This window comes from Mus caroli, unplaced genomic scaffold, assembly GCF_978045245.1.
Source record: "Mus caroli unplaced genomic scaffold, Mus_caroli_1 scaffold_1, whole genome shotgun sequence".
Lineage (NCBI taxonomy): Eukaryota > Metazoa > Chordata > Mammalia > Rodentia > Muridae > Mus > Mus caroli.
In genome coordinates, this window is record NW_028227256.1 from 137141536 (window position 1) to 137417548 (window position 276013).

At 37.1% G+C, this 276013-nt stretch overlaps 3 protein-coding genes and 2 pseudogenes across 7 annotated transcripts; 2 read left to right on the forward strand and 3 right to left on the reverse strand.

Moving 5' to 3' along the window:
- Window positions 1-15026: 15026 nt before the first annotated feature.
- Window positions 15027-92723, reverse strand: LOC110288641 (complement factor H-like). 4 transcript variants are annotated; one of them, XM_085841654.1, is made up of 7 exons: window positions 92550-92722; window positions 56989-57183; window positions 56441-56617; window positions 40781-40963; window positions 39502-39678; window positions 17869-18051; window positions 15027-15692 (listed from the first exon to the last, which is right to left on the reverse strand). In XM_085841654.1, the coding sequence occupies exons 1-7, from the start codon at window positions 92620-92622 to the stop codon at window positions 15496-15498; spliced, it is 1185 nt and encodes a 394-aa protein (XP_085697780.1). In that variant the 5' UTR covers window positions 92623-92722; the 3' UTR covers window positions 15027-15495. The 4 variants fall into 4 exon arrangements, with proteins under 4 accessions (XP_085697780.1, XP_085697789.1, XP_085697782.1 ...); XM_085841656.1 differs by lacking the exons at window positions 15027-15692; window positions 17869-18051 and adding an exon at window positions 24116-24261 and having other exon boundaries at window positions 92550-92723; XM_085841659.1 differs by lacking the exons at window positions 15027-15692; window positions 17869-18051 and adding an exon at window positions 25635-25732 and having other exon boundaries at window positions 92550-92723.
- LOC147006141 (large ribosomal subunit protein eL8 pseudogene) lies at window positions 62531-63373 on the forward strand (annotated as a pseudogene).
- A 3818-nt stretch (window positions 92724-96541) lies between the features above and the next one.
- On the reverse strand, window positions 96542-132895 carry LOC147006142 (complement factor H-like; the record flags this gene model as incomplete). The annotated part of the gene is made up of 9 exons (XM_085834650.1): window positions 96542-97197; window positions 101007-101189; window positions 113415-113591; window positions 116255-116431; window positions 117898-118077; window positions 118164-118349; window positions 119080-119253; window positions 131446-131622; window positions 132700-132895. Coding segments are annotated over 9 exons (1647 nt in total), but the record flags the coding sequence as incomplete, so codon positions are not given.
- Window positions 132896-162633: 29738 nt separating this feature from the next.
- LOC110287097 (complement factor H) lies at window positions 162634-273044 on the reverse strand. 2 transcript variants are annotated; one of them, XM_085841587.1, is made up of 22 exons: window positions 272814-273044; window positions 254506-254691; window positions 254102-254207; window positions 248739-248815; window positions 246031-246222; window positions 237160-237330; window positions 233437-233610; window positions 218139-218333; window positions 217593-217769; window positions 199756-199938; window positions 198487-198663; window positions 192725-192898; window positions 191811-191993; window positions 191545-191724; window positions 189183-189359; window positions 186558-186734; window positions 186187-186396; window positions 185435-185608; window positions 184678-184854; window positions 182685-182861; window positions 165534-165716; window positions 162634-163298 (listed from the first exon to the last, which is right to left on the reverse strand). In XM_085841587.1, exons 1-22 carry the CDS (start codon window positions 272923-272925, stop codon window positions 163102-163104), a joined length of 3759 nt encoding a protein of 1252 aa, XP_085697713.1. In that variant the 5' UTR covers window positions 272926-273044; the 3' UTR covers window positions 162634-163101. The 2 variants fall into 2 exon arrangements, with proteins under 2 accessions (XP_085697713.1, XP_085697711.1); XM_085841585.1 differs by having other exon boundaries at window positions 191811-191996.
- Window positions 232049-232885, forward strand: LOC147006143 (large ribosomal subunit protein eL8 pseudogene; annotated as a pseudogene).
- Window positions 273045-276013: the final 2969 nt, after the last annotated feature.

Below are 276013 nucleotides of genomic sequence, written 5' to 3' on the forward strand. Positions count from 1 at the left end.
TGATAAGGGATTGCAAATTGCTTCTGAAAAGGTACAAACTCAGGATCCTTATAATTATTTGGGTTTTAGACTCACTGATCAAGCTGTTTTTCCCCAAAAGATCGTTATTCGTAGAGATAACTTAAAGACCTTAAATGATTTTCAAAAATTGTTGGGTGATATTAATTGGCTTCGCCCCTATTTAAAGCTTACTACAGGGGAGTTAAAACCTTTATTTGATATTCTTAAAGGGAGTTCTGATCCCACTTCCCCTAGATCCCTAACCTCAGAAGGATTGCTGGCCTTACAACTAGTGGAAAAGTCTATTGAAGAGCAATTCGTTACCTATATAGATTACTCCCTGCCGCTGCACCTGTTAATTTTTAATACAACTCATGTGCCTACGGGACTGCTATGGCAAAAATTTCCTATAATGTGGATACATTCAAGGATTTCTCCCAAACGTAATATCTTGCCATATCACGAAGCAGTGGCTCAGATGATTATCACTGGAAGAAGGCAGGCATTGACTTATTTCGGAAAAGAGCCAGATATCATTGTTCAGCCTTACAGCGTAAGTCAAGACACTTGGCTGAAACAGCATAGTACAGATTGGTTGCTTGCACAAATAGGGTTTAGTGGAATTATAGACAACCACTACCCTCAAGATAGGTTAATAAAATTCTTAAATGTACATGATATGATATTTCCTAAGATGACTTCTTTACAGCCTTTAAATAATGCTCTATTGATTTTTACTGATGGCTCCTCTAAAGGGCGAGCTGGATATCTTATTAATGATCAACAGGTTATTGTAGAGACTCCTGGTCTCTCGGCTCAGCTAGCCGAATTAACAGCAGTGCTAAAGGTCTTTCAGTCTGTACATGAGGCTTTTAATATTTTTACTGACAGTTTATATGTTGCTCAATCAGTACCCTTATTAGAAACCTGTGGCACGTTTAACTTCAATACGCCATCAGGATCCTTATTTTCAGAATTGCAAAACATCATTCTTGCCCGGAAAAATCCGTTTTATATTGGCCACATACGGTCTCACTCTGGTCTTCCTGGGCCTCTGGCCGAGGGTAATGATCGCATTGACAGGGCTCTAATAGGAGAAGCCTTAGTTTCAAATCCTGTGGCTCTGGCCCAACGTGATCATGAAAGGTTTCACCTCTCTAGCCACACCCTAAGGCTCCGACATAAAATCACTAAGGAGCAAGCAAGAATGATTGTAAAACAATGTCCTAGATGTATTACATTATTCCCAGTGCCACATCTAGGAGTCAATCCTAGAGGCCTTATGCCTAATCATATTTGGCAAATGGATATAACCCATTATGCAGAATTTGGAAAACTAAAATATATACATGTTTGCATTGATACCTGTTCAGGATTTCTCTTTGCTTCCCTGCATACAGGGGAGGCTTCAAAAAACGTAATTGATCATTGCCTACAAGCCTTTAATACCATGGGGTTGCCTAAGCTTATTAAGACAGATAACGGGCCATCTTATTCTAGTAAAAACTTTATTACATTCTGTAAAGAATTCGGTATCAAACATAAAACTGGAATTCCTTACAACCCCATGGGACAAGGAATAGTTGAACGTGCTCATAGCACCTTAAAAAATTGGCTTTTTAAAACAAAAGAGGGGCATCTATATCCCCCAAGGTCACCAAAGGCTCACCTTGCCTTTACCTTATTTGTCCTAAACTTTTTGCAAACTGACATTAAAGGTCAGTCTGCAGCGGAACGCCACTGGCACCCAGTTACTTCTAATTCTTATGCATTGGTAAAATGGAAGGACCCCCTGACTAATAAATGGAAGGGTCCAGATCCAGTCCTAATTTGGGGAAGAGGCTCGGTTTGTGTTTTTTCACGAGATGAAGATGAAGCACGGTGGCTACCAGAGAGATTAATTCGTCAGGTAAACACAGATTCTGTCTCTCCTCGTAAGTATCATTCTACAAACTAAAATTCCTCTTGAGCTGGGAGTGGAAGCTCTCAAAAAACACTGTTTCCTCTGAGCCAATTCCCCTACAAAAGGCTGGAGATAAACTTTAGCTTTACAATTTGCATCCAAATAAAGTACCTTGACTTCTCCAAACAGAAAATTTACATTACTACACTCTAATTGTTTAGTATTCTTCCTTCTCTCAAGCAGGTCAATCTACATTCTCCGGTTCTCCGCCCCGCCCCTAAGAGCAAACAGGTGGTTCTGCTAATCTCCCTTCCAGGGACATCCCAGCATGTGGCTTTTCAGTCTAAGATAAGATTTAGATTTACCAGGAGAGCTAGGGAAGTAGAAATTTCATATATATTTACAAAGATTAGTTCTTATTTTGATAGATATAGGCTTAGTCCCTTAGCTAGCCTCTGGCTTTTCACCCTTGCTGTTACTGCAAGGTGTCCTTAGTTCCTCAGGCTACTGGGAATAACAGGGATGAAGAGGAAAGACTTTCAGCTCCTATTTTAACCAAAATTAATGGTGTTAATACTGACATAATTCTTGTCTAGGCCTTGCTAAATCTGAGGTTGACAAGTCTCACATAGAGGCCTCGCAATAACTCAGAATTGCGATACTGATTCATAATCATATGAATACGGTATGGGTACCGCTTGGCGCAGGAGATCACTGCGGAGGGAAGGTCCAGTTTGACCGTTTCTGAGTTCCCTGTGCGACACACCTGATTTGAAAGAGGTTGGTATCTGACTCCAGCTAAAAACCAAAATACTTACGGCTCTGCCTCCCCTCCCCAAAAGATACCAAGAGCCACAGATGTGAGTTGTTACAATACTCACGGGAGGAATCAGGTTAATGTCCACCCAAGTCAAGGTTAAAGGCCCACTCATCTACGGATGAGAAAATCATTTGATCACCTCTGTTAAGCATTGCCTATTTAAACTTAATTAATAGGGGGGAGAGAGATTGGAGACCTTGCTGTTGTAAGAGCAGGCCCTTCACTGCCTCCCACCCAAAAAATAAAAAAGCCAATTGGCCTTGTACTAGGAGCCAGCCAGTCTTAATCGCTTCTCACTGTTTCCCCTGCCTGTCACCCAAAATTGTGGTTAATTATCAGTTCAGTGTTATTCTAAAATTGTTTAGCTAAACTCAGCCAGGGTTCCAACGCCCTACTTAAAAGGCAAACAGGTAGCTACCTATTCAGCACTAATTAGCATTATAAAGTCAGAGCCTACAGCCCAGTGCTGGTATTTCAGTCAGTGCTTTTAAGACAGTCTCAGCCAGATACAGTTTACCATTAGAAAAGTTAGGGAATCCCACGGAAATAGGTTTTTTCTTTAGCCCTAGGAACTCAGGCAGAACTATTGAACATAGATAATTTTTCTGCCACAGGCCACCCCTTTTATTTTATTTTATTTTTGTTATCTAATGGGGGGAAATGTGGTCTCCCTTCCCCCAGCCTGGAACCTGCCTGCTCTAGGGTGGAGCTACCGGCTCATTCGTCCTGCCACGCCCACCGCTGGAACCTGACCTTGCTGCCTGGAGGCACACACGTGTTCCTCCTGCTACTGGACCCTGAGTTACTTGGCGGGAAATTGGGTTCCCTCCCCCTTCCTTTATAAACTGAGTGTCTGGAAATATTAAATTGAGTCTTGATCCGAATGTTGTCTTGACTCCATTGTTTCTTCCGCCCTATCTAGTTACCTCTCTTTGCAGGGAACTGCCATTCTCAGTTGAACCGTTCGTGTTGTGGACCGCGGGCGGGCCGCAACAAGTGAGTATTTGTTTGATCTGTATAAGCAGAAAATTTGTCAAGCAAATAAAAAAAGATTCCACTGGATCCTGGCAAAAGCTAATCTCAGCCAGTTAATCAATTACCAGACTTGAAGCAGTTTGTAAACCCAAAATTCCTTGAATGAAGGGACAGACAGATACCCCTAAGTAATTTTATTGTGGGAGAAAAGAAACAGTCAGACTTTCCAGGGTTTATTTGATGCTAGTTCTGAACTGATGCTTCTTAGGGAAGATTTTAAGAATTATTGTGACCTTTCAGTTAAAGTGGTGACTAATGGAGTTTTCATTAATTAGCTTGGCTTAACCCTGACTTTCAGTATGTCCAGCAGGCCCCTGAACTCATTCTGAGATTATCTCCTCCATACAAGAATGTGTTAGTGAGGTTGGTATACTTAAATGTTCACAGATTTTTTACACTGGTTCCCTGACATAAACAGTGAAGGCCCCTGTGGTTGGGGAAGCTAAATGACCTTTAGGGTTGTAAATATAACAGTATAATATCCCTAGGGAAATTAGTGCCAACAATAATGACTTAAAAGTTGTGTGGGTGATGGTTCCTATCATATCTCCTTTAATTCTCCTATCTGGCCAGTGCAGAAGACAGATGAATAATGAAGTATAACAGTTGATCATCGACAAATCCATCAGGTAGGAACTGCAAATATGGCTGTTAAACTAGATATATTGTCCTTATTTGGGCAAAATTAACGAGTCTCCTGGCACATGCTATACAGCTATTGCTCTGGAAAATAATTATTGTTTACTGTTACTTCTCTATAAGGACCACCAGAATCAATTTTCTTTCAGTTTTCAAGAGCAGCAGTAGACTTCCTCAGTTTCACAAGGATATATTAATGCTCTGGATTAGTGTCATAACTGACTTAAAAGGTGCAATGTTTTGAATGTGAATGGCCCCAATAGGCTCAGAGATTTGAGTGCTTGATCACCAGGAAGTATAGCCTTATTGAAACAAGCATGTGTTTGTTGGAGGAAGTGTGTCGCTGGAGGTGGGTTTCAGAATTTCAAGTACTCATGCCATTTCCAATGTCATTATTCTCTGTTGAATGCTGATATGCATGAAAGATTCTCAGTGACCACTCCAGCAGCATGAAAGCCTGCATGCTACCATGCTTTCTATCATGACAATAATGGACTAAACCTCTAAATATAAGCAAGCCTCAATTATATTCTTTTTTAAAAAGAACATGATGGTCTGGTGTTTTCTTTTTTTTCACATAAACAGAATACTTTCTCAGAAACAGAATCTTGATTATCTATAAATTCTTCAAAGTATCATGTTGATGAAGTATAATGATGGCATACTGATTGAACCAGGTAAGCAATAGGTAGCAACCATTTTTTTTAACATCTTTAAAAATTATATAATTTTTTTATCTTCTATGGTATCTTTTTTATTATTTTTAATATTTTTTATTACATATTTTCCTCAATTACATTTCCAATGCTATCCCAAAAGTCCCCCATAGTGCCCCCCACTTCCCTTCCCACCCATTCCCATTCTTTTGGCCCTGACATTCCCTATATTGGGGCATATAAAGTTTGCAAGTCCAATGGGCCTCTCTTTCCAGTGATGGCCAACTAGGTAATCTTTCGATACATATGCAGCTAAAGACAAGAGCTCCGGGGTACTGGTATAGTTCATCATGTTGTTCCAACTATAGGGTTGCAGATCCCTTTAGCAACTTGGGTATTTTCTCTAGCTTCTCCATTAGGAGCCCTGTGATACATCCAATTGCTGACTGTGAACATCCACTCCTGTGTTTGCTAGGCCCCGGCATAGTCTCACAAGAGACAGCTATATTTGGGTCCTTTCAGCAAAATCTTACTAGTGTATGCAATGGTGTCAGCGTTTGGAAGCTGATTATGGGATGGATCCCTGGATACGGCAGTCTCTAGATGGTCCATCCTTTCATCACAGCTCCAAACTTTGTCTCTGTAACTCCTTCCATGGGTGTTTTGTTCCCAATTCTAAGAAGGGGCATATTTTCCACATTTTGGTCTTCATTCTTCTTGAGTTTCATGCGTTTAGCAAATTGTATCTTATATCTTGGGTATCCTAAGTTTTGGGCTAATATCCACTTATCAGTGAATACATATTGTGTGAGTTCCTTTGTGATTGTGTTACCTCACTCAAGATGATGCCCTCCAGGTCCATCCATTTGGCTAGCAATTTCATAAATTCATTCTTTTTAATAGCTGAGTAGTACTCCATTGTGTAAATGTACCATAATTTCTGTATCCATTCCTCTGTTGAGGGACATCTGGGTTCTTTCCAGCTTCTGGCTATTATAAATAGGGCTGCTATGAACATAGTGGAGCATGTGTCCTTCTTACCGGTTGGGACATCTTCTGGATATATGCCCAGGAGAGGTATTGCTGGATCCTCCGGTAGTACTATGTCCAATTTTCTGAGGAACCGCCAGACTGATTTCCAGAGTGGTTGTACAAGCTTGCAATCCCACCAACAATGGAGGAGTGTTCCTCTTTCTCCACATCCTCGCCAGCATCCAATTTGAACTCAATAGTAACACATATGGGTAGCAGAAGATGGATTTCTAAAAATTGTATGTGGTCTCTCTCACGAACAAAAGGAAGTAAAACTTCTAGTGGGCCTATTTAGACTCTGGAGAAATCACATTCCTCACTCAGGCGTATTACTCTGGTGCATATACAAAGTGACTGCTAGTTTTGGGTCAGGCCTAAACAGGAGAAATCTCTTTCAAAGGTCTAGGCTGATGTGCAGGCTGATCAAATACTTGGACAATATGATCCAGAAGACTCTATGGTACTTGAGGTGTCAATGGCAGATAGGAATGCTTTTTGGAACCTGTTGCAGGCCCCCTTAGGTGAATTACAGAATAGACATTTGGGATTTTGTAGAAAAGCTCTACTGTCACCTGCAAACAAGATATTCTCCATTTGAAAAACAGCTTGTAGTTTGCTCTTGGGCCCTAGTTATCATTTGACCTGGGAAGCATAAATGAGTTAAGGGTTACCTGACCCACGAAATCATAAAGTAGGAAGTACACATAACTGTAGTTTATTCTCAAATGAAGGTTCTGTATAAACGATTGGGTCTGAGAAGCTCCTCAAGGCTGGAAAAAGTCAATTACATGAAGTCTGCCTAATGATTTTTACTCCTGTTAAAATTCTCTCTGCTGAAAATGGTGTACCTAGAGCCTCATGGTCTGTTCTTTATGATTTATTGACTGATAAGAAGACTGGGGCCTGGTTTACTAGTGGTTCTGCATGTTATACAGGCACCAAACAGAAATGTACAGGTGAACTATTAAAAACCCTTTTGGTAATGCTGAAAGTCATGGGTTAAGAAAATCTTCTCAATGGGCAGAAGTTCAGACAGTATATGTGGTGATATATTTTATTTGAAATGAGAAATGGTCAGATTGTTCACTGATTTATGGGTGATAGCTAATTTGTTGGTTGGATGGGGCTTGAGGAACATCATGACTGGAAAATTGATGATAAGGACCTTTGGGTAAAAAGATCTATGTGGATAGATCTTTCCAAATTGGCAGTAGGTGTAGAACTTGATTGAAAATTGATTCTCATGGAAATGTTCATCAATAAGTGATTGTTGCTGAGGAAGATTTCAATAAGCAAGTAGCCTAAATGCCTCATTCTGTGAATAGTCAACTTCTTTTCACAGACATCCTTGTAAATGTCCAATATTCCTGTGAACAATGTGGAGATGGTGAAGTGATGAGGTATATACATGGACTTGACAAAATGGACTTCTCTTCACCAAGGCAGCCTTATTCTTAGTGTCAAATCTGCCTACAGCATAGAACAATACTGAGCTCCTGATGTGGCACCATTCTCTTAGAGACAAGCCAGCAAACCGGTGACAAATTGCCTGATATTGGACCACTCCTTCTGTGAAAAGTATACCTTTTTGTTTTTCTGGAATGGATACATGTTCTAATTATAGATTTGCCTCTCCTGCAAACAATGCCTCTGGCAAAATGCTTATCTATGGACTTAAATAATGCCTCACTCACCACCGTGGCATTGCACAAATTTTGCATCTAACAAAGACTCATGATCATAGAATCCACTGATCTTATAATGTTGCCCATTATTCTGCAGCAACTAATCTGATGGAGAGATCAAAAGGCCTTTGCAGACACAGCTATAGTGTGAAATTACATGGCAGCAGCTGGAAGAGCTGTTGCACTGTATTCACACACTATACAGTATGGTCTCTCCTGTAGCCATGATCCATGGGTCAAGGATGAAGGGGTAGGAAACAGAAACCCACTATCACCCCTAGTGATACACTAGAAAAAGAATTGCTTCCTTTTCCTGAGACCTAAAGCTCAGCTACACCAGAAGTTTTGTTTTCATAATAGAGAACGTTCCTGCAAGGAGCCACAACAAACATTCTATTGACATAAAAGATAAGACTTTCATCTGGTGACTTTGGGCATCAAATGTTCTTTAACAAACAGGCTAAGAAAGAAATAACGATTTTAAGAGAGGTGATAGACCCAACATCACATTGAAAAATTGGATTGCAACTGTACAATGGATGTAAAAAAGGTTATGTCTGGCATGCAGAGAATACTTATACAATGTATATATGTATATATTATATATAATATATGTGTATATAATAGATATGTATATATGTATTGTTTATATAATGTATGTGTATATGTAATGTATGTGAACAAATGTTTATATATATGTATATATACATATATATAAAATCAAAAAATAAAGACTCGTTTGCTGAATAAATGTCACATTTTCAATATCAAAAGATGTATAAGTCGATCCTCTGTAAATAACTATCTCCTTAAAGATAATGACTAGAAACACTTTACAATACTAATTCTAAAGACAACTATAGTTTTTATGAATTATGTTATTTTTAGTTTTAGTTTTATCTTACTTTATTAATTTGGTTACAGTTTATGTATGTGTATGTGGTAGTCTCAATAGCTATGATACTCAAAGACTCATGTGCTTGAATGGTTGTCCATAGGACATGACACTATTAGGACGTGTAGCTTTGTTAAAGTAGGTATGGATATGTTGGATGAAGTGTGTTACTGTGGAGACAGGTTTTGAAGTTTTCTATGCTGACATTATGCTCAGTGCGAGACATTTTCTTCTGCTGCTTGTGAATTAATATGTAGAGATGTCAACCTTTTTGTCAGCATCATGTCTGCCTGGACACTGTCATGCTTTCCACCATGATGATAATGGGCTAAATATATTAACTTGTAAGCCAAACCCAATTAAATGTTACTCCTCTTAAGAGTTGCGTTTTGATCTTGGTTCTGGGACTCCGCTGAACTTAGGAACTTAGTCTGCACAGGTGAGAGTGTGCACCACACAGGCAGACAGCTTTTGGGACAGGCAGGAGCCACAGAGCCGCTGAGGCAGCACCCTTTTTGGGCCGCAGACATCCGGCCACCCTCCCAGCCGAAGGAGGACAGGAGTCCGCCTGGCACAGGAGCCCTCTGTCTCAGGAGCAGGGAGCGCCATCTTGGTTCCAGGACTCCGCCAAACTTAGGAACTTAGACTGCACAGGTGAGAGTGTGCACCACAGAAGCTGACAGCTTCTGTGACCTGCCAAAGCAACACAGCATCTGGGAAAGGTCCTGTTTTGGGCCTTCTTCTTCAGTCAGGAGGAGGTCCAAAGACCAGATATCTGTGCACCATCCCTGTAATAGTAGAGCTTGCCAGCAGAGAGTGCTCTAACCACTGAAACTCAGAGGAGAGAGCATGTCTCCCAGGTCTGCTGATAGACAGTAATCAGAATCACCAGAAGAACAGTCTCTCTAACAGAGATAACTATAATAACTAACTCCAGAGATTACCAGATGGCGAAAGGTAAACGTAAGAATCTTACTAACAGAAACCAAGACCACTCACCATCATCAGAACCTAGCACTCCCACTTCGCCCAGTCCAGGGCACCCCAACACACCCGAAAAGCTAGACCTGGATTTAAAAGCATATCTCATGATGACGGTAGAGGACATCAAGAAGGACTTTAATAACTCACTTAAAGAATTACAGGAGAACATTGCTAAAGAGTTACAAGTCCTCAAAGAAAAACAGGAGAACACAATCAAACAGGTAGAAGTCCTTAAAGAAAAACAGAAAAAGACAAACAAACAGGTAGAAGTTCTTAAAGAAAAACAGGAAAACACATCCAAACAGGTGATGGAAATGAACACAACCATACTAGACCTAAAAAGGGAAGTAGAAATAATAAAGAAAACCCAAAGTGAGGCAACGCTGGAGATAGAAAACCTAGCAAAGAAATCTGAAACCATAGATGTGAGCATCAGCAACAGAACACAAGAGATGGAAGAGAGAATCTCAGGTGCAGAAGATTCCATAGAGAACATCGGCACAATAATCAAAGAAAATGGAAAATGCAAAAAGATCCTAACTCAAAACATCCAGGAAATCCAGGACACAATGAGAAGACCAAAACTACGGATAAAAGGAGTGGATGAGAATGAGGATTTTCAACTCAAAGGACCAGCAAACATCTTCAACAAAATTATAGAAAAAAACTTCCCAAATCTAAAGAAAGAGATGCCCATGAACATACAAGAAACCTACAGAACTCCAAATAGACTGGACCAGAAAAGAAATACCTACCGACACATAATAATGAGAACAACAAATGCACTAAATTAAGATAGAATACTAAAAGCAGTAAGAGAAAAAGGCCAAGTAACATATAAAGGCAAGCCTATCAGAATTACACCAGAATTTTCACCAGAGACTATGAAAGCCAGAAGATCCTGGACAGATGTTATACAGACACTAAAAGAACACAAATTCCAGCCCAGGCTACTATACCCAGCCAAACTCTCAATTAACATAGATGGAGAAACCAAAGTATTCCACGACAAAAGCAAATTCACACATTATCTTTCCACGAATCCAGCCCTTCAAAGATAATAACAGAAAAAAACCAATACAAGGACAGGAACCACGCCCTAGAAAATACAAGAAGGTAATCCCTCAACAAACCTAAAAGAAGACAGCCACAAGAACAGAATGCCAACTTTAACAGCAAAAATATCAGGAAGCAACAATTACTTTTCCTTAATATCTCTTAATATCAATGGACTCAACTCCCCAATAAAAAGACATAGACTAACAAACTGGCTACACAAACAGGACCCAACATTTTGCTGCTTACAGGAAACTCATCTCAGAGAAAAAGATAGACACTACCTCAGAATGAAAGGCTGGAAAACAATTTTCCAAGCAAATGGTATGAAGAAACAAGCGGGAGTATCCATTCTAATATCTGATAAGATTAACTTCCAACCCAAAGTCATCAAAAAAGACAGGGAGGGGCACTTCATACTCATCAAAGGTAAAATCCTCCAAGAGGAACTATCAATTCTGAATATCTATGTTCCAAATACAAAGGCAGCCACATTCATTAAAGAAACTTTAGTAAAGCTCAAAGAACACTTTGCACCTCACACAATAATAGTGGGAGACTTCAACATACCACTTTCACCAATGGACAGATCATGGAAACAGAAACTAAACAGGGACACAGTGAAACTAACAGAAGTTATGAATCAAATGGATCTGGCAGATATCTACAGAACATTCTATCCTAAAACAAAAGGATATACCTTCTTCTCAGTACCTCATGGTACCTTATTCAAAATTGAACACATATTTGGTCATAAAACAGGCCTCAACAGATACAAAAATATTGAAATTGTCCCATGCATCCTATCAGATCACCATGGACTAAGGCTGATCTTCAATAACAAAATAAATAATAGAAAGCCAACATTCACGTGGAAACTGAACAACACTCTTCTCAATGATATCTTGGTCAAGGAAGGAATAAAGAAAGAAATTAAGGACTTTTTAGAGTTCAATGAAAATGAAGCCAGAACATACCCAAACTTATGGGACGCAATGAAAGCATTTCTAAGAGGAAAACACATAGATCTGAGTGCCTCCAAAAAGAAACTAGAGAGAACACATATTAGCAGCTTGACAACACACCTAAAAGCTCTAGAACAAAAGGAAGCAAATTCTCCCAAGAGGAGTAGACAGCAGGAAATAATCAAACTCAGGGGCGAAATCAACCAAGTGGAAACAAGAACTGTTCAAAGAATCAACCAATCAAGGAGCTGGTTTTTTGAGAAAATCAACAAGATACATAAACCCTTAGGCAGACTCACTAGAGGGCATAGAGAAAGCATTCTAATTAACAAAATCAGAAATGAAAAAGGAGACATAACAACAGATCCTGAAGAAATACAAAACACCATCAGATCCTTCTACAAAAGGCTATACTCAACAAAACTGGAGAACCTGGATAAATTGGACAAGTTTCTAGACAGATACCAGGTACCAAAGTTGAATCAAGATCAGGTTAATGATCTAAACAGCCCTATATCCCCCAAAGAAATAGAAAAAGTCATTAATAGTTTCCCAACCAAAAAAATCCCAGGACCAGATGGGTTTAGTGCAGAGTTCTATAAGACCTTCAAAGAAGATCTAATCCCAGTTCTTCACAAACTATTCCACAAAATAGAAACAGAAGGTACTCTACCCAACTCATTCTATGAAGCCACAATTACTCTGATACATAAACCACAAAAAGACCCAACCAAGATAGAAAACCAGACCAATATCCCTTAAAAATATTGATGCAAAAATCCTCTATAAAGTTCTTGCTAACCGAATCCAAGAACACATCAAAACAATCATCCATCCTGACCAAGTAGGTTTCATCCCAGGGATGCAGGGATGGTTCAATATATGGAAATCCATCAATGTAATCTAGTATATAAACAAACTCAAAGACAAAAACCACATGAACATCACCTGAGATGCTGAGAAAGCATTTGCCAAAATCCAACACCCATTCATGCTAAAGTCTGGAAAGATCAGGAATTCAAGGCCCATAACTAAACATGATAAAAGCAATCTACAGCAAACCAGTAGCCAACATCAAAGTAAATGGTGAGAAGCTTGAAGCAATCCCACTAAAATCAGCCTTGTCCAACTCAATTCTTCAACGAATTAGAAAGGGCAATCAGCAGATTCATCGGGAATAACAAAAAACCAGGGATAGCAAAAAGTCTTCTCAAGGATAAAAGTACCTCTGGTGGAATCACCATGCCTGACCTAAAGCTTTACTACAGAGCAATTGTGATAAAAACTGCATGGTACAGGTATAGTGACAGACAAGTAGACCAATGGAATAGAATTGAAGACCCAGAAATGAAGCCACACACCTATGGTCACTTGATCTTCGACAAGGGAGCTAAAACCATCCAGTGGAAGAAAGATAGCATTTTCAACAAATGGTGCTGGCACAACTGGTTGTTATCATGGAGAAGAATGCAAATTGATCCATTCCTATCTCCTTGTACTAAGGTAAAATCTAAGTGGATCAAGGAACTACACATAAAACCAGAGACACTGAAACTTATAGAGGAGAAAGTGGAGAAAAGCCTTGAAAATATGGGCACAGGGGAAAAATTCTTGAATAGAACAGCAATGGCTTGTGCTGTAAGATCGAGAATTGACAAGTGGGACCTCATGAAACTGCAAAGCTTCTGCAAGGCAAAAGACACCATCAATAAGACAAAAAAAAACACCAACAGATTGGGAAAGGATCTTTACCTATCCTAAATCAGATAAGGGACTAATATCCAATATATATATAAAGAACTCAAGAAGGTGGACTCCAGAAAATCAAATAACCCCATTAAAATATGGGGCTCAGAACAGAACAAAGTATTCTCACCTGAGGTATACCGAATGGCAGAGAAGCACCTGAAAAAATGTTCAACATCCTTAATCATCAGGGAAATGCAAATCAAAACAACCCTGAGATTCCACCTCACACCAGTCAGAATGGCTAAGATCAAAAATTCTGGTGACAGCAGATGCTGACGAGGATGTGGAGAAAGAGGAACACTCCTCCATTGTTGGTGGGATTGCAAGCTTGTACAACCACTCTGGAAATCAGTCTGGAGGTTCCTCAGAAAATTGGACATACTACTACCTGAGGATCCAGCAATACCTCTCCTGGGCATATATTCAGAAGATGTCCCAACCGGTAAGAAGGACACATGCTCCACTATGTTCATAGCAGCCTTATTTATAATAGCCAGGAGCTGGAAAGAACCCAGATGCCCCTCAACAGAGGAATGGATATAGAAATTGTGGTACATTTACACAATGGAGTACTACTCAGCTATTAAAAAGAATGAATTTATGAAATTGCTAGCCAAATGGATGGACCTGGAGGGCATCATCTTGAGTGAGGTAACAAAATCACAAAGGAACTCACACAATATGTATTCACTGATAAGTGGATTATAGCCCAGAAACTTAGGATACCCAAGATATAAGATACAATTTGCTAAATGCATGAAACTCAAGAAGAATGAAGACCAAAGTGTGGACACTGTGCCCCTTCTTAGAAGTGGGAACAAAACACCCATGGAAGGAGTTACAGAGACAAAGTTTGGAGCAGTGATGAAAGGATGGACCATCTAGAGACTGCCATACCATGGGATCCATCCCATAATCAGCTTCCAAACGCTGACACCATTGCATACACTAGCAAGAATTTGCAGAAAGGAACCAAATATAGCTGTCTCTTGTGAAACTATGCTGGGCCCTAGCAAACACAGAAGTGGATGCTCACAGTCAGCTATTGGATGGATCACAGGGCTCCTAATGGAGAAGCTAGTGAAAGTACCCAAGGAGCTAAAGGGATCTGCAACCCTATAATTGGAACAACATGATGAACTAACCAGTACTCCGGAGCTCTTGTCTCTAGCTGCATATGTATCGAAAGATGGCCTAGTTGGCCATCACTGGAAAGAGAGGCCCATTGGACTTGCAAACTTTATATGCCCCAATACAGGGGAATGCCAGGGCCAAAAGAATGGGAATGGGTGGGTAGGGAAGTGGGGGGGGGGTATGGGGGACTTTTGGGATAGCATTGGAAATGTAATTGAGGAAAATACGTAATAAAAAAAAATAAAAAAAAAAAGAGTTGCCTTGCCTAATATGTCTCTTTACAGCAATAAAGTCCTGCCTAAAACAATGCTCATTGCCTGTTTATAAGTGATACCATATATTTATAGTTTTTAATGTCAATATTATTACAGTGATAGGATCATACATCTTGTGAAAATCTTAATCTCTTTGTAAAATTGTTTGAATCTTTTCTTAATTCAATGTACCAAATATTAGAAGTTCATAGGCAAGAAGTTTCTTAGATTCTTTTATTTGAAAGTATCATATAGTAATTAATTGTATGCATTAGTGATATAATATATGATAGTTTGGTTGTTACATGCTTTGGGAAATGGTATTAATTTGAAGAATCAGTCAATATGTCTTTTATTATTTGTAAATCAGAACCTTACATCAAAAGGTATCCAGGAAAATCTGAGAAAGTTCTGAATAGAAACAGATGTTGAAGAACTTACATCTACTTTCTTGATTGAAATAATGTGTCCTTGGACATATCATATTTTGGTTTAAGAGTTTTGAATTACTGCTTTTGCATTTTGGCAATAGTCTTTAACGTTACAAATTAATCACCATATAACAAAAATGTTTATATTTATGTGAAGACATGAGTTAAACAATATTTCAAATGCAAATTGAAAGTATATTAGTGACATGCATGTGCATTTCTAAACAATAAAATCAACTAATAAATGTATTATGATTTTATACACAAGTGGGATAATTGATGGTGCCATTAATGCACTGTGTATGAAATGGTGGTGATCCTTTTGCTTTAAGATATCCATATTTACATTCAAATTCAACATTCTCCCCTGAATGAGTATAAATCTTTTCAGTGTCTCTCCATTTGAACATAATATTGTGTTTTTCCATAATGTTTTCTGTTATTACACATGCACCTGAAGGAAAAAAAATCACCAAATTTCTTTAAGTAATACATAAACCAACAGAAATTATCCCTATCTATAGACCAATTCCATTTATTTTTCTGAAAATTATCTATAAATGTAATTTCATTATCAGTAACTTCAAAAATTAAATTTTGCTTTGATAACTACTCTATGTATCTGCAGTTAACTCATCTTGATAGACTTTCCAAAACATTTGTTTAGAACTGATATAATATTCAGTAAATGACATAAGGATAATTGGGAGATGACTAAAATTTGATACTGTCTGTAGTTGGTCAATGACAGCGATGTAAGAAAAATCATCAAACATCAAACAAACATGTAAGAAAGTACAAGGAAACACAACAGGGAAACAGTTCATTGGTTTTGGACACTGAATGTTTGGAAGGGTCTCCAAATTGTAAGGCAAAAAGCAAACCTTGACCCCTGGAATTCATCAAAATGAGGTACTTGTGCATAGCACAGAGAATAATCAATACAACTAAGAAATAGGCAGCAAGTTGAATCAGAGTAAATGGTTGACTATTATTTGTTTTTAGGTATTTACATATCTTTTTTCGGGGTGTCTTATGTCAAGAAAACATAAACTGAAAATTAATTGTGTTGGTTTGGTTTGGTTTGGGTTGGGTTTGATTTGATTTGATTTGATTTGATTTGATTTGATTGATTTTGTCCTGGTTGGAAGTTATAACACCACTTGCCCTAAATCGACCATAACTTTTTTGAAAACATTTTGTACTATATTTGTCTTACATTATACTTAAATAATTCATCAGGATTTTAGTTTCTGGATAACTTTTAAATGAACTGTCATTAGTCTGTGGTAAAATGCATTTTAAAAGAAAAATAAGCCAAGCAAAATTATATAAATGAGTAGATACTTCTCAAAAAATATCTATAAAAATCTGAGTAGGAAAAAAAAAACTTAATATAATTTGCTGTCATTTTTTAACCAAAGCCATGATAAGTTACCTTGCCACTCAGTTAGAATAGCATTAGAGAAAGGAGCCCTTAAAATTATAAATGCCAATGAATGTGTGGTGAAAAATTCATAAGCTGTTGCTGGGAATTTAGCTAAGAGAAGTTACTATAGATGACAACTGAGATTTCTTAAAAATTTAAAAATAGATTTTACATATATTGTTGCATATAGCTTCTTTTGCTATATACTCAAAGGAAATAATATGAACCTCCTAAAACTGCTTGTATATGATTATTGCAAACTGCTACATTACTGTAGATAAGATGAAAAAACTTCCTGAGATAATACCATTTGATGAATTTATAAAGACCACGTGGTATACTTAAATGTGGAATTTGATTCAGTCAGTAAAGATACATTTTATTATTTTAGCTAGTAAAAGGCATTGGAGGACATTATGTGAAATAAAGCAAACACAGGAAAACAACTACTTTGTGTTCTTTCATTCTGAATGAAAAGATAGAGAAAACTATCTCTAGAATGCATGACAGTGATTAATAGAAGTTTGTTGTCTTATCGAAGAGCAGGGGATGTGGTATGGATTTAATAAATGAAGGACGTATATAGGTGTGATTTGAAAAAGAATGGCTTTCATAGGCTCACATATTGCTTATTCATTGGGGATTGGTAACACTCAAAAAGGATTAGGAGTCTTGTTGGAGTTGGTATAGCCTTGTTAGAAGAAATATATATATATCTTACTGCTGTCTGCAGATTCAGCTGTATAATGCTCAGCTACTTCTCCTCCATCATGTGCCACCTTTGTGCCACCTTTGTTCCATCATGCTTCCAAACATGATGATAATAGACTAAATCTTGAAATTATAAGCTATTCCCAACAAATGCTTTCTTTTTTAAGAGTTGTCATGATCATATTGTGTCTACACAGCAATAGAACACTGACTGAGTCAATAGGTATAGAATGTCATGCTGATGCCCAGTTTTGTGGACATTAATACATGTTAGTAAAACCTTAATTGTAAAGAATAACATGCACAATTTTAGGTGACAGGTGGGTTTTATAAAAAGTATCTAATAATCTTATTTTTATCACATGCTAATGTTTGGCACTGGAGATAAAACAAAATAGTACTTGTATTTTGTGAATTTTCTATTATTAACAGAAAAATATCCATAATATAAAACAAAATCTCCTATAATCTATGAGAATAAGGTACTTACGTAAGCAGGTTGGTGGCTCAGACCACTTTCCATTTCTACATGTTATTGTCTTCTTTCCGTTAAGGACATAATACTTCTGGCATTGATAGTCAACTGATGAGAATGGTTCATATACTGGTAATGACAAGGAGGTGATGTCTCCATTGTCAATAGGTGGAGGAGGCCCACATTTCACTGTTGAGTCTAAGGAGAAAACATTTGAAGGTTTGAGACTCAAGTCAAATTACAGACATAAGCAAAACCAAAAATAATACAATATTAAATAAGACTTTAGTGTTTTCTAGCTAAATAAATGATTTCTTGAAGAAAGATCATATAAACTGAGAGTTGCAAGTTCTTCCTTCCTTTTCACCTAAAGCCCAACTTAACTACAGCAAACATGTCTGTTCTGAAGTCTTCAAGTACTAGTAAATATCTTAACAGCTTCTGAGCACACAGATGCCAATGTAGATAGGCAACTTTTAAAAGAAACTTGATAGTACATGACCCTATATATTCCCACTCTTTATCATTTTTTGTAGAAAGACATTTTAAATAAGATTTTAAAGTTGATAATGTTTCAGAAGGCTAATGAGGCTTTCTGGGTTTCTGATAGGGTCAAAATAAGCAAAGACATCTATATGTTATACTTTTGCTAAGTATATCTGAAATGCTTGGACATAGTATTTGTAGTAAACATTCCATGAAGAGATGAGACATTGAAAATTCTAGCAAAGAAATCCAGAACGCATCTAACTGCATAATACTGTGCTATATGTTTTTCTTTTTGACTACTGAGTGCCCTCGTGAGGACATAGGAAATGTCTAAAATCAAAACTACTAATTCTATTCAGTAAGATCTTAAGAGGAACATCATGAAACTGAATCAAATGCCAATACTTTTAATATTAAAATTAAAACATTCAAGAGTCAAACAAAATTAATGTTTTAGTGTAAAGGAAAATGAAAACAATTGGTCATTAGGTATGAATGTTCATATTCAAGAACTGAGTAAACTCAAATAGGACAAGTCCCATGAAGCTCCTGGAAATCCATCTACTGGAAATGCTTAAAGAAAACATCTTGGAAAAAAATCAGTAGAAAGTCATCATCAACCATGCTGTACCAACATTCCAAAAAAGTTACCCCTATCTATGGCCACACAGACCATAGGAAGTTAAAAAAAAATGAGTGTCAGCCTTAAGTTCCATATCCTGTGGTCGTAGCCTTTTGAATAGAGACATCAATGAAGACATTGTCCAATAAAAGAAGATAAAGGGGATTTATCTCCAGCAGAATTCTTCCTAGAGAATAACAACCAGAATTCATTGCATAAGTAAATAAAAATTAACAATAGGCGAAATTTAACTGTAAAATTAGGGATATATAGTAGATGATCTTTGTAACTCATAAAATTATGCTTGTGTTTCAAGTGAAACATAGCATTTAAGGATAGTGGTAAAAAACATAATCATAGGAGGAAGAGGGAGGAGGGACATGAATGGGAGAAGGGAGGAAAAGGTAAAAGAAGAAGGGAAGCATCAGATATGGGGGAGACAGGACAGAATCCTAGAGGGCCAGGGAATGAATAGAAATATGGACCACTGTTGTTTGGGGGACTGAGGAATCTCAAGAAAGTGCAAGACAGCAAGGATATGAGAGGCTCTGGAGATCCAATGGGGATAAGCTTAGCCAAACTATTCAACAGTGAGGAGATCGAACCTAAATAGACCACCAATAGGTAGGCATGGACCCAAGTTGAGGGATGGGATCACCCACTCTCTTAAAAATGTTTGAGCAAGAATTGTTCCTCTCTAAAGGAAATACAGAAATAAAAGTGGGGCAGATCCCAACTTGGGCATGATGTGTGCTGCTGGTTTGCTGTATATTGCTTTTACTATGTTTAGGTATGTACTTTGAATTCCTGATATTTCCTAGACTTTTATCGTGAAGGGATATTGGATTTGGTCAAATATTTCTCAGCATCTAATGAGATGATAACGTGGTTTTTTCAATATTGTTTGCATAGTGGATTACATTTATGAATTTCCATATATTGAACCATCCCTGCATCCCTGGGATGAAGCCTACTTGATCATGATGGATCATCATTTTGATGTGTTCTTGAATTTGGTTTGCAAGAATTTTATTGAGTATTTTTGCATCAATATTCATAATAGAAATTTGTCTGAAGTTCTCTTTCTTTGTTAGGTCTTTATGTGGTTTATGTATCAGAGTAATTGTGGCTTCATAGAATGAATTGGGTAGTATTCCTTCTGTTTGCATTTTGTGGAATAATTTGAAGAGTATTGGTATTAGGTCTTCTTTGAAGTTCTACTAGAACTCTGTACTTAGTCCATCTAGTCCTGGGATTTTTTGTTTTTGTTTTTCTGTTTTTTGTTTGTTTGGTTTTTTTGAGGGGTGCTCTTTGGAGGCTTTTTTGGGAGACTATTAATGACTGTTTATACTTCTTTAGGTGTTATGGGACTCTTTAGATCGTTTGGATTAATGAGCAAGGGCAGGTGGTTGTAGTGGGGGATTTTCGGTGGGGACTTGAGGAAAGGGGGTAACATTTGAAATGTAGATACAGAAAATATCTAATAAAAAATGAAAAATAGGAGTTATCAAGCCATCATTTCTGTTGTTCATAGACGTCATCATTGAATATAGCTGTTGGTTCCTCCCCTCTTTTGGAAGTTTTCACGGTGCATTCTGGTATGAAAGCCAATTCTCCAGGAGGAAGCTTTCAAGTCAATACCAGCTCAAGATTCTCTAGGCCCTGTATGTAATGTGTGTGGTATATTCAGCTATAGAAATTTCTCAGATTCTAGTTTGAGTAATTGTCCTTATACATACTGCCAAGAAACTCTTGGAAAACTATGACTAATATTTCGAAAGTGGTTTCTCATGCTTAATGTTGGGTTTATTGTTACATGGTCTATTGTTCTTAGGATAGAGCACTATCAACACAGATGGAAATTTTTCATTTAAACTTTTACTTAACAAAAATTTCATTTTAAAAAAGTAAACTATTAGAGATAGAATTTTTGCATTGTATATTCAAAAGCAATTAAAAATCCATGCTTCAATTCTTGAGAACCACTCCTCTAAAACAAGATGAAAAAGGAGAAAAAAGACATGACCAGCTTTGCTGCTCCTCTGAAGATATCACAACATGAGGGCCTCCCATATATTCTAAGAAAGAGATGGTCATAAATGTACAAGAAGCCTATAAAACACCAAATATATTGGACCAGAAAAGAAAATCCTCTCATAACATAATATTCAAGGCATTAAATGCAAAGAACAAAGAAAATATTAAAAGCTGTGAGTGAAAAATGTCAAGTAACATGCAAAGGCAGACTGATTAGAATCACACCAGACTTCTCAACAGAGACACCAAAAGCCAGAAGAGCCTGGACAGAGGTCATACAGACACTAAGAGAAAACAAACACCAACACAGGCTATTATACCCAGCAAAACTCCCAATCAACATAGATGAAGACATCAAAATATTCCAAGACAAAAATAAATTCAAACAATATCTATCTATAAATCCAGCCCTATGGAGAATTCTAAAAGGAAAACTCCAACACACAGAGGGTACCCTCATCAAAAAAGCAAGACATTAATAATCTCAAAAAAAAAAAGAGAATCATATCCACATAATGCCTCCTACAACAACAAAAATCACAGGAACTAACAATCATCTGGTTTAATATCTCTCAATATCAATGGACTAAATTCTCCAATAAAAAAACATAAGCTAACAGACTGGATATGTAAACAGGATCCAACATTTTGCTGCATACAAAAAACACACTTCAATAACAAAGACAGACACCACCATGAGTAAAAGGCATGAAAAAAGTCTTCTAAACAAATGGTCCCAAGAAACAAGAAGGAATTGCCATCATAATATCCAATAAAATAGACTTTCAGTCCAAAAGTTATCAAGTGAGTTGAGGAAGTATAGTTCGTAGTCATGAAAGGAAATATCCACCAGAAGAAAGTGTCATTTCTGAACATCTATGCCCCAAATATAAGGGCACCAACATTCAAAAAGGAAACTTTACTAAAGCCCCCCCCTAAAAAAAAACAACCACACACATTGAACCCCACACAATAACAGTGGGAAACTTCAAAACTCCACACTCACTAATGGACAGGTCATTGAAACAGAAACTAAACAGAGGCATGGTGAAACTAATATAGGTTATCAATCAAATGGATTTAACAGTTATCTACAGAACACTTCACCCTAAAACCAAAGAATATACCCTCTTCTCAGCACCTTGTGGTACCTTCTCCAAAATTGATCATATAATGGTTCTCAAAATAGTCCTCAACCAATAGAAGAAGATTAAAATAATCCTTGCATTCTATCAGATCACTGTGGCCTAAGGCTAGCCTCCAATAACATAAAAAACAACAGAAAACCTACATACATGTGGAAACTGAACAACACTCTATTCAGTGATAACTTGGTCAGAGAAGAAATAAAGAAATTAAAAAAAAAAAAACTTCCTACAATGCAATGAAAAGAATGATACAGCATACCAAAACTTATGGGATATAATGAAAGCAGTGCTAAGATGAAAATTCATAAAACTAAGAGTCCTGGTAAAAGATTCTAAACATTCTACACTAGCAACTTACCAGCACACCTGAGCGCTCTAGAACAAAAAGAAGCTAACACATCCAAGAGGAGTAGAGGACAGGAAATAGTCAAACTGGGCAGAAGTCAACCAAATAAAAACAAAAGGAACTATATAAAGAATGAGCAAAATCAAAAGCTAGTTCTTTGAGAGTATCAACAAGATAGATAAACCCCTAGCCAAACTAACAAAAGTGCCCAGAGGTAGTGTCTAAATCAACAAAATAGGACAGGAAAAGGGAGACAGAACAAGAGAAATTTAGGAAATACAAAAGGTCATCAGATCCTACTACAAAAGCCGATTTTCAACAAAACTGGAAAATCAAGATGAAATGGAGGATTTTCTAGACAGATACTCTGTACCAAAATTAAATTAAGAGCTGTTAAACTATCCAAACAGGCACATCCCATAAAGAAATAGAAAAAAATCTCATTAAAAACCTCCCAACCAAAAAGAGCCCAGAGCCAAATGGCTTTAGTGCAGAATTATACCAGACCTTCAAAAAAGAGCTAATACCAGCACTCTTAAAATTATTCCATAAGACAGAAATGAGAAGAACACTACCTAATTCATTCTATGAAGCTACAAGTACTCTGATACCTAAATTACATAAGGATCCAAGAAAAAAAAGAGAAAAATCAGACCAATTTCACAAATAAATATCAATGCAAAGATAATAAAATTCTAGCAATCCGAATCCAAGAATACATCAAAGCCATCATTCACCATGATCAAGTAGGCATCAACTCAGGGATGAAAGGTTGGTTCAATATACAAAAATCCATTAACATAATCCACTATATAAACAAACTCAATGAAAAAAAAATCACATGGTTATCTCATTAGATGAGGAAAAAGCATTTGACAAAATACAACACCCATTCATGTTAAAAGTATTGGAGAAATCATGAATTCAAGACTCATACCTAAACATAACAAAAGCAATATACAGCAAAAACACAGACAATATCAAGTTAAACAGCGAGATACTTGAAGCAATCCCAATAAAATGAGGGACAAGATAAGGATGCCAACTCTTCTTATATCTTTTCAATATTGTACTCGAGCAATAACACAACAAAAGGAGATCAAGGGAATACAAATTGGCCAGGAATACTTCAGGATATCACTATTTGCAGATGATATGATACTAAACATAAGCAACCCCCCCCCAAAAAAAATGACCAGAGAACATCTACAGGAGATAAAGCACTTCAGCAGAGTGGCTGGATATAAAATTAACTCAAATAAATCAGTAGCTGTCCTTTATACAAATGATAAACAGACTGAGGAAGAAATTATGGAAACATTGGGCAGTGGTAGTACATGTCATTAATTCCAGCACTTAGAAGGCAGAGGCAAGGTAGATTTCTGAGTTCGAGGCTAGACTGGTCTACAAAGTGAGTTCGAGGGCAGCCAAGGCTATACAGAGAAACCGTGTCTCGGAAAAAAAAAAAAAGAAGAAGAAATTTGGAAAGCAACACCCTACACAAGAGTCACAGATAATGTAAATTCTCTTGGGGCAACTTTAAGCAAACACGTGAAATATCTGTATGATAAGAACTTCAAGTCTCTGAAGAAAGAAATTGAAGAAGACCTCAGAAAATGGAGAGATCTCCCAAGTTCATGAATCATCAGGATTAACATAGTAGAAATGGCCATCCAACCAAAAGGAATCTACAGATACAATGCAATCCCTATCAAAGGTCCAACACATATCTTCAAAGACATGGAAAGAGCAATTCTCAAATTCATCTGGAAAAACAAACAAACAAACAATCAAAAAACAGAATAGTGAAAACAATTCTTAACAATACAAGAACTTCTGAGGAAATCACCTTCTCTGACTTCCAGCTGTACTACCCATCAATTGTGATAAAAACTGCATGGTACAGAGACTGACACACTGATCAGTGGAATAGAATTGAAGACCCAGAAATAAAACCACTCATTTATTTGACAAAGATTAAAAAAATATATACATTGGAAAAAAGAATCTCCAGTAAATGGTTCTGTTCTGACAGTCAGTATGTAGAAAAATGAAAATAGATCCATATTTGTCATCTTGCACAGAGGTCTAGTCCAAGTGGATGAAGGACCTAAACATAAAATAGATATACTGAACCAAATAGAAAAGAAATTTGAAATGAGCCTTGTACTCATTGAGACGGAGGGAAATTTCCTAAACAGAACTCTATTGACTCAGGTTCTAAGATCAAGAATTGATAAATGGGACCTCATGAAACTGAAAAACTTCCATATGGCAAAGGATATAAACAGTAGGAAAAATTGGCAACATACAGATTGGGAACAAAAAAAAACAAAAAAAAAACAAAAAAACAAAAAAAAAACTTTACTAACCCTACATTCGGTAGAGGACTAATATCCAAAATATACAAAGAACTCAAGAAGCTGACCACAAAGAAACCAAACAACCCAATCAAATGGAATATAGAACTCAACAACAACAACAACAACAACAGAAATCATGGGAGGAATCTTGATGCATTGAGAAGCACTTAAAGAAATGTTCAAATTCCTTAGTCATCATGGAAATTGAAATCAAAGTGACCCTGAGGTTCTCCCTTACACCAATCAGAATGGCTAAGGTCAAAAACTCAAGTGACAGCACATAGAGACATGAATTCAGGGAAAGAGGAACACTCTTCCATTGCTTGTGAGATTAAAAACTGGTAGAACCACTCTGGAAATCAATCTAGAGTTTCCTCAGAAATTTGGAAATAGATAAACCTGAAGAAACAGTAATACCACTCTTGGACATATATATCCAAATGATGTCCCAGGGCATGCCACATAGGAACATGTTTCACTGTGTTCATACTGACTATCATTTGTGATAGCCAGAATTTGGAAACAACAGAAACGTCCCACAATAGAAGAATGGCTACAGAAAATGTGGTTCATTTACACAATGGAATATTACTCAGCTATAAAAAATTAGGACATGCTGAATTTTGAAGTCTAATGGATGGAACTCAAAAATATTATCCTGAATATGAAGTAACCCAGATCCAAAGTACATTCATGGTATACTCACTAAGTGGATATTAGCCAAAAAAGTATGGTTACAATCCTCATAACTCAAGAAGTTTAACAAGCCATAGGGCCCAATTGAGGATGCCTCAGTACCACCAGGGAGGGAGGGGAATATGATCAGGTATGAAGAACAGTTGGAGGGCAGCCCGGTTGGGAGATAAGGATTGGACTGTAAAAAAAAAAGAAAAAGATTTAAAAAGTAAAATCAAAAACAAAAAACTATAAACAGAGAACCCAAACACAAAAGTAACAAATGAACTGATATACAAAACATATTAAAAATTATTTCACATGCAAATGATCTGAATATTGAGGTTTGATTGATGGATTAGGCAGTTGATGTTTCTTTATAGGTATGAGTTAAATACATCCATCATAAATATATAGTTCATATTAAATAATAAATAATTGAGGAAAATTAGAAAAATCCTGTGCTTATAAATCTAACTTTTAGCATGTAGTCATTGACAATTCATATGTGTTGAATTCAAAATGAAAGAAATAAGAAAAGATAACAAATAAAATATATTTTCTCATATAGAGATATTCTGTTAAACCATATATTTACATTTGAAAATAATTATTTGGTAAATCTTTTCTCAAGCCTTACATAAATATTGTTTTATTTTTTATTTATTTATTTATTTATTTTTTTATTTCTATTGGATGCTCCCCGAACCCCCCCACCAATAGGCCCAGTGGTGGCCTGTGGAGACCAAATACCAGCCATTAACTGGTAGCCACTTTCACATAGTAAAAACAAACAGGTGACATTAATTTTAACAGTATATTTTATTGAGCTAAATATATCCCAAATATTATCATCTCTACAGGCAAACAATATAAAAATATTTAACTTTTTCTCTTCCCACTGAGTCTCCAAAATCTGGAAGGCGTTTTACACTTGGCACACATCTTGGTCTAGACTAGCCACATCGCCTAATGGCTCCTGGCACTGGGGCTAGTCTGCCCTGCAATACCTTTCTAACCTCTCCTGATGTCGCAGTTTCCCAGAGCACTAGGCTCCCCAAATCCTGTGGGATTTCCATATCCCTGTGCCCAAGTCTCAGCTCTCACCATTCTGGTTGCTCGGCAGTCATTTCTCTAAGTGGCCTTGAGTTAATCTTTTAAATGCCATGATGTGAATTTTCATGTCACTTCTCCAGGACTCTCTTCTGCACTCCCCCAACTATCTTTTTTTATCTCTGGGATGCAGCTCAAGTCTGTATCACAGCTCATAAGGTCTTCTCTGTTACAGGAGCAGGGGTCAGAACAAGCATTGGCCTCACATCCTGGCCATTTGGGGGTCTCCCCAAGAGTGTTTGCCTATATGAGTGAGGATGCTAGAGATAGGATCCTGCTGTCACTCTATACCACTGCTATTTTTCCTCTTCCTGTACCTCAGTGGGCAAGTGTGGCCCTAGGTAGACATTCCATGTCTTTCCGTGTTTTCTTTTTTTTTTTTTTTTTTTTCACAAAAGGCAATGAACTTTTTATGGTTAAATACTAGCCTCTATTACAGCCACAGCATGAACACATAATCATAGATTAGTGATTGGATTTCTTTTACTTTCTTAATTGCTCAGGCTAGGCTGGCTGGGCAGCAAGTTCCAGGAATCCTGAATATCTCCAGCACCAGAGTTCCATACAGGCCCAGGCTGCTGTGCCTAGCTTTTATGTAAGTGTGGGAGATTTGAACTCAGGTCCTCTTGTTTGAACAGCAGGCACTTTAGTCTTTACTTTTTATGGACAATTTAAGTCAGTATACAAAGTACAAAGTAATAGGTTTCTTTTTTTTTTTTTAGGGATTTATAGGTTCTTATATTTCTTTTTTTTTTATTTTTATTACATATTTTCCTCAATTACATTTCCAATGCTATCCCAAAAGTCCCCCATAGCGCCCCCCACTTCCCTACCCACCCATTCCCATTCTTTTGGCCCTGGCATTCCCCTATATTGGGGCATATAAAGTTTGCAGTCCAATGGGCCTCTCTTTCCATTGATGGCCTACTAGGACATCTTTCAATACATATGCAGCTAGAGACAAGAGCTCCGGGGTTCTGGTTAGTACATCATGTTGTTCCAACAATAGGGTTGCAGATCCCTTTAGCTCCTTGGGTACTTTCTCTAGCTTCTCCATTGGGAGCCCTGTGATACATCCAATAGCTGACTGTGAACATCCACTCCGGTGTTTGCTAGGCCCCGGCATCGTCTCACAAGAGACAGCTATATTTGGGTCCTTTCAGCAAAATCTTGCTAGTGTATGCAATGGTGTCAGCGTTTGGAAGCTGATTATGGGATGGATCCCTGGATACGGCAGTCTCTAAATGGTCCATCCTTTCATCACAGCTACGAACTTTGTCTCTGTAACTCCTTCCCTGGGTGTTTTGTTCCCAATTCTAAGAAGGTGCACAGTGTCCACACTTTGGTCTTCATTCTTCTTGAGTTTCATGCGTTTATCAAATTGTATCTTATATCTTGGGTATCCTAAGTTTTGGGCTAATATCCACTTATCAGTGAATACATATTGTGTGAGTTCTTTTGTGATTGTGTTATTTCACTTAAGATGATGCCCTCCAGGTCCATCCATTTGGCTAGGAATTTCATAAATTCATTCTTTTTAATAACTGAGTAGTACTCCATTGTGTAAATGTACCATAATTTCTGTATCCATTCCTCTGTTGAGGGACATCTGGGTTCTTTCCAGCTTCTGGCTATTATAAATAGGGCTGCTATGAACATAGTGGAGCATGTGTCCTTTTTACCGGTTGGGACATCTTCTGGATATATGCCCAGGAGAGGTATTGCTGGATCCTCCGGTAGTACTATGTCCAATTTTCTGAGGAACCGCCAGACTGATTTCCAGAGTGGTTGTACAAGCTTGCAATCCCACCAACAATGGAGGAGTGTTCCTCTTTCTCCATATCCTCGCCAGCATCTGCTGTCACCTGAATTTTTGATCTTAGCCATTCTGACTGGTGTGAGGTGGAATCTCAGGGTTGTTTTGATTTGCATTTCCCTGATGATTAAGGATGTTGAACATTTTTTCAGGTGTTTCTCTGCCATTCGGTATTCCTCAGGTGAGAATTCTTTGTTCAGTTCTGAGCCCCATTTTCTAATGGGGTTATTTTACTTTCTGGAGTCCACCTTCTTGAGTTCTTTATATATATTGGATATTAGTCCCTTATCTGATTTAGGATAGGTGAAGATCCTTTCCCAATCTGTTGGTGGTTTTTTTCTCTTATTGATGGTGTCTTTAGCCTTGCAGAAGCTTTGTAGTTTCATGAGGTCCCACTTGTCAATTCTCGATCTTACAGCACAAGCCATTACTGTTCTATTCAGGAATTTTTCTCCTGTGCCCATATCTTCAAGGCTTTTCCCCACTTTCTCCTCTATAAGTTTAAGTGTCTCTGGTTTTATGTGAAGTTCCTTGATCCACTTAGACTTGACCTTAGTACAAGGAGATAGGAATGGATCGATTCGCATTCTTGTACATGTTAACAACCAGTTGTGCCAACACCATTTGTTGAAAATGCTGTCTTTCTTCCACTGGATGTTTTTAGCTCCCTTGTCGAAGATCAAGTGACCATAGGTGTGTGGGTTCATTTCTGGGTCTTCAATTCTATTCCATTGGTCTATTTGTCTGTCATTATACCAGTACCATGCAGTTTTTATCACAATTGCTCTGTAGTAGAGCTTTAGGTCCGGCATGGTGATTCCACCAGAGGTTCTTTTATCCTTGAGAAGAGTTTTTGCTATCCTAGGTTTTTTGTTATTCCAGATGAATTTGCAGATTGCACTTTCTAATTCGTTGAAGAATTGATTTGGAATTTTGATGGGGATTGCATTGAATCTGTAGATTGCTTTTGGCAAGATAGCCATTTTTACAATGTTGATCCTGCCAATCCATGAGCATGGGAGATCTTTCCATCTTCTGAGATCTTCTATAATTTCTTTCTTCAGAGACTTGAAGTTTTTATTATACAGATCTTTCACTTCCTTAGTTAGAGTCACGCCAAGATATTTTATATTATTTGTGACTATTGAGAAGGGTGTTGTTTCCCTAATTTCTTTCTCAGCCTGTTTATTCTTTGTGTAGAGAAAGGCCACTGATTTGTTTGAGTTAATTTTATATCCAGCTACTTCACCGAAGCTGTTTATCAGGCTTAGGAGTTCTCTGGTGGAATTTTTAGGGTCACTTATATATACTATCATATCATCTGCAAAAAGTAATATTTTGACTTCATCTTTTCCAATTTGTATCCCTTTGATCTCCTTTTGTTGTCGAATTGCTTTGGCTAGGACTTCAATACAATGTTGAATAGGTATGGAGAAAGTGGACAGCCTTGTCTAGTCCCTGATTTTAGAGGGATTGCTTCAAGCTTCTGACCATTTACTTTGATGTTGGCTACTGGTTTGCTGTAGATTGCTTTTATCATGTTTAGGTATGGGCCTTGAATTCCTGATCTTTCCAAGACTTTTATCATGAATGGGTGTTGGATCTTGTCAAATGCTTTTTCCGCATCTAACGAGATGACCATGTGGTTTTTGTCTTTGAGTTTGTTTATATACTGGATTACATTGATGGATTTCCGTATATTGAACCATCCCTGCATCCCTGGGATGAAACCTACTTGGTCAGGATGGATGATTGTTTTGATGTGTTCTTGGATTCGGTTAGCAAGAACTTTATTGAGGATTTTTGCATCAATATTCATAAGGGATATTGGTCTGAAGTTTTCTATCTTTGTTGGGTCTTTTTGTGGTTTAGGTATCAGAGTAATTGTGGCTTCATAGAATGAGTTGGGTAGAGTACCTTCTGTTTCTATTTTGTGGAATAGTTTGTGAAGAACTGGGATTAGATCTTCTTTGAAGGTCTGATAGAACTCTGCACTAAACCCATCTGGTCCTGGGCTTTTTTTAGTTGGGAGACTATTAATGCCTGCTTCTATTTCTTTGGGGGATATAGGGCTGTTTAGATCATTAACCTGATCTTGATTCAACTTTGGTACCTGGTATCTGTCTAGGAACTTCTCCATTTCATCCAGGTTCTCCAGTTTTGTTGAGTATAGCCTTTGGTAGAAGGATCTGATGGTGTTTTGGATGTCTTCAGGATCTGTTGTTATGTCTCCTTTTTCATTTCTGATTTTGTTAATTAGGATGCTTTCCCTGTGCCCTCTAGTGAGTCTGGCTAAGGGTTTATCTATCTTGTTGATTTTCTCAAAGAACCAGCTCCTTGATTGGTTGATTCTTTGAATAGTTTTTCCTGTTTCCACTTGGTTGATTTCACCCCTGAGTTTGATTATTTCCTGCCGTCTACTCCTCTTGGGTGAATTTGCTTCCTTTTGTTCTAGTGCTTTTAGGTGTGTTGTCAAGCTGCTAATGTGTTCTCTCTCTAGTTTCCTTTTGGAGGCACTCAGAGCTATGAGTTTTCCTCTTAGAAATGCTTTCATTGCGTCCCATAAGTTTGGGTATGTTGTGGCTTCATTTTCATTGAACTCTAAAAAGTCCTTAATTTCTTTCTTTATTCCTTCCTTGACCAAGGTATCATTGAGAAGAGTGTTGTTCAGTTTCCACGTGAAGGTTGGCTTTCTATTATTTATTTTGTTATTGAAGATCAGCCTTAGTCCATGGTGATCTGATAGGATGCATGGGACAATTTCAATATTTTTGTATCTGTTGAGGCCTGTTTTGTGACCAATTATGTGGTCAGTTTTGGAGAAGGTACCATGAGGTGCTGAGAAGAAGGTATATCCTTTTGTTTTAGGATAGAATGTTCTGTAGATATCTGCCAGATCCATTTGATTCATAATTTCTCTTAGTTTCTCTGTGTCCCTGTTTAGTTTCTGTTTCCATGATCTGTCCATTGGTGAAAGTGGTGTGTTGAAGTCTCCCACTATTATTGTATGAGGTGCAATGTGTGCTTTGAGATTTACTAAAGTTTCTTTAATGAATGTGGCTGCCTTTGTATTTGGAGCATAGATATTCAGGATTGATAGTTCCTCTTGGAGGATTTTACCTTTGATGAGTATGAAGTGTCCCTCCCTGTCTTTTTTAATGACTTTGGGTTGGAAGTCAATCTTATCAGATATTAGAATGGCTACTCCAGCTTGTTTCTTCATGCCATTTGCTTGGAAAATTGTTTTCCAGCCTTTCATTCTGAGGTAGTGTCTATCCTTTTCTCTGAGATGAGTTTCCTGTAAGCAGCAAAATGTTGGGTCTTGTTTGTGTAGCCAGTTTGTTAGTCTATGTCTTTTTATCGGGGAGTTGAGTCCATTGATATTAAGAGATATTAAGGAAAAGTAATTGTTGTTTCCTGTTATTTTTGTTGTTAAAGTTGGCATTTTGTTCTTGTGGCTGTCTTCTTTTAGGTTTGTTGAGGGATTACCTTCTTGTTGTTTCTAGGGCGTGGTTCCTGTCCTTGTATTGGTTTTTTTCTGTTATTATCCTTTGAAGGGCTGGATTCGTGGAGAGATAATGTGTGAATTTGGTTTTGTAGTGGAATACTTTGGTTTCTCCATCTATGTTAATTGAGAGTTTGGCTGGGTATAGTAGCCTGGGCTGGAATTTGTGTTCTTTTAGTGTCTGTATAACATCCGTCCAGGATCTTCTGGCTTTCATAGTCTCTGGTGAAAAATCTGGTGTAATTCTGATAGGCTTGCCTTTATATGTTACTTGGCCTTTTTCTCTTACTGCTTTTAGTATTCTATCTTTATTTAGAGCATTTGTTGTTCTGATTATTATGTGTCGGGAGGTATTTCTTTTCTGGTCCAGTCTATTTGGAGTTCTGTAGGCTTCTTGTATGTTCATGGGCATCTCTTTCTTTAGATTTGGGAAGTTTTCTTCTATAATTTTGTTGAAGATGTTTGCTGGTCCTTTGAGTTGAAAATCTTCATTCTCATCCACTCTTATTATCCATAGGTTTTGTCTTCTCATTGTGTCCTGTATTTCATGGATGTTTTGAGTTAGGATCTTTTTGCATTTTACATTTTCCTTGATTGTTGTGCCGATGTTCTCTATGGAATCTTCTGCACCTGAGATTCTCTCTTCCATCTCTTGTATTCTGTTGCTGATGCTCGTATCTATGGTTCCAGATTTCTTTCCTAGGGTTTCTATCTCCAGTGTTGCCTCATTTTGGGTTTTCTTTATTGTGTCTACTTCCCTTTTTAGGTCTAGTATGGTTTTGTTCATTTCCATCATCTGTTTGGATGTGTTTTCCTGTTTTTCTGTAAGGACTTCTACCTGTTTGATTATGTTATCCTGTTTTTCTTTAAGGATTTGTAACTCTTTAGCAGTGTTCTCCTGCAATTCTTTAAGGGATTTTTGTGCTTCCTCTTTAGTGTCTTCTGCCTGTTTAGCATTGTTCTCCTGTATTTCTTTAAGTGTGTTATTAAAGTCCTTCTTGAAGTCCTCTACCATCATCAGGAGGTATGCTTTTAGATCCGTGTCTAGCTTTTCAGGTGTGTTGGGGTGCCCTGGACTGGGCGAAGTGGGGGTGCTGGGTTCTGATGATGGTGAGTGGTCTTGGTTTCTGTTAGTAAGATTATTACGTTTCCCTTTCGCCATCTGGTAATCTCTGGGGTTATTTGTTATTGTTGTCACTGTTTAAAGATTGAAGCAGAAGCTGTGTTCCACTCACCAGCAGTCTCTAAATCCTGCGGCGGGGGTCATGGATAGCTGATGGTACCCCGGTGCTGGTCCAGCCGGAAGAGGCCTGTGGTCCTACTCAGGCCGGTTTTCTGCTTCCCTAACTAATGCAGTCTCTGGTCCTGCATGCAATTGGATTGGAGCAGAAGCTGTGCTCCACTCACCAGAAGTCTTAAGATCCTGTGGCGGGTGTTGTGGGTAGCTGGCGAGTGTCAGCCAACCCTGCGCCCCAGCTGCCCCGGTGCTTTTCTGACCGGAAGAGGCTTGTGGCCCTATGTAGGCCGGATTTCTCTCTCCCCAACCAGAGCAGTCTCAGGTCCCGCATGATTGGACTGGAGCAGAAGCTGTGTTCCACTCACCAGCAGTCCCAAAATCCTGCGGCGGGGGTCGTGGGTAGCTGGCGGGTGTCAGGCAACCCTGTGCTCCAGCTACCCCGGCGCTGATCCGGCCGGATGAGCTAAATATTGTTTTATACATTTAATATTGAATGAATAAATGAATATCTTTTGTTGTAAAGTCATTCATTTTTCCTTAGTAGCAATTGTTCCTCTAATCTGATTCAATTTTTTAAAACATTTCCACCATATTTCTTTATTATATTCCTCAAAACTGTATCAATTTCTTTTCTTTTTTTTTTTTTTTAAGAAAATGCTTCTCTTATCACTTTGGTAGTGAGCCTAGTCTTTAACAACTGTATCATCTCTTGAATGACTGTGCTCTACATTGACTGTATGGCCAGGAACCAAAGACTGGACAACTCAGACACCTAGAATGGGTGTTTTGCCAAGTTGTCATTAAATAGGCTTTCTCTGGCAGCCAATGGGAGTAGAAGAGGGAGTCTAAATTAGAGGTTTTCATTGGGTACCTTCCTTCGGAGATCAGGGAATTCGACAGAGATGCCACTTGAGCAGAATTGTGGGAGTCAGAGGGCATGGAGGACACCAGGAGAACCTAGTCCACTGAATTAACTAAGCAAAGTTCACATGTGCTCACAGTGACTGAAGCAGCAAAGAAGAGGAAGGCTTGGATCTGCACAAGGTCTTCAGTGTATACGTTATAGTGTTAGCATGGTGTTTTTGTGATATTCCTAACAGTGGGAGTGGTTTTACATCTGAGTATTTTGCCTGCTCTTGGGACTCTTTTATTCCTGTTAGGTTGCCTTGTCCAGCCTCAATATGAGAGGATTTTTAACTTGTCTTATTGTATCTTGTGTTGTCATGCTTGGCTATTGTCTCTTGGAGGACTATTATTTTTTAAAGGGAAGCAGAGGGCAGGGGATCTTGGGGAGAGGTGAAGTTTGAGGAAGTTGAGAGGATTGGAGGGAAAAGAAACTGTGTTCAGTTAAAAAAAAAAGATAGTTAAAAAAATCAACATCTTTTGTCATCAAAGAAATGCAAATCAAAACAACCATGAGATTCCACCTTGCACCAACCAAAATGGCTTCTCAAGTCATTCAAATGACAGCACATGCTGTTCAGGATGTGGAGAAAGGGGAACACTTCTCCATTGTTGGTGGGATTGTAAATTTACATAACCACTCTGCAAATTAATCTTGCGGTTCCTTAGAAAATTGGAAATCACTTTACCTCAAGACCCAGTTATACCATTCATGTGCATATAACCAAAAGATGTTCTACCATACCATAAGGAAACATGCACCACTATGTTCATAATAGCCAAAAGCTGTAAACAACCCAGATATCTCACAACAGAAAAATAGATACAGAAAATATGGTTCATTTACACAATAGAATGATATTCAGCTATTCATAACTAGGATATCATGAATTTTCAGGCAAATTGGTGAAACTAGAAAAAATCATCTTGACTAAGGTAACCTAGACGCAAAAGGTCATTAATGGTATATACTCAGTGATAAGTGGCTATTAGCCCAAATGTACTGGGTACCCAAGATACACCCCACAGATCCTAAGAAGTTAAACAAGACGGTAGGTCCCAATGAGGATCCCACTTAGAATGTGAAAGAAAATATTCATGGGAGGTAAAGGATGCTCATTATCCATGTGGGAGAGGGGAAAGGAAGGGAAATGGGGGTGGGACAAACCAATGATTGGTTCAAAACTGAAGGGATGGTAACAGGAGGAATCAAGTGGAGTAGAGTGAGAAAGTTTGGAAGAGATGACTAGAATTTGGGGCATTTCAGGGGCAAGATGGCACGTTAGTTCAATGGAACTCCAAGGAATCTTTAAGGATGTTCCTAGTAAAGACTCTGAGTAGTGGGTTTTAAAGAACCTGAACCAGCCATCTTCTGTAACCAAGCAAGACTTCCAGTAGAGGAATTGGGACACAAACCTAGTCATAAAATATTCAACCTACTATTTGTTCTGTCTCCAAGATGTGGCTGCAGAATTTGTGAGAATGACAAACCAATGATTGGTTCAGGTTTTTTTTTCCTCCAATGTTCTATTAGGTATTTACTTCTTATACATTTCAAATGCTATCCTGAAAGTCCCCTTTACCCTCCTCCCCACTGGTTCAGTTTAAGAGCCATGCAGTGAGAGAGAGCCATGTCTGACACTACCTTGAAGTCCAGAAACCAGAGGCTGCATAGTTTAAAAACCTAGATGCCCCACAACTGAGGAATGCATAAAAATGTGGTATATTTATAAAATGATATATTACACAAGTTGTTAAAAAAATGTCATCATGAAACTTGCAGGCAAATGATGGAACTAGAAAAAAGAAACTATCCTGAGTAATGCAACCAGACCTGGAAAGACAAAAATTATATGAACGCTTAAGTAGTTATTAAAGATTAAGTAAAGGATAATTATGCTACAGTCCACAGACCAAGGGAGGCTAAGTAAGAAAGTGAATTAAGTAAGAAGGATATCCCCCTGGGAAGCGGCAATAGAATGAGTTTTGTGGGTGAACTGGGGACAGTAGGGAAATATGGTCCACAGACACAACTAAGGAGGAATCATAGAGGCTACAGAGACTGGAGCTGCAATCAAAGAGCCTGCATGTGTCTGTGCTCCGTCCTCTGCATACAGACTGTTGCTTAGCTTGGGCATTTTGTGGGACTCCTAATAGGGGGAATGGGAAATGTCTCTAATTCTTTTGCCTGCTCTTGAGAACATTATCCTACTTCATCCAGTCTTGAAATGAGGATTTGTGTCTAGTCTTATTGCATTTTGTTATGCCATGTTTGGTGGATATCAACGAGAAGCACTTTTCTGAAGGGGAAGGGAGGAGAAGTGAGTCTGGTGGAGAAGGGATGGTGGGAAATGGGAGGAGTTGAGGGAAGGGAGGCTGCAGTGGGGGTATATTGTAAGAGAGAAGAATAAGTAAAAAGAAAAATAAACAAAAGTAAAGAAAACAAAAAGAAAAGAAATTTGGGTTACTGGAATTCCTGTTGTAAGATATCTAACAGTTTGTTTTTTGCTTTTGTGAGACAGGGATGAAGTGGTCGTTTTACTAGTGTACAATGGTAAAGATGAACAATTGAGGAGACTAAAACGCTTTCTTTGGTTCAGCTGCAGATTCCATAGATAATTGTAATGCACACCTTTTGGTATCCAACTTTATAAACGCTCCCCTTAACCCCTTTCTGTGCTGCTATCAGTAAGAATAAATTCATTTAATCTAAACTTGAATTGAGTCTAAGTGTGTGCTCTTTCCGAGTGGAAAGAATGAATGTCACAATCCAACCAGCTATAATTATTGTTTGATTTGTTCTATCTTGTTTATATATTTTTGCTTCTTTTATTCAAATTATTTAAGTATACCATAATACTGTCTTAAAGTGAAAAAAATCATTCCTCAGTTACTGTATTTATACAGAGTGTGTCAGTCCATAAATTATGTCTGTTATACCCATGTGTGTGAGTGTGTGTGTGTGTGTGTGTGTGTGTGTGTGTGTGTGTGTGTGTAATGTAACACTATCTGATCATATCAGTTTGCATTGCCATCTCAGTCACTCCATTTCCTCTCCTCTAATTCACATTTCCTGTCTGGCCTGGAGACATTGAAAGTCCATGGGAAATTTTTGGGTAACAGTTTCTTTGAGATTAAAATACTCCATCCTTCTGGGAAGCCCCTTAAGCAGGGAGGTAAACAATTCAAAATAGCTTCAGGGAGTGCCTGAAACTGAGCAGATTCAGCAGGCTCCTCCCTACCAGAGTAACCAAGATAGTTAGATTGCTGAGAATCACTCAGACAAGCAAAGCTGCAAGGAAGGAGCTCAGACCACCCTAGATGCAAAAAAAGTACTGTGTCGTGGAACTAATATCCCTTTCCTTACATTCTATATTAGTATTGTATTATAGAATGTCCCAATTTCATAATCTTGAACTGCTTATAATCAGAGAGAAACTAATGATCACCAATTGTTTAGTTTGATTTTTTTTAATATGTAAGTCACTTGTTGCTATTTGTCTGTTTATGAGATATCTTCATTTAGAGTAAAAGATCTGAGCTCATTTCCAGGTTTAAATCCTACCTAAACCTACCAATCCTTAAATCAGAAACCCCACTAATCCCTGAGCATGAATACCCGCCAATCCCTGGGTTCATCTTGAAATCTCACCATACCCCACCCTGGAAAAGTTCATCCTCTTAAACTCACACTATCAACCCCTTCCATACTCCCACCCCCACACAAATCTTATATTTACCTGCCTCCTGCTCAGTTTCCTGTAGCACTTTGGCCAAGCATAGGCAGCTACCTCCTTACTGTAGGCCCCTTGAGGTCAGACAAGTGACCAAGCCCCACCTCTAGACCTCTATAATGGCTATGTCCCTTGAGATGCTAATGGCCAAGTTCCTTCCTACAGGGGGCAAAATGATCCAAGATGAGCTCAAAATCTCACCAATCAATGAGCTTGTTCTGAGACCTGGTTAAAAAAACAAAACAAAACAAAAAACAAACACAAAAACAGAAACAAAAACAAAAACAAAACCCACCAATCTAAGGTGCCCTTGAAATCATATGCAACCCCTAGGCCCCCAAAATATCCTATACAAATCAAACTCCTGCTGTCTTTGCTGCTTCACTCTGGAGCAGACACAGCTTTCTCATGTCTTTTCTAATAAAGTTCTTGTGTGAGGTTTGTTATTTCTGCTGTGACTTTGTGCTTTTTCTTGGCTCCTTGCTGACAGTGTACCTTTCCCTTCAGTGCTATCACACCTGCACTGGAAAACTCATAGCTGCAGCACCTCCATTGGGGAAGCATTTCCTTTCAGAGCTGTAACACAATTCCTACATGGCCCAGACTGGCCTGGATTTCAAGAATGTCCTATTTCTACCTACCAAGACATCTTGACAGGGGTAGAAATCCACATTTGAGTGGATCCTTGAATCTGCAAGTCAAATTTCTCAGTATCTTCTACTAGTTTTTTAAAAATATGTTTTTCAACTTTATTGTCGTTTATCCTCTACCCTCACACTGTTCAAGTTTTCTTTTTTATTTATTTTTTCTTTTCTTTTTAAAGATTTATTTACTCTGTGTATGATTGCTTTATCTGTATAGACACCTGCATACTAGAAGAGGGCATCAGAATTCTTTATAGGTCATTGTGAGCCATCATGTGGTTGCTGGGAATTGAACTCATAAACTCTAGAAGAACAGTCCATGATCTTAACCACTGAGCCATCTTCCTAGCCTTCAAGTTTTCATGGCCTAGCTTCATATTTCGGTTCATAATTTTGATAGGGAGACCTAGTCTACATAATTACAAACTTGAATAATAAAAGAATTGTCCTCTAATAAAAGATACATGATATACCCAGGCCACACAAAGGAATCATTAATTTAATGAAATTTTGGGTTTGTTTGCTTTTGGAAACAGAACTCAGTATGTAGTCCAATATACTCTCAAACTTAAAATTTCTTGATCCAGGGTCCTAATTGTTAAAATAATAACCTGATGGCATATACAACTGATAAATATATTATTTAAAAACAGATTATTAGGTCAGAATGATGGCTGTTAGTGAGAGTGCTTGCCTCTAAGCCTGAATCCTGAGTTCAAACACTCAGACATATATGATAAAAAGAAAGAGCTGACTCCCACAGGTTCTCCGACACCTTCATGTATAATGCAGTATACATACCTCCATAAACATACACATATATGCATGTATACACACAAGATAAATAAATGAATGTAATGAAATAATAAATGCAAATATAAACTTCAATGGCTTTCAAAACAGTCCTTTTTCATAGGTTATATTAAATCATAAGGAAGATTCTAGGAATTTCTAATTTTAGCATATAAATTCTTTTTTTTTTTCATAAAAAATATTCCAGAGAAAATAGCACTCACCATAACATGAGGGTATATCAGACCAGCCATAATAAGTACATGTTATAGAGCCTTTGGTATGTTTATATTCATTTTCATATCCAATGAAACATTCATAGTCTAATTTGTCATTGAGCTTAAACCATGTACTGGTATTCTTAGTTACAGAATTCTCAAATACAGGCATATCACAAGACTCTAATGTAAAATAAAAGAGAAAATTTTATTTCAAATATGTCAATAGTCAATATGAATAATTAGCATATGAACAAAAGTCTTTATAGATTAATATATGATAACAAATTAAATACAGGATTGAAGGAAACTAAGGAAACCAACAATAATTTATTTTCTTGAAAGTTATTAAAATGAAAGATACAATTTTATATAGCATTGATATCCTTTCTTAAACATTTATAAAATATTATTTTAGAAATAGTTTCTTAGCTAATTTTTCATAAACTTATTGCACACTCCAAAGGAAGAGACAAGTGAAAATGTATATGTTTAGGGGAATATGATAGCCTTTTGTGAATTAACATCCTATATTTAGTAATTAAAATGACTCATAAAATAGAGAAATAGATTAGGTGAGCTTAAAACAGGTAGTATATCAAGGGTTTAATTTTTAGCAGTAAAAATCCAATAAATCCATGTCAATTATAACCTAATATAAATGAATATTACAATGGGTATAATTTTAATTGCCTTTTCTTTAATAAGATCTTGTAAAATTACGGTGGTTGAAAAGTATTAGATATTATAAAATTAGTGAATATCTTAAATCAACTTATCATTTGAGTTATGTTGAATACTTCTTGAAAAATAGCACTATGTATTTTTCTAATGAATAAGATTAGATGAACTAATTGTTGATCCTAGAAAATATTCATTAACTAAAACAAGGGAATGTTTCCAAACACCAAAATTTGCTGGTACCTGGAAGCATTTCTTTATTTCCAATATCAAAATATTTAAAAAGATCTTCTAAGAGGGAGCTGTTCTGACATGAACCTTAACTCACAGTGTCAAATACACATTACAAGGTCATCACACTTTCAAGGAGTTGCAGCTCTTCAAAGACTTCTTCACTAGATTTAAAAGTACAGGATATTTTAAAGTATTGAAAAGGTAAGTGAAAGGATACTCTAAAATGCAGGAATAAGTCAAAATAGAAAAAAAATGGTGTGTATTTTTTCCTGAAGTTTACAAATTAAAAATAAGAGCCATATAAAAGGAGAATAAAATTAAACTGTTATGCACCATCAGCATAACTGCAACAATATAATAAAATACTCACTAATGCATGAGGGTTGAGGTGACCATCCATTTTGAAGGCAAGTTATTGATCCTGATGTTTCTCCAGTATTTGTCACATATCCCTGCTTGCATCTATAGGATGTTTCTCTATTTAGAGGATATGTACGAAAAGATTCAGAAAAAAACCCATTGTCAATTTGTATATCTGATGCTGAACATGTCTCTACAAGGGTAAAAAGTAAGAAAAAAAGTGAGGGTTGCACAGCTGCTTAAGGATTTACAATATTAAAAAATACAAAAGTAGCCATTAGTCATTTGTACATGAAAACCTGAAATAATCAAAATCATTCACATTACTAGGCCACAAAAAATAAAAATCAACAACAACAAACCTTAAGATACATCGTCATAGTCATCTGAGAATGTTTTTTTTTCTAACAAAGTAAAATTTAAAGGACTTATAATATTTCCTAAAATATTCTTAATGTTTTTGTCCAAATGAATCCATAATCTTACAGATTGTCAGAACTCTGGACAATGCTGTCTGTCTTTCTTTCTTCCTTTCTTCCTTTCTTCCTTCCTTTCTTTCTTTCTTTCTTTCTTTCTTTCTTTCTTTCTTTCTTTCTTTCTTTCTTTCTTTCTTCATTCATTCTTTTATTATTATTATATCTAACTACACTGTAGCTGTCTTCAGATGCACCAGAAGAGGACATCAGATCTCATTATGGATGGTTGTGAGCCACAATGTGTTTGCTGGAATTTGAACTCAGGACCTTCAGAAGAGCAATCAGTGCTCTTAACTACTGAGCCATCTCTCCAGTCCCCATTCATTCTTTTATTCTTTCAGATTAAGAAAAATTGAATCAGTAAGGAACCTAGAACTCATTTATCCCATTAGGGTTCCTGGAGTTGAACAATGATCTTAGAAAACATATCCAAAGTTACTACAGACTCCAGAACCAATAATTTCAAGAGTCATTGTAGCTGCATGCTTAAAGTAGAATGGTTGTTCAAAGGTTAAAAAAAATAATGTGATTTTATTGTTGTAAAAGAATATAATAAAAGTATAAAGAAACAAAAATAAAATAGAGTAGTAGACTCAAACAATAAGGCAACATATTTCAGTAAAAATTAGCAACATCACATTTTATAAAATGAGGAACACTGGACTAAAATTCCAGAGTAGGAAGAGATTAATGATGTTCATTAGAGGTGCATTTGTGTAAAAAGAAAATTTTTCAGAAAATAGCAAAATGAGAACTAAAGAAGAAAAAATGGGTATTTTACTGAATTTTAGAAACAAATATTACTTTGCTCAAAAAGATTGGAGTCACTGGACTTGTGGCATAGAAAAGCAAGAAGAGGGAAAATATGGAGCAGAACTCTCCATTTCTCAGTGGTTGTCCTCTACCTCGTCTGGCCAAATGTCAGCACACTAGCACATAACAAGACACTCTGATGGAGAACATGAGAAGAAAAACTATCCCAAAAATTAAGGTCAAAGGTTCCCAGAACACCAACTGTTCAAGATATTCAAAATGGAAGATAGTAAAGATTCCTTTAATCACCACAATCCTTTAGAAAGACATCCCCCTGAAGTGTTTTACTGATATTCTGAACATCCAAGTTGTACCAAAAATGGTCACAAAACCAATCTAAATAATTTCAAATGGAAATCAACCAAACTCAGTATTCCTCTTCTGCAGTTTTCCAATCCCAAGCACTAGCAGTAAGCTTTCCCAGAGAGCTGCTACTTTATTCAAGGGCATGTGGGGGAGGTGAAAGAAAATGCATAAATTTGTGGCAGCAATTTATTCCCCCAACAAAAAAAATGCAGACACTCATTTGTTAATGTTCACCCATTATATGCACATATCAATAAGATAGCTACATACAAAAATCTGTGGAATGAAAACAAAAATCTGGGTGCACTCAATATTCACATAGATAAGGAGCACAGACCTATGTCAGCAACCTGAGACACTTCAGAGGTTAGGCATTTCCCCCTGGTTGAAGGATGGGGCCACCTACCCATATCTCAAATTTTAACCCAGAATTGCTCCTATCTAAAGGAAATACAGGGTCAAAGAATAGAGCAGAGAATGAAGGAAAGGCCATCCAGAGACTGCCCCATCTGGGGATCCAGCCAACATGCAGCCACCAAACCCAGACACTATAGTGGATGCCAAGAATTACTTGCTAACAGGAGCCTGATACAGCTGTCTTCGAAGAGGCTCTGCCAGAACCTGATGAATAAAGATGTGGATGCTCAGAGCCAAACTTGAGACTGAACACAGGGTCCCCAAAGGAGGAGTTAGAGAAAGGGTTTGTCCTTCCCTTAATTTCTTTAAGAGACTTTTTCACCTCTTCTTTTTGGACCACGATTGTCTTCATAAAGAAGGTTTTATTGTCATTTTCTCGTGCTTCAGTTGTTTTGGAGTACTGAGGGCTTGATGAATTAGGATACATTGGCTCTTGTAGAAACATGTTGCCCTATTTGTAGTTGGTTGTGTTCTTATACTGGTTTATAAACATCTGTGTTTAGAATGAATTTTATCTCTAGATGTTGATTTCTAGGTTTATGGTTGTTCATTCCCCACTCCCCTGGTTTCTGTTTCTTCAGTGTTCTTTGGATCTCTGTGGATGATTGAGCATGGGGCCTCCACCAGAGATGGAAGATAGACTTCTGTTGGCTTGTGTGGACTCTGATCTGGTACATATTCATTTTCTGAGTTAGAGGTTGGTCTTCTGATAGGAATGACCTATAGTGGGTGAATGGGTATCTGGCTGAGGGAAGCAAGAGAACAGGGAAGGTTTGTGGGTGGCCTGCCTACTGGTCTACTGGTAGTCATTGGCTGTGCATCATGTTTCTAACTTAATTTCATTTCTTTCAGTAGCATGTATGCATTGTTCTTCTATGTTATAGCTTGTATGGTAACTGAATTTTATTTGAAAGATGGATTTATATAGATCTATAACAATAAACTATTTATACAATTAGAGGACTATTTTGACTATTTTAAAATGTGTTAAATAGTGATCTATTTGTGAAAATTTGAATGTAAGTTATTAAATTTTATAAAGAATTTATCAGAAAAATTTCTACAACTAAAATTAATAAGTATGATGACATTGTGTATGATTCAGTCTAATAATCTAGCCTATGGTTTACAAGTATGGTTGGGATATTTTGCACCCATGACAGCAGTGAGCAAGGCTTCCAGTTGAATTGTTGAATGAATACCTTAAGGAATGTCAAGGAATCAAAAAAAAAAAAAAGTTGAAGGGAAAAATGTATGGCAAGAAGATCTAAAACTGTAAATAGAAGCAATAAAGAAAGCAAAAAGTCAGGGAATTCTGGAGGTGTAAAAATTTAGATAAATAAAGTAACATCAGATGCAAGCACCACCAATAGAATAAAATATATGAAAGAGCTATTGTAGACACAGTAGAAGAAATACATACATTGATCCAAATAAAATGCTAAATCTGAAAATTTCCTAACACAAAATAGTCCAGGAATACAAATTGGAAAAGATGAAGTCAAAATATCACTTTTTGCAGATGTAGTAGCTACACAATAGAAATACTACTCAGCTATTTTCTAAAAAGGTATGAGATTTTCAGACAATCCAATGGAACTAGAAAATATCATCTTGAGTGTGGTAACCCATCTCTGGGAGTAGATGGAAACTTGGGATGAAGGAGGTTCTGAGAAGTCTACTGAGATAACACCAGTTGAGATTCCTTCCAGTAGGGGATATGGAGACTGAAGTACTCAACTTTTGCAAACATGTGGAACTTAAAGTGGAGGGAGAGGGACACCAATTCACCCACAAAACCTTCAGCTCAAAAATTTTTTATTAGATATTTTCTTTATTTACATTTCAAATGTTGTCCCCTTTCCTGGTTTCTGCCTCAAACCCCACCAGCACCCTCCCCACCTCCTGCTCACCCATTCCCACTCCCAAGCCCTGGGAATCCCCTATTCTGGGGCATAACACCTTCCCAAAACCAAGAGCCTCTCCTCTGATTGACAACCAACTAGGCCATCCTCTGCTACATATGCAGCGAGAGTCATGAGTCCCACCATGTGTTATCTTTGGTTGGTGGTTTTGACCCATGGAGTTCTGGGGGTATTGGTTAGTCCATATTGTTGTTCCTCCTATGGGGCTGAAATCCCATTCTACTCCTTGGGTACTTTCTCTAGCTCCTTCATTGGGGACCCTGTGCTCCATCCAATGGATGGCTGTGAGCATCCACTTTTTTATTTGTCAGGCACTGGCAGAGCTTCTCAGGAGACAGCTCTATCCAGCTCCTGTCAGCTAGGATAGCAAAATCTATTCTCAACAATAAAAGAATTTCTGGTTGAATCACCATACCTGACCTCAAGCTGTACTACAGAACAATTTTGATAAAAACTGCATGGTCCTGGTACAGTGACAGACAGGTATATCATTGGAATAGAATTGAAGACCCAGAAATAAACCCACACACCTATGGTCACCTGGTCTTTGAAAAAGGAGGTAAAAGCATCCAGTGAAAAAAAGACAGCATTTTCATCAAATAGTGCTGGTCAACTGGAGGTTAGCATGTAGAAGAATGCAAACTGATCCATCCTTATCTCATTATACAAAGCTCAAGTTTAAGCGGATCAAAGACCTCCACATAAAACCAGAGACATTGAACCTTATAGAGGAGAAAGTGGGGAAAAGCCTCAAACTTGTGTGCACAGAGCAAAAATTCTGAACAGAACACCAATGGCTTGTGCTGTAACATCAAGAATTGACAAATGGGACCTAATAAAATTATAAAGCTTCTATAAGGCAAAGAACACTGTCAATAAAACAAGAAGGCAATCAACAGATTGGGAAATATCTTTATCAACTCAAAATTTGCTCTGTCTTCTAGATATACAGGTATAAAGATGAAGCAGGGACTGAGTGAATGTCCAACCAATGACTGCCCAACTTGAAACCCATGACATGTGAGAGCAACAACCCCTGACACTTTCAATCATACTCCGCCATACTTACAGACAGAAGCCTAACATAAAAGCCCCCTGAGAGTCTGCATACAGCAGTATATGGAAACAGACAGGGACCTTCAGTTAAACATTAGGCTGTGCTTGGGGTCCTCTGTGAAAGTGTGAGGCATAGAATTGAATTGGAGAAGTCAAGAACACCACATGAAGTCCTACAACATCTACTAACCTAGACCCATGGAGACCCAGATACTGAACTAACAACTAAAGAGCCTGTCAGCACTGGATCCAGTCAATCTCTGCATTTGAAGCAAATGTCCAGCTTAGTTTTCATGACTTCTGTCTAATTGTAGAGGAGGCTGTTTTGGTTGCCTGCCATTGTATCCCCTTCCCCTGACTTGACTGTCTGGTCTGGTCTCAATGCTACTGAATGTACTTGGGCCTTCTGCAACTGGATGTCCCAAGGAGGGCTTCCTCTTCTCCTTAGAGTAGGGGAGAGGGTTGTTTGGGGGTTTATAGTTCTGGGACTGGAAAGAGATGAGGGACGAGGGTCTTGATCAAGATTTAAGTTAATTAATTAATTAACTAAAATACAAACTCTGTTTCAGAGTCATCATCAGTCATGATTTAAGCTCTATTACAGATATGTAGTAATAAAACTGCAGTATTGGCATAAATACCGAAAACAGACAGGATTGCCAATGGGATTCAATTGAAGATTCAGATGTAAATTAATATAATTATTAATACCTGGTTTTTATAAGTAATCTAAAATTAAATAATGGGAAAGGGAAGCATCTTCAAGAATGCTGCTTATAAGATCAGGTGCTCCATAATCCCCTCCCACACCTAGAGACTGCATAACTCACAGGAGTTCCATGATAACCAGGCTCACAGTGAGTCCCACCAGCCCAAACACCTGGCCTAACTGGGACCCCTACAGAGCCCTGTATTGGACCTATTCACCCTGCCAGAGACACATCTTCATTTCAGTCCACAACCCTGCCCAGGGCAGACTTGGCATTCCAGCCCCCTTAACCTGCACCCTTCAGAAACAGTCTGACTCTCAGGAGGTCTGCCATAAACAGGATCACAGGACATCTGCCATAGCCTGGATTACAGGAAGCCTTCCATAACTAGTGACACAGCAGACCCCCCCTCTAACCAATGAAAGCACTCTTTGCCTCCCAGAATACCTGTTCTAATTCAGCTCACAGATCTACACCAAGACCCAGCCATACCCCTTCTGGAAATATACCTAAAAGATGTTCTACCATATCACAAGGACAAGTGCTCCACTATGAACATAACAGACCTTTTTCTAATAACCAGAATCTGAAAACAACCAACATGCTGAAAACACAACTGGAAACAACCATTGGAAGAAAGGATACAGAAAATTTGCTATTTTTATGTGTTCCATTTACACAATGGGAAAAATACTTAGCCTTTAAAAACCAGAACTCCATGAATATTTCTGGCAAATTGATTGAACAAGAAAATATCATGCTAAACAAAATGTTCCAAGACAAAACCAAAATCAAATGGTATCTAACATTCTAGCCCTATAGTAGATCCTAGAGGAAAACTCCAACAAAAGGAAGGTACCTATACCAAAGAAAATATAAGATATTAAGCATCTCACAACAAGGCAAAAGGAAAGAACCAAAGCACATAAAGCTACCTACAAAACCAAATATAACAGGAACCAACAGTCATCTTAAATATCTCTCAATATTAATGGGCCTTACTCACCTATAAAGGGGCATAAGTTAATATACTGGATATGAAAACAAGATCCAGTATTTTGCTGCATACAAAAAACATACCTCAATAACAAAGAAAGACACTATCTCAGAGTAAAGGGATGGTAAGAGGTCTTCCAAGCAAATGGTCCCAAGAAACAAGCTGGAGTTGACATCATAATAGCCAATAAAATAGACTTTTAAGCAAATGATATCAAACATGATGAAGGACAGTTGATATACATCAAAGGGAAAATCCTCAAGGACAAAGTCTCACTTCTAAACATCTATTCCCCAAATGCAATGGCACAAACATCCTTAAAAGAAGCTTTACTGAAGGAAAGATCATAGAGAGCCTCTCCCACCTGTATATCAATCAAATATACAGTCACCAAACCCAGACACTATTGTAGGTACCAACAAGTGCTTGCTGACAGAAGCCTGATCTAACTGTCTCCTGAGAGCTCTGCCAGTGCATGTCAAATACAGAGGTGGATGCTTTCAGCTAACAATTGGACTGAGCAAAACGTCCCCAATGGAGGAGCTAGAGAAACAACTGATGCAACTGAAGGAGCTTGCAGCCCCACAAGAGGAATAACAATATGAACTAACCAGTAACCCCAGAGCTCCCAGGGACTAAACCACCAACAAAAGAATAAACATGGTGGGACCCATGGCTCCAGTGGCATATGTAGCAGAGGGTAGACTTGTTGGACATCAATGCAAGAAGAGGCCCTTAAGCCTAAGAATGCCTGATGCCCCAGTGCAGGGGAGTGGCAGGACAGGGAAGAAGGGTTGTGTGGGTTATGAGCAGGGACAGGGGGATTGGAAAGTGGGTTTTCAGAGGGAAAACTGGGAAAGGGGACATTTGAAATGTAAAGAAAGAAAATATCTAATAAAAAAGGAAACTTTACTAAAGCTCAAAACACATATTGAAACCCATATAATAATCGTGGGAGATTTCAACACTTGGCTCTTGCCAATGGACAGGTCGTTGAAACAGAAACTAAACAGAGACACAGTGAAACTAGTAGAGGTTATGAACCAAATAGATTTAACAGATATCTACAGAACATTCCACCCTAAAACAAAAGAATGAACCTTCTTCTCAGCACCTCATGGGTCCTACTCCAAAGTCAAACATATTATGGGTCACAAAACAACCCTAAACCAATACCAGAATATTGAAATAATTTCATGCATCCCATTAGATCACCATTGCCTAAGGCTGGTCTTCAATAAAAGTGAAAAAGGCAGAAAGCATACGTATACTTGTAAACTGAAAAACTCTCTACTCGATAGCTGGGTCAGGCAAGAAACAAAGAAACTAAAGCCTTCCTGGAATTTAATGAAAATCTTGACAAATCAAATTCAAACTTATGGGACACAATGAGGGTGGTGCTAAGAGGAAAATTGATACCATTAAGTGCCCTGGTAAAGAAACTGGAAAGATATTACATTATCAACTTTACAGCACACCTGAGAGCTCTAGAACATAAACAATCAAACTCACCCAAGAGGAGTAGACAGAAGGAAAAGGCCAGATTCAGGGCTGAAATCCAACAAATAGAAACAAAGAGAACAATACAAAGAATCACCAAAATGAAAAGCTGGTTCTTTGAGAGAATCAACAAGATAGATAATCCCTTAGCCAAACTAATTAAAGGTTCTAGGGGCAGTAACCAAATTATCAAAATGAGAAATGAAAAGGGAGACATAACAACAGAAACTGAAGAAATTTTTAAAAAATCAGATCTTACTACAAAATCCTGTATTCTACAAAACTGGAAAATCTAGATGAAATGGATGGTTTTCATCACATACCAAAGTGAAATCAAGAGCAGGTAAACTATCTAAACAGGCCCATATGCCATAAGGAAAGAGAAGCCATTGAAAACTTCCAACCACAAAAAAGGCCAGAGTCAGATGGATTTACTGCAGAATTCTACCAGAACTTCAAAGATGACATGATACCAATATTTCTCGAAATATTTCATAAAATAGAAACTACCTAATTCATTCTAGGAAGCCATAATTACTCTGATACCTAAACCACACAAGGACACAACCAAAAAAACAAAAACAAAAACAAAAAAACTTCAGACCAATCTCCATTATGAATATAGATGCAAAAATACTCAATAAAATTGGACTTGCAAACTTTATATGCCCCAGTACAGGGGAACTCCAGGACCAAAAAGTGGGAGTGGGTTGGTAGGGTAGTTGGGTGAGGGTATGGGGGACTTTTGGGATAGCATTGGAAATGTAAATGAGGAAAATACCTAATTAAAAAAAATTCTTGCAGATTGAATCTAAGAACACATCAATACCTTCATTCACCATGATCAAGAAGACTTCATCCCAGAAACAAAAGGTTGCTTCAATATACAAAAATACATGAACATAATCTACTATATAAACAAACTCAAAGAAAAAATTCACATCATCATCTTAGATGCAGAAAAATTATTTGACAAAATACCACACCCTTTCATGTTAAAAGTATTGGAGAGATCAGAAATTCAAGGCCCATACCTAACCATACTAAAAGCAATTTACTGCAAATTAACAGACAATATCAAATTAAATGAACACATACTTGAAGCAATCTCACTAAAATTTGGGGCAAGACAAGGATGCCCATTCTCCCCATATCTATTCAATATAGCACACAAAGTGATAGCTAGAACAATAGAAAGAATTTCAAGGTTGGAAATGGAGAAGAGCCTAAGGAAAAGAAGGTCCAGTGACAGGCCCACAGTGGGATCCAGCTCAAAGGGAGGCCACAAGGCCTGACACTATTACTGGAGCACTCACAAAAAGAAAACTATCATGACAGACAAAAGAAGAAAATAAAGAATATATCCTGAGTGAGGTAACCCATAGATGAACGGACATATGTGGTTTATACTCACTGATATGTAGATATCCCAAAAGCTCAGAATACTCACAATACAATTCATAGACCATATGATGCTTAAAAAGAAGTAAGACCAAAGTATAAAAGTATGTATTCAATCCCACTAAGAAAGGGCAACAAAATAATCACAGGAGGTAGAGGGGTGGAGGAACCTGGAAGATAGATTAATTAGGTAAAAATGTGTGAGTGTATATGTGGTGGTGGCTAGTAAGGGGAAGAGACAGAAGAGAAGTAAAGAGGGTCAGGAGAATGAAGAGAAATATGCAGCAATGTGGCGGGTAGAGGAACTAGAAAGTCCCAGATGCCAGGGAAGGGAGAGGTTCTGAAGATCCTATGGGGGAAGACATTACCCAAGATACCCAACAAAGTGGAGAGAGAACAACCTCCAATAGATAGACATGGCCCCAGTTGAGGGATAGAGCCACCCACTCATCTCAAAAATTTTAACCTAGAATTGTTCCTTTCTAAAGGAATTGAAGGGGGTCAAAAGGAGCAGAGACTGAAGGAAAGGCCATTCAGAGACTGTCCCATGTTGGGATCCATGCCATCTACAGTCACCAAATCCCTACATTATTGCTGATACCATGATGTGCTTGCAGACTACAGCCTGATATGGCTGTCCTCTGAGATGCACTGCCAGCACCTGACTAAGACAGATGCAGATAGCTTCAGTCAACCATTAGACTGAGACTGTGGACCCCAACAGAAGAGTTAGGGGTAGGACTGAAGAAAATGAATGGGATTGCAACTTCAGAGGAAGAACTTCAGTATCAACTAAATGGGCCCCTCAGAACTCCCAGGAACTAAACTATAAATAAAGAAGTTATACATAGGCTCTTTTATTCTAGTGCTACATATGTAGCAGAGGACTGCCTTATCTGACATCAATGGGAAGGGAGGCACTTAGTCCTGTGGAAGCTTGATGCCCCAGATAAGGTTGATGCTAAAGGATTAGGCAGGAATGGGTAGATGGGTAGGTGAGTGAGCAGCTTCTTAGGGGCAAAATGGTTGGGGATGAGGAATGGGTAATTGGAGGGGAGATGAGGAAGTGAGACAACATTTGAAATGAAAATAAATAAAATAGTTAATTAGGAAACAAACTGACATTCCCATGATTCCCAGAGTACTCTCTACACACCAGTTGCCATAGCATGCCCAGGGTCTTAGGATCTCTGGTGAGTGGAATACAGCATCTGTTCCAAAAGAACCATGAGTGCCTGGGGCCACCAGGAATAGGGACACAGGAACCCTGCTCGACCAGTGGCTTGGGTTCCTTCAGGCGGTGCTGGTCTACCATGGTTTTAAACTCAGTGGAAAGCCCTACCCAGGTTCCCCAGAGGAAATATGACTTCCAGGTGCCATAGCATGCCCAGGATCTTAGGACTGTAGGATCCCAGAATCCCAGGAGCTTGGTCACACCAGGATCTCAGCATCTCAGGGGAAGCTTTGACTGCTAAGAACTCTGGCACACCCAGAATCTCAGGATCACAAGATCCCAGAATCACAGGATCACAGAGAAAGCTGAACTCTGAGGAGTTCTTACAGAAAGGACAGGCTTCAATAAGATATATTGTGGACAGGGAACACTGGAGATAATCTGATGGTGGGAGGCAAGCATAAGAACATAATCAAAAGCAACCAAGGTTACTTGGAATCATCAGATCCCAACTTTGATACAATATCAAGTCCTGGATATACCACCACGCCAGAATAGCAAGATATTGATATAAGGTCACTTTTCATGATAATGATGGAGGCCTATAAAAAGGACATAAATAACTACCTTAAAGAAATACAAGAGAACATAGGTAAATAGGTAGAAGCCCTTAAAGAGGAAACACAAAAATCCCCTAATGAATTATAGGAAAACACATCCAAACAGGTGAAATAATTGAATAAAACCACACAGGTTCTAAAAATGGAAGTAGAAACAATAACGTAATCACAAAGGGAGACAACTCTGTAGATTGAAAACCTAGGAAAGAAGTCAGGAGGCATAGTGGGACTTCCACTGGTGGGACTGGGAAACAAAGGCCTAAATCTTTTTACCCACTAACTGTCCTGTCTGCAAAATGTGCTAAGGTGAAGGAATCTCAGTGTTTATGGGAGTGACCAACTAATGACTGATCTAAATTGAGCCCCAAACCATGAAGGAAGTCCATACTCCACAATGGGATGATGGACAGGAATGGGAAGCTGTATGGCTCAGAGAAATGTAGTGGTACCAAACATTACTGACAAACAAATACTGTCAATGATTGCTAATAATATTCTGCTACACTCATAGATTACTGACAAGACTAATCATCTTCACAGAGGCTTTGTTGAGCACCTGAATGGAAACAGATGCAGAGACACACAGACAAACAATAGGCAAAGATAGTACAACCCAGAAAAAGATGAAAAGAAAAGATTTTAGGAGACAGAAGGTTGAAGGACACTAGTAGTATATGGTAAACAGAATCAACTAAGCAGGGCTCATAGAGGTTACAGAGATGGAAGCTGTAATCCTAGAAGCTGAGTGGGTCTGTATATACTCTGTGTTTTCTTATTTTGGGCATTTTGTGAGAGTCCTAACAGAGCAAGTGTCTCACTGCTTTGCCTTGGGACCATTTTCTGCCTACTGGGTTGCCTTCTCCAGCTTTGATATGGCAATTTCAACCAAGTGTTCTTGCATTCTGCTATGCTGTATTCATTTGGTATCACTAAGATGCCTGCTCTTTTCTGAAGGGAAATGGAGAACAGCTTATATGGAGGAGATTGGAGTGGAGGGAACTGGGAGGAATGGAGAGAAGTGTGGCTGAGATCAGGATGTATTGCATGAGAAAAGAACAATGAAAACAGAAAAAAAGAAAAATTAAAATTCTAGAATGAAAACAAGCAATCAAGCAAACAAACAAAAGCCTACAATGCATTACTCTATTGATATAATGTAGTAGAAACAAAACACAACAGTAAGGAAAGGAAATTTTAATACCTAGAATAGTAGAATTGAACTCAGGCTGAAGAAAGAGGGAAAAAGATAAATTCCTCAGAAGACTGGTTCTAGATGGTGTTGTAGTCATACAATCAGGCTCATCTTTCAGTGCCACTGACCTGAGCACTATCTATTTATCAACTGTTTCCTGAAGAAAAATGATTTTTTTCATAGGTAAGTCCTTGGAATATGAGCATAAAGCTTTCAGTTCCCTTAAGATATTTTGAGTTACTTGAAGAAGGAAAACTAAATCAATCAGCCTTAATAGGACTTTAAGGCGGGCAGTGGTGGCACACGCCTTTAATCCCAGCACTCGGGAGGCAGAGGCAGGCAGATTTCTAAGTTCGAGGCCAGCCTGGTCTACAAAGTGAGTTCCAGGACAGCCAGTGCTACACAGAGAAACCCTGTCTCGAAAAACCAAAAAAAAAAAAAAAAAAAAAATAGGACTTTAAAATGTAAAAAGACCTGAAATATTTTTTTTATTACGAATTTTCCTCAATTACATTTCCAGTGCTATCCCAAAAGTCCCCCATACCCTCCCCCCCCCCACTTCCCTACACACCCATTCCCATTTTTTTTTTTTTTTGGCCCTGGCGTTCCCCTGTACTGGAGCATATAAAGTTTGCAAGTCCAATGGGCCTCTCTTTCCAGTGATGGCCGACTAGGCCATCTTTTGATACATATGCAGCTTGAGTCAAGAGCTCCGGGGTACTGGTAAGTTCAGAATGTTGTTCCACCTATAGGGTTGCAGATCCCTTTAGCTCCTTGGTTACTTTCTCTAGCTCCTCCATTGGGAGCCCTGTGATCCATCCAATAGCTGACTGTGAGCATCCACTTCTGTGTTTGCTAGGCCCCGGCATAGTCTCACAAGAGACAGCTATATATGGGACCTTTCAGCAAAATCTTGCTAGTGTATTCAATGATGTCAGCGTTTGGAAGCTGATTATGGGGTGGATACCTGGAAATGGCAGTCTCTAGATGGTCCATTCTTTCGTCACAACTCCAAACTTTGTCTCTGTAACTCCTCCCATGGGTGTTTTGTTCCCAATTCTAAGAAGGGGCACAGTGTCCACACTTTGGTCTTCATTCTTCTTGAGTTTCATGCGTTTAGCAAATTGTATCTTATATCTTGGGTATCCTAAGTTTTGGGCTAATATCCACTTATCAGTGAGTATATATTCTGTGAGTTCCTTTGTGATTGTGTTACTTCACTCAGGATGATGCCCTCCAGGTCCATCCATTTGCCTAGGAATTTCATAAATTCATTCTTTTTAATAGCTGAGTAGTACTCCATTGTGTAAATGTACCACATTTTCTGTATCCATTCCTCTGTTGAGGGACATCTGGGTTCTTTTCAGCTTCTGGCTATTATAAATAAGGCTGCTATGAACATAGTAGTGCATGTGTCCTTCTCACCTGTTGGGACATCTTCTGGATATATGCCCAGGAGAGGTATTGCTGGATCCTCAGGTAGTACTATGTCCAGAAGTGGATGCTCACAGTCAGCTATTGAATGGATCACAGGGCCCCCAATGGAGGAGCTAGAGAAAGCACCCAAGGAACTAAAGGGAATTGCAACCCTATAGGTTTTACAACAATATGAACTAACCAGTACCCCGGAGCTCTTGACTCTAGCTGCATATGTATCAAAAGATAGCCTAGTCGGCCATCACTGGAAAGAGAGGCCCATTGGACTTGCAAACTTTATATGCCCCAGTACAGGGGAACGCCAGGGCCAAAAAGGGGGAGTGGGTGGGTAGGGGAGCGGGGGGGGGGGTAAGGGGGACTTTTGGTATAGCATTGGAAATGTAAATGAGCTAAATACCTAATAAAAAATCTAAAAAAAAAAGAAAATTGGACCTGAAATTTTTTTTTTTTTTTTTTTTTTTTTTGGTTTTTCCGAGACAAGGTTTCTCTGTGTAGCCCTGGCTGTCCTGGAACTCACTCTGTAGACCAGGCTGGCCTCGAACTCAGAAATCCGCCTGCCTCTGCCTCCCGAGTGCTGGGATTAAAGGCGTGCGCCACCACGCCCGGCTCGGACCTGAAATATTTTTAAACTATTGTATATTCATACAATTCAGACCAATTCACAAAAACTCTAGAAAGAATATGTAAAATTAAGGTTATAAGGAAAACTAGTATAAAAGAAAAACTACCAAATAAAAACACAGTAAAGGTTTTAAATGGATCAATAATGTTAATCTTTAAAAATTTTAAATAAATAAAGATAAAAATTCTTGGAAATTAAATAAAGGACAAGTGTCTAAAAAAGAATGAGGCTAAGAAAAGTTTCTCATCAGCCAAGTGGTATAATAAAAGGCAATTGACAAGCATTGAAAATCAGTCTATACTTTTAAATATATATCACATTCATAAAAAGTAAGATAATAGTATATGATAATTTCAAAATTGTTCTGAAAATGCAAGATAATGGCAATCAAGTCTATATAAAAAAAGTTGGCAGTATTAAGTCTAAAAAAAAAACCCCACTTCTTTGACATGTATAAGTAAAGGATTATTTTTTAGAATTCTTCACTTTTACATAAAAAAAATTACTAAAGTGTAAATTAGAAGAAAACTAAATTTGAAAAATGGTTAAGTATAAATTAACTTAGGATCATATTTTAAAAAACCCAAGTGACATTAAAAGTAATGAATATCAATACTATGATGTTGTAACATTTTAAAGGTATTTATTTTTAAAAAAATAAATTGAGGCAAAACTCAGACATTTAAAAGGATACACAACAAGAAAAAATTGACACAACATAAACATATTGGTACAAATATTGGAGAAAAAACATCAAAACTGTGTCATGCACACTACTCAAGAATTCTCTTCCCCATAACACATCATAGAGAATTTAGAGTTAATTAGAAGTTAAAATGTTATTATATCAATGATGTGTTTAGCTATTTTGTTTAATGGTAAATAATAATTTCATAATCATCCTGAGTCAGGAATCTTCAATATTCACTTATCAACACTGGAAACAATGAAGCATGTTGCCACAGTTAATACAGAAGGGACAGAGAGTCATGAGAATCTTGTGATGTAAGGGCTGGTTACTTACTGATACGGATGCATTTGGGAGGAGGAGACCAGCCATTCTCTGTACATGTCATTGTGTCTTGACCATTTTGAAGACTATAGCCATTGTAACACTGGACTTTTGCAGACTGACCCTGCACATATATTTTTTCCCAGTATGAAGATTGTCCATTCTCCACATAATGGAAAACACATTTCCCTAAGAAACATAAAAAGTAAAAATTAAAAAAAAGTAAAAGCTTTCATTTGCTTAAGTTAAATGTTATCTTTCCAGCTGTTTAATGAGCATGCATTGCATTCAGAAATAAAATTAATAACAAATGTTTAAATGATTAACATGTATCTTTAGTTTGTATAAATAAAATATGCAAGAGATAAAGGCATTTCCATAGTCCCTATTGTGTGCAAGTACATTTCATGAAGAGCTGCTCCCAAAGAACAGAAACAGCCTTTTTGCTCACACGTTTTTTCCTTGGTCTTATGTTTGTCATGATAAATTTAACTGTAATTATGTATGTGCTTTCTCTTTAAAAGAGTTAAACACATTTAAATACAAAGACATTGGCTTACTGATGCATGGTACTTCAGGCTCCCACCCTTGTGCTGTGCAATGAAGATAGTCCCAGGAATGCCCAGAAGGTGGTGAAAACCCGTTGTCACACTTATAGCTGTACATTTTTCCTATAGACACTGGGAAGTTGGGTCTCAGTTTCTCTTCATAATACAAATGTCCATATTGGAATTGTGGAAATTCACAAGGTTTCACTTGAAATAAAAAAAAATTAAATAAAACAACCAGAAAAACACTCAAATCACATATAAAACTTTTGATTAGTAACTTACTTTTAATGAATTGAAAAAACAGTGGGGGTGTGGGACAAGGAAATAAGACAATAGAAAACATTGGTTTGTGAGGATGTCATTTCATATGAAATCAAGTTATGGCTGATACCTCAAGAGAGAAGAGGATTAGAGACATTTCTTAATATTAAATATGATAACTGCTTATTTATAATTTTCACTGAAACTAAAATATAGTATGAATATGGAAACATATGGAGCTAGTCCCATACAATTAATTGAAATTCTTTACTGTTCACTATATTGTTTATATGTAACATATGATTACTTCTTTTATATATGTAACAATTTGTAATTATTATTTATAATTTGTAATATTGAATGAGAACAACATCACTGTTTCATGAAGTATGTTTCTGCTTTAGGAAACCTCATGCAATATATTAAAAGTTATTTCAACCAATACGTATATAGACAAACTATTTTCATTGGGCTTCCTCATTCATTTTAGTTTTTGATTTATGAGAAAAATTCTCCAGAAATTTTTATACATTAATCACATGGTTTAAAAACTGTAATTCCTTTTACAGTAATGTTCTTCTTTAACAATTTTGAGAATCATATTTTTCTTAGGATATCAATAAGTTAAATAAGCTCACTGAGATTTTGTTTTAAAAAGTAACAAAAGGAGGTATGATTCAGGGTAGGAATATCATTATTTCCACAGTCCTCAAAGTTTTACCTACTCTTCATTCTCCAGTGGGCACAGGAGAACATGTTTACCTTCTTTATACACAATTCTTGAACAAACATAGCATTTCTTAAAGTACATGATCACCTGAGGTGGTCAGTACCTAACTGAACCTTGTTTGACATCTTATACTTTCAAAATGCAGGTTGTGGCTGCATCATCAGTGACTGTTGGACCATATATCACAGTGTTGATGTATTCTACTCAGCCTGCTGATCAATACATTTACCAGTTTTTCAACTGTTCTAAATATTATGAGCACATCGCAAGATCAACTAGTTTTTACTGTCTTCAGCCCCAAGATCTTCTAATTTTTATTGATAAGTCTCATCCTACTACATATTCAGCATGACATAAAAGATTGATTTCTGCAATCATGTGTAACACAGATTCATTGTCATTATCTTTTGCATTGTTCCACTTGTCCTTTTATAATGTATTTTCCCAAAAATACTAAAAGATTTGATGAAAATGATGAGTAGTTAAACATCCCTAAGGAGCAAGAACTACACATTTAAAGTACAAAATGTTATGTAATGAAATTACAGAGAGATTAATCATCCTTATCATATCCAGGAAATATCAGAAAGTTCACTGTAAAATAAATAAAATTCAGATATATTCAAGCCACAGACAGTACAGATATATTTGGGCAGATCTACATTGTGGAAACTCAAACTTAGTTGGGTTTCTGGCTCACTGTACTACATAGATTCATCACTTGCAATTGTAAACCTACTCAAAAGCCCAGGGCAAGGATGTCATAAGATCCGAGTTCAGAGACACACATTAATTCTGCTATTAAAATAAGTAGACTCAACAATGAACAAACAGATGGGAAAAGAAAATGAAGTCCTGTCAAAATAGTAATTAGAATAATAAATAGTCCAAAAATTGAATACTGAAAGCTGTGAGAGCAAAAAAGCAAGTAAAATATAAAGGCAAACCTATCAGAATATAGCTGACTCCTTAATGGAAACTCTAAAAGGAAGAAGGGCCTGGACATATTTTTAAAAAAACCACAATTGTATCCCAGACTACAGTGGTCAGAAAAAATAGTCAATAAACATAGAAGAAGAAAACAAGATATACCATAAGAATGCAAAATTTAAACAATATCTATACAGAGCTGAGCCCTACAATAATTACTTGAAAAAAAAATTCCAACGAAGAAGATCAACTAGAACCAATAAATAAATAAGCTCTGCTCTAATACAAGCACATCATCTACATCATAGGCAATAAATAACCTCCCATGAGTAAAAGAAGACACACACACACACACACACATAAACACCACCACCATCAAAATAACAGTAATTAACAATCATGGTCACTGAAATCTCTCATTGTCAATGGATTAAATTCTCCAATAAAAATGGCACAGGCTGACAGAATGGATGAAAAAACATTATCCACCCTTTTCCTGCATACAAGAAATATACCTCAATATCAGAAATGGATATTACTCCTTAGTAAAAGGCTAGAAAAGATTTCCCTAGCATGGACCTGGAGGGCATCATCCTGAGTGAGGTAACCCAATCACAAAGGAACTCACACAATATGTATTCACTGATAAGTGGATATTAGCCCAGAAACTTAGGATACCCAAGATATAAGATACAATTTGCTAAACGCATGAAACAGTTGAGTTGAATGAGCCAGGCAGAGGGCAACAAGTACTAGGAAGGTGTGGTCTTACACACCAGTAAGTCTCAAAGGCTGAAATCACTCTTGGCCTAGATAAGATCGTACAGAGAGGCTAAATGAAAGTGTACAGTACTAGGCCTAGGTTAGCAGAGAGAAGCATTAAGTCTATGAGAAAATTACTCAGGAGTATAAAAGTTACTTTTGTGCTGAGTATTAGACATTGTTTGGAGAATCCTGCAGAAGATGGGGAAGAAAGATTATAGGAGCTGGAATTATCCAGGATACCACAAGGAAACTCAGAGTCAAGTAACCTAGACTCTTGGGATTTCACTGAGATTCAACTGACAATCAGGGAGCCTGAATCTAACCTATGTCCTCTCTATATATGTTATAGATGTATAGCTTGGTGTTTTTGTGGGATTCCTTTTTTTTTCCTCATGTACATTTTCAATGCTATCCCAAAAGTCCCACATACCCTCCCCCCACCACTCCCCTAGCCACCCACTCCCACCTTTTGGCCCTGGCATTCCCCTGTACTGGGGCATATAAACTTTGCATGTCCAATGGGCCTCTCTTTCCAGTGATGGCCGACTAGGACATCTTTTGATACATATGCAGCTACAGTCAAGAGCTCCGGGGTACTGGTTAGTTTATAATGTTATTCCCCCTATAGGGTTGCATATCCCTTTAGCTCATTGTGTACTTTCTCTAGCTCCTCCATTGGGGGCCCTGGGATCCATCCAATAGCTGACTGTGAGCATCCGCTTATGCGTTTGCTAGGCCCCAGCATAGTCTCACAAGAGACAGCTATATCAGGGTCCTTTCAGCAAAATCTTGCTAGTGTATGCAATGGTGTCAGTGTTTAGAGGCTGATTATGGGATGAATCCCTGGATATGGCAGTCTTTGGATAGTCCATCCTTTTGTCTCAGCTCCACCTTTGTCTCTGTAACTCCTTCCATGGGTGTTTTGTTCCTAATTCTAAGAAGGGGCAACGTGTCCACACTTTGGTCTTCATTCTTCTTGAGTTTCATGTGTTTTGCAAATTGTAACTTATAACTTGGGTATTCTAAATTTCTGGGCTAATATCCACTTATCAGTGAGTACATATCATTTGTGTTCTTTTGTAAGTGTGTTAACTCACTCAGGATAATGCCCTCCAGGTCCAACCATTTGCCTAGGAATTTCATAATTTCATTCTTTTTAATAGCTGAGTAGTACTCCATTGTGTAAATGTACTACATTTTTTGTATCCATACCTCTGTTGAGGGGCATCTGGGTTCTTTCCAGCTTCTGGCTATTATAAATAAGGCTGCTATGAATATAGTGGAGCATGTGTCTTTCTTACTAGTAGGAACATCTTCTGGATATATGCCCAGGAGAGGTATTGCAGGATCCTCCGGTAGTACTATGTCCAATTTTCTGAGGAACCACCAGACTAATTTCCAGAGTGGTTGTACAAGCTTGCAATCCCACCAACAATGGAGGAGTGTTACTCTTTCTCCACATCCTCGCCAGCATCTGCTGTCACCTGAATTTTTGATCTTAGCCATTCTGACTGGTGTGAGATGGAATCTCAAGGTTGTTTTGATTTGCATTCCCCTGATGATTAAGGATGCTGATCATTTTTTCAGGTGTTTCTCAGCCATTCGGTATTCCTCAGTTGAGAATTCTTTGTTTAGCTCTGAGCCCTATTTTTAATGGACTCCAGAAAATCAAATAACTCCATTTACTCCAGAAAATCAAATAACACCATTTTGTGGGATTCCTAACAGGGAGTGTTGGTTGTTTTTTGATTCTTTTCCCTACTTTGGGCAAAGTTGTCCTCATACCGAGTTGCCTCATCCTGCCAAAATATAAGCAGAAATGCCTAATTTTATTGAAATCTGATATGACATAGTAAGTTGATATCCCTGGGGGCCTCCCAGTTTCTGAAGCAAAATGGAGGAGGGATGGATGGGGAGGAATGGGGTTGATGGGATGGGTGAGTTGGGAAGCTGAGGTAATATATGAGAAAATAAATTTTATATAAAAAATCCTAATGGCAAAAACTAATAATAAAAAAACAACAAAAAACCCAAATGATAATGAAATAGAACCAATAAAAAATAATAAAAGAGAATTTGTAAGAGAACTATATTTAAAAAATAATTTTAAACTCAATTTTCTTACAATTCTTATAGTTATTAATGCTATTTCTTAGTGGAAATAGCTTCTTTCATTTTTATGAGTTGGATATTATAGATTTTCCAAATTCTCATCTCAGTTAAAAGCTTTTTTTTTTTTTTTTTTTTTTTTTGCTGGTGCTATTGGAAAGGATATAAAGTTCAGAGTTTCTGGACACACTGAAATAAGTTAAGTCATTGGGTTGATGCCTTTGAAGGGGATATTGAGATCTTGGCCATTCCCTTATATCCCATTGCTGGTGGTCATCAGGCAAGCAGCTTTGACTTTCCACTTACTTTCTGACATAAAGATGCTCCTGATGTAGATAGGAAAAAATTGAAAAGAATAGAGTATCCCAGAAATTAAATACTCTGAATTCAATAAAACACAGTGGTATACATGTGATGAGAAGCCACTGACATTGTTCAAAGCAACTCTCTCCAGATAGAGAAACATAATTCTCTTCTTCACATGCATGTTGAACTCAGTGTGTAAGAAACAGCTATGACCAAAACACTGTATGCTCCATGTAGCTCATGGATGGATTCTAGACTCCTACTGTATCTCTGATCAGTAACTCTAAGGTAAGTTAGCTTTTGTGAAACAATCTATGCAGAGGCTTATAACTGATAAGGAACTGAGCCCTCTTGCCAAATCCTGGTGTGTGTGGCATGTTGGACATAGTGCCTAGCAAAGTCTTCTGATGACTGACAGTCAAGAATATCTGACAGCCTCTCTCCAGCAGCCGAGCAAGATGCCCAAAGGGAAGAAGGCCAAGGGGAAGAAGGTAGCCCCGGCCCGCGCCGTAGTCAAGAAGCAGGAGGCCAAGAAGGTGGTCAACCCTCTGTTCGAGAAGAGGCCCAAGAATTTCGGCATTGGACAGGACATCCAGCCCAAAAGAGATTTAACACGCTTCGTCAAATGGCCCCACTACATCAGGCTGCACCGGCAAAGAGCCATCCTCTACAAGCGGCTCAAAGTCCCTCCTGCCATTGACAAGTTCACCTAGGCACTGGACAGGCAGACAGCTACTCAGCTGCTTAAGCTTGCCCACAAGTACAGGCCAGAGACAAAGCAAGAGAAGAAGCAAAGGCTACTGGCCCATGCAGAGAAGAAAGCTGCTGGCAAAGGGGACATCCCAACTGAGAGACCACCTGTCCTCCGAGCAGGAGTCAATACAGTCACCACCTTGGTGGAGAACAAGAAGGCTCAGCTGGTGGTGATTGCCCATGACGTAGACCCCATTGAGCTGGTGGTTTTCCTACTTGCCCTGTGTCGAAAGATAGGGGTGCCCTACTGCATAATCAAGGGAAAGGCCAGACTGGGGCACCTGGTCCACAGGAAGACATGCACCACTGTTGCCTTCACAAAGGTTAACTCGGAAGACAGGGGTGCTCTGGCTAAGCTTGTGGAAGCTATTAGGACAAATTATAATGACAGATATGACGAGATCCTTCGCCACTGGGGAGGCAACATCCTGGGTCCTAAGTCTGTGGTTCCCATTGCCAAGCTGGAAAAAGCAAAGGCTAAAGATCTCGCCACTAAATTGGGTTAAATGTACACTAAATTTTCTGTACCTAAATATAATTACAAAATTAAAAAGAAAAAAGAATATCTGACAGCACCACACTGATTTAGAGGCAATAGCCAAGTCATCTTCAAAACTGGCTGACAGGAACTAAGGGAGGACAAAGGTTTCTTATGAGGCAAATATTACTGAGATTTACTATGATGCAAATAAATAAGTAAAATAAATTTTTATATGACAATATTCTTACCCAATAATTTATTACAAATCTTAAAAAAATTATTAATTAGAAAAAAATGAAAAATGTATTTATTCACATATATATTTATTTAAGGTTCAGTAAATTAAAATTTTTACTTTTCTATAATGTATTTTAAATATTACTGGGAATCTTAAATTATTTTTTTTTATTACGTATTTTCCTCAATTACATTTCCAATGCTATCCCAAAAGTCCCCCATACCCCCTCCTCCCACTTCCCTACCCACCCATTCCCATTCTTTTGGCCCTGGAATTCCCCTGTATTGGGGCATATAAAGTTTGCAAGTCCAATGTGCCTCTCTTTCCAGTGATGGCCGACTAGGCCATCTTTCGATACATATGCAGGTAGAGACAAGAGCTCCGGGGTACTGGTTAGTTCAGAATGTTGTTCCAACTATAGGGTTGCAGATCCCTTTAGCTCCTTGGGTACTTTCTCTAGCTTCTCTATTGGGAGCCCTGTGATCCATCCAATAGGTGACAGTGAGCATCGACTTCTGTGTTTGTTTGGCCCCGGCATAGTTTCACAAGAGAGAGCTATATCTGGGTCCTTTCAGCAAAATCTTGCTAATGTATGCAATAGTGTCAGCGTTTGGAAGCTGATTATGGGATGGATCCCTGCATATGGCAGTCTCAAGATGGTCCATCCTATCATCACAGATCCAAAGTTTGTCTCTGTAACTCCTTCCATTGGTGTTTTGTTCCCACTTCTAAGAAGGGGCACAGTGTCCACACTTTGGTCTTCATTCTTCTTGAGTTTCATGCGTTTAGCAAATTGTATCTTATATCTTGGGCATCCTAAGTTTTGGGCTAATATCCACTTATCAGTGAATACATATTGTGTGAGTTCCTTTGTGATTGTGTTACCTCACTCAAGATGATGCCCTCCAGGTCCATCCATTTGGCTAGGAATTTCATAAATTCATTCTTTTTAATAGCTGAGTAGTACTCCATTGTATAAATGTACCGTATTTTCTGTATCCATTCCTCTGTTGAGGGGCATCTGGGTTCTTTCCAGCCTCTGGCTATTATAAATAAGGCTGCAATGAACATAGTGGAGCATGTGTCCTTCTTACCGGTTGGGACATCTTCTGGATATATGCCCAGGAGAGGTATTGCTGGATCCTCCAGTAGAACTATGTCCAATTTTCTGAGGAACTGCCAGACTGATTTCCAGAGTGGTTGTACAAGCTTGCAATCCCACCAACAATGGAGGTGTGTTCCTCTTTCTCCGCATCGTCACCAGCATATGCTGTCACCTGAATTTTTGATCTTAGCTATTCTGACTGGTGTGAGGTGGAATCTCAGCGTTGTTTTGATTTGCATTTCCCTGATGATTAAGGATGTTGAACATTTTTTCAGGTGCTTCTCTGCCATTTGGTATTCCTCAGGTGAGAATTCTTTGTTCTGTTCTGAGCCCCATTTTTTAATGGGGTTATTTGATTTTCTGGAGTCCACCTTCTTCAGTTCTTTATATATATTGGATATTAGTCCCTTATCTGATTTAGGATAGGTAAAGATCCTTTCCCAATCTGTTGGTGTTTTTTTTGTCTTATTGATGGTGTCTTTTCCCTTGCAGAAGCTTTGCAGTTTCATGAGGTCCCACTTGTCAATTCTCGATCTTACATCACAAGCCATTGCTGTTCTATTCAAGAATATTTCCCCTGTGCCCATTTCTTCAAGGCTTTTCCCCACTTTCTCCTCTATAAGTTTCAGTGTCTCTGGTTTTATGTGAAGTTTCTTGATCCACTTAGATTTGACCTTAGTACAAGGAGATAGGAATGGATCAATTCGCATTCTTCTACATGTTAACAACCAGTTGTGCCAGCACCATTTGTTGAAAATGCTGTCTTTCTTCCACGGGATGGTTTTAGCTCCCTTGTCGAAGATCAAGTGACCATAGGTATGAGGCTTCATTTCTGGGTCTTCAATTCTATTCCATTGGTCTACTTGTCTGTCACTATACCAGTACAATGCACTTTTTATTACAATTGCTCTGTAGTAAAGCTTTAGGACAGGCATGGTGATTCCACCAGAGGTTCTTTTATCCTTGAGAAGAGTTTTTGCTATCCTAGGTTTTTTGTTATTCCAGATGAATTTGCAGATTGCACTTTCTAATTCGTTGAAGAATTGAGTTGGAATTTTGATGGGGATTGCATTGAATCTGTAGATTGCTTTTGGCAAGATAGCCATTTTTACAATGTTGATCCTGCCAGTCCATGATCATGGGAGATCTTTCCATCTTCTGAGATCTTCTATAATTTCTTTCTTCAGAGACTTGAAGATTTTATTATAAACATCTTTTACTTCCTTAGTTAGAGTCACGCCAAGATATTTTATATTATTTGTGACTATTGAGAAGGGTGTTGTTTCCCTAATTTCTTTCTCAGCCTGTTTATTCTTTGTGTAGAGAAAGGCCATTTACTTATTTGAGTTAATTTTATATCCAGCTACTTCACCGAAGCTGTTTATCAGGTTTAGGAGTTCTCTGGTGGAATTTTTAGGGTCACTTATATATACTATCATATCTTCTGCAAAAAGTGATATTTTGACTTCATCTTTTCCAATTTGTATCCCTTTGATTTCCTTTTGTTGTCGAATTGCTCTGGCTAGGACTTCAAGTACAATGTTGAATAGGTATGGAGAGAGTGGACAGCCATGTTTAATCCCTGATTTTAGTGGGATTGCTTCAAGCTTCTCACCATTTATTTGATGTTGGCTACTGGTTTGCTGTAGATTGCTTTTATCATGTTTAGTTATGGGCCTTGAATTACTGATCTTTCCAAGACTTTTATCATGAATGGGTGTTGGATCTTGCCAAATGCTATTTCCGCATCTAATGAGATGATCATGTGGTTTTTGTCTTTGAGTTTGTTTATATAATGGATTACGTTGATGGATTTCCTTATATTGAACCCTCCCTGCATCCCTGGGATGAAACCTACTTGGTCAGGTTGGATGATTGTTTTGATGTGTTCTTGGATTCAGTTAGCAAGAACTTTATTGAGGATTTTTCCATCAATATTCATAAGGGATATTGGTTTGAAGTTTTCTATCTTTGTTTGGTTTTTTTTGTGGTTTAGGTATCAGAGTAATTGTGGCTTCATAGAATGAGTTGTGTAGAGTACCTTCTGTTCTATTTTGTAGAATAGTTTGTGAATAACTGGGATTAGATCTTCTTTGACGGTCTGATAGAACTCTGCACTAAAGCCATCTGGTCCTGGGCTTTTTTTGGTTGGGAAACTATTAATGACTGCTTCTATTTCTTTAGGGGATATAGGGCTGTTTAGATCATTAACCTGATCTTGATTCAATTTAGTACCTGTTATCTGTCTAGAAATTTCTCCATTTCATCCAGGTTCTCCATTTTTGTTGAGTATAGCCTTTGGTAGAAGGATCTGATGGTGTTTTGGATTTCTTAAGGATCTGTGGTTATGTCTCCTTTTTCATTTCTGATTTTGTTAATTAGAATGCTTTCCCTGTGCCCTCTAGTGAGTCTGGCAAAGGGTTTATCTATCTTGTTGATTTTCTCAAAGGACCAGCTCCTTGATTGGTTGATTCTTTGAATAGTTCTTTTGTTTCCAGTTGGTTGATTTCGCCCCTGAGTTCGACTATATCCTGCTGTCTACTCCTCTTGGTGAATTTGCTTCCTTTTGTTCTAGAGATTTAGGTGTGTTGTTAAGCTGCTAATGTGTGCTCTCTCTCTAACTTCTTTTTGGAGGCACTCAGAGCTATGAGTTTTCCTCTTAGAAATGTTTTCATTGCGTCCCATAAGTTTGAGTATGTTGTGGCTTCATTTTCATTGAACTCTAAAAAGTCATTAATTTCTTTCTTTATTCCTTCCTTGACCAAGGTATCATTGAGAAGAGTGTTGTTCAGTTTCAACGTGAATGTTGGCCTTCTATTATTTATTTTATTATTGAAGATCAGCCTTAGTCCATGGTGATCTGATAGGATGCATGGGACAATTTCAATATTTTTGTATCTGTTGAGGCCTGTTTTGTGACCAATTATGTGGTCAATTTTGAAGAAGGTACCATGAGGTACTGAGAAGAAGGTATATCTTTTTGTTTTAGGATAGAATGTTCTGTAGATATCTGCCAGATCCATTTGATTCATAACTTCTGTTAGTTTCACTGTGTCCCTGTTTAGTTTCTGTTTCCATGATCTGTCCATTGGTGAAAGTGGTGTGTTGAAGTGTCAGAGACCATCCCGTGAGAAAGTCAAGGAGGATCTATGTTCCAGAGATAAGATGCAGAGTGCCCGCAGTTTGGCGCCTGACCTCAGCTCCCATGTCAGCAGATGCCCACTTCTTTGTTCTTTGTATAATTCTCCCTGGACCCCTCCCATATTCCCCGTGATGTATGCTTTAAAAAGAAGGCACCTCAGCATAATAAACGAGACCTTGATAGGTACAATCTACTTGGTCTCCGCTTCTCTTTCTTTTCCTCCCATTTCCTTCCAGGTTCGAGGTCCCCCTTGCACCCACGAATAACTGAATCCCACGGGACGGGATATTGAAATCTCCTACTATTATTGTTTGAGGTAATTGTTGCTCCATGTTTTTTTTGTTGTTAAAGTTGGCATTCTGTTCTTGTGGCTGTCTTCTTTTAGGTTTGTTGAGGGATTACCTTCTTGTTTTTTCTAGGGAGTGGTTCCCGTCCTTGTATTGGTTTTTTTCTGTTATTATCCTTTGAAGGGCTGGATTCGTGGAAAGATAATGTGTGAATTTGGTTTTGTCGTGGAATACTTTGGTTTTTCCATCTATGTTAATTGAGAGTTTGGCTGGGTATAGTAGCCTGGGCTGGAATTTGAGTTCTTTTAGTATCTGTATAACATCTGTCCAGGATCTTCTGGCTTTCATAGTCTCTGGTGAAACATCTGGTGTAATTCTGATAGGCTTGCCTTTATATGTTACTTGGCCTTTTTCTCTTACTGCTTTTAGTATTCTATCTTTATTTAGTGCATTTGTTGTTCTGATTATTATGTGTCGGTAGGTATTTCTTTTCTGGTCCAGTCTATTTGGAGTTCTGTAGGCTTCTTGTATGTTCATGGGCATCTCTTTCTTTAGATTTGGGAAGTTTTCTTCTCTAAGTTTGTTGAAGGTGTTTGCTGCTCCTTTGAGTTGAAAATCTTCATTCTCATCCACTCCAATTATCTGTAGGTTTGGTCTTCTCATTGTGTCCTGGATTTCCTGGATGTTTTGAGTTAGGATCTTTTTGCATTTTCCATTTTCTTTGATTGTTGTTCCGATGTTCTCTATGGAATCTTCTGCACCTGACATTCTCTCTTCCATCTCTTGTATTCTGTTGCTGATGCTGGCATCTATGGTTCCAGATTTCTTTCCTAGGGTTTCTCTCTCCAGTGTTGCCTCATTTTGGGTTTTCTTTATTGTGTCTACTTCCCTTTTTAGGTCTAGTATAGTTTTGTTCATTTCCATCACCTGTTTGGACATGTTTTCCTGTTTTTCTTTAAGGACTTCTACCCGTTTGGTTGTCTTTTCCTGTTTCTCTTTAATGACTTCTACCTGTTTGATTTTGTTATCCTGTTTTTCTTTGAGGACTTGTAACTCTTTAGCAATGTTCTCCTGTAATTTTTTTTTTTTTTTTTTGGTTTTTCGAGACAGGGTTTTTCTGTATAGCCCTGGCTGTCCTGGAACTCACTTTGTAGACCAGGCTGGCCTCTAACTCAGAAATCCCCCTGCCTCTGCCTCCCAAGTGCTGGGATTAAAGGCGTGCGCTCTCCTTTAATTCTTTAAGTGAGTTATTAAAGTCCTTCTTGATGTCCTCTACCATCATCATGAGATATGCTTTTAAATCCAGGTCTAGCTTTTTGGGTGTGTTGGGGTGCCCTGGACTGGGGGAAGTGGGAGTGCTGGGTTCGGATGATGGTGAGTGGTCTTGGTTGTTGTTAGTAAGATTCTTACGTTTACCTTTCGCCATCTGGTAATTTCTGGAGTTGTTATAATTGTCTCTGTTTAGAGATTGTTCTTCTGGTGATTCTGATTACTGTCTATCAGCAGACAGGCTCTCTCCTTTGTGTTTCAGTGGTTAGAGCACTCTCTGCTGGCAAGCTCTCCTCTTACAGGGAAGGTGCACAGATATCTGGTGTTTGGACCTTCTCCTAGCCGAAGAAGAAGGCCCAAACAGGACCTTTTCCAGATGCTGTGTTGCTTTGGCAGGTCACAGAAGCTGACAGCTTCTGTGGTGCACACTCTCACCTGTGCAGACTAAGTTCCTAAGTTCGGTGGGGTCCTGGAACCAAGATGGTGCTCCCTGATCCTGAGGCAGAGGGCTCCCGTGCAGGGTGGACCACTGTCCTCCAGCTGGGAGGGTGCAGGATGTCTGCGGCCCGAAAAGGGTGCTGCCTCAGCGGCTCTGTGGCTCCCACCTATTCCCGAAGCTGTCTGCCTGTGTGGTGCACACTCTCACCTGTGCAGACTAATTCTTGATTGATTCTTTTGAACACTTGGAGAGAGGGGAAAGAGAGAATAGAGGAAGGGAAGAAATTAGGCAGGAGGAGAAAAAGAGTCTCCATTGAAATTTCCTTTTGAACATTCCACAAACACAATTACAATTCAAATATTAAAAGTTTAGTATTTTGTTCTTGGGGATCATTTTCCTCAGGAAGAGAGGTGACAGAAGTCATTCTCAAGGGATATTGAATAAAAGTTTGATGATTAAAATAAGGAGATCTGCATCTTAACTCATGTAAGTTTGCAAATCTCTAGCAACAGACTTCATTTTACTGAACAAATATATGTACTCCTTGATGAACTGTAGTTTCTTATTAGGAAAAAAAAATGTACTGCATCATTCTACGTTGTTTTCCTGGAACAGAAAGAGTTTACCTGACATGATGAACAATTATCCTTAAACCAAGGCACCTTAATCTCTTTGACACTATATCAATGAATATACAATTTGTTGCAGTTGACCTTATAAGAATCTTGGACTCCATAAGAAACCAAAATTAAAATAATAAAATATGAAAATAAGTAAACTTTCTTTTAGCTGATCATAGCCAGACCAAAGGGGTCTAAAACAACTTCTCAGAACTTTTGGATTTCTAACATATAATAGCCCCTCTCTAACGATTGGCAGGAACAATGAAAAAAATAACACAATGTCCTGAACAACTTATTTTGATGCATCGGTTTCCTGTAGAGATTACATTTTGCAAAATTGATTTACAATATAAAGAAACTAAGCATGATGTATTCCATTCCAAATATTTCTACAAAACATTTGAAATAAGAAAACTGTACATTTGGGAATCTATATACAAGGGGAAAAGTAGTTTTGTTCTTAATCAGTTTTACAAAGTTCTTGCCATACTGTTTGCTTCTCCTCTTAAATACTTGGCCATATTGTTGTTTGGTATCTTATGGCTTTAACTTAAAAAGATACCAACTTATGCTGTATTATTAAGAAAACCTAAATAGAAAAACAAAACCACAATGGTCCTATGAAGATATCAGAGGCAGAGTACAATGAAGAGAAAAAAATTGAAGGAACACAATTAAGGCTGATTTGAAATAAATGTTAAATGGCATAAAAATTAGGAGACATGCTTGATTTATGGAGTTGTCTTAGAGTGCTGGTTGCTGTGAAGAGACATCATGACCAAGGAAAGTCTAATAAGAGAAAACATTTAGTTGGGGCTGGCTTATATGTTCAGGGGTTGCTTCTATTATAATCAAGGGGGAAAGTTTGGCAGCAACCAGGCAAGCATGGTATTGGAGAAGGTGCTGAGAATTCAATTGTGAGAATTATCCTGCAACCCGATCAACTGTTTCAAAGTGTACACTCACTGGCTGGATCCCTGTTCCAAGATGTACCTGTAAGCTTCACTTACATATTTAATCTCCATGATCCTGAAATTAGTCTATTAAATATGCTCAGATGAAAATACAGTAACAGCAAATATTTAACTTTTTATTTATTTATGTACAACCCTTACATTTGGGGAACCAAATATATTTCTCAGTTTGAAAACAGATATATGCTAAGGAAGAGTTTTTAAATAGTTGACAGTAATTCCAGCTTCAGTTGAATTCAGTCCAAAAGAGATTCTACTCTGCTATGTTATTTGGTGTGGCATGAATGATGTATTGAATCCTAATGTTTCCAATGGAAAACTGGATTCACCTAAAGGTGGAATGATTGTTTAAAAGTTACTCTTAAGAACAAGGCTTGATTCAATATAATATATGGGATATTGTTTGATCTTTTAGTGGATAAATAATCTATTTTGAGGACAGCTGGAGTTAATTCTATGCAGAGTTTTAATGCCAGAGGAATACTGAGATACAGCTTCTCTGATGAGGATTCATAAACACCATGAAAACAGATTGTTGGACTCAATGAAATTAGCTAAACATAGATTTGTGATGCCATCTTTTCCATTTAGTGTTCTACTTCTTAAATAATGGAGATAGGAAATAAGAATAAAGTCGACCTTGGGCCCAAACTCTGCAAATATTCCTACAGTCCCCAGAGGACTCTCCACCTCCAAGGTGACCTAGCAGGCCCCGGATTTTAGGATCACTGGTGAGTGGAACACAACATCTGTTCCAAAAGAACCGGACATTCCTGGAGGCAGCTTGAGCACAGACACAGAACCCTGCCCAAGCAGTGGTTCATGTTTATTCTGGTCTGCTATGGTCTACCTTTTTTCAAAATCAGCAGAGAGTCCCAATATCCCTAGAGGAGGTATCACTTCCAGGCACTCTGACAAGCCCAGGATGTTAGGACCCCAGGATCCCAGGAGCTTGGCCATACTAAGATCTCAGGGTCTCAGAGGAATCTTGACTGCCAAGAACTCTTACACATCCTGAATCTCAGCATCACAGGATCCCAGAATCACAGGATCACAAAGAAAGCTGGACTCAGAGTTCTGACACAACAGGTATTACAAAAAGGACAGGCTCCAATCACTAATATTGAGGACAAGGAGCACTTGAGATAATCAGATGAAGGCAGGAAAGGATGAGAACAGAAGCAAGAGAAACCAAGGTTATTTGGCAATATCAGAACCCAACTCTCCCACCATAGCTAGTCCTGGATACACCATCACATCAGAAAAGCAAGATATGGATCTGAAGTCATTTCTCATAATGTTGATGGAGGACTATAAGAAGGACACAAATAACCCCTTTAAAGAAATACAGGAAAACACACCCAAATAGGTGAGAGAATTGAATAAAACCATCCAGAATAATAAAAAAAATGGAAGTAGAATCAATAAAGAAATCACCAAGGGAGACCACTCTGGAAATAGAAAACCCAGTAAAGAAGTCAGGAGCCATTGATGCAAGCTTAACCAACAGAATACAAGAGACAGATTAGAGAATCTCAGGTGCAGAAGATTCCATAGAAAACATTGACACAACAATGAAAGAAAATGTGAAATCCAAATCATCTAGGAAATCCAGGACACAATGAGAAGACCAAACCTAAGGATAATAGGTATAGATGAGAAGGAAGATTTTCAACTTAAAGGGACAGTAAATATCTTCAACAAAATTATAGGACAAGACTTCCCCAACCTAAAGAAATAGATGCCCATGAACATACAACTATTCTACAGAAATCCAAATAGTTTGGACCAGAAAAAAAATTCCTCCTGCCACATAATAATCAAAACAAGTGCATAAAACAAAGAAAGAATAATAAAAGCAGTAAAGGGAAAAGGTAAAGTAACATATAAAGGCAGATCTAGCAGAATTACACCTGACTTCTCCCCAGAGACTATGAAAGCCTGAAGATACTGAACAGATGTCATACAAACCCTAGAGAACACAAATGACAGCCCAGGCTACTAAACCCAGCAAAACTCTCAATTACCATAGATGGAGAAACCAAGGTATTCCATGACAAAACAAAATTTAAACAATATATTTCTACAAATTCAGCCCTTCAAAGGATAATAATGGAAACTGCAACAAAAGGAGGGAAACTGTGCTCTAGAAAAAGGAAGAAAGTAATCTTTCAACAAATCTAAAAGAAGACAGCCACATGAACAAAATTCCAACTCTAACAACAATAATAACAGTAAGGAACAATGACTTTTCCTTAATATCTCTTAGTATCATTGGACTCAATTCTCCAATAAAAAGACATAGACTAGCAGACTGGATATGTAAACAAGACCCAACCTTTTGCTGCATACAGGAAACCCAACTCAGTGACAAAGACAGACACTACCTCAGAGTAACAGGCTGGAAATAGATTTTTAAAGCAAATGGTCTGAAGAAACAAGCCAGAATAGCCATTCTAATATTGAATCAAATCAACTTTCAAACTAAAGTTATCAAAAAGATAAGGAGAGACACTTCATATTCATCAAAGGTAAAATGATGAACTTTACCAAGATGAACTCTTAATTAGTGGCTAATATCCACTTATCTCTGAGTGCATATCATTGGCACTATTGATGGGTTCCTAGACAAACTTCTCCATCCCACTGAGTGGATAGATCATCTTTCCTGAAACAATAAATACTTTGAAACAGGGGAATACCTGTATTGCAGTTCTATACATTATTTATAAAAAAAAAATAAAAATTGGTAGCATTTGTTATTCTTCAGGGTGTTATTGTGTAATTGTAAGTTTATTGCAGGTTTTATCTAGCTTATTTGTGAACAGATGTGTGCTTAGCTTACAAGATTTATTCATCCAATAGTGAAGTAAAACCTTCTACAGTGAGTTATACTTTGTCACTGATCATTAGGGAGCCCATTTTTGGGGTGAGGGGGTTTGAGACAGGGTTTCTTTGCATAGTCCTGGCTGTCCTGGAACTCATTTTGTAGACCAGACTGGACACAAACTCAGAAATACACCTGCCTCTGCCTCCAAGTGCTGGGATTAAAGGCATGCGCCACCATGCCCGGCATGGGAGTCTATTTTTATACAACCTAGTTCAGTGAATATGAGAATATTATTTTAGATCAAGAAGAATTAGACCATCTGCAGCTTGGGGGTTGAGAAAAACCTGACAGGCATATCAAGTATTATTCCTTGTGGAAACCCATTAATGCTAACATCCCAGGTTAGCCTCTCATGGTAGAGACAAATACACAGGCTGAGGTGGTAGTCATGGTCAGGGAAGCAATATTTAAGAACAGTGAGGGGAAACCAACTATAATAGTGGCTTCCAACAAGTGGGTCGTAACCTTGTTGGTAAACTTCTTTCTCCAAAAATATTTATATTAAAGTTCATAACATTAGTGAAAATACAGTTGTAAAGTAGCAAAGAAATAATTTTATGGTCGGTGGCCACCAAAATGTAAGGAAATATATTAAACTGGCACAGCATTAGGAACTTCCTCCCTCCACTCATTCTTTATTCTACCACACAACTCAGCAGGCATTTCATGTTAACCCACAATTCACTCTTATCTGATAAATAGGTAAACTGAACATAGATTGTAACCTTTTCTTCTTTTTTTCCAGATCTAATCCACTGATTTCATCACTGCTTCTAAAGCAGCCCATTTGGGGTAATATTACTTTACTCTCTGCACCTATTCTGAGACTAAATAAATACACCCTGGTGGAACATGCCATGTTCTTTCCTCTTGTTCTCTTCCCCAAGAAACTTAGTGTGTTCCCATTCCTAGCTGTCATCTCCATAAATCAAAAAACACATTATATATGGAACCCCCAATGGTATCTCTTATAATCTCCATTGAAACGTTCCTCCTGGGCAACTGTCTTAGTCAGGGTTTCTATTCCTGCATAAACATCATGACCAAGAAGCAAGTAGGGGAGGAAAGGGTTTATTCAGCTTACACTTCCACACTGCTGTTCATCACCAAGGAAGTCAGGACTGGAGTTCAAGCAGGGCAGGAAGCAGGAGCTGAGCAGAGGCTATGTAGGAATGTTCTCTGTTGGCTTGCTTTCCCTGGCTTGCTCAGCCTGCTCTCTTATAGAACCCAAGACTACCAGCACAGAGATGGTCCCACCCACCAGGGGCCTTTCCCTTTGATCACTAATTGAGAAAATACCTTACAGTTGGATCTCATGGAGGCATTTCCTCAACTGAAGCTCCTTTCTCTGTGATAACTCCAGCTGTGTCAAGTTGACACAAAACTAGCCAGTACAATTGACCCCTTGTCAACATGACATACAAGCACATCACTAGTAAGCCTCAACCCTTAGTTTCTTATTCATCCCCAAGATGTAAATAATTTTGAAAGTCCCATAGTCTTTACATATTAAAAGTTCAATCCTTTTACAATATCCAATATCTTTTAAAATCCAAAGTATTTTTACAATTAAAAGTATGTTAACTGTGGGATCCACTGAAATATTTTCTTCCTTCAAGAGGGAAAAATATCAAGGCACAATCACAATCAAAAGCAAAAAGTAAACTCCAGCTGTCCAATGTCTTCGATCCAATTATCTTCTGGGCTCCTCCAAGGGCTTAGGTCACTTCTCCAGCCCTGTCCTTTGTAGCACACAGCTTGTCTTCTAGGCTCCAGCTGCCTGTACTCCACTGCTGCTGCCATTCTTGGTGGTCATCTCATGGTACTGGCATCTCCAAAATGCTCCTGTCTTCCACTGTAATTTGGCTTCAACAATAGCCTCTCTTAGGCTCTCTTCATGCTGCCAAGCCTCAGCTTCTCTGTGTGACCCCTTCATGCCTTCAAAACCAGTACCACCTGGGTGACTCTTACACATTGCCAAGTCCAGTTACAGCACAAGGTACAACCTTGGCTATCTCTGGAACACAGCCTCTGTGTTCTCAAAAAACACTTCCCAGAAGATGTCACCTCAATGATGCTGGTCTCTTCTTAATCACTGCTAATTTCTTAGCTCCAGCTAACCAGCATCAATAGTCCCAGTAATGCAAAGTTTTTGTTTTAGTAGTTCTGGTATCTTGTTAACCACAGCTGATTCTTCAGCCCCAGCTAACCAGAACCATAGAATAATCAAACTCCAGAATAGCAATTGTCCTGAAACGAGTCTTTAATTTTCGCCTCTGAAATTTCACAAGCCAGGCTTTCATCTTCTGCACTGTTCTCATCATTATCTTCCCAGATCCTAGAACAGCCCACAGAGCTCTTAACATGATCTTCTAGCTCCAAGTTCCAAAGTCCTTCCACAGTCCTCCCAAAAACATGGTCAGTTTGTCACAGGACTACCCCACTATGTTGGTACCAATTTGTCTTAGTCAGGGTTTCTATTGCTGCACAAACATAATGACCAAGAAGCAAGTAGGGGAGGAAAGGGTTTATTCAGCTTACACTTCCACACTGCTGTTCATCACCAAAGGAAGTCAGGACTAGAACTCAAGCAGGTCAGAAAGCAGGAGCTGATGCAGAAGCCATGGAGGAATGTTCTCTGCTGGCTTGCTTTCCCTGGCTTGCTCAGCCTGCTCTCTTATAGAATCCAAGACTACCAGCCCAGAGATGGTCCCACCCACAAGGGGCCTTTCTCTTTGATCACTAATTGAGAAAATGCCTTACAGTTGGATCTTATGGAGGCATTTCCTCAACTGAAGCTCCTTTCTCTGTGATAACTCCAGGGGTGTCAAGTTGACACAAAACTAGCCAGTACAGCAATATACAGTCACACTATTCTAAAATCTAGAGAGAAAACAGAAACCAAGGAACAAAGAGAAAACAAAATAAAAACTACAGCCAACAAAGACCACAACAGAGACAAAAAAAAAAAAAAAAAATCAGCACACAACCCTATAATCTTTGAAATCACACAACCTAGGTGACAGTATAAAATAAAGAAATACAAACAAAAATCAATAGCAGCCAGGATACTATGTCTTACTAGACCCCAGCAATCCTACCACAGCAAAACCTTGTTATTCTGACATAGGTTAAGAGTAATAAAAGAATGGGGTGGGGTGGGGGAGGGTGTAGAGAGTTTCCGGGGGAAGGGGAAGCCAGAAAGGGGATAACATTTGAAATAAAGAAAATATCCAAGAAAAATTAAAAAGAAATAGATAGCCTATGAATACAAGCAAATGAAAAGGTTAAAAAAATCTGTATAAACAAGATAAATGTCTTATTTAAGGAAATGAAGAAATCCAGGAAAAGACAAACATAAAAAAGTGGGAGAAAAAAATGAACAAAACTGTTCAAGACCTAAAAATAGAAGTAAAATCAATAAAGAAAAGCCCAATTAGGGAATTATGTAAAGGAAAAAAATGTGGAATTTGAACATGAATTCCTGAGGTATGTTTCACTAACAATACCTAAGAGATGGATGGGAGATTTTCAGATGTAGAAGACACAATAGAAGAAATGGATACATCAGACAAGGAAAATGTTGATTCTAAAATTTACTCACACAAATCTTAGAGAATATCTGGTACATTATGAAAAGACCATATCTAAAAGTCAAAGGAATAGAGGAAGGGGAATAGACCCACATCAGAGGTACAGAAATTATTTTGAACAACACAGAAGAAAATTATCTTAACCTAAAGAAGTACATGAATGTAAAAGTTAAAGAACCATACAGAAAATCAGATAAATTGTACAAGGAAAGAAACTCCTCTTTGTACATAATATTCAAAACACTAAACATACAATGAAAAAATATTAAAAGCTACAAATGAAAAAGAGCTAGTAACATATAATGACAGTCCTATTACAATTATATTTAACTTCTTGATGGAGATGGATACTCTTAAGGCTAGAAGGGCCTGTACAATTGCTGCAGAATCTATGAGCCTACAGATGCCCTAGTATACCCAACAACACCTTCAAGCATCATAGATAGAGGAAATAAGACATTGTATGATACAACAAACTTAAGCAGTATCTGTCTGCAATTACATTCAATTAGAAGGCACAAGAAGGAAAACTCCAACCTAAAGATGTTACCTACAACCATGAAATAACAGAATTATTAGTGCATAGTCTAGAAACGGATTCCTGTGAGGAGAGTTGAGCACTTGTGAAAACAGAAATCATCTTATGACCTCATTTCTGCAAAACATAGACTTGTTGGAGTGTGTTTCTGTGTGCTTCCACAAAGTAACAAGTCTACTTCATACTAGTCATTAAAGTTTGTGCTTTTACGCAATTAATTATTTAAATTATTCTTCATATTCCTCTCGGAGGCCCATAGTTTGTGAGTTCCGACTTGACCTTGAAATTTTATGAAGCTTGATTCATGCAAACATTACTCATATGACATTTATTAACCCTTCGAGTATTAATTATTACAATTCTGAATAAAGATCCAATTTCATGATACTTTTTTTTTTCAAGACAGGGTTTCTCTGTGTAGTCCTGGCTGTCCTGGAACTCACTCTGTAGACCAGGCTGGTCTTGAACTCTGCCTGTCTCTGCCTCCCAAGTGCTGGGATTAAAGACTTGCACCACCACGCCCAGCTTCATAATTCTTTATTTTGCCTCATAAGTTGAATTCTTCCAGGTTCTAGTACATTTAACAATATTACATGGATAAATAATCTCAGCAGGCAAACACATAAACACACACACACATACACACACACACACACACAAACAAACACACACACATACACAGGGAGAGAGAGAGGGACAGAGAGAGAGAAAGACAGAGAGAGACTCAGAGAGATGGAGAGAGACAGAGAGAGAGAGACAGAGAGAGATGGAGACAGAGACAGAGACAGAGAATACTACTAGTACTAAGATAATCTTTCAGTTCTTAACATTTGTTAAGGAAAGAGTATTAAAGCTTAAAGTAGACTCATTCACAGTGATAGTGGGAGAATTCAGTACCTCATTTTCACCAATGGACAGGTTATCCAGACAAATACTAAGTAGAGAATTAATAGAATTAAAGATGTTATGACTCAAAGGAACTTAACAGATATCTACAGACATTTCACCCAAACACAAAAGAATATACCTTCTTCTCAGTACCTCACAGAACTTCCTCTGAAAATGATCATATATTTGGTAATAAAACAAGTCTTAACAGATAGAAGAAAATTGAAATAATACCCTGCATTCTATGAGAACACCATTAATTACAGCTGATATCAACTACAGAAATAACAGAAATCTTATAAATGCATAGACACAGAACAAATCTCCTGAGTGAAAAAGGTTGCAAGGCAGAAATTATGGAAGCATTTAAAGCTTTTTCTAGAATACAATGAAAGTGGTCCTTAGAGTCAAGTTTATAACATGACATGCCTACTTAAAATATAACTTACCTGGAGAAATATTATAGAAACGTAACTACACACCTGAAAGCTCTAGATCAAAAGAAGAAATCACAACAAAAGGAAATAATTGGAAATGAATAAACAATTTTGTGATTCATGTTCCTCTGACCATCTATTCAGTACTAAAATCAATAAAGTAAAAACAAGGAAAACAATAAAAACAATTAATGAAACAAAGATTTGGTTCTTAAAATTTTTAATAAGATTGACAGACCATATGTCAATTTATCTACAAGGTAAAGATAAGATATCCAAATTTACAAAATCAGAAATGAACGCCAAAAAATAGACATCAAGGAAATCCAGAGATTCCTAACCTCATACTTTAAAAACCTATACTCCATCAAACTGGAATCTCTGAAAGAAATGTATAATTGTTTCATAGGTACCATTTCCACATGTTAAGTCAAGACCAGATAAACAAGATAAACAGACCTATAACCCCTATGGAAATAGAAACAATCATTTGAATACCCCAATCAAAATAATCTCAAAGTCAGAGGATTTTAGAGCAGAATTCTTTCAAACAAGAGTTAATTGCAACACTCATACTTTTCCAGAAACTACAAACAGAAGGAACATTGCTGAATTCATTTGATTTGACAAGCATTACCCTGGCATCCAAATCACATAAAAAATAAATAAAGAGAAATAAAGAACAACTTCCCTTATGAATATAGATTTAAGAGTATACTCAATACAATACTTGCAAACGGAATTGAAAAGCACATCCAACAGATCATCCACCATAAAGCCATCAAGTGGGCTTCATCTGCGAGAGACAAGGATGGTTCAACATGTGTATATCAGTAGTCATAGCATCTATAATAGTAAACTAAAAGAAAGAAACCATAGCATCATCGCATTAAGTGGTTGACAAAATTCTAGCACCCCTTCATGATAAACGTTCTAGAGAGTTTAGGGACCAAAGGGGCCTAAATCAACATGATAACTCAGGTACAGAAAAACAATAGTCAGCCTCAGGTCAGATGGAACAGCAAGTCCACTAAAAACTGGAACAAGAGAAGGCTGTGCATGATTTCTCTATCTATTCAATACTTGAAGTCTTAGCTAGATTGATAAGACAACTGAAGAAGATCATGGGGATACACACTAGAAAGAAAGAAGTCAAATTATCTTTCTTCCTAGGTGGTAAATAGTATACATAAGTGACTCAAAAAAATCTCAAGGGGAACATCTGATAAGCTCTTTGAGTAAAGTAGCTGTATATAAAATTAATTCAGAAAAGCAGCAGCTTCCATATATACAATGATAAATGAACTGAGAAAGAAGTCAATGAAACAATAGCATTTACAATAGCATTACACAATGTTAACTATGTTGAAATAATTCTAATAAAGCAAGTGAAAGGTTTATATGATAAAATATTTAATTCTTTCAAGAAAAAAAGTGAATCAGATATCAGAAGCCTGTTTAAGAACTTCCATGCTCGTGGATAGGTATAGTAAACTAAAAGAAAGAAACCATAGCATCATCACATTAAGTGGTTGACAAAATTCTAGCACCCCTTCATGATAAACATTCTAGAGAGTTTAGGGACCAAAGGGGCCTAAATCAACATGATAACTCAGTTACAGCAAAACAATAGTCAGCCTCAGGTTAGATGGAACAGCAAGTCCACTAAAATCTGGAACAAGACAAGGCTTATGTATTCGCAACCTATCAAAGGCAATATACAGATTCAATGCAATCCCGATGTAAATTCTAACAAAATTTTTCACAGACACAGAAAGTTAAATATGCTATGTATTCACTCATATGTAGAGATTAGTCATTAATTAAATGATTACTAAGCTATCATTCATAGGCCCATGGGAATTAGGTATAAAGGAAAGTACTAGGGGGACTCATGTTTCTCCTTTGGAGGGGAAATAAAATAGGTTTTCCAGGTGAATTTTGTGCAGAGCCAAGGAGAACAGGAGGTGATGAGGAGAGAATGCAGGAAGAGACAAATAGGATTGGGAATTATTTGAGGGTGAGTATGAAAATTTATTGCAGTGTAATATTCCTAAATATATATGAAGGTGTTCCTAATGAAGTTTCCAAATAATGGATAACATGGAGTCCCAACTGGCCATCTCTGGTCAACAAATAAAATTTTCAGTCCTGGGATTGGTTTACATGTGATTGAGTTATTGGACAAATGGGGTCAAAGAAATCCCTTAAAAACCCAGGCTATTGACAAGGCAATAGCTTCTTTTCCCCAAGCTGCCAAGTTCACATTTGTGAAGATAACACTCACAGAAGTCATTGAACAGGGAAAGGATAAGCTGGTGGATACTAATAAGATTCATCCCTGTGTTCGATGGACATGAGTAGAAGAAAGTACGCTGCAAGTTACCAAAAGAAAAATATATTCACCAACCCAGCCCCCAAACCTTTAATCTACAATGCTGTCCTGTTTGTCAAATATGACAGGGCAATGGTAGCACTGGGCTTATTGTTCAAACAAATCTATGTTTAATACTTGCCTTGTAAAAAGAAATAAAATCGGGTCCCTTCTGGTCAGTGCCAGTGCGAGGTCACCTTGGGCACGGAGTCGGCGGATACTCCCAAGGTCCTAAGAGGACTCTCCACGAGATCTTGGGACCACAGGTGAGTGGAACACAACTTCTGTTCCATTCCAATTGTGCGGGACCAGCATTGGGGAAGCAGGGGACATTGCCTGACCAGGGTCATGGGTCCTTTCTGGTTGGCACCAGCACGCGTCACCTTGGGTGGAGAGTCGGTGGACACCCCCTCCCCCCAGGGTCCCTGGAGGACTCTCCACGAGATCTTGGGACCGCCAGTGATTGGAACACAACTTCTGTTCCATTCCAGTTGCTCGGGACCAGCATTAGAGAAACAGAAAACCCGGCCTCTCCACTCAATCTTGGGACTACCAGTGGGTGGAACACAGCTTCTGTTCCATTCCAATCGCATGGGACCAGAGACAGCATTATGGAAGCTGAAAACCCGGCCTGACCAGGGCCACAAGTCCCTTCTGGTCGGTGCCAGCACCTGGTCACCTGGGCGAGGAGTCAGGGGACACCCTGAGGTCCCTGGAGGACAGCTTCTGAGGCAGACCCCGTTTCAGGCTCCAGACATCCAGGCACCTTCCCTGCCAGAGGACCGGTGTCCTCCCCACTCTGGAGGGCTTGGCCAGAGGACCTGGGGAAGCCATCTTTGTTCCTGGATCCCTCCGAGAATAGTCTGCCCAGGTGAGAGTGTGGACTACAGAAGCCAACAGCTTCAGGGACAGGCCCTGATTCAGGCCTTCAACTTCTACCAGGAGGCAGATCCAAATGCCAGATGTCTGTGCATCTTCCCTGCAAGAGGGGAGCTTGCCTGCAGAGAGTGCTCAGACGACTGAAACTCAAGAGAGTTCTAGTCTCCCAGGTCTGCTGATAGAGGCTAACAGAATCACAAGAGGAACAAGCTCTAACTAGAGACAACTATAACACCTAAGTACAGAGAATAAGAGATGGCAAAAAGCAAAGGTAAGAATCTTACTAACAGAAACCAAGACCACCCACCATCATCAGAATGCAGCACTCCCACCTCACTCAGTCCTGGGCACCCCAACACACCCAAAAACCTAGACCCGGATTTAAAAGCATATCTCATGATGATGGTAGAGGACATCAAGAAGTACTTTAATAACTCACTTAAAGAAATACAGGAGAACACTGCTAAAGAGTTACAAGTCCTTAAAGAAAAACAGGAAAACAGAACAAACAGGTAGAAGTCCTTAAAGAAAAACATCCAAACAGGTGATGGAAATGAACAAAAGCATACTAGACCTAAAAAGGGAAGTAGACACAATTAAGAAAACCCAAAGTGAGGCAACCCTAGAGATAGAAAACCTAGGAAATAAATCTGGAACCATAGATGCCAGTATCAGCAAGAGAATACAAGAGATGGAAGAGAGAATCTCAGGTGCAGAAGATTCCATAAAGAACATTGGCACAACAATCAAAGAAAATGCGAAATGCAAAAAAGATGCTAATTCAAAACATTCAGAAAATCCAGGACACAATGAGAAGAACAAACCTACGGATAATAGGAGTAGATGAGAATGAAGATTTTCAACTTAAATGGCCAGTAAACATATTCAACAAAATTATAGAAGAAAACTTCCCAAACCTAAAGAAAGAGATGCCCATGAACATACAAGAAGCCTGCAGGACTCCAAATAGACTGGACCAGAAGAGAAATTCCTCCAGACACATAATAATCAGAACAACAAATGCACTGAATAAAGATAGAATATTAAAAGCAGTAAGGGAAAAAGGTCATGTAACATATAAAGGCAGGCCTATCAGAATTACACCAGACTTTTCACCAGAGACTATAAAAGCCAGAAGATCCTGGACAAATGTTACACAGACACTGAGCGAACACACATGTCAGCCCAGGCTCCTATACCCAGCCAAACTCTCAATTACCATAGATGGAGAAACCAAAGTATTCCATGACAAAACCATATTCACACATTATCTTTCCAAGAATCCAGCCATTCAAAGGATAATAACAGAAAAAAAAAAAAAAAACCAATACAAGGACAGAAACTACACCCTAGAACAAGCAAGAAAGTAATCCTATAACAAACCTAAAAGAAGACAGCCACAAGAACAGAATGCCAACTCTACCAACAAAAATAATAGGTAGCAACAATTACTTTTCCTTAATATCTCTTAATATCAATGGACTCAATTCCCCAATAAAAAGACATAAACTAACAGAATGGCTACACTTATAGGACCCAACATTTTGATTCATAGAGGAAACCCATCTCAGGGAAAAAGACAGATATTACCTCAGAATGAAAGGCTGGAAAACAATTTTCCAAGCAAATGGTATGAAGAAACAAGCTGGAGTAGCCATTCTAATATCGAATAAAATCGACTTCCAACCCAAAGTCATCAAAAAGGACAAGGAAGGGCACTTCATACTCATCAAAGGTAAAATCTTCCAAGAGGAACTCTCAATTCTGAATATCTATGCTCCAATGCAAGGGCAGCAACATTCATTAAAGAATCTTTAGTAAAGCTCAAAGCACACATTGCACCTCACACAATAATAGTGGGAGACTTCAACACACCACTTTCATCAATGGTCAGATCATGGAAACAGAAACTAAACATGGACACAGTGAAACTAACCAAAGTTATGAAACAAATGGATCTGACAGATATGTACAGAACATTTATCCTAAAACAAAAGAATATATCTTCTTCTCAGCACCTCATGCTACCTTCTCCAAAATTGACCATATAATTGGCTATAAAACAGACCTCAACAGATACAAAAATATTGAAATTGTCCCATGCATCCCATCAGATCATCACTAAGGCAGATCTTCAATATCAAAACATTCACGTGGAAACTGAACAACACTCTTCTCAATGATACCTTTGTAAAGGAAGGAATAAAAAAGAAATTAAAAACTTTTTAGAGTTTAATGAAAATGAAACCACAACATACCCAAACTTTTGGGACACAATGAAAGCATTTCTAAGAGGAAAACTCATAGCTGTGAATGCCTCCAAAAAGAACTAGAGAGAGCCCACACTAGCAGCTTGACAACACAACTAAAAGCTCTAGAACAAAAGGAAGCAAATACACCCAAAAAATTAGAAGGCAGGAATAAAACTCAGGGGCGAAATCAACCAAGTGGAAACAAGAAGAACTATTCAAAGTATCAACCAAAGGAGGACTGGTTCTTTGAGAAAATCAACAAGATAGATAAACTCTTAGCCAGACTCATTAGAGGGCACAGGGACAGCATCCTAATTAATAAAATCAGAAATGAAAAGGGAGACATAACATCAGATCCTGAAGAAATCCAAAACACCATCAGATCTTTCTATAAAAGGCTATACTCAACAAAACTGGAAAACTTGGATGAAATGGACAAATTTCTAGACAGATACCAGGTACCAAAGTTAAATCAAGATCAGGTTAATGATCTAAACAGTCCTATATCACCTAAAGAAATAGAAGCAGTCATTAATAGTCTCCAAAACCAAAAAAAGCCCAGGACCAGATGGGTTTAGTGCAGAGTTCTATCAGACCTTCAAAGAAGACCTATTTCCAGTTCTGCACGAACTATTCCACAAAATAGAAGCAGAAGGTACTCTACCCAATTCAGTCTAAGAAGCCAAAATTGCTCTGATACCTAAACCACAGAAAGACGCAACAAAGATAGAGAACTTAAGACCAATTTCCCTTATAAATATTGATGCAAAATCCTCAATAAAATTCTTGCTAACCGAATCCAAGAACACATCAAAACAATCATCCATCCTGACCAAGTTGGTTTCATTCCAGGGATGCAGGGATAGTTTAATATACAGAAATCCATCAACATAATCTCTTATATAAACTAACTCAAAGACAAAAACCACATGATCATCTGCTTAGATGTGGAGAAAGTATTTGACAAAATCCAACACCCCTTCATGATAAAAGTCTTGGAAAGATCAGGAATTCTAAGGCCCATACCTAAACATGATAAAAAGCCTTCTACAGCAAACCAGTAGCCAAAATCAAAGTAAATGGTGAGAAGCTGGAAGCATTTCCACTAAAATCAGGGACTAGACAAGGCTGCCCACTTTCTCCCTACCTATTCAACATTGTACTTGAAGTCCTAGCCAGAGCAATTCCACAACAAAAGGAGATCAAGGGGATACAAATTGGAAAGGAAGAAGTCAACATACACAGATGATATGATAGTATATCTGAGTGACCCTAAAAATTCCACCAGAGAAATCCTAAACCTGATAAACAGCTTCAGTGAAGTAGCTGGATATAAAATTAACTCAAACAAGTCAATAGACTTTCTCTACACAAAGGATAAACAGGCTGAGAAAGAAATTAGGGAAACAACACCCTTCTCAATAGTCACAAATAATACAAAATACCTTGGTGTGACTCTAACTAAGGAAGTGAAATATCTGTATGATAAAAACTTCAAGTCCCTGAAGAAATAAATTAAAGAAGATCTCAGAAGATGGAAAGATCTCCTATGCTCATGGATTGGCAGGATCAATATAGTAAAAATGGCCATCTTGCCAAAAGCAATCTACCGATTCAATGCAATCCCCATCAAAATTCCAACTCAATTCTTCAACGAATTAGAAAGAGCAATCTGCAAATTCATCTGAAATAACAAAAAAAAACGTAGGATAGCAAAAACTCTTCTTAAGGATAAAAGAACATCTGGTGGAATCACCATGCCTGACCTAAAGCTGTACTACAGAGCAAGTGTGATAAAAACTTCATGGTACTGGTGTAGTAACAGCCAAGTAGACCAATGGAATAGAATTGAACCCAGAAATGAACCCACACACCTATGATCCCTTGATCTTTGAAAAGGGAGCTAAAACCATCCAGTGAAAAAAAGACAGCTTTTTCAACAAATGATGCTGGCACAAGTGGCGGTCAACATGTACAAAAATGTGAATTGATCCATTCCTATATCCTTGTACTAAGGTCAAACCTAAGTGGATCAAGGAACTCACATAAAACCAGAGACAGTGAAAGTTATAGAGGAGAAAGTGGGAAAAAGCCTCGAAGATATGAGCACAGGGGAAAAATTCCTGAATAGAACAGCAATGGCTTATGTTGTAAGATTGAGAATCGACAAATGGGACCTCATAAAATTGCCAAGCTTCTGTAAGGCAAAAGACACTGTCAATAAGACAAAAAGGCCACCAACAGATTGGGAAAGTATCTTTACCTATCCTAAATCAGATAGGGGACTAGTATCCAATATATATAAAGAACTCAAGAAGGTGGACTCCAGAAAAGCAAAAAACCCCATTAAATAATGGGGTTCAGAACTAAACAAAGAATTCTCACATGAGGAATACTGAATGCCTGAGAAGCATCTGAAAAATTTTTCAGCATCCTTAATCATCAGGGAAATGAAATCAAAACATACCTGAGGTTCCACATCACAGCAGTCAGATTGGCTATGATCAAAAATTCAGATGACAGCAGATGCTGGAGAGGATGTGGAGAAAGAGTAATACTCCTATATTATTGGTGGGATTGCAAGCTTGTACAACCACTCTGGAAATCAGTCTGGCGGTTCCTCAAAATATTGGACATACTACTACCGGAGGGTCCGCCAATACCTCTCCTGGGCATATATCCAGAAGATGTTCCAACCGATAAGAAAGACACATGCTCCACTATGTTCATAGCAACCTTATATATAATAGCCAGAAGCTGGAAAGAACCCAGATGCCCCTCACTAGAGAAATGGATACAGAAAATGTGGTACATTTACATAATGGAGTACTACTCAGCTATTAAAAAGAATGAATTTATGAAATTCCTAGGCAAATGGATGGACCTAGAGGGCATCATCCTGAGTTAGGTAACCCAATCACAAAAGAACACACATGATATATACTCACTGATAAGTGGATATTAGCCCAGAAACTTAGAATACACAAGATATAAGATACAATTTGTGAAACACATGAAACTCAAGAAGAACGAAGACCAAAGTGTGGACACTTACCCCTTCTTAGAATTGGGAGCAAAAGACACATGGAAGGAGTTACAGTGACAAAGTTTGGAGCAGATACGAAAGGATGGATCATCTAGAGACTGCCATATCCGGCGATCCATCACATAATCAGCTTCCAAACACGGACACTATTGCATACACTAGCAAGATTTTGCTCAGAGTACCCTGATATAGCTGTCTCTTGTGAGACTATTTCGGGGCCTATAACACAGAAGTGGATGCTCACAATCAGCTATTGGATTGATCACAAGGCCCCCAACAGAGGAGCTAGAGAAAGTACCCAAGGAGCTAAAGGGATCTGCAACCCTAAATGTGGAACAACAATATGAACTAACCAGTACCCCCTAGAGCTCGTGTCTCTAGCTGCATATGTATCAGAAAATGGCCTAGTTGGCCATCAGTGGAAAGAGAGGCCCACAAAGAAAACTTTGTAATCCTCAGTACAGGGGAACACCAGGGCCAAGAAGTGAGAGTGGGTGTGTAGGGGAGTGGTGGGGAGGGTACGGGGGAACTTTTGGGATAGCACTGTAAATGTAAATGAAGAAAATAGCTAATTAAAAAAATGAAATAAAATCATCCCTAATTATATTTGGCTAAACTGGTCAATCAGCATTTTCTTCAGTGATGACCAGGGAGGTTTCCTTCTACAACAGGTGGGTACCATTAGACATACCCACAGCTACACATCACACACACACACACACACACACACACACACACACACACACACACACCACACACGGGCAAGTAGAAAGGTTGGGGTTGAAAAGAGAGACCTTGGAACACTAGTCTCCAAATGGGGCCTATCTATCAAACTCCTTCCCTCAAAATTCAGGAAAACGTCCAGAAAGAGCAAGAACATAAAGAGCCCGAGGGCGTACAAGACCCCAGGAGAAAAAAGCCCTCCAAATCAACTGCGTAAATCTAATATGAACTCCTGTAGACTGAAGCATCATGCATACATAGGTCCTGAATAGTTCTGTCCCACATCCTCTGTGTATATATTATAGTGTTAGTTTAGTGTTTTTATGGGATTTTGAAATATGTGAATGAATGGTGTTCTTATTCTTGTGTATTCTCTTGGGTTCATTTCCTTCTATAGTTCTCATATTCCAAATTCAATGCAATAGTTAATGTATTATTGTATTATGTTTTATTTATTTATGTTTTCCTGTTGTGTTTTAGAAGCCTGTTCTTTTTTTACAGAAATGGAATTGATCTAGATGGGGAAGAGAGAGGGAGCAAATGGGAGGCATAAAGGAAGTGGAAACTTGTAATCACGATATATTATATGAGATAAGAATCTCTTTTCCATGAAAGAACACTCATGGTATGTCCTCACTGATAAGTGGATATTAGGTCAAAAGCTCAGAACACCTAAGGTACACCACATGAAGCTCAAGAAGAGGGAAGACCAAAGTGTGGGGGCTTCAGTCCTTCTTATACAAAATACTTAAGGGAACAAATAAGGAGACAAAGTGTGGAGCAGAGACTGGAGGAAAGGTCACCCAGAGATTGCCCCACTGGGGATCCAACCCATATACAGTCACCAAACCCAGACACTATTGTGGATACTAAGAAGTACATGCTGACAGGAGCCTGATATAGCTGTCTCCTGAGAGGCTCTGACAGAGTCTGACATATACAGTGGTAGATGCTGGCAGGCAACCATAGAACTGATCACAGGGCCCCCAATAGATGAGTTAGAGAAAGGACTGAAGGAGCTGAAGTGGATTGCAACCCCATAAGAAGAACATAAATATCAACCAACCAGAGCTCCTAGGTTCTAAACTACCAACCAAGGGATACACCTGGAGTGGCCCATGGTTACAGACGTATATGAAACAGATGATGGCCTTGTTGGGCATCAATGGAATAAGACGCCCTTGTTCCCATGAAGGTTCGATGCCTCAGGTTAAGAGAATGCGAGGACAGGCAGAGATTTAGAGGTTGGTATGTGGGTCGGGCACACACTCATAGAAGCAGAAGGAGGGGGGATAGGGCAGGGAGGTTCTGGGGGAGGGAACTGGGGGAGGGAGTAAAATTTGAAATGTAAATCAATAAAATATCCAATAATAAAGGAAATAAAAAGAATCTCTTTTGCATAAAAGGGAAAAAAAGAATCAAGATTCTTTTATAATAATAAGATTATAAAAATGATAGATGATAAATAAATGTATAGATAGATAAGTAGATAGATGGATGATAGGAAGGCAAATTAATATAATCAAATTGGCTTCTCATAATAACCTGAAGAAATGATTGAGGTAAGCTATTTTATGTCAGCCAACTAAAGTTCAAAGGGCAGAACTGTGTCCCAATGCATGAAGCTTCCACAAAAAAGAAAAAAAAAAATAACAGAAAGGTAACGTCATTAGCACTGATTGCAGATAACCCCCAGAGGAAGCATGTTCAGGCAGCTAGCCTGAGTTCTCGATCTGGATTCTCAGGAAGAGTAGGGAAAAAAAAAAAAAAAACAAAACAAAACTGAAATATCAGACAGCCAATTTATCTACATGAGGTGGGGGTGGGAAACACAACTGGAAACTTCAGCTTATTGTTTCAACTTTTCTAGTCAGTTCCTGCTGGAAATTGGGAGCACCTGGTTTGATTATGTGATCTCTACTGTTGCTTAGAAGTATCATGCAGGAAGAATTTCAGAGGGGAAGCCCAGATATCTACCATAAGTTTGCTGCCATAAGTTAGTTACCCTAGAAGTGTTGAACATCTTAGTACCTGAAATAAGGTTCTCCATCTGTTTGTCTATCATCGTTCAGTCTGTCTGTTTGTCACCTAATTGTCTACATCTTACTCATTACTTGTTCTTTTGCTTTTCTTGCTGTATACTTTGTAAACTCACTCATTCAAAAGGAAACGTGTGACTATTATTCTCCACACTGTACAGAATATCAACCATACATATTTACAGATCATATGGAATGGACTAAGCAGAGTGTATTTAGACACATTTTGATATGTATGTATATAGATATAGATATAGATTATAGATATAGATATAGATATAGATATAGATATAGATATAGATATAGATATAGATATAGATATAGATATAGATATGTGTGCAATAATAATTAGGGAAAAAGAAAACCTGTGTCACAGAACAAGGAAGAGACTATGGGACAGTTTTGTGAAATAAGAAGAGCAATATAATTATATTAATATATCAAAGTTATGCAAGTACAAAATAATTGAAAGCAAATATTTTGTCATTTCACAGATAGACTTTTCTCTCATTGAATTACTACTTTCCTGTGACAAAAAATTCAAAGTGAATTCAAAGTTACAGCAAAAAGAAATTGAGCTTAAATTTCTGAAATGATTCAAAATGAGAAAGGGTAGATCTTAAAACAAATGTAATGTGAGGATTGAAGAGTTCCATAAATCACCCCTCATTTTCTGGACTCATTAGAAAACAACAAATAGGAAAATAAATACTCCATGAAACCAGATTCAGGCACAGTGACTATATTTCAGAATCCTACTCCATCTTTAAAGCATTATTTGCTAACTCATGGATGTAGTGTCTTTATGAATCTCTCAGGATGGTTGTTAAATCCTCTTCAGACACAGTGTTCATACATTGGTAACATGATCTCCCACTTTCTACATACATTGGAGATATCAGGTAAGAAATTGTTAACATTGTGGTGGCTCACATACAAAGTAACATAATTCTTTTTTATCTTCTTAAAGACATGTCCATTTGCTGAAATATAATTTGTTTGAAATAGGAAAAGTTACTCATTTTAATGACTATGAAATTAAAAGGTATCCAGTTTATAGAGATGAAACCAATCCCACATCAACCTAGATAGATTTAGAGTCTGTCAGGTACTTTGCCCTGTTCAATGTCTGTATTTATTTAGGTGAAATTTCATTTTGAAAATTAATCTTGTTACATGTACTATTTACACATTTATAAAATGAATTTCTTCTTTGTCTCCAAATTATAATTTAGAGGCTATTCACACTTTTCAAATTAGAGAACTGAGAAAATCACTTTATTCAATTTTTCTCTCTTATTGCTTATCAGAACCTCTTTCCAAAAATAAATTTATTTTTACTATCAATATGTTTTCTGTTTTTATTTAAATATTTTATAATTTAGTTTCTATTAATACTGCTTTACTAAAGTTAAATTGAATTTAAAATATTTTCATATACATACAGGAGTTAAAATATTTTACTAGAAATTGCATGTTTCAGATCTGCTTCCACTTACCTTCCCCTTTAGCAGTAGAAAGCCATGCAGTTAGGAGGATATTGGATAAGAGCAACATGCTGCAGAACCCCATGTTCTCAAGCTTAAAGCTCCAGATGTGGTGGTCCTTCTGGGAACTCTGTCATTAAAAATGCTGTGTATGACATTGAACTCCACTGTATTACTAGCATCCAGTTTGGTAAATGTCAAAGTTCAAAAAGGAGGAGCAAAATAAACATTTTTCAATCAATTATTTCACAATAATAAGTTAATCATTTTACATTTATGGAGCAATGTAGTAGCATTCAATTTTTAGTGCCAAGTTTCCTTGTCAGTCATATTGTTATGTAGAAAGGAAGAGGAGAGAGTAAATTTCTTTTGCCTTCGTATAGGCATGATAGCTGGTTAGGACAGTTGGTGATTTTCTTCTTTGTAAGCTTTCATGGCTACTTCTAGTAAAATGAATTGTAGGCCCCAGGTATGAATTTTCAGAACACATTCAGCTTAGGATCATTTGGGCCCTGTGGTATGGAATACACAATATGGAATGATCTTCCTCTTGGGGACAACAAAGTGTCATGGAAACAGTCATCAGTATCTTGACTTCTATTAGACAACCTTGACCAACAACTCAGAAGAGTGCTTCTCTTGTCTAGTACTGTTGTTTGTTACATGGTTTTGGTTGTAGATATGGGCCTTCACATATAGAACTGTCTCTCTACACGTGTATACACACACACACACACACACACACACACACACACACATACATTATTCTGATTGAGGAGTTAATAATATGATTCCTTATGACATTCCCATGCACTATTTCAATATTCTTTCTCTTGTGTTTTTCGACTTCCACTTCCCTAAGTATGTCACTATTTCCTTTTTCCTATTCCTCCTGCTAAATAATTTGTATCCTATTCTTCTTTCTGTTGCTCATCCACCCTAATACTCTGGCAATGGTCTATATTTACCTTTCTGGTCTCTGCAGCTGATTTGGTGTATAGACTTGCATGTGAAGATTTGGAGCTAGGAGTCTCTAATAAAGGAGATCATGAGAAGTTTGTCTTCATGGGTCTGGGTTACCATACACCATACAATCTGTTCTGGTTTGCTCATTTACCTGAGAAGTTTATGATTTCACTTTTCTTTATAGTTGAATAGTATTCCATATTGTATATGCCAGGGATGTTTATGATCTGCTCATCATTTGAAGAACCTTTAGATTGCTTGCATTCATTATGTATTGTGGAAGGGCAGGAATGGACATAGATGAGCAAGTATGTGTGGGTCAAGATGTCAATCTGCACCATGGGTAGACGATCAGACAGTTCACATGGTCATATATTTTGTTAGAAAAGAGACATGGTCAGATGTGCACTTGTTCGCTGATTTATGGACTATAGCTAATTTGTTGGTTAGATGGACCTTGAGGAAGATCATGATTGGAAAATTAATGATGAGGACCTTTGTGTAAGAAGATCTATGTAGATAGATCTTTCCAAATTTCCAAAGGTATATATAAACTTGATTCCCATAGAAATGTTCATCAATAAGTGACTGTTGCTGAGGAAGATTTCAATAAGAAAGTAGCCTAAATGCCTCATTCTGTGAATAGTCAACTTCTTTTCACAGACATCCTTGTCATTGTCCAGTGCACCCTTGAACAATGTGGAGATAGTGAAAGGATAAGGAATATTTATGGCCTTGACAACATGGACTTCCACTCACCAAAGCTGTCCTGGCTAAGCTTCATTCTTAGTGTCAAATCTGCCTATAGCATAGCCCAATAGTGTGCTCCTGATGTAGCATGATTCACTGTGGAGACTAGCCAGCAACCTGGTAACAGGTTGAGTGATATTGCAACACTCCTTCTGTGGAAGGTGCACCTTGTTCTTCTGAAATGGATACTTATTCTGGTTATAACAACTTTCCTGCAAACAATGCCTCTGGGGAAAGTCCATCTGTGGATTTAAAAAATGCCTTATTCACCATTGTGGAATTCTACACAGTGTTGCATCTGACCAAGACCCATGATCATAGAATCCATCTTATCATGTTCCCCATTATTCTGCAGCACCTAGCCTAATAGAAAGATAAAAAGGTCTTTTGAAGATACAGCTACAGTGTGACATTTCATGGCAGTATCTGGGAGGGCTATTGCAGTGTTTTCCAGAGGGCAGAATATGTTTTGAATATTCACACAGTATACAGTATGGTCTCTCTTTAGCCATGATCCATGGTTCAAAGGTCAAGGAGTAGGAAACAGAAACTCAATATGTTCCCTAGTGATACACTAGGGAAAGGATTGCTTCCTTTTCCTGAGATCTAAACCTCGGCTATAATAGAAGTTTTTTGTTTGTTTGTTTTTTTTTGTAGTTTGTGGTTTTTTTTTTGTTTGTTTGTTTGTTTGTTTGTTTTTTTTCGGATTAGAGAATGTTCCTGTAAGGAGCCACAAGAAACATTCTAATGACATAAATGTTATACGTCCATCTGACCACTTAGGGTGTCTAATGTTCTTTAACAAACAGGCTAAGGAAGGAATAAAAGTTTTAAAATGGGTGATAGATCCAACATTACATGGGAAAACAGGATTGCAAATCTACAATGGATGTAAGAAAGATTACATCTGGCATGCAAAGAATACTTATATTATAATGCATCTACACACACAGACACAGACACACACACACACACCCATATATATATATATATATATATATATATATATATATATATATATGTGTATTTAATAGGTATTTGTGTATATATTGTGCATATGTATGTGTGTATATGTATTTGTATATGAACAAAGGTATATATATATATATATATGTATATATATATGTATAACAGGAAAAAAATTAAAACTTATTAGTATTTGTTGAATAAATGTCATGTTTCAATATCAAAAAATGTATAAGCCTATCCAGTTTAAATTACAAACTCTTAAAGATAATGAATAGCATACCTTTATAATAATAACTCTAAAGATAACTATAGTTTTTATAAATTAATTTGTATTGTTATTTTACTTTAATAATTTGTTTGGTACAGTGTATATATGTGTATGTGGTAATTTCAATAGCTGTGATATTCATAGACTTCATGTGCTTGAATGCTTATCCATAGAGTAGAAAGTGACACTATTAGGAGGTGTAGCTTTGTTAAAGTAGGTATTGACATGTTGGGTGAAGTCTGTCACTGTGGAGACAGGTTTTGAGGTTTTCTATGCTCATATTATGCACAGTGTAACACATTGTCTTCTGCTGCTTGTGGAATAAGATATAGAATCCTGAGGTTCTTTGTTGGCATCATGTTTATCTGGGCACTGCCATACTTTCCACAATGATGATAATGTACTAAATATGTTAAATTGTAAGCCAACATCAATTAAATGTTATTCCTCAGAAGAGTTGCCTCGGCTAAAATGTCTCTTTACAACAATAAAAATCCTGCCTAAGACAATGCTCATTGCCTGTTTATAAGTGATGCTAAATACTTAAAGTTTTTAATGTCAATATAATTACAGTGATAGAATTATATACATAATCAAAATCTTAATCCCTTTGTATAATTGCTTGTACCTTTTATTATTTCAATGTACCAAATATTAGAAGTTCATGTGCAAAAAGTTTCTTAGATTTTTTATTGATTTTAAAAATTTTTTAAATGTAGTAATTTTTATTTGTAGTAATTAATTATATAGTATTATGTAGTAATTAATTATATGTTTTCATAATATAATATATGATAGTTGTTTGTTACATGTTTGGGAAATAATACTAATTGGAAGAGTGAGTCAGTATGTCTTCTATTAACTGTAACTCAAACCACACATCAAAAGATATCCAGGAAATCTGAGAAAGTTCTGAATAGAAAGAGATGTTGAAGAACTGACATGTATTTTCTTGCTTGAAATAGTTCATCCTTGGACATCATATTTTGGATTAGGGGTTTTGAATGTTCTGCTTTTGCATTTGGCCATAGTCATTAAAATTACAAATTAATCACCATATAACGAAAACATCTTTATTTATGAGAAGAAATGAATTATACAATACTTCAGATATAAATTGAAACTGTTTCAACAATATGCATGTGTATTTCATTTTTTTCTTTTTTATTAGATATTTTCTTCATTTACATTTCAAATGCTATCGCTAAAACCCCCTATACCCTCACCCCTCCCTGATTCCCAACCCACCCCCTCCTGCTTCCTGGCCCTGGCATTCCCCTGTACGGGGGCCTATGATCTTCACAATACTGAGGGCCTCTCCTCCCATTTATGGCCAACTAAGCCATCCTCTGCTACATATGCAATTAGAGACACAGCTCTGGGGGTGTACTGGTTAGTTCATATTGTTGTTCCTCCTATAGGGTTGCAGACCCCTTTAGCTCCTTGGTTACTTTGTTTAGCTCCTTCATTAGGGATAAAATCAATGAATAAATGTAACGTGATTTTTATACTATACACAAGTGGGATAATTGATGTGACCATTAATGCACTTTGTAAGAAATGGTGGTGATCCTCTTGCTTCTCTATATCTAGGTTTACATGCAAACTCAATATCTTCCCCTGACTGAATATAAACCTTTTTATTTTCTCTCCATCTGAGAATTATGTTATGTCTTTCCATAATGACTTCTGGTATTACACATGCATCTGAAAGAAAAATTACCAATGTTCATTAAGTAATACATAAAACTACAGAGATCACCCTTATCTATAGACCAATTTCATTTTTTTCTGAAAATTAACTATAAATGTAATGTCATTATCAGTAACTTCAAAAATCAATTTAGCTATGAATTTAACAGAAGTGAAAACTTCAATCATAATATTAGTTATACTGGTAAAATAATCTGAAAAGACAAAAATGGAGAAATGTTGTATATTAATAGGTTGTAAGAATTAATAATGAAATGTCCACATCTCCTATGGAAACTAGCAGATTCTATGAACCCACACTGAAATACCAATAACAGTTTTTATACTTTTAGGGGTAAAAATCTAAAATTTGTATGGAGGTACAATATAAGGAGTAGACAACTGGAACTGGAGCAGAAAGGAAAATCTGGAGACATCATAATACCTGATTTCAACATACATCATGAGCCCCACAGTAACCAGAACACTATGAACATGCCAACGAAAGATAAACGTGATTTGAAAACTGATGTATGTATCTTCAGTTACCTCATCTTAACAGACCTTCCAAAAACGTATGTTAGAGAACTGATATCATATTCAGTTAATAAGAATAATTGATATCCTTATGGAGATGATTAAAATTTGATACTGTCTATCATTCTGGGCAAGGTCAACTGAAAGTTGGTCAAGACATCCATGTAATAACAAACCACTGAAAATACAAAGAAACACAATAGGGAAACATTTCATTGGTTTTGGACACTAGATATTTGGAAGGGACTCCAAATTATAAGGCAAAAAGCAAACCTTGACCCATGGATTTCAAAACATACTTGTGGATAGCACAGAGCATAATCAATACAACTAAGAAATAGGCAGCCAGTTGAATCAGAGTAAATGGTTGCCTATTGTTTGTTTCTAGGTATTTACATATCTTTTATAGGGGTGTCTTATGTCAAGGAACATAAGAAAGTGAAAACTCATTTTTTTTTTTTTTGGTTTTGGTTGAATTTGGATTGCTTTTATTTGATTTGATTTGATTGATTTGGTCCTGGTTAGAAGTTATAGCAGTATTTCCCCTAAATTGACTGTATCTTTTAAAAATCGTCTTTGCACTATATCTGTCTTAAACTATACTTAAATAATTGATCAGAATTTCAGTTTGTTGATACCTTTTAAATAAACTGTAACTAGACTGTGAAAAAATGCATTTTAAAAGAAAAATAAGCCAACTAAAATTATATAAATTTATAGATACTTCTCAAAAAAATACACAAGAACCTGAGTATGAAAAACCCTTAAAATATCATTAGCCTGGGGGCGGGGGGAGTGTATTGGGGACTTTTTGGATAGCATTGGAAATGTAATTGAGGAAAATACCTAATAAAAAAAAATAAATGCAATAAAGCAGGCAAATGTAGGGAGTGGCTTAGTAACTTCTACCTCTGCTTGGCTTGGACTATACATGTGTCTTTCTCCTAACAGTGTGACTGGCAACTTCCTCACATTCTCCATTCCTTTCATCTCTAGCAGGGCCCAGACTCGTGGTTTTCCACTTGCAAGTAAGATTATTCTTTTAGGTGCTGAGTGCCTTGAATCTCGAACTGACCAAGAGATAGTTGGTGGGTCATGAATGAGTACAGCCATTTGTACATCCCAGACTTCAGTTCTATCAAAGCTGTTAGTATGTGAATCAGATGCTGGATCAAGATCATTAAGTAGATTTCCTTGGTCCCTTCTCTAGAAAGGCATGGAGAGTAGAAGGGTGGGTAGAGCAGAGCCACAGTTTCAATTTTTTCCTGTTATCCTGATTAAACACTCTGATATGGCCAAATCAAGGGAGAAAGTCTATTTGGGCTAACAGTAGAGGTTTTGGTTTTGGTAGGGAAGTCACACCAGCAGTAGCTTGAAGCATCAGTCACATTACATACTCAATCAAAAAGCAGAGAGCAAAGAGTGAACAAACGCTTCTTCTTAGCTTACTCTCCCCTTTTTAATATAATACAGGATTCTAGGCCTAGGAATGGTGCTGCCCACAGTAGACGGATCTTTCTATCTCACTTAACCTAATACAGACAGTCCCTCACAGGTATGCCCAGAGGCACAGGACCCATATTATTCTAGATCTCATCAGGCCCACAAATAAGATTAACCATCATAATGACTTCATTGAAGGTAGGTTACATGTATCATCTGTGTGATCTGTGAAGATCCATGCATTTGGAAGTCAACTAAGGCAAATTTGTTGCTGAGGGAAACTGCAGCCTCTGGACTATTTTCTCATCTTTCCACAGGTTTCTGGAATCACAACCTATAATTAATTAATGCACAGTGATATAGCTTGACCCAGATTCCCAAACTGGAATGTTTCAGCTATAACTGATGAAAAATGTGTAACTCATCTTCCAAGCAGAGCCAGTGAACAGGTCCCCTTTCTCAGAGGTAATGAGTAAATACATGTATTAAGCAAATATATATATATATATATATATATATATATATATATATGTGTGTGTGTGTGTGTGTGTGTGTGTGTGTGTGTGTGTGAGTGTACATACTATGTATATATGTATGTGTATATATATTTGTTATGTAACAAATATTGATTAAATCCTGCTCTATACCAAAAAAAATATCATTAGCTCTTAATTTTTTTTGCCAAAGCTATAGTAAGATGCCTTGTCACTCAGAAAAGCATTAGAGAAAGTAGCCCTTATAATTACAAATGATCATGAATGTGTGGTGAAAAACTCATAAGCTGTTGATGGGACTGTGACTAAGTGAAATTACTATAGATGAAAACTAAGATTTCTTAAAAATTTTAAAAATAGATTGTACATATATTGTTGCTATGTGCTTTTTTTGTACTTACTCAAAGGAAATAAAATAAACCTCTGCAACATGCAGGTATGTTTATTGCAAACTGCTACATGACTGTAGATAAGATGAAAAAATGGTTTGAACTAATACCAATTGGTAAATTTACAAAGACAATGTGGTAGAATTAAATGTGAAATTTTGTTCAGATATTAAAGATTATTTTGGTTAGAAAAAGGCATTGGAGGACAGTAAGTGAACTAAACAAAACAAAGAACACTACTTTGTGTTCTTTTTCACAGAATGAAAAAATAGACTAAACTATCTGTAAAATGCATGACAGTGACTAATAAAAATTAGTTGTCTTGTCTAAGAGTGGCACATGTTGTATGGATTTAATACCAGATGTATATAGGTTGATTTAAAAAAAAATGGATTCCATGGGCTCACATATTGCTTATTCATTGGGTACTGTTGATACTCAATAAAAAATTAGGAGATATGACCTTGTTGGAGTTGGTGTAGTCTTATTAGAAGAAGAATGTCTATCTCTTTGTGCTGCCTAGGGTCACATGTATAATGCTCAACTACTTCTCCTCCATCATGCTTACCTCTGTGCCATGATAGTTGTCTCAATCTCTGAAATTATAAGCTATTCCCAACAAATGCTTTCTTTTCTAAGAGTTGCCATGGTCATAGTGTCTCTTCACAGTATTAGAACACTGGCTAGGACAATAGGTATAGAATATCATGCTGGTGCCTAGTTTTGTGTACATTAATACATGTTAGTAAAAAATTAATTATAAAGAATAACATTCACAATTTTATTTGACAGGTGGTTTTTATAAAAAGAATCTAATAATCTTGTTTTTATCATATGCTATTGTTTGGCACTGAAGCACAAACAAAACAGTACTTGTATTTTGTGAATGTGCTATTATTAACAGAAAAATATCCATAATATAAAACAAAATCTCCTAAATCTATGAGAATAAGGTACTTACGTAAACAGGTTGGTGGCTCAGACCACTTTCCATTTCTACATGTTATTGTCTTCTTTCCCTTAAGTACATAATACTTCTGGCACTGATAGTCAACTGATGATAATGGTTCATATTCTGGTAATGACAAGGAGGTGATGTCTCCATTGTCAATAGGTGGAGGAGGTCCACATGTCCTTGTTGAGTCTAAGGAGACAACATTTGAATGTTTGAAAATCAAGTCAAATTACAGGCTCAAGCAGAACCAAAAAGAATACAGTATTAAACAAGACTTTAGTGATTTCTGGCTAAATAAATGATTACTTGAAGAAAGATTAATCATATAAACTGAGAGTTACAAGTTCTTCATTATCACCTAAAGCCCTTACTTAACTACAGCAGACATGTCTGCTCTGAAGCCTTCAAGTACTAGTAAATATCTTAACAGCTTCTGAACACACAGATGCCAATGTAGATAGACAATGCTATTAAAGAAATCTAGATCATATATGACCCTGTATATTCCCACTCTCTATCATTTTTGTAGATATACATTTCTAAAGAAGACTTTAAAGTGTATAATGCTACGGAAGGCTAATGAGGCTTTCTGGGTTTCTGATAGGGTCAAAATAAGCACAGACATTTATATGATATACTTTTGCTAAGTATATTTGAAATGCTTGGACATAGTATTTTTAGTAAATATTACATGAAGAGATGAGACATTAAAAATTCTAGCAAAGAAATTCAAAACTCATCTAACTGTATGATATTGTGCTATATGTTTTTCTTTTAGACCCTGAGTGCCCTTGTGAGGACACAGGAAAAGTCTGAAATCAAAAGTACTGATTCTGTTTAGTAAGATCTCAAAAGGACCATCATGAAAATGAACCAAACTCAAAAATGTTAATGTAAAAATAAAACATTCAAAATTAAAACAAAATTAATGTTTTAATGTGAAGGAAAGGAAAAAAACTGGTCATAATGCATGAATGTTCATATTCAAGAACTGAATAAACTCAAATAGGACATGTCCCATGAAGATCCTACCTAGCAATCTACTGAAACTGCCTAAAGAAAACATCTTGGAAAAAGTCAATAGAAAGTCATTATCAACCACACTGGACCAAGATCAAAGAGAAAGAGTCTCCTATCCGTCACCATGCAAACCACAGGAAAAAAAAAAATGAGTGTCAGCCTTAAGTTCCATATCCTGTGGTGCTAGCCTTCTGAATAAAGATATTAATGAAGACATTATCCAAAAAATAATATGAAGGGGTTTTATTTCCATCAGAGAGTTCTTCCTAGGGAATAACTACCAAAATTCATGACATAAATAAAAATGTAAATTAAGATTAGGAGAAATTTAACTGTAAAATTAGGGGTATATAGTAGATGATCTTTATATTCATAAAGCTAGGTTTGTGTTTCAAGTAAAACCAAACATTTAGGAATAGTGTTAATAAAATAATCATAGGAGACAGAGGGAGGGAGGGACATAAATGGGAGAGGGGGAGAGGAGAGAAAAGAAGAAGGGCTGTATCAGATATGGGAGGAAACGGGAAAGAATCCTAGAGGGGCAGGAGAATGACTAGAAATATGTTGCTTGTGGATCTTGGCAATCTCTAGAAATTAAAGACAACAAGGATATATGAGGCTCATGATATTCACATCAAAAAAGCGTAGCTAAAATATCTAACCATGAGAGGATAGAACCTAAAGAGACCACCAGTAGGTAGACCTCAGTTGAGGAATGAGATCACCCAAACATCTTAAAAATGTTTGACTAAGAATTGTTCCTGTCTAAAGGAAATGCAGAGATACAAATGGAGAACAGCCTGAAGAAAATCCCATCGAGTGACCCTCCCAACTTGGGATCCATCATATGCACAGGTACCAAAACTTGGCACTATTACTGATGCCTTGTTGTGCTTGCAGATAGGATCCTAGCATGGATGTCCCATCAGAGGCTCTACCAGCAGCTGACTAAAACAGAAGAAGATACTTATAGCCAACCATTGAATGAGGTCTGGGATATCTATGGTAGAGTTAAGAGAAGGATTGAAGGAGTAGAAAGGTATTGTGAACCAACAGGAAGAACAACAGTAAAAACTAACCAGAACTCCTCAGAGCTACCAGAGACTAAGCCACCAAAGAAACTATATACATGGACTGGTCCATGGCCCCTGGTACATATGTTGCAGAGGAGTGCCTTGTCTGACCTCAATAGGAGAGGATCAGCCAAATCCTGTAGAAACTTGATGCACCAGGGAAGATAGATGCTGGTAGGAGTAAGGTATGTGTAGGTGGGTGTATGGGGGAGATCTCTCTCAGTAGCAAAGGTAAGGGGGTGGAGGGAGTGAAGAACTTTGGGGGAAGGGGCCTATAATTGGAATGTAAATGAATACAATAATAAAAAGAAAGAAAAACTATGATAAATAATCATGAAAATCAAAGTAACGGGATTTTTTTAAAGGACAATACGAGGAAGGGAGTAAATAAATTAAACAAGGACTTTGAAAAAAATGAAAATAAAAAAGAATGGCATTTAATATATGTAAGAGAAAACTCTGAAGGAATCAGTAAGGAAACTTGAGGAAATGGGAAACACAATTGGATTTTGAAGGGAAGTTCAGTTTCTACTTACACATTGGAATATAAAATGTCAGCATTAATTAATGATGATACATATACAAACAGGTATGGTGACTTTAGGATCAGCGGGTTAGAAAACAATTAGAGATAGAATACTCAGATTGTGTATACAAAAGGAATTAAAAATGCATATTTCTATTACATTTTTGAGAACCACTCCTCCAAAACAAGGTGAAAAAACAGAAAGAAATCCAGAAAAGCCTGGCTGCTATTCTGAATACATCACAGCCTGAAGGCTTCTGATGAGTTCTGCTATATGCAGGTAAGGGAACCTCCAAAACAACTGCAGCAGATGGTGACCTCGAGGGCCCAAGCAGACTCAGGATTCATCACCCCCAAGCCCCCAGCCCCCTGAATTTCACACCCCTTCTAGCCTGCACCTTCTGCTGAGGCAGATCACCACCTTGTTTGCTCCTCTAAAGACACTACAGTATGAAGACCTCCCAGGAGTTTTGCTACATGTAGGATACCTGACCAAACAGTCTGAAAGCCTCCCATGAGTTCTGCTGTACACTGAGCAACAGAACCCACAGTCTGATGGCCATCTAGGAGATCTGCTACAGCCAGGGCAACAGATCAGCAGCTTGTCTGCTGCTATGAAGATCCCACAGTCTGAAGGCCTCCCATGGGAGCCACTGCAGCCAGGGCAGAATTTCACCAGTGTACATGCCCCTATGAAGACCTCACATTCTGAAGGCTTCACATGATGTCTGCTACAGTGAGGGACACAAGCCTACCAGCAATCCAAGGACACAAGAGTCAGGATCAAGACAGACATCCCCAGTACAGCTAACACCAGAGATAACTGAGTTGCTAGAATCAAGCATAAGCCCATAAGCAACAGAAGCCAATAAACTTTGGCATCATCAGAACATAGTTCTCCCACCACAGCAAGCTCTGGATGTACCAACACACCTGAAAATCACGAAGCTGACCTAAAAACTTATCTCATAAAGATAATAGAGTCATAAATAAGTCATGGAAAGAAATACAAGAAAACACATGTAAACAGGTAGAAGCAAATAAATCCCTTAGTGAAAATAGGATAAAACACACAATCAAGTGAAAGTGTTGATCAAAATGGTCCAAGATATAAAAGTAGAAATAATAAAGGAAACACAAATGTGGGCAACCTGTGAATTGGAAAACCCTAGGAAAGATGTCAGAAATTACAGATGAAAGAATGACCAAGAGAATACAAGAGATATAAGAGAGAATCTCGGGTGTAGAAGATACCTTACAAGATATTGAGCTCCCCCATCAAAGCAGAGGGAGGGAGTGGGATAGGGGATTTCTAGGGGAGGGAGGGGAACTGGAAAAGGGGATAACATTCGAAATGTAAATAAAGAAAATTTTGAATTAAAAAAAAGTTATGGACACACCTTCAAAAAATATCAAAACATAAAACAACTCCTAACCCAAAACATCCAGAAAACTCAGGACACAATGAAAAGCCCAAATCTAAGAATAATAGAAATAAAGAAGAGCAAAGATTTCCAGTACAAAGGACGTTCAAATGTCTTGAACAAAAGTATAGAAGAAAACTTCCCCAACCTATAAAAAGAGATGGCCATATATATAGAAGAAGCCTAAAGAACAACAAATAGATTGGACCAGAAAAGAAAATCCTCTCATGTCATAATATTCAAGAACATTAATTGCACATGACAAAAAAAAATATTAAAAGGTGTAAGTTGCAAATGCTAAGTAACACACAAAGGCAGACTGGTCAGATTACACCAGACTTCTCAACGGAGACACCAAATGCCAGAAGAGCATGGACATATGTCATGTAGACCCTAGAAGAAGACAAATGCCAACCCAGGCTACTATACTCAGCAAAACTCCCATTCAACATAGATGGGGAAACCAAAATATTCCAGGACAAAAACACATTCAAACAATATCTATCTATCAACCAAGTCCAACAGAGGTTTCTAAAAGATAAACTCAAACACAAGGAGGGTACCTTCACCAAAAAAAACAACATATTCATCATCTCAAAACAAAACAAAATGGAGAGAATTATACACATAGAATGTTTTCTTCAACAACATAACAGGAACTAACAATCATCTGATTTAATATTTCTGAAAATCAATGGGCTCAATTTTCCAATAAAAAGATAAGGTAACAGACTAGATATGCAAACAGGATCCAACATTTTGTTGCATACAAGAAATACACCCCAATTACAAAGACAGACACTACCTCAAGTAAAAGGCTGGAAAAAAAAGTCTTTTAAGCACCTGTTCGCAAGACAAAAACATGTATTGTGATCATAACATCCAATAAAATAGACTTTCAGTTCAAAAGTAATCAAGTGAGCTGTGGAAGGATACCTCATATTCATGAAAGGAAAAATCCACCAAGAGAAACTGTCAATTCTGAACCACTATACCACAAATACAAGGCCACCAACATTCATAAAAGAAACTTTACTAAAGCTCAAAAAAATAAATAGAACTCCACACAATAATAGTGGGACACTTCAATACCCCACTCTCACTAACAGACATGTCATTGAAACAGAAATTAAACAGAGACACAGTGAAACTAACAGAGATTAAAAGCCAAATGGATTTAACAGATATCTACAGAACAATTCCCCTAAAACCAAAGAAATATACCCTCTACTTAGCACCTCATGGTACCTTCTCCAAAATTGACCATATAATGAATCACAAAACAAGCCTCAACCAATACAAGAAGATTTAAATAATACCATGCATCCTATAAGATCACCTTGGCCTAAGGTTGGTCTTCAGTAACACCAAATCAACAGAAAAACCACATACATGTGGAAACTGATACCTAAACCACACAAGGATTAAAAAAGAAAAAGAGAATATCGACCAATTTTGCAAAATTACTCAATAAAACTCTAGCAAACTGAATCCATGCCATCATTCACCATGATTATGTAGGCATCATCCAAGGGATGCAAGATTGGTTAAATATACAAAATCCATTAACATAATCTATTATATAAACAAACTGAATGAAAAAAATCACATGATTATCTTATTAGATGCTGAAAAAGCATTTGACAAAATATAACGCCCCTTCATATTAAAAGTAGTGGAGAAATCAGGAATTCAAGGCTCGTATGTAAACAAAATAGAAGCAATATACAGCCAACTCACAGGCAATATCAAATAGTTAAGAGATACTTGAAGCAATCCCAATAAAATAAGGGACAAGATAGGGAAGTCAACTTTTCCATTTCTATTCAATAGAGTAATCAAAGTTCTAGCTAGAGCAATAAGAAAACAGAAGGAGATCAAGAGGATACAAATTGGCAAGGAAGAATTCAGGGTATCACTATTTTCAGATGATAAGATAGTAAACATAGGCAACCAAAATAGTTTTACTAGAGAAAAGTGGCTGGATATAAAATTAACTCAAACATATCAAATACTGTCCTTTATATGAATGATAAGCAGACTGAGTGTGAAATAAGAAAACAATACCCTTCAGAACATTCAAAGATAGTATGAATTATCTTGTGGTAACTCTAACCAAACAAGTGAAATATCTGTATGACAAGAACTGCAAGTCTCTCAAGAAAGAAATCAAAGAAGACCTCAGAAAATAGGGAGTCCTCCCATGCTCATGGATCAGCAGGATTAACATAGTAGCATTGGGCATCCTACCAAAAGTAATCAACAGATTCCTTGCAATTCCCATCAGAAGTAAAACACAAGTATTCAAAGACATGGAAAGAGCAATTCTCAAGTTCATCTGGAAAAACAAAAAACCCAGAATAGTGAAAATAACTTCTGGGAGGAATCACCATTCCTGACCTCAAGATGCAATAGTGATAAAAACTCCATGATACTGGTACAGAGACAGACACTTTGATCAGTGGAATAGAATTGAAGGCCCACAAATAAAACCACTCATTTAAGGACATGTAATCTTTGACAAAGATGCCAAAAGGATACATTGGAAAAATGAAAGCATCTTCAGTTGATGGTTCTATTCTAACTGACAGTCAGTATGTAGAAAAATGAAAATATATCCATATTTGCCACCTTGCACAGAGGTCAAGTCCAAGGGGATGAAGGACCTAAACATATGGCAGAAACACTGAATCAAATAGAAAAGAAATTGGGGAAGGGCCTTGTACTCATTGGCACTGGGACAAATTTCCTAAGCAGAACTCCAATATCTCATTCCCTAAGATGAAGAATTGATAAATGGGACCACATCAAACTGAAAAGCTTCTATATGGCATAGGATATACTCAATAGGAAAAATGTCAACCTACAAATTAGATAAAAATCTTACTTACCCTCCATTCAATAGAGGACTACTATCCAAAATATATAAAGAACTCAAGAAACCAACCACCACGAAACCAAAAAAACCTTATCAAATTGGATATAGAACTCAACAACAACAACAAATCACAAGAGAGGAATTCTTAGTGGCTGAGAAGCACGGAAAGAAATGTTCAAAGTCCTTAGTCATCAGGGAAATTCAAATCAAAGTGACTCTGAGATTCTACCTTACACCAATCAGAATGGCTAAGGTCAAAAACTAAGGTAACAGCACATGTTGGCAAGAGTGCAGAGAGAGAGGAACACTCTTCCATTGCTTGAGATTTCAAACTGATAGAACCAGTGTGGAAATCAATCTGGATTTTCCTCAGAAATCTTGAAATAGATATACCTGCATATCCAGCTACACCATTCTTGGGCATATATATCCAAAAGATGTCACAGCATGCCACAGGGGCACATGTTTTTCTGTGTTCATAGTGACCACATTTGTGGTAGCCAGAAGTTGGAAACAACCCAGATGTCCCACAACAGAAGAATGGATGCAGAAAATATGGTTCATTTACAAAATGGAATACTACTCAGCTACTAAGAATGAGGACATCTGAGATTTGAAGGCAAATGGATGGAACTAGAAAATATTATCCTGAATGAAGTAACTCAGACCCAAAGGACAGGCATGGTATGTACTCACTAATAAGTGGATATTAGTCAAAAAAGTATGGATACAATCCTCAAACCACAAGAATATAAATAAGCTTAAGGGCCCAATTGAGGATGCCTTAGTCCCACCTGGGAGGGAGAGGAAAGCAATCATGGGTGGAAGGGGGAGGGAGGGACCTGAGTGGGAGAAGGGAAAAGGGGAACATGATCAGGTATGAAAAACATTCAGAGGGTGTAAATTGGGGGATAAGGACTGGACTGTAAAAAAAGATTTTAAAAAATCCATAAACAGAGAACCCAAATACAAAGTAACAAATGAAATGATAATAAATAACATACTAAAAATCTTTTCACATATAAATTATCTGAATAGTGAGATTTGATTGTTGGACTAGGCAGTATATGATTCTTTTCTTTTTTTTTGTTTTTGTTTTATTTGGTTTTGTTATTGTTGTTGTTGTTGTTTGAGACAGGGTTTCTCTGTATAGCCCTTGCTGTCCTGAAAAGCATGATGTAGACCAGGCTGGTCTTGAACTCAGAAATTTGCTTGCCTCTGCCTCTCAAATGCTGGGATTAAGAGCATGTGCCACCACACCAGGCTAATGATTCTTTATGGGAATGATTTAAATATGTCCATCTTAATATATAGTTCATATACAATAATAAATAATTGAGGTAAAATAGACAATTTCTGTGCTTGTACAGCTAAATTTAGCATGTACTCACTGAAAATTCACACATGTTGAATGCAACATGTAAGAAATAAAGAAAGCTAACAAATAAAATGTTTTTTTCTCATATGGAGATATTCTATTACACTATATATTTACATTTGAAAATAATCATTTGGAAAATCTCTTCTCAAGCTTTACATAAATATTATGTTTATACATTTACATTTTAATAAATGAATGAATATCTTTAGTTGTAAGGTGATTCATTTCAACTTAGTAGCAATTGTTCCAGTAATCTGGTGCAAATTTATTGAAAATTTCCACCATATTTCTTTATTATATTCACCCAAACTGTATCATTTCATTTTATTAAAAATGCTTCTCTTATCACTTTGGTAGTGAACTATCACTTAACAACTGTATCATCTCTCGAATGACCATGAGCTCTACACTGACTGGATGGCCAAGAACTGAAGATTGGATAGTTCAGACACCTAAAATGGGTGTCCTGTCAAGTTGTCATCAGGCAGGCTTTTTCTGGCAGCCGATGGGAGCATAAGAGAGAGTCTAAATTGGAGATTTTCATTGGATACCTTCCCTTGAAGATCAGGGAATTCTACAGAAGATGGCTGGTGAGCGGAATTTTGGGAGTCAGAGGGCATGTAGGACACCAGGAGAACTAGCCCACTGAATTAAATAAGCACTGTTCATATGGGCTCACAGAGAATTAAGCAGCAAAGAAGAGGAAGGTATGAATCTGCACAAGGTCTTCTGTGTATGTGATAGCTGTTAGCATGGTGTTTTTGTGATATTCCTAACAGTGGGAGTAGTTGTACATCTGACTATTTCACTTGCTCTTGGGACTCTTTTACTCCTGTTAGGTTGCCTTGTCCAGCCTCAATATGAGAGGATTTTTAACTTGTCTTATTGTATCTTGTGTTGTCATGCTTGGCTGTTATCACTTGGAGAACTATGATTTTCTAAAGGAAAGCAGACAGCAGGGGATTTTGGTGAGAGGTGCAGTTTGTGAAAGCTGAAAGAAGTGGAAGGGGAAGAAACTGACCAATTATAAAAAATAAAGTTAAAAAAAAAAACAACACCCTTAGTCATTAAAGAAATGCAAATCAAAACAACCCCGAGATTCTATCTTACACCATCCAGAATGGCTTCTCAAATCATTCAAGTGATATTACATGCTGGCCAGGATGTGGAGAAAGGGGAACACCTCTCCATTGTTTGAGGGATTGTAAATTTATACAACTACTCTGGAAAACAATCTGTCAGTTCCTCAGAAAATTGGAAATCATTTTACCTGAAGACCCAGTTATACCACTCTTGTGCACATACCCAAAAGATGCTCTACCATACCACAAGGAAAAGTGCTCCACTATGTTCATAATAGCCAGAAGCTGAAAACAACCCAGATGTCCCTTAACCGAAGAATGGATACAGAAAATGTGGTTCATTTACACAATGGAATGATATTTAGCTATTCATAAGTAGGATATCATGAATTTTCAAGAAAATTGGTGAAACTAGAAAAAAATCATCTTGACTAAGGTAACCTAGGCCCAAAAGGACATTAATGGTATATACTCACTGATAAGTGGCTATTAGCCCAAATGAACAGAGTACCCATGATACACCCCACAGATCCTAAGAAGTTAAACAAGAAGGAAGGTCCAAGTGAGGATGCTTCAGTCCAACTTAGAATGTGAAATAAAATAATCATGGGAGGTAGAATCTGGGTGTTATCTGGGTGAGAGCCGGGAGGGGAAGAGAAAAGGGGGCAGAGGCAGGATCAGGTATGGGGTAAAACATAAGAGAAGCTCAGAAGGCCAGGAAAATAAATGGAACCCTGAAGCTGCCAGGCACAAGGCATCAGGGGATCCTCCTTAAAGTCCCAGAGACCCACGATCTAGGAGGCTCCCAGGTCTCAATGTGGGTGACCTTAAGCAATATCCTCAACAGTTGGAAGAGGGACCCTGAGGAAAGCACCTCCAATAGTTCAACTGGACCTCCAGTGGAGAGATGTAATATCAACCCACCTTCAGATTTTTTGACCCCAAATTGTTCTCAAAGAAATGCAGGGACAAAAATAGAATAGAGATTGAAGGAATTTCTGACCAACGTGAGATCTGTCTGTCCCATGGGAGTGCATCAAATAACTGACACTATTACTGGTGCTATGTTGTGCTTACAGACAGGAGCCGAGCATAGCTTTCCTCTGATAAACTTTACTAGCAGCTGACTGAGACAGATAGAGATAGAATCAGATGGATGTCTGGGAACCCTATGGAAGAGAGAGGGGATGAATTGAAGGAGCTGAAGGGGATGGAAAGCCCATAGGAAGAACATGAGCTCACAGAGACTAAGCCACAATCCAAAGAGCATAAAGGGACTGGTTAGCTACTCCTGGCACATATCTAGCAGAGGACTCCCTTTTCTGGCCTAGAGGGAAAAGAAGCACCTAATACTTCATAGAATTGATGCTCCTGGGAAGATCGCAACCTCTCAGAGGTGAAGTAGAGGGGACATGGGGGGAAGTGCTCTGGGAGGGAGACTGTGGAGAGATAACATTTGGGACGTAAATAAATTAAATAAATTAAAAAATATTTACACTGCTTGTTTATTTCCAGTAATGTACAATAACTAAATTAAGTTGTCAAATAAACATTAGGGAAAATGATGCCCCATCTTTGCATTTTGGTGGTTCTGTCCAAATTGCATTTTGACACTTCATTTCCAGTTCCCCAAATAGTTCAAAAGCTTTATTACATTCATAATTTACTCTGTCACCAGGTGGATATTTAGCCTGGGACTTGTTACTATAGTAGCATTTGGCATATGTGGTGGATCCACACAGTGCAAAATAAAGTATCACTACCAATTTGCTCATCTTGAGTGTTAAGTTATTGCATAAGTTTCCAAATATATTTATGACTTGATGAGTGGATAAAAAATTGCTACATTATTTACACACAGAAAATAAAAACATGAATGTCACAGTGATGATGGGAAATAGATAAAAACTCATCCTGAGTGAGGTATCATCAGGTGATATCAGGTGTAAAGTCAATGGAAACCAAATTACAATCCACAGAATAACAGAGGTTAGGTACAGCATAAGGGACTGGGGGCAAGGTATTGTGTCCATAAGATGCTGAAATAGGGTTGGGAGTTATGGATTCCAGGAAGGGGAGACAAAAAAACAGAATACAAAGAGGAACAACAACAGTTAAATGTCATTTGAGGGATAATATAGAAACCTAATTCTTGTATTATCAATTCTGTATGTAGCTGTAATAGAAGGAAATGTTAACAGGCTAGATGTGTCATCATAAAGAAGGTAAGAAGTGCTTCCTTATACCACATTCTGTTATTTTGAATCTATTAAACAACTTCAAAGAATTAATAATCTCAGAAAATACCATATATTTTGGGATGAGTGTAGGGAGCACATTATGGGAAAAAGAAATTTTGGACTTTACTACTCGGTGGCAAATCAAAAAAAAAAAATACAATTCACATGAGCAGATGAAGTCTGCAGACTGTATATCATAAATCTAAAAACATAAATGTGAGAGTAAAACTAGATTTCAATAGAAACAGTACAATCAACTAAAGCAGCATAGATTGAATTATGCAAGTAAAAATATATGGTTAAAATATATAATTGTGTATATGTGCCGATATAAATGATTCTGTCTCCTGACTTGAATGAGAGTAGACTACTGGTAATGAGTTGTTTAAAACCACTATTTTGCTTTCATGTCACTCTAACCAACACAATGAAGTGGAGTGCTCCATTTCCCCATGTATAGGTTACCACATTTTTTTCAGGTATCCTGAAACCATCATCACAGACATAGCTGAATGTAGTTCCATGTTCATGACACCTGGACTCAATTGAATATCTCCTTTCTTCTGAAGATCTGGGTAATTTATTAGATCCATGTTCTATTGTAGGGGGTTGGGAACATGGAATTTTTTTCTACACAAAGAAATAGTCAAGCAAAATTAAAACTTACATAACAAAATAAAATTATACTTTTTGAATTATGTGTCCAGAATATTTATAGTATGGCCTTGTTTTTCAGTACCTTTCCCCTCATCTGAGTTCTAATTGTATAAAGGAAGTCATAGATACTGACCAGTGCAGTGAGGTAATGACTGCCATCTTCCGTCTTTGCACACCATTTCCTCTGAGTCCTGAGTTAGGAAATTGTCTTGGCAAAGAACAGATAATTTTTCTCCATCCAAGTATTTCACGGTGGTTTCAATAACTTGGGAATTTGGAATCTGTGGTGGAGGAGGACAGGATATCCTACCTTTTCATAGAAAACATCAAAAATCATAGATCTTTACTAAACCCAATATCTTACATTATGAAATAATAATTTTTATTAAATAGTAAATTAGTTATGACCATGTAATTTTTGTCCTTATATATCTCACTTGTATAGCAATTAAATATAGCACTTCTTACATCTCCTTTGAAATTTTCTCATTATTTTTGAATGCAGTTTTATATTATTTTCTATAAAATTTGCTTCAATTATTTCTAGCCTTTAAAATATCTTAACTGAATTTTATACTTAAATATAATTTACTAAGATTAAGCTCACATGAATCTTTCTCTAGAGTTATGATTATTTGTGATCTAATGTGTTGTATTACATTAAAAATCTTCATAAAATATTTTATAAATAACAGTTGATTAGTGAAAGTTGTACTTGCATTTACTTATACTAATGTATAATTATATTATACTAATTATACTATAAGTATATTTATACTAATTGTACTTTTCTCAATGCTGTGATAAAGTACCTGACAAAAGAAGCTTAGGAAGGAAGGAGGAGAACGGAAGGAGAAAGAAAAGGAAAGACGCAGAGAAATAAAGAAAGAAGGAAGAAAATGATGGAAAGAAGAAACAAAAGTAGGAAGAAAAGAAGGAAGAGTTTGTTAGCTTTTCATGTAGGGAAACAATGGCAGCAGAAATGTTAAGCTGATGTTCATATTGTATTTATCACCAGGATGCACAGTCAACCTTTCCTTTTGTATTTATGCCAGGAATCCTGCCCATAAAATGGTGTCACCTACACATATAGTGGATAGTTCCCCCTCAGTTGATCTAAACAAGAACTGTCATTACAGATATGCTCAGAAGTTGTTTTCCTAGGAAATGTGGATTCTGTTAGGTAGAAAATAAGTATTAGTCATCACAATTGATAATCAATTTAACGAAGATTCTTTGTCAATAAGAATATCGAGTATGATCAAAATTGGTTTGTATTATGTTATTCAAAATTTCAACTTCCCTGGACATTCCATTTAACTTGAACTAGCTAGAGAGGTGAAAACTTATGGTTCACAATCAGTATAATGTAGTTCTGTTATTAACACTCTTCTGACAAGTTTTTTTTTTAATTACTACAAAATCAAAACACCTCAGATTCATCCCTCAGATTCAAAACGTGAATGGCTCCTTTCTTAATGATTACTAATAATTTCATTCTTTTATTATATTTCTGCTTAAGTAGAGTGGAATTATTAGAAATAAATCAACACAGTGTAGTAAATACGTTTCTCTATATTCTTTGGACAACTAGCTAGCCATGCAGGAAAGAAAACCAATTACTGACTTAATAGTATAATCAAAATACTAACAAATGATAAAATAACAGAGACAATATGTGCACTCCATTAACACACATGTAGAAGGTTTAATTTTGAAATGGCATAGAAATACTTTCTGTGAAGTTTAGTCTTTAAGAAATATTTAAAATATCAAATGAAGCAGGGCCTCCAAACAACAGTGATAATACAAATAGGGAAGCAGAAATAGTAGTAGAATGACTGACTCTGGTGCCTACTGACATGGACTGGAAGGTGTCAAATAAATTGGAATTTTCCAGGTTAGCTGATTGTTAGAAGAGTTAAGTAAATTGTTAGGTCGACAGAGCACACAACCATACTGAATGACATAATGGTTCAGCATAAGCATAGGAGTGACAGCACATGTGTTGTGATAAAATAGTCATATGTAGTGAAACTATAAGGATAAGGGACCATTATGACACATAAGTAAAGCCATGTCGATCAATATTGTTTGTGTTTTACACTGCAGGTCACTAACAAATATGAGGCTGTAATTTCTAAATCAACTCCTAGGTTAAAAAGAATTTTGACAGAAAATGTGTTAGAAGATAATATCTTCATATAGGGCAGGGTACCTGAACTCATGAAATCTCAAAAGTCACCTAACAAGATATGCATGGTGACAATACCAACTGACATATTAGTATGGATAGGGAAAATGCTATATGTCCCTTCCCCTAAATGAAGAGCTACAGGCAACTAATGGAGGTCTACAGTGGAATAGTCAGCCTCCTCTCTAGATGAGAGAGCAAACAAATAAGTTATCCAATCCCATGAACTTAGTCCTGAGCACATACCCATAGGAGAAATACCTAAAGGACGTCTCAGGTTGAGTTTATATATACAAGTTTTATTTGTATATATTATTCATATATGTATGTATACGTACACATATAGACCAACAAGAGGTCATAAATTGGATATGAAATTGGGGAGCACAAGAAGAGTTAAGTTGGAGTGGGGAAAGGGAGAGGTAAAAATAGTATGAATAAGATTTCACACATAAAATTCTAGGAAAATTTTACTAATGAAACAAAGACTCTACTGCTATAGTTTTAAAAGGCTAGGACACTCATGAGAAGATAGTGCCAATAAGAGCTTACTTATGCTGGGCAGTGGTGGCGCAGGCCTTTAGTCCCAGCACTTAGGAGGCAGAGGCAGGTGGATTTCTGAGTTCAAGGCCAGCCTGGTCTACAAAGTGAGTTCCAGGATAGCCAGAGCTATATAGAGAAACCCTGTGTTGAAAAACACAAAAAAAATAAACAAAACAAAACAAAACAAAACAAAACAAAACAAAACAAAACAAAACAAAACAAAACAAAAAGCTTACTTATACAGTTTGGTTCAAGATCCCATATTCCATTGATGAAGATTGAGTGTTCATACTCCTGCTTACCTCTACATTTGTAATTCATGATGGAGTTATGATTAAATTCAATCCTATTTGGTTTAATTGCTTCTATGGCAGTTGACTTCAGTGCTCTACACTTCTCCAGTTGATTTGTTGCTATATGAAAATATTTCCATAAAAATAAAAACATAAGAAATGAGTGAGCTCCTACATTCAAATATTTATACCGTAAATGCACGATGAAGCTATGCCTAGCACTCTATATTCTGCCAACCAAAATGTTGAGACTTACCATGCAGAAGTGGCCTATAGTGTGGGAACTAGGTATACTGTCCATTCTTTCATGTCTCAGAGATAATTTGTGTCATGAAGGGACATGGGTACTAGGCAACTACAAAAGCATAAAAAAAAATCAGTGTCTCAGATGTTCTACATAAGTTATGATTATGACATGATCAACTCTTGTCATAGCATTAAAAGTGGTGAAAATGTTCAAATTGTTGTTTTCCCATTTTTAAATATCAGTAAAATGTTACAAGTATCAAAATAAAAATTTGGGGATAGGATATAGAAATTTTCACTTCACATTTCCTTTTTTGATAGATGTGATACAAGAAAAGAACATCTAAGTTATACTATGTAGAGTACAAATATTTCAAAATATTTTATGAAAGAATTGGTATAAGAAATTAGATGCTTTTAGTCACCACCTGTCTCCTTTACATTCTCGTCATATGAGTCAATAAGAAATACTTTCACATTGTAGATTATTTCATAATATAGCAATATTAAGTTATGATAATAAATTGCTCTAGTTGTGTTATGAGTTAAGTAATATATATATATATATATGCTTTTTAATATGTTATGTATTATAATTATTTGGTAAAAATGAGAGTGTGTTCTGAATTTGGTATTTCAGTATAGGCCCTGGATAACATTTTTAATAATTTGAAATCTAGAGTGAAATGTACATAGTGCAAATGAAAGTAAATAATTAGAAAAATTTGTATAACATTTAAAATGTTGATGAGAGTGATGCAAGCAGTAAAGATGCCTGAGTATTAACCCCGTCTTAAAGAAGGTCTACAAAAAGACAAAAACTGATGTTCTGTGAAAAAGAAGGTCAAAGGGGCATGGTGACTATGTGGTTGATTTGCTTCTGAATACATTATTTATTAGGAGAAAACTAAGGATATGGAGGAAAGTAATGTATACAGTCAAGGTAAAAATATTTGACTCATAACATTAAGTCTATAGCCCAGCAAGATAAAACTGGAGAGAGTCATATTAAGGTGGCTACAGGCATATTAAGCAAATTAAACCTCTGATATCTGAACAAATAATAAAGTAGAATAGAGTATAGAAAAATACATGTAGAAAATTCATAATTAACAACTATATTTACCTTAAGGTAATGAACAAACTTTTATAGGTTATATTAATGATTTCTATTCTTCTTAATAAATTCATCAGATTATAAAGAATGAAAATTTGGATTCATATTATTTAAAACTACGTTTCCAAAAAGACTACTAACTTCAAAACTGTACAGTAGTAAATATTTCTAAAATACAAACATTAACCTTTATAAAGTATCCATTTTATGCATACATACTTACCAACACATTGAGGAAGCTGGGTCCACTTTCCACTAATGCAAGAAACTGACCCATGTCCAATCATTGTGAAGGTTTCTGCACAAGTGAACTCCACTGAATCTCCATGGTGGTAGGGAGGGACAGAAAACTTGGCAGAGCCATGTTCAAGTTCAGGAATGTCTCCACATGTTCTCTCCTCCTCTGTAGATGTTTCACAAAAATGTACTTATGATCAATGCACCACTTCAAATACAAAATATCTTTGAAGTATTAATGTTTGTACTTACCAACACATACAGGCAAGGTGGTCCACTTCCCGTCAACACACTGGATTTTATTGGGTCCCTTCTGTAGGAATCTAGGTTTGCAATCATATTCCACCACCTCACCATGGCTGTATTCAACTCTTTTTGTTCCATTAATTTCCCCATTAGGAATTTCAGGAGGTTGTGTACATGATGCTACTTGACCTGCTGCAGAAATAGTGCATAAATATAAGTGAAGGTGTCCATCTCACAGTCTAAAATGTTAGGAAATGGAGAAATTTAAAGTTTACTTACCATATCACTTTTTATAAAACTTTTCTAAGTAAATGGTATTTACACTAGATTTACATTTCACAGCTATAATACTTTTGTTGAAATAGTATTGCAAATGTACTGAAGGTGGAAGAATTTTTGGTAAACCTGACAGCTTGAAGATACATGCAAATCACACAGTAATTTTTATGTTGATTACAATGATTTTCCCATTGACTGGTACTATTTTATCATACAGTTATCACATTGTAGAAAACATCAGCACTGTACCTATTATCTATTTCAATTTGTTTAATACCTGGTGTTGAATTAATTAAAATTTGCTTTTGCATGTTTGGACATACTCTATGCAATATGAGGGAAGGGATATGCTATAAAAGCACCAGCTCTAATGATAATGCTGACAAAATGAAAGAAACCTCTTCAGTCTCAGGCATCATGTCTGCATGTGTAAACACATTGATAACCTTTTATAGGAGCAAGTTAGTTTGGTATTCAAGTCATAAATATGTGGCTGTGTATTAGTCACATAAAAAATGTCTTTCATGGATGTCAATTTCTCTGAGGATTTTTATATTATAAACATACTAGATAACTGGGGAATATTAAAAGAAGAAAAATAAACTTCTGATCCTAATTGATCAAATATAAAACACATACTGACCTTTACATATTGGGAAACTAGGAGACCATCCAAAGTGGTAGCATTGCACTGAATCTGGTCCAACTCTGTGTCCTGAACGGCAGGAGAATTCCAACAAATCTCCAACTCTGTATTTTCCTTTTCTGGGAGAAACGACCAGTTTTGGGTCTAGAGTGGGAACGCTGCATTCTCTTTCTTGAAAAGTAAGATAATTAGAATATACAATTAATCATTGATAAGTAGGTTTATCTATCTCAAGTACATTCACAGGGAAGCTTCGGTAACCCTTTTCCTTATAAAGAACGTTGCATACTAGCACTAATATAGCCTCCAAATCAATATGGTATTCTCTGAGAATTATAAGAAAGTGTAATATATTAATGACAAAACTGATTTAAAAAGTCTAATTATTTTTACTGGATATGATTTGCTACAGATAAATATTAATATTAAAGAAATAACTTCCCTATTCTTTTTTTTCTTTTTCTTTTTTTTAATTTTTAATATTTTTATTACATATTTTCCTCAGTTACATTTCCAATGCTATCCCAAAAGGCCCCCATAGCGCCCCACACTTCCCTACCCACCCATTCCCATTCTTTTGGACCTGGCATTCCCCTATATTGGGGCATATAAAGTTTGCAAGTCCAATGGGCCTCTCTTTCCAGTGATGGCCGACTAGGACATCTTTCGATACATATGCAGCTAGAGACAAGAGCTCCGGGGTTCTGGTTAGTACATCATGTTTTTCCAACAATAGGGTTGCAGATCCCTTTAGCTCCTTGGGTACTTTCTCTAGCTTCTCCATTGGGAGTCCTGTGATACATCCAATAGCTGACTGTGAATGTCCACTCCTGTGTTTGCTAGGCCCCGGCATAGTCTCACAAGAGACAGCTATATTTGGGTCCTTTCAGCAAAATCTTGCTAGTGTATGCAATGGTGTCAGCGTTTAGAAGCTGCTTATGGGATGGATCCCTGGATACGGCAGTCTCTACATGGTCCATCCTTTCATCACAGCTCCGAACTTTGTCTCTGTAACTCCTTCCCTGGGTGTTTTGTTCCCAATTCTAAGAAGGGGCACAGTGTCCACACTTTGGTCTTCATTCTTCTTGAGTTTCATGCGTTTAGCAAATTGTATCTTATATTTTGGGTATCCTAAGTTTTGGGCTAATATCCACTTATCAGTGAATACATATTGTGTGAGTTCTTTTGTGATTGTGTTACTTCACTCAAGATGATGCCCTCCAGGTCCATCCATTTGGCTAGGAATTTCATAAATTCATTCTTTTTAATAGCTGAGTAGTACTCCATTGTGTAAATGTACCATAATTTCTGTATCCATTCCTCTGTTGAGGGGCATCTGGGTTCTTTCCAGCTTCTGGCTATTATAAATAGGGCTGCTATGAACATAGTGGAGCATGTGTCCTTTTTACCGGTTGAGACATCTTCTGGATATATGCCCAGGAGAGGTATTGCTGGATCCTCCGGTAGTACTATGTCCAATTTTCTGAGGAACCGCCAGACTGATTTCCAGAGTGGTTGTACAAGCTTGCAATCCCACCAACAATGGAGGAGTGTTCCTCTTTCTCCACATCCTCGCCAGCATCTGCTGTCACCTGAATTTTTGATCTTAGCCATTCTGACTGGTGTGAGGTGGAATCTCAGGGTTGTTTTGATTTGCATTTCCCTGATGATTAAGGATGTTGAACATTTTTTCAGGTGCTTCTCTGCCATTCGGTATTCCTCAGGTGAGAATTCTTTGTTCAGTTCTGAGCCCCATTTTTTAATGGGGTTACTTGACTTTCTGGAGTCCACCTTCTTGAGTTCCTTATATATATTGGATATTGGTCCCTTATCTGATTTAGGATAGGTGAAGATCCTTTCCCAATCTGTTGGTGGTTTTTTGTCTTATTGATGGTGTCTTTAGCCTTGCAGAAGCTTTGCAGTTTCATGAGGTCCCACTTGTCAATTCTCGATCTTACAGCACAAGCCATTACTGTTCTATTCAGGAATTTTTCCCCTGTGCCCATATCTTCAAGGCTTCTCCCCACTTTCTCCTCTATAAGTTTCAGTGTCTCTGGTTTTATGTGAAGTTCCTTGATCCACTTAGACTTGACCTTAGTACAAGGAGATAGGAATGGATCGAATCCCATTCTTCTACATGTTAACAACCAGTTGTGCCAGAACCATTTGTTGAAAATGCTGTCTTTCTTCCACTGGATGTTTTTAGCTCCCTTGTCGAAGATCAAGTGACCGTAGGTGTGTGGGTTCATTTCTGGGTCTTCAATTCTATTCCATTGGTCTATTTGTCTGTCACTATACCAGTACCATGCAGTTTTTATCACAATTGTTCTGTAGTAGAGCTTTAGGTCCTGCATGGTGATTCCACCAGAGGTTCTTTTATCCTTGAGAAGAGTTTTTGCTATCCTAGGGTTTTTGTTATTCCAGATGAATTTGCAGATTGCACTTTCTAATTCGTTGAAGAATTGAGTTGGAATTTTGATGGGGATTGCATTGAATCTGTAGATTGCTTTCGGCAAGATAGCCATTTTTACAATGTTGATCCTGCCAATCCATGAGCATGGGAGATCTTTCCATCTTCTGAGATCTTCTATAATTTCTTTCTTCAGAGACTTAAAGTTTTTATTATACAGATCTTTCACTTCCTTAGTTAGAGTCACGCCAAGATATTTTATATTATTTGTGACTATTGAGAAGGGTGTTGTTTCCCTAATTTCTTTCTCAGCCTGTTTATTCTTTGTGTAGAGAAAGGCCATTGATTTGTTTGAGTTAATTTTATATCCAGCTACTTCACCGAAGCTGTTTATCAGGCTTAGGAGTTCTCTGGTGGAATTTTTAGGGTCACTTATATATACTGTCATATCATCTGCAAAAAGTGATATTTTGACTTCATCTTTTACAATTTGTATCCCTTTGATCTCCTTTTGTTGTCAAATTGCTCTGGCTAGGACTTCAAGTACAATGTTGAATAGGTATGGAGAAAGTGGACAGCCTTGTCTAGTCCCTGATTTTAGAGGGATTGCTTCAAGCTTCTCACCATTTACTTTGATGTTGGCAACTGGTTTGCTGTAGATTGCTTTTATCATGTTTAGGTATGGGCCTTGAATTCCTGATCTTTCCAAGACTTTTATCATGAATGGGTGTTGGATCTTGTCAAATGCTTTTTCTGCATCTAACGAGATGACCATGTGGTTTTTGTCTTTGAGTTTGTTTATATACTGGATTACGTTGATGGATTTCTGTATATTGAACCATCCCTGCATCCCTGGGATGAAACCTACTTGGTCAGGATGGATGATTGTTTTGATGTGTTCTTGGATTCGGTTAGCAAGAACTTTATTGAGGATTTTTGCATCAATATTCATAAGGGATATTGGTCTGAAGTTTTCTATCTTTGTTGGGTCTTTTTGTGGTTTAGGTATCAGAGTAATTGTGGCTTCATAGAATGAGTTGGGTAGAGTACCTTCTGTTTCTATTTTGTGGAATAGTTTGTGAAGAACTGGGATTAAATCTCCTTTGAAGGTCTGATAGAACTCTGCACTAAACCCATCTGGTCCTGGGCTTTTTTTAGTTGGGAGACTATTAATGACTGCTTCTATTTCTTTGGGGGATATAGGGCTGTTTAGATCATTAACTTGATCTTGATTCAACTTTGGTACCTGGTATTTGTCTAGGAACTTCTCCATTTCATCCAGGTTCTCCAGTTTTGTTGAGTATAGCCTTTGGTAGAAGGATCTGATGGTGTTTTGGATGTCTTCAGGATCTGTTGTTATGTCTCCTTTTTCATTTCTGATTTTGTTAATTAGGATGCTTTCCCTTTGCCCTCTAGTGAGTCTGGCTAAGGGTTTATCTATCTTGTTGATTTTCTCAAAGAACCAGCTCCTTGATTGGTTGATTCTTTGAATAGTTCTTCTTGTTTCCACTTGGTTGATTTCCCCCCTGAGTTTGATTATTTCCTGCTGTCTACTCCTCTTGGGTGAATTTGCTTCCTTTTGTTCTACTGCTTTTAGGTATGTTGTCAAGCTGCTAATGTGTTCTCTCTCTAATTTCCTTTTGGAGGCACTCAGAGCTATGAGTTTTCCTCTTAGAAATGCTTTCATTGCGTCCCATAAGTTTGGGTATGTTGTGGCTTCATTTTCATTGAACTCTAAAAAGTCCTTAATTTCTTTCTTTATTCCTTCCTTGACCAAGGTATCATTGAGAAGTGTGTTGTTCAGTTTCCACGTGAAGGTTGGCTTTCTATTATTTATTTTGTTATTGAAGATCAGCTTTCGTCCATGGTGATCTGATAGGATGCATGGGACAATTTCAATATTTTTGTATCTGTTGAGGCCTGTTTTGTGACCAATTATGTGGTCAATTTTGGAGAAGGTACCATGAGGTGCTGAAAAGAAGGTATATCCTTTTGTTTTAGGATAGAATGTTCTGTAGATATCTGCCAGATCCATTTGATTCATAATTTCTGTTAGTTTCACTGTGTCCCTGTTTAGTTTCTGTTTCCATGATCTGTCCATTGGTGAAAGTGGTGTGTTGAAGTCTCCCACTATTATTGTATGAGGTGCAATGTGTGCTTTGAGATTTACTAAAGTTTCTTTAATGAATGTGGCTGCCTTTGTATTTGGAGCATAGATATTCAGGATTGATAGTTCCTCTTGGAGGATTTTACCTTTGATGAGTATGAAGTGTCCCTCCCTGTCTTTTTTAATGACTTTGGGTTGAAAGTCAATCTTATCAGATATTAGAATGGCTACTCCAGCTTGTTTCTTCATACCATTTGCTTGGAAAATTGTTTTCCAGCCTTTCATTCTGAGGTAGTGTCTATCTTTTTCTCTGAGATGAGTTTCCTGTAAGCAGAAAAATGTTGGGTCTTGTTTGTGTAGCCAGTTTGTTAGTCTATGTCTTTTTATCGGGGAGTTGAGTCCATTGATATTAAGAGATAGTAAGGAAAAGTAATTGTTGTTTCCTGTTATTTTTGTTGTTAAAGTTGGCATTCTGTTCTTGTGGCTGTCTTCTTTTAGGTTTGTTGAGGGATTACCTTCTTGTTGTTTCTAGGGCATGGTTCCATGTCCTTTTTTTTGGTTTTTTTCTGTTATTTTCCTTTGAAGGGCTGGATTCGTGGAGAGATAATGTGTGAATTTGGTTTTGTCATGTAATACTTTGGTTTCTCCATCTATGTTAATTGAGAGTTTGGCTGGGTATAGTAGCTTGGGCTGGAGTTTGTGTTCTTTTAGTGTCTGTATAACATCCGTCCAGGACCTTCTGGCTTTCATAGTCTCTGGTGTGAAATCTGGTGTAATTCTGATAGGCTTGCCTTTATATGTTACTTGGCCTTTTTCTCTTACTGCTTTTAGTATTCTATCTTTATTTAGAGCATTTGTTGTTCTGATTATTATGTGTCGGGAGGTATTTCTTTTCTGGTCCAGTCTATTTGGAGTTCTGTAGGCTTCTTGTATGTTCATGGGCATCTCTTTCTTTAGATTTGGGAAGTTTTCTTCTATAATTTTGTTGAAGATGTTTGCTGGTCCTTTGAGTTGAAAATCTTCATTCTCATCCACCCCTATTATCCGTAGGTTTGGTCTTCTCACTGTGTCCTGTATTTCTTGGATGTTTTGAGTTAGGATCTTTTTGCATTTTACATTTTCCATGATTGTTGTGCGGATGTTCTCTATGGAATCTTCTGCACCTGAGATTCTCTCTTCCATCTCTTGTATTCTGTTGCTGATGCTCGTATCTATGGTTCCAGATTTCTTTCCTAGGGTTTCTATTTCCAGTGTTGCCTCATTTTGGGTTTTCTTTATTGTGTCTACTTCCCTTTTTAGGTCTAGTATGGTTTTGTTCATTTCCATCATCTGTTTGGATGTGTTTTCCTGTTTTTCATTAAGGACTTCTACCTGTTTGATTATGTTATCCTGTTTTTCTTTAAGGATTTGTAACTCTTTAGCAGTGTTCTCCTGCAATTCTTTAAGGGATTTTTGTGCTTCCTCTTTACTGTCTTCTACCTGTTTACCAGTGTTCCTTTGTATTTCTTTAAGTGTGTTATTAAAGTCCTTCTTGATGTCCTCTACCATCATCAGGAGATATGCTTTTAGATCCGTGTCTAGCTTTTCCGGTGTGTTGGGGTGCCCTGGACTGGGCGAAGTGGGAGTGCTGGGTTCTGATGATGGTGAATGGTCTTGGTTTCTGTTAGTAAGATTATTACGTTTACCTTTCGCCATCTGGTAATCTCTGGGGTTAGTTGTTGTCGTTGTCACTGTTTAAAGATTGCAGCAGAAGCTGTGTTCCACTCATCAGCAGTCTCAAAATCCTGTGGCTGGGGTTGTGGGTAGCTGGCGGGTGTCAGCCGACCCTGTGCTCTAGCTACCCTGGTGCTGGGCAGTCAGAAGAGGCCTGTGGTCCTACTCAGGCCGGTTTTCTGCTTCTGTAACTAATGCAGTCTCGGGTCCCCCGCGCAATTGGATTGGAGCAGAAGCTGTGTTCCACTCACCAGAAGTCTTAAGATCCTGTGGCGGGTGTTGTGGGTAGCTGGCGAGTGTCAGCCGACCCTGCGCCCTAGCTACCCCGGTGCTTTTCTGACCGGAGAGGCTTGTGGCCCTACTCAGGCCGGATTTCTGCCTCCCCAACCAAAGCAGTCTCAGGTCCCCTGTGATTGGACTGGAGCAGAAGCTGTGTTCCACTCACCAGAAGTCTCAAAATCCTGTGGCGGGGGTCGTGGGTAGCTGGCAGGTGTCAGCCGACCCTGCGCTCTAGCAACCCCGGTGCTGGTCTGGCCAGAAGAGCAACTTCTCTATTCTTACAACATAAAACTGTTTCCCTCAGATTTGAAATTACTGTTATACAATATCTAAGTCACATATTAAAATAATTTCATTTTAATGAAATGGGAAAGTAAAATATATAAAATAATTTTTAATGTAGGAAAATATAGTTCGTATATTTTCCAATTTAAAAAAAAACAGAAGAAGCATGTACAACCTTTACATTAAACCATTTGTTATACTTTTAGTTCTAATTAATAATTGTCAGTTATTTTATGCAAATTAAGAATATATAATGTTCTCCAGTATGATAAAATTTTTCTTCAATTTTTGAAATTGTTGAATGTTACCAAAATTAAGTAAGTAAACAATACATACATACATACATACATACATACATACATAATTCTTTTCTGCCTTAAAATCTCCCTTCTTCTAAAGTATAAATTAAAATAACAAATTTTAATTAAGGTCATTCATAAAAGATAATTGCTACTTTCCAAACCAAAGGGATGGTAACAGAAGGAATCAGGTGGGTTGGAGTGAAAACATTTTGGAAGAGGTGACTAGAATGTAGGGCATTTTGGGGGCAAGAGAGAACTCCAAGGAATTCAATGGAACTCCAAAGAATCTTTGAGGGTGAGCTTAGGAAAGACTCCTAGTAGTGGGGATTAAAGAACATGAACCAGCCATCTTCTGTACCAAGGAAAAATTTCCAGTAGAGGAATTGGGACCAAACTAGTCATAAAATATTCAACCTACTATTTGTCCTGCCTGCAAGATGTGACTGTAGAATTTGTGGGAATGGCCAACAAATGGTTTGTACAGTTCAAGAGCCATGCAGTGAGAGAGAGCCATGTCTGACACTACCTTGAAGGCCAGCAACCATAGGCTGCATAGCTTAAAAACCTAGATGTCCCTCTACTGAGGAATGCATAAAAATGTGGTATATTTATATAATGATATATTACACAAGTTGTCAGAAAAATGTCATCATGAAATTTGCAGACAAATGATGGAACTAGAAAAAATAAACCATCCTGAGTGATGCAACCAGACCTGGAAAGACAAAAAATGATATGAAAGGTTAAGTAGTTATTAAAGTTTAAGTAAAGGATAATCATGCTACAGTCCACAGACCAAGTGAGGCTAAGTAAGAAGGTGCATTAAGTAAGAAGGATATCACCCTGGGAAGCAGCAATAGAATGAGTTTTGTGGATGAACTGGGGACAGCAGGGAAATATGGTCCACAGAATCAACTAAGGAGGAATCATAGAGGCTACAGAGACTGGAGCTGCAATCAAAGAGCCTGCATGTGTGTGTGCTAGGTCTTCTGCATTCTTAGTGTTGTTTATCTTGGGCATTTTTGTGAGATTCCTAACAGGGGGAATGGGGAATGTCTCTAATTCTTTTGCCTGCTCTTGAGAACATTATCCTATTTGTTTGCTTCATCCAGCCTCAAAATGAGGATTTATGTCTAGTCTTATTGCATCATGTTATGCCATGTTTGGTGGATATCAATGAGTCTCTTGCTCTTTTCTGAAGGGGAAGGGAGTAGCAGTAAGTAAGAAGGGAAGGTGGGAACTGGGAGGAGTTGAGGGAAGGGAGGCTGCAGTTGGGATATATTTTGAGAAAGAAGAACAAGTAAAAACAAAAGTAACCAAAAGTCAAACGAAAAGAAAAGGAGATTGGGTTACTGGAGTTCCTGTTGTAAAATATCTAACAGTTTGTTTTTTGCTTTTGTGAGACAGGGATGAAGTGGTCGTTTTACTAGTGTACAATGGTAAAGATGAACAATTGAGGGGAGTAAAACACTTTCTTTGGTTCAGCTGTAGTTTCTGTAGATAATTGTAATGCACACTTTTTGGTATCCAACTTTGTAAACCCTCCCTTCAACCCCTTTCTGTGCTGCTAGCAGTAAGAATAAATTAATTTAATCTAAATTTGAATTGAGTCTAAGTGTGTGCTCTTTCCCAGTGGAAAGGATGAATGCCACAATCCAACCAGCTATAATTATAGTTTGATTTGTTCTATCCTGTTTATGTAATTTTGCTTCTTTAATACAAATTAATAAATATAGAATAATATTACTTAAAGTGAAAAAAATCATTCCTCAGTTACTGTATTTATACAGAGTGTGTCAGCCCAAAAATTATGTCTGTTAAGTCTGTGTGTGTGTGTGTATGTGTGTGTGTATGTGTGTGTGTGTGTGTGTGTGTGTGTGTGTGTGTGTGTGTAATGTAACACTATCTAATCATATCAGTTTGCATTGCCATCTCAGTCACTCCATTTCCTCTCCTCTGATTCACATTTCCTGTCTGGCCTGGAAACATTGAAAGTCCATGGGAATTTGTTGAGTAACAGTTTCTTTGAGATTTAAATACTCCATCCTTCAGGGAAGCTCCTTAAGCAGGGAGGTAAACAACTCAAAATAGCTTCAGGGAGTCCCTGAAACTGAGCAGATTCAGCAGGCTCCTCCCTATCAGAGTAACCAAGTTAGTTAGATTGCTGAGAATCACTCAGACAAGCAAAGCTGCAAGGAAGGAGCTCAGACCACTCTACATGCAAAAAAGAAAAATGACATCATACCAACTTCCCAGTAGAAGCAAGATCCTATTCAGCACCTGGAAGGTGTTTAGACAGCTGAGTCACTTCAACCTATTGTGCTGCATACAAGTTATGTAAGATACTCATCTGTGATTTTGTGAGCTGTCTGCCATAATGGGTAGACTTTGGGGTGTAGCTGTCTATGAGTCATTTATTCTCCTATAAGAAATCCCTCCTCCATATTTCTGAAATTAATAAAATTAATAACATTAATAAAATTCTGAAGAGGCAAAAGGCAGTAGGAACTATTCCATTTTGTACTCTACACTCTATTTTAATCTGCTTCCATAGAGAAAACTGCTTTCCTTGGAGAAAGTTGCTGTGCTTAGTGTGATATGGTCCCCAGTCTTGGGCTCTGGGAAAGTGACCATCAAGCACTGAAAGCAAACAAAAATAGATATAACATCTATGGCCAGCTTACAGCAACAGGAAAAGATGGTCACAATAACAAGATAAGTTAAGAAAACATGAATCTTTTTCAAGACAAGCTGCCCCGTTTTAGATGTTTGTTACTTCCCTGACGATATCAGTTTGAATGGTAACATTCCTTTATTCATTTACCCAATCATGTCATGTGAGGCTTGAATGCTACAACTTGCAATTTTTTCCCTATACAAACCCTAAGCCCCTAGATCTGAGTGTCACTCTGCTTCCTATTGCATCAGGAAAGTTTTTGTCCCAAGATAGAGCTTGAAAAAAGACTTTCATGGGCTTTCATTGGAGTTGTGATTCCTGATGGTCTCTTTGATTTTTGTTCTGTTTTGTTTTTGTTTTTGTTTTTTTCAGGCTGGGCACAACTAAAGTTTCATCAAGTTGGAATTTGCTGGTATCTCTACATTGGTTTGTCATAGGCTCCTTATCTGGGGTAAGTAGATATTTGTATATTGCCTCCAAGGGAAAAAAATCTCACACATGAGAATGGTACATAAATAGTTTCATATTATATTTTATTTTATATTTGACATGCTAGCACTGACCCTCAGTTAAAGTACTATCTCATGGAACTAATAGTCCTTTACTTATGGTCTATTTTAGTAATGTATTGTAGAAAGTCCTGATTTCATAATCTTGAACTGCTTATAATCGGAGAGAAATTAATGATCACCATTTGTTTACTTTGATTTTTTTAAAAATATGCAAGTCACTTGTTGCTGTTTTTCTGTTTATGAGATGTGTTCATTTAGAGTAAAAGATCTGAGCCCATTTCCAGATTTAAAACCTACCCAAACCTACCAATCCTCAAATCAGAAACCCCACCAATTCTGAGCATGAATACACACCAATCCCTGGGTTTATCTTGAAATCTCACCATTCCCCACCCTGTAAATGTTCATCCTCCTAAACTCACTCTATCTATCCTCCCCCACCTGCCCTCAATCTTATATTTACCTGTCTCCTGCTCAGTTTCCTGCAGCATTTTGGCCAAGCATAGGCAGCCACTCCCTTACTGTAAGCCCCTTGAGGTCAGACAAGTGACCAAGCCCCACCTCAAGAGACTACTATAATGGCTATGTTCCTTGAGATGCTAATGGCCAAGTTCCTTCCTACAGGGAAAGAAAGGATCCTAGATGAACTCAAAATCTCACCAATCACTGAGCTTGTTCTGAGACTTGGTTAAAAAAAAAAAATCCCACCAACCCCAAGGTGCCCTTGAAATCATATGCACCCCCAGCCCCCCAAGAAACCCTATACAAATCAAACTACTGCTAACTCTTTGCTGCTTCACTCTGGAGCAGACACAGATTTCTCATGTCTCTTCTAAAAAAGCCTTGTGTGAGGTTTGCTATTTGTGGTATGACTTCGTGCTTTTCCTTGGCTCCTTGCAGCCAGTGTACATTTCTCTTCAGTGCTGTCACACCTCCAATGGGCTGCAGCAACATCATTGGGGAAGCATTTCCCTTCAGAGCTGTAACACAATTCCTATATAAACCAGTCTGGCCTGTACTTCAAGAATATCATACTTCTACCTCCCAAGATATCTTGACAAGGGAGGACATCCACATTTGAGTGCACCCTTGAATCTGCAAATCAGATTTCTCCGTATCTGCTACTAGTCTTTCAAAAAAATTTTTTTCTCAATTTTTTTGTCCTTTTTCCTCTGCCCTCACACTGTTCAAGTTTTCTTTTTTATTTCATTTTTCTTTTCTTTTTAAAGATGTATTTACTTTATGTCTGAGTCCTCTATCTGTATGGATACCTGTACACTAGAAGAGGGCATCAGAACTCATTGCAGATCTTTTTGAGCCATCATTTGGTTGCTGGGAATTAAACTCTGAAACTCTAGAAGAACAGCCCATGATCTTAACCACTGTGCCATCTCTCCAGCCCTCAGGATTTCATGACCTAGTTTCATACTTCAAGTTCTAATTTTGATAATGGAGACCTAGTTTACATGATTAAGAGCTTGAATAAAAAAAGAATTGTCCTCTGATAAGAGATACATGATATACCAAGGCCACACAAAGGAATCACTAATTTAATGAAATTTTGGGTTTGTTTGCTTTTGGAAACAGAACTTAGTATGTAGTCTAATATACTTAAATTTAAAAATCACTTGATCCAGGGTCCTAATTGCTAGAACCCTAATTGCTAGAATCTGGTGGCATATACAACTGACAGATATATTATTTTAAAAACAGATTATCAGGCCAGAATGATGGCTCAATCAGAGAGAGTGCTTGTCTCTAAGCCTGGAGTCCTGAGTTCAATCCCTCAGACCCATATGATGAAAAGAGAGAGCTGACTCCCACAGCTTCTCTGACACCTACATGTGTATTGCAGTATACACACCTCCATAAACACACACATGTATGCATGTATACACACAGACTAAATAAGTGAATGTAATGAAATAATAAATGCAAATATCAACATCAATGGCTTTCAAAACAGTCCTTTTTCATTGGTTACATGAAATCATAAGGAAGATTCTAGGAATTTCTATTTTTAGCACATAAATTCATTATTTTCTTTAAAAAAATATTCCAGAGAAAATAGCACTCACCATAACATGAGGGCGTATCAGACCATCCATAATAAGTACACGTTATAGAGCCTTTGGTATGTTTATGTTCATTTTCATATCCAACGAGACATTCATAGTCTAATTTATCATTGAGCTTAAACCATGTCCTAGTATTCATAGTTACAGAATTCTCAAATACAGGCCTTTCACAAGACTCTAATGCAAAATTAAAGAGATAATTTAATTTCTAATGTGTCAATAGTCAATATGAGTAATTAACATGAGAATAAAAGTCTGTATAGATTAATATATGATAACAGATTAAATATAGTATTGAAGGAATCTAAGGAGACTAACAATATTTTCTTGTAAGTTATTGAAATAGGAGATAGCACTGATTTCCTTTCTAAAAGTTTTATAAAATTTTAATTTAGAAATAGCTTCTCAGCTCAGTTTTTCATATACTTATTGCACACTCCAAAAAAATAGACAAGTGAAAATGTATATTTTCAGGGAAATATGATAGGATTTTGTCAATTAACATACTATGTTTAGGAATTAAAATGACTCGTAAAATAATGCAAAGTAGATTAGCCGAATTTAAAAGAGGTATTATATCAAGGATTTTCTTTTTCACAGTAAGAACATCCAATAAATCCTTGTCAATTATTATTTAGCAGAAATGAATATTACATGGGTATAATTTTAATTGCCTTTTCTTTAATAATATCTTGTAAAATTACAATGGCTGAAAAATATTAGATATTATGAAATTAGTGTATATCTTAAATCAACTTATCATTTGAGATATGTTGAATACTTCTTAAAAATTAGCACTGGGTATTTTTCTAATAAATAAGATTAGATGAACTAATTGTTGATCCTAGAAAATACTCACTAACTCAATGTCCTAAAACAAGGGAATGTTTCCAAACACCAAACTTTGCTGGTACCTGGAAGCATTTCTTTCTTTCCAATATCAATATATTTTAAAAGATCTTCTAAGAGGGAGATGTTCTGACATGGACCTTAACTCACAGTGTCAAATACATATTATAAGGTCATCACACTTTCAGGAAGTTGCAGCTCTTCAAAGGCTTCTTCACTAGATTTAAAACTATAGGATATTTTAAAGCATTGAAAAGGCAAATGAATGGATAATCTACAATGCAGGAATAAGTCAAAATAGAAAAAAAATGGTGTGTATTTTTTCTTGAAATTTTCAAATGAAAGAATAAAATTAAACTGCTATCCATCATCAGTATAACTGAAGGAATATAATAAAATACTCACTAATGCATGAGGGTTGAGGTGACCATCCATTCTGAAGGCAAGTTATTGATCCTGATGTTTCTCCAGTATTTGTCACATATCCCTGCTTGCATCTATAGGATGTTTCTCTATTTAGAGCATATGTATGAAATGACTCAGAAAAAAACCCATTCTCAATTTCTATATCTGATACTGAACATGTCTCTAAAATGGTAAAAAGTTAGGAAAAATTAGTGTATGCACAGCAGCTTAAGGATTTACAATATTAAAAAATACAAAAGTAGCCATTTGTCATTTGAATGTGAAGACCTGAAATAATCAAAAGTTGTTCACGTTATATAGGCCACAAAAATAAAAACAAACAGCAACAAACCTTATAGGTTATAAGATACATTGTCATAGTCATCTGAGAATGTTTGTTTTCCAACAAAGTAAAATTTAAAGGACTTATAGTATATTCTAAAATATACTTAATGTTATTGTCAAAATGAATCGATAATCTTACAGATTGTCAGAACTCTGGACAACATTGTCTTTGTTTGTGTTTGTTTGCTTCTTCCTTCCTTTCTTTCTTTTTTTTTTCTTTTTTCATTCATTTACGCCTTCACTCTTTCTTTCAGCTTAAGAATAATTGGATCTGATAGAAACCTAGAACCCATTTATCCCATTAGGGTTCCTGGAGTCGAACAATGATCTTAGAAAACCTATCCAATATTATTATAGACACCAGTACCAATAATTTCCAATGTCATTGTAGCTGCATGCCTAAAATAGAATGGTTGTTCAAAGTTTAATGAAGGATAGAAAAAAAGTAATGTATTTGATTGTTGTAAAAAATATAATAAAAGTATAAAGAAACAAAAAGTAAAGTAGAGTAGTAGACACAAAAAATAAGTAAATATATTTAGGTGAAAATTAACAACGCCACATTTTACAAAACAAAGAACACTGGACTACAGTTCCAGAGTAGCAAGATATGAGGAAGTTTTGTGTAAAAGAGAATTTTCTAGAAAATAGCAAACTGAGAACTAAAGAAGAAAATAATGGGTATTTTATTGAATTTAAGCAGCAAAAATTACTTTGCTCAAAAAGATTGTAGTCACTGGACTTGTGGCATAGAGAGACAAGAACAGAGAAAATATGGAGCAGAATTCTCAATTACTCAGTGGTCGTCCTCTAGCTCATCTGGCCAAATGTCAGCACACTAGCACATTACAAGACACTCTGTTAGAGAACATGAGAAGAAAAACTACCCCAAAAATTAAGGTCAAAGGTTCCCAGAGCACAAACTATTCAAGATAGTCAAAATAGAAGACAGTAAATATTCCTTTAATCACTATAATCCTTTAGAAAGATATCCCCTTGAAAAGTTTTATTGATATTCTGATGACTCAAGTTGTACCATAAAAGGTCGCCAAACAAATCTAAATAACATCAAATGGAAATCAATCAAACTCAGTATTCCTATTCTGCAGTTTTTCAATCCCAACCACTACCAGTAAGTTTTCCCAGAGCACTGCTACTTGATTCAAGGGATTGTGATGGAGGTGAATGAAATTACATACATTTGTGGCGCCAAATTATTCCCCCAACAAAATAATTACAGATGCTCATTTTGTAATGTTTACCCACTATATACAAGTATCAATAAGAAAGCTACACATGCAAATCTGTGGAATGACAACAAAAATCTGGTTGCATTCAACATTCACATAGACAAGGCTAAAGGACCCATGTCAGTAACCTGATACACTACAGAGATTAGGCATGCCACACCCAGTTGAGGGATGGGGCCACCTACCCATCTCTAAAATTTTAACCCAGAATATCTAAAGGAAATACAGGGACAAAGAATGGAGCAGGGACTGAAGGAAAGGCTGTCCAGAGACTGCCCCACCTGGGGATCCATCCAACATGCAGACACCAAATCTAGACACTATTGTGGATGCTAAGATGTGCTTGCTGACAGGAGCCTGATAGTGCTGTCTCCTTAGAGACTCTGCCAGATCCTGACCAATACAGATGTGGATGCTCACAGCCAAACATGGGACTGAGCACTTGATCCCCAGTGGAGGAATTAGAGAAAGGGTTTGTCTTTCCCACAATTACTTTAAGAGGCTTATTCCCCTCTTCTTCTAGGTTGTCTATTATTTTCTTGTGCTTCAGTTGTTTTGAGGGCTTGATAAAGTAGGATACATGGGCTCTAGTAGTAACATGTTGCTCTATCTGTTGTTGGTTTTGTTTTTGGTTCTTGTACTGGTTTATAAACATCTGTGTTTAGAATGAATTTTATCTCTAGATGTTAATTTCTGTGTTTATGTTTGTCAGATAAGTCTTTTTTTGCTCTAGTTTCTGTTTCTTCTGTGGTCATTGGATCTCTGTGGATGGTTGAGCATGGGACCTCCACCAGAGATGGAAGATAGACTTATCCTTGGCTTGTGTGGACTCTGGTACATATTTATTTACTGAGTTGGAGGTTGGTCTTCTGATAAGAAGGACCTATAGTTGGTGAGTGGGTGTCTGGCCTAAGTGAAGCAATAGAGCAGGGAAGGTTTGTGGGTGGTGGCCTACCAGTCTACTGGTAGTCATCTTCTGTGTATCATGTTTTCTAACTTAATTCCATTTCTTTCAGTAGCATGTATGTATTGTTCTTCTACGTTATATCTTGTATCGTAACTGAATTTTATTTGAAAGATGGATTTATATAGATCTATAACAAACTATTTACACAATTAAAGGAATATTTTGGCTATTTTTAAATGTATTAAATATTGAGCTACTTATGAAAATTTGAACACAAGTCATTAAATTTTATAAAGTATTTATTAGAAAGCTATCTATAACTGAAATTAATAAGTAGTATGGCATTATGTATGATTCAGTCTAATAATCTAGCCCATGGTTGGGACATTTTGCATCCATAACAGCAATGAGCAAGGCTTCAAGTTGAATTGTTGAATGAATACCTTAAGGAACGTCAAAGAATCAAAAAAAAAAGAAGGGAAAAAATAAAACTCAACAAGATCTAAAACTGGAAATAGAAGCAGTAAAGAAAGCAAAAAGTGAGGGAATTCTGGAAGTGTAAAAGTCTAGATAAATAAAGAAAACATCAGATGCAAGCATCACCAATAGAATAAAAGAGATGAGCTGTTGTAGACACAGTAGAAGAAATAGATACATTGATCAAAAGAAAATGCTAAATCTGAAAGTTTCTGAACACAAAATAGTCCAGAAAATCAGGGATACTATGAAAACACCAAACCTAAGAAAGACTGGAATAAAGGGAGAAAATCCAGCTCAAAGCCTTTACTGATTTGAGTATGCTTAGCCCAACGTGTATGGTCTTGTTGGAGAAAGTATGTCACTGTAGGCATGGATTTTAAGACCTTCATCCTAGCTGCTTAGAAGTCACTCTTCTTTTAGTGGCCTTCAAATGAAGCTGTAGAATTCTGAGCTCCTCCTGCATTATGCCTGCCTGAATGCTACCATGTTCCTGTCTTGATGATAAAGGATTGAACTTTTGAAACTGTAATCCAGTCCCAATTATATATTGTCCTTATAAGAGTTGTCTTGCCCATGGTGTCTTTTCATAGCAGTAAGATCCTAACTAAGACCATGGCCCAGAAAATCATTTCAACAAAATCATAAAAGAAAATTTTTCTTGCCTTAAAGAAACAATTACTTATAAGGATACATGAAGCACACAGAACACCAAATTAATGGGACCAAAAGAGAAAGTCACTCAAAACATAATAATAAAATTACTAAACATGCAGAACAGAAAAAGAATATTGAAAGCTAAAAGGAAAAAGGAGCAACTAAGGTATACATACTAGAATTACATCAGACTTCTAAAAGTAAAAATCCAAAGAAAAGCAGATATCATTCAGACTCTAAAATATTACAGAAGCCAGTCCAGACTACTATATCCAGCAAAACTTTTAATCACTCTATATTGAATAGGCAAGGTTTTACAATCTAAACAATATCTATCTACAAACACCACCCTCCAGAAGCTACTAGAAAGAAATCTCTAGCCCAGGGAGGTTAACTATACAGAGGAAACAGGTAATAAATACACTCCCACTAGCAAAACCGAAAGAAGTTAAACACACACACTATCACCACCAAAAATAAAATAATGAATAAAATGAATTAGTAATTACTAGTCATGGATATCTCTAAATATCAATGAGTTCATTTTTTCAGAAAAAGAAAAGACTAACAGAATGGTTGAGAAAGCAAGAAAAATCCTCTGCTACATATAAGATCTTACCACTTCAAAGATAAACATTGAAACAGAGTAAAGGATTTTAGAATATTTGTGAGCAAATTGATCTAAGAAGAAATATACTCAATTTAATACCTAAGAAAATATAATTCAAACCAAAATTAAGAAAAAGAGATGAGAAAGGACCACTGATTATTCATCAAGGAAATTATTTGCAAAGATTATGTTTAAATTTTTAACATCTATGCCCTGAAACAAAGGCTTCCACATTTGTAAAAGAAAGTTAGTGAAGCTTAAAAATGTCAACCCTCAGACAGTGATAGTGGAAGACTTGAATACCAGTCACTCTCACCAGGTGACTGATCATCCAGGGGAATACTAGAGCAAATAAATGTTACAGATCAAATGGAACTAACAGAAATCTACAAACATTTCAACAATCAACAAAGTGTGTGTGTGTGTGTGTGTGTGTGTGTGTGTGTAAATTCTTCTTATCATTTCACAACACTTTCTCTAAAACTGACCACTTACTTAGTCACAAAACAAATTCCAACAGATACAAGAAAATTTAAATAACCCCCTCCATCCATCCTATCAGAACACAAGAAATTAAACCTGGATTTCAATAACAACAAGGACAACAAAAGACCTCCAAACCCCTGAATATTGAACAACTTTCTACTGAGGACTACAGGATCCTGACAGTAATGAAGAAAAAATTTAAATATTTTCAAGAAGTCAGTGGAAATGAATGCATAAAACATGAAAATTTGTGGGACACAATGAAAGCAGTACTAAGAAGAATGCAAATATACCCATATATATCACTCTACACAAAACTGAAGTACAATTGGACTGAAGACCTCAACATAAAACTGGATGCAGAATCTAATAAAAGAGAAAAGGCAGAACTGTATTGATCTCATTGGCAAAGAAAACAAATTCCTCCACAGAACACCAATAGCTCAGACAGTAAGATCAACAATTAATAAATTGGACCTCATAAAACTGAAATTCTTTTGCAAGGATGAGGATGTCATCAACAGGACAAAGTAGCAGCCTACAGAATGGGAAAAGATATTTACCAATATTACATGTGACAGAGAACTAATATCTAAAATACATGAAGAATTCAAGGCAGGAAAACAAATAAGCCAATTTAAAAATGGAGTATAAAGTCAAACAGAGACTTCTGAACAGAAGAATCTTGAACTGGCTGGGCAGTAGTGGCACACAACATTATTCCCAAAACTTGGAAGGCAAAGGCAAGTGGATTTCAGAGTTTGAGGCCAGCCTGGTCAACAGAGTGATAATGAGGGCTATAGAGAGAAACCAGGTCTCAAAAATACCAAACCAAACCAAACCAAACAAACAAACAAATAAGAATCTTGAACTGTTCAGAAGCACTTAAAAGAAATATTCAATAGTTTTATCCATCAGAAAAATGCAAATTAAATGGACTCTAAGAATGCATATTATACCTTTCACAATGGATAAGATCAAAGACGTATGTGACATGACATCTTTTCGAGGATTTGCAGTGAAGGGAACACTCCAGCATTGCTGCTAGTCAGAGTCCAAATTGGTACAATCACTTGGCAATCAATTTTTCAGTTTCTCAGAAAATTGTGAATAGAACTATCCCAAGACCCAGCTATATCACTCCAGAGCATAAAACAAAAGATTCCCTACTATATATAGTACAAGGACACTTGCTCAAATATGTTTCTATCAACCTTATTCATAATAGCCAGAAACTGCAAACAATCTACATGCCCCTCAACTGAAGAATGGATAATGAAAATGTGGTATATCTACACAATAGAAATACTACTCAGCTGTTTAAAAAAAAGTTATGAAATTTTCAGACAATTCGTTGGAACTAGAAAATATCATCTTGACTGTGGTAACCAATCTCTGGGAGTAGATGGAGACTTGGAATGAAGGAGGTTCTGAGAAGTCTATTGAGGTGATGCTAATATAATGCTGTAATGCTAACTGAGATTCCTAACAGTAGGGGATATGGAGACTGAAATGCCTATCTTCTGTAAACATGTGGAACTTCCAGTGGAGGGAGTGGGACACAAACACATGCACAAAACCTTCAACTGAAAAAATTTTATTAGATATTTTCTTTATTTACATTTCAAATGTTGTCCACTTTCCTAATTTCCCATCTGGAAAATCCCTATCCTCTCCCTCTGCCTCCTCCCCTTGCTCACCAACCCATGCACTCCCACTTCCTGGCCCTGGCATTGCCCTATACTGAGGCATAGAACCTTCACAGGACCAAGGGCCTCTCCTCCCATTGATGACTGACAAGGGCCATCCTCTGCTACATATGCAGCTAGAGCCCTGAGTCCCACCATGTGTTTTCTTTGTTTGGTGATTTATTCTCAGGGGTCTCTGGGAGTACTGGTTAGTTTATATTTTTGTTCCTCCTATGGGGCTGCAAACCCTTTCATGTCCTTGGGTACTTTCTCTAACTCCTTCATTAGGGACTCTATGCTCAATCCACTGGAGGACTCTGAGCACTACTTCTGCATTTGTCAGGAAATGGCAAAGCCTCTCAGGAGACAGCTCTATCAAGCTCCTGTCAGCTAGGATAGCAAAAACTATTCTCAACAATAAAAGTACCTCTGGTGAAACCACAATCCCTGACCTCAAGCTGTACTACAGAGCGATTGTGAATAAAAACAAAACAAAACAACACAAAACACAACACAACAAAACAAAACAAAACAAAACAAAAAACTGCATGGTACTGGTAGTGTGACAGACAGGTAGGTCAATGGAATAGAATTGAAGACCCAGAAATGAAGCCACACACCTATGATCACTTGATCTTTCACAAAGGGGCTAAAACCATCCAATGGAAAAAAAGACAGCATTTTCAACAAATGGTGCTGGCTCAACTGGAGGTTAGCATGTAGAAGAATGCAAACTGATCCATCCTTATCTTATTGTACAAAGCACAAATCTAAGTTGATCAAGGAACTCCACATAAAACCAGATACACTTATATAGGAGAATATAGGGAAGAGCACAGGGGAAAAAATCTTGAACAGAACACCAATGGCTGGTTCTGTGAGATCAGGAATTGACAAATGGGACTCATAAAATTGTAAAGCTTTTGTAAGGCAAAAGACACTTTCAATAAGACAAAAAGGCAACCAACAGATTGGAAAAAGATCTTTATCAACTCAAAATCTGTCCTGCCTACTACATATGCAGTTATAAAGATGGAGCAGAGACTGAGAGAATGGCCAACCAATGACTGCCCAACTTGAGACCCATTCCATGTGAGAGAGACAACCCCTGACACTTTCAATGATACTCCACTGTGATTATAAGACAGAAGCCTAGCATAAATGCCTCCTTAAGGGCTGCATCCAGCAGCATCTGGAAACAGATACAGGGACCTGCAGTCAAACATTCAGCCGTGCTTGCAGTGCTTTGTGGAAGAGTGAGTCATAGAATTGAATGAATAGAAGGGGTCAAGGACACCACAGGAAGTCCTACAACATCTACTATCCTAGGCCCATGGGGACTCACAGATACTGAACTAAAAACTAAAGAGCATGTCAGCACTGGATCTAGTCACTCTATACTTTTGTAGCAGATGTGCAGCTTAGTTTTCTATATAATTCTGAAGGAGGCTGTTTCAGTTTCCTGACATTGTATCCCCTTCCCCTAACTTGACTGCCTGGTTTGGTCTCAATATTAGAGAATGCACTTGGCCCTTCTGCAACTGGATGTCCCAGAGTGTGGTTATAGCCAAGGGGAGCTTCTACTTCTCCTCAGAGAAGGGGAGAGGGTAATTTGGGGGGATTTGTAGTGCTGGGACTGGAAAGAAAGGAGGGATAAGGGTCTTGATAAAGATTTAAGTTTATTAGTTAATTAATTAACTAAAAAAAAAAAAGAATTCTGTTCCAGAGTTATCACCAGTCATGATTTAAACTTTATTACAGATATATGGAAATAAAACAGCATAGTATTGACATAAATACAGAAAACAGAAAGGATTACCAATGGAATCAAATTGAAGATCCAGTTGTTAATTCATATATTTATAAACACCTGGTTTTTTTTATAAGCAATCTAAAATTAAATAGTGGGAAATGGAAAGCATCTTCAAGAAATGGTACTTGTATGATCAGGTGCTGTACAATCTCCTCCCACACCCAGAGACAACATAACTTCCAGAGGTCCATCATAACTAGGCTCACAGTGAGTCTCACCAGCCCAAATACCTGGCATAAGTGGGACCCCTACAGAGCCCAGTGGACATTGGACCTATTCACCCTGCCAGAGACACATCTTTGTTCCAGTCCAAAACCCTGCCCAGGGTAGACTCATCATTCCATCAACCTTCACCTGCACCCCTCAGAAACAGCCTGATTCTCAGGAGGTTTGCCATAACCAAGGTCACAGGAGATCTCCCATAGCCAGAGTGAAAGGAAGTCTTCCCTAAGTAGTGACACAGGAGACTCACCTTAACCAGAGAAAGCACACTTTGTCTCATAGAAAACCTGTTCTAATTCACCTCACAGATCTACAGTTTCCTACAAGGAGGGACAGGCTCCAGGCAGAGACAGCAAAGCCAGTTAACTCTAGAAATAGCCGGATAGTGATAGGCAAGCACAAGAATATAAGTAACAAAAACAAATGTAACTTGGCAACATCAGACCCCAGTTATCTCACCACAGCAAGCCCTGGATACCCTAACAAACATGAAAAGCAAGATTCTGACCTACAATTCTATCTCATGAAAATGAGAGATGACTTTAAGAAGAAAAAAAAAAACTCTCTAAAAGAATTACAAGAGAACAACAGTAAACAGGTAGAAGACCTTAAAGGGGAAATACATGAATCCCTGAAAGAAATACAGGAAAACACAATAAAACAGGTGAAGGAATTGAAAAACACAATTCAGGATCTACAAATGAAAGAGAAACAATAAAGAAATCACAAATGGAGGCAACCCTGGAAATGGAAAACCTAGCAGAGAGATCAGGTATTATAAATCCAAGCATCACCAACAGAATACAAGGGATAGGAGAGAAAAATCTCAGGTGTAGAAGATACCATAAAAGATCTTGAGAGAACAGTCAAAGAAAATACAAGGTATAAAAAGTCCTAACCCAAAACATCCAGGAAACTCAGGATAGAATGAAAAGACCAAACCTAAAAAATAACAGGCATAAAATAGAGAAGATTACCAACTCAAATGGCCAGAAAATGTTCTCAACAAAATCATTTTGCTGACAGGACCTTAATATAGCTCTCTTGTGTGAGTCTATGCCAATTCCTGGTAAATACAGAAGTGGATGCCCACAGTTATCTATTGGATGGATCACAGGTTCCCTAATGAAGGAGCTAGGGAAAGTACCCAAGGAGCTAAAGGTGTCTGCATCCCTATAGGAGGAATAACGATATGATATGAACTAACCAGTACCCCCCCAGAGCTGTGTCTCTGGTTGCATATATAGCAGAGGATGGTCTAGTCAGCCATCAATGGGAGGAGAGGCCCTACGTATTGTGAAGATCACATGCTCAAGTACAGGGGGATGCCAGGGCCAGGAAGCTGGAATGGGTGGGTTGGGGAGCATGGAGCAGGAGGTTATAGGGGGATTTGGGGATAGCATTTGAAATGTAAATGAAGAAAATATCTAATAAAAAAAAGAAAACTTCTGTAACTGACAGAAACAAAGAGATAGCCATAAACATACAAGAAGTCTAAAGTATACCAAATACCTTGGACTTGGTCCAGAAAAGAAACTCCTTCCATTGCATAATAATCAGAACACTATGTACAAAAAAAAAAACAAAAAAAAATTAAAAAAGCAGTAAGGGAATAGTACCAAGTAACATATAAATGGAGACCTATCTGAATGACATCAGACTTCTCAAAAGAGACTGTAAAACCTAGAAGATCTCAGACAGATGTCATACAGGCCCTAAGAGAACACAAATAACTAGCAAAAATCTCAATCACCATACATGGAGGTAGCATGATATTCCACAAAGAAACTATATTTAAACAATAACATTTCCACTAAATCTATCCCTACAGAGGATACTAGAAGGAAAAATCCAACAAAAGGAGGGTACCTACACCAAAGAAAAAACAAGATATTAATCATCTCACACACACAAAACAAAAGTAGAGAATCACAGACACATAATACCACCTCTAACAACCAAAATACAGAAACCAAAAATAACTGGTATTCAATATCTCTCAGAGTCAATGGATTAAAATTTCTGAATAAAAAGACGTAGGCCAAGAGACTAGACACATAAACAGGACCCAGAATTTTTATACATACAGGAAACACAATCATGTGATAAAGACAGACATTACCTTGGAATAAAGGGCTGGGAAAAAATTTCCCAAGCAAATACTTCCAAGGAAGGAGCAGGATAGCCACTCGAATATCCAATAAAATATACTTTCTAAGAAAAGTTATCAAAAGAAATGGAGAAGGTTTATTCATACAGATAAAAGAAAGATCCACCAAGATGAACTCTTAATTCTGAACATTTATGCCCAAATGCAAGGGCACTCACAGTTGAAAAAGAAATGTTACTAATGCCAAAAACCTGCATTGAACCTCACACAATAATTGTGAGAGACTTCAAAAACACACTTATCAATGTACAGGGCATTGAATCAGAAACTAAACAGAGACACAGTGAAACTGACAAAACTTAAAAACCCAATGGATTTAACAATAATCTATAGAACATTTTATCCCAAAATAAAAGAATATACCTTTTTCTTATCAATTCATGGTATTTTCTCCAAACTGACCATAAAATCAGTCAGAAAACAGCCTCAATAGATAGAAGAAGATTGAGATACAAGAAAATAGATACATGCATTCTATCAGATCACCAGGAATTAAGGCTGGACTTCAATAACAACAAAAACAATAGAAACCCCACATATTCCTGGAAACAGAACAACAATCTACTCAATGATGTCTTGGTCAGGGAAGAAAGAAGGTAGAAATTAGAGCCTTTATAAAATTCAATGAAATGAAAGCATAGAATAACAAAATTTATGTGATACAGTGAAAGAAATGCTAAGAAGGAATTTCATAACTCTAAGAAGATTTATAAAGAAATTGGAGAGGTCCTATACTAGCAATTTAACAGCACACCTTGAAACTCTAAAAGAAAATGAAGCAAACATCCCCAAGAGGAATAGACTGCAGTAAATAATCAAATTCATTGCTGAAATGAACCAATTATAAAACAAAGAGAACAATAAGAAGAATCAATAAAACCAAGAGCTGGTTCTTGGAAAAAATCAAAAAATAGAAAACCCTGCTCAGGCAAATTAAATAAAGGGTATCAAGACTATCCAAATTAACAAAATCAAGAATGAAAATGGAGACAAAAAACATAAACTGAGAAAATAAAAGTAAATCATCAGATCCTACTACAAAATCCTATAGATAATGAAACTCAAAATCTAGATGAAGTGGATGAATTTCTAGTCAGATACCACATACCAAAGTTAAATCAGCATCAAGTAAACTATCTAAATCGCCCCAAATTCAATAAGGAAATAGAAGAAGTCATTAAAAACCTCCTCCAAAAATCAAGGGCAAGATGGTGTTAGTGCAGAATTCTACCATACCTTTAAAGAAGACCAAATACCAACACCTTTCAAACTATTGAATAATATAGAAACAGGAGGAACATTGTCTAATTTGATCTATAAACCACATTGCCTAAACCACACAAGACCCAAACAAAGAAAGAGAACTTCAGACCAATTTCACTTATAAATATTAATGCAAAATTACTCAATAAAATTCTTGAAAAACCAAATCCAATCACACATTAAAATGATCATTCACCACTATCAAGTAGGCTTTTTCCCTACGATGGTTCAATATATACATATATAAAATAAATTACATGATAATGTCAGTAGATGCTGAATAAGCCTTTGAAAAATACAACACCCCTTCATGCTAAAAGTATTAGAGAGATCAGTAATTCAGTGCATATACCTAAACATAATAAAAGCAATATACAGCAAACCAAGACCCAACATCAAATTAAATAGAAAGAAACTTGAAGTGATCCCATTAAAATCATGAACAAGAATAGGCTGACTCTCTTTATTTTTATCTAATATAGTACTGGAAACTCTAGCAAGATCAATTAGACAATAAAAGTAAGTCAATGGCATACAAATTGGAAAGGAAGGAGACAAGGTATCATCATTTGTAGGTTATATGATAGCTTACATAAGCAATCCCAAAAATTGTACAAGAGAATTTCTCTTATCTGTTACACCACTTCAGAACAGTAGCTGCATATAAAATTAACTCAAACAAATCAGTAGTCTTCTTCTACACAAAGGATAAATGGGCCAAGAAAGAAATTAGGGAAACAACACCCTTCATAATAGTCATAAATAATATAAAATACCTTGATATAGCTCTAACCAAGCAAGTGAGAGATCTGTATGACAAGTCTCTGAAGAAAAAAAATCGAGAATATCTCAGAAGACAGAAAATTCTCCCATGCTCATAGATCAGAGGGTGAAAATAGTAAAAGGACAATCTTAACAAAAGCAATCTACAGATTCAATATAATCTTCATTAAAACTCTAATTCATTTTTTCACAGAGATAGAAATAGCAATTCTCAACTTAATATAGAATAACAAAAAAACCCGGATAGTGAAAACTATTCTCAACAATAAAAGAATTTCTGGTTGAATCACCATCCCTTAACTCAAGCTGTACTACAGAGAAAAAGTGATAAAGCCACATGGTATTGGTAAAGAGACAGACAAGTCAATCAGTGGAATAGAATTGAAGACCCAGAAATAAACCCACACACCCATGGTCACTTCATCTGTGAAAAAGAAGATAATACCATACAGTGGATAAAACAAAGCATTTTAAACAAGTATGGTGGTTTACAAGGCTGTCTATATATAGAAGAATAAAATTTGATCCATTTTCATCTTCTTTCATAAGGCTCAAGTCCAACTGGATCAAGAATATCTACAGAAAACAAGATATGATGAATCTATTAGAAGAGAAAGGGGGAAATAGCCTTGAAAACTGGAACTGGAAAATTTCCTGAACAGAACACCAATGGCTCAGACTCTAAGATCAACAATTGATAAATGGGACAACATGAAAGGGAAAAGTTTCTGTGGGGTAAAGGACACAGACAATAAGACAAAATGGAAAGCTACAAATTGGGAAAAATATCTTCACAAACCCTATATCCCATAAAGAGCTAATATCAAAAATATAGAAGGGACTCAAGAAGCTAGACTCTAGAAAATCAAATAAACCAATTTTTAAAAATGGGGCACAGATCTAAACAAAGAATTTTCAACTGAGGAATCTTGAATGACAGAAGATCTAAAAAAAAAAGTTCAACATCCTTAGTCTTCAGGGAAATGCAAATCAAAATGACCCTGAGATTCCAACTCACACTAATAAGAATGGCTAAAATCAAAAACTCAGGAGATAGCAGATGCTGGTGAGGATGTGGAAAAAGAGGAATACTCCTCCATTGATGTGGAATTGCAAGCTGGTACAACCCCTTTGGAATTCTATCTGGCAGTTCTTCATAAAACTGGAAATAGTTCTAACTGACGACCCAGGTATTTCCCTTCTGGGCATATGCCCAAAAGATGTTCTACCATATCACAAGGACAACTGCTCCGCTATGTTCAAAACAGCCTTTTTCCTAATAACCAGAACCTGAAAACAACCAACATGCCTCTCACAGGAAAAATGGATACAGAAAATGTGCTATATTTATACAATGGAAAAATACTCCACCTTTAAAAACAAGGACTCCATGAATTTTGCTGGCAAATTTATTGAAAATAAGATATTATGCTAACCAAAATATTCCAGGACAAAACCAAAATCAAACAGTATCATCTAACATTCCAACCCTACAGTGGATCCTAGAATAACTCCAACACAAGGAATATACCTATTTAAAAGGAAAGGTAAGATGTTAATCATCTCACAACAATGCCAAAAGGATTGAACCACAAGCACATAAAGCCACTTACAAAACCAAATATAACAGGAACCAACAGTCATCTGTCTTAAATATCTCTGAATATTAATGGGCTTTACTCACCTATAAAAAAAAACATAACCTAACAGACTGAATATGAAAACAAGATTCAGCATTTTGCTATATAAAAGATATCTCAATAACAAAGACAGATACTATATCAGAGTAAAAGGATGGTAAAAGGTCTTCCAAGCAAATCATCCTAAGAAACAGGCTAAAGTTGCCATCCTAATATACAATAAAATAGACTTAAAACCAAAATATATCAAACATGATGAGGAAGGACAGTTGATATTCATTAAAGGGAAATTCCATGAAGAGAGTCTCAATTCTGAATATCTATGCCCCAAATGCAATGGCACAAACATCCTTAAAAGAAACTTTACTGAAGGAAAGACTGTACAGAGCCTGCCCCATCTGTATATCAATCATATACAGTCACCAAACCCAGACACTATTGCTGTCTCCCGAGAGGCTCTGCCAGTGCCTGACAAATACAGAGGTGGATGCTCTCAGCCAACAATTGTACTGAGCACAAGGTCCCCAATAGAGGATCTAGAGAAAGGACCAAGGGAGCTGAAGGAGCTTCCAGCCACAAAGGAGGAACAACATAATGAACTAACCAGTACCCCCAGAGTTTCCAGGGACTAAACCACCAAACAAAGAGTACATATGGAGGGACCTATGGCTCCAGCTGTATATGTAGCAGAGGATGGCTTATTGGACATCAATAGGAGAAGAGAATCTTAGTCCTGAGGGTGCTCTATTCCCCAGTGTATGGGAATGTCATGACAAGGAAGCGGGAGTGCGTGGGTTGTGAGCAGGGGCAGGGGGATAGGAAAGTAGGTTTTCAGAGGGGAAACCAGGGAAAGGGGATAACATTTGAAATGTAAATAAAGAAAATACCTAATAAAAAAAAAGAAACTTTAATAAAGTTCAAACTACACATTGAACACACAATAATAGTGGGAGAATTCAACACCTGAATCTCACCAATGGACAGGTCATTGAAACAGAAGCTAAAGAGAGACACAGTGAAACTAGTAGAGGTTATAAACCAAATGGATTTAACAGATATCTATAGAACATTTCACCCTAAAACAAATTAATATACCTTCTTCTCAGCACCTCATGGTTCCTTCTCCAAAGTCAAGCATATAATTGGTCACATAACAAGCCTCAACCAATACCAGAATATTGAAGTAATTTCATACATCCTATCAGATCACCATGGCCTAAGGCTGGTCTTCAATAACAGCAAAACCAGCAGGAAGCTCACATACACTTGGAATCTGCACAACTCTCTATCAATGATAGCTTGGTCAGGCAAGAAATAAAGAAAGAAACCAAAGATTTCCTGGAATTTAATGAAAATGTTGACACATCAAACCCAAACTTACAGGACACAACAAAAGTGGTGCTAAGAGGAAAATTCATAACATTAAGTGCTCTGGGAAAGAAACTGGAGAGATATTACACTAGCAACTTAACAGTACACCTGAGAGGTCTAAAACAAAAAGAAGCAAACTCACCCAAGAGGAGTACACAAAAGGAAAAAGTCAGTTTCAGGGCTGAAATCAAACAAATAGAAACAAAGAGAACAACACCAAAATGAAAAGCTGGTACTTTGAGGGAATCAACAAGATGGATAAACCCCTAGCCAAACTAACTAAAGGTCCCAGAGGCAGTATGCAAATTAACAAAATTAGAAAACAGGAGACATAACAACAGAAACTGAGGAAATTCAAAAGATCATCAGATCCTACTATAAAATTCTATACTCAAAAAAATTGGAAAATCTAGATGAAATGGATGATTTTCTAGACAGATATCACATACCAAAATGAAATCAAGAGCAGGTAAACTATCTAAACAGGACTATATCTCATAAGGAAATAGAAAAAGTCATTAAAAACTTCCCAACCCAAAAAAGCCCAGGGACAGATGGATTTACCGCAGAATTTTACCAGAACTTCAAAGACGACATGATACCAAATTTCTCGAAATATTTTGTAAAATAGAAACAGAAGGAACACTACCTAATTCATCTAGGGAGCCATAATTACTCTAATACATAAACCACATAAGGACTCAACCCAAAAAAGGAACTTCAGTCCAATCTTGCTTATGAATATTGATGCAAAAATACTCAACAAAATTCTTGCAGACCAAATACAACAACACCTCAAAAACTTCATTCACCATGATCAAGACAGCTTCATCCCAGAAATGCATGGTTGTTTCAATATATGAAAATACATGAACATAATCCACTATATAAACAAACTCAAAGAGAAAATTCACATGATCATCTCCTTAGATGCAGAAAAATTACTTGACAAAATACAACACCCCTTCAAGATAAAAGTACTAGATAGATCAGGAATTCAATGCCCATACCTAAACATAATAAAAGCAATTTACTGCAAACTAACAGCCAATATCAAAGTAAATGTAGACATACTTGAAGCAATCTCACTAAAATTGTGGACAAGGATGCGCATTCTCCCCATATCTATTCAATATAATACATGAACTGCTAGCTAGAACAATAAGACAGCAAAAAGAGATCAAGGGGATACAAATTGACAAAGACAAAATAAAGGTATGTTTTGATAGTATACATAAGCGACCCCCAAAATTCTACCAGAAAACTTCTGCAGTTGATAAACAACTTCAGCAAAGTGGCCAGATATAAAATTAACTCAATTAAATCAGTAGTCTTCTTTTATACAAAGGATAAACAGGCTGAGAAAGAAATTAGGGAAACAACTCCTTTTAAGATAGCCATAAATAATATAAAATATCTTGGGGTAACTCTAACTGAACAAGTGAAAGTTCTGTATGACAATAACTTCAGTTTGTCTCAAGACACTGAAGAAGATCAGAATGGCTAAGATCAAAAATTCAGGTGACAGTAGATGTTGGCAAGGACTTGGAAAGAGAGGAACACTCCTCCATTGCAGGTGGAATTGCAAACTGGTACAGCAATTCTGGAAATCAATCTGGATGTTTCTCAGAAAATTGGTAATTGATCTACCTGAAGACCCAGCAGTATATCTCTTGGGAATATACCCAAAAGTTGCCCCACCATGCCACAGGGGCATGTGTTCCAATGTTATGTTCATATAACAGCCTTATTTGTGACAGCCAGAAGCTGAAAAACCAGATGTCCCAAAATAGAAGAATGGATACAGAAAATGTGGTTCATTTTACACACTGAAATACTACACAGCTAATAAGAATGAGGACTTCCTGAGTTTTGTGAGCAAATGGAAGGAACTAGAAATTATCATCCCAAGTGAGGGAACTCAGACATACATGGTATGTACTCACTAATATGTGGATATTAGCCAACAAAAAGAGTATGCAATAATCAAGATACTGTCCATAGAACTCAATAAATTTAACAAGCTGAAGGACTCACCCAAGTTAGGATGCCTCAGTCCCACTTGGGAGAGGGAGAAGAAAGCAACCACAACGGGGACTTGAGAGGGAAAGAGGATGGGGTAGGGAAGAGGGGAACCTGATCTGGTACTTGGTAGGAGCCCTGAGGGCCAGCAGAAAGAATGGAAACAGGCAACCTCCAGAGGTAGTAGGCTGGGGGAACTCTCCAGAATGTATCACAGACCTGGGAGGTGAATGACCCTAAGGACTCAAACAGAGGGACTCTAGATGAAATGCCCTACAGTGGGGAGACAGAACTTGTAGAGCCTACTTCCAATAGAAAAACAGGGCATAGAGAGTGATGGGGTTGCTATCCCACAGCAACATCTCTGACCCATAATTTTTCTTGTCTGAATGAATTATAAGGATGGAAATGGAGAGGAGCCTGAGAAAAAGGAGGTCCAGAGACAGGCCCAAAGTGGACTGAAGCTATGGAGCACTCACAGAAAGGGAACTATCATGACTGTCCTCTTAAAGACCCAACAAGCAGCTGAAAGTGTCAGATGCAGATATTTGTAAGTAACCAATGGACAGAAGCTGCTGACCCCTGTGGTTGAATTAGGGAAAAGCTGGAAGATTCTGAGGAGGGGGCTACCCTGTAGGAGGACCAGCAGTCTCAATTAACCTGGACCCCCGAGATCTCTCAGACACCTGATCACCAACCAGGCAGCATACACTAGGTGATACAAGGCCCCCAACACATATACAACAATGGACTGCTGGGTCTCAGTTCAGTCAGAAAAGATGCATCTAACCCTCAAGAGACTAGAGGCCCCAAGAATTTTAGAGGTCTGGTGATATAGGGCTTGGGGTTGGTGGTGGGGACATCCTCGTGGAGAAAAGGGGTTGGGAGGAAGTATGGGATTTGGAATATTCAGAGGGTGCACCAGGAGGGGAATAAAATATGGAGTATTTTAAAAATGGAAATATGAGAAATAAATAAATAAATTGAAATACAAAGGAAGAAAAGAAAGAAATTATCCTGAGTGAGCTAGGTCATACCTGAAAAGACATACGTGGTTTATACTCACTGATAAGTGGATATTAGTCTAAAAGCTCAAGAACACCCACAACACAATTCACAGACCATATTAATCTTAAAACGAAGTAAGACCAAAGTGTCAAATGTATATGCTTCGATCCTACTTAGAACAAACTAATCATGAGAGGTAGAGGGAGGGAGGGACCTGGGAGGTAGAGAGAATAATTAGGGAAAAACCTGGGTGTATGTGTGTGGGGGTCAAGTATAGAAGAGCCAAAAGAGAAGTCCAGAGGGTCAGGAGAATAAATAGAAATGTGCAGTAGTGGGAAGGAGGGTGGAGGAACTAGAAAGTCTCAGATGCCAGGGAAGGGAGAGGTTCTCATGATCCAACGGGAAGACATTAGCTGAGATACCCAAGAAATTGGAGAGAGAATGACCTCCAATAGATAGACATGGCCACAGTTGATGGATGGAGCCACACATCCATTTCAAAAATTTTAAACTAGAATTTTTCCTGTCTAAAGGAATTGTAGGGAAAACAAAAAGAAAAAAAAAAAAAAGGAGCAGAGACTGACAGAAAGGCCATTCAAGGGCTGTCCCATGTTGGGATACATGTCATCTACAGTCACCAAATCCCTACACTACTGCTGATACCAAGATGTGCTTGCAGACTGGAGGCTGGTAAGGCTGTCCTCTGAGAGGCAATGCTAGCACCTGACTAAAACAGATGCAGATAGTCACAGTCCACTATTGGACTGAGGATGTGGTCCCCAACAGAAGAGTTAGGGGAAAGGACTGAAGGAGCTGAAGGGGATTGCAACTTTAAAGGAAGAACTGCAGTATCAAGTAACTGAACCCCTCAGAAGTCCCTGGAAGTAAACCACAAATGAAAAAAAAATATGAATAGGCTTCTTCATTCTAGTCGTATGTATGTAGCAGAGGACTGCCTTATTTGGCATCAATGGGAGGGGAGGCACTTAGTCCTGTGGAGGTTGGTTGCCCCAGAGAAGTTTGATGCTAAAGGGGTGAGGAAGGAATAGGTAGATGGGTAGGTGGGTGAGCAGTGTCTTAGAGGCAAAAGGGAGTGGGTGGGGAAGATTTAGTGGAGGGGTGACCAGCAAGGAAGACAACATTTGAAATGGAAATAAATAAAATAATTAATTAAAAAACTAACAACAACAACAAAAAAAAACAAATGGTGCTTGTCTAAGTGTATGTTTTCATGTAGAAGACTACAAATAGATCCTGTTTATCATCCGGCACAAAACTCAAGACCACTGGATCAAAGACACTAACATAAAACCGAACAAACCAACCCTGATAGAACAGAAAGTAAGGAATAGACATGAACATAATGGCACTAAGAAATACTTCCTAGTGTGTAAATACTTTAGTGAAGGCACTAAAATCAACAGTTAATAAATGGGACCTCATAAAACTGAAAAGCTCTGTCAGGCAAAGGATACCATCTATAGGAAACAAACAAAATACAGGAGCCTACAGAATGTGAAATTATTTTCAGCAACTCCACATCTGATAAGGGCTGATATGCAGGACCTCTAACACCAGGAGAAGGGTCTGTCTCTGACTCTGCTGCTTGCCTTTTGATCCCATTACATTAATTGGGCAGCCTTGTCAAACCTCATTAGAATATGTGTCCAGCCATACTACAACTTAATATGCCATGGTGTGTTTATATCTGTAGTACTTAGAAAATGCTTGGCTCGTGGGAGATGTTTAGGAGGTGTGGCCTTGTTGGAAGAAATGTTTCACTCTAGGAATGTTCTTTGATTTCCTATGCTCAACTTCTGCCCCATGTGGAAAGATGGTTTCCTACTGTCTGTCTCCAGATGAAGATACACAACTCTTGGTTCAATTAGCATCAATGCTTCTTATATGATGCCATGCTTTCCAAGATGATAATAATGAATGCATCTCTGAAACTATAAGCCATTTTCAATAAAAATTGTCTTTTATAAAAGTTGCCTTGGTCATGGTGTCTCTTTGCATCAATGAAACTCAAACTAATACAGAAGTTGGTACCGGGGAGTAGAGTATTGCTGTGATAGGGCTGGCCACATTTTTGCTTAGAGGAATGTAGATTTGGGGATTTTAGAAAACAATATAATCCTTTAAGTGGGGCTTAATGGGCCATATTAGTAGAAGCATTAAAGACCATGGTGCTGAGGGTGAATTGGACTGTGGGAGCCTGACTCTAGATGTTTCAGAGGAGAATTTTTGTATGTTTCCTAGAAACTGTTCTTGTGATATTTTAATGAAGAATATGACTGCTTTTGCCATTATCTGAGCCTAAAAAGAAGAGATTCAGATTAATTACATTTACAAAGGAAGTCTCAAATCAACCAAGCTTAGACTCTATCCTGTGATTCACTCTGATGAAGAGCATTTTGATCAAGCATAGCAAACATAGAAGGGAAAAACACAAAATGTATGATTCAAGTACTAACAGAGCTATATCCTCTGTTCAAAGATATTCAATTGAATTATGGGAGTAGTGACACAGGGGCAAGATTCCACCCAGCTAAGCATATGGTTTATGTGTTTGAACAAGGGATAGTTATATCATATTAAGCATTACTATTACCTGGATATTTATTTCATTTAGACTTCTAATCTGAACTAAACTACAATCTAGGTATGAAGGGCACACTTATGTTCCAGATGTTGAGGCTGGGAGATATAGGCTTTTTTGATTTGAATCTTGACATGGGATGACACATGATTTTGATTGAGATATTGTGGCATAGTGGCCATGAAAAGCTTAAATCCAGGCATGGTGGTATATACCTTTACCAGGAGTCAGGAAAAAACAGATCTCAAAGTTCAAGGTCGGTTTACAGAACAAGTTCTAGGACAACCAAACCTAGGCAGTGAATAATAGAACAAGGGGACATGTTCCAGCTCCTGAAAGGCCAGAACTGAAGCAGTCATGCATCGAATTTGGGGCTTGGCACCATGAAGGGCGTCTGTCAGTAGTTATTAGTGAAGCCTAGTTGAACCAGAAGACTCCAGTGAATTAGAAATGCCAGTACAGTGGGATGATCGCTAAGAACAGTGCCAAAGTAGAGTGGAGTCAAACAGAGCCTATGGTGCTACAGAAGACAGAGGTGGAGAAGTGACCACATACTTTGGAGGAGATCAGAAGATCATGTGTGCATACCAGACACTGTAACAAAGAAGTTGTAAAGTTGAAATTATCTTGGATACTCCAAGATATTAGAGATGCCAGAGCTGTGGGGATACCTGGTGAGGAAAGGCTAGCTAGAGAGTTTACACAGCTCAAAAGAAAAAAGTGTTTTGCGGTCATCAAAGGTGAAAGGGATTCAACATCAGACATGGAGATGCAGATTTTGGCTTTTCCTCACTATGACATTTTGGAATGGTAATGTATATGCTGTGTTACTGGAAGTATGTACTCTGCTTTTAGATTTTGATTTTATGGGGGATTAGAGTTAAGAGATAGCATGATTCTGAACTCATTTTGTTTCTCCCTTTTAAGTAAAACTGGAGTATCCACACATTGGTTTTCCTTCTTCTTGAATTACATATGGTCTGTAAGTTGTATTGTGGGTGTTCTGAGCTGTTTGCCTAATATCCATTTATCAGCGAGAACATACCACGTGTGTTATTTTGTGACTGGGTAACCTCACTCAGCATGATATTTTCTAGTTCCATCCATTTGCCTAAGAATTTCATAAATTCATTGTTTTAAATAGCTGAATAGTACTCCATTGTGTAAATGTCCCACATTTTCGGTATCCATTCCTCTGTTAAGGGACATCTGGATTCTTTCCAGCTTCTGGCTATTAAAAATAAGGCTGCCACTCAAGCACCGGGGTGCCTTGCCAGATGAGTCTCCGGACACCCGCTAGGACCCACACAGGATTCCCCACGGGATCCTAAGACCTCTGGTGAGTGGAACACAGCTTCTGCTCCAATCCAATTGAGCAGGACCTGAGACTGCATTTACTAGGGAAGCAGGCAACCTGGCCTCTCCTGGGGCACAAGTCCCTTCTGGTCCACTCAAGCACTCGGGTACCTTACCAGAGGAGTCTCCGGACACCCGCAAGGACCCGCACAGGATTCCCCATGGGATCCTAAGACCTCTGGTGAGTGGAACACAGCTTCTGCACCAATCCAATTGAGCGGGACCTGAGACTGCATTAACTAGGGAAGCAGGCAACCCAGCCTCTGGTGGGGCACAAGTCCCTTCCAGTCCACTCGAGCACTCGGGCGCCTTGCCAGTGGAGTCTCCAGACACCTGCAAGGACCCACACAAGACTCCCCACAGGATCCTAAGACCTCTGGTGAGTGGAACACAGCTTCTGCTCCAATCCAATTGAGCAGGACCTGAGACTGCATTAACTAGGGAAGCAGGCAACCCGGCCTCTGCTGGGGCACAAGTCCCTTCAGGTCCACTCGAGTATCAGAGTGACTTGCCAGTGGAGTCTCCGGAAACCCGCAAGGACCCACACCGGATTCCCCTAGGGATCCTAAGACTTCTGGTGATTGGAACACAACTTCTGCCAGGAGGCAGGTTCGAACACCAGATATCTGGGCACCTTCCCTGCAAGAATAGAGCTTCCCTGCAGAGAATACTCTGACCACTGAATCTAAAGAGAGAACCAGCCTCCCAGGTCTGCTGATAGAGGCTAACAGAGTCACCTGAGGAACAAGCTCTAACCAGAGGCAAATATAACAGCTAGCTCCAGAGATTACCAGATGGCAAAAGGCAAACATAAGAATCCTAATAACGGGTTCCGGGACTCCACCGAACTTAGGAACTTAGTCTGCACAGGTGAGAGTGTGCACCACAGAGGCAAACAGCTTCTGGGACAGGCGGGAGCCACAGAGCCACTGAGGCAGCACCCTTTTGGGGCCGCAGACATCCGGCACCCTCCCAGCAGGAAGACAGTGGTCCTGCCCTGCATGGGAGCCCTCTGCCTCAGGAGAAGGGAGGGCCATCTTGGATCCGGGACTCCACCGAACTTAGGAACTTAGTCTGCACAGGTGAGAGTGTCCATCACAGAAGCTGACAGCTTCTGTGACCTGACAAAGCAACACAGCATCTGGGAAAGATCCTGTTTTGGGTCTTCTTCTTCGGCCAGGAGGAGGGCCAAACACCAGATATCTGTGCACCTTCCCTGTAAGAGGAGAGCTTGTCAGCAGAGAGTGCTCTAACCACTGAAACTCAGAGGAGAGAGCCTGTCTCCCAGGTCTGCTGATAGACGATAATCAGAATCACCAGAAGAAAAATTTCTAAACAGAGACAACTATAACAACTCCAGAGATTACCAGATGGCAAAAGGAAAATATAAGAATCTTACTAACAGAAACCAAGACCACTCACCATCGTCAGAACCCAGCACTCCCACTTCACCCAGTCCAGGACACCCCAACACACCTGAAAAGCTAGACCTGGTTTTAAAAGCATATCTCATGATGATGGTAGAGGACATCAAGAAGGACTTTAATAACTCACTTAAAGAAATAAAGGAGAGCACCGTTAAACAAGTAGAAGACATCAAAGAGGAAGCACAAAAATCCATTAAAGAATTGCAGGGAAACACAACCAAACAGGTGATGGAATTGAATAAAACCATCCAAGACCTAAAAAGGGAAATAGACACAATAAAGAAAACCCAAAGTGAGGCAACGCTGGAGATAGAAACCCTAGGAAAGAAATCTGGAACCATAGATGTGAGCATCAGCAACAGAATACATGAGATGGAAGAGAATCTCAGGTGCAGAAGATTCCATAGAGAACATCGGCACAACAATCAAAGAAAATGGAAAATGCAAAGAGATCCTAAATAAAAACATCCAGGAAGTACAGCACACAATGAGAAGACCAAACCTACAGATGATAGGAGTGGATGAGAATTAAGATTTTCAACTCAAAGGACCAGCAAACATCTTCAACAAAATTATAGAAGAAAACTTCCCAAATCTAAAGAAAGAGATGCCCATGAACATAAAAGAAGCCTACAGAACTCCAAATAGACTGGACCAGAAAAGAAATACCTCCCGACACATAATAATCACAACAACAAATGCACTAAAAAAAGATAGAATACTAAAAGAAGTAAGAGAAAAAGGCCAAGTAACATATAAAGGCAAGCCTATCAGAATTACACCAGATTTTTCACCAGAGACTATGAAAGCCAGAAGATCCTGGACAGATGTTATACAGACACTAAAAGAACACAAATTCCAGCCCAGGCTACTATACCCAGGCAAACTCTCAATTAACATAGATGGAGAAACCAAAGTATTCCACGACAAAACCAAATTCACACATTATCTTTCCACGAATCCAGCACTTCAAAGGATAATAACAGAAAAAAACCAACACAAGGACTGGAACCACGCCCTAGAAAAAACAAGAAGGTAATCCCTCCACAAAACTAAAAGAAGACAGCCACAAGAACAGATTGCCAACTTTAACAACAAAAATAACAGAAAGCAACAATTACTTTTCCTTAACACCTCTTAATATCAATGGACTCAACTCCCCAATAAAAATACATAGACTAACAAACTGGCTACAAAAAAAAAAAAAGACCCAAAATTTTGCTGCTTACAGGAAACACATCTCAGAGAAAAAGATAGACACTACCTCAGAATGAAAGGCTGGAAAACAATTTTCCAAGCAAATGATATGAAGAAACAAGCGGGAGTAGCCATTCTAATATCTGATAAGATTGACTGCCAACCCAAAGTCATCAAAAAAGACAGGGAGGGGCACTTCATACTCATCAAAGGTAAGATCCTCCAAGAGGAACTATCAATTCTGAATATCTATGCTACAAATACAAAGGCAGCCACATTCATTAAAGAAACTTTAGTAAAGCTCAAAGCACACATTGCACCTAAGACAATAATAGTGGGAGACTTCAACACACCACTTTCACCAATGGACAGATCATGGAAACAGAAACTAAACAGGGACACAGTGAAACTAACAGAAGTTATGAATCAAATGGATCTGGCAGATATCTACAGAACATTCTATTCTAAAACAAAAGGATATACCTTCTTCTCAGCACCTCATGGTACCTTCTCTAAAATTGACCACATAATTGGTCACAAAACAGGCCTAAACAGATACAAAAATATTGAAATTGTCCCATGCATCCTATCAGATCACCATGGACTAAGGCTGATCTTCAATAACAAAATAAATAATAGAAAGACAAAATTCACGTGGAAACTGAATAGCAACTCTTCTCAATGATACCTTGGTCAAGGAAGGAATAAGGAAAGAAATTAAGGACTTTTTAGAGTTCAATGAAAAGGAAGCCACAACATACCCAAACTTATGGGACTCAATGAAAGCATTTCTAAGAGGAAAACTCATAGTTCTGAGTGCCTCCAGAAAGAAACTAGAGAGAGCACGTATTAGCAGCTTGACAGCACATCTAAAAGCTCTAGAAAAAAAGGAAGCAAATTCACCCAAGAGGAGAAAACAGCAGGAAATAATCAAACTCAGGGGCGAAATCAACCAAGTGGAAATAAGAAGAACTATTCAAAGAATCAAACAATCAAGGAGCTGGTTCTTTAAGAAATTCAACAAGATAGATAAACCCTTAGCCAGACTCACTAGAGGGCACAGGGAAAGCATTCTAATTAACAAAATCAGAAATGAAAAAGGAGACATAACAACAGATCCTGAAGAAATACAAAACACCATCAGATCCTTCTACAAAAGGCTATACTCAACAAAACTGGAAAACCTGGATAAAATGGAGAAGTTTCTGGACAGATACCAGGTACCAAAGTTGAATCAAGATCAGGTTAATGATCTAAACAGCCCTATATCCCCCAAAGAAGTAGAAGCAGTCATTAATAGTTTCCCAACCAAAAAAAGCCCAGGACCAGATGGGTTTAGTGCAGAGTTCTATCAGACCTTCATAGAAGATCTAATCCCAGTTCTTCACAAACTATTTCACAAAATAGAAACAGAAGGTACTCTAACCAACTCATTCTATGAAGCCACAATTACTCTGATACCTAAACCACAAAAAGACCCAACAAAGATAGAAAACTTCAGACCAATATCCCTTATGAATATTGATGCAAAAATCCTCAATAAAGTTCTTGCTAACCGAATCCAAGAACACATCAAAACAATCATCCATCCTGACCAAGTAGGTTTCATCCCAGGGATGCAGGGATGGTTCAATATACAGATATCCATCAACGTAATGCAGTATAAAAACAAACTCAAAGTCAAAAACCACATGATCATCTCGTTAGATGCGGAAAAAGCATTTGACAAGATCCAACATCCATTCATGATAAAAGTCTTGGAAAGATCAGGAATTCAAGGCCCATACATAAACATGATAAAAGCAATTTACAGCAAACCAGTAGCCAACATCAAAGTAAATGGTGAGAAGCTTGAAGCAATCCCACTAAAATCAGGGACTAGACAAGGCTGTCCACTCTCTCCATACCTATTCAACATTATACTTGAAGTCCTAGCCAGAGCAATTCGACAAGAAAAGGAGATCAAAGGGATACAAATTGGAAAAGATGAAGTCAAAATATCACTTTTTGCAGATGATATGATAGTATATATAAGTGACCCAAAAATTCCACCAGAGAACTCCTAAACCTGATAAACAGCTTTGGTGAAGTAGCTGGATATAAAATTAACTCAAACAAGTCAATGACCTTTCTCTACACAAAGAATAAACAGGCTGAGAAAGAAATTAGGGAAACAACACCCTTCTCAATAGTCACAAATAATATAAAATATCTTGGCGTGACTCTAACTAAGGAAGTTAAAGATATGTATAATAAAAATTTAGAGTCTCTGAAGAAAGAAATTATAGAAGATCTCAGAAGATGGAAAGATCTCCAATGCTCATGGATTGGCAGGATCAACATTGTAAAAATGGAGATTTTGCCAAAAGCAATCTACAGATTCAATGCAATCCCCATCAAAATTCCAACTCAATTCTTCAACGAATTAGAAAGTGCAATCTGCAAATTCATCTGGAATAACAAAAAACCTAGGATAGCAAAAACTCTTCTCAAGGATAAAAGAACCTCTGGTGGAATCACCATGCTTGACCTAAAGCTTTACTACAGAGCAATTGTGATTAAAAACTGCATGGTACTGGTATAGTGACAGAGAAGTAGACCAATGGAATAGAATTGAAGACCTAGAAATGAAGTCACACACCTATGGTCACTTGATCTTCGACAAGGGAGCTAAAACCATCCAGTGGAAGAAAGACAGCATTTTCAACAAATGGTGCTGGCACAACTGGTTGTTATCATGTAGAAGAATGCGAATTGATCCATTCCTATCTCCTTGTACTAAGGTCAAACCTAAGTGGATCAGGGAACTTCACATAAAACCAGAGACACTGAAACTTATAGAGGAGAAAGTGGGGAAAAGCCTTGAAGATATGGGCACAGGGGAAAAATTCTTGAATAGAACAGCAATGGCTTGTGCTGTAAGATCGAGAATTGACAAGTGGGACCTCATGAAACTGCAAAGCTTCTGAAAGACAAAAGACACCATCAATAAGACAAAAAGACCACCAACAGATTGGGAAAGGATCTTTACCTATCCTAAATCAGATAAAGGAATAATATCCAACATATATAAAGAACTCAAGAAGGTGGACTCCAGAAAATCAAATAACCCCATTTAAAAATGGGGCTCAGAACTGAACAAAGAATTCTCACCTGAGGAATACCGAATGGCAGAGAAGCACCTGAAAAAAATGTTCAACATCCTTAATCATCAGGGAAATGCAAATCAAAACAACCCTGAGATTCCACCTCACACCAGTCAGAATGGCTAAGATCAAAAATTCAGGTGACAGCAGATGCTGGTGAGGATGTGGAGAAAGAAGAACACTCCTCCATTGTTGGTGGGATTGCAAGCTTGTACAACCACTCTGGAAATCCGTCTGGTGGTTCCTCAGAAAATTGGACATAGTACTACCGGAGGATCCAGCATTACCTCTCCTCGGCATATATCCAGAAGATGTACAAATATCCAGAAGATGTCAAAACCGGTACGAAGGATACATGCTCCACTATGTTCATAGCAGCCTTATTTATACTAGCCAGAAGCTGGAAAGAAACCAGATAACCCTCAACAGAGGAATGGATACAGAAAATATGGTACATTTACACAATGAAGTACTACTCAGCTATTAAAAAGAATGAATTTATGAAATTCCTAGCCAAATGGATGGACCTGGAGGGCATCATCTTAGTGAGGTAACACAATCACAAAGGAACTCACACAATATGTATTCACTGATAATTGGATATTAGCCCAAAACTTAGGATACCCAAGATATAAGATACAATTTGCTAAACGCATGAAACTCAAGAGGAATGAAGACCAAAGTGTGGACACTGTGCCCCTTCTTAGAATTGGGAACAAAATACTGATGGAAGGAGTTACAGAGACAAAGTTTGGAGCTTTGATGAAAGGATGGACCATCTAGAGACTGCCATATCCAGGGATCCATCCCATAATCAGCTTCCAAACGCTGACACCATTGCATACACTAGCAAGATTTTGCTGAAAGGACCCAAATGTAGCTGTCTCTTGTGAGAGTATGCCGGGGCCTAGCAAACACAGAAGTGGATGCTCACAGTCAGCTATTGGATGGATCACAGGGCTCCCAATGGAGAAGCTAGAGAAAGTACCCAAGGATCTAAAGGGATCTGCAACCCTATAGTTGGAACAACATGATGAACTAACCAGTACCCTGGAGCTCTTGTCTCTAGGTGCATATGTATCGAAAGATGGCCTAGTTGGCCATCACTGGAAAGAGAGGCCCATTGGACTTGCAAACTTTATATGCCCCAATACAGGGGAATGCCAGGGCGAAAAGAATGGGAATGGGTGGGTAGGGAAGTGGGGGGGGGGGTATGGGGGACTTTTGGGATAGCATTGGAAATGTAATTGAGGAAAATAAGTAATAAAAAAAAAAGTTGCCTTGCCTAAATTGTCTCTTTACAGCCATAAAGTCCTGCCTAAATCAATGCTCATTGCCTGTTTATAAGTGATACCATATATTTATAGTTTTTAATGTCAATATTATTACAGTGATAGGATCATACACCTTGTGAAAATCTTAATCTCTTTGTAAAATTGTTTGAATCTTTTCTTATTTCAATGTACCAAATATTAGAAGTTCATAGGCAAGAAGTTTCTTAGATTCTTTTATTTGAAAGTATCATATAGTAATTAATTGTATGCATTAGTGATATAATATATGATAGTTTGGTTGTTACATGCTTTGGGAAATCGTACTAATTTGAAGAATCGGTCAATATGTCTTTTATTCACTGTAAATCAGAACCTTACATCAAAAGGTATCCAGGAAAATCTGAGAAAGTTCTGAATAGAAACAGATGTTGAAGAACTTACATCTACTTTCTTGATTGAAATAACTTGTCCTTTGACATATCATATTTTGGATTAGGAGTTTTGAATTACTGCTTTTGCATTTTGGCAATAGTCTTTAACGTTACAAATTAATCACCATATAACAAAAATGTTTATATTTATGAGAAGACATGAGTTAAACAACATTTCAAATGCAAATTGAAAGTATATTAGTGACATGCATGTGCATTTATAAACAATAAAATTAACTAATAAATGTATTATGATTTTATACACAAGTGGGATAATTGATGGTGCCATTAATGCACTGTGTACGAAATGGCGATGATCCATTTGCTTCATGATATCCATATTTACATTCAAATTCAACATCCTCCCCTGAATGGGAATAAATCTTTTCAGTGTCTCTCCATTTGAACTTTATATTGTGTTTTTCCATAATGTTTTCTGGTATTACACATGCACCTGAAGGAAAAATCACCAAATTTCTTTAAGTAATACATAAACCAACAGAAATTATCCCTATCTATAGACCAATTCCATTTATTTTTCTGAAAATTATCTATAAATGTAATTTCATTATCAGTAACTTCAAAAATTAAATTTTACTTTGATAACTACTCTATGTATCTGCAGTTAACTCATCTTGATAGACTTTCCAAAACATTTGTTTAGAACTGATATGATATTCAGTAAATGACATAAGGATAATTGGGAGATGACTAAAATTTGATACTGTCTGTAGTTGGTCAATGACAGCGATGTAAGAAAAATCATCAAACATCAAACAAACATGTAAGAAAGTACAAGGAAACACAACAGGGAAACACTTCATTGGTTTTGGACACTGAATGTTTGGAAGGGTCTCCAAATTGTAAGACAAAAAGCAAACCTTGACCCCTGGAATTCATCAAAATGAGGTACTTGTGCATAGCACAGAGCATAATCAATACAACTAAGAAATAGGCAGCAAGTTGAATCAGAGTAAATGGTTGACTATTATTTGTCTTTAGGTATTTACATATCTTTTTTCGGGGTGTCTTATGTCAAGAAAATATAAAGTGAAAATTAATTGTGTTGGTTTGGGTTGGGTTGGGTTGGGTTGGGTTGGGTTGGGTTGGGTTGGGTTGGGTTGGGTTTGATTTGATTTGATTTGATTTGATTTGATTTGATTTGATTTGATTTGATTTGATTTGATTTTGTCCTGGTTGGAAGTTATAACACCACTTGCTCTAAATCGACCATAACTTTTTTGAAAACATTTTGTACTATATTTGTCTTACATTATACTTAAATAATTCATCAGGATTTTAGTTTCTGGATAACTTTTAAATGAACTGTCATTAGTCTGTGGTAAAATGCATTTTAAAAGAAAAATAAGCCAAGCAAAATTATATAAATGAGTAGATACTTCTCAAAAAATATCTATAAAAACCTGAGTAGGAAAAAAACCTTAATATAATTTGCTGTCATTTTTTTACCAAAGCCATGATAAGTTACCTTGCCACTCAGTTAGGATAGCATTAGAGAAAGGAGTCCTTAAAATTATAAATGCCAATGAATGTGTGGTGAAAAATTCATAAGCTGTTGCTGGGAATTTAGCTAAGAGAAGTTACTATAGATGACAACTGAGATTTCTTAAAAATTTAAAAATAGATTTTACATATATTGTTGCATATAGCTTCTTTTGCTATACACTCAAAGGAAATAATATGAACCTCCTAAAACTGCTTGTATATGATTATTGCAAACTGCTACATTACTGTAGATAAGATGAAAAAACTTTCTGAGCTAATACCAATTGATGAATTTATAAAGACCACGTGGTATACTTAAATGTGGAATTTGATTCAGACAGTAAAGATACATTTTATTATTTTAGTTAGTAAAAGGCATTGGAGGACATTATGTGAAATAAAGCAAACACAGGAAGACAACTACTTTGTGTTCTTTCATACAGAATGAAAAGATAGAGAAAACTATCTCTAGAATGCATGACAGTGATTAATAGAAGTTAGTTGTCTTATCGAAGAGCAGGGGATGTGGTATGGATTTAATAAATGAAGGACGTATATAGGTGTGATTTGAAAAAGAATGGCTTCCATAGGCTCACATATTGCTTATTCATTGGGGATTGGTAACACTCAAAAAGGATTAGGAGTCTTGTTGGAGTTGGTATAGCCTTGTTAGAAGAAATATATATATATATATATATCTTACTGCTGTCTGCAGATTCAGCTGTATAATGCTCAGCTACTTCTCCTCCATCATGTGCCACCTTTGTGCCACCTTTGTTCCATCATGCTTCCAAACATGATGATAATAGACTAAATCTCGAAATTATAAGCTATTCCCAACAAATGCTTTCTTTTCTAAGAGTTGTCATGATCATATTGTGTCTACACAGCAATAGAACACTGACTGAGTCAATAGGTATAGAATGTCATGCTGATGCCCAGTTTTGTGGACATTAATACATGTTAGTAAAACCTTAATTGTAAAGAATAACATGCACAATTTTAGGTGACAGGTGGGTTTTATAAAAAGTATCTAATAATATTGTTTTTATCACATGCTAATGTTTGGCACTGGAGATAAAACAAAATACTACATGTATTTTGTGAATTTTCTATTATTAACAGAAAAATATCCATAATATAAAACAAAATCTCCTATAATCTATGAGAATAAGGTACTTACGTAAGCAGTTTGGTGGCTCAGACCACTTTCCATTTCTACATGTTATTGTCTTCTTTCCGTTAAGGACATAATAATTCTGGCATTGATATTCAACTGATGAGAATGGTTCATATACTGGTAATGACCAGGAGGTGATGTCTCCATTGTCAATAGGTGGAGGAGGCCCACATTTCCCTGTTGAGTCTAAGGAGAAAACATTTGAAGGTTTGAGACTCAAGTCAAATTACAGACATAAGCAAAACCAAAAATAATACAATATTATATAAGACTTTAGTGTTTTCTAGCTAAATAAATGATTTCTTGAAGAAAGATTAATCATATAAACAGAGTTGCAAATTCTTCCTTCCTTTTTGCCTAAAGCCCTAGCTTAACTACAGCAAACATGTCTGTTCTGAAGTCTTCAAGTACTAGTAAATATCTTAACAGCTTCTGAGCACACAGATGCCAATGTAGATAGGCAACTTTTAAAAGAAACTTGATAGTACATGACCCTATATATTCCCACTCTTTATCATTTTTTGTAGAAAAACATTTTAAATAAGATTTTAAAGTTTATAATGCTTCAGAAGGCTAATGAGGCTTTCTGGTGTTTTGATAGGGTCAAAATAAGCAAAGACATCTATATGTTATACTTTTGCTAAGTATATCTGAAATGCTTGGACATAGTATTTGTAGTAAACATTCCATGAAGAGATGAGACATTGAAAATTCTAGCAAAGGAATCCAGAACGCTTCTAACTGCATAATACTGTGCTATATGTTTTTCTTTTTGACTACTGAGTGCCCTTGTGAGGACATAGGAAATGTCTAAAATCAAAACTACTAATTCCATTCAGTAACATCTTAAGAGGAGCATCATGAAACTGAATCAAATGCCAATACTTTTAATATTAAAATTAAAACATTCAAGAGTCAAACAAAATTAATGTTTTAGTGTAAAGGAAAATGAAAACAATTGGTCATTAGGTATGAATGTTCATATTCAAGAACTGAATAAACTCAAATAGGACAAGTCCCATGAAGCTCCTGGAAATCCATCTACCTGAAATGCTTAAAGAAAACATCTTGGAAAAAAACCAGTAGAAAGTCATCATCAACCACGCTGTACCAACATTCCAAAAAAGTTACCCCTATCTATGGCCACACAGATCATAGGAAGTTAAAAAAAAAAGAGTGTCAGCCTTAAGTTCCATATCCTGTGGTCATAGCCTTTTGAATAGAGACATCAATGAAGACATTGTCCAATAAAAGAAGATAAAGGGGATTTATCTCCAGCAGAGTTCTTCCTAGAGAATAACGACCAGAATTCATTGCATAAGTAAATAAAAATTAATAATAGGCGAAATTTAACTGTATAATTAGGGATATATAGTAGATGATCTTTGTACTCATAAAATTATGCTTGTGTTTCAAGTGAAACATAGCATTTAAGGATAGTGGTAAAAAACATAATCATAGGAGGAAGAGGGAGGGAGAGACATGAATGGGAGAAGGGAGGAAAAGGTAAAAGAAGAAGGGAAGCATCAGATATGGGGGAGACAGGACAGAATCCTAGAGGGCAAGGGAATGAATAGAAATATGTATCACTGTTGTTGGGGGACTGAGGAATCTCAAGAAAGTGCAAGACAGCAAGGATATGAGAGGCTCTGGAGATCCAATGGGGATAAGCTTAGCCAAAATATCCAACAGTGAGGAGATCGAACCTAAATAGACCACCAATAGGTAGGCATGGACCCAAGTTGAGGGATGGGATCACCCACTCGTCTTAAAAATGTTTGAGCAAGAATTGTTCCTCTCTAAAGGAAATACAGAAATAAAAGTGGGGCAGATCCCAACTTGGGCATGATGTGGGCTACTGGTTTGCTGTATATTGCTTTTACTATGTTTACGTATGTACTTTAAATTCCTGATATTTCCTAGACTTTTATCGTGAAGGGATATTGGATTTGGTCAAATATTTCTCAGCATCTAATGAGATGATAATGTGGCTTTTTCAATATTGTTTGCATAGTGGATTACATTTATGAATTTCCATATATTGAACCATCCCTGCATCCCTGGGATGAAGCCTACTTGATCATGATGGATCATCATTTTGATGTGTTCTTGAATTTGGTTTGCAAGAATTTTATTGAGTATTTTTGCATCAATATTCATAATGGAAATTTGTCTGAAGTACTCTTTCTTTGTTAGGTCTTTATGTGGTTTATGTATAAGAGTAATTGTGGCTTCATAGAAAGAATTGGGTAGTATTCCTTCTGTTTCCATTTTGTGGAATAATTTGAAGAGTATTGGTATTAGGTCTTCTTTGAAGTTCTACTAGAACTCTGTACTTAGTCCATCTAGTCCTGGGATTTTTTGTTTTTGTTTTTCTGTTTTTTGTTTGTTTGTTTTTTTTGGGGGGGGGCTTTTTGGGGGCTTTTTGGGGAGACTATTAATGACTGCTTCTACTTCTTTAGGTGTTATGGGACTGTTTAGATTAATGAGCAAGGGCAGGTGTTTGTAGTGGGGTTTTTTCGGTGGGAACATGAGGAAAGGGGGTAACATTTGAAATGTAGATACAGAAAATATCTAATAAAAAAAAACGAATAATAGGAGTTATCAAGCCATCATTTCTGTTGTTCATAGACGTCATCATTGAATATAGCTGTTGGTTCCTCCCCTCTTTTGGAAGTTTTCACGGTGCATTCTGGTATGAAAGCCAATTCTCCAGGAGGAAGCTTTCAAGTCAATACCAGCTCAAGATTCTCTAGGCCCTGTAAGTAATGTGTGTGGTATATACAGCTATAGAAATTTCTCAGATTCTAGTTTGAGTAATTGTCCTTATACATACTGCCAAGAAACTCTTGGAAAACTATGACTAATATTTCGAAAGTGGTTTCTCATGCTTAATGTTGGGTTTATTGTTACATGGTCTATTGTTCTTAGGATAGAGGACTATCAACACAGATGGAAATTTTTCATTTAAACTTTTACTTAACAAAAATTTCATTTTAAAAAAGTAAACTATTAGAGATAGAATTGTGCATTGATTATTCAAAAGCAATTAAAAATCCATGCTTCAATTCTTGAGAACCACTCCTCTAAAACAAGATTAAAAAGGAGAAAAAAGACATGACCAGCTTTGCTGCTCCTCTGAAGACATCACAACATGAAGGCCTCCCATATATTCTAAGAAAGAGATGGTCATGAATGTACAAGAAGCCTATAAAACACCAAATATATTGGACCAGAAAAGAAAATCCTCTCATAACATAATATTCAAGGCATTAAATGCAAAGAACAAAGAAAATATTAAAAGCTGTGAGTGAAAAATGTCAAGTAACATGCAAAGGCAGACTGATCAGAATCACACCAGACTTTTCAACAGAGACACCAAAAGCCAGAAGAGCCTGGACAGAGGTCATACAGAGACTAAGAGAAAACAAACACCAACACAGGCTACTATACCCAGCAAAACTCCCAATCAACATAGATGAAGACATCAAAATATTCCAAGACAAAAATAAATTCAAACAATATTTATCTATAAATCCAGCCCTATGGAGAATTCTAAAAGGAAAACTCCAACACACAGAGGGTACCCTCATCAAAAAAGCAAGACATTAATAATCTCAAAAAAAAGAGAGAATCATATCCACATAATGCCTCCTACAACAACAAAAATAACAGGAACTAACAATCATCTGGTTTAATATCTCTCAATATCAATGGACTCAATTCTCCAATAAAAAAACATAAGCTAACAGACTGGATATGTAAACAGGATCCAACATTTTGCTGCATACAAAAAACACACTTTGCTCTTCCTGTCTGACTGACACCAGGGTAGCTAGGGCGCAGGGTTGGCTGACTCTCACCAGCTACCCACAACACCCGCCACAGGATCTTGGGACTTCTGGTGAGTGGAACACAGCTTCTACTCCAATCCAATTGCGCGCTGGACCTGAGACTGCATTAGTTATGGAAGTAGAAAACCAGCCTGGCAGCCAGAGGACAGTGGTCCACCCTGTACAGGAGCGCCATCTTGGTTCCAGGACTCTGCAGAACCTAGGAACTTCAGGTGAGAGTGTGCACCACAGAGGCAGACAGCTTCTGGGACAGGCGGGAGCCACAGAGCCACTGAGGCAGCACCGTTTTTGGGGCCGCAGACATCTGGCACCCTCCCAGCCGGAGGACAGTGTTCCGCCCTGCATGGGAGCGCCATCTTGGCTCCAGGACTCTGCTGAACTTAGGAACTTAGTCTGCACATGAGTGAGTGTGCACCACAGAGGCAGAAAGCTTCTGGGACAGGCGGGAGCCACAGAACTGCTGAGGCAGCACCCTTTTGGGGCCGCAGACATCCGGCACTCACCCAGCCTGAAGACAGTGGTCTGCCCTGCATGGGAGCCCTCTGCCTCAGGAGCAGGGAGCGCCATCTTGGATCCAGGACTCCTCCGAACTTAGGAACTTAGTCTGCACAGGTGAGAGTGTGCACCACAGAAGCTGACAGCTTCTGTGACCTGCCAAAGCAACACAGCATCTGGGAAAGGTCCTGTTTTCAGCCTTTTTCTTTGGCCAGGAGGAACTCCAAACACCAGATATCTGTACACCTTCTCTTTAAGAGGAGAGCTTGTCAGCAGAGAGTGCTCTAACCACTGAAACTCAGAGGAGAGAGCCTGTCTCCCAGGTCTGCTGATAGACAGTAATCAGAATCACCAGAAGAACAATCTCTAAACAGAGACAACTATAACAACTCCAGAGATTACCAGATGGCGAGAGTTAAACGTAAGAATCTTACTAACAGAAACCAAGACCACTCACCATCATCAGAACCCAGCACTCCCACTTCGGCCAGTCCAGGGCACCCCAACACAGCTGAAAAGCTAGACCTGGATTTAAAACATACCTCATGATAATGGTAGAGGACATCAAGAAGGACTTTAATAACTCACTTAAAGAATTACAGGAGAACAATGCTGAAGAGTTACAAGTCCTTAAAGAAAAACAGGATAACACAATCAAACAGGTAGAAGTCCTTAAAGAAAAACAGGAAAACACATCCAAACAGATGATGGAAATGAACAAAACCATACTAGACCTAAAAAGGGAAGTAGACACAATAAAGAAAACCCAAAATGAGGCAACACTGGAGATAGAAACCCTAGGAAAGAAATCTGGAAACATAGATATGAGCATCAGCAACAGAATACAAGAGATGGAAGAGAGAATCTCAGGTGCAGAAGATTCCATAGAGAACATCGGCACAACAATCGAGGAAAATGGAAAATGCAAAAAGATCCTAACTCAAAACATCCAGGAAATAAAGGACACAATGAGAAGACCAAACGTATGGATAACAGGAGTGGATGAGAATGAAGATTTTCAATTCAAAGACCAGCAAACATCTTCAACAAAATTATAGAGAAAACTTCCCATATCTAAAGAAAGAGATGCCCATGAACATACAAGAAGCCTACAGAACTTCAAATAGACTGGACCAGAAAAGAAATACCTCCCGACACATAATAATCAGAACAACAAATGCACTAAATAAAGATAGAATACTAAAAGCAGTAAGAGAAAAAGGCCAAGTAACATATAAAGGCAAGCCTATCAAAATTACACCAGATTTTTCACCAGACACTATGAAAGCCAGAAGATCCTGGACATATGTTATACAGACACTAAAAGAACACAAATTCCAGCCCAGGCTACTATACCCAGCCAAACTCTCAATTAACATAGATGGAGAAACCAAAGTATTCCACGACAAAACCAAATTCACACATTATCTCTCCACGAATCCAGCCCTTCAAAGGATAATAACAGAAAAAAAAAAAACCAATACAAGGACGGGAACCACGCCCTAGAAACAACAAGAAGGTAATCCCTCAACAAACCTAAAAGAAAACAGCCACAAGAACAGAATGCCAACTTTAACAACAAAAATAACAGGAAACAACAATTACTTTTCTTTAATATCTCTTAATATCAATGGACTCAACTCCCCAATAAAAAGACATAGACTAACAAACTGGCTACACAAACAAGACCCAACATTTTGCTGCTTACAGGGAACTCATCTAAGAAAAAAAAATAGATAATACCTCAGAATGAAAGGGTGGAAAATAATTTTCCAAGCAAATGGTATGAAGAAACAAGCTGGAGTAGCCATTCTAATATCTGATAAGATTTACTTCCAACCCAAAGTCATCAAAAAAGACAGGGAGGGGCACTTCATACTCATCAAAGGTAAAATCCTCCAAGAGGAACTATCAATCCTGAATATCTATGCTCCAAAAACAAAGGCAGTCACATTCATTAAAGAAACTTTAGTAAATCTCAAAGCACACATTGCACCTAATACAATAATAGTGGGAGACTTCAACACACCACTTTCACCAATAGACAGATCATGGAAACAGAAACGAAACAGGGACAAAGTGAAACTAACAGAGGTTATGAATCAAATGGATCTGGCAGATATCTACAGAACATTCTATCCTAAAACAAAAGGATATATCTTCTTCTCAGCACCTCATGGTACCTTCTCCAAAATTGATCACATAATTGTTCACAAAACAGGCCTCAACAGATACAAAAATATCGAAATTGTCCCATGCATCCTATCAGATCACCATGGACTAAGGCTGATCTTCAATAACAAAATAAATAATAGAAAGCCAACATTCACGTGGAAACTGAACAACACTCTTCTCAATGATACCTTGGTCAAGGAAGGAATAAAGAAAAAATAAAGGACTTTTTAGAGTTTAATGAAAATGAAGCCACAACATACCCAAACTTATGGGATGCAATGAAAGCATTTCTAAGAGGAAAACACATAGCTCTGAGTGCCTCCAAAAGGAAACTAGAGAGAGCACACATTAGCAGCCTGACAACACACCTAAAAGCACTAGAACAAAAGGAAGCAAATTCACCCAAGAGAAGTAGAAGGCAGGAAATAATCAAACTCAGGGGCGAAATAACCAAGTGGAAACAAGAAGAACTATTCAAAGAATCAACCAATCAAGGAGCTGGTTCTTTGAGAAAATCAACAAGATAGATAAACCCTTAGCCAGACTCACTAGAGGGCAAGGAGAAAGCATTCTAATTAACAAAATCAGAAATGAAAAAGGAGACATAACAACAGATCCTGAAGACATCCAAAACACCATCAGATCCTTCTACCAAAGGCTATACTCAACAAAACTGGAGAACCTGGATGAAATGGAGAAGTTCCTAGACAATTACCAGGTACCAAAGTTGAATCAAGATCAGGTTAATGATCTAAACAGTCCTATATCCCCCAAAGAAATAGAAGCCTTCATTAATAGTCTCCCAACCAAAAAAAGCCCAGGACCAGATGGGTTTAGTGCAGAGTTCTATCAGACCTTCAAAGAAGATCTAATCCCAGTTCTTCACAAACTATTCCACAAAATAGAAACAGAAGGTACTCTACCCAACTCATTCTATGAAGCCACAAATACTCTGATACCTAAACCACAAAAAGACCCAACCAAGATAGAAAAGTTCAGACCAATATCCCTTATGAATATTGATGCAAAAATCCTCAATAAAGTTCTTGCTAACTGAATCCAAGAACAAATCAAAACAATCATCCATCCAGACCAAGTAGGTTTCATCCCAGGGTTGCAGGGATGGTTCATGGTTCAATATACGGAAATCCATCAATGTAATCCAGTATATAAACAAACTCAAAGACAAAAACCACATGGTCATCTCGTTAGATGCTGAAAAAGCATTTGACAAGATCCAACACCCATTCATGATAAAAGTCTTGGAAAGATCAGTAATTAAAGGCCCATACCTAAACATAATAAAAGCAATCTACAGCAAACCAGTAGCCAACATCAAAGTAAATGGTGAGAAGCTGGAAGCAATCCCTCTAAAATCAGGGACTAGACAAGGCTGTCCACTTTCTCCATACCTATTCAACATTGTACTTGAAGTCCTAGCCAGAGCAATTCGACAACAACAGGAGATCAAAGGGATACAAATTGGAAAAGATGAAGTCAAAATATCACTTTTTGCAGATGATATGATAGTATATATAAGTGACCCTAAAAATTCCACCAGAGAACTCCTAAACCTGATAAACAGCTTCGGTGAAGTAGCTGGATATAAAATTAACTCAAACAAATCAATGGCCTTTCTCTACACAAAGAATAAACAGGCTGAGAAAGAAATTAGGGAAACAACACCCTTCTCAATAGTCACAAATAATATAAGCTATCTTGGCGTGACTCTAACTAAGGAAGTGAAAGAACTGTATAATAAAACCTTCAAGTCTCTGAAGAAAGAAATTATAGAAGATCTCAGAAGATGGAAAGATCTCCCATGCTCATGGATTGGCAGGATCAACATTGTAAAAATGGCTATCTTGCCAAAAGCAATCTACAGATTCAATGCAATCCCCATCAAAATTCTAACTCAATTCTTCAACGAATTAGAAAGTGCAATCTGCAAATTCATCTGGAATAACAAAAAACCTAGGATAGCAAAAACTCTTCTCAAGGATATAAGAACCTCTGGTGGAATAACCATGCCGGACCTAAAGCTTTACTACAGAGCAACTGTGATAAAAACGGTGTGGTACTGGTATAGTGACAGACAAATAGACCAATGGAATAGAATTGAAGACCCAGAAATGAACCCACACACCTATGGTCACTTGATCTTTGATAAGGGAGCTAAAAACATCCAGTGGAAGAAAGACAGCATTTTCAACAAATGGTGCTGGCACAACTGGTTGTTAACATATAGAAGAATGCAAATTGATCCATTCCTATTTCCTTGTACTAAGGTCAAGTCTAAGTGGATCAAGGAACTTCACATAAAACCAGAGACACTGAAACTTATAGAGGAGAAAGTGGAGAAAAGCCTTGAGGATATGGGCACAGGGGAAAAATTCTTGAATAGAACAGCAATGGCTTGTGTTATAAGATCGAGAATTGACAAGTGGGACCTCAGGAAACTGCAAAGATTCTGCAAGGAAAAGACACCATCAATAAGACAAAAAAAAAAAAAAAAAAAAAAAAAAAAAAACACCAACAGATTGGGAAAGGATCTTTACCTATCCTAAATCAGATAAGGGACTAATATCCAATATATATAAAGAACTCAAGAAGGTGGACTCCAGAAAGTCAAATAACCCCATTAAAAAATGGGGCTCAGAAATGAACAAAGAATTCTCACCTGAGGAATACCGAATGGTAGAGAAGCACCTGAAAAAATGTTCAACATCCTTAATCATCAGGGAAATGCAAATCAAAACAACCCTGAGATTCCACCTCACACCAGTCAGAATGGCTAAGATCAAAAATTCAGGTGACAGCAGATGCTGGCGAGGATGTGGAGAAACAGGAACACTCCTCCATTGTTTGTGGGATTGCAAGCTTGTACAACCACTATGGAAATCAGTCTGGCGGTTCCTCAGAAAACTGGACATAGTACTACTGGAGGTTCCAGCAATACCTCTCCTGGGCATATATCGAGAAGATGTCCTAACCGGTAAGAAGGACACATGCTCCACTATGTTCATAGCAGCCCTATTTATAATAGCCAGAAGCTGGAAAGAACCCAGATGCCCCTCAACAGAGGAATGGATACAAAAATTATGGTACATTTACAGAATGGAGTACTACTCAGCTATTAAAAAGAATGAATTTATGAAATTCCTAGCCAAATGGATGGACCTGGAGGGCATCATCTTGAGTGAGGTAACACAATCACAAAGGAACTCACACAATATGTATTCACTGATAAGTGGATATTAGCCCAAAACTTAGGATACCCAAGATATAAGATACAATTTGCTAAACGCATGAAACTCAAGAAGAATGAAGACCAAAGTGTGGACAATATGCCCCTTCTTAGAATTGGGAACAAAACACCCATGGAAGGAGTTACAGAGACAAAGTCTGGAGCTGTGATGAAAGGATGGACCATCTAGAGACTGCCATATCCAGGGATCCATCCCATAATCAGCTTCCAAACGCTGACACCATTTCATACACTAGCAAGATTTTGCTGAAAGGACCCAAAGATAGCTGTCTCTTGTGAGACTATGCCAGGGCCTAGCAAACACAGAAGTGGATGCTCACAGTCAGCTATTGGATGGATCACAGGGCTCCCAATGGAGAAGCTAGAGAAAGTACCCAAGGAGCTAAAGGGATCTGCAACCCAATAGTTGGAACAACATGATGAACTAACCAGTACCCCGGAGCTCTTGTCTCTAGCTGCATATGTATCGAAAGATGTCCTAGTCGGCCATCACTGGAAAGAGAGGCCCATTGTACTTGCAAACTTTATATGCCCCAATATAGGGGAATGCCAGGGCCAAAAGAATGGGAATGGGTGGGTAGGGAAGTGGGGGGCGGTATGGGGGACTTTTGGGATAGCATTGGAAATGTAATTGAGGAAAATATGTAATAAAAATTATTTAAAAAAAAAAGAAATAGGAAAATAGATAAACACCAAAAAAAAAAAAAAAAAAAAAAAAAACACACTTCAATAACAAAGACAGATACCACCATGAGTAAAAGGCATGAAAAAAGTCTTCTAAACAAATGGTCCCAGGAAACAAGAAGGAATTGCCATCATAATATCCAATAAAATAGACTTTCAGTCCAAAAGTTATCAAGTGCGTTGAGGAAGTATAGTTCATAGTCATGAAAGGAAATATCCACCAGAAGAAAGTGTCATTTCTGAACATCTATGGCCCAAATATAAGGGCACCAACATTCAAAAGGGAAACTTTACTAAAGCCCCCCCCCCCAAAAAAAATAACCACACACATTTAACCCCACACAATAATAGTGGGAAACTTTGAAACTCCACACTCACTAATGGACAGGTCATTGAAACAGAAACTAAACAGAGGCATGGTGAATCTAAGATAGGTTATAAATCAAATGGATTTAACAGGTATCTACAGAACACTTCACCCTAAAACCAAAGAATATACCCTCTTCTCAGCACCTCGTGGTACCTTCTCCAAAATTGATCATATAATGGTTCTCAAAATAGTCCTCAACCAATAGAAGAAGATTAAAATTATCCTTGCATTCTATCAGATCACTGTGGCCTAAGGCTAGCCTCCAATAACATAAAAAACAACAGAAAACCTACATACATGTGGAAACTGAACAACACTCTATTCAGTGATAACTTGGTCAGAGAAGAAATAAAGAAATTTAAAAAAAAAAAAAAAAAAAAAAACTTCCTACAATGCAATGAAAAGAATGATACAGCATACCAAAACTTATGGGATATAATGAAAGCAGTGCTAAGAGGAAAATTCATAAAACTAAGAGTCCTGGTAAAAAATTCTAAACATTCTACACTAGCAACTTACCAGCACACCTGAGCGCTCCAGAAAAAAAAGAAGCTAACACATCCAAGAGGAGTAGAGGACAGAAAATAGTCAAACTGGGCAGAAGTCAACCAAATAAAAACAAAAGGAACTATGTAAAGAATGAGCAAAATCAAAAGCTAGTTCTTTGAAAGTATCAACAAGATAGATAAACCCCTAGCCAAACTAACAAAAGTGCCCAGAGGTAGTGTCTAAATCAACAAAATAGGACAGGAAAAGGGAGACAGAACAAGAGAAATTTAGGAAATACAAAAGGTCATCAGATCCTACTACAAAAGCCGATTTTCAACAAAACTGGAAAATCAAGATGAAATGGAGGATTTTCTAGACAGATACTCTGTACCAAAGTTAAATTAAGAGCTGTTAAACTATCCAAACTGGCACATATCCCATAAAGAAATAGAAAAAAATCTCATTAAAAACCTCCCAACCAAAAAGAGCCCAGAGCCAAATGGCTTTAGTGCAGAATTATACCAGACCTTCAAAGAAGAGCTAATACCAGCACTCTTAAAATTATTCCATAAGACAGAAATGAGAAGAACACTACCTAATTCATTCTATGAAGCTACAAGTACTCTGATACCTAAATTACATAAGGATCCAAGAAAAAAAAAGAAAAATCAGACCAATTTCACAAATAAATATCAATGCAAAGATAATAAAATTCTAGCAATCCGAATCCAAGAATACATCAAAGCCATCATTCGCCATGATCAAGTAGGCATCAACTCAGGGATGAAAGGTTGGTTCAATATACAAAAATTCATTAACATAATCCACTATATAAACAAACTCAATGAAAAAAAATCACATGGTTATCTCATTAGATGAGGAAAAAGCATTTGACAAAATACAACACCCATTCATGTTAAAAGTATTGGAGAAATCATGAATTCAAGACTCATACCTAAACATAACAAAAGCAATATACAGCAAAAACACAGACAATATCAAGTTAAACAGCGAGATACTTGAAGCAATCCCAATAAAATGAGGGACAAGATAAGGATGCCAACTCTTCTTATATCTTTTCAATATTGTACTCGAAGTTCTAGCTAGAGCAATAACACAACAAAAGGAGATCAAGGGAATACAAATTGGCCAGGAATACTTCAGGGTATCACTATTTGCAGATGATATGATAGTAAACATAAGCAACCTCCCCCCCCAAAAAAAATTACCAGAGAACATCTACAGGAGATAAAGCACTTCAGCAAAGTGGCTGGATATAAAATTAACTCAAATAAATCAGTAGCTGTCCTTTATACAAATGATAAACAAACTGAGGAAGAAATTATGGAAACATTGGTAGTACAGTGGTAGTACATTTCATTAATTCCAGCACTTAGAAGGCAGAGGCAAGGTAGATTTCTGAGTTCGAGGCTAGACTGGTCTACAAAGTGAGTTCGAGGGCAGCCAAGGCTATACAGAGAAACCCTGTCTCGGAAAAAAAAAAATAAGAAGAAGAAATTTGGAAAACACCACCCTACACAAGAGTCACAGATAATGTAAATTCTCTTGTGGCAACTTTAAGCAAACACGTGAAATATCTGTATGATAAGAACTTCAAGTCTCTGAAGAAAGAAACTGAAGAAGACCTCAGAAAATGGAGAGATCTCCCAAGTTCACGAATCAGCAGGATTAACATAGTAGAAATGGCCATTCTACCAAAAGCAATCTACAGATACAATGCAATCCCTATCAAAGGTCCAACACATATCTTCAAAGACATGGAAAGAGCAATTCTCAAATTCATCTGGAAAAACAAACAAACAAACAATCAAAAAACAGAATAGTGAAAACAATTCTTAACAATACAAGAACTTCTGAGGAAATCACCTTCTCTGACTTCCAGCTGTACTACCCATCAATTGTGATAAAAACTGCATGGTACAGAGACTGACACACTGATCAGTGGAATAGAATTGAAGACCCAGAAATAAAACCACTCATTTATTTGTCAAAGATTAAAAATATATATACATTGGAAAAAAGAATCTCCAGTAAATGGTTCTGTTCTGACAGTCAGTATGTAGAAAAATGAAAATAGATCCATATTTGTCATCTTGCACAGAGGTCTAGTCCAAGTGGATGAAGGTGAGATGGCTCAGTGGGTAAGAGCACCCGACTGCTCTTCCGAAGGTCCAGAGTTCAAATCCCAGCAACCACCTGGTGGCTAACAACCATCCGTAACGGGATCTGGCGCCCTCTTCTGGAGTGTCTGAAGACAGCTACAGTGTACTTACATATAATAAATAAATAAATTTAAAAAAAAAAAAAAAAGCTTGCTTTAATTTGTTTGGACCTAAACATAAAATAGATATACTGAACCAAATAGAAAAGAAATTTGAAATGAACCTTGTACTCATTGAGATGGAGGGAAATTTCCTAAACAGAACTCTATTGACTCAGGTTCTAAGATCAAGAATTGATAAATGGGACCTCATGAAACTGAAAAGCTTCTATATGGCAAAGGATATAAACAGTAGGAAAAATTGGCAACATACAGATTGGGAACAAAAAAAAAAACTTTACTAACCCTACATTCGGTAGAGGACTAATATCCAAAATATACAAAGAACTCAAGAAGCTGACCACAAAGAAACCAAACAACCCAATCAAATGGAATATAGAACTCAACAACAACAACAGAAATCATGGGAGGAATCTTGATGCATTGAGAAGCACTTAAAGAAATGTTCAAATTCCTTAGTCATCAGGGAAATTGAAATCAAAGTGACCCTGAGGTTCTCCCTTACACCAATCAGAATGGCTAAGGTCAAAAACTCAAGTGACAGCACATACTGACATGAATTCAGGGAAAGAGGAACACTCTTCTATTGCTTGTGAGATTAAAAACTGGTAGAACCACTCTGGAAATCAATCTAGAGTTTCCTCAGAAATTTGGAAATGGATAAACCTGAAGAAACAGTAATACCACTCTTGGACATATATATCCAAATGATGTCCCAGGGCGTGTCACATAGGAACATGTTTCACTGTGTTCATAGTGACTATTATTTGTGATAGCCAGAAGTTGGAAACAACAGAAATGTCCCACAATAGAAGAATGGCTACAGAAAATGTGGTTCATTTACACAATGGAATATTACTCAGCTATAAAAAATTAGGACATGCTGAGTTTTGAAGTCTAATGGATGGAACTCAAAAATATTATCCTGAATATGAAGTAACCCAGATCCAAAGTACATTCATGGTATACTCACTAAGTGGATATTAGCCAAAAAAGTATGGTTACAATCCTCATAACTCAAGAAGTTTAACAAGCCAAAGGGCCCAATTGAGGATGCCTCAGTACCACCAGGGAGGGAGGGGAATATGATCAGGTATGAAGAACAGTTGGAGGGCATCCCGGTAGGGAGATAAGGATTGGAACGTAAAAAAAAAAAAAAAAAAAAAAAAAAAAAAAAAAAAAGATTTAAAAAGTAAAATCAAAACCAAAAAACTATAAACAGAGAACACAAACACAAAAGTAACAAATGAACTGGTATACAAAACATATTAAAAATTGTTTCACATGCAAATGATCTGAATATTGAGGTTTGATTGATGGATTAGGCAGTTGATGTTTCTTTATAGGTATGAGTTAAATACATCCATCATAAATATATAGTTCATATTAAATAATAAATAATTGAGGAAAATTAGAAAAATCCTGTGTTTATAAATCTAACTTTTACCATGTAGTCATTGACAATTCATATGTGTTGAATTCAAAATGAAAGAAATAAGAAAAGATAACAAATAAAATATATTTTCTCATATAGAGATATTCTATTAAACCATATATTTACATTTGAAAATAATTATTTGGTAAATCTTTTCTCAAGCCTTACATAAATATTGTTTTATACATTTAATATTGAATGAATAAATGAATATCTTTTGTTGTAAAGTAATTCATTTTTCCTTAGTAGCAATTCCTCTAATCTGATTCAATTTTTTAAAAAATTTCCACCATATTTCTTTATTATATTCCTCAAAACTGTATCAATTTCTTTTCTTTTCTTTTTTTTTAAGAAAATGATTCTCTTATCACTTTGGTAGTGAGCCTAGTCTTTAACAACTGTATCATCTCTTGAATGACCGTGCTCTACATTGACTGTATGGCCAGGAACCAAAGACTGGACAATTCAGACACCTAGAATGGGTGTTTTGCCAAGTTGTCATTAAATAGGCTTTCTCTGGCAGCTAATGGGAGTAGAAGAGAGTCTAAATTAGAGGTTTTCATTGGGTACCTTCCCTCGGAGATCAGGGAATTCGACAGAGATGGCACTTGAGCAGAATTGTGGGAGTCAGGGGGCATGGAGGACACCAGGAGAACCTAGCCCACTGAATTAACTAAGCAGAGTTCACATGTGCTCACAGTGACTGAAGCAGCAAAGAAGAGGAAGGCTTGGATCTGCACAAGGTCTTCTGTGTATACGTTATGGTGTTAGCATGGTGTTTTTGTGATATTCCTAACAGTGGGAGTGGTTGTACATCTGAGTATTTTGCCTGCTCTTGGGACACTTTTATTCCTGTTAGGTTGCCTTGTCCAGCCTCAATATGAGAGGATTTTTAACTTGTCTTATTGTATCTTGTGTTGTCATGCTTGGCTATTGTCTCTTGGAGGAATATTATTTTTAAAGGGAAGCAGAGGGCAGGGGATCTTGGGGAGAGGTGAAGTTTGAGGAAGTTGAGAGGATTGGAGGGAAAAGAAACTGTGTTCAGTTAAAAAAAAAAGATAGTTAAAAAAATCAACATCTTTTGTCATCAAAGAAATGCAAATCAAAACAACCATGAGCTTCCACTTTGCACCAACCAAAATGGCTTCTCAAGTCATTCAAATGACAGCACATGCTGTTCAGGATGTGGAGAAAGGGGAACGCTTCTCCATTGTTGGTGGGATTGTAAATTTACACAACCACTCTGCAAATTAATCTTGCGGTTCCTTAGAAAATTGGAAATCACTTTACCTCAAGACCCAGTTATACCATTCATGTGCATATAACCAAAAGATGTTCTACCATACCATAAGGACATACATGCTCCACTATGTTCATAATAGCCAAAAGCTGTAAACAACCCAGATATCTCACAACAGAAAAATAGATACAGAAAATATGGTTCATTTACACAATAGAATGATATTCAGCTATTCATAACTAGGATATCATAAATTTTCAGGCAAATTGACGAAACTAGAAAAAATCATCTTGACAAAGGTAACCTAGACACAAAAGGACATTAATGGTATATACTCACTGATAAGTGGCTATTAGCCCAAATGTACTGGGTACCCAAGATACACCCCACAGATCCTAAGAAGTTAAACAAGAGGGTAGGTCCAAATGAGGATCCCACTTAGAATGTGAAAGAAAATATTCACGGGAGGTAAAGGATGTGCATTACCTGTGTGGGAGAGGGGAAAGGAAGGGAAATGGGGGTGGGGCAGGATCAGGTATGGGGTGGAGCAGAAGAGAAACACATAGGGCCAGGAAAATAAATGGAACCCAGAAGATGCCAGAGACAGGGGATCAGGGCAGCCTCCATAAAGTCCCAGAGGCCCAGGATGGGGGAGGCTCCCAGGTCTCAATGTGGGTGACCTTAAGCAAAAGTGCTCTGGGAGGGGAGCACTGGGAAGGGATAACATTTGGGATTTAAATAAAATAAATTTTAGAAATTTTAAAATTACTTCTGTTTATTTTCACTAATGTACATTAAATAAATTACATTGTCAAAGAAACATTAGGAAAAATGATGCCTACCTCGGCACTTTGGTTTTTCTGTCCATATCCCATTTTCACACATCACTTCCACTTGCCCAAATAGTTCCAAAGGTTTATTACATTTATAACGTACTCTGTCTCCAGGTAGATATTTATCCTTGGTCCTTGTTACTATAGTAGCATTTGGCACATGTGGCGGATCCACACAGGAATTATCTAAAGAACAAAATAAAGTACCACTACCTATTTGCTCGTCTTGAGTGTCCAATTATTGCATAAGATTCCAAATATATTTATGACTTGGTGGCTGGATAAAGAAAATTTGCTACATTTATTTGCACACAAAAAAATGAAATCATGAATGTCACAGTGAAATGGTGGGAAATAGACTAAAATTCATCCTGAGTGAGGTAACTCAAAACAAAGAAGTCATACATGTATGTATTTGCTTATACACAGATATTAGCTGTAAAGTCAGGAAAGCCAAGTTACAATCCATATAAAAACAGTGGTTAGGTATAGCATAATGAACTGAGGCTAAGGTATTGTCTTCTTAGGATGGTAAAATAGAGTAGATAGTTATGGATGGCAGGAAGGGGAGAGAAAAGACAGAATACAGAGGAAAAACAAAAGTTAAGTGTCATTTGAGGGATATTATAAAAATATAATACAAATAAATAAATAAATAAATATTTATAAACATATACATATATATACACATATATACTCTTTATATGTATATGTATATTTATGTGTATATATATGTATATATGTGTGTACATATATGGAATATATGTATATTTATATGTATATATGTGTGTATATGTATATATGTACACACACACACACACACATATATATATATATATATATATATATATATATATATATATATATGAAATCTAAATGGAATCACCAAAAATGTGAAGAGACAGGGTTCCAATGGACATATCATGTTACCAATGAAGCTTTTAATGCTAGGATTAGGTTACATCAAATTAGATGAGTGCCAGAGGGGTCTCGTGGAACTCCAAAAGAACATAGTCAGGCTGTTGACAAGACTACAGATTGTACGCTACAACCTGAAGGCAAGGCTACATCGTGAAAGACAACACCTATGCATCTCACTGAACATAGGAAAATTACACTGGTGCCTACATAGGACCTTCACCCCTGAAGGCAACCATCTTTGGTATAGGAAGGTACTTTGCATACTGTCAAATATATTATGGCTTTCAGGTTAGTATTTTTATGGAATTCCTGAGTGTATAAAGTGGGGCTTTGTGTCTATTTAGTTTCTTATGCCTTTTCTTCTGCTGCTTTCCTTAAAATTACTTGTTTTGTCACCTCCCAGTGTATTTGTTTCTATTTTATTATTATTACTCCTTAGAAAACTATTTCCTTTCTTCTGAAATACTGAAAGTGTATAAATTAGATGAGACAGGAGGTGGAAAGAAAGTGGAACAAGTGGAGGGAAGAGAAAACATAATCAGAAATCATTGTATGAGAAATAAATCTATTTGCAATGTTAGAGAAAAAAAAGAACATTGATTTAAGAGTACCATAGTCATAAGAAAATGATGATCACATAAAATATCCTAATATAACAAACTTGATAAAATAAGATGTAAGCAAGATCGTTGGAAAGGTAATTATAGAAAAATGTATCAAAAATATTTAGAGACTACAGCACCTTCCAAACTGAGTCATACACAGATCTCTGCAAAGGCATTGTGGGAGGCTGACGGTCTCATCTCTAGATGTTTTCCTATTGAGGATGTCTATCATGTACTCCTCGGTGTTAATTTACATTTTTAAAACATGGTCCAAAGATAGTGATGCTGATGATTTTGAAAGTAAACTCTGAACACCATCATGCTATCAACTTAACCATTGGGTTTTCAATTCAGTGCTTTTATTATTTTTAATATAAACCAACTTGGTCACCCTTTAAAACTAATACCTGTACCCTTTTCAATTATGTCATCCTCAGACACTAAAATAAATACATCTTAAAAGCCCATCCAAATACCTTTGCATACTGGCTGTCCAATCCACCGGCTATTAACACATGTCACAGTGTCTGAGCCATTCATTTGATAAGGAGATTGACATTTGAATGTCACTTGTTCTCCTGTCCTATATGATTTTTTGTTCTTCCCTGTTATTATGGCATTTTCAATTGTGGGTAAAACGTTACAATCCGTTTCTGAAATAAAAGTTTGAACATATATGTTTTCAGAAAGTTGCAGAATATAAAATATATGGAATAGGTAGCTTCATAGAGAAAAATAAATATAGTAGGAGTTTTCCTGTTTTGACTTAGTTATATTGAATTCTTCCATACTTATGAAGATGAATAAGGTACATATAGAACTCTGATGATCAGAATTCCTGAGATTTTTACATTCAATTTTATCTCACATTTTTTCATGCTTATAGAGTATTTCTACTTTTGTTTTATCAAATGTAAGTTACTCATGATTATTATTTCAAACTTTTAGAGCATATGTAACTGCAGGAGCATTGCTGCTAAAACTGTCATTGTAGTGATGACCCTGTTTAGAAATCTGAGGATTCTGATATCTCAGACTTCATAGAACAAAAACAATTTAGTTAGGCTGAAAGATAAAACTATGTTTTTACCAGTACTGTATTCGACTTCCAGCATCCAGAACCATGCAGCAAAACCTTCTTATATGCTAGAATTAAGGCTTCATTTCTTACTTGTGCCACATAGAGATTGAATTAGATTATATGTTACACAAAGAATGATAATAAAACTATACTTATGCATTCTGGTGGGTCAGACCACTTTCCTCCTTCACATTTAATAAATGCTGGTCCATCAGTTCCAAAGCCTGTAGAACAATGGTATGTAACCTCTTCCCCATGTTGGTAACTCTCTAGCTCAAGAGAAACAGTACCACGAGGAATTGAAGGTGGAGGTCCACAAGGAAGTCCTGAAAAAGACACAAATGAGAGTAACATAGTTAAAGCATTCCTCATTGCACTAATACAGAAATTCACTTGTTTGTATTAGTTCTGTATATAACTGTACTAAAATGAAATGTTAACAAGCAAGATGTGCCATCATAAAAAAGGTGGAAAATGCTTCCTAATACCACATTCTGTTGTCTTGCATCTGTTAAACAACTAATTAATAATTATAAAGAATTAATGATTTCAGAAAATACCATATATTGTGGAATGGGTGGGAGGATAATATTCTGAGAAAAAACATTTTGGACTTTAATACTTGGTAGCAAATCAAAAAATACAATTCACAAGAGCTAATGAAGTCTACAGACTTTACATTATATCTAAAAATAGAAATGTGAAAGCGAAACTAGATTTAAATAGAAAGAGTACAATCAACTACAGCAGGATAGATTGAATTATGCAAGTACAAATATATGGTTAAAATATATAAATGTGTATACGTTCCGATCTAAATCATTCTGTCTCCTGCTTTGGATGAGAGTAGAATATTGGTAATGACTTGTTTAAAACTACTATTGTGTTTTCATGTCACTCTCACCAACACAACGAGGTGGAGTGCTCCATTTTCCCATGTAGCAGGTTATCCCATTTTCTTCAGATATCCTGAAACCATCATCACAGACATAGCTGAATGTAGTTCCATGTTCATGACTGCTGGACTCAATGGAATCTCTCCTTTCTTCTGAAGATCTGGATAAATTAATAGATCCATGTTCTATTGTAGGGGGCTGGGAACATGGAATTTTTTCTACATGAAGAAATAGCCAAGCAAAAATAAAAACTTACATTAGAAAATAAAAACACACTGTTTGAATTATGTGTCCAGAATATTTATAGTATGACCTTGTTTTTCAGTACCCATCCCATCATCTGAGTTCTAATGGTATACAGTAAGTCATAGCTACTGACCAATGCAGCGAGGTAATGACTGCCACCTTCCATCTTTGCACACCATTTCTTCTGAGTCCTGAGTTAGGTAATTGTCTTGGCAAAGAACAGATAATCTTTCTCCATCCAAGTATTTCACGGTAGTTTCAATCACTTGGGTATTTGGAATCTGCGGTGGAGGAGGGCAGGATGTTTTGCCTTTTCATAGAAAACATCAAAAATCATAGTTCTTTACTAAAGAGAGTATCTTACATTATGAGGTAATAATTTTTATTAAATAGTAATTTAGTTATGACCATGTAATTTTTGTCTATATTTTATATATCTCATTTGTATAGCAATTAAATATAGCAATTCTTCATCTCCTTTGAAATTTTTCTCATTCATTTTGAATTCAGTTTTATATTATTTTTATAAAACTTGCTCCAATTATTTCTAGCCTTTAAAATATCTTAACTGAATTATATACTTAAATATATTTTATTAAGTGTAAGCTAACATGAATATTTCTCCAGAGCTCACTATGAATATTTGTGATCTAATATGTTAGATTACGTTAAAAATCTTTATGAAATGTTTTACAAATAAAAGTTGATTAGTGAAAGTTGTCCTTGCATTTACTTATACTAATGTATATTATACTAATTATACTATAAGTATAATTATACTGATGACTTTTCTTATTGCTGTGATAAAATACCTGACAAAAGAAGCTTAGCAAGGAAGGAGGAGGAAGGAAGGAGAAAGAAAAGGAAAGACAGAGAGAAATAAAGAAAGAAGGAAGAAAATGATGGAGAGAAGAAACAAAGGAAGGAAGGAAAGAAGAGAAGATGGAAGGAAGGAAGAAAGAAGAGTTTATATTAGCTCATCATGTAGGGAAACAATGGCAGCCAAACTGTGAATCTGCTGCTCATATTGTATCTATAGTCAGAATACACAGTCATCTATCCCTTTGTATTATGTCAGAAATCCTGCCCATAAAATGTTGCCACCTACACATATAGTGGATCGTTCCTCCTCAGTTAACCTAAACTAGAATCGTCTTTACATACATGCTCAGAAGTGGTTTTCCTAGGAAGTTGCGGTCTCAGTCAGGTAGAAAATAAATATTAGGCATCACAATTGATAATCAATTTTACATTGACTCTTGGTCAATAAGAATATGGAGTATGACCAAAAGTAGTTTATATTATGTTGTTCAAAGTTTCAACTAACCTGGACATTCTATTTAACCTGAAGTAGCTAGAGATGTGAAAACTGATGGTTCACAAACAGGATAATATAGTGCTGGTATTAACACCCTTCTGACAAGTTTTTTCACTAAATTACTAAAAATCAAGACACCTCAGATTCATCCGTCAGATTCATCTCTCAGATTCAAAACATGGAAGGGTACTTTTATAACGGTTACTAATAATTTCATTCTTTTATTATATTTCTCCTTAAGTAGAGTGGAATTATTAGAAATAAATCAACACTGTGTAGTGAATACCTTTCTCCACCTTCTTTGAACAACTACCTAGCCATGCAGGAAAGAAAAACAATATCTTAATAGTACAATCAAAATCATAACAGCAATGATAAAATAACAGAGACAACATGGGTACTCCATTAACACACATGTAGAAGGTTTAATTTTGAAATGGCATAGAAATACTTTCTGTGAAGTTTAGTCTTTAAGAAACATTTAAAATATCAAATGAAGCAGGGCCTCCAAACAACAGTGATAATACAAATAGGGAAGCAGAAATAGTAGTAGAATGACTGACTCTGTTGCCTACTGACATGGACTGGAAGGTGTCAAATAAATTGGAATTTTCCAGGTAAACTGACTGTTAGAAGAGTTAAGTAAATTGTTAGGTCGACAGAGCACACAACCATACTGAATGACATGATGATTTAGCATAGGCATAGGAATGGCATAGCACATTTATTGTGATAAAATTATCATATGTAGTGGAGCGCTAAGAATAAGGGAACATATGACACATAGGTAAAGCCATGTTGATTATGTTTGTTTGTGTGTTTTACAATTCAATTCACTAACAAACATGAGACTGTAATTTCTAAATCAATTCCTAGATTAAAAACTATATTTCCAAAAAAAATGTGTTAGAATATGAATCTTCATATAGGGCAGGATATCTCAAACTCATGAAATCTCAAATGGGTGGTCACCTAACAAGATATGCATATTAATAATACCAACTGAAATATTAGTATCGATAGCGAAAATGCTATATGGCCATTCTCCTAAATGAAGAGCTTACAGGAAATTAATGGAGGTCTACACTGGAATAATGAGTCTTCTCTCTGGATGAGAGAGCCAACAAATAAGTAATCCAATCCCATGAACTTAGTCCTGAACTCATACCCATAGAAGAAACACTTAATGGACTCATCAGGTTTAATTTACATATACAAGTTTTATATATAATATATCAAGAAGAATTCATAAAATGGATATGAAATTGAAGGGATACAAGAAGAGTTGAGTTGGAGAAGGAAAAGTGAGAGGTAGAAATAATATAAATAGGATTTCACACATAATATTCTAGTAAAATTTTATTAAGGAAATAAATACACTACTACTATAGTTGAAAATGCTAGGACACTCAAGAGAAGACAGTGCCAATAAGCACTTACTTTTACAGTTTGGCTCAGGATCCCATTTTCCATTGATACAGATTGAGTGTTCATAGTCCTGCTTGTTTCTACATTTGTAATTCATGGTGGAGTTATGCTTAAATTCATTCCTTTTTTGTTTAATTGCTTCTATGTCAGTTGACTTCAGTACTCTACACTTCTCCAGTTGGTCTGTTGCTATATGAAAATATATTTCCATGAAAATAAAAACACATAATGAGTGAGTGAAGTACTACATTAAAATATACATACAGTAAATGTATTATGAAACTATGTCTTATTACACTAAATTCTGCCAACCAAAATGCTGAGATTCACCATGCAGAAGTGGCCTATGGTGTGGGAATGAGATATCATGTCCACTCTTTTATGTCTCAGCAAAAATTTGTGTCATGAAGGGACTTGGGTACTAGGCAACTACAAAAGCATAAAAGAAATCACTGTCTCAGATCTCTATATAAGATATGATTATGACATGATCAGGTCATGTCATAGCCTTAAAAGCTGAAAGTGTTCAAATTCATTACTCTCCCATTTTTTCATAATGGTAAATGTTAAAATTTTCAAAATTAAAATAAATGTGGGGATAGGATATAGAAATTTTCTACTTCACATTTCCTTTTTTGATTGATGTGACACAAGAAAAGAACATCTAAGTTATACTATATAGTATACAAATAATTCAAAAAATTTTATGAAGAATTGGTATAAGAAATTAGATGCTTATAGTCACCATCTATCTCCTTTATATTTCTCTCATATGAGTCTACGATAAATACTTACATATTCTAGATTATTCTATAAAATAGAAATATAAAGTTATAATAATAAATTGTTCTAGTCATGTTATGAGTTAAGTAAGTACAATATATTTGTTTTTTTCATATGTTATGTATTTTAATTAGTTGGTGAAAATGAGAGACTGCTCTGAATTTGATATTTCAGTACAGGCCCTGGATAACATTTATTAATAATTTGAATCTAGAGTGAAATAAACATAGTGCAAATAAAAGTAAATAATTCGAACAAATTGTGTAACATTTAAAATGTTGACGAGACTGCTGCGAGAACTAAACGTCCCTGAGAATTAGCCCCTTCCTAAAAATTGGTCTACAAAGGACAGAAACTGATGTTCTGTGAAGGAAAAGAAGGTCAAAGGGACATGGTGACTATGTGGTTGATTTGCTTCTCAGTCATCAAGAGAAAGCTAAGGATATGCAAAAAGGTAATGTATACTGTCAAGGTAAAAATACTTGAATCATAACATTAAGTTTGTAGCCCAGAAAGACATAACTGGAGAGAGTCATATTAAGGTGGCTATAGGCAGATTAAGCAAATTAAACCTCTGACATCTGAACGACTAATAAAGTAGAATATAGAAAAATAAATATAGAATAATATAAAAAAGAATTAAAATTTTATATGATATTCTGTCTGATCTTTCTCCATATGAAACAAGCTGCTAAACAGTTTTAAAGCAGTGATGAAGATGACTTTGACAAAATGTGTTTGTTGAGCAAAAATTTATTAGGATTAATATGCAGTAGTGGTATCTGTTTACATGACAAATTAGTACGAAGTTTGGGTGTCTGAGCTTGGAGAACCAGTATAGGTGCTATAGCCAAAGGAGCTCTATGTTCCCCTGGCATTAATGAATACCCCAAACTCCAATCAATCGTAAAGACTGGACACCAGGGACCGTGCTTCAAAAATGACCAAGATCATGCTAAGAAAACCTTCCATTTCAGACGAAAGAGAATGTAGACACCAAGATGCTTTCAGCTAGTCATTAAGATTGAATCACCAAAAGAATATGGGGAATCAGTGCAGAAGTGATATATGGGACAACGCTTCCCATCCAGTCCCTGAGTTCTACATCTGATAGCAGGGAGGATGGTCCTAGCTCCAGCACATGGACTTTAGAATGCAGCCTGTAGAATAAACACAAGCATTATAGCTGTACTTAGGGAAGAAATGGGAATAGGAAACGGGTGATTAGCTGACTTTATTTCTTAGCTTTTCAAGACTTGAGAGGAGAGTCTCATACAATAAAGGAAATGATATTTTTGTGCCATAGTCATATCTACTTGTGTGTTAATATTCACATTTCAGTCCCATGAAAATTCATAATTAACAACTAGATTTATCTTAAGGTAGTGAACAAAATTTTATAGATTATATTAATTATTTCTGTTCTTTTGTAAAAATACATCAAATTATAAACAACAAAAGTTTGGATTCATATTATTTAAGACTAGATATTTCCAAAAAGACTACTAACTTCAAAAGTATACAGTAGTAAATATTTCTACAATACAAATATTAAACTTTATAAAGTATCATTTTATGCACACATACTTACCAACACATTTAGGAAGCTGGGTCCACTTTCCACTAATGCAAGAAACTGACCCATGTCCAATCATTGTGAAGGTTTCTTCACAAGTGAACTCCACTGAATCTCCATGGTGGTAGGGAGGGACGAAAAACTTGACAGAGCCATGTTCAAGTTGAGGAATGTCTCCACATATTCTCTCCTCCTCTGTAGATGTTTCACAAAAATGTATTTTTGATAAATGCACCACTTCAAATACAAAATATCTTTGAAGTATTGATGTTTTTACTTACCAACACATACAGGCAAGGTTGTCCACTTCCCATCAACACACTGGATTTTATTGGGTCCCTTAAGTAGGAATCTAGGTTTGCAATTATATACCACCACCTCACCATGGCTGTATTCAAGTCTTTTTGTTTCATTAATTTCCCCATTAAGAATTTCAAGAGGTGGTGCACATGATGCTACTTGACCTGCTGCAGAAATACTGTATAAATATAAATGAAAATGTCCATCTTACAGTCTAAATTTTAGTAAATGGAGAAATTTAAAGTTTACTCACCATATCACTTTTTATAAATCTTTTCTAAGTTAATGGTATTTACACTAGATTTACACTTCACAGCTATAATACATTTGTTGAAATAGTATTGCAAATGTATTGAAGGTGGAAGAATTTTTGGTAAACCTGACAGCTTGAAGATACATGAAAATCATTCAGTAATTGTTGTGTGGATTATAATGATTTTCACATTGACTGGTACTATTTTATCATACAGTTATCACATTGTAGAAAACATCAGCAGTATACCTATTATCTATTTTAATTTGTTTAATACCTGGTGTTGAATTAATTAAAATCTGCTTTTGCATGTTTGGGCATATTCTATGCAATATGAGGGAAGGAATATGCTATAAAAGCACCAGCTCTAATGATAATGCTGACAAAATGAAAGAAACCTCTTCAGTCTCAGGCATCATGTCTGCATGCGTAAACACATTGATAACACATTTAAAGGAACAAGTTAGCTTGGCTTAAGCTCATAAATATGTGGCTGTGTATCAGTCACATAAAACATATCTTTCTTGGATGTCAATTTCCCTGAAGATTTTAATGTTATAGACATACTGGATAAATTGGGAACATGAAAGAAGAAAAATAAACTTCTGATCCTAATTCATCAAATATGAAACACATACTGACCTTTACATATAGGGAAACTAGGAGACCATCCAAAGTGGTAGCATTGCACTGAATCTGGCCCAACTCTGTATCCTGAACGGCAGGAGAATTCCAACAAATCTCCAACTCTGTATTTTTCTTTTTTGGGAGAAACGACTAGTTTTGGGTCTAGAGTGGGAATGCTGCATTCTCTTTCTTGAAAAGCAAGATAATTAGAATATACAATTAATCACTGATAGGTAGGTTTATCTATTTCATGTACATTCACAAGGAAATTCAGTAACCCTTTTCCTTACCAAAAAAAAAAAAAAATTTGCATACTAGCACTAATATAGCCTCTAAATCAATATGGTATTCTCAGAATTATTAGAAAGTGTAATATGTTAATGTCAAAACTGATTTTAAAACATCAACTTACTTTCACTGGATCTAATTTGCTGCAGATAAATATTAATATGAAAGTAATAACTTTCCTATTCTTACAACATAAATTTGTTTCCCTCAGATTTGAAATTAGTGTCATACAATTTCTAAGACATATTAAAATAATTTCAGTTTAATTTGTGGGAATGACCAACCAATGATTGGTTCAGGTTTTTTTTCTTCCAATGTTTTATTAGGTATTTACTTCATTTACATTTCAAATGCTATCCTGAAAGTCCCCTATACCCTCCTCCCCATTGGTTCAGTTTAAGAACCATGCAGTGTTCCCAGCACTCGGGAGGCAGAGGCAGGCGGATTTCTGAGTTCGAGGCCAGCCTGGTCTACAAAGTGAGTGCCAGGACAGCCAGGGCTACACAGAGAAACCCTGTCTCGAAAAAAAAAAAAAAAAAAAAAAAAAAAAAAGAACCATGCAGTGAGAGACAGCCATGTCTGACACTACCTTGAAGGCCAGCAATCAGAGGCTGCATAGTTTAAAAACCTAGATGCCCCACAACTGAGGAATGCATAAAAATGTAGTATATTTATAAAATGATATATTACACAAGTTGTTTAAAAAATGTCATCATGAAACTTGCAGGAAAATGATGGAACTAGAAAAAAAAAAAAAAACTATCCTGAGTGATGCAACCAGACCTGGAAAGACAAAAATTATATGAACGCTTAAGTAGTTATTAAAGATTAAGTAAAGGATAATCATGCTACAGTCCACAGACCAAGTGAGGCTAAGTAAGAAGGTGCATTAAGTAAGAAGGAGAACCCCATGGGAAGCGGCAATAGAATGAGTTTTGTGGGTGAACTGGGGACAGCAGGGAAATATGGTCCACAGAATGAACTAAGGAGGAATCATAGAGGCTACAGAGACTGGAGCTGCAATCAAAGAGCCTGCATGTGTCTGTGCTCCGTCCTCTGCATACAAACTGTTGTTTATCTTGGGCATTTTGTGGGACTCCTAATAGGGTGAATGGGAAATGTCTCTAATTCTTTTGCCTGCTCTTGAGACCAATATACTACTTGGTTGCTTCATCCAGCCTTGAAATGAGTGTTTTTGTCTAGTCTTATTGCATCTTGTTATGCCATGTTTGGTGGATATCAGTGAGTCGCATGCACTTTTCTGTAAGGGGAAGGGAGGAACAGTGAGTCTGGTGAGAAGGGAACGTGGAAACTGGGAGGAGTTGAGAGAAGGGAGGCTGCAGTTGGGGTATATTGTAAGAGAGAAGAATAAGTAAAAATAAAAATAAACAAAAGTAACAAAAACAAAAGAAAAGACGTTTGGGTAGTTAGAATTCCTGTTGTAAGATAGCTAACAGTTTGTTTTTTGCTTTTGTGAGACAGGGATGAAGTGGTCGTTTTACTAGTGTACAATGGTAAAGATGGACAATTGGGAGTAAAACACTTTCTTTTTTTCAGCTGTAGATTCCGTAGATAATTGTAATGCACACCTTTTGGTATCCAACTTTATAAACGCCTCGTTTAACCCCTTTCTGTGCTGCTATCAATAAGAATAAATTAATTTAATCTAAACTTTAATTGAGTCAAAGTGTGTGCTCTTTCCCAGTGGAAAAAATGAATGTCACAATCCAACCAGCTATAATTATTGTTTGATTTGTTCTATCTTATTTATGTATTTTTGTTTCTTTTATTCAAATTATTTAATAAGTATACCATAATACTGTCTTAAAGTGAAAAAAAATCATTCCTCAGTTACTGTATTTATACAGAGTATGTCAGTCCATAAATTATGTCTGTTATACCCGTGTGTGTGTGTGTGAGTGTGTGTGTGTGTGTGTGTGTGTGTGTGTGTGTGTGTGTAATGTAACACTATCTAATCATATCAGTTTGCATTGCCATCTCAGTCACTCCATTTCCTCTCCTCTAATTCACATTTCCTGACTGGCCTGGAGACATTGAAAGTCCATGGGAAATTTTTGGGTAACAGTTTCTTTGAGATTAAAATACTCCATCCTTCTGGGAAGCCCCTTAAGCAGGGAGGTAAACAATTCAAAATAGCTTCAGGGAGTCCCTGAAACTGAGCAGATTCAGCAGGCTCCTCCCTACCAGAGTAACCAAGATATTAAGATTGCTGAGAATCACTCAGACAAGCAAAGCTGAAAGGAAGGAGCCTAGACCACCCTAGATACAAAAAAATAGATTGACATCATACCAACTTCCCAGAAGAAGCAGGGTCCTACCCAGATCTGGAAGGTACGTAAAACAGCTGAATCACTTGGAAAAAAAAACAAAAAAACAAACAGTCTTCAACCTATTGTGTTGCCTACAAGTTATGTAATATGCTCATCTGTGTTTTTGTGAGCTGTCAGCCATAATGGGTAGGCTTTGGGGATGTAGCTGTCTATGAGTCATTTATTTTCCTATAAGAAATCCCTCCTCCATATTTCTGAAATTAATAAAATTAATAAGATTAATAAAATTCTCAAGAGGCAAAAAGCAGGAGGAGCTATTCCATCTTTTACTCTACACTCTATTTTAAGCTCTTGTCCATGGAGAAAACTGTTGTCCTTGGAGAAAGCTGCTGTGCTTGGAGTAATATGGCCGCCATTCTTGGGCTCTGGGAAAGAGACCACCAAGAATTCCAAGCAGACTTAGATAGACATAACATCTATGGCCAGCTTGCGGCAACAGGATAAGATGGTCATAATAGCAGCATAAGTTAAGAAAACATGAATCATTCCCAAGACAAGCTGCCCCATTTTGGATGTGTGTTATTTCCCTGACGATATCAGTTTGAATGTTAACATTCCTTTACCCATTTACCCAATCATGTCATGCCAAGGCTTGAATGCCACAGCTTGCAATTTTTTCCCTATACAAACCCTAAGCCCCTAGATCTGAGTGTCACTCTCCTTCTTATTCTATCAGAAAAATTTGTAGCCCAAGCTCAAGCTTGAATAAAGACGTTCATGGGCAAAGATGTTCATGGGCTTGCATTGGAGTTGTGGTTCCTGGTTGTCTCTTTGATTTTTGTTTTTTGTTTGTTTGTTTGTTTGTTTGTTTGTGTTTTCCAGTCTGGGCACAACTAAAGGTTCTTCAAGTTGGAATTTGGTGGTATCTGTACATTGGTGTGTCATGGGTTCCCTATCTTGGGTAGGTAGATGCTTGTATATTGCCTCATGGGAAAAATTCTCACACATGAAAATGGTAAATAAATAATTTCATATTATATTTTATTTTACATTTGACATGTTAGTCTTGACCCTCAGGCAAAGTACTGTGTCATGGAACTAATATCCCTTTCCTTACATTCTATTTTAGTATTGTATTGTAGAAAGTCCTGATTTCATAATCTTGAACTGCTTATAATCAGAGAGAAACTAATGATCACCAATTGTTTAGTTTGATTTTTTTTTAAATATGTAAGTCACTTGTTGCTGTTTGTCTGTTTATGAGATATATTCATTTAGAGTAAAAGTTCTGAGCTCATTTCCAGGTTTAAAACCTACCCAAACCTACTAATCCTTCAATCAGAAATCCCACTAATCCCTGAGCATGAATATCCACCAATCCCTGGGTTCATCTTGAAATCTCACCATTCCCCACCCTGGAAAAGTTCATCCTCTTAAACTCACACTATCAACCCCCTCCAGACCCCTGCCCCCACACAAATCATATATTTACCTGCCTCCTACTCAGTTTTCTGCAGCACTTTGGCCAAGCAGAGGCAGCCACTCCCTTACTGTAAGCCCCTTGAGGTCAGACAAGTGACCAAGCCCCACCTCCAAACTACTATAATGGCTATGTCCCTTGAGATGCTAATGGCCAAGTTCCTTCCTACAGGGGAGAAAAGGACCCAAGATGAGCTCAAAATCTCATTAATCAATGAGCTTGTTCCAAGACCTGGTTAAAAAACAAAAACAAAACAAAACAAAAAACAAACACAAAAAAACAAAAATAAAAACAAAAACAAGACAAAAACCCACCAATCCCAAGTTGCCCTTAAAAGCATATGCAACTCCTAGGCCCCCAAAATATCCTATACAAATCAAACTCCTGCTCTCTTTGCTGCTTCACTCTGGAGCAGACACAGTTTTCTCATGTCTTTTCTAATAAAGTTCTTGTGTGAGGTTTGTTATTTGTGCTATGAATGTGCTTTTTCTTAGCTCCATGCTGCCAGTGTACCTTTCCCTTCAGTGCTATCACACCTGCACTGGGAAACTCAGAGCTTCAGCACCTCCACTGGGGAAGCATTTCCTTTCAGAGCTGTAACACAATTCCTATATAACCCAGACTGGCTTGGATTTCAAAAATGTCCACTTCTACCTATCAAGACATTTTGACAGGGGTAGAAATCCACATTTGAGTGGACCCTTGAATCTGCAAATCAAATTTCTCAGTATCTTCTACTAGTCTTTTTAAAAATATATGTTTTTCATTTGTATTGTTATTTATCCTCTACCCTCACACTGTTTAAGTTTTTTTTATATCTTTTTTCTTTTCTTTTTAAGGATTTATTTACTTTATGTATGATTGCCTTATCTGTATAGACACCTGCATACTGGAAGAGGGCATCAGAACTCATTATAGGTCATTGTGAGCCATCATGTGGTTGCTGGGAATTGAACTCATAAACTCTAGAAGAACAGCCCATGATCTTAACTACTGAGCCATCTCCCTAGCCCTCAAGTTTTCATGTCCTGGCTTCATACTTCAGTTCATAATTTTGATAGGGAGACCTAGTCTATATAATTAAGAACTTGAATAATAAAAGAATTGTCCTCTAATAAAAGATACATGATATACCCAGGCCACACAAAGGAATCATTAATTTAATGAAATTTTGGGTTTGGTTGCTTTTGAAAACAGAACTTAGTATGTAGTCCAATATACTCTCAAATTTAAAATTTCTTGATCCAGGGTCCTAATTGTTAGAATAATAACCTGATGGCATATACAACTAATAAATATATTATTTAAAAACAGATTATTATGTCAGAATGATGGCTGTCAGTGAGAGTGCTTGCCTCTAAGCCTGAAATTCTGAGTTCAATCCCTCAGACACATATGATAAAAAGAAAGAGCTGACTCCCACAGGTTCTCCGACACCTTCATGTATAATGCAGTATACACACCTCCATAAATACACACATATATGCATGTATACACACAGGATAAATAAATGAATGTAATTAAATAATATGTGCAAATATAAACATCATTGGCTTTCAAAACAGTCCTTTTTCATAGGTTATATTAAATCATAAGAAAGATTCTAGGAATTTCTATTTCTAGCATATAAATTTTTTTTCTTAAAAAATCTAATCCAGAGAAAATAGTGATTACCAAAAAAAAAAAAAAAAAAAAAAAAAAAAGAAAATAGTGCTTACCATAACATGAGGTTTTATTAGACCATCCATAATAAGTACATGTTATAGAGCCTTTGGTATGTTTATATTCATTTTCATATCCAACGCGACATTCATAGTCTAATTTGTCATTGAGCTTAAACCATGTCCTGGTATTCTTAGTTACAGAATTCTCAAATACAGGCCGTTCACAAGACTCTAATGTAAAATAAAAGATAATTTTATTTCAAATATGTCAATAGCCAATATGAGTAATTAGCATAAGAACAAAAGTCTTTATAGATTAATATATGATAACAAATTAAATACAGTATTGAAGGAAACTAAGGACACCAACAATAATATATCTTATTGAAAGTTATTAAAATGAAAGATACAATTTTATATAGCATTGATATTCTTTCTTAAACATTTATAAAATATTATTTTAGAAATAGTTTCTTAGCTAATTTTTCATATACTTATTGCACACTCCAAAAGACCAGTGAAAATGTATATTTTAGGGGAATATGATAGCCTTTTGTGAATTAACATCCTATATTTAGTAATTAAAATTACTCATAAAATAGAGAAATAGATTAGCTGAACTTAAAACAGGTATTATATCAAGGGTTTAATTTTTAGCAGTAAAAATAATCCAATAAATCCATGTCAATTACAACTTAATATAAATGAATATTACATGGGTATAATTTTAATTGCCTTTTCTTTAATAAGATCTTGTAAAATTACAGTGGCTGAAAAAATATTAGTTATTATAAAATTAGTGAATATCTTAAATCAACCTATCATTTGAGTTATGTTGAATACTTCTTGAAAAATAGCACTGGGTATTGTTCTAATGAATAAGATTAGATGAACTAATTGTTGATCCTAGAAAATATTCATTAACTGAATGTTCCAAAACAAGGGAATGTTTCCAAACACCAAAATTTGCTGGTACCTGGAAGCATTTATCAAAATATTTAAAAGATCTTTGAAGAGGGAGATGTTCTGACATGGACCTTAGCTCACAGTATCAAATACATATTACAAGTACATCACACTTTCAGGGAGTTGCAGCTCTTCAAAGATTTCTTCACTAGATTTAAAACTATAGGATATTTTAAAGTATTGAAAATGCAAATGAAAGGATACTCTAAAATGCAGGAATAAGTCAAAATAGAAAAAAAATGGTGTATATTTTTTCTTGAAGTTTACAAATTAAAAATAAGAGCCATATAAAAGGAGAATAAAATTAAACTGCTATGCATCATCAGTATAACTGAAGGAATATAATAAAATACTCACTAATGCATGAGGGTTGAGGTGACCATCCATTCTGAAGGCAAGTTATTGATCCTGATGTTTCTCCAGTATTTGTCACATATCCCTGCTTACATCTATAGGATGTTACTCTATTTAGAGCATATGTATGAACAGATTCTGAAAAAAACCCATTCTCAATTTCTGTATCTGAATCTGAACATGTCTCTAAAAGGGTAAAGAGTAAGGAAAAAAGTGAGGGTATGCACAGCTGCTTAAGGATTTACAATATTAAAAATTACAAAAGTAGCCATTAGTCATTTGTACGTGAAAACCTGAAATAATCAAAATCATTCGCATTACTAGGCCACAAAAAATAAAAATGAACAACAACAAACCTTAAGGTACATCATCATAGTCATCTGAGAATGTTTTTTTCCTAACAAAGTAAAATTTATATATTTATTTATTTATACTTATAGTATATCCTAAAATATGCTTAAGTTTTTGTCCAAATGAATCCACAATCTTACAGATTGTCAGAACTCTGGACAATGTCTCTCTCTCTCTCTCTCTCTCTCTCTCTCTCTCTCTCTCTCTCTTTCTTTCTTTCTTCATTCATTCTTTTTTTATTATTATATCTAACTACACTGTAGCTGTCTTCAGACACACCAGAAGAGGACGTCAGATCTCATTATGGATGTTTGTGAGCCACAATGTGTTTGCTGGAATTTGAACTCAGGACCTTTAGAAGAGCAGTCAGTGCTCTTAACTACTGAGCCATCTCTCCAGCCCTCATTCATTCTTTTATTTCTTCTTTCAGCTTAAGAAAAATTGAATCAGTAAGGAACCTAGAACTCATTTATTCCATTGGGGTTCCTGGAGTTGAACAATGATCTTAGAAAACATATCCAAAGTTACTACAGACTCCAGGATCAATAATTTCAAGAGTCATTGTAGATGCATGCCTAAAGTAGAATGGTTGTTCAAAGATTAGGAAAAATAATGTGATTTTATTGTTGTAAAAGAATATAATAAAAGCATAAAGAAACAAAAATAAAATAGAGTAGTAGACTCAAACAATAAGGCAACATATTTCAGTAAAAATTAGCAATGTCACATTGTACAAAACGAGGAACACTGGACTAAAATTCCAGAGTAGGAAGAGATTTATGATGTTCATTATAGAGGTGCATTTGTGTAAAAGAGAATTTTTCAGAAAATAGCAAAATGAGAACTAAAGAAGAAAAAAATGGGTATTTTACTGAATTTAAGAAACAAATATTACTTTGCTCAAAAAGATTGGAGTCACTGGAATTGTGGCATAGAAAAGCAAAAACAGAGAAAATATGGAGCAGAATTCTTCATTTCTCAGTAGTCATCCTCTATCTCAACTGGCCAAATGTCAGCACAATAGCACATAACAAGACACTCTGATGGGGAATATGAGAAGAAAAACTACCCCAAAAATTAAGGTCAAAGTTTCCCAGAACACCAACTATTCAAGATATTCAAAATGGAAGATAGTAAAGATTCCTTTAATCACCACAATCCTTTAGAAAGACATCCCCCTGAAGCATTTTACTGATATTCTGAACACCCAAGTTGTACCAAAAAAGGTCGCCAAACCAATCTAAATAATTTCAAATAGAAATCAATCAAACTCAGTATTCCTATTCTGCAATTTTCCAACCCCAACCGCTAGCAGTAAGTTTTCCCAGAGCACTGCTATTTTATTCAAGAGATTGTGGGGGAGGTGAATGAAAATACATAAATTTGTGGCAGCAATTTATTCCCCCACCCAAAAAAAATTACAGACACTCATTTGTTAATGTTCACCCATTATATACAAGTATCAATAAGATAGCTACATACAAAAATCTGTGGAATGAAAACAAAAATCTGGGTGCACTCAATATTCATATAGATAAGGAGCACAGACCTATGTCAGCAACCTGAGACACTTCAGAGGTTAGATATGGCCCCCTGGTTGAAGGATGGGGCCACCTCCCCATATCTAAAATTCTAATCCAGAATTGCTCCTATTTAAAGGAAATACAGGGACAAAGAATAGAACAAAGAATGAAGGAAAGGTCATTTAGAGACTGCCACACTTGGGGATCCATCCAACATGTAGCCACCAAACCCAGACACTATAGTAGATGCCAAGAATTGCTTGCTAACAGGAGCCTGATACAGTTGTCTCCGGAGAAGCTCTGCCAGAACCTGATGAATAAAGATGTGGATACCCAGAGCCAAACTTGAGACTGAGCACAGGGTCTCCAAAGGATGAGTTAGAGAAAGGGTTTGTCCTTCCCTCAATTTCTTTACGAGACTTATTCACCTCTTCTTTTTGGACCACGATTGTCTTCATAAAGTAGGTTTTATTGTCATTTTCTCGAGCTTCAGTTGTTTTGGAATACTGAGGACTTGATCAATTAGGATACATTGGCTCTTGTAGAAACATGTTGCCCTATTTGTTGTTGGTTGTGTTCTTATACTGGTTTATAAACATCTATGTTTAGAATGAATTTTATCTCTAGATGTTGATTTCTAGGTTTATGGTTGTTTGTTTTTTCCCCCCTCTGGTATCTGTTTCTTCAGTGTTCTTTGGATCTCTGTGGATGATTGAGCATGGGGCCTCCACCAGAGATGGAAGATAGACTTCTGTTGGCCTGTGTGGACTCTGATCTGGTACATATTCATTTTCTGAGTTGGAGGTTGGTCTTCTGGTAGGAATGACCTATAGTGGGTGAATGGGTATCTGGCTGAGGGAAGCAAGAGAGAAGAAAAGGTTTGTGGGTGGCTGGACTACTGGTCTACTGGTAATCATAGGCTGTGCATCATGTTTCTAACTTAATTTCATTTCTTTCAGTAGCATGTATGTATTGTTCGTCTAAATTATAGCTTGTATAGTAACTGAATTTTATTTGAAAGATAGATGTATATAGATCTATAACAATAAAGCTATTTATACAATTAGAGGACTATTTTGACTATTTTAAAATGTGTTAAATAGTGGTCTATTTGTGAAAATTTGAATGTAAGTTATTAAATTTTATAAAGAATTTATTAGAAAAATTTCTACAACTTAAACTAATAAGTGCGATGACATTGTGTATGATTCAGTCTAATAATCTAGCCTATGGTTTACAAGTATGGTTGGGATATTTTGCACCCATGACAGCAGTGAGCAAGGCTTCCAGTTGAATTGTTGAATGAATACCTTAAGGAATGTCAAGGAATCAAAAAAAGAAAAGTTGAAGGGAAAAATGTAAGTCAAGAAGATCTAAAACTGTAAATAGAAGTAATAAAGGAAGCAAAAAGTCAGGGAATTCTGGAGGTGTAAAAATTTAGATAAATAAAGTAACATCAGATGCAAGTACCACTAATAGAATACTATAGATGAAAGAGCTGTTGTAGGCACAGTAGAAGAAATACATACATTGATCCAAATAAAATGCTAAATCTGAAAATTTCCTAACACAAAATAGTCCAGGAAATTGTGGCTACTATGAAAACACTGAACCTAAGATAGGAATAGAAGGAAGAGAATCCAGCTCAAAGTCTTTAGTGATTTGAATATGCTTAGCCCAATGAGTGTGGTCTTCTTGGAAAAAGTATGTTACTGTAGGCATGGGCTTTAAGACCTTCATGCTATCTGCCTAGAAGCCACTCTTCCTAGTGGCCATCAAATGAAGCTGTAGAATTATGACCTCCTCCTGCACTATGCCTGCCTGAATGCTGCCATGTTCCTGTATTGTTGATAATGGACTAAATCTTTGTCTTTATAAGAGTAGCTTTGGTCATGGTGTCTTTTCACAGTGGTACAACCCTAACTAAAACAATGACCCAGAAAATAATTTCAACAAAATCTTAAAAGAAAAGTTTTCTTACCCTAAATTAACGATTGCTTATAAGGATACATGAAGCACACAGAACACCAAATTAATGGGAACAAAAGAGAAAGATCACTCAAAATATAATAATTAAATTACTAAGCATTCAGAACAGAGAGAGAATATTGAAAGCTACAAGGAAAAAAAGAGCAATTAAGGTAGACATATTAGAATTACATATCACTTCTAAAAGAAAATATCTAAAGTAAGACAAGCAGGAATCCTTCAGACTCTAAAATATCACAGTTTCCAGTCCAGACTACTATATACAGCAAAACTTTTGAACACTGTAGATGGAAAAGGCAAGAGTTTCAATGACAAATCCAAATTTAAACCATATCTATCTAAAACACCACCCTCCAGAGGCTACTAGAAAGAAAAATCTAGCCCAGTGAGTTTAACTATACTCACAAAAACACAGGAAATAAATACACTCCCACTAGCAAAATCAAAAGACAGAAAACACACACATACACAATACCACCACCAACAACAAAATAATAAATTACATAAATGAATAATCACTGGTCATGCATATCTCTAAATATCAATGAGTTCATTTCTTCAGTAAAAAAAAAAAAAAAAAAAGACTAACAGAATGTTGAGAAAACGAACTATAGAAATGACCCCATTTGTAAAAGAAAGTTAGCAAAGATTAAAACACATCAACCCTCAGATACTGATAGTAAAAGACTTCAATGTCCCACGCACTCCAGGTGACTGGACATCCAGGGGAATACTAGAGCAAATAAATGTTATAAAGAAAATGGAACTAACAGGTATCTATAAACATTTCAATAATCATATATATATATATATATACATATATTTATGCATATATATATATACATACACATACATAATTTCTTCTCAGCATTTCACAACATTTTCTATATATTGACCACGTACTTAGTCACAAAACAAATTTCAACAGATATAACAAAATTGAAATGACCCCCCGCATCCATCCTATCAGACCACAAGAGATAAACACTGGATTTCAATAACAATGAGAATAACAAAAGACCTCCAAATTCATGAATTTGAGCAACTTTCTCCTGAGGTCTATAGTATCATGACAGTAATAAAGAAAGAAATTAAATACTTCCAAAAATTGAGTGAAAATGAATGCATAAAACATAAAAATTTATGGGACACAATGAAAGCAGTACTAACGAGAATACAAATATATATTCATACATATATAGATATATACATATCTATATGTGTATATATATATATATATATGTATATATATATATATATATATCACCCTACACAAAACTGAAGTCCAAGTGAACTGAAGACATCAACATAAAAACATATACTGAATCTAATAAAAGAGAAAAAGTGGAACTTCCTTCAACTCATTGGCACAGAAAACAAATTCCTCCACAGGACACTAATAGTTCTGATACTAAGAACAAAAATTAATGAATTGGACCTAATGAAACTGAAATGTTTTTGCAAAGATAAGGGCATCATCAATAAGACAATGTAGAAGCCTAGAGAATGGGAAAAGATATTTACCAATCTTACATCTGGCAGAGAAATAATTTCTCTTAAATACATAAAGAACTCAAGGCAGCAAACCAAATATGCCAAATGAAAAATGGAGTACAAAGCCAAACAGAGAATTCTGAAGTGATGAATCTTTAACTGTTCAGAAATGCTTAAAGAAATAATCAATACCCATAGCCATGAGGGAAATGCAAATAAAAATGGACTCTGAGACACCATCTTACACGTGTCACAATGGATAAGATCAAAGACACATGTGACTTTGATCACTGTGTCATCTTGTTGAGGATGTGCAGTGAAGGGAACACTCCAGCATTGCTAGAGGGAGTCCAAACTGGTGCAATCACTTGGAAATCAATTTCTCAGTTTCTCAGAAATTGTGAATAGAACTATCCCAAGACCCAGCTATAGCACTCCAGGGCATATACCAAAAGATGCCCTATTACAGTACAAGGACACTTGCTTAAATATGTTCATAGCAAGTTTATTAATAATAGCCAGAAACTGAAAACAATCTAGATGCCCCTCAATTGAAGAATGGATAAAGAAAATGTGGTATAGCTACACAATAGAAATACTACTCAGCTATTTTCTAAAAAGGTATGAAATTTTCAGACAATTCAATGGAACTAGAAAAATATCATCTTGAGTGTGGTAACCCATCTCTGGGAGTAGATGGAAACTTGGGATGAAGGAGGTTCTGAGAAGTCTACTGAGATAACACTAGTTGAGATTCCTTCCAGTAGGGGATATGGAGACTGAAGTGCTCATCTTCTGAAGTGGAACTTAAAGTGGAGGGAGAGGGACACCAATTCACCCACAAAACCTTCAGCTCAAAATTTTTTTATTAGATATTTTCTTTATTTACATTTCAAATGTTGTCCCCTTTCCTGGTTTCTGCCTCAAACCCCACTAGCACCCTCCCCACCTCCTGCTCACCCACTGCCACTCCCAAGCCCTGGGATTCCCCTATTCTAGGGCATGGAACCTTCCCAAAACCAAGGACCTCTCTCTGATTGACAACCAACTAGGCCATCCTCTGCTACATATGCAGCGAGAGCCATGAGTCCCACCATGTGTTTTCTTTGGTTGGTGGTTTTGACCCACGGAGTTCTGGGGGTATTGGTTAGTCCATAATGTTGTTCCTCCTATGGGGCTGAAATCCCATTCTACTCCTTGGGTACTTTCTCTAGCTCCTTCATTGGGTACCCTGTGCTCCATCCAATGGATGGCTGTGAGCATCAACTTTTTTATTTGTCAAGCACTGGCAAAGCCTCTCAGGAGACAGCTATATCCGGCTCCTGTCAGCTAGGATAGCAAAATCTATTCTCAACAATAAAATACTTTCTGGTTGAATCACCATACCTGACCTCAAGCTGTACTACAGAGCAATTTTGATAAAAACTGCATGGTCCTGGTACAGTGACAGACAGGTAGATCATTGGAATAGAATTGAAGACCCAGAAATAGACCCACACACCTATGGTAACCTGGTCTTTGACAATGGAGGTAAAAGCATCCAGTGAAAAAAAGACAGCGTTTTCAACAAATAGTGCTGGTCAACTGGAGGTTAGCATGTAGAAGAATGCAAACTGATACATCCTTATTTCATTATACAAAGCTCAAGTTTAAGCGGATCAAAGACCTCCACATAAAACCAGAGACATTGAACCTTATAGAGGGGAAAGTGGGGAAAAGCCTCAAACTTGTGTGGACAGAGTAAAAAATCTGAACAGAATACCAATGGCTTCTACTGTAAGATCAAGAATTGACAAATGGGACCTAATAAAATTATAAAGCTTCTGTAAGGCAAAGAACACTGTCAATAAGACAAAAAGGCAACCAACAGATTGGGAAAAGATCTTTATCAACTCAAAATTTGCTCTGCCTTCTACGTATACAGGTATAAAGATGGAGCAGGGACTGAAGGAATGTCCAACCAATGACTGCCCAACTTGAGACCCATGCCATGTTAGAGTGACAACCCCTGACACTTTCAATGATACTCCACCATGCTTACAAACAGAAGCCTAGCAGAAATTTCTCCTTAGAGGCTGCATCCAGCAGTATATGGAAACAGATACAGGGACCCATGCCATGTGAAAGCAACAACCCCTGACACTTTCAATCATATTCTGCCTTTCTTAAAGACAGAAGGATAACATAAATGACCCCCGAGAGTCTGCATCCAACAGTATATGGAAACAGATACAGGGGCCTTAAGTTAAACATTAGGCAGTGCTTGGGGTGCTCTGTGGAAGTGTGAGACATAGAATTGAACGAATTGGAGAAGTCAAGAACACCACATGAAGTCCTACAACATCTACTAACCTAGGCCCATGGAGACCCAGATATTGAACTAACAACTAAAAAGCCTATCAGCACTGGATCCACTCAATCTATGCATTTGTAGCAGATGTCCAGCTTAGTTTTCATGACTTCTGTCTAATTGTGGAGGAGGCTGTTTTGGTTGTCTGCCATTGTATCCACTTCCCTAACTTGACTGCCTGGTCTGGTCTCAACGCTATTGAATGCACTTGGAACTTCTGCAACTGAATGTCCCAAGGAGGGATTCCTCTTCTCCTTAGAGTAGGAGAGAGGGTCATTTGGGGGATTTATAATTCTTGGACTGGAAAGAGATGAGGGAGGAAGATCTTGATCAAGATTTAAGTTAATTAATTAATTAACTAAAAAAACAAACTCTGTTTCAGAGTCATCATCAGTCACGATTTAAGCTGTATTAGAGATATATAGTAATAAAACTGCATAGTATTGGCATAAATACCCAAAACAGACAGGATTGCCAATGGGATCAAATTGAAGATCCAGATGTAAATTCATATAATTATGAACACTAGGTTTTTATAAGCAATCTAAAATTAAATAATGGGAAAAGGAAAGCATCTTCAAGAATGATGCTTATAAATTCAGGTGCTCCAATATCCCCTCCCACACCTCGAGACTGCATAACTCCCAGGATTTCCATCATAACCAGGCTCACAGTGAGTCCCACAAGCACAAACACCTGGCCTAACTGGGACCCATACAAAGCCCTGTATACAGGTGAATACACCCTGTCAGAGACACATATTCATTCCCGTCCACAACCCTGCCCATGGCAGACTTGGCATTCCAGCCCCCTTAACCTTCACCCTTCAGAAACAATCTGACTCTCAGGAGGTCTGCCATAACCAGGGTCACAGGACATCTGCCATAGCCTGGATGACAGAAGTCTTCCATAACTATTGACACAGCAGACCCCTCCCCGTCCCCCCTACCTAACCAATGAAAGCACTCTTTGCCTCCCAGAATACCTGTTCTAATTCAGCTCACAGATCTACACCAAGACCCAGCCATTCCCCTTTTAGGAATATACCTAAATGATGTTCTACCATTTCACAAGGAAAAGTGCTCGACTATGTTCATAACAGACCTTTTTCTAATAACCAGAATCTGAAAACAACCAACATGCTGAAAACAACCCCTGGAAACAACCATTGGAAGAAAGGATACAGAAAATGTACTATTTTTATGGGTTCCATGTATACAATGGGAAAAATACTTAGCCTTTAAAAACCAGAACTCCATGAATTTTGCTGGTGAATTGATTGAACAAGAAAATGCTAAACAAAATATTCCAAGACAAAACCAAAATCAAATAGTATCTATCTAACATTCTATCCCTACAGCAGATCCTAGAGGAAAACTCCAACAAAAGGAACGTACCTATACCAAAGAAAATATAAGATATTAAGCATCTCACAACAAAGCAAAAGGAGAGAACCAAAGCACATAAAGCTACCTACAAAACCAAATATAACAGAAAACAACAGTCAACTGTCTTAAATATCTCTCAATATTAATGGGCTTTACTCACCTATAAAGGGACATAAGTTAATAGACTGGATATGAAAACAAGATCCAGTATTTTGCTGCATAAAAAAATATACCTCAATAACAAGGAAAGACACTATCTCAGAGTAAAAGGATGGTAAAAGGTCTTCCAAGCAAATGGTCCCAAGAAACAAGCTGGAGTTGACATCATAATAGCCAATAAAATAGACTTTTAAGCAAATGATATCAAACAGGATGAAGAAGGACAGTTGATATACAACAAAGGGAAAATCCACAAAGACAAAGTCTCACTTCTAAACATCTATTCCCCAAATGCAGTGGCTCAAACATCCTTAAAAGAAGCTTTACTGAAGGAAAGACCATACAGAGCCTCTCCCACCTGTATATCAATCCCATACACAGTCACCAACTCCAGACACTATTGGAAGTGCCAACAAGTGCTTGCTGACAGAAGCCTGATCTAGCTGTCTCCTGAGAGCTCTAACAGTGCCTGACAAATACAGAGGTGGATGCTCTCAGCCAACAATTGGACTGAGCAAAAAGTCCCCAATGGAGGAGCTAGAGAAACAACTGATGGAGCTGAAGGAGCTTGCAGCCACACAGAAGGAATAACAATATGAACTCACCAGTAACCCCATAGCTCCCAGGGACTAAACCACAAACCAAAGAATATACATGGAGGGACCCATGGCTCCAGTGGCATATGTAGCAGAGGATAGACTTATTGGACATCAATGCAAGAAGAGGCCCTTAGGCCTGAGAATGCCTGATGCCCCAGTGTAGGGGAGTGGCAGGACAGGGAAGAGGGGTTGGGTGGGTTGTAAGGAGGGACAGGGGGAAGGGAAAGTGGGTTTTCAGAGGGAAAACTGGGAAAGGGGACAACATTTGAAATGTAAAGAAAGAAAATATCTAATAAAAAAGGAAACTTTACTAAAGCTCAAAACACATATTGAAACCCACATAATATTAGTGGGAGATTTCAACACTTGGCTTTTACTAATGGACAGGTCATTGAAATAGAAACTAAAGAGAGACATGGTGAAACTAGTAGGGGTTATGAACCAAATGGGTTTAAGAGATATCTACAGAACATTTCACCCTAAAGCAAAAGAATATACCTTCTTCTCAGCACCTCATGGGTCCTACTCCAAAGTCAAACATATAATGGGTCACAAAACAACCCTCAATCAATACCAGAAGATTGAAATAATTTCATGCATCCCATTAGATCACCATTGCCTAAGGCTGGTCTTCAATAACAGCAAAAATGTCAGAAAGCATAATATACTTGGAAACTGAACAACCCTCTACTCGATAGCTTGGTCAGGCAAGAAATAAAGACAGAAACTAGAGACTTCCTGGAATGTAATGAAAATCTTGACAAATCAAATCCAAACTTATAGGACACAATGAGGGTGGTGCTAAGAGGAAAATTGATACCAATTAGTGCACTGGTAAAGAAACTGGAGAGATATTACATTAGCAACTTCACAGCACACCTGAGAGCTCTAGAACAAAAAGAAGCAAACTTACCCAAGAGGAAAGAAGGAAAAAGCCAGATTCAGGGCTGAAATTAAACAAATAGAAACAAAGAGAACAATACAAAGAATCACCAAAACGAAAGGCTGGTTCTTTAAGAGAATCAACAAGATAGATAATCCCTTAGCCAAACTAAATAAAGGTTCCAGGGGCAGTATCCAAATTATCAAATTGAGAAATGAAAAGGGAGACATAACAACAGAAACTGAAGAAATTCAAAAAATCATCAGATCTTACTACAAAATCCTATCCTCAACAAAACTGGAAAATCTAGATGAAATGGATGGTTTTCTAGACAGTTATCACATACCAATGTGAAATCAAGAGCAGGTAAACTATCTAAACAGGCCCATATGCCATAAGGAAAGAGAAGCCATTAAAAACTTCCCAACACAAAAAAGGCCAGAGCCAGATGGATTTACTGCAGAATTTTATCAGAACTTCAAAGACAACATGATACCAATATTTCTCGAAATATTTTACGAAATAGAAACAGAAGGAACACTACCTAATTTATTCTAGGAAGCCATAATTGCTCTGATACCCAAACCACACAAGGACCCAACCAAAAAAAAGAACTTTAGACCAATTTCCATTATGAATATAGATGCAAAAATACTCAATAAAATTCTTGCAGATTGAATCTAAAAACACATCAAAACCTTCATTTAACATGATCAAGAAGACTTCATCCCAGAAACACAAGGTTGTTTCAATATATGAAAATACATGAACATAATCTACTATATAAACAAACTCAAAGAAAAAATTCACATCATCATCTCCTTAGATGCAGAAAAACTATTTGTCAAAATCCCAAACCCCTTCAAGTTAACAGTATTGGAGAGATCAGAAATTCAAGGCCCAAACCTAACCATACTAAAAGCAATTTCCTGCAAACTAACAGCCAATATCAAATTAAATGGAGACATGCTTGAAGCAATCTCACTGAAATTGGGTGCAAGACAAGGATGCCCATTCTCCCCATATCTATTCAATATAGCACAAAAAGTGAGAGCTAGAACACTATGAAAGAATTGCAAGGTTGGAAATGGAGAAGAGCCTGAGGAAAAGAAGTTCCAGTGACATGCCCACAGTGGGATCCACCTCAAGGGGAGCCCTAAAGCCTGACACTATTATGGAGGCTATGGAGCACTCACAAAAAGGGAACTATCATGACAGACAAAAGAAGAAAATAAAGAAAATATTCTGAGTGAGGTAACCCATACATGAACAGACATATGTGGTTTATACTCATTGATATGTAGATATCACAAAAGCTCAGAATACCCACAATACAAATCATAGACCATATAATGCTTTAAAAAAAAGTAAGACCAAAGTTTCAAAGTATGTATGCTTCAATCCCACTTAGAAGGGGCAACAAAATAATCACAGGAGGTAGAGGGATGGAGGAACCTGGAAGATATAGAGAGTAATTAGGTAAAACTGTGTGAGTGTATGTTTGGTGGTGGCTAGTTATGGGAAGAGCCAGAAGAGAAGTCAAGAGGGTCAGGAGGATGAAAAGAAATATGCAGCAATGGGGCAGGTAGAGGAACTAGAATATCCCAGATGCCAGGGAAGGGAGAGGTTATCAAGATTCTATGGGGAAGACATTAGCCAAGATACACAACAAAGTGGAGAGAGAACAACCTCCAATAGATAGACATGGCCCCAGTTGAGGGATAGAGCCAGCAACCCATCTCAAAAATTTTAACCTAGAATTGTTCCTTTCTAAAGGAACTGAAGAGGGAAAAAAGGAGCAGAGACTGAAGGAAGGGCCATTCAGAGACTGTCCCATGTTGGGATCCATGCCATCTACAGTCACCAAATCCCTACATTATTGCTGATACCATGATGTGCTTGCAGACTACAGCCTGATATGACTGTCCTCTGAGATACACTGTCAGCACCTGACTAAGACAGATGCAGATAGTCTCAGTCAACCATTAGACTGAGACAGTAGACCCCAACAGAAGAGTTAGGGCTAGAACTGAAGGAGATGAATGGGATTGCAACTTCAGAGGAAGAGCTGCAGTATCATCTAAATGGGCCCCTCAGAACTCCCAGGAACTAAACCATAAATAAAAAAGTTATACATAGGCTCCTTCATTCTAGTACTACATATGTACCAGAGGACTGCCTTATCTGACATCAATGGGAAGGGAAGCACTTAGTACTGTGGAAGCTTGATGCCTCAGATAAGGTTGATGCTAAAGGGTGAGGCAGGAATGGGTGGATGGGTAGGTGTGTGAGCAACTTCTTAGGGGCAAAATGGTTGGGAATGGGGAATGGGTAATTGGAGGGATGAGAAAGTGAGACATTTGAAATGAAAATAAATAATATAATTTATTATCAAACTAATGACAGTCCCATGGTTCCCAGAGTACTCTCTACATACCAGATGCCCTAGCATGACCAGGGTCTTAGGATCTCTGGTGAGTGGAAAACAACCTCTGTTCTAAAAGAACCACAAGTGCCTGGGGCCACCAGGAATAGGGACAGGAATCCTGCTCGACCAGTAGCTTGGGTTCCTTCAGGCAGCGCTTGTCTACCATGGTTTTGAACTCAGTGGACAGCCCCCCCAGATCCCCAGAGGAAGTATTACTTCCAGGTGCCATAGCACACCCAGGTTCTTAGAGTTGCAGGATTCCAGAATCCCAGGAGCTTGGTCACACTAGGATTTCAGCATCTCAGAGGAAGATTGACTGATAACTCTGACACCCAGAATCTCAGGATCACAAGATCCCAGAATCACAAGATCACAGAGAAAGCTGAACTCTGAGGAGTTCTGACTCAACTGGGATTACAGAAAGGACAGGCTTCAATAAGATATATTGTGGACAGGGAACACTTGCGATAATCTAATGGTGGGAGGCAAGCATAAGAACAGAAGCAACAGCAACCAAGGTTACTTGGTATCATCAGATCCCAACTTTGACACCACATCAAGTCCTGGATACACCATCACACCAGAATAGCAAGGTATAGATATAAGGTCACTTCTCATGATAATGATTGAGTACTATAAAAAGGACATAAATAACTACCTTAAAGAAATACAAGAGAGCATAGGTAAACAGGTATAAGCCCTTAAAGAGGATATGCAAAAATCCCATAATGAATTATAGAAAAACACATCAAAACAAGTGAAAGAATTCAAGAAAACCACCCAGGTTCTAAAAATGGAAGTAGAAACAATAACATAATCACAAAGGGAGACAACTCTGTAGATTGAAAACCTAGGAAAGAAGTCAGGAGCCATAGTGGGACTTCCACTGGTGGGACTGGGAAACAAAGGCCTAAAACTTTTCACCCACTACCTGTCCTGTCTGCAAAATGTGCAAGGGTGAAGGTATCTCAGTGTTTATGGGAGTGACCAACCAATGACTGATCTAAATTGAGGTCCAAACCATGAATGGAGTCCGTACTCCACAATGGGAGGATGGCCAGGAATGGGAAGCTGTATGGCTCAGAGAAATGTAGTGGTACCAAACATTACTGACCAAAAAAATGTCAATGATTGCTAATAATATTCTGCTACACGTATAGATTAGTGACTAGACTAATCATCTTCAGAGAGACTTTGTTGAGCACCTGAACGGAAACAGATGCAGAGACACACAGACAAACAATAAGGCAAAGATAAGACAACCCAGAAAAAGATGAGAAGAAAGGATTTTAGGAGACAGAAGGTTGGAGGACACCAGGAGTATATGGTAAACAGACTTAACTAAGCAGGGCTCATAGAGGTTACAGAGATGGAAGCTGTAATCCTAGACACTGAGCTGGTATTTATATACACTGTGTTTTCTTAATTTGGGCATTTTGTGGGACTCATAACAGTGGCAGAGGGAGTGTCTCACTCCTTTGCCTGTTCTTGGGATCTTTTTCTGCCTACTGGGTTGCCTTCTCCAGCTTTGATATGGCAACTTCAACCAACTGTTATTGCATTCTACTATGCTGTATTCATTTGGTATCACTAAGATGTCTGCTCCTTTCTGAAGGGAAATGGAGAAGAGCTTATATGGAGGATAGTGGAGTGGAGAGGACTAGGAGGAATGGAGAGAAGTGTGGCTGAGGTCAGGATGTATTTGCATGAAAAAGAACAATGAAAACAGAATAAAAGAAAAATTAAATTTCTAGAATTAAAACAAGCAAGCAAACAAACAAAAGCCTACAATGCATTATTCTATTGATATAATGTAGTAGAAACAAAACACAACAGGAGGAAATGAAATTTTAATACCTAGAATAGTAGAATTGAACTCAGGCTGAAGAAGGAGGGAAAAAGATAAATTCCTCAGAAGACTGGTTCTAGATGATGTTGTAGTCATAGAATCAGGCTCATCTTTCAATGCCACTGACCTGAGCACTATATATTTATGAACTGTTTCCTGAAGAAAAATGATTTTGTTTATAGGTAAGTCCTTGAAATATGAGCATAAAGCTTTCAGTTCCTTTGAGAAATTTTGAGTTACTTGAAGAAAGAAAACAAAATCAATCAGACTTAATAGGACTTTAAAAAGTAAAAAGATCTGGAACCAAGCTGGCTCCTGTGGAACCTGAGGCAGAAGCCTCTCAGGCCGGGCAGACACCTGTGCTCTGATCAGGAAGGTGGCCGGTTGTCTGGAGCCGAAAATGGCGCCGCCTCAGAAAACTACCTAAAGAACTTTACTTACATTGAGGAAGTTGTAACATATAATTTCCCCACTATCATTTTATTAAGCAAGGAAATTTAAGACATCTATTCTGTAAAAAATAAAAAATACAGAATGGCTAAGATCAAAAATTCAGGTGACAGCAGATGCTGGCGAGGATGTGGAGAAAGAGGAACACTCCTCCATTGTTGGTGGGATTGCAAGCTGGTACAAGCACTCTGGAAATCAGTCTGGCGGTTCCTCAGAAAATTGGACATAGTACTACCGGAGGATCCAGCAATACCTCTCCTGGGCATATATCCAGAAGATGTCCCAACAGGTAAGAAGAACACATTCTCCACTATGTTCATAGCAGCCTTATTTATAATAGCCAGAAGCTGGAAAGAACCCCGATGCCCCTCAACAGAGGAATGGATACAGAAAATGTGGTACATTTACACAATGGAGTACTACTCAGCTATTAAAAAAAATGAATTTATGAAATTCCTAGGCAAATGGATGGACCTGGAGGGCATCATCCTGAGTGAGGTAACCCAATCACAAAGGAACTCACACAATATGTACTGATAAGTGGATATTAGCCCAGAAACTTAGAATAGCTAAGATATAAGATACAATTTGCTAAACGCATGAAATTCAAGAAGAACGAAGACCAAAGTGTGGACACTTTGCATCTCCTTAGAAATGGGAACAAAACACCCATGGAAGGAGTTACAGAGACAAAATTTGGAGCTGTGACGAAAGGATGGACCATCTAGTGATTGCCATATACAGGGATCCATCCCATAATCAGCTTCCAAACGCTGACACCATTGCATACACTAGCAAGATTTTGCTGAAAGGATCCAGATATAGCTGTCTCTTGTGAGACTATGCCGGGGCCTAGCAAACACAGAAGTGGATGATCACAGTCAGCTATTTGATGGATCATAGGGTCCCCAATGGAGGAGCTAGAGAAATTACCCAAGGAACTAAAGGGAACTGCAACCCTATAGGTGGAACAACATATGAACTAACCAGTACCCAGAGCTCTTGTCTCTAGCTGCATATGTATCAAAAGATGGCCTAGTCGGCCATCACTGCAAAGACAGGCCCATTGGACTTGCAAACTTTATATGCCCCAGTACAGGGGAACCCCAGGGCCAAAAAGGGGGAGTGGGTGGGTAGGGGATTGGGGGGGTGGGTATGGGGGACTTTTGGGATAGCATTGAAAATGTAAACGAGAAAAATACCTAATAAAAAATAAATTAAAAAAAAGTAAAAAAACGAGAAATATTTGTAAAAAATTGTATATTCATATAGTTCAGACCAATTCACAAAACTCTAGAAAGGATATGTACAATTAAGGTTATAAGCAAAACTAGTATAAAAGAAAAACTACCAAATAAAAACACAGTAAATGTTTTAAATCGATCAATAATGTTAATATTTTAAAATTTTAAATAAATAAAGATAAAAATTTTGGGAAAGTAAATAAATAAAGGACAAGTGTCTAAAAAGAATGAGGCTAAGAAAAGTTTCTCATCAGCCAAGTGGTATAATAAAAGGCAATTGACAAGCATTCAAAATCATTCTATACTTTTAAATATATATTACATTCATAAAAAGTAAGACAATAGTATATGATAATTTCAAAATTATTCTGAAAATGTAAGATAATGGCAATCAAGTCTATATAAAAAAGTTGGCAGTAGTAAGTCTAAAAAAAAACCCACTTCTGTGACATGTATAAGTAAAGGATTATTTTTTAGAATTCTTCACTTTCCAGAAAAACAATTACTAAAATATAAATTAGAAGAAAACTAAATTTGAAAAATGGTTAAGTATAAATTGACTTAGGATCTTATCTTAAAATCTCAAGTGACATTAAAAGGAATGCATATCAACACTACGATGTTGTAACATTTTAAAGGTATTTATTTAAAAAAAATAAATTGAGACAAAACTCAGACATTTACAAGGATACACAACAAGAAAAAATTGACATGATATAAACATATTGGTACAAAGATTGGAGAAAAACATCAAAACTGGGTCATGCACACTATTCACAAATTCTCTTCCCCATAACACATCATAGAGAATTCAGAGTTAATTAGCAGTTAAAATGTTATTATATCAATGATGTGTTTAGCTGTTTGGTTTAATGGTAAATTATAATTTTAGAATCGTTTTGAGTCAAATGCAAAGTAAGCTAAAAGTACATAGTGCTATAAAATTAAGTTTGCTAAATGTTTTGTTATATTATGGCTTAAGATCGACTAGGAGTGTTTAGGTTGTATATACTTATCAGGAATCTTCAGTATCCACTTATCCACACTGGAAACAATTAAAGCATGTTGCCACAGTTAATACAGAAGGGACAGAGAGTCAAGGGAATCTTGTGATGTAAGGGCTGGTTACTTACTGATACGGATGCATTTGGGAGGAGGGGACCAGCCATTCTCTGTACATGTCATTGTGTCTTGACCATTTTGAAGACTATAGCCATTGTAACACTGGACTTTTACAGACTGACCCTGCACATATATTTTTTCCCAGTTTGAAGACTGTCCCTTCTCCACATAATGGAAAACACATTTCCCTAAGAAACATAAAAAGTAAAAATTAAAAAAAAAGTAAAAGCTTTCATTTGCTTAAGTTAAATGTTATCGTTTCAGCTGTTTAATGAGCATGCATTGCATTCAGAATAAAATTAATAACAAATGTTTAAATGAGTAGCATTTATCTTTAGTTTGTATAAATAAAATATGCAAGAGATAAAGGCATTTCCATAGTCCCTATTGTGTGTGTACATTTCATGAAGAGCTGCTCACAAAGAACAGAAATTAGCCTTTTTGTCACACGTTTTTTCGTTGGTCTTATGTTTGTCATGAGAAACATAACTGTAATTATGTATGTGCTTTCTCTTTAAAAGAGTTAAACATATTTAAATACAAAGACATTGGCTTACTGACGCATGGTACTTCAGGCTTCCACCCTTGTGCTGTGCAATAAAGGTAGTCCCAGGAACTCCCAGAAGGTGGTGAAAACTCGTTGTCACACTTATAGCTGTACCTTTGTCCTATAGACACTGGGAAATTGGGTCTCAGCCTCTCCTCATAATACAGATGTCCATATTTGAATTGTGGAAATTCACAAGGTTTCACTTGAAATAAGAAAACAAATTAAATAAAACAACCAAAAAAACACTCAAATCACATGTAAAACTCTTGATTAGTAAATTACTTTTAATGAATTGAAAGAACAGTGGGGGTGTGGGACAAGGAAATAAGACAATAGGAAACATTGGTTTGTGAGGATGTCATTTCATATGAAATCAAGTTATGGCTGATACTCCAACAGAGAAGAGGATTAGAGACGTTTCTTAATATCAAATATGATAACTGCTTATTTATAATTTTCACTGAAACTAAAATATAGTATGAATATGATATGGAGCTAGTCCCATACCATTAATTGAAATTCTGTATTGTTCACTATATTGTTTATATGTAACATATGATTACTTATTTTATATATGTAACAATTTCTGATTATTATTTATAATTTATAATATTGAATGAGAACAATATCACTGTTTCATGAAGTATGTTTCTGCATTAGGAAACCTCATGTAATATATTAAAAGTTATTTCAACAAATACATATATAGACAAACTAATTTCATTAGGCTTCCTCATTCATTTTAGTTTTTGATTTATGAGAAAAATTCTCCAGAAATTTTTATACATTTATCACATGGTTTAAAAACTGTAATTCCTTTTATAGTAAATGTTCTTCTTTAACAATTTTGAGAATCATACTTTTCATAGTATATCAATAAGTTAAATAAGCTCACTGAGGTTTTGTTTTAAAAAGTAACAAAAGAGGGCTGGTGAGATGGCTCAGTGGTTAAGAGCGCCGATTGCTCTTCTGAAGGTCCTGAGTTCAAAATCCCAGCAACCACATGGTGGCTCACAACCATCCGTAATGAAATCTAATGCCCTCTTCTGGAGTATCTGAGGACAGCTACAGTATACTTACATATAATAAATAAATCTTTAAAAAAAAAAAGTAACAAAAGGAGGCATGGTTCAGGGTAGGAATATCATTATTTCCACAGCCCTCAGAGTTTTACCTACTCTTCATTCTCCACTGGGCACAGGAGAACATGTTTACCCTCTTTATACACAATTCTTGAAACAAACATAACATTCCTTAAAGTCCATGATTACCTGAGTTGGTCAGTACCTAACTGAGCCTTGTTTGACATCTTACACTTTCAAAATGCAGGTTGTGGCTGAATCATCAGTGACTGTTGGACCATGTATCACAGTGTTGATATACTCTACTCAGCCTGCTGATCAATACATTTACCAGTTTTTCAACTGTTCTAAATATTATGAGCACATCTCAAGATCATCTAGTTTTTACTGTCTTCAGCCTCAAGATCTTCTAATTTTTATTGATAAGTCTCATCCTAATACATATTCAAATAAAGATTAATTTCTGCAATCACTTGTAACACAGATTCATTGTCATTATCTTCTGTATTGTTCCACTTGTCTTTTTATAATGTATTTTCCAAAAAATACTAAAAGGTTTGATGAAAATGATGAGTAAACATCGCTGAGGAGCAAGAACTACACATTTCAAGTACAAAATGTTATGTAATGAAATTACAGAGAGATTAATCATCCTTATCATATACAGGAAATATCAGAAAGTTCACTGTAAAATAAGTAAAATTCAGATATATTCAAGCCACAGACAGTGCAGATATATTTGGGTAGATCTACATTTCAGAAACTCAAACAAAGTTGGGTTTCTGGCCCAGTGTGCTACACAGATTCTTCACTTGTAATTGTAAACCTACTCAAAAGCCCAGGGCAAGGATGTCATAAGATCTGAGTTCAGAGACACACATTAATTCTGCTATTAAAATAAGTTGACTCAACAATAAACAGATAGATGGGAAAAGAAAATGAAGTCCTGAAAAATCAATATAGATTTCTTTAGAAAAGAATTTATGCCCAGCCGGAGGACAGTGATCCACCCTGCAGGGAGCGCCATCTTGGCTCCGGGACTCTGCTGAACTTAGTCTGCACAGGTGAGAGTGAGGACCACAGAGGCAAACAGCTTCTGGGACAGGCAGGAGCCACAGAGCCACTGAGGCAGCACCCTTTTGGGGCCTCAGACATCCGGCACCCTCCCAGCATGAGGACAGTGGTCCACCATGCAGGGAGCGCCATCTTGGCTCCTGGACTCTGCCGAATTTAGTCTGCACAGGTGAGAGTGAGGACCACAGAAGCAGAGAGCTTCAGGGACAGGCAGGAGCCAGAGAGCCACTGAGGCAGCACCCTTTTGGGGTCGCAGACATCCGGCACCCTCCCAGTCGGAAGACAGTGGTCTGCCCTGCACAGGAGCCCTCTGCCTCAGGAGCAGGGAGCACATCTTGGATCCAGGACTCCACCGAACTTAGGAAGTTAGTCTGCACAGGTGAGAGTGTGCACCACAGAAGCTGACAGCTTCTGTGACCTGCCAAAGCAACACAGCATCTGGGAAAGGTTCTGTTTTGGGCCTTCTTCTTCACCCATGAGGAACTCCAAACACCAGATATCTGTACACCTTCCCTTTAAGAGGAAAGCTTGTCAGCAGAGAGTGCTCTAACCACTGAAACTCAGAGGAGAGAGCCTGTCTCCCAGGTCTGCTGACAGATGGTACTCAGAATCACCAGAAGAACAACCTCTGAACAGAGAAAACTATAACAACTCCAGAGATTACCAGATGGCGAGAGGTAAAGGTAAGAATCTTACTAACAGAAACCAAGACTACTCACCATCATCAGAACCCAGCACTCCCACTTCGCCAGTCCAGGGCACCCCAACACACCTGAAAAGCTAGACCTGGATTTAAAAGCATATCTCATGATGATGGTAGAGGACATCAAGAAGGAATTTAATAACTCACTTAAAGAACAACAGGAGAACATGGCTAAAGAGTTACAAGTCCTTAAAGAAAAACAGGATAACACATCCAATCAGATGATGGAAATGAACAAAACCATACTACACCTAAAAAGGGAGTAGACACAATAAAGAAAACCCAAAATGAGGCAACACTGGAGATAGAAACCCTAGGAAAGAAATCTGGAACCATAGATGCGAGCATCAGCAACAGAATACAAGAGATGTAAGAGAGAATCTCAGGTGCAGAAGATTCCATAGAGAACATCAGCACAACAATCAAGGAAAATGGAAAATGCAAAAAGATCCTAACTCAAAACATCCAGGAAATACAGGACACAATGAGAAGACCAAACCTATGGATAATAGGAGTGGATGAGAATGAAGATTTTCAACTCAAAGACCAGCAAACATCTTCAACAAAATTATAGAAGAAAACTTCCCAAATCTAAAGAAAGAGATGCCCATGAACATACAAGAAGCCTACAGAACTCCAAATAGGCTGGACCAAAAAAGAAATACCTCCCGACACATAATAATGAGAACAACAAATGCACTAAATAAAGATAGAATACTAAAAGCAGTAAGAGAAAAAGGCCAAGTAACATATAAAGGCAAGCCTATCAGAATTGCACCGGATTTTTCACCAGAGAATATGAAAGTCAGAAGATCCTGGACAGATGTCATACAGACACTAAAAGAACACAAATTCCAGCCCAGGCTACTATACCCAGCCAAACTCTCAATTAACATAGATGGAGAAACCAAAGTATTCCACGACAAAACCAAATTCACACATTATCTCTCCAGGAATCCAGCCCTTCAAAGGATAATAACACAAAATAACTAATACAAGGACGGGAACCACACCCTAGAAACAACAAGAAGGTAATCCCTCAACAAACCTAAAAGAATACAGCCACATGAACAGAATGCCAACTTTAACAACAAAAATAACAGGAAACAACTATTACTTTTCCTTAATATCTTTTAATATCAATGGACTCAACTCCCCGAAAAAAAGACATAGACTAACAAACTGGCTACACAAACAGGACCCAACATTTTGCTGCTTACAGGAAACACATCTCAGAGAAAAAGATAGACACTACCTCAGAATGAAAGGCTGGAAAACAATTTTCCAAGCAAATGGTATGAAGAAACAAGCTGGATTAGCCATTCTAATATCTGATAAGATTGACTTCCAACTCAAAGTCATTAAAAAAGACAGGGAGGCGCACTTCATACTAATCAAAGGTAAAATCCTCCAAGAGGAACTATCAATCCTGAATATCTATGCTCCAAATGCAAAGGCAGCCTCATTCATTAAAGAAACTTTAGTAAATCTCAAAGCACACATTGCACCTCATACAATAATAGTGGGAGACTTCAACACACCACTTTCACCAATGGACAGATCATGGAAACAGAAACTAAACAGGGACACAGTGAAACTAACAGAAGTTATGAATCAAATGGATCTGGCAGATATCTACAGAACATTTTACCCTAAAACAAAAGGATATACCTTCTTCTCAGCACCTCATTGTACCTTCTCCAAAATTGACCACGTAATTGGTCACAAAACAGGCCTCAACAGATACAAAAATATTGAAATTGTCCCATGCATCCTATCAGATCACCATGGACTAAGGCTGATCTTCAATAACAAAATAAATAATAGAAAGCCAACATTCACGTGGAAACTGAACAACACTCTTCTCAATGATACCTTGGTCAAGGAAGGAATAAAGAAAGAAATTAAGGGCTTTTTAGAGTTCAATGAAAATGAAGCCACAACATACCCAAAATGATGGGACACAATGAAAGCATTTCTAAGAGGAAAACTCATAGCTCTGAGTGCCTCCAAAAAGAAAGTAGAGAGATTACACATTAGCAGCTTGACAACACACATAAAAGCACTAGAACAAAAGGAAGCAAATGCACCCAAGAGGAGTAGACAGCAGGAAATAATCAAACTCAGGGGCGAAATCAACCAAGTGGAAACAAGAAGAACTATTCAAAGAATCAACCAATCAAGGACCTGGTTCTTTGAGAAAATCAACAAGATACATAAACCCTTAGCCAGACTCACTAGACGGCACAGGGATATCATTCTAATTAACAAAATCAGAAATGAAAAAGGAGACATAATAACAGATCCTGAAGACATCCAAAACACCATCAGATCCTTCTACCAAAGACTTTACTCAACAAAACTGGAGAACCTGGATGAAATGGAGAAGTTCCTAGACAGATACCAGGTACCAAAGTTGAATCAAGATCAGGTTAAAGATCTAAACATCCCTATATCCCCCAAAGAAATAGAAGCAGTCATTAATAGTCACCCAACCAAAAAAAGCCCAGGACCAGATGGGTTTAGTGCAGAGTTCTATCAGACCTTCAAAGAAGATCTAATCCCAGTTCTTCACAAACTATTCCACAAAATAGAAACAGAAGGTACTCTACCCAACTCATTCTATGAAGCCACAATTACTCTGATACCTAAACCACAAAAAGACCCAACAAAGGTAGAAAACTTCAGACCAATATCCCTTATGAATATTGATGCAAAAATCCTCAATAAAGTTCTTGCTAACCGAATCCAAGAACACATCAAAACAATCATCCATCCAGACCAAGTAGGTTTCATCCCAGGGATGCAGGGATGGTTCAATATACGGAAATCCATCAACGTAATCCAGTATATAAACAAACTCAAAGACAAAACCACATGGTCATCTCCTTAGATGTAGAAAATGCATTTGACAAGATCCAACACCCATTCATGATAAAAGTCTTGGAAAGATCAGGAATTCAAGGCCCATACCTAAACATGATAAAAACAATCTACAGCAAACCAGTAGCCAACATCAAAGTAAATGGTGAGAAGCTTGAAGCAATCCCTCTAAAATCAGGGACTAGACAAGGCTGTCCACTTTCTCCATACCTATTCAACATCGTACTTGAAGTCCTAGCCAGAGCAATTCGACAACAAAAGGAGATCAAAGGGATACAAATTGGAAAAGATGAAGTCAAAATATCACTTTTTGCAGATGATATGATAGTATATATAAGTGACCCTAAAAATTCCACCAGAGAACTCCTAAACCTGATAAACAGCTTCAGTGAAGTAGCTGGATATAAAATTAACTCAAACAAATCAATGGCCTTTCTCTACACAAAGAATAAACAGGCTGAGAAAAAAATTAGGTTAACAACACCCTTCTCAATAGGCACAAATAATATAAGCTATCTTGGCGTGACTCTAACTAAGGAAGTGAAAGATCTGTATAATAAAAACTTCAAGTCTCTGAAGAAAGAAATTATAGAAGATCTCAGAAGATGGAAAGATCTCCCATGCTCATGGATTGGCAGGATCAACATTGTAAAAATGGCTATCTTGCCGAAAGCAATCTACAGATTAAATGCAATCCCCATCAAAATTCCAACTCAATTCTTCAACGAATTAGAAAGTGCAATCTGCAAATTCATCTGGAATAACAAAAAACCTAGGATAGCAAAAACTCTTCTCAAGGATGAAAGAACCTCTGGTGGAATCACCATGCAGGACCTAAAGCTTTACTACAGAGCAATTGTGATAAAAACGGCATGGTACTGGTATAGTGACAGACAAATAGACCAATAGAATAGAATTGAAGACCCAGATATGAACCTACACACGTAGGGTCACTTGATCTTCGACAAGGGAGCTAAAACCATCCAGTGGAAGAAAGACAGCATTTTCAACAAATGGTGCTGGCACAGCTGGTTGTTATCATGTAGAAGAATGGGAATCGATCCATTCCTATCTCCTTGTACTAAGGTCAAGTCTAAGTGGATCAAGGAACTTCACATAAAACCAGAGACACTGAAACTTATAGAGGAGAAAGTGGGGAAAAGACTTGAAGATATGGGCACAGTTGGAAAAATTCTTGAATAGAACAGCAATGGCTTGTGCTGTAAGATTGAGAATTGACAAGTGGGACCTCATGAAACTGCAAAGCTTCTGCAAGGCAAAAGACACCATCAATAAGACAAAAAAACCACCAACAGATTGGGAAAGGATCTTTACCTATCCTAAATCAGATAAGGGACTAATATCCAATATATATAAAGAACTCAAGAAGGTGGACTCCAGAAAGTCAAATAACCCCATTAAAAAATGGGGCTCAGAACTGAACAAAGAATTCTCACCTGAGGAATACCGAATGGCAGAGAAGCACCTGAAAAAATGTTCAACATCCTTAATCATCAGGGAAATGCAAATCAAAACAACCCTGAGATTCCACCTCACACCAGTCAGAATGGCTGAGATCAAAAATTCAGGTGACAGCAGATGCTGGTGAGGATGTGGAGAAAGAGGAACACTCCTCCATTATTGGTGGGATTGCAAGCTTGTACAACCACTCTGGAAATCTGTCTGGTGGTTCCTCAGAAAATTGGACATATTACTACTGGAGGATCCAGCAATACCTCTCCTGGGCATATATCCAGAAGATGTCCCAACCGGTAAGAAGGACACATGCTCCACTATGTTCATAGCAGCCCTATTTATAATAGCCAGAAGCTGGAAAGAACCTAGATGTCCCTCAACAGAGGAATGGATACAGAAATTATGGTACATTTACACAATGGAGTACTACTCAGCTATTAAAAAGAATGAATTTATGAAATTCCTAGCCAAATGGATGGACCTGGAGGGCATCATCTTGAGTGAGGTAACACAATCACAAAGGAACTCACACAATATGTATTCACTGATAAGTGGATATTAGCCCAAAACTTAGGATACCCAAGATATAAGATACAATTTGCTAAACGCATGAAACTCAAGAAGAATGAAGACCAAAATGTGGACAATATGCCCCTTCTTAGAATTGGGAACAAAACACCCATGGAAGGAGTTACAGAGACAAAGTTTGGAGCTGTGATGAAAGGAAGGACCATCTAGAGACTGCCGTATCCAGGGATCCATCCCATAATCAGCTTCTAAACGCTGACACCATTGCATACACTAGCAAGATTTTGCTGAAAGGACCCAAATATAGCTGTCTCTTGTGAGACTATGCCGGGGCCTAGCAAATACAGGAGTGGATGCTCACAGTCAGCTATTGGATGTATCACAGGGCTCCCAATGGAGAAGCTAGAGAAAGTACCCAAGGAGCTAAAGGGATCTGCAACCCTATTGTTGGAACAACATGATGTACTAACCAGAACCCTGGAGCTCTTGTCTCTAGCTGCATATGTATCGAAAGATGGCCTAGTCGGCCATCAATGGAAAGAGAGGCCCATTGGACTTGCAAACTTTATATGCCCCAATATAGGGGAATGCCAGGGCCAAAAGAATGGGAATGGGTCGGTAGGGAAGTGGGGGGCGGTATGGGGGACTTTTGGGATAGCATTGGAAATGTAATTGAGGAAAATATGTAATAAAAAATATTAAAAATTAAAAAAAATAAAGAAAATGAAGTCCTGTCAAAATAGTAATTAAAATAATAAATATTCAAAAAATTGAATACTGAAAGCTGTGAGAGCAAAAGAGCAAGTAAAATATAAAGGCCAACCTATCAGAATATAGCTGACTTCTTAATGGAAACTCTGAAAGGAAGAAGGGCCTGGACATACGTTTAAAAGACTACTATTGTATCCCAGACTAGAGTGGTCAGAAAAAAATACTCAATAAACATTTAAGGAGAAAACAAGATATACTATGAGAATGCCAAATTTAAACAATAACTATCCAGAGCTGAGCGCTACAATAATTACTTGAAAGAAAAATTCCAACCAAGGAGATCAACTAAAACCAATAAATAAATAAGCTCGGCTCTAATACAAGCAGTCATCTACATTGTAGGCAATAAATAACCTCACATGAGTAAAAGAAGACATACACACAATACACACACACACACACACAAACACATACACACACCATCAAAATAACAGTAATTAACAATCATGGTCACTGAAAGCTCTCAAAGTCAATGGATTCAATTCTCCAATAAAAATGGCACAGGCTGACAGAATAGATGAGAAAACATTATCCACCTTTTCCTGCATACAAGAAATATCCCTCAACCTCAGAAATGGATATTACACCATCGTAAAAGGCTAGAAAAGATTTTCCTAGCAAATAGACCCAAGAAATAAGATCATTTTGCCACTCTAAATTCTACAAAATAGAATTCAAGACAAATTAATCATTAGTGGTGCAGAAAGAAACTTCATATTAATCAAAAAGAGTATTTCATGAGTATGACATCTCAATTTTGAACATCTGCCCCAAATGCAAGGAAACCCACATTCATAAAAAAAAATACAAAAGAAAGGAACTAACAAAAATTTATATAACTCCTATCGAACACCATACTTTAACAGTCAAAGACTATAACACCCCACTCCTAACAATGGACAGGTCATCCAGACATAAATTAACAGGAAAAAAAATGGAACTGAGAGATGTGATGAATCAAATGTACTTAACAGAAATCTATTGAACATTTCACCCAAACTCAAAAGAAAACACCTTTGCTCAACACCTCAGAGAACTTCCTCTACAACAGACCATAAACTCAGTCACAAAGCTAGTCTCAACACACAAGAAAATTGAAATAGTCCCTTATATCTTCTCAGACTACAGGGATTAAAGCTGAACTTCAACAACAGCAGAAAGCCCATAAACTCATGGAAACTGAACAATGCTCTTCTGAATGACCACAGGGTAAAGGAAGAAATAATTTAAGACATCTAGTATTCAATGAAAATGAAGGCACAGAATACCAAACATATGAGAAACAATGAAAGTGGTGTCAAGGGGAAAGTTCATAGTACTAAGTGCCTTTATAAAGACAGCAGAAAGATCTCAAAGATCTCATACTAGTGATGTAACACCACACATGAAAGCTCTGGAAGAGGAGTTGACAGCAGAGAGTAAACCATCTTGGATCTAAGAAACATTATAGGGCTGAAATCAATAAAATAGAATCGAAGAAAAGAAGAGATGCTTCTTTGAGAAAATCAACAAGACAGACAAACCCTTAGCCAAACCTAGTAAAAGGCAGAGAGAATAAAGAAACTAACAAAGTCAGTAATGAAAACAGGGACATGACCCCATAAAGAGTTTAGGACACCAAACCAGACATAAAACCTTCAACCTACAACTTGTCTTGCCAGAATTATGTGCTGGGGTTAAGGTGGCACAGGAATTCAGGAAGTGAATAACCAATGACAGACACAGTTTGAAACCCATGCCATGAGAGTTTCATGGCAACTCACCCCTGTCACTGACTTGAGGACCAGAAACCAGAGGCTATATGGCCCAGAGACCTAGAATAGATCCAAACATGACTGGCAATGAAAAAAAAAAAAAAGTCAATACAATAATGCCTAATGATACTCTGCTATACTCATAGACTGGTATCTAGCCCAGTCATCATCAGAGAGGTTTCACCCAGCAACAAATGGAAACAGATGCAAAGATCCACAGCCAAACAATTATATGATTTTTGACAACATTGTGAACCCCAAGATTGTGTTGTTTACAGGAAAAATCTGTTGTCTTGTGTGGTGTAGCTCAGTCTTAGTACACACCTTTAATCCCTCTGGCTGTAATACAGACAAGCCCTTACTACACACCTTTAATCCAAAACAATGAAGGTAATATTAGTTTGTAGAAGGAAGCACTAATGTTTAAAAGAAATGTCAAATTGAGTCTCAGACAACTTGATAAATCAAAGAAAGATTTGACAGAATAGGATATGTTCAACTCTCATGAGAACAGAGAGAAAAGAGAGGCTACGTAAGAGAAAGCAGCACAGAAGAAGAGGCTGGGAGACTGTTTAACTGGGACAGGTTGCAGAGACAGAACAAGCTAGTCACAACTGAAGTTGGGAGGAACGAGAAAATGAGAAGGAGCCAGAGGATTAGAACAGATTGCCAGAGTTAATTTAATGCCAAGCAGAGCACAAAGTCAAAGGCTCAGAGAGAAACAGATTGATTCAGTCAGTTTGCAGAGGAGTTTAAGCCAGAACAGTTGAGTTGAATAAGCCAGGCAGAGCTCAACAAGTACTAGGAAGGTGTTGGTTGTCTTACACACCAGTAAGTCTCAAAGGCTGAAATCATTCTTGGCCTAGATAAGATCGTACAGAGGCTAAATAAAAGTGTACAGGCCTAGGCCTAGGTTAGCAGAGAGAAGCATTAAGTCTATGAGAAAATTACTCAGGAGAAAAAAAGTTACCTTTGTGCTGAATATTAGACATTGTTTGGAGAATCCTGCAGAAGATGGGGAAGAAAGATTATAGGAGCTGGAAGTACCAAGGATACCACAAGAAAACTCACAGATTCAAGTAACCTGGACTCTTGGGATTTCACAGAGATTCAACTGACAATCAGGGAGCCTGAATCTAACATATGTCCTCTCTATATATGTTACACCTGTATAGCTCAGGGTTTTTGTGGGATTCCTTTTTTTTTTTCCTCATGTACATTTTCAATGCTATCCCAAAAGTCCCCCATACCCTACCTACCCACTCCCACTTTTTGGCCCTGGCGTTCCTCTGTACTGGGGCATATAAAGTTTGCATGTCCAATGGGCCTCTCTTTCCAGTGATGGCCGACTAGGCCATCTTTTGATACATATGCAGCTAGAGACAAGAGCTCCGGGGTACTGGTTAGTTCATAATAATGATCCACCTATGGGGTTGCAGGTCCCTTTAGTTCCTTGGGTACTTTCTCTAGCTCCTCCATTGGGGGCCCTGGGATCCATCCAATAGCTGACTGTGAGCATCAGCTTATGTGTTTGCTAGGCCCCAGCATAGTCTCACAAGAGACAGCTATATCAGGGTCCTTTCAGCAAAATCTTGCTAGAGTATGCAATGATGTCAGCGTTTGGAAGCTGATTATGGGATGGATCCCTGGATATGGCAGTCTCTGGATGGTCCATCCTTTTGTCTCAGCTCCAAACTTTGTCTCTGTAACTCCTTCCATGGGTGTTTTTTTCCCAATTCTAAGAAGGGGCACAGTGTCCACACTTTGGTCTTCGTTCTTCTTGAGTTTCATGTGTTTTGCAAATTGTAACTTATAACTTGGGTATTCTAAATTTCTGGGTTAATATCCACTTATCAGTGAGTACATATCATTTGAGTTCTTTTGTGATTGTGTTACCTCACTCAGGATAATGCCCTCCTGGTCCAACCATTTGCCTAGGAATTTCATAAATTCATTCTTTTTAATTGCTGAGTAGTACTCCATTGTGTAAATGTACCACATTTTCTGTATCCATTCCTCTGTTGAGGGGCATCGGGGTTCTTTCCAGCTTCTGGCTATTATAAATAAGGCTGCTATGAATATAGAGCATGTGTCTTTCTTACTAGTAGGAACATCTTCTGGATATATGGCCAGGAGAGGTATTGCAGGATCCTCCGGTAGTACTATGTCCAATTTTCTGAGGAACCACCAGACTGATTTCCAGAGTGGTTGTACAAGCTTGCAATCCCACCAACAATGGAGGAGTGTTCCTCTTTCTCCACATCCTCGCAAGCATCTGCTGTCAGCTGAATTTTTGATCTTAGCCATTCTGACTGGTGTGAGATGGAATCTCAAGGTTGTTTTGATTTGCATTCCCCTGATGATTAAGGATGTTGAACATTTTTTCAGGTGTTTCTCGGCCATTCGGTATTCCTCAGGTGAGAATTCTTGTTTAGCTCTGAGCCCTATTTTTAATGGGGTTATTTGATTTTCTGGACTCCAGAAAATCAAATAACCCCATTTTGTGGGATTCCTAACAGAGGGAGTGTTGGTTGTTTTTTTGATTCTTTTCCCTAATTTTGGCAAAGTTGTCCTCATACCGAGTTGCCTCATCCTGCCAAAATATAAGCAGAAATGCCTAATCTTATTGAAATCTGATATGGCATGGTCAGGTGATATCCCTGGGGGGCTCCCAGTTTCTGAAGCGAAATGGAGGAGGGAGGGATGGGGAGGAATGTGGTTGATGGGATGGAGGAATTGGGAAGCTGAGGTAATATATGAGAAAATAAATTTTATATAAAAAATCCTAAAGGCAAAAACAAATAATAAAAAAACAAAAAAAAACAAATAATAAAGAAATAGAACCAATAAAAAGTAATAAAAGAGAATTTGTAAGAGAACTATATTTAAAAAAATAATTTTAAACTCAATTTTCTTACAATTCTTATAGTTATTAATGCTATTTCCTAGTGGAAATAGCTTCTTTCATTTTTATGAGTTGGATACTATAGATTTTCCAAATTCTCATCTCAGTTAAAAGCTTTGTTTTTCATTGCTGGTGCTATTGGAAAGGATATAAAGTTCAGAGTTTCTGGACACACTGAAATAAGTTAAGTCATTGGGTCGATGCCTTTGAAGGGATATTGAGATCTTGGCCATTCCCTTATATCTCTTTGCTGGTCGTCATCAGGCAAGCAGCTTTGACTTTCCACTTACTTTCTGACATAAAGATGCTCCTGATGTAGATAGGCAAAAAATTGAAAAGAATAGAGTATCCCAGAAATTAAATAGTCTGAATTCAATATAACACAGTGGTATACATGTGATGAGAAGCCACTGACATTGTTCAAAGCAACTCTCTCCAGATAGAGAAACATAATTCTCTTCTTCACATGCATGTTGAACTCAGTGTATAAGAAACAGCTATGGCCAAAATATTGTATGCTCCATGTAGATCATGGATGGATTCTAGACTCCTACTGTATCTCTGATCAGTAACTCTAAGGCAAGTTAGATTTTGTGAAACAATCTATGCAGAGGCTTATCTGATAAGGAACTGAGCCCTCTTGCCAAATCCTAGTGTGTGTGGCATGTTGGACATAGTGCCTAGCAAAGTCTCCTGATGACTGACAGTCAAGAATATCTGACAGCCTCTCTCCAGCAGCCGAGCAAGATGCCCAAAGGGAAGAAGGCCAAGGGGAAGAAGGTAGCCCCGGCCCCCGCCGTCGTCAAGAAGCAGGAGGCCAAGAAGGTGGTCAACCCTCTGTTCGAGAAGAGGCCCAAGAATTTTGGCATTGGACAGGACATCCAGCCCAAAAGAGATTTAACGCACTTCATCAAATGGCCCTGCTACATCAGGCTGCAGTGGCAAAGAGCCATCCTCTACAAGCGGCTCAAAGTCCCTCCTGCCATTAACCAGTTCACCCAGGCACTGGACAGGCAGACAGCTACTCAGCTGCTTAAGCTTGCCCACAAGTACAGGCCAGAGACAAAGCAAGAGAAGAAGCAAAGGCTACTGGCCCATGCAGAGAAGAAAGCTGCTGGCAAAGGCGAAGTCACAACTAAGAGACCACCTGTCCTCCGAGCAGGAGTCAATACAGTCACCACCTTGGTGGAGAACAAGAAGGCTCAGCTGGTGGTGATTGCCCATGATGTAGACCCCATTGAGCTGGTGGTTTTCCTACCTGCCCTGTGTCGAAAGATGGGGGTGCCCTACTGCATAATCAAGGGAAAGGCCAGGCTGGGGCACCTGGTCCACAGGAAGACATGCACCACTGTTGCCTTCACACAGGTTAACTCGGGAGACAAGGGTGCTCTGGCTAAGCTGTTGGAAGCTATTAGGACCAATTATAATGACAGATATGACGAGATCCTTCCCCACTGGGGAGGCAACTTCCTGGGTCCTAAGTCTGTGGTTCACATTGCCAAGCTGGAAAAAACAAAGGCTAAAGAACTCTCCACTAAATTGGGTTAAATGTACACTAAATTTTCTGTACCTAAATATAATTACAAAATTAAAAAAAAAAAAAAGAATATCTGACAGCACCACACTGATTCAGAGGCAATAGCCAAGTCATCTTCAAAACTGGCTGACAGAAAGGAAGGGATGACAAAGGTTTGTTATGAGGCAAATATTATTGAGATTTACTATGATGCAAATAAATAAGTAAATTAAATTTTTATATGACACTATTCTTACCCAATAATTTATTACAATTTATAATTAAATTAAAATTATAATTTATAATTTATTACAAATCTTAAAAATTATTAATTAGAAAAAATGAAAAATGTATTTATTCACATATATATTTATTTAAGGTGCAGTAAATTAAAAATTTTAGTTTTCTATAATGTATTTTAAATATTACCTGGAATCTTAAATTCTTATATTACTTATACTATTACATTAAATATTTACTTTTAAAACTAAAATATTTCTAAGGGTTGTACATAAATAAAAAGTTAAATGTTTGCTGTTACTGTATTTTCAACTGTGCATATTTAATAGACTAATTTCATGATTATGGAGATAAAGACGTAAGTGAAGCTTACAGGTACATCTTGGAACAGGGATCCAGCCAGTGAGTGTACACTTTGAAACAGGTGATCCGGCTACAGGATAGAAGCCATAATTACATTTATATCTGATTTCATCATCAGATCTGTGTATAATCCTGTGAGGTGTGTAGACACCATTTGGAATATAAGGAGGCGAGCATGTCTTTTCTGAAAAGAAGCAGATATAAATAATGAGAAATATTCAATCTCACTAAGATTAAGAATGTAAAAACTAAACAGCAGATACCATTTATTTCTATTGATAAATGTAAAATTGGCATTGAAATGAATGCATCTTCACATATTTAACGAATCAGTCAGGTTTCCTCTCTCTCCTCCTGTTGTATGTGTTCCTCGCTGGTATGAATTCTTCTCTATTGATGCCATCATATAAAGTTCTTCATGATTCTAAAGTTGACAATAACTTCATCAGATAGATATTCAGAGCAAGGAACATTATTCCTTCCACTTTCTAATTCTTTGATTGAAATTGCTGGCCTTAATTCTCATTTGGGCTATTTATTAAAATTCACAGGTTCAATTTTAAACCTCTTTCTCTATGAATTAAACATGTCCTTTGACTTATTTGGGAAAACATATTGAATAAGGAAGAAACAGTATAATTTTTGACTTTCAAAAATCATGAATCTAAACTCCTGAAACACCAAGCCATTCCTTGAATGTGCATTTTATGTTTTGTGTTTTGTGTGTCTTAAATCATCTTTGCCTAGATCTGCTAACTTATACCATTGCTATATTAGAAAAGTATTTTTAATTGACTACAGTTTCTGCATAAATAAATTTATTTGCCTTATAGTAGGTTTATATGAGCATGTACTTTTCATTACTGTTTTTACTTCTGCACTTTGTGCATTCAAGCAAATCTCTGTAATTAAAAGCTGCCCCTTATGGTAATAATTCTGTAGTTTAAATAAAAAATCATAGAAGTGAATGACTCAGGCCTATATGCAGAATTCAAAGGGATGCTCAGTTTATAAACTGACAATTTCTATCATTACCCTTTCTTCAGTCCATGTTTTTCCATCTAAATCTAATATTTTAATTTATAAAAGATAGGAATCTCGACATTTTCTTCACAATTCATTCTTAGACTCAGTCTGGCACAGAATTCTTTGGTTTTAAGTATTATTTGAATAGTTTTTTTTTCCTTTCCATATATACCTCTAATGTGTAAACCTAGCCCCTGAAGGGGTGGCAACAATATTTCCACTGGTCTTAAATTTGTGTCACAGTATACCTGTATCCTTTTGTAATTCAATTTATATCCTGATTGAAGCCCTATCCTCTCCTCCTAGTCTCTCCACATATAGCCCCTTGCCATGTCCCCTCTATCCCTTTTCCTCTGAAAAGGGGGAGAGCCTCCTGGGTGCCAGCCTACTTTGGCACATAAAGTTACTTCAGGACTAGGCACATCCTCTCTCACCGAGGCCAGACAAGACAGCCCAGTTAAGTGGAACAGGATCTACAAGCAGGCAACAAAGTCAGGGATAGCCCCTATTTAAGTTGTCGGAGTTCCTCATGAAGACAGATAATATACATGCATAGTAGTAAAAACCTGATCTAAAATAATAATAATATATGATTACTGTCGTGGTTTGAATATACTTGGCCCAGGGAGTGGGACTATTGCGAGGTATGTCCTTGTTGAAATAGGTGTGGGCGTGTTGGAGGAAATGTGTCACTGTTTGGATGGGCTTTGCCCATCTTCTTCTGACTGCCTTTGTAACAAGATGTAGACCTCTCTGCACCTTGAATGCCATGCTTGCCTGGCTGCTGGCAGGCTATCCCCTTGATGATAATAGACTGAACCTCTGAACTCATAAGCCAGCCCCAAAGAAATGTTGTCCCTTATAAGAGTTTCTTTTGTCATGATTGTTAATTCACAGCAAAACACCCTAAGGTAACTACTTAAATCAAGTGTGTCTCCTAATTTTTATGCTATTTAACATTAATTTTGAATCAGCTTTAAGTGTGTTCCTTACTGTTTTTCTCTTCATCATACTCTGACTGTCATATTTTCATACAACCATTATAGTTTATGTTTTTCTATTTAGATTTTCTTAATAACATAGCTTAACTCAGTATCTTTTTAAACTAAAGTGCTAAGATACCAAACAACAATGATATGGCCAAGTATTTGAGAAGACAAGCAAACAATATAGGAAGAACTTAGTAAAACTGATTAAGAACAAAAATACTTTTGGAGATTACCCTAAGCTGCCAACTTAAGTCCCTGATGATGTCTGATTAACTATCTGTAGTTAATTGTTCAAATGTATGGTGCCTTTTATCCCTTGTATATTTCCCCTGTACAGTTTTCTTATTTCAAATGTTTAGTAGAAACATTTAGAATGCAATACTTCAAGCTTAGTTCTCTTATATTATAAAGTCAATTTTGCAAAAGGGATTCTGTAAAGAAAACAGATGCATCAAAATAAATTATTCAGGAGATTGTGGTATTTTTCATTATTCCTGCTTGTCATTAGAAAGTTTCTACTATATGTTAGAGATCCAAATGATCTGAGAAGTTGTTGTAACCCCCTGGTCTGGCTATGATCAGCTGGAAGAAAGTTTACTTATTTTCATATTATTTCAATTTTGGTGTCTTATGGAGTCCAAGATTCTTGTAAAGTTAGCTGCAACAAATTGTGTATTCGGCTATATAGTGTCAAACAGATTAAGGTGCCTTGGTTTAAAGATAATTGTACATCAACTCAGATAAACTCTTTTTCTGCACCAGGAAAACAAAGGCAATGCTTCTTACACATAGCTGAGGTACGAAGTGATGCAGTACATTTATTAATAAGAAACTACTTTTCATCCAGAATTACAAATCTTTCTTCAGTAAAATGAAGTCCATTGTCAGAGATTTGTATGCCTATATGAATTAGGATACAGGTCTCTTTATTTTTATTATCAAACTCTTATTTACTATCTTGTGACAGTGACCTCTGACACCTCCCTTCCTATGGTAAAAGACCCCCAAGAACACAGTACTAAACTTTTACTATTTGACTTATAATTGTGTTTGAGAAATACTCAAAAGGAAATTTTTATGGAGAGTCTTTTTCTCCTCCTGCCTCTTTTCTTCACACCCTCTATTCTCTCCCTCCCCTGACACTCCTCCCCTCTCTCCTAGTGTTCAAAATAAACAAGCCTAGGTAGCATGTACAGAAAGACAGACAATTGGAAAAGCAAACATATTTCTCAGTTTGAAAGCAAATATATGCTAAGGAAGAGATTTTAAATAGTTGACAGTAATTCCAGCTTCAGGTGAATTCAGTCCAAGACAGAGATTCTTCTCTGCTATATGTTATCTGGTGTGGCATGACTGATCTATTGAATCCTAATGCTTCCATGGAAAATTGGGTTCTCCTGAAACTGGAATGATTGTTTGAAAAGTTCCTCTTAAGCACCGGGCTTGATACAATATAACTATATTATGGGTTATAGTTTGATCTTTCAGTGGATAAATGATCTATTTTGAGGACACCTGGAGTTAATCTTATGCAGAGTTTTAATGCCTGAGGACTACTGAGATACTGCTTCTCTGATTAGGAGTCATAAACACCATGAAAACAGATTGTTGGACTCAATGCAATCAGCTAAACATGGACTTGTGATGCCATCTTTCTTTTCCATTCACTGTTCTACTTCTTAAATACTAAAATTCATAGAAAATAAGAGTAACGTCACCTTCACAGAAAGGCTGAGAACTCCATCCAGAACCTGTGCAGACTGCGTCCCCTCTTTCTTTGGGCACAAAGCCATGCTGACACTTATAGTGGTATCTTTCATTCTCCTTGTAAACTGGTTTCACATTTATACCATCTCCATTTTCCACTCGCGGTGGTGTGCAGAGAATTTCTAAATGCAAAAGAGTAATTGTATAGTGTTTACTATGAAAGGAAATCTACTGAGCAGGTCATATTTCTACAATTTCAGAGTTTTGTTCCCATTAGGTCAATCAGTCAAAATTAGCGACCAAACAAAAGTTGTTTAAGATTTAATACCCTCTTGATCACATACTTGTTGCAAATTTTCATTTTTGGAAGAAATTAAATGTATATTATTTATTATATTGAACATGATGGCAAATTAGACTCTTGAAATAAATGACAGCCAGTAACAATCCCAAACCCTTGTGAAAATAAAAATAGACACAGGGTTATGGGTTAATATTTTCATTGAGTAATCTGCAAACACAACTTCTGATTATTGACAGCAATTTTCAAGACAGCACTTTTCAAGGAAATCTATTAGAGTCACTTTTCATTTGATCTTTGAAAAGTCATGATGCCTTCACCATATATATAAACATGAGCACGTGTGCATAGGCACAACCATGTGCGCACACACACACATACACACAAAGAGAGAGAGAGAGAAAGAACAAAAACAAAAAGCAAAAACAAAAACACAAGACAAAAATACCTACAAAAAAACTTCCAAGGAAGCTCAGAATGTAAACAATTCAAAAGCTTCCGGAAGTCCTTGAAACTGACCATATTGAAGAGGTCCCTCTCTCTCTCCCAATGCATACTTAAGGAGTAATAACCGCTGTGAAATACTTTTGGATCATCTAAGCTGCACAGAAGAGCCTCAGACCATGTGAGCTGCATGAAAGAGACACTCTTCAACCTGTTGGTCCTACAAGCTGTACAATGTACTTCCGGTTCCCAGCTTTTGTGAGCCTCCACCTATGCTGTGGTAGGTTTTTGCTAAAACAGCTATCTTTGAGACATTTCTACTCTTTAAGTCTAACAAACTCATTAGTTCAACAAAGTGAACTTAGATGGTATTCTTAATTAGATCTGTTCTCAGTTCCCTATTTGAAGTTTGTTCTAATCTCCACAGTCATGCATCGGGATCCTACAGTGGGGCTTTCTTGAGCAGCTGATGAGGCTCGGGACCACATCTCACTGTAGACACTTTGTGGATTTTTCACCTTTCTCCACATGGCTCTCTGAAGGTTGCTATGCCTGTGTTCTTTATTTTCATCTGAATAAACCATATGAGCTCTTTAAAACTAATATCAAAGATCAGAATTTCCTAAGTTTCATTAGCCATAGACAATTAGTTATAGTCATATAAGTAGCACCCATTAAATTTTAATGAGTAAAGTTTGTGCCACCCTGAATATACAATGATAAATACACTATATCATTATTTCAATGAAGAATCAGTGCTATTAGAAAGAATTGTTAGCAGCAAACTGTCAGTCCTGAAATGATTTAGTTATAATCTCAAAGCAAATTAAATTTGAGTAGAAAAAAACACTGTCCTTTTTAGTGTAAGGTAGACAATCTTAAAGAGTGGAGAAAATATTGGAGATATTAGATAATACTAAACAATAAATATAGTATAAGTACAGTGCCACGTGCAGATAATCTCAAAACTCATGTGGCAACTTCAATGAGACAGCAATAAGATAGACGCTATATGGACTATGGACTAAATATCAGGTTCAGGCCAGCCATGGTTACATTATGAAAGGCTGTCAAGAAGAAGAAGAAGAAGAAGAAGAAGAAGAAGAAGAAGAAGAAGAAGAAGAAGAAGAAGAAGAAGAAGAAGAAGAAGAAGAAGAAGAAGAAGAGGGAGGAGGAGGGGGAAGGGAAGGGGAGGAGGGGATGGGGAGGAAACAAGGGGAGGAATATTGATAAGGAGGAGAAGAGAAAAAAATCAAAGAAACATTAATTAACAATTTATTATATTACTTTGCCAAAATTCAAAGGTTTTATGGACTCAAGATACGTAAAATTGATTTAAACTTACAATACATATCTGTGTATGTATATGTGTTGTGTTACATATATGTAATTATATATATACATATATAACCACTTTCTAACAATATTAATTAAAATTAAAACTTACAACAAATATATTCCTAACAGATATACTTCCTAACAATATAAATTGAAATTGAAATGTAATCAGGGTATGTGATTATAAGCACACAATAACCCTTTAGTTTCCAAAAACTTTATACAACAATATGCTCTACAACGTAGTTTTACAACACTCACCAGAAATGCTGAGGCTAGACTGAATAGCAACCCCAGGTATTAACCTGTGTTTACATCTTAGTCCTTAAGCCATAGTAGGTATGGGTACCCTGACTATTTCAATTAAAAAGACTATACAAAGACATGAAATATATACTTCTGAAGGCAAACTAAAAGGGTTCAAGCAAAAAGGTTCTTCAATTACAGTGATACAGTTATGCTTAATATGCATTATAGTTGTAGATCCTATTTTATTTAAAAATGTACTTTAAGAAGAAATGTAGCTTTCTGGGCAGCAACGGTCTACCTTGAGCACAAACTTGGTGGACAGTCCCATGGTCCCCAGAGGACTCTCTACTCCCAGGCACTCTAGCATGCCCAAGATCTTAGAATCACCAGTGAGTAGAACACAACATCTGTTACAACATGACCAGGAGTGACTAGGACCAGCAGAATCCAAGAAAACAGGAAACGGACTGACCAGTTGCTCAGGTTCCTTCCAGTCAGTGACTGTCTACCTTGGTCACAAACTCAGTGGACAGTCTCATAGCACCCCAGAGGAGGTACCACTCCCAGGTGTTCTAATATGCCCAGGATCTTAGAATCCCAGGATCCAAGGATCCCAGGAGCTTGGTCACACCAGAATCTCAGGGTCTTAGAGGCAGCTTGACCCCCAGAAACTCTGACACACCCAGAATCTTAGCATCAAAGGATCCCAGAATCACAGGATCACAGAGAAAGCTGGACTCTGAGGAGTTCTGACTCAACTAAGATTAATGGAAGGACAGGCTCCAAAAAGATATAGTAAGAGCAGGGAGCACTTCAGATAATCAGATGGCAGGAGGCAAGCATGAGAATAGAAGCAACAGAAACCAAGGTTACTTGGCATCATCAGAACCCAACTTTGACACCATAGCAAGTCCTGTATACACCATCAGACAAGAAAAGCAAGATATGAATCTAAAGTCACTCCTAATGAAAATTATGAAGGACTTTAAGAAGGACATAAATAACTCCCTTAAACAAACACAGGAGAACAAAAGAAAACAGGTAGAAACCGTTAAAGAGGAAAGACAAAAATCCCTTAAAGAATTACAGGAAAACACAACCAATCAGGTGAGGAATTGAACAAAACCATCCAGGATCTAAAAATGGAAGAAGAAAGAAAAAAGAAATCACAAAAGGAGATAACTCTGTAGATAGAAAACCTAGGAAAGAAGTCAGAAGCCATAGGTGGAAGCATCACCAACAAAATACAAGAGGTAGAAGAGACAATCTCGGGTGCAGAAGATTCCATAGAAACCATTGACACAACAATCAAAAAAATTCAAAATGCAAAAAGATCCTAACTGAAAACATCCAGGAAATCCAGGACACAATGAGAAGACCAAACCTAAGGATAATAGGTATAGGCAAGAAGGAAGATTTCCAACTTAAAGGGCCAGTAAATATCTTCAACAAAACAATAGAAGAAAACTTCCCTAACCTAAAGAAAGAGATGCCCATGAACATACAAGAAGCCTACAGGACTCCAAATAGACTGGACCAGAAAAGAAATCCGCCCCCCCCCCCAACACATAATAATCAAAACACCACATGTAAAAAACAAAGAAAGAATATTAAAAGCAGTAAGGGAAAAAGGTCAAGTAACATATGAAGGCAGAACTATCAGAATTACACCAAACTTCTCGCCAGAGACTATGAAAGCCAGGAGATCCTGTGAAGATATCATTCAGACCCTAAGAGAAAAAAAGGCCAGCCCAGGCTACTATACCCAGCAAAACTCTCAATTGTCATAGATGGAGAAACCAAGGTATTCCATGACAAAACCAAATTTATACAACATCTGTCCACAGATCCAGCCCTTCAAAGTATAATAAGGGGAAAACTCCAATACAAGGAAGGAAGCTATGCCTAGGGAAAGCAAGAAATTAATATTCCAAAAAACCAAAGAAATAAATAAAAAATAGCCATATGAACAAAATTCCAACTCTAACAACAAAAATAACAGGAAGCAACAATTATTTTCCTTAATATCTCTTAATATCAATGGACTCAAAACCCCAATAAAAAGGCATAGACTAACAGAATGATTTCATGAACAGGACCCAGCATTGTGCTGCTTACAGGAAACCCACCTCAGCAACAAGAATAGACATTACCTCAGGGTAAAATGCTGAAAAAGAATTTTCCAAGCAAATGGTCCCAAGAAACAAGTTGGAGTAGCCATTCTAATATCGAAAAAAATCTACTTTCAACATAAAGTTATCAAAAAAAAAAAGGAGGTATACTTCATACTCATCAAACGTAAAATATACCAAGATGAACTCTCAATTCTGAACATCTATGCTTCAAATGCAAGGGCAGCCACATTCATTAAAGAAACTTTAGTAAAGCTCAAAGCACACATTGTACCTCACACAATAATAGTGGGAGACCTCAACACCCCACTCTCATCAATGGACAGATCCTGGAAACAGAAACTAAACAGAGACACAGTGAAACTAACAGAAGTTATTTTTTAAAAAATGGCTTTAACAGATATCTATAGAACATTTTATCCTAAAACAAAAGGACATACCATCTTCTTACCACCTCATGATACCTTCTCCAATATTGGCCATATAATCAGTCACAAATCAGGCCTCAAGGTATAGATGAAGATTGAAATCATACTGTGCATCCTATCAGACTACCACAGACTAAGGCTGATCTTCTGTAAAAACCTAAATAATAGAAAGCCCACATACATGTGGAAGCTGAACAACACTCTACTTGATAATAATTTGGTCAAGGAATAAATAAATAAATAAATAAATAAATAAATAAATAAATAAAAGTCTTTTTAGAGTTTAATGAAAATAAAGCCACAACATACCCAAACTTATGGTATACAATAAAAGCAGTCCTAAGAGGAAAACTCATAGCTCTGAGAGCGTCCAAATAGAAACTAGAGAGAGCATACACTAGCAGCTTGACAGTATACCTGAAAACTCTAGAACAAAAGGAAGCAAATTCATCCACGAAGAGTAGATATCAGGAAATATTCATACTCAGGGCTGAAATCAACCAAGTGGACATAAAAAGAACTATACGAAGAATCAACAACACAAGGAGCTTGTTCTTGGAGAAAATCAACAAAATAGATAAATGCTTAGCCAGACTAACTAAAGGGCACAGGGACATTATCCTAATTTAAAAATCATAAATGAATAAGGAGACATAACAGAATCTGAGGAAATAAAAAAAAAAATCAGATCCTACTACAAAAGGCTATACTCAACAAAACTGAAGATCCTGGATGAAATAGGCAATTTTCAAGACAGATACCAGGCACCAAAGTTAAATCAGGATCAGATTAATGATCTAAACAATCCCATATGCCCTAAATAAATAAAAACAGTCATTAATAGTCTCCCAACCAAAAAAAAAAAAAAAAAAGCCCAGGACCAGATGGGTTAAGTGCAGACTTCTAACACTCCTCAAACTATTCCACAAAATAGAAACAGGGGGTACTCTACTCAATTCATTCTATGAAACCACAATTACTCTGATACCTAAACCACACAAAGTCCCAACAAAGAAAGAGAAAGAACACATTAAAATGATCATCCATCATGATCAAGTAGGCTTCATCCTGGGTATGCAGGGATGGTTCACTATATGGAAATTAATCAATGTAACCCACTATATAAACAAATTCAAAGAAAAAAGAACATATGATCATCTCATTAGATGCTGAGAAAGCATTTGACAAAATCCAATACCCATTCATGATAAAAGTCTTGGAAAGATAAGGAATTCAACACCCATATCTAAATATAGTAAAAGCAATATACAGCAAATCAGTAGCCAACATCAAACTAAATGGAGAGAAACTTGAAGCAATCCCACTGAAATCCAGGACTAGACAAGGCTGTCCACTATCTCCCTATCTATTCAATATAGTACTTGAAGTCCTAGACAACAAAAGCAGATCAAAGTGATACAAATTGGAAAGGAAGAAGTCAAAATATCACTGTTTGAAGATGATTTGATAGTATACTTAACTGACCCCAAAAATTTCACCAGAGAACTCCTAAACCTGATAAACAACTTCAGCAAAGTAGCTGGTTATAAAATTAACTCAAACAAATCAATGGCCTTTCTCTACACAAAGGATAAACAGACTGAGAAAAAAATTAGGGAGACAACACCCTTCACAATAGGCACAAATAATATAAAATACCTCGGTGTTACTCTAACTAAGCAATTTGTATGGTGAGAACTTCAAGTCTTTGAAGAAAGAAATACAAAGAGATCTCAGAAATTGGAAAGATCTCCCATGCTCATGGATTGGCAGGATTAATATAGTAAAAATGGCCATATTGCTGAAAGCAATCTACAGATTCAATGCAATGCCAATCAAAACTCCAATTAGATTCTTCATAGATTTAGAAAGAGAAATTTTGAAATTCATCCTGAATAACGAAAAGCAAAGGATAGCAAAATCTATTCTTAAGAATAAAAGAACCTCTGGTGGAATCACCATTCCTGAGCTCAAGATGAACTACAGAGTGATTGTGATTAAAAACTGCATGGTATTGGTACAGTGACAAGCAGGTAGATCACTGGAGAAGAATTGAAGAACCAGAAATGAACCCACATATCTATGGTCACTTAATCTTTGATAAAGGAGCTAAAACCATCCAGTGGGAAAAAGATAACATTTTCAACAAATGGTGCTGGATCAACTGGAGGTTATCATGTAGAAGAATGTAAATTGATCCATTCTTATCTCCTTGTATAAAGCTTAAGTCCAAATGGATCAAGGATGTCCACATAAGCCAGATACACTGCAACTCATAGAGGAGAAAGTGGGGAATAGCTTCAAACATATGAGCACAGAGGAAACACACATTCTTGAAAAGAATACCAATGGCTTATGGTATAAGATCAAGAATCAACAAATGAGACCTCATAAATTTGCAAAGCTTCTGTAAGGGAAACAACACTGTCAATAGGACAAAAAGGCAACTACCAGATTGGGAAAAGATTTTTACCAATCCCAAGTCTGATAGAAGGCTAATATTCAATATATACAAAGAACTCAAGAAGTAAGACTCCAGGGAAACAATTAACTCTATCAAACAAAACAAAACAAAACAAAACAAAACAAAACAAATGGAGTACAGAGCCCAACAAAGAATTCTCAGCTGAGGAATGCTGAATGGCTGAGAAACAATTACAGAAATGTTCAACATCCTTAGTCATCAGGGAAATGGAAATCAAAACAACCTTGAGATTCCTCCTCACAAGAGTCAGAATGGCTAAGATCAAATACTCAGGTGACAGCAGATGCTGGCAAGGATGTGGAGAAAGAGGAACACTCCACCATTGCTGGTGGAATTGCAAGCTGGTACAACCACTCTGGAAATCAGTTTGGCAGTTCCTCAGAAAATTGGACATAGTACTACCTGAGGACCCATCAATACCACTCCTGGGCATATACCCAGAAGATGCTCCAACATGTAATAAGGACACATGCTCCATTATGTTCATTAGAGCCTTATTTATAATAGCCAGAAGCTGGAAAGAACCCAGATGTCTCTCAACAGAGGAGTAGACTCAGAAAATGTTGTATATTTACACAATGGACTACTACTCAGCTCTTAAAAATCAAAGAACTTATGAAATTCTTAGGCAAATGGATGTAGCTAGAAAATATCATCCTGAGTGAGATAACTCAATCACAAAAGAACACACATGATATGCACTCAGTGATAAGTGGATATTAGCCCAGAAGTTTAGAATACCCAAGATAATATTCACAAACCACATGAAACTCAAGAAGGAAGACCAAAGTGTGGATACTTTGATCCTTCTTAGAAGGGGAACAAAATACACATGGAAGGAGATACAGAGACAAAGTGTGGAGCAGAGACTAAAGGAATGACCAGAGACTGCCCCACCAGTGGATCCATCCCACATACAATCACCAAACCCATATGTTATTGTGGATGCCAACAAGTGCTTAATGACAGGAACCTGATATAGCTTTCTCCTGAGAGGCTTTGCCAGTGCCTGGCAAATACAGAAGTGGATGCTCACAGCCATCCATTGGACAGAGCACAGTGTTCCCAGGGTTAGACCTAGAGAAAGGACCCAGGGAGCTGAAGCGATTTACAGTTCCATAGGAAGGAAAACAATATGAAATAACCAGTATCCCCCGAGCTCCCAGGGACTAAATCACCAACTAAAGAGTAAACATGGTGAGACTCATGACTCCAGCTGCATATGTAGCAGAGGACGGGCTAGTTGGACATAAACAGGAGGAGAGACCCTTGGTTTTGTGAAGGCACTATGCCCCAGTGTAGGGGAATGCCAGGGCCAGGATGCAGGAGTGGGTGGGTTGGGGAACAAGGGGAGAGGGGAGGAGATAGGGTGAGTGGGTTTTCAGAGGGAATAACATTTGAAATGTAAATAAAGAAAATATACAATAAAAAAGAAAGAAATGTATATTTTCACCAGAATAGTTAAAACCATTCAAATATGAAGCAGACATATGTGTGTATCTTACCCACACATCGTGGCTTTTCATTGCTCCAAAGGCCATTTTCTGAGCAATGAATTTGCTTATGTCCTTCAATCTTGAAGCCTGAATTGCATTCAAACCGCACCACCTGTCCAAAATAGTATTCCTGGTCTGTTTCTGCTGCACCACTCACAATTCTTCCATTCTCGAGTTCTGTCACAGGTAAACACTTCACAACTGAAAATACAGGTATTGCTTTTACAAACAGAACTTGAAAGCTTCAACATAAAACACTCGTAGGTGAATTAAAACCCCAGCACTCTGCAGGAAATGACTTCAATGTTGGAGAAATATTCAGTATCACTGTTTGCAATACATAAAAGTTAACTAATACAAGTAGTTTGCTTATCAGCTTCTCTGGGAAGGGGAAAAGGAAACTATTTCTTACAGTGAGAGTTTATACCCTCATGATAGCAAGTGTCTCCTAAATTCTGAACAAATATGAGTTTTTGTCTAATATAAAAAGTTTTTTTGATGATTCAAAGCAATATGATATTGCATTCTAATATGTAAAAACAGTGAATTTTAAGATATTTCTTCTGATAAAAAATGCTTTGGAATGTTTCTTTCCTTTTCACTTCAGTGCTCAAAATATGTAAACATTTTTTTGAACTTAATTTCTCTGTCATGAAGGAATTCAGAATTACTTTCTTTCCTGAAGGAAACTTTGGATGTAATGGATATCCTAGAGAGGTTTTCTTGTCGTATCACCCAAACATGCTGACTCAGTGGGCAATTTGGAGGTCTCAAACCTCAGTTTTAAACAAGCATCACGTAAATTCTGATGCAGATGTTCCCTGGAACAATTTCTCATTTCCTTCTTTGAATGTCTCTACAGGAGAATATCCATGGTCATGACATTCTCCTTCTCTCTCTTCTTTCACCCTACCTCTTCTTTCTCTCGCTTGTTATTTCCAATGGAAGTAGGACATGGCATTTGGATGGACCTTTGTTGTTTACATGTTTTCCCCAAAATCACAAGCAAGAGGTGTACTTTTCATTCTTACTCTTTGTTCTACATATGAGCAAGAAGTGAAAAGCAAGAGTTCTGTTTCTCTACCACAGTGATGGCCTACATCCTGTAACTAGAGGGCTATTAGGGATGTCATTCTTCATACACATACCTCAAATTCTGATCGTTTTTACAAGCTGGTGATAGCCATGTGTATTATTAGTGTTTGAAATGTAAAGTATATGAAAAATTGGCTTTGGTATTACTCATATTCAGAACATTGACCATATCAATCATAGTTATTATGTTTTTGAAAGTTTTGAGTTTCACTGATAAGGATGTGTGTCAAACCTAAGACCTCAAGGAATCTACACTAGTCCCAAGAAATTCACCATCCTCTAGACTTAGTGTTCTCAGAATATTAATATAAATACAAATTAGTACTATGACAAAATACTTATGATATCTTTTATACTAGAAAATATAAGATATTATAAATAAGAACTATAGGGACAAAAATGGAGAAGAGACTGAGCGAAAGGAGTTTCAGTGACTGGCCCAAATTGGTATCCATCTCAAGGGGAGGCACCAAGGCCTGACACAATTACTGATGCTTCAGTGTGCTTATAGAGAGGAGCCTAGCATGGCTGCCCTCTGAGAGACCAAACAAACAGCTGGAGGAGTCAGATGCAGATACTTACACCCACCTAATGAACAGAAGCTGGTGACCTCTGTGGTGAAGTTAGGGGAAAAACTAAAAGAAGCTGAGTGGAGGCGACCCCTTAGTAAGACCAGCAGTCTCAATTAATCTGAACCCCCCAAGATCTCTCAGGCAAGAAGTCACCAATCAGGCAGCATGCACCAGCTGATATGAGGCCCTTGACACATATACAGCAGAGGACTGCATGATCTGGCTTCAGTGAGAAAAGAAGTACCTAACCATTGAGAGACCCCATGGAGTAGGAAGGTCTGATAGGGCAGAGGTGATGGAGGTGGTGACATCCTCTTGGAGACTGGGGAAGATGAATTGATGAGAAACAGTCAGAGTGAAGACCAAGAGGGAGATAATGACTGGACTGTAAAAAAAGAATCAAAGAAATACACACACACATACAGATACACCTCCCCACACACACACACACACACACACACACACACATATATATATATATATATATATATATATATATAGAGAGAGAGAGAGAGAGAGAGAGAGAGAGAGATCAACAAGTGGCTGAAAGAGTCAGATGTAGAGGTTTGCACCCACCCAATGAACAGAAGCAGCTAACCCCTGCTGTTGAATTAGGGAAGACTGGAAGAAGCTGAGGAGGAGGGTGACCAGGTAGGAGGATCAGAAGTCTCAATTAATCTAAACCCCCAAGATCTCTCAAACACTGGACCATCAAGAAGACAGCATACACCAGCTGATATGAGGCCGCCAACACACATACAGTAGAGGACTTCCAGGTCTGTGTTCATTCAGAGATGAAGCATCTAACCCTAAAGAGACTGGAGGCCCCAGGGAGTTTAGAGGTCAGGTGGAGTGAGGGTTGGGGACATCCAGGTGAGTACAGTGGAGTGGGGAGGAGGTATGGGATGTGGAACAGTCAGAGGGTGAATGGGGGGAATAAAATATGGAGTGTAAAAAGTAAAAAAAAAAAAAATATTTTTCTACACAGTTTGAAAAGTCTTATCTATTTCAGATATTTAGACATACATTATAAATCTGTTTTTCATTTACCTTCACATAGTGGAATATCATTGATCCACCCATCTGCACCACATTCACGGTAATCAATTTCACCTAACAGTTGATACCTAAAAACACAAGCATAATTTGGGTTAAGACATCATGTATTTTATGTAGTTTAATGCTCTTTACAGTCTTGGATATACTCCAGTAAGAGATTTCCAAGGGACAAAATACTTCTCATTCTTTTATTATTTTTATCTTGTTCTTAAAAAGAAAGAAAATACTTCAATAGAATGTGTTAGTTTTGGATCTTGGAGTTAAGGGTTTACTTGATACTTGCTGTAGAGGAGACAGAATAATTTTCATTTCCAACAGAAAAGAAATGAAGTTCCTGGTAAAAAAAAACTTTCTTTCTTCTTTTTTTTTTATTGCATATTTCAAATGTTATCCCCCTTTCCTAGTTTCTCCTCTGATAATGCCCTATCCCCTCCCCCTCCCCTTGCTCACCAATCTACCCACTCCCACTACCCACTACCCACAAGACCAAGGACCTCTCCTTCTATTGATGACCTACTAGGCTATCCTCTGCTACATGTGCAGCTGGAGACACGAGTCCCACCATGTGTATTCTTTGGTTGGTGGTTTAGGCCCAGAGAGCTCTGAGGCTACTGGTTAGTTGATATTGTTGTTCCTCCTATGGGGCTGCAAATCCCTTCAACTCCTTGGGTCCTTTCTCTAGTTCCTTCATTGGGGACCCTGTGCTAAGTTCAATGGTAGACTACCAGCATCCACCTCTGTATTTGTCAGGCACTGGTAGAACCTCTCAGGAGACAGCTATAACAAGCTTCTATCAGCAAACACTTGTTGGCATTGACAAAGGTGTCTGGGTTTGGTGATTGTATATGGGATGGATCTCCAAGTAGGGTAGTCTCTGGATGGTCATTCCTTCAGTCTCTGTTCCACACTTTGTCTCTGTAACTCCTTCTATGGGTATTTTGTTTCCCATTCTAAGAAGGATCAAAGTATCCACATTTTTGGTCTTCCTTCTTGAGTTTCATGTGGTTTGTGAATAGTATCCTGGGTATTCCAAACTTCTGGGCTAATATGCACTTCTCAGTGAGTGCATACCATGTGTTTTCATTTGTGACTGGGTTACCTCACTCAGGATGATATTTTCTAATTACATCCATTTGCCTAATAATTTCATAAATTCTTTGTTTTTAATAGCTGAGTAGTACTCCACTGTGTAAATGTACCACATTTTGTGTATCTATGAGGGACATCTGGGTTCTTTCCAGCTTCTGGCTATTATAAATAAGGTTATAATGAACCTAGTGGAGCATGAGTCCTTATTACATGTTGGAGCATCTTCTGGGTATGTGCCTAGGAGTGGTATTGATGGGTCCTCAGATAGTACTATGTCCAATTTTCTGAGGAACCGCCAAACTGATTTCCAGAGTGGTTGTACCAGCTTGCAAATCCACCAGCAATGGAGGAGTGTTCCTCTTTCTACACAACTTCACCAGCATCTGCTGTTAACTGAGATTTTTGTCTTAGCCACTCTGACTTATGTGAGGTAGAATCTCAGTGTTGTTTTGATTTCCATTTCCCTGATGACTAAGGATGTTGAACACTTCCTTAATTGCTTCTCAGCCATTCAGTATTTCTCAGTTGAAAATTCTTTCTTTAGCTTTGTAACCCATTTTGTAATAGGGTTATTTGTTTCTCTGGAGTCTTGCGGGGCAGGTGGTGCAGGGGAGGGGGAGGGGGCGGGATGGCAGATAAAGAGAGTGGAGAAAACCCCTGTCCCATCAGAGTTGCAGTGCTCTGGGCAGGCAGACTAGGAAGGACTGGGTGAGTGTCTGGCTGTGTGAAGCCACTAAACTCCAGCTAGGTGGGTGGTAGAAAAAGGGCAGTCCTAGGTACCAGGTTCTCAGCCTGTGGCATCCCAGACACAGCTTCACACTGCTGAAGAGCTGAGAACAGAGTGGGGGCCCTGAGGAGGGAGGCAGCTTGGTTAGCCCCAGGGTTGAAGGGAGGAGAGGGCAGGGGAAGAGGGGAGTGCTGAGTGGTTCTCATTGGGCAAGAGTCCTTAGTCTGTGGCTGGAGAGCAGGAGGATCTTTCAGCAGGAGGTTAGATGCTGCTCATTAGGGGAAAGCCTATCCCATCATTCAAGCACTGCAGCACTTGATGAGCAGAGACATCAAGTCTATGGTTTTTGAGCTTTATTGTAGAAAGACAGAGAGAAGGAGAGAAGGTGGAAAGAGAGAGGCGGGCCATGACCACATGGACAGAGGGGGAAAGGGAGGGAGGGAGGGAGAGCTAGCAAGCGAGAGAGAGAGAGAGAGAGAGAGAGAGAGAGAGAGAGAGAGAGAGAGAGAGAGAGAGAGAGAAAGGGGGGGCTAGAAAGGAGAATAAGAAAGGTGAGAGCTTAAAGAGAGAGAGGAGGGGTCAAGCAGCCCCTTATATAGTGGGTTGTACTATCAGGTAACTGTGGGGAGGCGCATACCTGGCTGTAGTCAGGTAACTGTGGGGGTGGAGTCTAGCCAGAAGGCCAGGATTGGGACATTGTCTGCATGACTGATAGTCACACACCTCTCCTGTGGGGGCTGTGGGGGCGGTAACATTATAGGAGCCAGGGGGTCCAGGAGACATGATCTAACACCTTCCTTCCCATGTAGGTGGAAATTACCACCCATTGGGTCCCCCGGATTTCAAGACCTATGCTCGACTAGAGACCAGGCTATCTGTGCACAGCCCACTGTCCCACAGAGTCTAACTTCTTGAGTTCTTTGTATATATTGGATATTAGCCCTCTATCAGATGTAGGATTGCTTAAGATCTTTTCGCAATCTGTTGGTTGCTATTTTGTCCTATTTACAGTGTCCTTTGCCTTCAAAAAAGCTTTGCAATTTTATGAATTCCCTTTTGTCAATTCTTGATCTTAAAGCATAAGCTACTCGTGTTCTCCTCAGGAAATTTTCCCCAGGATCCATGTGCTCAAGGTTCTTTCCTGCTTTCTCTTTATTAGTTTTAGTGTGTCTGGTGTTATGTGGAGGACCTTGATCCACTTGGACTTGAGCTTTATACAAGGAGATAAGAATGGATCAATTTACATTTGTCTACATGATAACCTCCAGTTGAGCCAGCATCATTTGTTGAAAATGCTGTCTTTTATCCACTGGATGGTTTTAGCTCCTTTGTCAAAGATCAAGTGACCATAGATATGTGGGTTCATTTCTGGTTCTTCAATTCTATTCCATTGATCTACCTGCTTGTCACTGTACCAATACCATGCATTTTTTTTTTTTTATCACAATCACTCTGTAGTTCATCTTGAGCTCAGGGATAGTGAATTCCCCCAGAAATTCTTTTATTTTGGAGAATAGTTTTCACTGTTCTAGATTTTTTTGTTACTCTAACTTGCAAATTGCTCTTTCTAACTCTGAGAAGAATTGAATTGGAATTTTGATGGGGATTGCATTGAATCTGTAGATTGCTTTCAGCAAGAAGGGCATTTTGACTATATTAATTCTGCCAATCCATGAGCATGGGAGATCTTTCCATCTTCTGAGATCTTCTTCAGTTTCTTTCTTCAGAGACTTGAAGCTCTTATCATACAGATTTTTCACTTCCTTAGAGTCACACCAATATATTTTATATTATTTGTGAGACTTTCTATCCACTGCAGAGACCCATCCATTATGCTAAGTTCCTTCAGACAGTCTATAAAATTCTACACAAAATTTTACTGGACTTATTTCTTGAAGGGAACAGAAAAGAGAAAAAAAAATAGTTGTTCATAGAAAGCGGGAAAAAATGCTTTGCAATGTCATCTCAAAATCATTCAAGATGATTTCGGACAATAAAATTATTGCTCATAAGCAATCATTCTGCTATATAGCATGTGATTAAACCTATAGTCAGCAGAGAAAATTTAGACAGAGGCATAGAACTGAGCATAGGCATAGGACAATGACAAAGCATGAGCAAATATATAAGAATGCAGTAAGGTCTTTCCCATCCTTACCTTTCACTTCTGCATTAAAAAACAACTACTCCTCAAGATAGATTTAACATTCATCAATAGAAATTTAAAATAATATGAACTACTTTTACTTATTTTTATCCTACATGGTGTGAGGTCTTTAACTGATAATTGTCAGTAATTGGATCAACAGATTATAATGTTGGTGGTTCAGATTCAATATACAAAGTTACTGGCCTAATTGGGTTGTATCAGAGTTTACTCTTGGTATATACAAGATGAAAGAGGCAACAATGAGTTCAAGAGACCAAGAATTAGAGGTAAATAAGTGAAGTGGAAACTTGTAGTTTTCTTTGGAAAGTTAGTTATGTCAAATGATGTTTTGCTGGGGCACACAGGTAAAAGAACACTTAATGAAGGCATATAATTATGATTCTTACAGTGGGAGACAAGTACTGAGCATTGATTTGGTTTACTGTGCCTAAACTATTCTTCATTATGTTACAGAGAAGTTAAATAAAACTGAGTATCTAGTGCATATTTGTGGTACTCTAGGATCATTTTGAAGGGTTTTAAGTAAAGGTCATATTTATTTCTCCTGCTAGTCCTATGTAGGATGATCATAAGCCTTCTCTGCTTGTGTAAGAGAGGGAATCAGAGTAAGATGTTATAAACATTGAGTATTTGAGTTTAGGGATCTTTTGGAGCTAATTCTAAAGTCTGAAAAGTTTAAACTGTTAGAGTTCATTGCCTCAAATTAGTAAATAAACGGCAATTAGAAAGATTCCATTCAAAGTGTTTATTTCCTTTATACTTATTTGGGATAGTATTACAACTATAACTATAACTTTCCTGAATGATAGGAAATGAAGACCTGAGGAGAGAGTGATGATGTCAGTAAGTCTATCCCATCCAGGGGCTGTTCAGAGAGAGGAGTCAATGATTATGGGAAATTAGCCTTTGGCACCTACTAAACATTAACAATAGCATTCAGGAGAGAGGCTTTTTTATATGTAAAAGTCTTGCTTTCTTTAAATACTATAAAATCTTTTTTAAGAGGGTTACTGTACAATGTAGTTGTTTTCACAATTCTTTTCCCTAATATACAAAAGTATTCAGTCTCATATGATATTGTTCAATAGTGGAATGTAGTAAGGACTTGTGAGTTGAATGCTTAATTTTTGTGTATAGCAACTTAATATTCCCTTATTTCAACACTGTGTCAGAACAAATTATAAATCACTAATAACACATAATTAATATTATGGAGATCACATGATATCCGAATAAAAACATTCACTGCATAGTTTTATTTATGTGTTATATTTAAGATGTTAATAGAAAACTTAGTCTTCCTAAAGTACAAATTTGTAGAGTTCCTATGCAGTTTCGAGAATAAGCCTTATAATGTTAACAACATACCCATCATCACAGGTATAAACAACCTTTGCACCAAACTCAAATTGAGATCCAACTGCCAGCCTAAAGGACCCAAAGGGTGTGTCTCCGGGATGCCCACATGGCTTTTCTAAAATGAAAAGAAGATGCAATATTAGTGTATGGTCCATGAAATACACCTTATGTAGGAGTCACGAAAGCACATTTTTTATGTCATTGAGTAGAAGAAAAACTGAAAATAAGAAAGAATATTTTATAATTTAAGATAACTGCATGCTACCATTTTTAGTTTTGTAGGATAACTACATTTTAAAATGCTTTATTTATATTTTAGCTATAGCAGTAATACAATTTGTAAATATACTGTAATCATTTTATACATTCAAAACTAAAAATTTTCTTAAGTTTTACAAACTTGAAATACTTACTCCGACATATCCTGGATGGGTTAGATGCCACCCATTTTCCATGATTGCATACTTTTACAATAGTACCAAGTGTTCGGTATCCAGGGCGGCATTTGTAGGTAGCCTGGGTGCCTTCTGGATATAGTTGTTCTGACCACGAGCCTGAGAGAATTTCTGAATTTTCTCTTGGAGGAGGTCCTTTACAATCTACAAGTAATTAAAAACACACCAATATTTGAAATACCTATTTTAAAAAGCATGCATATGCTATTTTTCTTTTAATCATACCAATTACAGGTCCATCCAGCTATTTATGTGCACAACCATATGAAAATTTACTAGGCAATCTTCTAAGTTGTAAAAAATAAACATACAAACAAACAAAACTATGACTAAATAAAACTGTCTATAAAATATTTCCTTAGTAGCAAAGCTAAACAGTATTTTTAAACTCATAATATGTATTATAGACAGTAAATTCTACTATAAAAATAAAGCATAGTAAGATTATAAAGATAACTTTCATTCACAAGATATAATCATCATCTTGCAGGCTTACTGTTGAATGAATTCATCCTTTCCAGTTCTTTTGGAACTCTGGTTGGCTGGTTTAACTCAGCTCTTCTGGTCCAAACTCTTTTCCAACGTAACTGATTCAAACAGGCTTCTCTTGGGTCAACACTGAGTTACTCTGCTTGATCTCAAACAAATTCTGGCAATTTTTTCTAACCTTCTGACTCATTCTCATTCTCTGGCTCATTCTGTACTTACCGGTAAACTGTCTCTATAAAACAGTTCCAGTAAAACTTCTTCCTCTCCCTCTCCTCTCCCTCCCCCATCTCTCTCTCTCTTTCCCCCTCTCTCTTCCACCCCTACTACATAGTTATGTTGCCTCTCTTTCCTGTCCTCATGAGAGTTGGACATATCCTATCTCTGACTCATTCTGTCTAATTTTTCTCTGATTAATCATTTTGGCCCTCAATTAGACATCACATTTACACATGGTTGCCTCTTTTTACAAACTAACTTTGCCTTCATTGTTTGGGATTAAAGGTGTGTGCTAAGGGCATATCTGTATTTCCAGCTAAAGGTATTAAAGGTATGACACTCCAGATGGATCAGATCTTGGATGTGATCCCCTGTCAGAGCAGCCATATTGTTGAATTAAAATTCCTGTACATGAGGAATTTTATTTTCATAACATGAATTGTATGGAGACTTTCAACATTCAAATAGTATAAAAAGGCAGGACAGAATTATGTTAGTACTATATATATGGAGTGGAAAAATGTTCGTGTGGAGGTATTTATAGGAGTGCCTAAGCACGAATTGTAGGAACAATGAAAATTCGTGAACAAACCTAGGTGAGAAGGGCCTGTTCCTTTCACGACTGAGGTCTATGTTATTGCTTATCTGGTTATATGTGTTAGTTCTGTATATGGACTGATGATCAGGGCTTATGTGAATTCAAGAATGAGAGTGAAGGCAGAAAAAATAAGACATGTCTATTGGAGGTGTGTCTAACTTGAAACATTTTGAATCATGTGCAGAATCTGAATCTTAGTTGGAATTACCTGATTCCTAAGTGAAGCCTAGATTTTCCTATAATCTCACAGATGTCACAAGAAAAAAAAACAGCCTTTCTTGAAATATAGAACTGGTGACTTCATTAACACATTAGAATATTTGAAAGTCTTTGAGTGTTTAATTTAAAGTGTGTCTCAAAATAGCAGGAGAGAAGACATTGTGATCTACTGGAGTAGAGAAAGGAGCAGATTTGGGCTTAAACACATATACACAAGCTCATGCACAAGAAGGTCTTTGCTTTGAAGTATTTGAGATCAGCAGTGAGCTAACTTAAGCTAAAGTTGCAACCCGGATACAATTCAATTAAATTCAGGATTGAGATAAGAAAGAAAAATGTTCTTGTTGTGAATGAATAACAAACTTTAGTCACTGTGTTCATTTTCTATTAAATATATGAATTATGAAAATTAAAATACAAAGATGAAAAATAGACATGAAAAGACAATGAATAGTAGGATCAACACTGACCTACATATCAGAGTGGGAAAAAATCTTTTAAATAGCTAGTTTAAGCATCTTTAACGAATTCTAAGAAAAAGACAAAAAGGATTAAAGAAGTTCAAAATAAATGGTTCTAAAATATGTTACTTTAATGTTATTAATTACTATCAGAAATAATAACCCATAGTATGATCTGAAGTCATCTGAAATCCGAAAGAAATGTATTCCATTTGGGGAGAATTGAGATAGAAATGATCAAATAGGGTAGAAAGAGAACAGTATATAAACAATAACAGAACAAATTAATTTTTTGAGTGTGCAGAAGCAAAAATACAGGCTATATATAACTGGATGTCAAAAGTAGATGAGAGAACAGAGAGAATTGACAGCTAAAACCTCAAAGTTTTCTGAATGTGATTAAAGTTATCAACTCAAATTCAGAACGACTACACAAAATTCCTAATATTTGTTTAGAAAAACAATGATTCAATTTATTTTATTTTATTTTTTATTAGGTATTTCTTTCATCTACATTTCTAATGCTATCCCAAAAGTCCCACACACACTCCCCCACCAACTCCCCCACCCACCCACTCCCACTTCTTGGCCCTGGCATTCCTCTGTACTGAGGCAGATAAAGTTTGCATGACCAATGGGCCTCTCTTTCCACTGATGGCCAACTAGGCCATCTTCTGATACATATGCAGCTAGAGACACAAACTCTGGGGAGCACTGGGAGTTCATATTGTTGTTCCACATATAGGGTTGCAGATCCCTTTAGCTCCTTGGTTGCTTTCTCTAGCTTCCTCCTCCATTGGGGACACTGTGATCCATCCAATAGCTGACTGTGAGCATCCACTTCTGTGTTTGCTAGGGCCCGGCAGAGTCTCACAAGAGACAGCTATATCTGGGTCCTTTTAGCAAAATCTTGCTAGTGTATGCAATGGTGTCAGCGTTTGGAAGCTGATTATGGGATGGATCCCCAGATATGGCAGTCTCTAGATGGACCATCCTTTCGTCTCAGCTCCAAACTGTGTCTCTGTAACTCCATCCATGGGTGTTTTGTTTCCAATTCTAAGAAGGGGCAAAGTGTCCACACTTTGGTCTTCGTTCTTCTTGAGTTTCATGTGCTTAGCAAATTGTATCTTTTATCTTGGGTATTCTAAGTTTCTGAGCTAATATCCACATATCAATGAGTACATATTGTGTGAGTTCTTTTGTGATTGGGTTACCTCACTCAGGATGATGCCCTCCAGGTCCATCCATTTGCCTAGGAATTTCATAAATTCATTCTTTTTAATAGCTGAATAGTACTCCATTGTGTAAATGTACCACATTTTTTGTATCAATTCCTCTGTTGAGGGGCATCTGGGTTCTTTCCAGCTTCTAGCTATTATAAATAAGGCTGCTATGAACATAGTGGAGCATGTGTCCTTCTTACCAGTTAGGATCATCTTCTGGATATATGCCCAGGAGAGGTATTGTGGGATCCTCCAGTAGCACTATGTCCAGTTTTCTGAGGAACTGCCAGACTGATATCAAGAGTGGTTGTACAAGCTTGCAATCCCACCAACAATGGAGGAGTGTTCCTCTTCTTTTCCACATCCTCGCCAGCATCTGCTGTCACCTGAATTTTTGATCTTAGCCATTCTGACTGGTGTGAGGTGGAATCTCAGGGTTGTTTTGATTTGCATTTTCCTGATGATTAAGGATGTTGAACATTTTTTCAAGTGCTTCTCAGCCATTCAGTATTCCTCAGGTGAGAATTCTTTGTTTAGCTCTGAGCACATTTTTTAATGGGGTTATTTGATTTTCTGGAGTCCACCTTCTTGAGTTCTTTATATATATTGGATATTAGTCCCCTCTCTGCTTTAGGATAGGTAAAGATCCTTTCCCAATCTGTTGGTGGTCTTTTTGTCTTATTGACGGTGTCTTTTGCCTTGCAGAAGCTTTGCAATTTTATGAGGTCCCATCTGTCGATTCTCAATCTTACAGCACAAGCCATTGCTTTCTACTCAGGAATTTTTCCCCTGTACCCATATCTTCAAGGCTTTTCCCTACTTTCTCCTCTACAAGTTTCAATGTCTCTGGTTTTATGTGGCGTGCCTTAATCCACTTAGATTTGACCTTAGTACAAGGAGATAGGAATGGATCAATTCGCATTCTTCTACATGATAACAACCAGTTGTGCCAGCACCATTTTTTGAAAATGCTCTTTTTTCCACTGGATGATTTTTGCTCCCTTGTCAAAGATCAAGAGACCATAGGTGTGGGTTCATTTCTGGGTCTTCAATTCTATTCCATTGGTCTACTTGTCTGTCGCTATACCAGTACCATGCAGTTTTTATCACAATTGCTCTGTAGTACAGCTTTAGGTCAGGCATGGTGATTCCACCAGAGGTTTTGCTATCCTAGGTTTTTTGTTATTCCAGATGAATTTGCAGATTGACCTTTCTAATTCATTGAAGAATTGAGTTGGAATTTTGATGGGGACTGCATTGAATCTGTAGATTGCTTTTGGCAAGATAGCCATTTTTACTATATTGATCCTGCCAATCCATGAGCATGGGAGATCTTTCCATCTTCTGAGATCTTCTTTAATTTCTTTCTTCAGAGACTTGAAGTTCTTATCATACAGATCTTTCACTTCTTTAGTTAGAGTCACGCCAAGGTATTTTATATTATTTGTGAGTATTGAGAAGGGTGTTGTTTCCCTAATTTCTTTCTCAGCCTTTTTATCCTTTGTGTACAGAAAGGCCATTGACTTGTTTGAATTAATTTTATATCCAGCTACTTCATTAAAGCTGTTTATCAGGCTTAGGAGTTCTCTGGTGGAATTTTTAGGGTCACTTATATATACTATCATATCATCTGCAAAAAGGGATATTTTGACTTCTTCTTTTCCAATTTATATCCCCTTGATCTCCTTTTGTTGTCTAATTGCTCTGGCTAGGACTTCAAGTACAATGTTGAATAGGTAGGGAGAAAGTGGGCAGCCTTGTCTAGTCCCTGATTTTAGTGGGATTGCTTCCAGCTTCTCACCATTTACTTTGATGTTGGCTACTGGTTTGCTGTAGATTGCTTTTATCATGTTTAGGTATGGGCCTTGAATTCCTGATCTTTCCAAGACTTTTATCATGAATAGGTGTTGGATTTTGTCAAATGCTTTCTCCACGTCTAAGGAGATGATCAAGTGGTTTTTGTCTTTGAGTTTGTTTATATACTGGATTACGTTCTCAGGCTGTGCTAAACGCCATCCTTAACCTCAAGAATGTGAAAAGTCCATTTTTAAAACAAGACAGTTCTTATAAAGTTTGTTTGGTTTTTATTTTACTTTAATTTTATTATTATTTGTTTTTAATATGCTTGTTTGTATACAAATGAGACAGAAAAATGGTGTATATTTGAGTGGCTTAGGAAGGGGCATCTAGGAGGAGTTAGAGAAGGGGAAACCATAATCAAAATATATTATATTTTACAAAATTTATTTTCAATGAAGTAAATGAGACAAAAATAACTGAGAATTTTTTTAAATGGCTAATATCATTAGCCATCTGGGAAATGAAAATTAAAACTACTTATCTTTTCCCAGTCTGAATAAGATCAAATAAGCAAATGGCATCAGACTGGTGTAGAAAGTGAAGAAAGATGAATGTTTTTTTACAGTTGGTGGGAGTGCAAACTGCTACAGCCATTATGGAAATCAGAGTAAAGTTTCTCCCAAAAGCTAGCAACTGGTCTACCATAAAACATAGCTATACTACTATTTTAAGCACACTCCCAAAGAACTCCATATCCTGCTACTGAGATATTTGTTCATGTGAGATTCCCAAATAATTAAGCAAAAGAATCGGGAGAAAATGTTTTGGGGGAGTTTGTGTTTCTTGGTTGTATTTATTTATTTTTCATTGTCATATTTTTGTTGTTTGAGGACATGGAAATTCAAATATCTACTAACTTTTCCAAGATTTCTGGAAGTGCCAGAGTCAGAAGCAGAAGATAAGTGTGTAGACATCGGAGCTAGTGGTTTTGAACTAGTGCATTTGGTTTGGGCACAGGAAATAAATTGGAGGTCCTGTGCTGTGTTCTTAACTTTTACTGGAGAAAGCTTTTGCTTACATTTCTTTACAGAAAATTCCAAATATATTGGGAAGTTTGATTTTTACAGTAAAAGCCAATAAAGCTAACATTCTGGTCCAACAATTTACATTTTTCTACACTTAGCTATGCACAAAACCTTCCATGGATCCATTCCTTTGCCTGTTTATTTATTTTTGAGACAAAATCTTTGTCAACCAGGCTGGCCTCCTTCTCATAATTCTCTTGCCTTAAACCTCCAGGTGCAGGAATTGTGACCATGGAATATTAGTGTTATGGAATAGAATCATTTTAAATATTAAATATTTTAAATACTTTGTGCTGCTTAATTTTGCAACAAATACCCTGATACTTAAATGATTGTATTAGTAACACCCAACATGCTTTTACCTAAATGGTAGATTCTAAAGCTTATTATATTTGTAAAAATATTGTTCTAATTGCCAATATTTTTTTTTTTACTACTTGATTTTATGACAATTTGCTATTCTGTTCTAAGCTTTATCTTTTAAAAGCAAGAGGACACATTACTGAATATACCTCACCTGGAATTTTCATCTATAAGACGCTATACAGCATATGAAATAAAAGGATCACTACATTTTATCAAAGAATAAAGCAACTGTTTAGGTTGAGTTTCCTTTGAGTCTTTTGAACATTATTTTGAACTAAGTTTTTGAAATTAGTTTGGTCTTCATCATTTCAGTCATTAAAGTTTCACACACTAGATGGTGCTAGTACCCCACAACTGCCACAGCCCAAACCTGATTCTTCCAAAAAGGTTGCTCTCTGAAAATAAACAGTCCCTCTGTTTTCACTTGCTGTTTGTCTTTGTTTAGAATTTCAACATAATGTGTGTCAGTAACTTGTGCTCTAGCTTAAATAGTTAAAAGTAACCGTTCACTGTGTTTCTGCAATAATAGTTAAGTGTCTTGAGATGGTGAAAAACATTTTTTCACTTTCCATTGAAAATGAATTCTTGAGGTGTTCTAACTAGACAGGAACAAGTTCTTTTCATGCCTGTAGTCCATCTGTCAACATAAACGTACACCAAACACATTTGCTTGAAATAAATAGGAAGTTGTTAATAAAAGCAGAGCAGGTGCTTCTTATATAGGGAGCAGAAAAGTGCTTTCAAAAGGTAACCACAGTTTTTAGACAGATGATTCAGCTTAAAGCTTTTAAAACGGGGGAAGCTGACTGCTTCTATGTCCAGGTGAATGAGTAAACTCAATTTTCTTCTTGTACTTAAATATTTACTCAGATTCCAACAAATAAAACCTGATCCTATGTGTTTGCAATAACATAATTAACAGTAGTTTTTGCTTTATAAAAAAAAAAAAAACTCCTTTGTTAATATTCTACTTTCTTGGATATAAATGCCAATTTCAAATGTTTTTCGGAAACAGAATGACTGTGTAAGTCTGATTATCTAAAAACAAGAGTTTTACTTAAACTCAAGGGAGATAACTATAATTTTGATTGAACTTTCAAGCAAACATTTGCTGTTTTAATAATCATGATTACCAGGTTTTTTTTTTCTACACAGATTTTAAAGAGCTAGTACAGACACACAATCCAAATGCAATTCTTTTTCCCAGTGCCAATATGCCTCAACATTGTCCTTTGAAATGTTCTTGCTGAAATTAAATCAGTCTTGATGAATTTTCATATTTTGCAAAACATCAGTTGTCACTACATTTTGATAGATTAAAGATGGAGATGTCATCTTTTTTTTCACTTCCTATAGCTTTTAAAAGGATTTCAAGAAAAGAATAAGAAGTATTGTTTTAAATTGTATTTAAATTAGTACTGTATTTCTTAGTAGAAAATGAAAACTACAAATTACCTAGAAAAATAAAGTAAATGAATAAGGTGAGAATAGCATTAATGATTGTTTCATTAAATTTCTCTTCTGCCTTCTTATTGATATAAGTATTAAGTTTATGCATATATATGATCCAAATAGTATTTTGTTAATTGAAATATTTAGATTAATTTGTAAATACAATACTTAAATTGAAATTTTTGAACAAGGAAAATATCAGTTGCAATAAAATACTTAAAAAAACAAACTTCAAAAATTTAAGTTTTGATTATATTTAATGAACATTGAATAAACAAATTTCTACTTCTAAAATATATAGAAAGGATTGTGAATTTTCTTTGTAAACATGGTAACCTCAAGAAGATCATAATGGGCAGGTACATGGTGAAACCTGGATGAAATCAGCCTGAGCAGCTGGCATTTGTGTCTTGTGAGGAGTCAGCTTGAAATCCATTTCTGAAAGGGGCAGCACTTAGTCAACAGTCTCCTAACACCAAGAAGGTTCCAATCTCACTGTTGTCTTTTAAAAATAAACTCTTAGTATATATTGAATGTTTTCATTAGACTTGAACCGCTGCTTCAGATAGCAGTTTAGCCACAAGATGGAGTGAAGGCTGGATGTTCAGGATCTCCAGTACTGGAGTGTATGAGAGGTTATCAGTAGGATCCTGAGGATAAGGACTAAAACAAGGGAAAAAATTCTCTTTCCTAACCTCCCCTCTAACTCTTGTGGAAGTTAAGCCAAGTTAAGTTGTAGGTGTGGAGCTGAGCCCCACAGCTTTATAGAAGCTCTAGTTCTTTGTGTAGATCTGAAGTTTTACCACGAACATCCTCTTTGACTTCATCTGACTAACTTCTCTGCAGCATTCAAAGCCTACCTACTTGAGGCTTCATGCTTGTCTTCTCAGCATGTTGGAGAGGGAAGATTGTGAACTGAGAGCTTGTCTCTAACGTGTCTCAGAGAAGCAACATAGAACTAAATCAGCAAAATATCTCTATTCAATTACCCTCACCCCTCCCACTCCTGACCCATTCTCCCATTCCAATTATTTATTTCATGTTATTTTTAAATTAATATATGAAGTATTACATTACATTATATTATAGTATGGGTTTTTTTTTCTTCCAAAACTGTTTTTCTCTGTAGACCTGACTATCCTCGAATTCACTTTGTACATCAGGCTGGTCTTGAACTTAGAGAACTGCCTGTCTTTGCTTCCTTCACACAGGGATTAAAGGTGTGTGCCAACACACCCAGCTCTTTTTTTTTTTTTAATGACTTTTAAAAACAGTTTTGTTTGATTCTCTTCACCCTTCTTTTTTCCTATCTCCTCCCTGCCTTGTGCCATCCACATGTGTTTTCCATGGCCTCCTTCCTCCACAGTTCTTTTTCCAGTTCTATTCCCATGTGTTCTATTCACAAGTCACACATAGATATACATATATATCATATTAAACAGAGAAATATAAAGTATATGCTTTAAAAGCTAGAATTTAATATGAATGAGAACATGAAGTGTTTGTCTCTCTGAGTCTGGAGTCATCCATTTTTCCTATTGGTTTCATAATTCCTTTTTTGTTTTTTGTAACTGAACAAAATTCCATTTTGTGTATTCAGGACATCTTTCCAACTTCAGTGTCCTGCTTTAGGAACTTTTTAAAAATCTCAATCACAATAGTTTATAAGATGAGCTACAGTATGTAACTATTTAAATACAGTGTTCATTATTTTCCTCTCCACTAAATGACAACTTTTTGGAAAGTATTATTATACTGCCTAGTACTTAGAAGTTATTCAAAAGTGATCATGGATAAAAGAGTAAATGCAAAAAGAACTGTAGGAGCATTTCCACAATACACATCCATATAGTCCATAAGGCCAGATGCAGCTGAGAGTGGCAAATATGAAACTTAAAAGGCAAGACTTGGAAAAAGAAAAAAGAGAAGGAGAAAGAGGAGGAAGAATAGGAGGAGGAGGGAGTCACAAGAGAACTATTCATTGTCTGGTGAACTTGTGTGCCTGTTGCATGCACTGAAAATTATAGAGTTTGTGCACATCGGTCTATGTTGTGGTTTTTGAAGTTAGGAATCACTTGAATTTAGCTCAAAGTACAAAAAAGTCCCTCGGAACCTTTGAAGCGGTGTTTCTATAATCATCTTCTATCTATTGCATTTCCAGTTAACACCCTTTGTGAGAAACTAGGCTTTCTAAGTTAAAATGTCAGAACAAAAATGTTCTGTCAAATCCATGTGTTCTTTTTATTATTTCATGGTAGGAATTTTTTTTTCTGTTTAGTTACTTGACTTTATCTGAACCAGATTTTTTTTTCTTCTAATTTTAAACCAAAATGTAACAATTTTTTTTTCCAATAAAGTTAACATCAACTCAGCACCTGAGAACTTGCTGGACAGCATCTCCTTATGCTGAGAAGTAGAGGGTGTGTGTGTGTGTGTGTGTGTGTGTGTGTGAGAGAGAGAGAGAGAGAGAGAGAGAGAGAGAGAGAGAGAGAGAGAAGACTAACAATCAGATTCAGCAAATAAAAAAGGGATTAATTTGGAAGGGGAGCAAGGGTTCAAAATTGATCAATCTAAGGACAAAGATGAAGACTATTTACTCTGTGGCAGTTTCTACTTTAGCATAATTCTGGTTTGTACTATTTAAATGTTGTAGTTTTAAACTCCATCCTGGTAAAGGGCATGAACATTCCTAGAATAGGACTGTGCTGAAGATAAGCAAGGCTTGCTTTCACAGTCCACCTTCCACCCTGCCTGTGAGCAACTTCTCCACCCTTTGTCACCAACTACAGTATTCCATCCCAGAATATTTCCTGTTTTAGAATGACTTTGCTCTATTTTGTCCCTTACCATTGTCCAGTTCTATCCTCTATCAGTGAAATTTCACAGTAAATTACACATAATAGCACTAAATTTAACTATATTGTTCCTTCTACATATATTACAGATTGGTTGAATTTGTGGTACTATAAAAATGTTAAATATTTTAAGAGTTGCATGAAAGAAGATACTGAAGACAATAAGTACAAAGCCAAGTAACATGATTTAGGGAAATTAATTCTATCCTGAAAACATGTGTTGTAAAGATAGAAGTTAATTGTTCTGCTGAAATTAAAATCTAATTTGGATAAGAAACTAGTATTACCTAATTATCTAGTTTACATAATGATCTATAACACTCATGTGTATTTACTAGGGTGAACTTAAGCAAATGTGACAAAAGGTGGCATAACTGGACCTCTGACCTCTGGGGTCTGGGAGACTACCACTGAGAAGCTTAATAAATATGCTAGACTGTATGAAGAACCTTATCAAACAGGGTGCATGGTTTTCTGATCTTATCTCTTTAGACTGTCCTCAAAATTCTTAACTCAAGCCTCAAGAAAGAATTTCCATGTTGTTGTCTCTGTCACATACCTGATTACTCAATCGAGCCACTTTCCTTGGAGAAATATGGGAGTCTATCTATTCACTGCCTCCATGGCTTGTGATGAAAAGGGTTACTGTTCCAATTCAGAGACTCAACAAAGGAGGCTCTGAGGATGTTGTTTCTTCTCAAGGCAGAAACAAAACAACTGCGATGGGTTAGTGCTGTTTGCTTAAATGTGAACTTAGGACATTGCAAGTAGGTGCTATTAATTGCACTAGATGGTTTGGTTGTAAGTATGAATTCCTCCAGTTTTGCACCAAACAAGACCAAGCAAATACCAAGAATAGTTGACTTCAGAGTTTTTAGATATCTTCTGGCTTTGAAAAGATTATGATAATCACAGTTGAGATTAGAGCAGTAAATCCAACTTTATTATAATTTGAAGTACAATAAAGGTTTAAAATGTGCATACATCTAAGTCCTGGCTTATGCTGTGACAGATTTATAAATCTTTGATGTAATAAAGGAACAGAAAGGCAAGATGTCAAAATTGGTTTTCTTTCTTTTTCTTTCTTTCTTTTCTTTTTTTTTTTTAACACTTTAACTGTATGGCTTTATACTTAAAAGTTGTACAGAAAAAAAGTTATGCTAACTATGGCTTTGTACAATGCTAAAAGTTAACTAACTCTACTAAGCAAAATATATGACATTCTTTCTTTTTTTCTTTTTTCTTTTCTTTTTTAGATATTAACTGTGTAGGGTTATTTAGATATACTATCATATCATCTGCAAATAGTGATATTTTGACTTCTTCCTTTCCAATTTGTATCCCCTTGATCTCCTTTTGTTGGCTAATTGCTCTGGCTAGGACTTCAAGTACTATATTGAATAGGTAGGGAGAAAGTGGGCAGCCTTGTCTAGTCCCTGATTTTAGTGGGATTGCTTCAAGTTTCTCTCCATTTAGTTTGATGTTGGCTACTGGTTTGCTGTATACTGGTTTTATTATGTTTAGGTAGGGCCTTGAATTCCTGATCTTTCCAAGACTTTTATCATGAATGGGTATTGGATTTTGTCAAATGATTTCTCAGCATCTAACAAGATGATCATGTGGTTTTTGTCTTTGAGTTTGTTTAACTAGTGGATTACGTTGATGGATTTCTGTATATAAAACCATCCCTGCACCCCTGGGATGAAGCCTACTTGGTCATGATGGATGATCGTTTTGATGTGTTCTTGCATTCGGTTTTTGAAAATTTTATTGAGTATTTTTGCATCGATATTCATAAGGGAACTTGGTCTGAAGTCTCTTTCTTTTTTGGGTCTTTGTGTGGTTTAGGTATCAGAGTAATTTTGGCTTCATAGAATGAATTGGGTAGAGTAACTTCTGTTTCTACTTTGTGAAATAGTTTGAGGAGAATTGGAATTAGGTCTTCTTTGAAGGTCTGATAGAACTCTGCACTAAACCCATCTGGTCCTGGGCTTTTTTTGGTTGGGAGACTATTGACTACTTCTATTTCTTTAACTGGTATGGGGCTGTTTAGATCCTTAATCTGATCCCGATTTAACTTTGGTACCTGGTATCTGTCTAGAAAATTGACCATTTCATCCAGTTTTCCCAGTTTCGTTGAATATAGCTTTTTATAGTAGGATCTGATGATGCTTTGGATTTCCTCAGGTTCTATTGTTATGTCTCCCTTTTCATTTCTGATTTTGTTAATTAGGATATTGTCCCTGTGCCCTCTGGTTAGCCTGGCTAAGGGTTTATCTATCTTGTTGGTTTTCTCAAAAAAACAAAACAAAATAAAACAAAAACAAAAACAAAAAAAACAGCTCCTGGTTTGGTTGATTCTTTATATAGTTAGTTGATTTGTTTCTACTTTTATTTACATTTCAAATGTTATCCCCTGCTCCAAAAATCCCCTATCCTCTCCCCACTTCCCCTGCTTCCCAACCCACCCACTCCCATTCCTAGTCCTGGCATTCCCCTATACTGGAGCATAGACCTTTCACAGGACCAAGGGCCTGTCTTCCCATTGATGATCAACTAGGCAATCCTCTGCTACATATATAGCTAGAGCCACAAGTTCCACCATGTGTTTTCTTTGATTGGTAGTATAGTTCCAAGGAGCTCTGGAGGTACTGGTTAGTTCATATTGATGTTCCTCCTAGGGGGCTTCAGACTTTCTCAGTTCCCTGGGTACTTTATCTGGGTCTTCCATTACTTTGTTCCTTCTTAGGAAGGAACGAATGGGGAACAAAATACCCATGGAAGGAGTTACAGAGACAAAGTTCAGAGCAGAGCCTAAAGGAACAACCATCCAGAGACTGCCCCACTTGGGGATCTATCCCATAAACAACCACCAAACCCAGATACTAGGCAGATGCCAACATCAGCCTGCTGACAGGATCCTGATATAGCTGTCTCCTGTGAGGCTCTACCAGTGCCTGGCAAATACAGAAGTGAATGCTCACAGCCATCCATTGGATGGAGCACAAGGTCCCCAAAATTGGTTTTCTATGTCAATGAATGCATTAAAGGTGTGCAGACATGTATTTTCCCTTTGCAAATTCACACTTTATTTTTTGGTTTACCATAGAAATTTCTATTTCTTTTTTATCTTTATTTCTTTTATATTTTTTTAGATTGTAATATAATTACATCATTTCCCCCTTTTCTTTTTGTCTCTCCAAAACTTCCCACATATCTCTCTTCCTATTTTCAATTTATAGCCACTTATTTTTTCATGATTGTTATTATATGCATATGTGCATGTACATATATTTCTAAATATAATGTGTCCAGTATATATCATATAACTTATATATATATTTTTTTTCGGCTTTTCGAGACAGGGTTTCTCTGTATAGCCTGGGTGTCCTGGAACTCACTTTGTAGACCAGGCTGGCCTCGAACTCAGAAATCCGCCTGTCTCTGCCTCCTGAGTGCTGGGCTATATATATGTTTTAAAAGTGGATTTTTTCTTTTTTACATATTTTTTATTTTCTCTCTTTGAAAAGAAAGCTATAGTTTGCTACTTTTTTATTATTTATTAATCATTCCATTCATTTATTTCTCAAATGATGTACCACTTCCCAGTTACCATTCCACAAACTCCCCATCCCATATCCACCCTCTCCCCTGTCCCCTTTGCCTCTATGAGGGTGCTCCCTCACCCATGCCCCCTCTCCTACACCACCACTCCAGCTTATTTAGAAGGGTTTTGACAATCTGAAATTTAATTTTTTTTCATTTTCTTTTCCTAAGGAAGGACCAACTATCTCTGTCAATTTAGTTGAATGAAGGTAACAGAAAATCTGCATAATATGTTCTTGATATTGAATTTCAGTTCTTGGGAGGCTAAGGCTAGAAGACCAGTAGTTTAAGGGCCAGCTTTTGCCACATGGTGAGACTCTACCTCAAAAAAATTAAAGTAAGATGAAGACAAAGCAAAGCTGTGATACGACTGGTAGAAGTCTGTCCACGCAACATTGTATGTGACAATACGTTCATGGTGATATACATAACACTTCTATATTCAAATTTGTTTCACCCTTCTTTATTCAGTCACTTGGACCACGTGAAAGCTTGACATCCAATATGGCTAAGACTGGAGGAAAAGCTGCAGACCTGGTTTTCAATTAAGATGTGGCAAACCCTACAGTATCAGTTGATTTCCATTAGGGACACAGAGAGAAAGAAAAAGTAAAAGCTTATTAATTCTTTTTCTTAACAAAAAGCAGAAATATCTTAAGTCGAACCATTTGACTTTTTGACAAAGGAAAAAAGTGCATAATTAACTTTTCTCTAAACTTCCCAAAAAGCAACTATTATTAACTCATAATTAATATATATAAAACATCATTTTTCCACATCAATGTTAGACTAAGTTTGAAAACATCATATACTTAAAACAAAACATTGTAGAATTAAACCGATTCTCCATTCTATGATTAAAGTCTCTAAGCCTGAAAGGACATTTTTGTACTTTAAACCTGCAGAATTAGAAAACACTTATCTCCCCAGAAAGCACACAGCGGTTATTTGGTTTTGTTTCAGCACAGGTTTAATTGGTTCATTTTAGCAATTCTGGGCTGTGGCCTAATTTCATACAATATCCACTTGTGAGAGTAAAATGCATGCTTGGAAAGCTTTGGTATAATCCATTCCCCAGAACTGAAATTACACAGCTCAGCCGAGGAACTCTTACATTACAGGTTGTCCTGTAAATCTGACCCAATTCTAAGCAGCATGTGGTTTTGCAAGAAGCAGCATTTACTGTTCCTGGCAACTGGAAGTGGGAATGCAGGCAAGCACTGCACTAAAGAGATACGAGGAAGACCTTGGCATGTGGAAAGGGGAAGGAGGGGAGAAAGAAAGAAAGGTGGGGGGGAGAGGGAGGGAGGGAGGAAGGGAGGAAAAGAAAGGAAAGAAAGGAAAAAAGAGATAGAAAGAAAGAAAGAAAGAAAGAAAGAAAGAAAGAAAGAAAGAAAAAAAGAAAGAAAGAAAGAAAGAAAGAAAGAAAGAAAGAAAGAAAGAAAGAAAGAAAGGAAGGAAGGAAGGAAGGAAGGAAGGAAGGAAGGAAGAAAGAAAGGAAGAAAGAAAGAGAAAGAAGAAAGAAAGAGGGGGAGGAAGGAAGGAAAGAAACTGGATTCATAGTTCTTCCTTTAGTTGCTATTTTTTAATTATGAATACTGCTTTTTACATTTTTTGTTAAGGTTATTCCTATTTGTTATTTGGGTGGGTGGAACACACAGTTGGCCAGCCTGCATGAGGAAAATGGAGCACCATCTGCAGGAGGTTTTATACCTCCTTTGACCAGGTGGGGCCCAGGGATTGAGCAAGATCATTACTGTGTTTACCCTACCTGCTGGCCCAATTAACAATGGTTTTAGAAGAATGTTGATCTTTATCAGAGAGAAAAGACTCATGGAATCTTTTCTTCCCTGTTTAGGAAAGCCAAATAGCATTTCACAAACTGGTTTGTTTTTTTTTTTTTAAATCAGCTTAATAGCATTGTCTGATGTGGGAAACAAAGCAAATATTGAAGTGTATACATACATACATAATTAAACATAACTGTTTTAATTGATCCAAGCTCTTCTGTCTGGTGAAATTTCTGTTAAGTTGCTAGACTGAATAAATTATTTACACTTGAGATAGACACAGGCTACAAGCCAAGCAAAGACTAAAGTGGAACTACTGTGCCCACAGAAAATCCATGAAACTTCATACATCTGTCTCTGTATTATGTGTACTTTAGCAATATCATGAGGTTACTCTACATAATGCTTTAAACACTAAACGCCCAATTCATCTCTAATTGGATAGCTGGAGAAACAGTAATGTATACAGTGTAAGTGCCCAACTCATCAACAAGAATTGGCACCACATGTGAATACATGCAAAAATTCAGATCCAGTAATAAACAAAAATATTAGCTTATATCCATGGCATAAAAGGGGATTTTTAAATCATTAACATTAAAGTGTCCTGTAAACATCATGACACTTCCCTTTTGATATTGAAATTCTGCTTTGTAATTATGTAAGAATATTAATTCAATTTGCATCAATTAAGATTTAAAAATTAAAATACTTCTTTCTTTAATCATATGTATCTAAAAAAATCTCTTAGTAAGCATTATTATTCAAGTAGAGCATCAAAATAAAGGATGAAACATTGACTTTGACAAAATAAAAAGTTGAGTTATGTTTAGTAATATCACCATTGATTTAGAATTCCTGGTCAATATTTCATTTTAGCAATACTTATATTTTCATACACAAGGAAATGACTGCCTTAATCTAAATATAAGACTCAAAAGCTAAAATATAAGGAATAATATTAGAAAATATGATTGAAAAAGTTTACTCTTTCAAAAAGTATTAAATACCCTTAAATATTTTTTTTAGAATTTTACTAAAAGATATAACTAAGAATCTGTATCTACTCTCCTTACCTGATTTGGTAAATATTCAGTCAGAGGTTGTTAGAATTCTTTAGTGAAGAGGCTACAGCAAAGCCTCAAGTTACAAAGCATTGGCTAAGAGAAACATTTAAGGAAATTATTAAAGTTATGTCATTCACTTGAAATAAAAAGTCAGGGATGGCAGTCACTCCCACCTGTAACCTCAGCCCATGGGAGGCTGTCAGGAGGACTACAGTGAGTCCCAGGGTGTAGTGACACCCTATCTTAAACAATCAAAACACAAAGAAGAGTTAATTGTTTTTTCACATAACTAGTTGCCCATCATAAATTAGCAGAGTAAACTCTTTCGATGGATAAACTGAGCAATTTTTGGTAGAATTTAAGTGAATAATAAAGTCGGAATTTCTGTTACTGCCATGGAAGAACTCCAACACTCCTATTACCTACCTCAAAATGGCTTTCAGAAGCAAATATGCCCCACATGTACTCTCAGAAAACAAAACCATGAACAAATCAGATCCTTCCAATACTGTGTACAGATTATATGTCAGATTTTATAATCATTTTATCTCATGCTTGCAGTTCTTATGAACAAAACTTTTAAAGTCATGGCAGTATCAGTAAAGTGATGTATTTACGAAGGTTTAGAAATATGCCTGAAATAAATCCACTCATTAAAATAAAAGTGAATGCTTTCGTTAAGTTTGGATGTTTACATATTTCTTACTAGTTTTACATAAAATATTTCAGGGACACTCATGAACAAAACAGGAGCCTGTATTTCATGATAACTAAAAGTTGAATGACTATGCCCAATTATAGATTGCAAATGCTTGTTTAAAGCACTGTCTTGAGTTTTACATTAAGCCAAACTATCAACTACAATAGTCAAATGAACGGTTCACAGTTTTTAAACTTACCACCAAAACCCACTAAGTTACAGACTAGTAATTACACATATTTTCCAGACATAATTTGAATGATTGCTATGAGAAACATTTTCTGCAAATGTCTTATAATTTGGCTCAGCAAGAAGGAGAAAAGAATGTTTCAAGCTTACCTTCTGCTACACAAACAGTCCATAATATAAGCCAAATAATTCTTGCAGACAGTCTCATATTTTGGATCTTTCTGGGACCAACTGACTCCAAGAGCAGTGCGTGCTGTACCATCCAGTTCCTCTCTGCTATGAATTGTGGTCACAGCAGGGAAAGACTTGCTTCAAAGGGAAGTTGAAAGTCAGTTTAGGAAATCAGGATTGCTCCGCCCATGAGCAACTCCTGCAAAGTAAACTAAAATAGTAGACCACAAGTCCAGCAGCATGGGCGTTTTATCTCTTGTGTTACTGTGCCCTGTCAGTGACCTGCTAGATTGTTCTTGTAAATCACAGCTTGTTTTGCTTGGAAACAAGTTCACATTTCTGGAAATGTGAGCAAGGGCTGGATTTCATAATCTTTTAAACTGTGTTCTACTGTGGAAAAACCACAGAACAGAAAGCAATGAAGGCACATTTAAAAATCATTGAGAGAACTTCAGTTAGGCAGTGTTTTCAGGACTAACACCCATGCATAGTACAGAAATGTTGAAAAGATTGTTATGCTAATGGATGGTGATTATGGGATTGGTTTTCTAAAATTCATGAATTGAATCTCCCAAGAAATTCTTTTTATATGTGTGAAGCAACTGCTCTGTGAGGACCCTTGGTCTAGCAAACTTTATATGCCCCAATACAGGGGAAAGCCAGGGCCAAGAAGTGGGAGTGAGTGGGTAGGGGAACAGGGGAGGGGGGGATTATAGGGGACTTTTGGGATAGCATTTGAAATGTAAATGAAGAAAATATTCAATAAAAAAAAGGAAAAAATAACTAAAAAAAAATTCATCAACTTGAAATGCTAATTTTCTAACTTGTCATTGAGGTATTGTATAGTAAGAAATATAGAGGTGGAAAAAAAGTTTCAGCAGCATGCTGAATTGATGCAGAACTGAGGAAGATACTCAACTCCCAACCTGATAACCTTGTTACCCTCTGTGCCCTCCAGGTTTCCTTCCACCCACTGTCAGTGTTTGTAAGAACATGGACTGTATTTACCTGTACTTTATGTAATTTACTCCTGTATTTATGTAGAACTGTGTTTGTTGGACATGGCTCCTAACTGTTCATTTGTCATTCTATGTAATATTCAATTATTTGAATATAGCACAATTTTTAGTTGTTCCTGTACATGGTAAGGACAGATTCCAGCTTGAAAATAGGACAAATAGAGCTACTAATGTTAGATAGTGTGGAGTTTGATAAACTGTTGTAGCTCAAGCATATAGATGAGTTAACTGAGCATAGAGCCCTTAAACACTTTCTTAAGGCCATAAACTGTCAGGAGTGCGATACTCAAGCTGATGGTCTAATATCCAAAGTCTATACAGAACGGCGTTTTCGGATGGCTTGTTTCCTATTTCATTAAATGTGTAGGAATTCATCTGCCAATAACTCATTTTAGTAGTTGTGTGTCTAGTGGATGTGACAAGATGCCCGAGAAAGCTGCTGAGGGAAGGAAAGGTGCATTTCTGCTCACAGTTCCCAAAGAGAGAGCCTGCCAATCAGGGAAGAACAGCCTAGGAGCATCTGGTCACGTGGTGACAGCAGTCCTGTTACAGAGAGCGGTGATGAATGTTGCTGAGCTCATTTTGGTTTTCTTCAGTCATGGTCCCCTCCCCATGAAAGACACTGATATCAGAACAATTTACAAACCCTCAAATTCAGAGTGTTTAATATTAATCATGTCACAAGAGCTTAGTGTCCTGACATGTTGTTCATTTTGTCAAAGAAATTTGACAGAAGTTTTCAAAAATTTGTCAATAATAAAAACTTACAGACATTACAAATCATGGTGAACTTGTGATGACATTTTTATTATTTTGCTAACAAGATACAAATTCTAAGCCACTCTGATAGAATTTTTTCCTTTTTTATCTTCAGTGAAGCTATTATAAAATAGAGGCTTATAATAAAATAATCAAAAATGTAGATAGCCAAGAATGTGAAAGTTAAAAGTAGCATATGTCTTATTATATAATTAATATGCATATTGTGTTACTTTTTAACTCTTTATTATTCATCATTGTTTGTGGTTCAAAATCTATTTTATTATTATCCAAATACCTCTGAAAAGATAATTATACAACTTGTCTCATGAAAAATATGCTGAGGATAATCCCTATTGGCTGTGGCCTGAGAAATTACATATTTACTTAGACACTTAAAAAGGGACTACAAACCCTTTATTGGGCCAAACTGGTGTCTAGAGACAGATGAAAAGTCCAGAGGTACTCAGCTCTGAAATTCACACAGTGGTAGGCAAGAGACTGCAATGCTGAAGGCACTCAGTAACATGCACTGTTTGTATGCACAATTGCTCTTTTTTTATTTTTACTTACCAATTTTAAACTTATAGTTTAAGGTAATTCATCTTTATTTTATTTTATTTTTATTTTTTTTTTGGGGGGGGGGGTGTGCGTGGTTTCGAGACAGGGTTTCTCTGTATAGCCCTGGCTGTCCTGGAACTCACTTTGTAGACCAGGCTGGCCTTGAACTCAGAAATCTGCCTGCCTCTGCCTCCCGGGATTAGAGGCGTGTGCCACCATACCCTGCAAGATAATTCATCTTTAATTTTACCTACTTAAAACATTTTATCTTAGCAGGGTGTGGTGGCACATGCCTTTAATCCCAGCACTCAGGAGGCAGAGGCAGGTGGATTTAGGCAAAATGTGAGTCCCAGGACAACCAGGGCTATACAGAGAAATCCTGTCTCAAAAAACAGACAAACAAACAAACAAACAACAAAAAAAAGGTTATCTTAATTTTTTAATTTAATTAATTAAATGATTAATTTCACACATGAATATGCTACATTCAAATAATATCTACACTTCTCTTTCCCACCATCAACTCCTTCCATCTTCTTCATGCCCTCTCTAATTCTTGTCTTCTTCCTCTATAATTACTGTCCTATACATACACATATGTGTATATATGTGCACACTCACAATCTACTGAGTCTAATTAATGTTGCTACATATATATGTGTGTGACCACTCTGGATTAGAAAAGCTATCAGAAGGTTGGTCCCTGAAGACAACTGATTATCTGAGCCATCAACTGCCTTAACACTTCATTTAGGCATAGGACCTTGTGAATTTTTTTCCAGTTTACATTTTCATGATCTGGTGTCAACTTGGGAAGTTCTTGTGCAGGCAATCATATGG

Excerpts from the sequence above, each read along its gene's own strand:
- LOC110288641 (XM_085841654.1), bottom strand. The coding sequence starts at position 92,622 with ATGGGGTTCTGCAGCATGTTGCTCTTATCCAATATCCTCCTAACTGCA. Across the intron at positions 39,679-40,780 it reads ACCTCAACCCTCATGCATTA|AGTCTTGTGATATGCCTGTA; the intron begins GTGAGTATTTTA and ends ATTTTACATTAG. Across the intron at positions 15,693-17,868 it reads TGAGCCACCAACCTGCTTAC|GTGCATGTGTAATAACAGAA; the intron begins GTAAGTACCTTA and ends TTTTTCCTTCAG.
- LOC110287097 (XM_085841585.1), bottom strand. The coding sequence starts at position 272,925 with ATGGTACAGCACGCACTGCTCTTGGAGTCAGTTGGTCCCAGAAAGATC. Across the intron at positions 198,664-199,755 it reads ACCTCAACCCTCATGCATTA|AGTCTTGTGAACGGCCTGTA; the intron begins GTGAGTATTTTA and ends ATTTTACATTAG. Across the intron at positions 192,899-198,486 it reads TAATAAAACCTCATGTTATG|AAAGAGAATGCAGCATTCCC; the intron begins GTAAGCACTATT and ends TTGCTTTTCAAG.